The sequence below is a fragment of the Rhineura floridana genome, chromosome 14, assembly GCF_030035675.1.
Source record: "Rhineura floridana isolate rRhiFlo1 chromosome 14, rRhiFlo1.hap2, whole genome shotgun sequence".
NCBI classification, from domain to species: Eukaryota; Metazoa; Chordata; class Lepidosauria; order Squamata; family Rhineuridae; genus Rhineura; species Rhineura floridana.
Genome location: NC_084493.1, coordinates 26,138,177 through 26,372,093, shown reverse-complemented (window position 1 = coordinate 26,372,093; position 233,917 = coordinate 26,138,177). Strand labels below are relative to the sequence as shown.

The following is a 233,917-nucleotide window of genomic DNA, read 5'->3' as shown; positions in this document are numbered from 1 at the left end:
CTCTGAGAGAGCGTTACTCATGGGAACTGGCTGAAGAGCAGGCTGTTCCCCTCCTCCACTATCCTGCTCAGACACAACAATCTCCAACTCTGCTCCTTCTGACTGCGGAGGTGCTTGAAACTCATGCCTACCCCTTTCCTGTTCCTTCTGAGTTGACTGCCTCACAACAGGGTTGTAGTGGACAGCATGATGAAAATGTCGACCCAGTGTGCGGCAGCTGTGAAAAAGGCAAATTCCATGCTAGCGATAATTAGGAAAGGTATTGAAAATAAAACAGCCAATATCATAATGCCGTTGTATAAATCTATGGTGCGGCCGCATTTGGAATACTGTGTACAGTTCTGGTCGCCTCATCTCAAAAAGGATATTATAGAGTTGGAAAAGGTTCAGAAGAGGGCAACCAGAATGATCAAGGGGATGGAGCGACTCCCTTACAAGGAAAGGTTGCAGCATTTGGGGCTTTTTAGTTTAGAGAAAAGGCGGGTCAGAGGAGACATGATAGAAGTGTATAAAATTATGCATGGCATTGAGAAAGTGGATAGAGAAAAGTTCTTCTCCCTCTCTCATAATACTAGAACTCGTGGACATTCAAAGAAGCTGAATGTTGGAAGATTCAGGACAGACAAAAGGAAGTACTTCTTTACTCAGTGCATAGTCAAACTATGGAATTTGCTCCCACAAGATGCAGTAATGGCCACCAGCTTGGATGGCTTTAAAAGAAGATTAGACAAATTCATGGAGGACAGGGCTATCAATGGCTACTAGCCATGATGGCTGTGCTGTGCCACCCTAGTCAGAGGCAGCATGCTTCTGAAAACCAGTTGCGGGAAGCCTCAGGAGGGGAGAGTGTTCTTGCACTCGGGTCCTGCTTGCGGGCTTCCCCCAGGCACCTGGTTGGCCACTGTGAGAACAGGATGCTGGACTAGATGGGCCACTGGCCTGATCCAGCAGGCTCTTCTTATGTTCTTATGTTCTTGTTTGTTCCCCATTTCTGGGGTGAGGTCTGTGTGCCCTCAGTGCAATCTGCCTTTCACCAGGTGCCCGGCACTCCTCTCCCAAGCACAAAGTCCCTACAGAATGAGCTCATGAGGCAGCATCCCACACCATGGGATTCAAGAAGTGAACTGAGGCTGGAGCATGCTCAGTTTATACCCTGGTGCCACTGCCACGTGATTGGGTGAGTTGTGCCCAATGCCGACCACTCTTTCAGAGCAGTACTGTATGGGCTTGGCTGCCAGGTGGACTTGGGCCCTCCTTGTTGACTCCCATAGTGTTGTTTGATTTACGCAACCCTTCCCCCCTGGCAGAATTTCCACTGGGTGGCCAGTCCTGGTTTTCCTTGCAAAGAATCCTGGGAACTGTAGTTTACTCCTTGGAGCTATAACTCCCAATATCCTGAACAAACTACAGTTGCCAAGATTCTTTGGGGAAGACGTCATGACTGTTCAAGTGGTTTAAGTGTGCTCTAAATGTATGGTGTGAATGTGACTACAGTTGCCCTAGATGGAGGTAGATGAATTTGCTGATTGTAGATTATGCTAAAGGCTGCTAAAGATGCATATTGACTGGTGGGTGCCCTTACTAGCCAACCTATTCTCTCATATAAATTACTCTGGTCGAATTCCCGCTATGTGGCTTGAGGCTGTAATTATTCCCATTTACAAGAAAGGTGATAGGAGTGATCCTGCTAATTACAGGCCTATCAGCCTTTTATCAATTGTGGGTAAACTATATGCCAGCTCTCTTAATCTCAGGCTGCTAGCATGGATTGAGGAGGAAAATATCTTGGGTTCAGAAAGGCTAAATCCCCGCTTGATCACTGTTTAATATTAATGCATTTAGCTGAGTATTCTTCTTCTTTCGGCAACAGCTTATCAGTTGCCTTCATGGACCTTAAAACGGCCTTCGATTCGGTCTCGCAAGCAAAACTTTGGCTCAAGCTGTATCATTCTACTATAGATAAGAGATTGCTCTTTCTCATTAGTTCCCTCTACCATCGTACTTCCGTCTGCGTTTGCTGTGGCGCTGATGGAAGCTTGACCAATTGCATTCCAGCCTTTAGTGGGGTGCACCAGGGCTGTATTCTGGCCCCAACTTTATTCAATCTTTTTCTCAACGATTTGAGAAATCGCTGCTTGTCTGATACCTTTCATCCCCTCAAATTAGCTGGAATTAAATGCCCTCTGCTTTTATATGCCGATGATGCCGTTTTAATGTCCTCATCGAACATCGGCTTAAAACGGCTTCTACGAGCCTTCATGGTATATTGTACTGAAAATTCTTTAACTATTAATTTTTCCAAATCTAAGATTATGGTATTCTCTCGCAGGATATCTACTCGCCCCTGGACCGTTAAGGGTCACTCTATAGATCAAGTCAGGCAGTTCAAATACCTGGGGCTGACATTTCAGTCAACACTGTCTTGGACTGCCCATATTTCTTCTGCGGTTCAATCGGCTTTGAACACCACCAAGGCCATACTTCGTTTTTTTTTCACCACGGGAGGGCAATACATTCCAGCAGCGATTCAAGTTTTCAAACATAAAATCCTTTCTCAACTTCTATATGGGGTCCCTATTTGGGCCCCGGGCTTTAATGCCAAGGTTGAAGCAGTTTTATCTCGCTTTGTGAGAACTATTTTTGGTATGCTCCGCTGTGCTTCTGCTGCTGGTCTCCGATTTGAGGCTGGGATTTATTCCACTGAATGCACGGCGTGGCATATCGCTTTTTGATTTTGGCTCAAAGTGATCTATGCTGACCCCTCTAAGGATTATCTCTATTTTTTGTGGAAAGATCCCTTTATCAGCTCCTGGTCTAAGAATTTCCAGAACAAATTAAAGATGCTTGGCCTTTCATTAGATTTTTTATCTGCTACTGACCCGGCCTCTGCCAAACACATCATAGAACAACGTATTAAAGACATTGATCTACAGTACTCAAGATCGAGGGCTAACACCATTCGTTCTCCCATGTCGCTAGGCTTGAACTTTGCTTTTCCCAATCATGCTGCCTATTTGACAAACTTATCCATCTCAAAATTTTGTTTGATATTCTCTAGAGCAAGATTCAATTGTTTTCCCTCCGAGATCCTTGAAGGTCGCTTTCAAGGTATCCCTCTAACGAAGCGCCTTTGTCCTTGTACTCTTGCTGAGATAGAATCCTTGGCTCATACTCTGTTCCATTGTAATCTGTATAATGTAGAATGGTCCAGACTTATCTTTCCCATAATCAATCGCTTTCCTGGTAGATCCACCAATTGGTACTTGCTATACCTTAGGTCAGAAGATGATAAGCTAACGACACAATCTGTTGCTAAATTCCTTAACTCAGCCCTGATGATAAGAAAGTATTCCACGTTCTAAAATTTTTTAAAGACCTTATTTGTATTAATATGTACTGTTTTTATTCTTGTAGTACTACTGCTTAAATTGTATATTTTACACTTGTTGGGTCTTTGACCGTAATTATAATAAACAAACAAACTTTAAGGCTGCTATGTATTTTTGTAGGCCTGATATTTGCTTTGCAATAAATGGTGGTCTGGGGATTAGCTGTGTTATCAGTGCGGTTGGTGAGCATGCAGGAGAGTGAGCGTGGAAGAGTGCTAAGGATGAATTTGGAAGACATTGTGGGGTGGGAGTGTAGCTGCATCTTCTGTTCCCAATATTTTGTATAGTTGCTAATGATCCTGATTTGTGGAGTTGAATTGTATTTTTGCATCTGTTTTTTATCTGTAATTTTTTAATGTTTAAGAGAATAGTTTGTTTTCCTTTTCATCATGTTGTTTTAAATGCGTATTTTGTAATTGACAGATAAAGTTTTATTTTGATATTTTGCAATGCTTTATTTGATGCTTTCAGTTTTGTTGCAAACCACTTTGAGATTTTCAAAAAACATACATATAAAGTGGTATAGAAATAATTAACATAAATAAATAAGTAGTTATCTGGTTAAAAAACCAGAAATGGGTCCTTTGACACATCTGGGAACGACTTCTGTCTCTGGAGGGCTGAAGATAAGTAGGTGCAGATTTTTAGGCCCCATCTGCACTATACTTTTAAAACCGAAATATACCACTTTAAACAGTCATGGCTTCCCCCAAAGAATCCTGAGAACTGTTGTTTGTTCAGGGTGCTGAGAGTTGTTAGGAGATCCCCCTGTTCCCCTCACAGAGCTACAGTTCCCAGAGTTTCCTGGGAAGAGGGATTGCTAGTTAAAGCACTCTAACGATTGTAGCTCTGTGAGGGGAACAGGGGGGTCTCCTAACACCTCTCAGCACTCTGAATAGTTCCCAGAAGTCTTTGGGGGAAGCCATGACTGTTTAAAATGGTATAATAGTGCTTTAAATGTATGATGCAGATGGGGCCTAAATGCTAAGGAACAACCTCGCTTCCTCTTCCCCATACTTTCTGATTCTGGTTCACCTGTTTAAAAACAAATCCATAAACATCTAGGAACTGTGTCTTCTCATTCATTAATGGTGTCCAATTGTCAACTCTGCTCCAGTGTGCTCCTTTTTATGTCATGCAAACTCAAGTCTCTCTTTCTCATGTCAATATCCATCCTGTGCACTATTCAATTATCCCATTTTCATTAACTTGGACCTTTTTGAAAGAGCTTGGCACGAAGTTCAGAGCAAGGTTCTGATCCTGTCTGTGCAGCCAACTGGAAAAGCTCTTAACCTTATCAGATGACCAGCTTTGCATATGCATCAGCGAGCGGCCTTTTTACCAGTGCATCAGTGGCTGAGGAGGGTTTTGTGCTTACAGTAGTAGCTACACCTATTTGGTCGACATCTCTTACATCTCAATGTGGGTAGCCAGGGAAGGGGCAGGCCTGTAATTAGAGAGAGAGAGAGAGAGAGTACTTCCTAGTACAGAACCGTGTTTCAGGGTCCTGATGGCTGCCCATTGTCATGATTGCATCTGTCAGAATCTTATTTTGTACGTCTCTGTCTGTGCAAAGCTGCCCAGCTGATCATCTCTCCGGCAGGCTCTGTTGACGAGTGAGAAATTCACATCACCATGGGGAGGCTGCTCCTGTCTGTTGCTCTTTTCTTCTTCCTTAGAGGTGAGTAAGCCTTCTGAAGGCTAGAGGAGAGGATGGTTGGGAGGTAATTATACAAGGTAGGAGACATTTCTTGCTGGTCCTTCTTTGGAACAGAACTGAAGTTGGGCTTGGGTATATGTAGTTAGAAGCATGCTATAAGACTCATTTTCATTCTGGAGGACCATGCAGGGTTGTTGTTGTTTTTAATAGCTCATTTGAAAAAGAAAAAAATGGCCAGTTTAAAATACCAAGCAGTTCTCGCAATTTCCCAAGACTGATCCAAGAAAATGTGTGGGAATGTGCCATGAATTTAAACATGCACTGTTGAATTTAAACAGTGTGGCAAAGGCCAGAAATGGTGGTGTCCTAACCCTTTGAAAGATGCTTGGAATAAGTGACCTCACATTTGCTAAACTCAGAATTTAAGATTCAGCATATTTTGGAGGGGAGCAGGTAGGGTAATCTATAGCAGGGTGATGGGTGTTGGCATTGGGTAAACTCAACAGGGGAACAGGCCAACAATGAGGGGGGCAGGGAGAGGAGAGATAATAAGCTGTATTAAAACTCAAAATATTTATGCCAAGAAAATCATAAATGAAAATGAGGGCTGTTAATTAAAGTTTAAAACAGAACACAAATATTCCAAGTTCTCTATCTTAAAAGACCATCTTTGAAAGACGTAAATATTTAAATATAAATTAACTCAGAATTAATAATTCACTCCTTTTTTGCCAGCTATGCAGTCAATGAAGCCAACACTTTTCTGAACAAGCTGATGAAAGATTTTAAACCTTATACAATGTGAACTTTTGAAGACCAAATGCTAATTGTCAGCAATATGTAAAACTTGTCTGAGAATAAAAAATCATGCTATTTTAATAGATCAGTTTGGGAACATGGCTAATTCCCCTTTTCTCCTTAAGGCTGGAATATATCCGACTGTATAAGGAGTAGAACTCTCTTCACAAATGTAGTCGTGTGCTTTCAGATATCTGTTATGAAGTAAAATAGCTATTGATTAAAGGGATCTGCTAAAGGCAAGACTTTGGGCCAAAATATTAGTTGTGCAAAAAGAAAATACTTAAAGGGTTTTGAAGGCAGAGTTCAAAGAAAGGTAACCTGCTCCCAAGACGGCCTGCGCTGCTGACATAAATCCACAGGTCTGTCATAAAGCAACTGTACATAGATGTGCAAAAAACCTGCACTATGTCACTTTATTTAGCTTCAGGTTCACACACCAAGATTGCACATGCTCAGAGGGGCACAAATGCAAGTGCAATTGTAAATGTGAGTTCAGAGTCTACATTGTGTTGTGAGCAATGCTAGAGTTTGATTGTCCCTCTCCCCCACAGCCCCCAAATTGTGCTGGTTTAAACAGTGAACCAAGCAAAGCATGCACCTCTCCTTTAACTCAAGATGGTAGCAACTTTAAGCCTGTTTTGATCTACCATCTTTACCTAACCTATTGAGTTCCTCTCAATTTACAGTTTTTCAAATGAGGGGAATTTATTTGAGGAGGAACTCTACTGCCGTTTATTTTAGTGGTGTATTGTTGCGGTTAAAATGTTTCAACAAGTTTTCCACAAATGGTAGCAAACTACACAAAGGTGGATGGTGTAACAAGTCTTAACATTGCTGCCTCAGTATTGCAAAATCAGTGTCCCTGATGACAGCATCCATGAGCTTTTCAGAACCCCCTTCTTAGCACTTGCCTCCATGCCACCCCCAAAAATGTTGGGACCACTTTGGAACAGCTGCTCATGGGCACAAGGGAATATTGTCGAAGAAGAAATTCAGTCACATCCCATCCCTGTGCTGAGAAGCATTCTGTGCACATGTTCACATTCTGCCCCAGCTCAAACACAATGCCTGTTACTTCCACCATTACAACACGGTGAATGTACAAATGCCAAAAGCATTTTGATCAGCCTTCCTCTGCATCCTTAACAGAAAATATTCAATATAGAATATTTCCTCTCAGGGTAGGACTATATATTTAGCTGCAACTTTTTTTTGGTGTGTACAACAGATATTTTGCTAATTTCATCAGTGAATTTCTTCCATCTATGACCAGATAAATCCCAGGATACTAACATGATCTTATGTCAGGCTTCTACTTTTTTGTACGAGTGGCGGCCCACTACAAAAATAAATACATCAGTATATGTTTGCATGGGTGCACAGTCTGAACTGCAGGAATGTAGCAATATTTTAGAAAAATAAATAGTACTGGTTTTTTTAAGTGGCCGTCCTGACTGAGTTTTTTAATCATTGGTGGACAGTTGAGAATATGTATCTAGAATTAATTTTGGTAATAGTCCATCTTCAGTAATGGCAAGCAACAATTGTATCTTTATTCATGTCATATAAAATATTGTATTTAACTGTACTTCATCAGAATGGATTCTGTGTCTTGTGCTGATGTTTATGCAACCTGATATACTCTGGCATGTTTTAATAACTTTATAAGATGAAAGAAAAACAGAATGCCCCCCTACTCCAGAAAGAAGGAAGCGCTTTGCAAACTTTAACACTTGGATGAAAATGGGCTGTGTCTGACGGATCTTGCTCTCGCACACCCTAAAAGGCCAATTTTCACTTGCGCAGTACAATTCAGTAAAGTTGTTTTCATTAGCTTAGTAGCAAATGTTAAAATCCTAACATGAATAAATTACCTCAACTTCCATTATTTAACTTAGCATGGGAAGAAAGGGGGGACCTAGAAAGTGAGCCCCACCCTTCCCAAACTCATTGCATCACTGCTGGCTCCCATGAATTATACTGTTTAAACCCACATCTTGCGCCTTTCTTCAGTAACCACATGGGCATTAAATAAATTAAATCAGGTCCCTGCCCATCTGAATAATGAACCCCAGGCTACTTTCTCTGGTTTAATTTGCTATCTGTCTTCTGTGTCTGGGGGGGTGCGGGGCACACTGAGTAAAGGCGGCTGCAGAAGGATAATAGCTTGCTATTTAATTTTCAAGGAAAATGATAGTTGCTGATGTGATGTTTCCCAGATGGGGGAAGGGGAGGACTGTAGCTCAGTGGTCGATGACCCCTTTTGCATACAGAAGGTCCCAGGTTCAGTCCCTGGCATCTCCAGTTAGGGATGGGGGAGAAAAATAATATGAAAACCAAAACACAGCCAACCTCTGAAATTCTCTGAATTTCATGATGCAGTTGTCTGGCTAAGTAATGTGTACAAACATGGATATACTAAAAAGCATATATTTGTGAAAAAGCATGCAAAAGGGCATTATATTAGGGGAAATGGCTCTGCGGAATTGTGTATATTAGACAAAACTGCAGCAGCGTCACTAGCGGGAGTGCAGGGGGGTGCAGACCTCTGGCACGTGCCCTCCCAGGTATGTGGATGGGGTGGCTGGTCTTGCGCGCGCATATGCATGTGCACACATACACTCACCACGCGCTCCAGGCTGGCAGTGGGAGGCCTATCCCGGCTTCACCGCCAGCGAGCGGGTGCCTGCTTTTGGTCTCGCCCACCGCCGCCGAGGAGGAGTTGGCACAGGGCAATGGCGTGGGGCAGGGCAGCTCTGGGTGTCACCCCCCTCAGGGTGTCACCCAGGTGCGGTCCACACCCTCCGCACTCCGGTAGTGATGCCCCTGCAAAACTGCATACAAACGTGTACATTAGGAGAAATTTGCATTAAAATACGGATGAAATTTCATAACTTTTTAAAAAAAAAATACTGCAAACTGATGTGGAAATGTGGAGAACTGAACCACATCTACACCATACATTCAAAGCACTGTGATACCATTCTAAACAGTCATGGCTTCCCCCAAAGAACCCTGGGACCTTTAGCTCCTTAAGGGTGTGCTGAGAGTTGAGACTCCTATTCCCCTCCTAGAGTTACAATTTTCAGAGTTCCCTAGGGATTCATTGTTAAACCACTCTAGGAATTGTAGCTTTGTGAGGGGAATAACAGCTCTCAGCACCCTTAAGAAACTACAGTTCCGAGAAAATCATATTAATGACACCTCAGAAGGGGTGAGATGGGATTGTATGAAAGTAGTAATCAGAGGGCAGTATGTCAAAGAAATGGCCATTATTCAAAATAATACTAAAAAACAGAAATCGGAATTAGAAAAAACAATAGAAGCCCTAACAGTACAATATAAATGCACTGGTTCACAAGTTATTAGACAAAAAATGGAAAAGAAAAGAGCAGAATTAAACTTGCTAGATATCGATAAAACAATGGTAGATTTGCTCTATGTTAAACAAAAATATTATGAATTTGATGGAAAAGGATCAAGAATGTTAGCAAATAGAGTAAAAAAAAGGAAAAATAGCAACAGAATAGTAGCTTTAAAAACTAATGAAGGAACAAAATCCTATAGTGTAAATGAAATGAAGAAAATATTAACCAAATATTATGAAAATTTATATAAAGGAACAAATATAGACAAGGGAATCTATAAAAGAGTATCAACAAGAAAGTAAGATTATTGGTTTAACAAGGGAGCAGTCAACATATTTAGAACAGCCTATATCAGCACAAGAAATAAAAAATGTAATAAAAATTTTGAAGTCCCATAAAGCACCAGGCCTTGATGGTTTTACAGCTGAATTTTACAAAGTATATGCCGAATTACTGATTCCACAACTTTTGGAAGTTTTTAATGTAATATTACAGGGAACTCAACTACCAGATTCTTGGAAACAATCAAGGATAATTCTCTTATTAAAACCTGGTAAAGCTCCAGAACTTCCAGACTCATATCGGCCCATTTCATTATTAAATGTGGATTATAAAATCTTTGCTACTATATGGGCAAACAGATTAAAGCTAATGATAGGAAAAATAATCCATCCAGACCAGTCTGGGTTTATTCCCGAAAGGCATATAGCAGATCCAATTAGGAGATTACATAGTGTGATCACGTATGAAAAAAAATCCAAAATATCATTAGCACTTTTGGCTCTAAACCTCTATAAGGCCTTTGACAGTGTAAACTTAAAATTTTTGTTAAATATTCCACAAGTATATAAATTTGGCCCAAAATTCTCACATGTTCTACAAACAATTTACACTGAAATATCAGCATCAATGAGATTTAACAACATAGAAACATCTCCCTTTAAAATCCAATCTGGTACAGAACAGGGATGCCCTCTATCTCCATTATTATTTGATCTGGTAATTGAATTTTTAGCAGACAAATTAAGAAACAATGATAATATTAAGGGAGTGCAAATTAAAAATCAAACTCATTTAATAAATTTGTATGCCGATGATATGGTACTTATGTTAGAAAATCCACAAATAAGTATAAGATATATTAAAGAGGAATTAGAATATTTTCAAAAAACAACAGGATTGAAAGTCAACTACACAAAATCAGATTTGTTATGCTACAATATACCTCGTAAAGATCAAATTAGTATGTTCAATCAACTTAAAATCCCATTAGTTCACAAGTCATTTCGTTATTTAGGAGTTCAAATTACAAAACATATGAACAAATCCTTCCAATTAAATTATGGAAGGTTCTGGAATCAAATAATAGTAGACATCAAAAGATGGAATAAAATGAACTTGTCAGTAAGTCGAATATTGGTTATAAAGATGATGGTGCTGCCAAAATTTACGTATTTGTTTTATGTATTACCCACGGATATTGCACAATTAAAAAAAATATATGGCAAACAACTGATACATTTATCTTCAAAAGTAAAAGACCTAGGACACAAAAAAACTTGAGATATAGGAGGGTAGAGGAAGGAGGATGGGGAATACTCCTATTGAAACTATATTATGATGCTTACCAACTTAGACATTTGATGTCCATAATCAATGACTCTCAAGAAATAGATTGGGTTTGCACCAGCAGCCATAGAGGTTTTCAGAGCCAAAGTGCTAGCCCAACTATTATATGGTGTTCTGCTATGGATTTATGCCTTTAACTCTACAGTTGAAGCAGTTTTGTCCATCTTTTTGCGCCGAATTTTTGGGATTCCAAAGTGTGTCCCCAGCGCGGTCTTGAGATTAGAAGCTGGCCTAAGCTCGGTCGAGTGTCAAGCATGGTCTCTTGCTTATAACTTTTGGGCCAAGATTGCTTATGCCTGCTTACCGGGTTATCTGTCGCTCCTAGAGGAAGATATGTTCCTTTCCACCTGGAAGAAATCCTTTATAGATAAGCTTCCCTATTTAGGCCTTTCAACAGAATTTCTATCTTCTCAAAATTTTAATAAGGCCAAACAGATTATCACCTCCCGCCTCAAGGACATTGATAGACAATCAACGTTACAAGCAGCAGCCAAAGTCTGCTCTCCCCTACATCACAATTTGAACTTTAATTTCCCAAAATATGCACCTTATTTGGAGATCCTTACGAATCCTAAATATCGACTAGCTTTTTCTAAGGCTCGCTTCAACTGCTTAGATTCTGCTCTTTTGGAGGGCAGATTTCAGGGTATGCCCGTGCAGGTTAGGACACATAGAATCGCTTGCTCATGTTCTCTATGTTTGCCCATTTTATTCTGTGGAAAGGAACCAACTCATTTTACCTTATATCCAAAAGTACTCTAATAGCTCCTTAGAGCACTGGACATCTAGGCTTCTGTCTGGTAAGAATAGTCCACATCTGATTCCAGTTGCCAAGTTTTTATATATAAGTCAGTCTAAATGTATATCACTTGGTCATCATTATTCCACCTAATTATTTGTTATTATTATCATTTTATTAGTCCTAATGTACATCCGTCTTCATTTGTTAAGTTTTTATATATAAGCCAGTGCAAATGTATATCACTTGGTCATCAACATTCCATCTAACCATTTGCTATTATTATTATTTTACCAGTCCAAATGTATGACTGATTAACTGACTAGAAGCTGCCTGTATCTGACTATTCTATTTTTATTTTATTTTATCTCTTGGATGGGTCGTTGACCGTAATAAAGATACTTGACTTGATGACTTGATGACTTGATTGGGTTTGTATAGAAAAGTCTTTATTCCAAGACACCGATCTTACAGTATTACCTTTTATTAAAAAAAGAAATTAAAAAGGGAATACAACAACAACACATAAGTATTATTCTATATTAAAGGTCTGGAAATATAAAAAGGAATCTTTGATGCCAGGGATATCCCCACTGATACCAATTTGTGGACACCCGGAATTTTATCTAAAAGAGAGAAAGATAAACAAAAAGGCATTAAAAGAAAATCAACTTTATAGATTAATGCATTACTACACTGACTTATTACCCATATCTAGGACTGTTTGGAGGACATCATTGAAGAATTCAAATATTACATGGTTAGCATGGTATCAACTACCTACATTTATCAGAAAGCAACACGTCATACAAAAAGGCACTAGAAATTTGACAGATTTTGAAAGAATGGTAGTTAATACAACAGAAAAAGATAAAGGGCAAATAACTACCTTATATAAATTACTACTCAAACAGGATTTGGGACCACAACAAGGTTTACAAACCTGTTGGGAAACTGACTGGGCTATTAAAATTGATCAAGAATATTGGACAAAAATGTGGGGGAAATTTCCTTTTAAAGCCACATCAGCTAAATACATAGAAATATCACTCAAAATATTACAAAAATGGTACTTAACACCATCCAGAATAGCAAGGATAAACAAGTCCTACTCACCATTGTGCTGGAGAGGATGTGGAGTCCGAGGATCTTATGTCCACATGTGGTGGGAATGTTGAACATATTCAAAGATTCTGGATAGATGTCTTTGAAGAAATATCCAATATAACGGGAACGAAAGTAATAAAAACATCGGAATTGGCATTACTTAATGAATTTGATGGTCAAAATCAAATCATACTACACAAAAAGCAAATTGAGTATCTCCTAATAGCAGCACATATGCTGATAGCCAAATGCTGGAAGGAGGCAAAAGGGTTAAACATTAGGAAATGGTACAGTATAGTATGGGAAATAGCGCTTACAGAGAAACTCACTCAACGTCTGAGAGTAGTAAGAGGACAAAAGAAAAAAGATAGTTTTGCTGCAGAATGGTCATGTTTTATTACATATACAAACAAAACATCAGCACCAGCACAGGTTCCAACTGCCTTTAGCAGCTTATGGTTGTAAAAAAATAATATCTTGATTCGAGATTTGTCAACTTGTAAATTAATCATCATCAAATAACCAATGTTAAGTATTATGTATTGCATTTGTATTGTAAGTGGATAGCGATAGACTGAAAACAAACACATATATAATGTACCAATCTTTGTATATCTGGTCTATGAACTAGGTTAATATTTAAACTATACTTTCTCTATATATATTCCCATAAAAATTTAATAAAAAAATATTTTTTTAAAAAAGAAAGAAACTACAGTCCCCAAGATTCTTTGTGGGAAGCCATGACTGTTTCAAGTGGTATAATGGTGCTTTAAATGTATAATGCAGGTGCGGCCTCAAGACTGGAAAAATGAGAAACTGAAACTGACAGATTTGCCTAAGGCTGTCTCTGCTTAAAGGGGTCAGATAGCAAGTGATAGCAAAAGCAGACAGCAAAAGACACTTTGCATGAGACCCTAGAGAGCTGCTGCCAGTCAGAGTTCCCCCTTCAGGGCTAGATGGACAAGTAATCTGGCAACTTCCTCTGTTCCTAGAATGTTTCCGAAACCAAGACCCGAATGTCAGGAGGCATGTGCATTCTCCAATCCTGCCTTCTTTTAGGTTGCTCTTGTTCCGAAGCCGAACACCGACTCTACGATGAATTGTTCGCAAATTACAACAACATCATCAGGCCTGTAGAGAATGTGTCTGACCCGGTCATGATTTGGTTTGAGGTGTCCCTGTCTCAGCTGGTCAAGGTGGTGAGTAGACTGAATAAGAGCAGCCTTCTCCAAGCTGGTGCCCAGCCTCCAGAGGTTTTCCAACTTCAACTGATCAAGGTCTCTGTGTGTGTTGTAGTCTGGACTAGAGACCCTTTTTCTGTCGCAATTTGGTTTGAGGAAGATCCATTTGTGTTGGGTTGCCACTCAATTCTTGAAATCAAACTTTTGGGTAACTTAAGAAAGGGGTGTGCGCAAAGCAAAACCTTTGGGTCAGAGGCCTCATAGCAAAACAGATCCAGGGCTGAAGTCTAGCCAGTTCCAGGGGGTCCAGCACATTTTAAGACAGTTTGCAGGGGGTGGAGCCTACTAGGGCAAAGGCTGTGGGGAGGGGAAGGAGCAGGAGGACCTGATGACTCACCTGAAAACAAAGAAACCGCCTGGGCCAGTTTTTCCCTCCTGGTTGCTTATGAACACTTTAACTGGGCCCAATAATAGCGCCTAGCCCGCCCCCTCTATGCCCCCAATATATTTTATTTATTTATTTATATCCCGCCCTTCCTCCCAGCAGGAGCCCAGGGCGGCAATATATAGTAAGGGGTTTCAAACACAGCTATGACCTTTCCTTCCCCAGGATGAAGTGAACCAGATCATGGAGACCAATTTATGGCTGAGACATGTAAGTACCAAAAAACAACAGAAGGGACCCTTAAAGGCATTTTTTAAAAAATGTTGTAAGTATTTTCAATGTTATACATAGATAGATGTGGATGGGGGAAAATACGAAGTGAAGCCATAGGATGGAAAGAGATTTCAAAATTCCTAAGAGCTAGGATTCCTTGCATGTTCCCCAAAATAAGTAAATGGATGAATGAATAAGTAAATTTCAACTAGCTTTCGGAAGAAGGAAATCCTGCAGCCTGGGTAGGAACAATAAGAGTGGTCAGAGAGACATCAGAGTCTGGTCCTCTCATCTTTTATGCACTTCTGACATCTAGTGGTTGTTTGTCATGTTTTCATGAAGTAAATCATAATGGCAGCACCCAGGGACATGAAGAATTCCATGGACACAGCATAGGGATCTCCAAGATCTTCTCATTGGCTGCCCTCCCCTTTGAAAAAATAGAAGAGCAGGAGACTAAATTCTAAACCACAGAACAGTGCTTCCAAAACATTTCCCCCAGAGACCACTTGAAAATTGCTGAGGGTCTTGGTAGGGCACGTAATGATTTTTTTCCTGTCTGTTGTAGCAGTTGTAATGTGCTGGGCTAGATGCTATGTGATTGTTAATTGTGTTTTGATTACTCTTTAAGAACATAAGAACATAAGAAGAGCCTGCTGGATCAGGCCAGTGGCCCATCTAGTCCAGCATCCTGTTCTCACAGTGGCCAACCAGGTGCCTGGGGGAAGCCCGCAAGCAGGACCCGAGTGCAAGAACACTCTCCCCTCCTGAGGCTTCCCACAACTGGTTTTCAGAAGCATGCTGCCTCTGACTACGGTGGCAGAGCACAGCCATCACGGCTAGTAGCCATTGATAGCCCTGTCCTCCATGAATTTGTCTAATCTTCTTTTAAAGCCATCCAAGCTGGCGGCCATTACTGCATCTTGCGGGAGCAAATTCCATAGTTTAACTATGCGCTGAGTAAAGAAGTACTTCCTTTTGTCTGTCCTGAATCTTCCAACATTCAGCTTCTTTGAATGTCCACGAGTTCTAGTATTATGAGAGAGGGAGAAGAACTTTTCTCTATCCACTTTCTCAATGCCATGCATAATTTTATACACTTCTATCATGTCTCCTCTGACCCGCCTTTTCTCTAAACTAAAAAGCCCAAATGCTGCAACCTTTCCTTGTAAGGGAGTCGCTCCATCCCCTTGATCATTCTGGTTGCCCTCTTCTGAACCTTTTCCGTATATTCGACCATATAACACCTATTCTGGCCCAACTGCACTGGCTACCAATATGTTTCCGGGCCAGATTCAAAGTGTTGGTTCTTACCTTTAAAGCCCTTAACGGCATCGGACCGCAATATCTGATGGAACGCCTCTCTCGCTATGTACCTACCCGTTCACTGCGCTCGACGTCTAAGGCCCTTCTCCGGGTCCCAACTCATAGGGAGGCCCGGAGAACAGCAACTAGATCTAGGGCCTTTTCAGTGGTGGCCCCCGAATTATGGAATGCCCTCCCAGATGAGATACGTCTGGTGCCTTCTTTGTTATCTTTTCGGCGCCAGGTAAAAACCTACCTCTTTGCCCAGGCATTTTAAGCTTAAATTTAATTTTAATTTTAAACTTAATTGTAATTGTAATTTTTATTTTAATTTTGTATTCTAATTCTGTTCTTAAATATGTTTTATAATCCACACTTGTTCGTATTTTAATTGTGGTTTTATCTTGAGAGCTTGTTGCTATAGGGCAGTTTAGAAATGCAATTAATAAATAAAAAAATAAAATAAATTTTCCAACTCTATAATATCCTTTTTGAGATGAGGCGACCAGAACTGTACACAGTATTCCAAATGCGGCCGCACCATAGATTTATACAACAGCATTATGATATCGGCTGTTTTATTTTCAATACCTTTCCTAATTATCCCTAGCATGGAATTTGCCTTTTTCACAGCTGCCGCACACTGGGTCGACATTTTCATCATGCTGTCCACTACAACCCCGAGGTCTCTCTCCTGGTCGGTCACCGCCAGTTCAGACCCCATGAGCGTATATGTGAAATTCAGATTTTTTGCTCCAATATGCATAATTTTACACTTGTTTATATTGAATTGCATTTGCCATTTTTCTGCCCATTCACTCAGTATGGAGAGGTCTTTTTGGAGCTCTTTGCAATCCCTTTTTGTTTTAACAACACTGAACAATTTAGTGTCGTCAGCAAACTTGGCCACTTCACTGCTCACTCCTAATTCTAGGTCATTAATGAACAAGTTGAAAAGTACAGGTCCCAATACTGACCCTTGAGGGACTCCACTTTCTACAGCCCTCCATTGGGGGAACTGTCCGTTGATTCCTACTCTCTGCTTTCTGCTTCTTAACCAATTCCTTATCCACAAGAAGACCTCTCGTCTTATTCCATGACTGCTAAGCTTCCTCAGAAGTCTTTGGTGAGGTACCTTGTCAAATGCTTTTTGAAAGTCTAAGTACACTATGTCCACAGGATCACCTCTATCTATATGCTTGTTGACACTCTCAAAGAATTCTAATAGGTTACTGAGACAGGACTTTCCCTTGCAGAAGCCATGCTGGCTCTGCTTCAGCAAGGCTTGTTCTTCTATGTGCTTAGTTAATCTAGCTTTAATAATACTTTCTACCAGTTTTCCAGGGACAGAAGTTAAGCTAACTGGCCTGTAATTTCCGGGATCCCCTCTGGATCCCTTTTTGAAGATTGGCGTTACATTTGCCACTTTCCAGTCCTCAGGCACGGAGGAGGACCCAAGGGACAAGTTACATATTTTAGTTAGCAGATCAGCAATTTCACATTTGAGTTCTTTGAGAACTCTCGGGTGGATGCCATCCGGGCATTTCTTATATATTGTATTGCAATTTGCATTCCATAGAACTCAAATTGTAATACAATAAAATACAATATGTAGTCCTAGGCTATGGTCTGAAGGCCCATGAGGCCACCACCTTGCTGAAGCTAAGCAGGTCTGGGTCTAGTTGGTGCCTGGATGGGAGGCCACATGGGAACCACATATATGTTGCCTTGGGTTCTATGATGAAAGAAAGGCGGGGTATAAATGAAATAAATATATATATAAAAAATCAAAGCAGCAATGGAAATACAATTAAAAAATTAATGTGTCGCCTCCCATCTTCAACCACAAATCCACGGACACACTGCGGACCACCTGAATGAAGCTCCCGGACCACAGTAGGGGAACCCATGCTATAGATCTCATGTCTTACAGTGCTCTGTGACATTATCAGGTGGATTTAGCTAGCCTCTGAAAAACATGCTGCCTGTGATCACCCAAGAAGGTGATCCATCATTCCTTATATTTCTGGTGCTCATGTCGCAAGGGTTGTTGTTTTTGCATCCAAAACAGCATCAACCATACATGAGAGGAAGTGAACAGCAGGCTTGGTGGAATCCTGAGGTTTGCAGAAGTACAGAAAAAAATCTTTAGGGGAAAAAGATTCCCAGCAAGGACTGAACATGCTCAGTGGGCATGGAGTGCTAATAGAATGTTGTGTGGGAGGTAGGGAGGAAAGGTCAAATCCACCCCATGCACATTTGAAGCACATGGCTTCCTCCAAAGAATCCTGGGAACTGTAGTTGGAACTGCAGTTTAACTGCAGTTTAAGGGAACTGGGAAATGTAGCTCAGTGAGAATTTGCTGGGGGAAGCCACGTGCTTTAAATATATGGGTGGCTGTGATGGGTGGGAAGGGAAATGGAATGGAGCAATGTGAAGAAGTGGCTGGATGACTGGAACAGTGAACAGGCACACTCCACAGTGCAACATTTTGTTGTAGGTCCCACTTGTCATTTGTCATCTCCACACAGAAATCGAAGGAATTAGCAATCCTAATAGGAAACTGGCAGAATTTATGCCATCTTAAATTAAGATGAGGTAAGTCACCCCATTCCAAACTCCATTCAGGAGATGGGCTACTGCCAGGTGAGTCAGTCTGAGCCTGGCCAAGGGAAAGCAAGCCTTTAAAATAAAGCTTGACTTATACCACTGTTTTTGATGGCATTAGTTCCACCAGGTTTCCAGGCCATGTGACTGAGCTGAAAGAGGTTTGGCATTGGCAGAAGTGCTCCATCACACCCCACCTCCAGAATTCCCCCTTTTTGGGAACTTATGCTGGCATAACTTCTGCCACCTTATCTTCTACATACCAACCAATCACAGCATTCTGCAGGAGTTGGCATCCTGCAGATGCCATCCTATCAGGAGGCCACACAATGTCAGAATAGGGCCTTTAGTGTGGCAGCACCTAGATTTTCCTCCCACTACACATCAGACAGACACCTTCTCTATTGTCTTTTTGGCGCCTGCCAAAGACTTTTCTCTTTCAAAGATATCTAAAATCTTTATCCCAGTTGGTATGTGTCTTGGATCTGGACTTATTTTATGTATGGCCTGTTTTTTTTAAATATTTCTGATTGTTTTCCTATATGTACTTGTTTTTACTGTTTATATATATGTAACACTCTTTAATATATTGTAAATCCCTTCAGGATGCCTTGTGGGAAGTGATTCATAAATAAAATAAATAATAAACAATCCAGTGTGTGAAGAGAAGTTGAGGCAAGACCTGTGAGCAAGGCTTGGCAACAAAGCCTGCAGCGGCTGTTAGTGGGAGAAGAGGCAGGGGAAGCAGTTAATATATGTCTTACAGCTCATACAACTACATGAATGCAAGTAGCACCTGTGGAGTCCTGCTGTTCATGGTTCCAACCAGCCATGCCCTTTTCCAGAATACTCCATTACATTCCCCACCCCTAACAGTGCAACAGTAAGTCAGCATTCCATGGCCACTGGGCATGCTCAATCCTCATTGCGCTGTATTTGGGTTTTCACACACACACACTTAAGAGTGAGAAAATAGCTATAATTGGCAGCTTACATGAAACTTCTAAAGCACTGCTTGCTTTTTTTTGCCTCTTCTTTGGTTAGATCTGGAACGATTACAAGCTCAAGTGGAATCCGGAGAACTACGGAGGTGTCCAGTGTATTCGAGTGCCATCACATAAGATCTGGAAGCCTGATATTGTATTATATAACAAGTAAGTCTATACTGTCTGAACTACTCTTAATTAGGGATGGGGGAGAAATTCATTTCAGTTCGTATTTAAAGCCAAATCTATCAAATTTGCTCTTTCCAACACAATGTGAAAACTAAAACATAGGCTCCCTTTGAAATTCACACTTATCCAAAATTTGCAATGCAGTTCTCCAAACAATGGTTTCAGAAATGCATATTTTAGGGAAAATGTGGTAAAAAAATAATATATTCTTGAAAATAACATACAAAAATGCATTGTATTAAGAAAAATTGATTGCAAAGATGTGTACTTTAGTCAAAATAGCATGCAAAAATGTTTTTTGAAAAATACAAATTCCTGCAGAAATGGGGAGAACTGAACTTAAAATTGGAAAATGAGAAACTGAGAGAACCAAAATTAACAGATCGTTCCATCCCTACTCTTAACACATCTTGCATGACATTTGAGCATTTGTTGCTTTTGAAAGGTGCAGCAAAATCTACAGTGTGGAACCTGTGTCTCTGCAGTTGTGGTTGGTGACCAACTTCCACCAGCCCCAGCCAACATGGCAACTGGGATGATGGGAATTGAAGTCAAACATCATCAGGAGAGCCACAGGCTCCCCCCATCCCTGGTTTACACAGAACACATGACACTGTCTTATTCGACTCTGACTAGCCTGGGATTGTCCAGCCAAGGATTCTAACTAGCAGTGCCTTATTACCCAAGATCCTCTTAACCAGAGACCAAAGACCATCTTCATGCAAAATATGTGATCTTACCCCAAAGTCCAGTGCTCTCATTGCTAAATGTCCATTTGGAAAGGAACAAAATCCCATACACAACTGCTTATACTATTTCTCAGAAGATTGGATGCAGTATCACTTTTTCTCCTTCATGAAGCAATTTTGTCCCCTCCTTTTTTCCCCATTGCTTGTCATCTGGGGATTGGAAACAAACCCCTGTGAGGAGAGACTGAAAGAACTGGGCATGTTTAGCCTTGAGACGAGAAGACTGAAGGGGAGATTATGATAGCACTGTTTAGTACTTGAAAGGTTGCCACAGAGGAGGGCCAGGATCTCTTCTTGATCGTCCCAGAGTGCAGGACATGGACTAATGGGCTGAAGTTACAGGAAGCCAGATTTCGGCTGAACATCAGGAAGAACTTCCTAACTGGAACCAATGGAACCAATGACCTAGGAAAGTGGTGTGCTCTCCAACCCTGGAGGCATTCAAGAAGCAGCTGGACACGTACCTGTCGGGTATGATTTAGGTTGGATTCCTGCACTGAGCAGGGGGTTGGACTTGATGGCCTTATAGGACCCTTCCAACTCTACTATTCTGTGATCCAACAAATCACAGGGATTAGGCTTTCAAGGGCTTTCATAGAAGCCGGACACCTGCCTCACCTAAGTCCCATTTACAAAGCCACTGGGTAGGCTTCACCACAAGTTGCAAAACTCAAAATCGGAGTAGAGGGGGTGATCATATGAATCCATGCACTTGCTAGCTTTTTCTTCTTAGATTGAGCAAATCAAATCCACATCAGACTCTCCCTCTCTTCTGAGGAGCGCAGAGTGTTTTATGGACTGGAGAGCAGACTTAACATTCCAGACATACAATTACTGTAGACAAATCTCAACCCTTTCCCTCCACTGTTGCTCTAACATGGTGACTTCTACTGAATTGAAGAAATGAAATTAAGACTGTGTAATGAATTTGGAATGGAGCAAGACAGAGGTAGTATTACATTTCTAATCTGCTAGCTTCCCATAAAAGCTTTACCGTAATCACTGCTGGAAAATGGCTGCCCATTAACCCTGACCTCCACATTGGGACACTAATTGAATCCATTCAGTAGACACTGGGAATCATTGGGGAAGAGGCTGTATGTACCACCCTGCAGAACTGCTATCCCTCTAGGGCAATGTTTCCCAAACATCTGACAGATAGGACCAAGTTAGACATGAGGCTAATTGCATTCAAGCAATCCACGTACAGAGTTTTAAAATGTTAATAGTCACTGGCGGGGGGTACAAGCAGGATCAAGTTCAGATAACTGATCCAGGTGGCAACTTCTCTGTGGCTACAGTGCTAGAGTGGGGAGGGGGAGGCAATCATGGAAAAGAAACTAACTAGTGCAGGAGACAATTTGGGCAACCCAACCAACCCAAAAGAACCAGTAAGTTGTGTGCAAGCAGACTAACAAGGCGGATCACATTTATTTATTCTTGCTATTATTTATTTGTCTGGATATGTATTTGCATGACATATATTGATCTATATGCATGTATAAATTAAGTGGATGCCTAGATGTTTAAATGTTTTGTTAATGTGAGCCGACAAGTTTCTTTCCTTCTTTTTTCTTTTCTTAATGAAATTGCCATTAACAAAATTGTTATGTATTTATTTATTTATTTAATCTATATTAGTCACCTTGGGCTCATCTACACGGTGGTTTAGTGTGTGTTTTGTGCTTCTCACATTTCCTTTTAATTTTCATGGTTCACATCACATTACTGGCAAACAGAAGCTATCACGAAGTTTCCCCCCTATAAATCTGTACTCACCCAATCCTCTGATAATATGAAAAGGGAAGAAAAACCTGTCTCAATTGTGCTGTGCTCTTCCTTGGGGGGCTTTGCCCCAATGCTTTTATGTGGGTGTGTCAATTGTTCCCCTCTCCACACTCACTCCCTCTTTCTCCCTTCGTTCATTTTGTTTCCTGAGGGCTGAGAAGCAACTTCCGGCGCTCTGCAACAATCAGCCCCTACCTAACCTAATCCCTACTGGGATTGATCCCAGTGTGAATAGAAAACAATGTGTTTGCAGCTGGAATTGAGCCCTTGCTGTGGATGCTGCACATTGAAAACAGAATTTTTAAAAGTGTCTTTTACACGAACTAATGCTCCCATGTGGATAAGCCCCTTGTGTGATCTGTTAGATATGTTAAATCAATTCAGGAATGGGAGAATCTGTCAGTTTTGGTTCTCTGTTTCTCATTTTCCCAATCTTATACTCAGTTCTCCACATTTCTACCTCAATTTGCGATATTCTTTTTTTAAAATCCTCATCTCTTTTATTAGCATTTTAGTGTGAATTTCTCCAAATAAACACATTTCTGGGTGCAGTTTTGACCGATGTACACATTTTTGGCAAGCAACTTCTCCTAATATTATTATTATTATATTATATTTATTAGTCGCCCATCTCGCTGGTTGTCCAGCCACTCTGGGTGACGTACAAGTAAAATACATTACACATTACAATATTAAAATATAAAAAACCCGACAGTAAAAACTTAACCCAACCCAAAGGCTTGTCTGAAAAACCAGGTCTTTAATGTCTGGCGGAAGCTCATTATTGAAGGGGCATAGCAGAGATCATGAATATAATCATGAATATAATGCATTTTTGTCTGTTATTTTATGCACACTTTCCCCTAATCTATGCATTTTTGTGAATAGCGTTCAGTTGGAGAACTGCATTGCAAAATTCAGATAAGTGTGAATTTTGAAGGCTGCTTTTCAGTTCTTACATTGTTTTGGAAAGCATCAAAAATGCAAACTGCATCAAATATCTTCCCCATCACTGCTCAGCACTCTGTATATGGATGTGTCCTGCTCTTTGTTCATAGCACTCTGTAGCATGAACTATAGTTTCCAAATCGCATGAAGTATTGGTTCCCCTCTATTCAGCACTGGTTAGGCCTCATCTTGAATACTGCAACCAGTTCTGGACACCACACTTTAAAAAGGATGTAGACAAACTGGAACGGGTTCAAAGGAGGGCAATGAGGATGATCAGGGGACTGGAAACAAAGCTCTGACAGAACTGGGCATGTTTAGCCTTGAGAAGAGAAAACTGGGGGGAGATATGATAGCACTCAAAGTACTTGAAAGGTTGTCACACAGAGGAGGACCAGGATCTCTTCTTAATTATCCCAGAGTGCAGGACACAGAATAATGGGCTCAAGTTACAGGAAGCCAGATTTTGACTGAACATCAGGAAAAACTTCCTAACTGTTAGAGCAGTACAACAATGGAATCTATTACCTAAGGAGGTGGTGGGTTCTCCAACACTGGAGGCATTAAAGAGGCAACTGGACAGCACCTGTCAGTATGCTTTAATTTGGAGTTCTGCATTGACCAGGGGGTTGGACTTGATGACCATATAGGCCCCTTCCAACTCCATTATTCTGTGCTTGTAGTTGGCTAATCTGCTAAGGGTCATGCTTCAGTGCAGGTATACTTGAGTAAACTACAGTTGCATCAGGTCCTCCCGATTTCTCAGAATTAATACTTTTCCTAAGTGCCTGCCTATTTTTTCCTCAGAAAATCCTTAACAAGTCTGTAAAGTAGACCACTGTTAATTAGCTCCCCACTGTGAGTACATAGAAATTACTTGACTAGATGAACAGCATGATGAGTTTACTGCTTTTCCCCTCCCTCCCCTAGTGCTGTTGGAGACTTCCAGGTGGATGACAAAACCAAGGCATTGCTGAATTACACCGGAAACGTAACTTGGATGCCACCGGCTATTTTTAAGAGCTCGTGTAAAATAGATGTCACCTACTTCCCATTTGATTACCAGAACTGCACCATGAAATTTGGCTCCTGGTCCTATGACAAAGCTGAGATAGACTTGGTTCTAGTTGGCTCTGCTATGAACCTCAAGGACTACTGGGAAAGTGGAGAGTGGGCCGTTATTAATGCACTGGGCTATAAACATGACATCACGTACAACTGCTGCGAAGCCGTGTATCCAGACATCACCTATTCCCTTTATATCAGGCGGCTGCCCTTATTTTATACCATCAATATGATTATCCCATGTCTCTTGATCTCTTTTTTGACTGTGTTGGTGTTTTATCTACCTTCGGACTGTGGTGAGAAAGTAACATTGTGCATATCGGTCCTTTTATCCTTAACTGTGTTCCTGCTGGTGATAACAGAGACTATTCCTTCTACCTCCCTGGTGATCCCACTGATTGGGGAATATCTCCTCTTCACCATGATATTTGTAACTCTCTCTATAGTCATCACAGTCTTTGTGCTTAATGTGCACTATAGAACACCAAGGACACACACCATGCCCAAGTGGGTGAAAAACATTTTCCTAAACTTTCTCCCCAGGATCATGTTTATGACCAGGCCCACCAGTGAAGAGGGTGATGACAGCCAAAAGCAAAAGCAATCTTACAATACTGAGTTCTCCCACTTAAACTGCTTTGGTGGCTCAGAGACCAGGTGCTACAAAGACAGCTTCCCATGTGAGGATTTGGCCTGTGCTTGGTGCCAGCATCAACACATAAAATACGTCAAGGTGAACAGCAACCTGACCCAGAACTCCAGTTCTGAATCTGTAGATGCTCTGCTTTCATCTTCACTGATATCACCAGAAATGAGAGATGCAATTGAGAGTGTTAAATACATTGCAGAAAACATGAGATTGCAGAATGAAGCCAAGGAGGTATGGGCAAATTTTATTCGTTAGTCAACTAATGTTGCACCATATTCTAATCAGGTCTGGGGAACCTTTGGCCCTCCAGATGCTGCTGAATTCCAATTCCCTTCAGCCCCAGCCAGCATGGCCAATGGTCAGGGATGATGGGAGTTGTAGTCCAGCAACTTCTAGAGGGTCACAGGCTTCCCTGCCCTGCTTTAAAGGGTGGTGATGCAGATGCTTGGTACAGTCAGGCAATAAACCTGTGGGCCTGGAGAGTTCAACTTCAGATAGCAGTGGTCAGAGAACAAAAGGAAGCCATCTTATACTAAGGGCTTATCCAAACGGAGCGGGATAATCCACGGTTTCCATATTCGGTTTGTCATCTGATAGTCCTCACTTTGCCTTTTAGTTCACTCTTTCCCAAGTAAAAAAAAATGCTTTTTTGCACCCGCACACGCAGTGGTAAGACCCCCACATTCTTTTCATTTTTTCCAAGCTCCGCCTCTAAAACCTCCCCCTATCAACCAATTGGTCAGCAAAACAATTATGTATGCTCCTCTCCCCCTTTGTAACGAAGCACAATATGGCTGTTAAGGAGTTCTCGCCTCTGAAGGAAAGGCTGCTGGTCGGTTTCACGCCTGCCTTCCCATGGAGAATGAAATTGACAAACCTTTCCAGAGCAGGCTTGAAACCGACCAGAAGCCCTTTTCTTGTTTGCATTTGCGATATTACACTTAAAGGAATGTATGCTTTTCTGCCTTTATTGATATTTAATAATAATAATAATAAAATAAAATTTTATTTGTGAGTCGCCTATCTGGCCGACTGAACGACCACTCTAGGCGACGTACATTGCCACAATAAAATACAATATAAAACCCAAAATACAATAATTAAAATTAAACAGCATTAAACTAAACAACATTAAAAACTGACCCATCCCCGGAGACCCCATAGGCCTGCCTGAATAGCCAGGTCTTCAAGGCCCGGTGGAAACCTGTCAGGGAGGGGGTATGGCGAAGGTCGAAAGGAAGGGAATTCCAGAGGGCGGGAGCCACAATAGAAAATGCCCTCTCTCTGGTCCGCACCAGCCTAGCTGTTTTAGCTGATGGGACCGAAAGAAGGTCTTGTGCGGCTGATCTTGTCAGGCGGCATAATTGGTGATGCTGGAGGTGCTCCTTCAGATAAACTGGGCCGGAACCATATAGGGCTTTGAAGGTCAACACCAACACCTTGAATTGGGCCCGGTAAAAAACTGGTAACCAGCGTAGATCTACTAATACTGGGGTGATATGATCACGGCGATGGCTATTCTTAATCAAGCGCGCCGCCGCATTCTGTATCAGCTGTAATTTCCGGACCGTCTTCAAGGGTAACCCCACGTAGAGCGCATTACAGTAGTCTAGGCGAGAGGAGACCAGGGCATGTATCACCCGTGGGAGCAGATGAACAGGAAGGTAGGGTTGCAGCCTCCGTATCAGATGTAATTGATACCAAGCCGCCCGGCTCACTGCTGAGACCTGAGCCTCCATGGACAGCTGGGAGTCAAGAATGACCCCAAGGCTGCGGACCTGGTCTTTCAGGGTTAATCTTACCCCATTAAACACCAGGTCAATGTCTCCCAACCTTCTCTTGTCTCCCACGAGCAACACCTCGGTCTTGTCGGGGTTCAGTTTCAGCCTATTCCTTTCCATCCGTTCACTTACGGAATCCAGGCACTTGCACATGGTATCCACAGCCAACTCTGGTGAGGACTTGAATGAGAGATAGAGCTGAGTGTCATCCGCATATTGGTGACACTGCAGCCCAAATCTCCTGATGATGGCTCCCAGCGGCTTTACATAGATGTTGAATAGCATGGGGGAGAGGATAGATCCCTGTGGCACTCCACAATTGAGAGGCCAAGGGTCTGAAACTTCATCCCCCAATGTCACCCGTTGATGTCTGTCTGAGAGATAGGAACGGAGCCATCATAAGACAGTGCCCCCTATTCCTAATCCCCCCAGGCGATCTAAAAGGATACCGTGGTCGACGGTATCAAAAGCCGCTGAGAGATCCAGGAGGATGAGGAAGGTATATTCTCCTCTATCCAATGCCCTCCTCATATCATCCACCAGGGCGACCAAGGCTGTTTCAGTTCCATGTCAAGTCCTGAAGCCTGATTGGAATGGATCTAGATAATCTGCTTCATCCAAGTGTGTCTGTAGCTGTTTGGCCACCACGCGCTCAATCACCTTGCCCAAAAATGGCAAATTAGAGACTGGGCGAAAGTTGTTTAACTCTTGGGGATCCATTTAAGGAGATACACACGCTGGCAATGCACTTATTTCTCCAAAAAAGCAAGAAACATGTCACCCCCCCTCATTCTCCCTTTCCTTCCAAGGGAGAATGAAACTGACAAAGCTTTCCGGAGCAGGCTTGAAACCGACCAGAAGCTCTTCTCTTGTTTGCATTTGCGATATTACACTTAAATGAATGTATGCTTTTCTGATTTGAAGCAAAAACCCCAGCAAGTAGAATGAAATTGACAAGGCTTTGGGAGGCAGGCGTGAAACCGACTACCACCACCCTTTCTTGCTTGCTGTGCATTGCAGATCTCACCCAGAGGTATTGCATCCTAACTCCTGAAGGCACAGCGGATGATTCCCGATTTTAAACAGCAAATCGTATTGCAAGGAGCGGATTTAACCCGCGAAAATGCATAACAGTGCGAGACGTCATTTGGATGACCGAAAAATAATGAACATACATAGCGGGCATGTCACACATTTTGCAGTCGTCTGGATGAGCCCTAAGTCAAACACTTATACTAAACATCTTTTACTAAGTCAAACACTTATACATCGTATACTAAGTCAAACACCAGGGTTCTCCACCATCTCAGACTCTGGGTTTTCCCATCACTTAAAACTCATTTCCTTTAACTGAAGATGTATTTCATCACACAGTACTTATGGAATTCACTCCAAGATGTACTGATGGCTAGCAGCTTGGATAGCTTTCAAAGAGGGTTGGAGAAATTCAACGAAGGATAATTTTATTTTATTTATTTATTTATTAAATTTATTAGTCGCCCATCTGGCTGGCTTACCAGCCACTCTGGGCGACGTACAACATAAAAACATATAATTCACATTAATACCTTAAAATCCCAACAATAACACTAAAACCTAACCCGCCCCAAAAGCCTGCCTGAAGAGCCAGGTTTTCAAGGTCCGGCGGAAGCTCATCATGGAGGGGGCATGGCGGATGTCATTTGGGAGGGAGTTCCACAGAGTGGGTGCCACGATTGAAAAAGCCCTCTCCCTAGTTCTCACCAGTCTAGCTGTTTTAACTGGTGGGATGGAGATAAGGTCTTTTGAGGCTGATCTTGTTGGGCGGCAACGTTGATGATGCTGGAGGCGCTCTTCCAGATAGACTGGGCCGAAACCGTGCAGGGTTTTAAAGGTCAAAACCAACACCTTGAATTGGGCCTGGGTAGCAACTGGTAACCAGTGCAACTCCTTCAGCACTGGAGTGATGTGGTCTTGCCGGCAGCTACCCTTAATCAGGTGAGCTGCCACATTCTGTACCAGTTGCAGCTTTTGGACCATTTTCAAGGGTAACCCCACATAGAGCGCATTACAGTAGTCTAGGCGAGAGGAGACCAGGGCATGTACCACCAATGAGAGCAGATGGTTTGGAAGGTAGCGGCGCAGCCTTCGTATTAGATGGAATTGATACAGCCGAGACCTGAGCCTCCATGGACAGCTGGGAGTCAAGAATGACCCCCAGGCTGTGGACTTGGTTTTTCAGGGGCAATTGTACCCCATTAAGCACCAAGTTAACATCCCCCAACCTTCTTTTGTCTCCCACAAACAGTACCTGTTTTGTCAGGGTTCAGCTTCAGCTTATTCCTTCCCATCAAGCCACTCACCAACTCCAGGCACTAGTCACTGATACTAGAACTTGTATTGCTTTCAGTACTGTAGACAGTATATCTTTGAATACCAGTTGCCGGGGAACACAAATGGTGAAAGTGCTACTGCACCCATCCTATCCTGCTTGTGCTCTTCCCATCCGCAACTGATTGTGGCCACACTGAGAACAGGATGCTGGACTAGATAAGCTTTTGGTCTGACACCAAATGGCTTTTGTTATGAGATGCCAGGGATCAAACTTGGGACCTTCTGCATGCAAAACATGTGCTCTGCCACTGGGCTATGAGTTTTCCTCAATCATGACAGCTTAGATTATTTGTATGGTAGAGTAATAAAAAATCTCTGCAGATAAATCTTCGGAACTCTTCCTGAATTTGTTTGGAACAGTATTGAACTGTTTCCTGCATTCTGAAGTCGTACACCCTAGTCCAAAGTGTCTCACCTCAAGAACTAGGTATGAGAGACATCCTGAATATACGAACTTGACCATCTGTTTGCTGTTTTGGACCAGGTTTATTGCTTTTTAAATAACATTTAACCTCAGACAAGTTAGCAACTCTTCTAGGAAACTCACAAGCAGGGGCATCTGCCATTCTCATCAAAAGGGTGATTAGTGAGCTAATGAACAGCATTCTTAGTCTGTGGCCTCGATGCTGCAGTTATTTAGAGACCCACTCATGTCAAAAGCAAAATTTTGAAATGGACCACCCTCCCTTCCATGGCATGGGGCAAACATCCAGCATTACTCCAACACCATAACAAGCCTTCCGATAGTGCTATTTTAAAATGCTTCACATATGTTCTCTCAAGACAAGAGACAGGGAAGAAAGAGGTGAGTGCATATGCAAGAAACATATATAAATGCAAAATGCATTTAAGTACGGGACATGGACACACACAAGAAAATCCAAATTTTGGGTAAATATGAAGCACATGAAGTCACACCTAATTCCTTACCTACCTGATTGATGAGTAAAGAGAAAGGTTTCACGCACTGCATTATCAGTCCAACCATGCTTGATTTTGTGATATCAAACCACATATATTATATGCAAGATAACGTGTTAAAACTTTCACACTACCACAGTAGGCTTATAAAATACACAGCTATACTTAAATCAATAAAATGTTCTGTTTGTATTTTCCAGACTCAAGATGATTGGAAATACGTTGCCATGGTCATTGATCGCATTTTCCTGTGGGTATTTATTCTTGTGTGTGTTCTGGGGACCGCAGGATTATTTTTGCAACCCTTGATGGTTGGTGATGAAGTGTAGATGATACTAACCTGTAAAAAGCCATTTCCTGTTTGCTGTCCAAGCGTCTTACATGCTCTCTGTGTTAGATGTACTTATTTCTGTGTCTTTCAGTAGTGGAGTGAAGATACCCAAACATTCAGGAAGATTCAGCCACTTTCCATTTAAATGTAAAAGCTGGTGATTTATATAACACTGTTCTGAACTATTGTATGAGACTAAAGAATTTTAATGTATAGGAAGACTGCCAGAGTTTTCTTCTCATATTCACTTCTAGAGTGAGGTTTCAATACATGTGGGTAAGAGGCTCGTAATGAGTGGCTTCTTGCAGGCTTGCCATAGGCATCTGGTTGGACATGGCAAGAACTGGATGCTGGACTAGATGGGCCTTCAGACTGATCTAGCAGGCTCTTCTTATGTCAACAGCTTCAAAGCAATGCAGATTTACACAATCTACAATTACTGCCCCAAGCCAACCAAAGGCATTGCATCAGCATAGCAATGTGGATAATTGCAACAACTCCATTAATTGTGTGACAGCAGTGAAGTTCTCCCCTTTAAAGACACAAAAACTCTGGGTCATCCCATGAAATCATTCGCAGGTAGAATCATAGAATCATAGAGTTGGAAGGGGCCTTGTAGGCCATCGAGTCCAACCCCCTGCTCACAGCAGGAAATCCGCAGCTAGAGCATCTCCCGCAGATAGCTATCCAGACTCTGCTTGAAGACATCCAGCGAAGGGGATCCCACCACCTCCCTAGGCAGTCGGTTCCATTGCCGAACCGCCCTTACTGTCAAGAAGTTCCTTCTAATGTCCAACCTGAATCTACGCTCCTGCAACTTAAAACCATTAGACCTAGTCCTACCCTCTGGGGCAGCAGTGAACAAATCTGTATCCTCCTCTATGTGACAGCCCTTCAGGTACTTAAAGAGTGTGATCATGTCGCCCCTCAGCCTTCTCTTCACCAGACTGAACATGCCAAGTTCCTTCAACCTTTCCTCATAAGACTTGTTCTCCATACCGGCTATCATCCTCATCGCCCTCTTCTGAACCCGCTCTAACTTGTCTATATCCTTCTTAAAATGAGGCGCCCAGAACTGAACGCAGTATTCCAGATGAGGCCTGACCAATGCAGAATATAGTGGGACTATTACTTCCCTCTACCTGGAAACTATAGCTCTGTTTATGCAGCCCAAAACCACATTTGCCTTTTTTGCCGCAGCATCACACTGCTGGGTCATGTTCAACTTGCGATCCACTACAATTCCAAGGTCCTTCTCACACGCACTACTGCTAAGCCGGGTATTTCCCATCCTGTACCTGTGCATTTTGTTTTTGTGGCCTAAATGCAGAATCCTGCATTTGTCTTTATTGAATTTCATTTTATTAATTTCAGCCCAATTTTCTAGTCTATCCACGTCCCTTTGGACCTGTCTTCCATTGTGTTAGCTATCCCTCCCAGTTTCGTATCATCCGCAAACTTCATAAGGCTTCCCTCCACCCTGTCATCTAAGTCATTGATAAAAATGTTGAAGAGTATCGGCCCCAGGACAGAACCCTGTGGCACTCCACTCGAAACCTCCTTCCAGTCCGAAGCAGAGCCACCGACAACCACTCTTTGAGTACGGTTTTCCAACCAGATGTGAATCCACCTGACAGTATTTCCATGTAGTCTGCATTTGACGAGTTTGCTAATCAAAAGGTTGTGGGGGAGGCTCAGATCAAAAAGAATTTCTGCAAGCCACACATAGCTAACTTATGGAAGTCGCTGCCACGAGATATGATGACCACTAGATCCATACCAATCGGGTTTCAGAACTGGACATGGAACTGAAACAGCCTTGGTCGCTCTGGTGGATGATATGAGGAGGGCATTAGATAGGGGAGAATCCACCTTTCTTGTCCTCCTAGATCTCTCTCAGCGGCTTTTGATACCGTCGACCACGGTATCTTGCTGGATCGTCTGGAGGGATTAGGAATAGGAGGCACAGTATTAAACTGGTTCCGTTCCTTTCTCTCCGATAGGCACCAGCAGGTGGCATTGGGAGATGAGGTTTCAGACCCTTACCCCTTAATTGCGGTGTGCCACAGGGCTCTATCCTTTCTCCCATGCCATTTAACATCTATGTAAAACCGCTGGGAGCTATCATCAGGAGGTTTGGGCTGCAGTGCCACCAATATGCGGATGACACTCAGCTCTACCTCTCATTTAAGTCCTCACCAGAGTCTGCTGTGGAGACCATGTCCAAGTGTCTGGAATCCGTGAGTGGATGGATGGGAAGAAACAGGCTAAAGCTGAATCCTGATAAAACTGAGGTACTGCTCATGGGAGACAAGGGGGGGTTGGGAAACATTGACCTGGTATTTAATGGGGTAAAATTGCCCCTGAAGGACCAGGTCCGCAGCCTCAGGGTGATCCTTGATTCCAAGCTGTCCATGGAGGCTCAGGTTTCATTGGTGTGCCGGGCAGCTTGGGGTCAATTGCGTCTCATACGAAGACTGCAACCCTACCTTCCTGTCCACCAGCTCCCACTCGTAGTACATGCTCTGGTCACCTCTCATTTAGACTACTGCAATGCGCTCTACGTGGGGTTGCCCTTGAAAACAGTCCGGAAATTACAGCTGGTACAAAATACGGCGGCTCGTCTACTTACGAACACCCGCCGTTATGATCATATTACCCCAGTGCTGTACAATCTACACTGGCTTCCAGTTATTTTCCGGGCTCAATTCAAGGTGTTGGTATTAACCTATAAATCCCTGTACGGTTTCGGCCCAGTATACCTGATGGAGCACCTCCAACGTCATAAATTGTGCCGCCCTACAAGATCTGCCACTCAGGGCCTCCTCTCAGTCCCGTCAACTAAAGTGATTGGGTTGGTGAGGACTCGGGAGAGGGCCTTCTCTGTGGCAGCCCCCACGATTTGGAACTCCATCCCAATAGATCTTCGACATGCCCCTTCCTTATATATATTTCGCCGAGGCCTGAAGACTTGGCTTTTCCATCAGGCCTTTATGAACTTGAGACTTCTAAGGTGAACTAGCTTCAGAATTGTATTACTGACAACTCTACTAAATATTGTAATTTTGCATTGTGCTGTACTGGTTATATTGTTTTTATTGTATCATATTTTACCATGTATTTTATCGTGCTTTATTGTACGCCGCCTAGAGTGGCCATTGGCCAGATAGGCGGCCTATAAATTAAAGTTTATTATTATTATTACTAGCTTAGGTGGATTAAAAAAGCTAGACAAAATCATGGAGGACAGACCTGCATGGATTTATTTACTTTTACTCATTTTTTAAACTCTGAGCTGCACTGGCTCAGCAGTAAAATCCAATCAGTGTTAGAATCAACTAACAAGGACCACTCTAAAACATGGATGCAAAAAAAAAAAGCCTAGTAAGGCAGAACTCTTGCCATATAGTGTAGAGAAGCCAATAAAACTAGCAAAATGTCAGTGAAGTAAACTAGCAAAAGGCAAGTGTCTTTCTTCACTGTTCATCTCCAGTGACAGTATAAGGACTTAAGACTTGCCTGTTTTGAAGTCTTTCACTAACTGCAAGATGGCTTTGTCCTCATGGCTTCCAAACTCTCCAGCACAGCTTAATCAGACATGAGGTAAATTGAGGCAAAGGGAATGTACCTTATACCACTTCCTTCTTTCTTTAAAAAAAACTCTCAAAGTTACTTTATTCCCTAATCAGACACTGACAATTTTAGGTCTTTTGGCCAATTAGAACAGGGCAAGCCATGAAATACATGTACAAGAGTTAAGCAACACACTTGTGTCTAGTCCTAGAAACAATATTAGCCATTGAAAATCAAGGAAAGGAAGGTACTCTGGACAAATACACTCTACCTAAGAGGACCTGATCAGCAAAAAGGCAATTTACTGTGGATGACAAGATATAACAAACTGAATGCAACTTATGTGCATTCAGTAGGAATATCTTTGCTGACTCCTACAAAGCATTATAAAGTGACAGTAGCCATGTCAAGCAAACTGGGGACCCCAAAAAAGCCTATCAATGGCTATTGGCCTTTGATAAAATAAGGACCTTAATATTCAGGGGCTGTATACTTCTGATGACCAGATGGTGAGGACAAAGAACAAGGGACAGCTGTCTCCACTATGCCTTATTAGTTAGTTTCATAGGAATATCTGGCAGGAGAAAATGGAACAATACAATTTTCCTGTTCTTAACAGCATTTACTTGCCAGATGAACTGTAAAAAAACCTGCTATGTAACACAAGAACTATGCAAAGGTGTATTACGGAAGGAGGAGATTTAGTACCTGAAGCGCGTTTCAGCCACCACAGAGCTAAAACAGTGCAGTCCTAATGGCTAGTATTGGATTGAACTGGTCTGTAAGTTGGCAGGTAGGGTACTATTTGCACAGAACAGCCAACTGTTTCAATGATGCTGACAAAAAGCACTTATATAGACCATTATGACTACAAAAGACATTCTGATCCAAGCCATCCATGAGGATCACCAGTGGAAATGGAACTATTTTTATGTGACTGGCTTGCTGTGGAATACCTCCAACAAAATGTACATTAGTTATATATCTGCTGTGAAGAGAACATAAGGAACAGATCCATGCCATGCCTCTTTTACTTAATATGTTATCAAATAAAAGTCATTCACCAATTATGAAAATACTTGGGGTCTTTCAAAACAATGTTTAAAAACCCAGATTTTGGATTTGATATTATGTATTAACCCCATCTTATGGCACTATGATATAATGGATGGTGGGGAGGGGCTCTGCCAGTGGAATAACCATAGGCATCTTTGCTACTTTAAGGAATCTGAGGAATTACATGCTTCAGCACTGGAGAGGCATTGCACAGCCTTTAAAATATCTATGACAACGAACTTTTGTTTTGGCACTGAGACGGCCTTGGTCGCCCTGTTTGATGACCTATGTCGGGAGAGAGACAGAGAGAGTGTAACTCTGTTGATTCTCCTTGATCTCTCAGAGGCTTTTGATACCATCGACCATGGTATCCTTCTGGAGAGGCTCGCGGAGTTGGGAGTTGGAGGTACTGCTTGGCAGTGGTTCCGCTCCTACTTGGCAGGCCGTCTCCAGAAGATAGTGCTGGGGGAACATTGCTCGACACCGTGTGCTCTCCAATATGGGGTCCCGCAGGGGTTGGTTTTGTCTCCTATGCTTTTCAACATCTACATGAAGCCATTGGGTGCGGTCATCAGTTTTGGAGTGCGTTGTCATCAGTATGCTGATGACATGCAGCTCTACTTCTCCTTTTCATCCTCGTCAGGTGAGGCTATCGATGTGCTGAACCGTTGCCTGGCCGCGACAATGGACTGGATGAGAGCTAACAAGCTGAGGCTCAATCCTGACAAGACTGAGATGCTGTTGGTGGATGGTTTCTCTGATCGGATGGTGGATATATACCCTGTCCTGGATGGGGTTACACTCCCCCTAAAGGAGCAAGTTCGTAGTCTAGGAGTCTTCTTAGACTCTTCCCTCTCTCTTGAGGCTCAAGTAGCCTCGGTGGCTCGGAATGCATTCTACCAACTTCGATTGGTAGCCCAGCTATGTCCCTATCTGAGTAAGGAGGAACTTACATCAGTTGTACATGCTCTGGTAATCTCGCGCTTCTACTGCAATGCGCTCTACGTAGGGATACCTTTGAAGACAGCTCAGAAGCTACATCTAGTGCAAAATGCGGCGGCCAGATTGTTAACAAGGACCAAGCGGTCCGAGCACATAACACCTGTTCTGGCTCGCTTGCACTGGTTGCCAATATGCTTCCGGGGCAGATTCAAAGTGTTGGTATTAACCTATAAAGCCTTATACGGCGCAGGACCATGATACCTGTCGGAACGCCTCTCCCGATATGAACCGACCCGTACACTACGGTCTACTACGAAGGCCCTCCTCCAGGTTCCGACTCATAGGGAGGCCTGGAGGGTGGTGACAAGATCTAGGGCCTTCTCAGTGGTGGCCCCCAAATTGTGGAATAGTCTCCCCGAGGAGGTGCGCTTGGTGCTGACATTGTTATCCTTTGGGCGCCAAGTTAAAACCTTCCTCTTCTCTGAGGCATTTTAATTTAAGTCACTTAGTTTTAAATCCGCTGTAACTGTTTTTAGATTGTTTTATTTTATATGCTTTGTTGTATTATATTGTGTGATTTTATTGTATTTCTGTTGCTCACCGTCCAGAGAGCTATTGCTAGTCGGGCGGTATAAAAATCTAATAAATAAATAAATAAACTTGGACAGAGAAGCTGAACAAAATTAAAAATTTAACACCGTAATGACTAATCCATGTCAAATGAAGCTTTCCTTTGAAACTGGCTGAGGTACTGTTCAGTGACTAAAAATTGTAATTTTTAAAAACTGGATTGTTTAAAAAATATTCAACAAAGTGTATCAGGCATGGGTTAGTGGCACTGGGCCCCCCTGAAGCAAATGAATAAAAACTGTGCAGTTACTGCAGTGTAAATGGATCATCTACAGAGTTTGGAAAAGTTACTTTTTTGAACTACAACTCCCATCAGCCCAATCCAGTGGCCATGCTGGCTGGGGCTAATGGGAGTTGTAGTTCAAAAAAAGTAACTTTTTCAAGCTCTGATCATCTAGAAAAGCCCAAAAGGCAATGCAAGAAAACAGAGCAGTATGTCATATATGAGCTACAATAATGTAAAATAATGCAAAAATATGAAAAAAGGAAAATATTTCCTCACAATGGTGAACTGCAGTATTCTTTCATTCTTGTATAAAGAAAATAAATTAAGGTGTTGCCAAGATCTGTGCTTTCTTATCCTGCTTGCAGCAGGAATTGTCAGGGTTGTCTTGATGGGTTAATCAAAGGAGAGACACCGTATAAGGATCAGTTAAAATCACTAATAGAATACTAGCCATCAGTCTCAGAGAAAACTTTTAAGAATTTGCAGAACCATTCATCAACTTGGTGCATTGCAGCAGTCAAGAGACAAAGTCAGTAATTTTTAGGGACAGCCTAGAAAATAGAAACAAGACAGATACAACATAAATCCATGATGCAGCCTTGTATAGAAGCTGGGTGCAGCTTTGAGTTTCCTGTCTCAAAGAGGCTGAACAAAATGAAAAGAAACATGGAATAACCTTCCTATAAAGGACAAAAACATCTCAATTTTCTATTAAAAAAAGCAGATGAATTATTGCCAGGAAGGAAAAGGGTACAAGTGTATAAAATTATAAGCACTATAGACAAATGAATGTGTATTTAACCAACTTTACAACTTCTCATTGCTTAGAAAAAATTCATTATACAACTGAAAAACCTCAGGTCAGATATAAACATTTTTCAGATGTTACTAATAAGAGACAAGTATTAAATGTAAGATTTAATTTATTATCATTAATATAAGATCACTCCTAAAGTGCATTAGTATAGCTGGTAAACTTTAAAATTCTTTTTTAAAAAACCTTTAAAAATTAAAACTGGACTCTTCCAGGTATTTTAAAAACTCTTCACTGCTCAGAAGATGAAATCACCAAATGACCAAGCATGCATACCACAAATATGCGTTTTTAAATTACTACAGTCCACAGTATTATTTTCCAACTTTGTACCATATCTCTAAAGTACATTTAAAGAGCATTACAGTCATATAATTTCTTTGACATAACATGCAAATGTTTGGAGAGGCTTTTTAATGTCAGGATTTGCTATTTGTTAAATTTGTCTATGTTAAATTTAAGACTTATTTACAGAAAATATGTTTTTCTCCATAAAAACAATGGTGTATCCATGCCTGTTAGAAAATAACTTGTGAACCAACATATCACAAATAAAATCAGCAACAACTTCTGTAATAAAAACGGTCACAGAAATAGCTGCTGATCTATCGGTGCATTCACCCCCACAAAAAAACAGAAATAAAAATTGGGATTGAGAAAAGAAGTATTATGTTAGGCAGCTCAACATCTCCCAGTCTTTAAGAAAATCCATTGACGAAGCATTAACTTGTCCACTTGCACATTTCCCCTTGTGCCTTCTAGGACCGAAGATAGAAGCCTCATGCTAAATCATAGACTGAGAACTCGTAGATCTGTGTTTCATTCTCTTTCCCCTGCAGTAATTACATCCCAGCATTATGCCTCCCACACCCATTTCATACTTGAAATCTGCTGCAATATACATTTATTTTGCTGCTCAGTGTATGAAAGTTCCTATTCCTACCTCTTAGGGCACTACTGTACTGCTACATGTACACACAAACAGTGGTCTGTAGAACAGACACCAGAGAAAGCTAGCTGTGATGGAAGAAGGGAAACCTGACTCTTTGTTGTGGGCCAACAGCAGCACCATGGGAAGGTATGGTGGAGCTGGTTGAATGTACTATACCATAAATAATACAGCATAGCGGCTAAGAATGATCTTTGAACAGGGTAGTCCTTGTTTCAAGTCAACCACAAACTCATAAAGTTTCTTTAAGCTACCCACTCTCTTACTTGTAAGAAAGGTAAATAAATACGTAAATATTTATTGAGGTAAATATGTATGAACAGCTTTGAATTTGTGAAATAGTACATGCTGCTATGATAGTTTAACTGAAGTGGCCTTAACACTTTTAAATTTCTCAAATTGTCTTACAAAACATTCTCAAGATAAAAATCACATTCCAATCTAATAGAGGAACAGAAGGTAACTTGGCATCTGTATGAGATCAGGATTATTCAGACAGCATTTTCTATCCTTGCCCTTCTCTGGCACAGCTCCAAACAAACTCGTCCAAGGCAAAGCTGTGGGACGAAACAGATGGATCTTGTTCATCCTGGATGAAAGCAGCCTTCCAATGCTGGCAGGTAGCAGGCAACAGATCTTAAAGTGCTGGGTATTATTACTGTTTACATTTGGAGTGTCCTTTACTCTTTACATGGCCCCTCACATATTCTGTAGATAGTTTTAGGGAACACCAAGGAAGCAATGGCATACTGGTGAGCCCTAACTCACTAATAGGAAAGTGATGAACACTTAAGAAAAACATACTGCATATGTCCTAAGATGTCCATGCTTAAATATAAGCACAAACTCCATACCTTCAAAGATGTCAGAATTATAGATTAAAATGTGCCAGATAATTTCACTACTGTTTATCTCTAAGACTAATATTCCTAGAAAGATTGGTACAGTTATGTCCTCACCACATATTTATTTATTAGTGTTTCCAATATGCACTGGTACTATTATGCTTGCCCATTTGTGAATTACAGGAATAAATATTGCCAGTCATTCAATAACTGAAACCAAAAGGAACGTCCATAAGAACACACAATCAAGCACCTGAGCTATAAATTTCCAGTCCTCAACAACCTAAAGAGAAAAGAAAGAAAAGTTAGTACATTTTCTTAACCACAATCCAGAATATAATATTACATATAATATTACTAAATGAGGACGATGGCGCAAACCATATTAACTCTCTTATCTCAAGAGAGTGGCCATACACTAACAAAGAACAGGACTGTGTGCACTTTATTTAAAAGTTCAAATGCCCAGTACAAAATGTAACTTGAACCCTGCAACCAGAATTATGCATTGTGCAAGTATTGTTTGCTTCTGAGCACCAGGTTTTTCAAACTAGTTTTTGTCTGCTTGCTTAAATGCTAAGATGGTAAATGGGACAAGGAACATTAGCAATGAAGCTACATCCACTGCACTCTAGTAGCCTTAATTTGCCCTGCCCCCCAAATCTGGTTTCAGAGGCTTGAGTAGTCATCACTGGCCAGATTAATGAGGGAAAAGCTTATCACTGCAAAGGTCAAAAACTGGCCTATCTTATACCGATTACCGAGAAAATAAATGCATGAAGCACTTTCATCACTTTAAAATCATTTATAACAATACTGTGTTCAAAAGGGTCACCTTGAAATTTTCTTAAACTTCATTAAATGGTTATGTTGCAGATATGCTATGTGTATGTGCTATACCACTAGCTACATTTTGGGGAGGGGCTCAGACATAGAGCACATGTTTTGCATGCAGATCTTGGGTTCAACCCGTGGCATCTTCAAGTAGGGCTGGGAAATATTCCTGCCTTAGACCCTAGAGAGCCACTGCCAGTTTGTTTGTGTAGACCAGGGTTAGGGAACTGGTGGCCCTCCAGATGTTGCTGGACTACAACTCCCATCATCCTTAACCACTGGCCTCGTTGGCTGAGGTTATTGGGATGAGCCAATAGTCTGGTTCATTATAAGGTAGATTCCTATGTTCTTGCTTAACCCATTCTAGAACACTGTTGCCCCCTTAAGCAAAGACATAAAATAAACTGAAAAATTACCCTTAATTTTCCCCTTTAAAAGGGGCCGTTGGCTTTACCTGAACATAATTTCTCCTGGAGAACAGACCATCAGATGGGAAACAGCACCCCCTAGCATCAGCAGGCAGGAATCGTATGTTTTTTGAGGAAGTAGCAACCCTCGCGAGACCCCAGACCATTCCTGCGTCTAGGTGGATCGTTTTCTCCTCGCTCCTGCTGAGTAGCTTAGTTTGTCTACCTTTGGTAACCTTTTTTTCTATTTTTAAATTTTTAGCATCCATCTCTGTCCCTTTTCCATTTCCCTCAGCCCATCTCCCCTGCTCTGGGGAGCGGCAGCACGTGTGATAGCGAGCCTTGCTGAGGGCTAATTTCTTCTTTCTCCCCTTTTTTCTCTGCAGAACGGCAGTGCCAGTGCCAGTGAGCCTTGCTGAGGGATAGTTTTCAGGAACAGTTTTTTCTCTTTTCCTTCAGGCCGTTTCCCCTGCTCTGTGGAGTGGCAGCACAAGCGCCAGTGAGCCTCGTCAAGGGCTAGTTTTTCCTCTCTCCTGAGGGCTAGTTTTTTCTTTTTCCCTCAGACTGCCTCACCTGCTCCATGGAGTAGCACCATGAGGCATCTCTCCTGCTATATGAGGTTTTTTCTTTCAACCACATGGTGCCTTCAATTTTTGGTGGTAGCGTGGTTGCTGTCGTTCGTTTTTCCCTCAGACTGCCTGCCCTGTCGTGTGGAGCGGCTGCACTACGGTCTCTGTTTCTACCACTGTGTTGGTTTTTTAAAGCGGCGGAGAGGCAGGCGCCATTTTGAGAGGTAGCGCACCTGCCAGCTTTGTTGTGTTTTCACCTTTTTTCACATTCACAGAGCTTATCTTCTGTCACCCTCTCTATACCATTGCTTACCTCACTAGTTTGTGAGGTCCTAATTGTTTTTAAAAAATTGTAACACCTGCTTTCTTACCTCTCATTCTTTCTTGATCCATTGCAGGAAAAGTTTTTTGTGGGACTGAATTAGTGTCCATATTCACACCAACATACAGGCCGTTTAAAATATGCTACTTAATTTTCCCCTTTAAAATGTCAGTTTTCAGTTATCACTATATTCGATTATGTGTAAAGATGAATGAGAACTGTCAAACTCACCTGAAACGTTGAGGAATAATCCAACAGCATCACAAATAAAAAATGGAAAACCTGTTACTACTAATAATCTCATGGGTATCAATAAAGTACAGCACAAATCTAAACATATTTACTTGGAACCAAGTCCCATATAAATTTCTTTCCAGTCATTTTACTTAAGAGTCCCTATATAAATTCTTCACCAACCACAATGCCAAACCAATAGTCATTAAAGCAGGGATGGGGACAGAGGCATGCGTACTACCCTCAAGGTGCTTGCTCTTTAGATCTTCACACAGTTAGCACAATGGTCTGAAGTAGTTTTTTTGAAGTGCATTCCACTTGCAGGGAGGTTTCTAAGTTCACTTATGTAATGTGCTTTAAAAATCCTTTAGATCTTTGCAGTAATCACACAAAGATCTAAAAAACAGCCAAATGCACCTGTGGACAGTTTTTTGTGTGCCCCTGCTCCCGCTTTAACCCTTCACAATATCCTGAACAAGCTAATAATGTAGGATCCACACTGTCTTGGCTGGAAAGTGAAGCAAACTTCCAAGCTGCATAGAATTAGTCTTTACTTTTTGTACAGCTCTAAAGCTTCCTACTTTCTCTCATCAGCACAATGTAACTAGTTAAAAGGTATCACATCAGCCACTCTAGATGTCCTCCCCCTCTTTTAACTTCTGGTTGACACACTTGCAAGTCTCATCAATGCAAGCACCATAGGACATCTTTTCTGCAAGTGCTATCAAGATTACCTTTTAGCCTCTTGTATTACTTGTGAGAGAGCCAGTGTGGTGTAGTGGTTAAGGTGTTGGACTATGACCTGGGAGACCAGGGTTCGAATCCCCACATAGCCATGAAGCTCACTGGGTGACCTTGGGCCAGTCACTCTATTTCATAGGGTCACCATAAGTTGGAATCGACTTGAAGGCAGTACATTTACATTTTTTATTACTTGTGAATGGCTATATTAAAGGCTATGGCTTCATCTTTAAGGTTTTATTAAAACAGCTTTACATTGGCAGCTAATTTGTGTATTGTTTTGATTCCTTGTTGACTAACACAGTTGTGAACATGTGCACCACTGATAATGGGGAAAAAAGCTTTTAGGTTCTCCTCTTAAACTGTGACCTCTCTCAATCTAAAAGGATGGTGTGAATGAAAATAAGCAGGAAAATTGTCTAGTTTGAGTGTACTTTATGCTGGTATTTGTAATTTCTCCACAGCAGAGGTGTCATTTCAAGTTTCAGTTGGAATAAGAGAGTTAAAGATTAGAAGAGACCCATTCCTTGGGGGATGAGCAGCTATCCTCTCGTGCCGAGGATATATCTCCAGGGGGTGGAGGGATCCTTGTAGTGGGTGATTCGATCATTAGGAACATAGACAGTGGGGTGTGTGATGGGCAAGGTGTTTTGCCTGCCTGGTGCGAAGGTTGCGGATATCGCCCGTCGTTTAGATAGTTTGGTAGACAGTGCTGGGGAGGAGTCAGTGGTCGTGGTGCACGTTGGCACCAACGACATGGGGAAATGCAGCCGTGAGGTCCTGGAAGCAAAATTTAGGTTGCTAGGTAGGATGCTGAAAGCCAGGACCTCCAAGGTGGCTTTCTCTGAAATGCTACCGGTTCCACGCGCAGGCCCAGCCAGACAGGCCCAGCTTTGCAGTCTCAATGCGTGGATGAGACGATGGTGTCGGGTGGAAGGGTTTAGATTTGTTAGGCACTGGGGAACATTTTGGGACAAGCCAGGCCTGTACAAAAGGGACGGGCTCCACTTGAACCAGAATGGAACCAGACTGCTGGCACTTAAAATTAAAAAGGTAGCAGAGCAGCTTTTAAACTGACTGAGGGGCGAAACCCGACAGGAGCTGAGAAAGGTCCGGTTCGGAATAAACCTCCCCCCTGGGATAAAAACCAAAGAAATGATGAAATTTTTAAAAGGGGTAGGCCTAGAAGTAGGCATTGTGAGAGCAGGGGCACAGGATATAGATTCAGAAGAGCAAAATTACCACAGGCCTAACCACAAGTGCCAAAGACACTTGAAGAGAGACACTGCTTACAAGTGCCTGTACGCTAATGCTAGGAGCCTCCGAACCAAGATGGGAGAACTGGAGTGCTTGGTCTTAGAGGAGAGCATTGATATAGTGAGCATAACGGAGACCTGGTGGAATGGAGAAAACCAGTGGGATACGGTTATCCCTGGATATAAACTATATCAGAAGGACAGAGAAGGACGTATTGGTGGCGGAGTCGCTCTATACGTGAAAGAAGGCATTGAATCCAGCAAGCTCGAAACCCCAAAAGAGGCAGACTCCTCCACAGAATCGTTGTGGGTGGTGATACCATGCCCCAGGAGGGACTTAATACTGGGAACGATCTATCGTCCCCCTGATCAAAATGCTCAGGGAGACCTTGAGATGAGATATGAAATTGAGGAAGCATCCAAACTAGGAAAGGTGGTAGTAATGGGTGACTTCAACTACCCGGACATGGCTGCATATGTGTTCCAGTCATGACAAAGAAGCAAAGTTTCTAGATATTCTAAATGACTATTCCCTAGACCAGTTGGTCATGGAACCGACCAGAGGGACGGCAACCCTGGACTTAATCCTCAGTGGGGACCGGGACCTGGTGCAAGATGTAAGTGATGTTGAACCGATTGGGAGCAGTGACCACAGTGCTATTAAATTAAACATACATGTAACTGGCCAATTGCCAAGAAAATCCAACACGGTCACATTTGACTTCAAAAGAGGAAACTTCACAAAAATGAGGGGATTGGTAAAAAGAAAGCTGGAAAACAAAGTCCAGAGGGTCACATCACTCGAAAATGCTTGGAAGTTGTTTAAAAACACTATATTAGAAGCTCAACTGGAGTGCATACCGCAGATCAGAAAAGGTACCGCCAGGGCCAAGAAGATGCCAGCATGGTTAACAAGCAAAGTCAAGGAAGCTCTTAGAGGCAAAAAGTCTTCCTTCAGAAAATGGAAGTCTTGTCCGAATGAAGAAAATAAAAAAGAACACAAACTCTGGCAAAAGAAATGCAAGAAGACAATAAGGGATGCTAAAAAAGAATTTGAGGAGCACATTGCTAAGAACATAAAAACCAACAACAAAAAATTCTATAAATACATTCAAAGCAGGAGACCATCTAGGGAGGCGATTGGACCCTTGGATGATAAGGGAGTCAAAGGTGTACTAAAGAACGATAAGGAGATTGCAGAGAAGCTAAATGAATTCTTTGCATCTGTCTTCACAGTGGAAGATATAGGGCAGATCCCTGAACCTGAACTAACATTTGCAGGAAGGGATTCTGAGGAACTAAGACAAATAGTGGTAACGAGAGGGGAAATTCTAGGCTTAATGGACAATATAAAAACTGACAAATCACCAGGCCCGGATGGCATCCACCCGAGAGTTCTCAAAGAACTCAAATGTGAAATTGCTGATCTGCTAACTAAAATATGTAACTTGTCCCTCGGGTCCTCCTCCATGCCTGAGGACTGGAAAGTGGCAAATGTAACGCCAATCTTCAAAAAGGGATCCAGAGGGGATCCCGGAAATTACAGGCCAGTTAGCTTAACTTCTGTCCCTGGAAAACTGGTAGAAAGTATTATTAAAGCTAGATTAACTAAGCACATAGAAGAACAAGCCTTGCTGAAGCAGAGCCAGCATGGCTTCTGCAAGGGAAAGTCCTGTCTCAGTAACCTATTAGAATTCTTTGAGAGTGTCAACAAGCATATAGATAGAGGTGATCCTGTGGACATAGTGTACTTAGACTTTCAAAAAGCGTTTGACAAGGTACCTCACCAAAGACTTCTGAGGAAGCTTAGCAGTCATGGAATAAGAGGAGAGGTCCTCTTGTGGATAAGGAATTGGTTAAGAAGCAGAAAGCAGAGAGTAGGAATAGATGGACAGTTCTCCCAATGGAGGGCTGTAGAAAGTGGAGTCCCTCAAGGATCGGTATTGGGACCTGTACTTTTCAACTTGTTCATTAATGACCTAGAATTAGGAGTGAGCAGTGAAGTGGCCAAGTTTGCTGACGACACTAAATTGTTCAGGGTTGTTAAAACAAAAAGGGATTGTGAAGAGCTCCAAAAAGACCTCTCCAAACTGAGTGAATGGGCGGAAAAATGGCAAATGCAATTCAATATAAACAAGTGTAAAATTATGCATATTGGAGCAAAAAATCTGAATTTCACATATACGCTCATGGGGACTGAACTGGCGGTGACCGACCAGGAGAGAGACCTCGGGGTTGTAGTGGACAGCACGATGAAAATGTCAACCCAGTGTGCAGCAGCTGTGAAAAAGGCAAATTCCATGCTAGCAATAATTAGGAAAGGTATTGAAAATAAAACAGCCAATATCATAATGCCGTTGTATAAATCTATGGTGCGGCCGCATTTGGAATACTGTGTACAGTTCTGGTCGCCTCATCTCAAAAAGGATATTATAGAGTTGGAAAAGGTTCAGAAGAGGGCAACCAGAACGATCAAGGGGATGGAGCGACTCCCTTACAAGGAAAGGTTGCAGCATTGGGGCCTTTTTAGTTTAGAGAAAAGGCAGGTCAGAGGAGACATGATAGAAGTGTATAAAATTATGCATGGCATTGAGAAAGTGGATAGAGAAAAGTTCTTCTCCCTCTCTCATAATACTAGAACTCGTGGACATTCAAAGAAGCTGAATGTTGGGAAGATTCAGGACAGACAAAAGGAAGTACTTCTTTACTCAGCGCATAGTTAAACTATGGAATTTGCTCCCACAAGATGCAGTAATGGCCACCAGCTTGGATGGCTTTAAAAGAAGATTAGACAAATTCATGGAGGACAGGGCTATCAATGGCTACTAGCCGTGATGGCTGTGCTCTGCCACCCTAGTCAGAGGCAGCATGCTTCTGAAAACCAGTTGCCGGAAGCCTCAGGAGGGGAGAGTGTTCTTGCACTCGGGTCCTGCTTGCGGGCTTCCCCCAGGCACCTGGTTGGCCACTGTGAGAACAGGATGCTGGATTAGATGGGCCACTGGCCTGATCCAGCAGGCTCTTCTTGTGTTCTTAAAGCAAGCTTAAATAGCCTGCTCTTGGGCTATATGTAAAATTAAATTGTCCAAAACATTGTATTTTAAAGTAACTTATTGCGTCTATGTTTACACCACTACAAAATGGTTATTTCTAAGGAATACCCATATATGATTTGAAAAGGGGGGAGTGAACTCCTTGCACCACAGATATATGAAATTTAAAATTATTATTTGTGGATTGCCTCTGAAAGTATCCACTTTCTGCTTTAAAATGGTTCTCATGTAGAAGTTACATTTTTACTTCTATTAGAGATCACAGCATTTGAAAATACTAGGTATTTCCAGAGCAAAGTATATTTGAAACAAACGGGTTAGGATTTTACTTGACCTACTCCACAACTGCATGTGCTCTTGTTCCAGACTTCCAGCCTTGACAGTTGAATGCAACATAGTTAATACACACACCTCACGTACTTTATTCTCTTTGACAATGTGCCGTGTAATATATCGGATAGAATTTAAGGCTGCTTCCAAGGTAATCCTAGAGGCCTCAGAACCATTGGTATTGTTGGCCTCCTCCTCCTGAACGAAGTACCTATCTACATGGCTTTTCATACAAAGTAGTTTGGGGAGTTTGTGAAGAAATATCTTGCAGACCCAAGGTGCCATCGCATTGTGCGTAGATGAGGATTGGTGATGAACATTAATAGCAAAGACAGTTATTATAATGGATAATGTAACGAAAATCATTGTGAATACCAAGTACTCGCCAATAAGAGGTATAACTTTAGAAGATGATGGTGTGATTTCTTCGATGACGAGAAGACAGTTAAAGACACCAGCACTGATGTGCACAGAGAAATTTTCTCACCTTCATAAGATGGAAGATAGAAGACAAGGACAGTTAAGAATGACAACCCTATACAGGGAATAATAAGGAACAGTGTATAAAAGAGAGGCAAACGTCTAATTATAAATGAGTAGGTAATAAATGGATACCAGCAACATCCATCCGTTCTGTTCCCTCTGATCCCAGTTGCAGTTACTATTTCCCATTCTCCATTGTCAAAGAAAACTCTCTTGTCAACTTCATCATCTACTAGAATTATATCAACTTGTGAGCCATCATAAGTCCAGGATCCAAATTTCATGGAGCAGTTTTGGAGGTCAAATGGAAAGTAAGTGACATCTATGGTACAGGAGCTTTTATAATTTGCTGGTGGATTCCAAGCAACTGTGCCATCATGTTTCAGTACTGTTTTTGTAGATGTTCCTTCAAAACGACCATCTGCACTGCAAAAATATTCACTGAGAAGTTATTAAAAATATAACATGCTGAAGCTATTTTCCATAAATAGCTTACATTTTACTTGGTTATTTTCAGATGTTTACTGTGACACTCTTCGCTTGAAAGCTACATGCATTATTTATTTTCTCAAGTGGAAAGATTTTGAAAGTAAGAAAGACTGCTTAGCCATTAGGAGCAGTGTGTGTGTGTGATTTGTATGTTAGCAGCTGATGAAGGCGGAAGCTGAAACGTTTTGTTAATATAATAAAAACCTCTGTTTGGTTAATCACAATTATGTTTATATATATATATATATAACTCTACCTTGAGAACTCACATGTGAGACAACAAAGAAGAAATTATTTTTGCATTTGGTCTGAAGCCAACAAGCAATGCACTCACTGCATTAAAACTGGCATTGCTAAATAGGCTTTTCACAAGCTGAAGATAATTATTCAAACCAATTTCAGTCATTATTTTTTGTTAGTGATATATTTAATTGATTTACATCATGTTGAGAATTTGTCAATACAGTTAGGGTTACGAAAATTATACTGAAGATTATATTAAATAGCACAGAGATTCATCATGAATGTCAGGATCATTAATAATGCCCTTTTATTATTTCTTGCAAACTCATACAAATGAGTTGGTTCTAGGAATCTAGGTGATCTGTTTAATCCTAAGGCTACAACGGAGGGTGCCAATATGACACGGCTGCTAAGGTGGTATACAAAGTTCTGCAGTAAAGAAGTACAGTAGGGCCCCACTTTTCGGCACCCCACTCTTCGGCGTTCTGCTAATACGGCACGAGCCCTGTCCTCCGCCCTTCTCCTCCTCCTCTGGGAGCAGCGGTGTGCACGATCAGCTGTAGCATGGGGAGCTTCAGGGGCTAAGCGCTGTCAGCTGAAGCATGGCGGCTAGAGCTCCCCGCGCTATAGCTGATCGATCAGCTGTAGCATGCAATCAGCTGTAGCACAGGGAGCTTCAGGGGCCAAGCGCTGCCAGCTGGAGCATGGCAGCTGGAACTCTCTGCGCTACAGCTGATGGAAGCCTGCTATTGTCCCAGTGCGATCAGCTGTAGCGCAAGGAGCTCCAGCCGCTGCACTCCAGCTGACAGCACTTGGCCCCTGAAGCTCCCCGAGCTACAGCTGATCGCACTACAGCTGATTGTGCTGGCACAGCAGCAGGCTTCGCTCATTTGCTCTCTTTCTGGATGGCCTATGTTTGGCGATTTTCGCTTTTCAGTGTGGGTCTGGAACCTAACCTGCCGTATGAGTGGGGCCCTACTGTAGCAACATTTGTAGCAGGAACAGGAAAGCTTAGCTCCAAAACTTCCTGAAGACATCATCTCCAGTTTTAAGAAGTCATTACACCCTCACCTTGCACCTGCAGTACTACTGTTCTGCCTGAATTTCATTGCATCCCATAGCATTCTAATTTTGCCTCTGCATTCCTCTCCAAAAAGAATGGCTAAAGAGTCTTTTTTCCTTTTCACTTCCTTTATCTAACAAAGACTGTGAGATTTTTTATTAACCATCTGTGCCATTTAATAAAATGTAAATAACTCAGGTGATGTTTGCAGGTCTGTTTCACCACTCAGCACACATAACTGCAGGATATTCTTCATCTGTCTGGCAAATAGAATTGATTTCATGGTTTGAAACTACCACTCTTTTGAAATTATGATTATAACTTTTAAAACTGTACATGAATGCCATGCTACATTGTACTGAACATATCATTTTAGAAAAAAATGCTCTCAACTCTAGGAATGTCAAAATACAACAATGAAATTATTTGATCTCTTAAGTTTGTAGAATAGTAATAATTATATTTAAAAGGCATTAAATGCTTACTTGTCATACAAAGCTATGTTCTTGAATCCATATGGAATCTGAAGGGACACGGATAGATGTTATTCCTGCATAGTCTTTAGGATCCCACTTCAGTTTTACATCAACCCATTCCTACAAAGAGAGTAAAAGATTTTTAAAGATAAGTTTAATTTATAAACAATTACCTTGAAGCAGCTAATATGAAAAGTAATATCTAAAGTATCCAGCACTCTGTAAATGTACTAACCCCTCAAAAGGCTTTTACTTAGTAAATACCAGCATATGCATGCCCCTATGATAAAGTCACAATAGGACATACTTTTTTGTTTGTGGTTTCTTCACACAGCCAGAGAAAAACTGTACAAGTAACTATTTTATGACCTCAGATCGTATCATCATACTTTCTTCCAATTAAAAAAAATAAAAAACAATTTTATCCAATAATCTTTTCCATGGGAAGGTTTATGGTATTTCTGCAAGTGTCTTTTAGCACAGAATGAACATACAAGCAAGTATGTCCCAGGCTTTGGTCTGAAGACACATGAGGCCAGCACCCTGCTGAAGCTAAGCAGGGTCAGGTCTGGTCAGTGACTGGACAGGAGACCACCTGGGAACCATATGTAAGCTGCCTTGGGTATCTATGATGAAAAGAAAGGAGGGGTATAAAATAAATAAATAAATAATATATTAATGTGCTTTGCCTTTTAATTCATACCCAGGTTGCAGTCTTTACCTTGTATTTACTTTACAGTGCATTGTATATAAGTCTATTTAAAAGTAATCCCCATGAATTCAATTTATTCCCAGGTTAGTGTGTACTGGATTGCAGCATTCCAAAGCAAGATGATGATAATCACCATCATCAACTCTTTTTCACAATATACTACTCACCTGCTTCAACCAAACATTTGTTGTCATCAATTGATTTTTCTCATCCTATTAGGAGAAAAGTTTTACATGAATGACATAAGATTTTATGAGCTTTTCCCATTTCCAGACAGTGGTTCATAACATATGGCACATATTCTACAGATATCATCGGGCAGGCTCCAGGTGTAAGGGGGCCCTTGCCATTGTGCCCTTTGGTGGACTCCTTCCTCCACTGGTGCCCCAAGAAATCCTGGTGGGGAGCAGTGCCAGGAGTTGACATATGAATTTCCCCAAATGTCCCAGACCAACACTATATTGGGGGTACTCTGGGGCATTGTAGAAAATTTAAATAGTGGCATTAAACCACCTAGCACTCAGAGCACAGGATTCACAGTGGGGCCTCCCTGGTCTGCCCAAGGGTGCAAGTTACTGACTCTGGCTATCATCTGTAGCACACTATTTATTTTAAAGATGTACAGATTGTTGTTTTTAGAATGTTAGGAAAAAGAGCATACAGCATCATGGACTTCTCTTATGTATGTAGTCTCTGCCAACTGTTTCTTAAGTGTATTTAATGTTGTAAAACATATTTGTTGGGCAAACCATTGCACTCTTCCACCTAGTATGCGACGGCCCTCAGATGAAGTGTAGTATTTCCCAAGGAGGACAGGCCTCTTCTTTTCCAGTCTGGCATGACTTTATTTTGTCTAGAGTTAGATGGCTATGGGCAACTTACTTTATATGCAGCAATACTTCAGTTAACAAAGTAGATGCACTCCTGGACATTACTTCTTTAACAGAAACTTTGGTACCAGAGGTAGGAATAACATGGAAAGAATACGGATAGGTTCCTACACCCACTCACAGATGGTGGGGGCAGCTTCAACAGGGGCTTTTTTTATTATTAATTTTTATTCAAATTTTCAAAAACAAAAAACAAAACAAAACAAAAACAATTATACAATAAAATAAAATGTTGACTTCCGATCAACCATAGGTCTACAATATATAACAATCCTGTCTCTAAAATTATATTACAAAATCACTTTCCTCCAGTAGTTATCTTAATTAATCATCAAATCTCATAAACATTACTTTATTCTTTCCACAAAAAGTCCAAGAGCGATTTCAATTCCTTGAGAGAAATATCTTTCAATTTTTCTCCAAATAAACATGTCGCTTAATCCATCTGATTCAAATCTGTTAGGTCCAATAATTTCAATAGCCATTCCTCCATTATCTATATTAATTCCATCTTCCATCTTCAATAATCCTGTTAAGTCCAGTAATTTCAGTAGCCGTTCTTCCATTATCAGTATCCCATAATAATCTTGTTGTCATAGCCATAATCCAAATAAACATATCGATTAATCCATCTCATCAAATCTGTTAGGTCCAATAATTTCCATAGCCATTCTTCCATTATCAATATTAATTCCATCTTCCATCTTCAATAGTCCTGTTAAATCCAGTGGTTTCAGTATCCATTCATCCATTATCAGTATCTCATGATGATCTTGCTGTCATAGCCATAGTCATATAACAAGAGTCTGATGGGAATTTCCCCCATCACAAATATGTCCTTGCCATCAATTCTGAATATGTTGCTGAAATATTGTTGTAAAGTCACTTCTCTGCTCTTCTTTTTTACAAAATGCACTGGCTCATCTCTTAAGAGTTTTTCCATTGTCACATATTTGTAATTAATTCCATAGATTTTTTCTATGTCAAGCTCCATCACATCATTCCAGTCAAGAAAATTATCCAAGACGTTGATAACTTTATCACTAATATCTTCATTAGTTTCTTCAGAGACAACGTTGAATTCCAAACAGTAAACTTGATTTCTAACATCCGTAAACTCCAGATCTTTTTCCAATTCCTCATTTGTTCCAGTCTCCATGGCTTGTATCTTCCCTTTAATTTTTCTTTTCTCATCTCTAATCCCGTCAAAATCCTCTTTCACAGAATCTCCTATTTCTTTAAACTCCTGCATCATTTTGCTAAGTTCAATTTTCATCTCCTGTCTACCCTGTCTCAGGGTTTGTTTCGTTATCTCAATCTCACTCATTATTTTCTGAAACATAATTTCTTCCATGGTCTCAGTCACTTTCCTGGTTGTCATTCTTAAAACCACAAAAACAAAAAATTATTTCAGCCACAATTGGGTTAATATTTCAGGCTTGCAGACATCAGTGTAGACAGTACAGCCTGCCTTATCTCGTATATGTTCAGGAAAACAAAACAAGTTTAGTTCCCAGCTTCAAACAGTTAGTGGCGTCGTGAGTAAGCAGATTCGTCAAAATGAAATAGACCAAAAAAAAAATAGTCCCAGGCATAATACTCCAAAGTTCATAAATCAAATTTATTTATTTTTTTCCCTCCTCGAAATAAAAATCCCTCTTCTGTTAGTATCTTTAGAATGCACTCCCAGGCCCGCTTTTTGCAATAAAAACAAAGATAAGCTTTTTTCGATTTCTTTCCTCCTTAGTTTCGTGAGTAAAAGAGAAAATTTTTAACTCACCCAGCAGTTCTTTATAGCTGATTCATTGACAAATCTCTTTTTTGGTGCAACAATTTAAACCAAGTGGAAAAAAAATGGAAAGAAGGATGCTTGCCTGTTAGTTCGTTTTTCTTTGAAGAAAAGATAAACGTGTCGCTTAATCAGCAAGAGCTTTGATGGAAGTCCATCCGGCATTCGCTGGCTGAACTTTCTCTCATAAATTAATGAAATCCAGTCCTCCCAACAAAAACAGGCTTTGTGGTTAATCTCACGTTTCTCCCTGACCGGAAGAAAATCTTAACCAGTCAAAAAAAAAAAAAAACATTCTGACTGATTTTAAAGCTGAAAAAGCTTCTTCTGAGACAAGAGCTTGTCTCAGAGACAGCACAGGCGAAGTCACCCTTCCCGGAAGTCCGCTTCAACAGGGGCTTTAAAGGGTGTAAAAGATGTAAGAAAAGAAGGCACCCCCCCCACTCCTCTTCTAAATCATATTGGATCCCTCCCTCCCCAGCCCTGGGAGAAAGCATGAGACCACTTTTGCAAAGCAAAGGCACAGGCTTATCAGTTTATTGATGGCAAAGCAACGCAAAGCTTGTCAGTTTCACCTTAAAAAAAGCCTTCCTTAAAAGCTTATTTCCTGGAGGATTTGTTAACTGGGCTAATACTATACAATATAAAAATAATGTTTTCAGCAATGATGGCTGCCTAAATAGCCAACTCTTGACCAAAGGACATATCGTCTTGAACATTAAAGTTTAGACCACACACAGTGGCCTCAATTGCACATCATGATAAGCCACTGTATCTTAAACCATGGTTTAATTATGAATATGCCTCTCCCCTGCTGCATGGGTTTGTGCACAATATTGCCCCTTCTGTGCAGCTCAGACAAGCCATACTATTGCTTGTTATGTCATCCAAACCCTGATCATGGTTTGTTGAGTTTTTTTTCTGGCTTACCAAAGAACAAACCTTGGGGTTGTAGCCCATGCTAGTCCTACTCAGAGTAGACCCACTAGTATTAATGAACCTAAGGTGGTTATGTTCATTAACTTCAGTGGGTCTATTCTGAGTAGGACTAGCATTGGATACAATTCTTGGTTTATTTCTTGCTTACCGTTCATTGTTTATTTGAAACAAATAAACCATGGTCTGGTTTTGGACAACACAACAAGCCATAATATGGCTTGTTTGAACTGTGCAGGGACCCACATGGCAGAGAAGAGACACATTCATGATTAAACAATGGTTTAAGACAGACTTTGGATTATTATGACCTGTAAAACAGGCCTATGTAAGCAGATAGTATTCAATTGCATGCTGCATTCCTCTCTCTCCCTCAACAGCAAGTGACCAATAATATACATACAGTCCTTGCAACTCCTACATGCTGTGTGAAACTGTGGCATCCTCTTCATGGTAAGAAGAGGCTCCATGAAAGAGCCAGTGGTTCTCTTCACAGCATATGCTTCTGGCAAACAACTACTTTGCACTAACATGCCTATTTAAAAAGCAAATTATTATGATAGCAACAGCAGTTTCTAACTTACCACATCCACCAACTGAGAAATTGCAAGGCCAAATTTCACTTTGATTGTATCATTCAAGTGTTCTACTGGGCAAACCCATCTTTCATAATCGTCAAATAAGTATTTAAACAAACGGTCTTCACTTTTAGCAATAAAAGAAGGTTCAGATGTACCTGCATCGATAGAAAAGAGATAATGCAGTTATACATAAAAGACCATTTAAATTGTCCTCCATCTTCTATTACTGGCACTGTAAAAGATGAAACAAAAGAAGAAAGCAAGTGGCTAAAAAAGAAGTTACGCTTATCAAGGTGACACATATGTGTCAAAGCTGAGAAAGCTATGGCAAAAAGTTAACACCACAGAAAGCTACAACTCTGCTACTCTGTCTGTATACAGTGGATAGATAGAAAGAAGGAGGAACAATTTCTGCTCTCATTTGCAGATATGGCTTATGACAATACTAGCCAAGTAAAATGGGGATAATCTTCAGCCGATTACCATCCTAAAACTCTGGGTATCTATCCTTTCCATACATACATTTCCATATGTGTGCACTTCAGCACAACAGACCTGTTCACTAGACAAAATGGCTCACTCGTTCTAAGAACTTACTCTGGAGGGGCTGCCAAGTAACTGGACAGCTACCTCTGCCTTCAGAAGCAGCGAAGGGCACATGGCTGCCTGCCACTACATTCAGCTGTGCTATCTCTACCAATTCAGTGAGTTAACTTGTCTGAAACGTAAGCATGCAAATGAAAACAGACGAAAATAATGGGGAGATAACATACCCAGGAGGCAAAAGGGGATGCTGAGCTACCTGAGTGGTGAGAGGCACTGAAGCGAGGGTAGTCACAGATGGGCAGAAAGAGAGCCAACTCTCTGTGCAATATCTCCCAAAGTCCAGGGTTCACACTACTATTTAGTCTTTCCAGATCAAAAACCAGTATTTAGTGAAGTGACTGTGGATACTCTGCCTGCCTCTGTATGGCAATATGAAATACCACCTCCCAAAGTAAATAATCTATGAGTGACAGTAGGGGCTAGAGTTTGGTTCTTTCCTTCCCTCTCTCACACACACAAACACACACTTGACTGACAAGTTAACATGCGGACAACTCTACTGAAAAATATTATGTTTGAGTTAACACTGCAGGATATGAAACTTGGTTTGATATGTGAAGTCTCATTCACACATGCAAGCTGCTGCTTAATACTGCAGTAAAGGGAAATCAGACAGCCCCCTCTCCCTGCCTGCTTTAGCTGCATTCCAAACACATAAAAGACTTTCTTATTTATCCAGACTTCTAACCAATAGCATTATGAAGTTTTTATACAGCTGGTTTTAACTGCTGTATGCAATATGTTATATTGCAATTTTAAATAGTTTTTATGTAATTTTATTACTGTGAACCTCACTGGGCTCCCTCTGGGAAAGAAGGTCAGGACATAAATTTGAAATATTAAAATAACAATAAACAAGCTATGATCATGCATGTATGAACCAATATCATAGTCTGGCCCCTTATCATCTAAGCAAAGCCAACAATTTTGCCTCACTTCTCGTAGCCTTTAATAAAGCAAGGACAAATCTGTAAACTTCCAAGAAACAGAAAAACCTATATGCAGCAACAAATTTGGTACAAGCCAGAAATTGTAGCACAAGCTCCTTCCATTGCCAGCTAGACTATTTCCAAGGTTTTGACAACGTGAACTGCGAACAAAATAAATCCAAAACACAGCCAGACAAGTGCAATAAAAAAAAGCTGCAGTCAACGGAAACTGGCAACAAAATTGCTAGTGCAACACAATATTGTAGGTACTCAAGTTACTTAGTTCACACATATTTTCCCTTCAGCCCCTTATGGGATTAAACTGTGTGGTTAGCACTAGGGTTACACTCGTGTGCTGTGCAGTGCTTGGCAGCCACCCTTTCTCTTTACTGCCCTGGAAAGTGGTGTTTGTATCAGTTCTGAAGTGTCAGCTGTACGTAAGGCTCTTGTTTGAGAGGTTAAGTCTGGGCAGGTAGAATTTGCTAGGGAGCATTCTATTGGCCACTACAAGAAATGCGCATCTCGTTGGGTTGAAATTAGAGAGTGCCATGGTGATGATTAGAGGGTTGGTCACATTGTCTACACTGAATCACTGGTGAAGGTCGATGTGTGAGGTACCATGGCTTCCTTAACTGCCTCATTCAAGTACTCATGTCATAATCATAATCTTCAGAAGATTTGTATACTGGCAACTGTATTACACTTATGGCTACCAATATGAGTCTATCTATGAAATTCCTGTCAGCCAGTCTGTGGATCTGTTTCATTGTCATCCATGTCAGTGACAACGCAGGGCAAAGTAATACTGCTCTAACTCTAGTTTGGAGATGGAGGAAACACCCTGTGGGCTCACACAGCCTTGCTTCCATGGACATTCTCCCTCTCTTTTATTTTTGGAGGTAGCTATGGTCAGCATTTTGGATGCACTAGCATTGTTTACTAGCCACAGTTAGCACCAAACCACAATTCGCAATTATGATTAGTGACAGAATTGGTAAGTGTTGTTTGAGCTAACCTTGATTAGCATCAATGCTGGTGCAAACATAACCCTGAGCAGTTACCCCTGTAACTGACAGTTGGCGGCGACTGTTCATGGAAGCAGAGAGGAGGAAAAGCCCATGAAGCATTTCCCACCTAATGCATGCTTACATGAAAAGATTATACACTCAACCATTTTGGACATTGGAAACATGCAAGAGAAAACAGATATTCTGCAGCTTCTAAATTCACAATATTGTTTATAAATAAATTTGATAGTTTCCCCACCATCTCACCCCCTGGCAAAAAAAAATGCTGTAATGCAACCTGATAAAGCTAGCAGCTTCAGTAGATACAGAAAGTGTGAGTGCTGACACTAGGGATGGGGTTCGCTGCCTAGTTCCGATCCACTTGTATTCTGATAGTCTGTCATTCCATCCCAATCTGCCCTTTTTTTGTTCCTGCTTGCTTTGACACTTGCCAATTCGGTCCATGGTTGTTGTTTTTTGTTTGCGAAAAAACCCTGCATAATATTTAATGTAAATGCCTGTGTAAATTATCAGTGTTCCATGTGGTTTCCCCCCCCCATTTATCACACCTACACATCGTTATGAATGCATCACCTTAGATGAAATTACAAAGATAATTACATAAAAGGGGGGGGAGATAAAAAAAATCCATGAGGATTACAGCCACAGCCTGCCGCAAGGAATCAGTGCCGGTCCAAAAGAGCAGTGGACTGTCAAATTCATTGGAATCCAGTACTAAGTCCGATTTAGCAGCTATTCTTCCCCATTCCTAGCTGACACCACAATAAACAAATGCAAAATTTATCATAGCAGTGTTCAAAAAGTAGAAAACTTTAAAGATGAAAACAGAATTTATGTGTAATTATCAGCAGAAGTTACATCTGTCAAGTGGATTTTGCAAGCTTAGCAATGAACCAGTGGGAAATTCAGGTACTACCTGGATGTTATAAGGAATGTAGTTGGGTTGTATACCAACTGCTATTATAGCTTTTCTTCCCCTCTGTGCATTGGCAGATTAAGAGCTTAATGGAGCAGATAAATGTTTCCTTCTAAATTATTTGGAAAGTACATGTCATTTTATAGACATTAATGTACGTAAGTATAATTATTCAAGTTGTGGACTCGCAAGCTGTCTGGCAAAGTCAAGGGAAGTGAATACTCCAGACGTCTGTCATATAGGCAGGCTTTAGAAGGCCCTTTTTTGGATTTCACCAGCCATCTGTTAAGAGGTACTGAAATAATGCCATTCCTTAATAAACAGACTGATCCAATGTATGTTGACTCAGATGTAAGTACCACTGAATTCACAGGTGTGTGCACAGGACTACACCCTAAAGATGGTAAAATGTAAACATTTTGATACCAAACTTGGGTTTTAATCACTGTGCCCAGACACCAGCTATTCATGGGAGAAGGGGCACAAAGAGGTCAAGTAAAAGAGGAAGAGTTGCATACAAATAAGTGAAAAGCTGATGTGGGTGGTGGACAATATTTAAAAAAGGAAGAAGGAATTGTGGGAGGCACAGATATTATATTCACACATAGTTTGTTTACTCTGTGAAGTTATGGACGTGAATACAAATTGACAATTTATATATATACATATGCAAATTAGACAGAGCCTTCAGGTTCCCAGCAAGTTGCAGATATGGTCTCCAATACTGCAGGGCTTGTGTGCAGGTACCTAATTTGTTATAGTTGCATTATGCTATAAATAACTAGTTTCCAGTGCCAGCTACATAGATCTGTAGCACCACACAGCTACACTGCTCCACTGTAGAAGCACCATACTGGCTCTCACGGTGATAATTGCTGGCATATCCCCATCAGCATTTTCATTTCTAGAGTCTACAGTTACATAAATATTCCCATCTCTAACTTCTTTTTAGCCTATTGAAACATTTACATTATCTTGAGCAGAGCACAAGACAATCAAAGGAGTAAAACGCTTTTTAAAAATTCGTATTTGAAACTAGCAAGCTGCATCTCCTTTCCCAAAACTATTTAATACTCGTTTGAAGATAAATATCTTCAGAGAAGGGGAGAGGACCATATTTTCTGATGTTTTGGAAGATGTCTTGGAAGCTTTTTTTAAAAAATGTTTTTAAAGATGTTTTGTTTTAATGTATTTTAAAGTCTGTTTTTATGATGTTTTAAAGTGTTTTTAGTGCTTTTGTTTGCCACCCTGGGCTCCTGCTAGGAGGAAGGGCGGGATATAAATAAAATAATAATAATAAATAAATAGATAAATAAAGTGTTGTAATCAACATGTTAGTAAATGACATTTCAGAGCCAGTAATTTGCAGTCTGCATCTGTATTGGAATTGTTTTTAAGATGTTTTTATTGTTTTATCGCTTGTTGTTTGCTGCCCTGGCCTCCTTTGGGAGGAGCCAGCATGGGTTTGTCAAGAAAAAATCCTGTCAAACTAATCTCATCTCTTTTTTTGATCGGGTCATTAGCTTAGTACATGGTGGAAGTGCTGTAGATGTTGTCTATCTAGATTTCAGCAAAGCGTTTGATAAAGTCCCCCACGACCTTTTGATTAGCAAACTGGTCAAATGCGGACTACATGGAAATACTGTCAGGTGGATTCACAACTGGTTGGAAAACCGTACTCAAAGGGTGGTCGTTGGTGGCTCTGCTTCGGACTGGAAGGAGGTTTCGAGTGGAGTGCCACAGGGTTCTGTCCTGGGGCCGATACTCTTCAACATTTTTATCAGTGACTTAGATGACGGGTTGGAGGGAAGCCTTATGAAGTTTGCGGATGACACGAAACTGGGAGGGATAGCTAACACAATGGAAGACAGGAATAAAATCCAAAAGGACGTGGATAGACTAGAAAATTGGGCTGAAATTAATAAAATGAAATTCAATAAAGACAAATGCAAGATTCTGCACTTAGGCCACAAAAACAAAATGCACGGGTACAGGATGGGAAATACCCAGCTTAGCAGTAGTGCGTGTGAGAAGGACCTTGGAATTGTAGTGGATCGCAGGTTGCACATGACCCAGCAGTGTGATGCTGCGGCAAAAAAGGCAAACGTGGTTTTGGGCTGCATAAACAGAGCTATAGTTTCCAGGTCGAGGGAAGTAATAGTCCCACTATATTCTGCATTAGTCAGGCCTCATCTGGAATACTGCGTTCAGTTCTGGGCGCCTCATTTTAAGAAGGATATAGACAAGTTGGAGCGGGTTCAGAAGAGGGCGATGAGGATGATAGCCGGTATGGAGAACAAGTCTTATGAGGAAAGGTTGAAGGAACTTGGCATGTTCAGTCTGGTGAAGAGAAGGCTGAGGGGTGACATGATTGCACTCTTTAAGTACCTGAAGGGCTGTCACATAGAGGAGGATACAGATTTGTTCTCTGCTGCCCCAGAGGGTAGGACTAGGTCTAATGGTTTTAAGTTGCAGGAGCGTAGATTCAGGTTGGACATTAGAAGGAACTTCTTGACAGTAAGGGCGGTTCGGCAATGGAACCAACTGCCTAGGGAGGTGGTGGGATCCCCTTCGCTGGATGTCTTCAAGCAGAGGCTGGACGGCTGTCTGCGGGAGATGCTCTAGCTGTGGATTTCCTGCTGTGAGCAGGGGGTTGGACTCGATGGCCTACAAGGCCCCTTCCAACTCTATGATTCTATGAGATATAAATGTAATAAATAAAGTGGTTCTGTAGTATCCCAAAAAAGGATTACCTGACATTACTTTTTAATCTTAATTGACAAGCACTCCAATCCTATGCATGTTTAGTTGAATGTAAGTCCTTCAGAATGGAACTTACTGCACAGTCCTATACATTGTAAGTCCCATTGAGTTCAACAGGGCTGACTCTGGTGTAAATTGATATAGGACTATGGCCTTAATTTCAGGTGTGCCTAGGACTGGAACCTAAACTTAAAAGCCTTAATGTAACTTAACATAACTTTTAATTATCCTTTATATCCCAGCCCTGTCACTGAGATCTTTGGGGGAGTCTTGGTTGGTGGCTCCCCATAGCTCAGATACAATGCTAGAAACCTAGAAGCCATGTATTCAGTGTCGTGGGCCCAAACCTGAGAAACTTCCATCCCAACTGAGATTAGACAGCTACCCTTCTTGCTGAAGTTCAGACTCATGTTTATGACTTTCTTGTTCCAGCAGGCATTTTAAGGTAGCATTCAGTTTTATTTTTATTGTTTAATTTTCTGAATGATTTCTTTTTATGTACACCACTTAGAAATGCTAATGATTAAGCAGCATGTAAATGTTTTAAATAAATAAATAAATAAATGACTTTTAATTAACAAAAAGCAACTTCTGCACAGCACTTACTAGAATGCTAGGGCATTAACATTTTACTTAGCATGCTTAGCACTTTTAGTGCACAAAACACTAGGCTAGTGCACAAAACACTAGGCAAACTGGTTCATTATTGAATACATTGTGAGGCTGGGTTTGTAAATAACTATTTCTAGATGGGGCAACTGAGGCCTGAGAATTCATAATTCATGGCTGAACAGGGATGTGGGCCTATAATCAGGCCACAGGACTCAGCTCAGTGATGCAAAAAAACCCTCTCCTGTCTGTTGCCTCACTGTTTAAGGCCATTCTTTACTTAAAATGAAATGATGAAATAGAATGAGGCTGCAATCCTATACGCACATATTTGGGAGACAGTCCCATTGAACTCAATGGGAATTAGTTCTGAGTGGACAAAATGTCAAAAAGAGCTATTTGCTTAGTTTGAGAACAAAATATGAAGTCTGAAGTACCTGACTGCCATTATTATTATTTCTTATCTGCCCTTCACCATAGGGGCAGGTTACAACTATTTTAAAACACAATAATAAAAACAGAACAGATTACAATCAAGAGAACAGGCTGGGTCCTAAAATATATCTCTCAGGTGTCAAAGGCCAAAGTAAAGAGGTGCATCACAGACAAAAATTACATTATGAAGCTGCCAGCCACATCTCTGTGGGGAGGGAATTCCGCAACTTATGGGCTGTCACAGAGAATGCCCTCTCCCAGGTCACTACTCCCTGAACTTCTGTGTGCGGTGGATCTACCAAGAGGATCCCTTCCGCTGTTCCCAAGAAGGTCTATAGGGAAAGAAGCATTTCCCCCCCCAGATATTTTATGCCTAAATTATTTTGGGCTTTAGATACTAACGTGAACACCTTGAATTGGGACTGGAAACAAACTGGTGACCATTGCAGCTGTTTAAAAACAAGGGTTATGTGAGTTCTAAAAAGGACCCCAGCGAGTAATCCAGCTGCTGCATTTTGGACCAGTTGTCTTCAAGGGCAGCCCTACATAGAATACTCTGCAATCATCCAGTCTGGAACTTACCAGAGCATGGAATATAGTGGCCAAGTCATCTCTGCCCCAAAAGGGACCATCACTAGCAATTCAACCGAAGCTGGAAACAGGCACTCCTAGCCACCGAGGCCACCTGAGCCTCTAGAGACAATGTTGGATCCAGGAGTTGCCCCAAGCTATGAACCTGCTCCCTCCAAGGAAGTGCAACTTGTCCAGAACAGGCAGTCCCCCCCACCTTCCAGACTTGAGAACTTGGCACACACAACACCTCTGTCTTTTCAGGATTCTGCTTCAATTTCTTGATCCACATCCAGCCTAACACTGCCTCCAAGCACCATTCAACCATCTCTCCTGATTCAAATGGAACAGAGAGATAGATGCAAACAACCAGCTTTATCCCAGTGTTATAAATGATGTTATGAAACACAAGTATGACTTGAAACATTACTGCATTTCTTTCACTGCAATTCACAACCTACTCGGGTTAGCATTATTTACAATTAAAATGTTATGCCCCCAGTTCAATCTGATGTTCTCAATATTTACATGTCTTATTTTTATTTACTTTTATGTCACACCAACCATTAAAACTGAACAAAAGTTTGAAGCCAGTTTTACATACTGCTCCCCCAAGGGAACTTATAATGACCCCCAAGTTAGCTATTATGACTCAAAATGCATGCTTGACTTTTCATTTTTATTTATTAAATGCCTTTCCCATCAAATACATTCAATAAAACAACTTTTGATGAAGCTGAAGTTGACAAGACTCTTATTTACATTCTGTGCTTCCACTGTAATCATAATGCTCTTCCAGTCTTTGCATATTTTTTACTCCTGTTTGGTTGCACAGTACATATTCTAAGTTACCTTCTATTCTGCTTAGTTCTGGAAGATTAGTTATTCAGAGGTTAATTCTGTGTAACTTCTGAAGCAGATTTTCCCCACAAATATATAGGAAGCTGCATCAGAATTAATAGTAACAGCAAAATGTGTATAAGCAAGAACTACAAATCTATCATTTTGATTGTGAAAAGAGCAAAAAGCAATATTGCTAGGCTGTGTTTAACAAAGTAAAGGAAGGGTAGTAAGTATGTATCCAGAGCAGGGTATATGTCAGCTCTGCACTGAGACAGCAGTGCCGGTGGGGGCTGGAAATTCCTGGGGAGTTATCAGGACGGGAAAGTCCTTAGCTGGCAGTCTGGTCGTAAATCTGCCAGGCTAATGAGGATGAAGCATGATAAGGGCAAGGCTCGTCCTAAGCTTACGTGCCAAGCCAGAAGTCCAGAAGTGAGGTCAGTAGAGGTCCAGGTTCAATTGCCAAGGGGTCAGTCCAAGATAAGATTCGGGGAAACTAGAAACACACGAAGCCACGCCTGATGTTGTAGTCAGCAACAAGCGGAAGCCAAGGCTTGACTTTTAAGGAGCAGGTTTGTCAGCAGGTGTGAGCCCTCAGCGTTTTGGCCTTAAGAGGACAGGCCTGCCCCTCTTCTGCCTGACCTTCTGCTGTCTATGTTCTGCAGGTGAGGGGGGAGTATCCTGTTCACTGTCTGCATCTGGCTGAAGGGCTTCAGCTGTGTCTGGGGTGCTCTGCAGCTGAGGGGGAGAAGGAGCTGGGTTCTCAGGAGTTTCCTCCGTTTCTCCTTCTGGGTCTGCTGCTTCTGGGTCTGCTGCTGTTACTCCCGAGTCATCCTCGTGTGATGAGTCCTCTGACGGGGCCATGACAGTATATTCAATATAGGTTCAGGATGAATTAAAAAAAAACCAAATCTAGTCACAATATCACTGTTCTTTCTTCAAAACAGAACTGCAAATCTGTTTAATCTGGGTCTGTTAAAACCATTTTCATTCATTCTTCTTATTTTTAAGGATCTAAAGACGTTCTGTTAATCTCTGCTCTCTGGTGTTGCAATACCAATGTTCAAAACCCTCAGTTGTCCTTCAAATCAGATTTAAACATTCAGAAATCTTCGCAAAGCAAGAAAACACCCACGCCACAGCTACACAACATGCTATGTGTCATCTGTTTAAATCCCTGCAGGATTCCCATTCCCAACAAAAAATGTATTCGTTTTAAACTCCCCTGTCTAGCATCACCCCTTTGCAAGGCAAAAAACAGTCTTCTGCGCCTTTCTGGACAGCCCACTACAGCAGAGTTAGCCTAGAAAAAATAAGTCATGCTGAACTCTTTGCAGGGCAGCCCCCTACCACCACCAGGGAGGTGGGGAAGAGGACATTTATCCATGGGAAAAGTCAATAAGCAATCAGATAACCTCCCTGCTAAAATCCTAATGTGCCCATTCTAAGCAAACTGACCCACATTACGTGAATGAGAAGAAACTGTACAAGCTGCTGTTCCTTCTCATCAGCTAGCAGACAATTTACAGCACAATAGGATTGCAGCAGCCTTAATGCTGGAAGCTGCAATCACATAATACAAAAATATTACATTACTGTTACTTTTTTTAAAAAAATGTTTTAATAATTGTTATTTAAAATTGTTTTAATAACACAGATCTCTTCATTTTTGTCAGAATGCCAAGGTATGTTAATGCTACCAGCCTATTGAACCCACTTACCTGACAATAAGTATTAGCATATAATCTGAAATTACACACAAATGGCACTACATAAATATTTTCCAGAGGGGGTAGTAGCAGCAAAAGATGAGCAAAATATCTTGTGGAACCTTAAAAATTTAACCAATTCAGTACCATACAAGTTTTCCTGATTACAGTCCACTTCATCAGATGCATGGATCTCTTTGCTATACATATATATAAAAAATTACTAACACTGTTACTACAGTCTTTCAAAATACTTTAAATAAAGTAAAAATAAATACTTTACAACTAAAAATACGAACAGCTACTTTGTTTTAAATCATAATACCTGGGCCAACCCATCACGTTTTTTTAATGAATTCACACGAGCCCATCACATAACCTCCCAAGTCTATATGTGGGATAAAAACTTAGTAGTAGAAAAAACAATAAAAACAGCTAGCACTACTGTAATTCAAAATAGACGACCCCATCATTTTTATAAAAAATGCATTCACACGAGCTCACCACACGCCTCCCTAATCTATATGTAGAATTAATATGCAGTAGTAATGAAAACTGTTGATGATGATGGTACAGCTGCCTCCATGCACCCACCCCGCCCCGCCCCACCTCACCGGCCGATCTCACGTTACCCAGAAAAGGGGCGCCCACTCCGCCGCTCTCGAGCGTCCCCTCCAGAAGGTGCGGCAGTAGGAGCAGCTGGAAGAGGAGGCAGGTGGGAAGCGGGTGGCCGCCAAGGGGAAGGACGACCCGCAGCCCAAATTCCGCCATGGCTGAGCGCGGCAAAGCCAGGACCAAGAGCTGCCAGCCCTCAACGGCGCCTCAGAGAAAAAAGGACACGCGCGTCGGCAACTACACCACCGGGAGCTTCTTACGACTCTGCATTCAGCCGCTTAGCGGCGGAAGCCCCGCCCTCAGGGGGGAGAAGGGGAAAGGGCGGGAAGCCGACCAAAACAAACACATACAACTCGCGGGTCTACCCATTCCGTAGGGTGGAAGCGGTCGAGTCCCCGGGGACCTACCCCTTCAGGCATTTTGGGAATGTTCCCTCACCCAACCATCCACTTCAAACCGTTTAAAAATCTCCCTATAAGTAAAATCAGAAAGAATATCTTTATTTTAAAATATTTATTTGGATATACCGACTTCAGGCTGCAGGGGCATTTTGTGAACGTTCCCTCAAGCTTGCTAGCTTTAGAGCATTTAAAAACCTCCCTAGAATTAAAATCAAAGTGGTAAGCAGCGGTAACGCAGCTGAAGCTCTGCTGAGGGCCGGAGTTCGATTCCAACGGAAGGAAGAAGTTGAATCTCCCGTAAAAGGGGTTGAGGTCCACTCAGCCTTCCATCCATCCGTGGTCGGTAAAATGAGTACCCGGCCTATGGGGGGGGTAAAAAAAAGGCCGGGGGGGGGTAAAAAAAAGGCCGGGGGGGGGGGTAAAAAAAAGGCCGGGGAAGGAACTGACAATCCCACCTCATATATCTGCCTAGTAAACATCGCAAGACGTCACCCTAAAAGTATCGCACTACAAGTGTGGGGACACCTTTACCGTAGAATTAAAATCAGAAAGAATATCTTTATTATTTTGAAATTCTTTGGATATACCCACTTCATGCAAGGGCATTTTGTGAACGTTCCCTCACGCTTTCTTCAGAGAGTTTAACTCCCTACAAGTACAATCAGAAAGAATATCTTTAATTTAAAATCTTTAATTGGATATACACCCACTTCAGACTGCAGGGGTATTTTGTGAACGTTCCCTTGCATTTTCTTTCTTTCTTTCTTTCTTTCGAGTGTTTAAAAACTTCAAGTGTTTTATTTCAAACCGCCTTTCATCCAAACGGATCCCAGACTGCTGCACAATAGTCAGAACCAACAATACAATAAAATACGACAAAAGCAAAACATAATCCATCATAAGGCAATCAAAAGTAAACACTTCAGCTAAAAGAAAGCAATCCACCCAGATGGCACCAGTTCAGACTGCAAATCATGGATCAAACATTTATTGAAATAATTACTGTATGTCATTTTCTTACTTTCCTACTCTAAAAATGTCAAAGTCAATACTTTTCAAACCAGGAGGCATAAAAATGGTTTATCACTTAAAAATCAAAAGTAAACAAAGCTATGGAGTTATCCATTCTGCATGTCTAAGTTGGGTTTGAAGTAGCGAATTGGAAAAGTGCTCATTTGTTTGTTTTATCACATATTCTTATTGTGGACAGTCCTGGGATATATTGTACAAAGGGTGGAACACAAATACCTTCATTAAAAAAATTAAGTAGTAAGCAAGCAAATAATTTGCTCATCAGAGGGAAATGTGCTGACCAAGACCCATTCCCTGCTACACTGGTTTTCTACTTGCAGGGAGATGTGTTCATGTTTTAATATGAAAGAGCATTTTTAAAGAATGAAGTTAGTTTTATGGTTAGATCTTCTAGAATTTGATTTATCATTTTGAACCGCATTGCAGAGTAAGAAATTGAGAAGATGGTGTGTAAATTCATTCAGCTGTATGTATGGGTGAATTTCTCCTCCATTGATACAAATGTGAAGAACTGGTTTTGGGAGAGTGGTTCCAGTGCGGCAGGGAGGAGGAAATTGTGGGTGCTTTCTCTTCGGATCTGGAGAATTTGCTTCCCACCTCTTCATTTTCGGAGGGCTCAGTGCTCTGACTTCCTTTGAATGCATGTTTTCACACACAACACAAAAAATACATTTCAGTATTTCCAATAGGAAAGGGCCATAGCTCTGTAGTATAGTAGAGCATCTGGAACCTTGGAGACCCGTGGCCAGTTAGTGTAGACAATACTGAGTCAGATGAACCATTGGCCTCACTCAGTAAAGGCAGTGCCTTATGCTCCTATTTGTATTTGCACTGTGTGGGGTGTCTTCACTTACCTGTGATAACTGGCCAAACAGGCACTAAACCAGATACCATAACAGAATGGCACGCTATTTTCTATATCTCCCTCCCACATGGATAGATGTACAGACATTATTGGCTTATTCTACCATGATGGAATTCAACATGATGCACATAGGCCTTTCCAAGTGGTCTTCCATCCAGGCACTGACCAGACCCATACCTGCTTAACTTCAGAAAAGTTTATTGTATCGCATGCCTTCATACCAAGCCCTGCTTTTTGTCTAAGGCTCATTCACATCATGCTACACCATAGAAAGATGTTCACCCTCATCTGCTATTTGATCCTTTTAACCAGAGATAGCAGAGATTATATCTTGGACCTTCTATGAGCAAAAGCATGTGATACTCTGCTGTGCCATGTCATCTCCCTAAACTAGATGGACCCTTGGATTGATCAAGCAGACATTTATAGAAGAGAATGGAAGGGAAAGTGACATAGACTTTCCTCTTCTCCCATGCATTTTAGCATGTGTTTTTAAATTGCTTTTTAAAAATGTGTTTTTAAATTTGTGTAAATGTTTTTAATTGTTGTAAATCGCCCAGAGAGCTTCCGCTATGGGGCGGTATACAAATGCAATAAATAAATAATAAACCAAGTCTATGAGAAAAGCTCTGCAGAAGGCTTTCCCATTTACATTCATTAATGGATACATCCATTTACTGTTCAACTTTAATCACTTTAGACACTGTACCGGACCAGACACAGAAGTGACCAAACCTCTGCTGCAAGTCAAAAAGCACCAGATTCAAGTTACAGCTGAAGGGAAGAATCAGGAGCGCATTTAGAGTGTGCCACAATTCTTCGTTTTGAATTTAACTACAGTGTGGCTTTACTGTCTTACATCTGATATATGATGTCATTGGTGATGGGCAAGTGGGAGTGGCTTGGCCAAAATGGCCTTGCAGGCCAAATTGAAGGGCCTAGCAAGCATAATTAGGCCTCTGGGCTGGAGGTTCTTCACTGGTGCTGTACAGCAACACTGTCTGTCTTCAAGTCTTCCAAGGAACTATTGTTTGCACGTAGTCTTTGAGGCTCTCTTTGGACTGTACTCTGCAAATCTGATGAAAGTTTCTACCTTTTAAAAATATTTTGCAAAGTTTCACGTACAAATAACTGGCTTTTATATGTAATTAATGCAACATATAATTAAATCACAAGTTTCTAAACATGTTATTTTGCAAAATTCAAAACCTTTTATCCATTATTTTTTAAAATAAAAGATGGCATTCAAGTTGTGCAAGTGAGTGACTATAATGCAAGCAGACAATAATAATAATAATAATAAAATTTTATTTGTGAGTCGCCTATCTGGCCGACTGAACAGCCACTCTAGGCGACGTACATTGCCACAATAAAATACAATATAAAACCCAAATACAATAATTAAAATGAAACAGCATTAAACTAAACAACATTAAAAGCTGACCCACCCCCGAAGACCCCATAGGCCTGCCTGAATAGCCAGGTCTTCAAGGCCCGGTGGAAACCTGTCAGGGAGGGGGTATGGCGAAGGTCAAAAGGAAGGGAATTCCAGAGGGCGGGAGCCACAATAGAAAATGCCCTCTCTCTGGTCCGCACCAGCCTAGCTGTTTTAGCTGATGGGACCGAGAGAAGGTCTTGTGTGGCTGATCTTGTCAGGCGGCATAATTGGTGATGCTGGAGGTGCTCCTTCAGATAAACTGGGCCGGAACCGTATAGGGCTTTGAAGGTCAACACCAACACCTTGAATTGGGCCCAGTAAACAACTGGTAACCTGTGTAGATCTACTAAGACCGGGGTGATATGATCACGGCGATGGCTATTCTTAATCAAGCGCGCCGCCGCATTCTGTATCAGCTGTAATTTCCGGACCGTCTTCAAGGGTAACCCCACGTAGAGCGCATTACAGTAGTCTAAGCAAGAGGAGACCAGGGCATGTATCACCCGTGGGAGCAGATGAACAGGAAGGTAGGGTTGCAGCCTCCGTATCAGATGTAATTGATACCAAGCCGCCCGGCTCACTGCTGAGACCTGAGCCTCCATGGACAGCTGGGAGTCAAGAATGACCCCAAGGCTGCGGACCTGGTCTTTCAGGGGTAATCTTACCCCATTAAACACCAAGTCTATGTCTCCCAACCTTCTCTTGTCTCCCACGAGCAACACCTCGGTCTTGTCGGGGTTCAGTTTCAGCCTATTCCTTTCCATCCATTCACTTACGGAATCCAGGCACTTGCACATGGTATCCACAGCCAACTCTGGTGAGGACTTGAATGAGAGATAGAGCTGAGTGTCATCTGCATATTGGTGACACTGCAGCCCAAATCTCCTGATGATGGCTCCCAGCGGCTTTACATAGATGTTGAATAGCATGGGGGAGAGGATAGATCCCTGTGGCACTCCACAATTGAGAGGCCAAGGGTCTGAAACCTCATCCCCCAATGCCACCCGTTGATGTCTGTCTGAGAGATAGGAACAGAGCCATCGTAAGACAGTGCCCCCTATTCCTAATCCCCCCAGGCGATCTAAAAGGATACCATGGTCGACGGTATCAAAAGCCGCTGAGAGATCCAGGAGGACGAGGAAGGTATATTCTCCTCTATCCAACGCCCTCCTCATATCATCCACCAGGGCGACCAAGGCTGTTTCAGTTCCATGTTCAGTCCTGAAGCCCGATTGGAATGGGTCTAAATAATCTGCTTCATCCAAGTGTGTCTAGACAAACCGTTTAGAAGAAGCTGCTTACACAGTACTTTCCCCATCCATATACCCTGCAAAGATTTGTGATATTGATTAGCATACTCTGCAATAAACCCCTGGTACTTTATTTATTTTACATTTAATGACAGTTTTCTTTACTTCATGGCCCCTGGCTTCATATACACCAAAATCCTGTATTGCACACTTAGGCAATTTGCAAAGAGCATCACATAAGCATGTCTTAATCTTTCATTTTACAGTGTGTGGTCACCACAAAAAAAATAAAATATTAGATGGAGCAATATCTTTTCTTCCTACGGCACAAAAATGTGTTATAATGCTGCCTGTCAGATGCATCTAACAAATATGTGTTGTTTGTGGAGCCAACAATTTCCTGAATAGTTCAGAAAATAACTGAGCACCACTTTTATATGCTGGACTTAATCAATCCAAAGTTCCAGATTTATGACTCAGTCTTTATAATCAAATGGATCTTACTGCCATCTGTAATCTTCATTGGCATAAATTAACATATTCATGGATAGTTTTTCAGCTTTCTATCCTTGACCATTAGTTTGATAAGCCAGACATCTAGACCTTTCGCTGACTGCACAATTTGGAGATTCTTGACCTGTTGCTTTCCTTTTCTAGGCATCATGACAAATAAGAACATAGGAGCTGCCTTATACCAGGTTAGACTATTTCTCTGTCTAGTGGCCTGGATCCTGAGTTTCCCACCCATGAAAGGCCACTTTCACAAGTGAGTGAGGACACCCATCTGAACCATATGACATCAAGTGTGGGGCAGGTGGGTATGGCCACAGGCCAGAGTTGTTCCATGCCTGGTCTAGCCCATTGACTCAGTGTGTATATCACCGAGAATAGATAGCTGTGAACATGCTGATCCAGGGTGTTTTGCTTTTCCCTTGTGGGGGAAACAAACCACACTCCCTGGCTTAGGCTACAATCCAATACACACTTACCTGGGAGTAAGTCCCACTGAACCCAATGGACTTCCCTACATTACTATTTTTTAAGCAGAGGCTGGACTGTCATCTATCAAGGATATTATAGCTATGAATTTCAGCAGGGTTGGTGACCTTTGAGAGCCCTTCCAAATCTATAATTCTATATTTATAAATAGTCAAGTCAATAAATGTATTCAAGTGAAACCCTATTGCACCCTCTCAATAAGGGGTATTCACACGTTACTCTGTACCCAGGTACAAGCCCCCTGTACCTGGGTACAGCTGCTCATGAGAAAGAGTGTACACTTGGAGATTTCAAAAATCACCACGTGTACCGGCCTCCTGAAAAAAACCCTCTTCTACTCACGTGGTGATTCTCCCTGCATGCTGTATCCGTGGAGCTGATCGTGAGCAATCAGTTTCCCCCCGGTGACAGCCTGAGCCTTCCTTCTAGCAGCAGCAGCAGCAGCCGCCAATCAGAAGTGGGCTGAAGGAAACGTCAGTTGCTGGAGCCACGGAGCGGGAAAGAAGAGTAAAACTAAAATGGAGGCAAGGGAAGGGAGACCAGCCTGAAGCAACGAATGAGCTTGAGGGAAGGAAAGAAGCAGAAAACGGGGGGAGCTTTGAAGGACTCACTGCAATTTTTAAAAGGTCTACTCAGAAGTAAGTCCCATTGAGTGCAGTGCTTCTGTGTGCTGGCAATGAGTGAGTTTGAGGAAAGGACAGAGGGAAAAAATGGAGAGGAGAGAGCTTTGCAGGATTCACATTTGAATTTTAAAAATGTCTACTCAGAAGTAAATCCCACTGAGTTCAGTGGGGCTTAGTCCCAGGTAAGTGGAGTGGAGCTTGTTTGTACTAGCAATGTGCTTGAGGGAAGGAAGGAGGGAAAGTGTCTATTCAGAAGTAAATCCCACTGAGTTCAATGGGGCTTACTCCCAGGTAAATGGAGTTAGGATTGCCTAAAAAAAAGCAAGTGTTCTGCCAGAGAAGCTAGAGCTAGGCAAGGACTGTTTACATTGTTAAAGTACAATCCTAACCCCATGCCTACTCTAAAGTAAATTCCATTCAGTTTGGTGGAACTTACTCTCAGGTAAGAAGCATTAGGATTCCAGCCTCTGAAAATAAACAGTTGGGGGGTGGGGCAGAGAAAGGGAGGGGAGTTTGCCTCTGTGTCTGCTCACAGTCCAATGCAGTCCTACTCATGTTTACCCAGAAGTGAGTCCCACTGAGTTTAATGGGGCTTACTCCTGAAGTGAATGTGAATATAGAATTACAGCCTTTAACTTCTAAATTCAGTTCTTTCCTTTAAATACTAGGTGATTTATCAATAAATATTATAATTTATAATGTCTGTTCAATCATGTGACTCTTATTGTTGCTTGTTACGAGTAGTACACCTACTACTCAGCATAGTGCCACAAATAGATTACAAAACTTGTTCCAACCCCCCTGTGCAGGTAATGAATAATAGCTGCTATCACAACTGCAATAATAAAATAACTTAATGGCTAGGTAACACATTGCTCAGAAATGATAGTTATCAATAAATAACTTCCCCCAGGCACCTGGTTGGCCACTGTGAGAACAGGATGCTGGACTAGATGGGCCACTGGCCTGATCCAGCAGGCTCTTACGTTCTTAATAGAAATTTTGGGTAATAGCTATCCCTTGTATTTTAACAACATAATCCCAAGCAGGTTTATCGAAAGTAACTTTCACAGTTCAGTGGAGCTTACTCTCAAGTAATTGTGCAAAGGATTGTAGCCTTAATCTTATTTAATGCCTTATTTCTTTTATGTCTCAACTTTCTTGCAAAGAGCTCAGTGTGGAATACATAGTCCTGCACCTCTCAAATATATCCTCAGAATAGCCCTATGAGGTAGTTTAGGCTGAGAAGGTGATTAGCCCAGAAGTCACCCAGTGAGTTTCATGGCTGAATTAGGGTTTGAATCCAGGTCTCCCAGGCCCTAGCCCAGTACTCTTATCACACCACACTGGATTTGCAGAACTTGTACACTACAGTACCTCTATAAATCCAATATAAATTACCCACTATACTTCTCTTCCTTGGTCTTTTAAAACCTATTGAAATCAATGGTAAGGTAAATTCTGTTGTGTGCTTTCTATTTCCTCTTAAAGGTCAAGAAGAGAAATTTAGCCAAGACTCTTCCAATAATTTGATGACATAGGTCAGCAGTGATACATGGGGGGGGAGAGAATGGCAGTGGCACAGAGATGGCAAGGTTGGGGGTACTTTGGTGGAATGCAGCACAAGCTTGCAGGTGTGTGCCCACGTGCTGCAGGATGGTGGTGCCACCAGCCCTCAACTTGCAGATACCTTGTCTCATTCAGTGAGTGGCAATGTTGCCATTACTGAGAGAGCACTGCTATTGCAGAGTCAGGGATCCACCCTGCGTTTTACTAGAACCTCAAGAACCACCAACTGCAGCCAGCTGCAAAAGACGTATGTCTAGTATGAAAGAACATGGCGTCTGAGAAGCTGCTGAGCACAGGGTTATCAGAACCGAGATGAGCTCACAGTCTTTCCACACATAGATCTATTCCTACTTTCCACAAGTATTAATTTCAGTTGTCAAATTTCCAAACGGATGTGTGTCCTTTTGTTGCTATTGTTAAACAACTGGAAGCCAGAAGCGCTTGCCAATTAACTACAAATCTCCCAGGGATCTACCAATAGATTACAGTCTATCTTCTGGCCATCCCTGCACTAAATCATTTGTATGGGCACAGACCTACCCTGCAGGGTTGTTGTAGCATGGTTCAAAGGAGTGCTTGCAAGAATGAAACTACAATAGCAGAGGTAAGACTCTTCAAAACATTGCCAAAGAAGGCATTCTCAAAAAAGCAATGTCACCTTTCTACTGTGTATCCAGAAATTGAGAAGAAAAAAATTGTAGATTTGCTTATCTCTCCTCAGCTCTTTTTTATGTCAAGTGTCGTACATCAAACACATGTTAATGGCTGCCTCCATTAGAAACTGCTGTCAGAAGTGGCTGCATCACATGGTTTTATGGTAACACAAACCTGCCTTGTAGGCTTGTAACATTTTGATTATTTATTTATTTATTATTTGATTTATATCCTGCCCTTCCAGCAGGAGCCCAGGATGGCAAATACTCTGGTTCGGATGGTTAGACTTCATGGTTAGACTAGATCAGGATCTAATACTCTAGATCAGGATGGTTAGACTTCAGTTTTTTTGTATTGATTTTATTATTATTATTACAAAAACCCAAGATCCACCAACCAGAGCAAGCCACAAAATATATGCACTTAAGAGTTAAATAATTCTTAGCCCCGGAATTTGTTTGGAGTTCCAAAATTGAACTGAGCTCACAGTATTTCCACACAAAAATCCACTGTGATTACCCCCCACTTTCTTCATTTCAGCAGTATAATGGTGGGGTGGTCATTTTCTTGTTTTCATTGTGAAACAGGAGTTTGAAATCCTCACTGATCTTCTGTGAGTCATCCTGAGATACACCAATACGTTTTGATCTACGTTCTGCCCACCCTGCATTTAAAGTGCTATCCAAAAGCTAAATATTATGACATAGATCAGTGGTTCCTAACCTGGGGTGTGTGAAGTAATCTGGACGGGGCTGCGAACAGTAAAGAAATTTATTATTATTTTTAAAAAGTCTGCACTCCCTGGACACTGTCTGCTCCCCGCTGCCACTGCAGATGATACCGCCATAGGCTGGAAAGCCCAACTGTTAAATAACGTTCCCCACATTTATATTTTGAGTGTAGTTTTGTGTATTAAAATGCATGATATCCTCAAGAAAGAATCAGGTGTACCCATGTTGGAAGAATAGTTTCAGTTCATAATCTTTTAAGCAGCTTGTTTTTGTTGCAGCCCCCTCAAAATATTTTCATATATAAATATTCAATATATTTACGTCTGCACTTTCACACATTTATCTATGAGTAAGTCCTATTGATCTCTATAGGACTGTATAGACATGTATAGGATTGTTGCATGAAAGCCTACATCAAAACCCGTACATACTCTAATAACAGGCAATGAAAAATGCAATATTTTAATAACTATAATTATGATAGTTACAGGTTAGTATTTTCTTTTTAAAAGTTGGTGTTTTGATTTTAAAAACTTAAGAATCTGCAGGAAAAATGAAAAGAGTAAAACTAACATTCTTGTTTCTGCCAACACTCTTTCTATTGAATGCACCCCTTGACAAGAAACAGTTTCAGGAAGTATAACAAACCCAGCATGCCTTGCCGTGTTGCCAGTAAAAGGGAATTGCTTCAATGGCGCATTTAATAAGTGTCATTGAAGCCATTTTCTTTCCCTGGCAGCAAATGTGTATATAATAGACTGTACACTCGTTGAATGTTACATGTGAATAACTGTACGAGTGTACAGCCCAGCTACTTGTGTACCCAGGTACACAGACTGTACACTCGTTGACTATTACATGTGAATAACTGTACAAGTGTACAGCCTGACTACTTCTGTACCCAGGTACACAGACTGTACACTTGTTGACTGTAACGTGTGAACAGGGCCATAGGCAAGTCCCATTGAGTTAAATGGCACTGACTCCCACACAACTGGGTATAAGACTGCAGCCTCAGTCACCTTGCTAAGCACCCAAACCTAGAGTAACTTACAGAAATAATAAAAGTAACAACTTGCCTACTCAGTCAAATCCAGGGTCCATCTTTAACAGCAGTTCTGGAGAGCCTGGGGCCCTCCACAGGTTGTTCGACTCCCAACACCCATCAGCCCCAGCTAGCATGGCCAATGGTGGTCCAACATCTGGAGGTCCTTGTACTGTAGCATCCCATCTCCAACAGTAGATAGCCAGATGGTTCTGGGAAGCACAGAAGCTTGGTGTGAATGTGCCAGCCCAGGCTCTTTCTTTAACAAGGTCATGTTTTTAGCACTGGAAACGCTAGTTCAAATAACCGGATCTTTTTCTGTCTGTTACCGAAATTGGAATATTTTTAAAATCCTGACCCTACTTACGTTAAAGAGAGCTACCATTTGCTTTAAAGGCTTAGGGTTTTGTACAGAACGGACATGAATGTATCACTGAAGGTTTTAATTTGATTGGTTAATTTCAAGTGGCAGTTTGCTATTTGGCAAGGACTTACAAAATATACTGATTTTAAAAAAGGAGGGCAAAAGACCATGTTTTCAGAGACTTCTGTGAAGTTTTTTTAAAACAGATTAAATACAAGGAATTTGAAATTACCAATTAGTTATAAGATTCTAGAATAAGGATCCAGTTAATTATTTTCCAGGAACAATAAACTCTTTAAAGGCACTGGAGCAATTAAAACTTGAAATAAATAATAATAATCTAACCGCTGACAAGTTTTGGTGGATATTTATGGCTGCAATCCAACACATTTATCTGGGAGTCACATTTAATCTAATAGAGAACTTTATTCTGAGAAGCCATGCGTAGGACTGTGTTGTGTCTTTTTGAAAATGATTTAAATCAGATAATTAGGAAATTAGCCGGAATCTACAAAAGAGAATTTCTGCTACTGTTATTTAGATTCATGTGGTTTCCAGTTATCGCCATGACTAAAAATAGTACCATGGAAAGATTACATGCAGAGCCTGGAACACAATGCAGAATACCCATGCCTTTCTTCAGATAAGCTTGAGACAGGGTTACTTGAGTGGGCACCCCATACATGCCCACTTAACCATGTCAATCTATAGAACTGGCACTGCTACAGGTACTACACAATATTCATTCCACACTTTTAAGAAATCAGTCTTGTAGCATGGCAGCACCCACACTTTGGAACTCCTTGCCTATTGACATCAGAGAGGAGCCTTCGCTGCACAGGACCTGCTAAAAACATTTTTTTATTTGGGCAAGCCTAACCAGACATGGTAGATGCTTACATGTGCTTTGATCTGTTTTTAGCCTAGCTGTTGACTTTAATTATATTTTGAATCTTTAAAATACCTGTTTTTGTCCTTTATTACAATTTTAGTTTTGTAAACTGCTTAAAGTTCTATTTACAGTCAAGCAGTATATACATTTTGTGAAATAAACATCTGTACTCATGGGTGCAAACTGGACAAAATCATCTGAATTTAAAATATTACGCTAGTAGGTAGGGGTAGTGAACCTCTGGTTCAGGGGCCAAATCTGATGCTGCAACTCTAACTGGCCCTTGAGACTCTCACTAAACTATACCTCTTCCACAGTCCACACACATCATGCTCTTGGGTGCTTTTGCCTGGCTGGAATGGGTCCTTGAACTATGATGTCTATTAGTGTGTGTAGAAACCCATGTCTTTTGCATGGATGGGATGCAACTTACTGTACACATGTGAGTCAAATCCATCATCTACCCACTTTTGCCTCTGCCCCCACCCCCATCATTAGTGTGCGGCCCTTAAGATAGTCACCCTGAGGGAATAGTCTTCAGGCTGAAAAAGGGTCACTTCCCCTGCTTTATTAATAACTTTTAGGGCTGGTTCAACTGAAGTAACCATAAGAACATAACAGCCTGCTGGATCAGGCCAATGGCCCATCTAATCCAGCATCCTGTTCTCACAGTGGCCAACCAGTTGTCCATGGGAGACCTGCAATCAGGACCCGAGTGCAAAGAGCACTCTCCCCTCCTGCAGTTTCCAGCAACTGGTATTTGGAAACATACTGCCTCTATGGAGGCAGAGCATAGCCTTTTCCTCCATGAGGTTGTCTAATCTTTTAAATCCAAGTTGGTCGCCATCATTGCCTCTTGTGAGAACAAGTTCCATCACGTGACTGCATGGGGAAGGAGAGCTGCCACTGGGCACACAACTGAACCAGGTTCCGGTGGAGGTGCATTTTGTGTGAATTTGTGCCTCCATTTGCAGCAACCCTGCATGCATACACAAAGGTTGAATGAGGTCCCACCAACCTATTTGTCGCATATTAGCTAGCTAGATCTATTAATATGAAGGTGCAAAGATGCTTGAAATTCTTCATATGGACTTTTCTGCATGCCAAAACTGATATAAATTCTTATGCTGATGGAAAATTCTATACAATTCTATAATTCTAAATTGCAGGAATGATGCTGTACTCCTCACAAACACTGTTCACGCATTTCACTTCTCTAAAGGAAAAAGGGATTATACCATTACACATCATAGTAGTATTATCTTCAAATAAGTTGCATTTGCAGATTTTCAGGAACTAAGCTTTATAGGAATTCAGACCAACCATTTATGTTTCCCTAATTTTATCCCATGATTGCCTGCTATAATTCTACTATCATGTACAGGCTTCATATAATTAAAACATTTGACTTTACAGTAAGTTGTTCCTGGAATAAAAGTAATTATCCAAAACCAGAGAAAAAGCTTGGATCAATCCTGTTTGCCATGAGTCAACATTTGGAGTGCTATTCAATGCTAATTCTACTCAGAGTAGTTCATAGAAACAACTAACTTAGATTCATTCATTTCAGTGGGTCTTAGGGCTTAGTTGTACACAACCCTTGAGTATAGTGTAGTCACTTTTTAGTAGGTAGCAAATGACCATTTCGAAAGTAATTGGCTTCTAATTAAGTGCTAAAGAGTGCAGATTGAAGTGGCAACCTTATGCCGGGGACTAACCCTATTGAATTCAATGGGACTTGCCTCTGAGTAAACATGTATAGGATTGCACTGTTAGGCATTTTTTTACCTAATGCCATTTCCCCCATATATCAGAGACACATTTCTAAAATAATTTTAACATCCCTAATTTATTACCATATCTTTGCTAATGTTAGTAGAGTCACCTTAAAAATTACTTGAAGCAATTCATTATATAAAGCATTATTTATTGCTGATCTGTTGTGTTTTGGGATTTCTAAACCATTTCATACAGCATTTTAGATGGCTTATTGCCTTGGACTGCAAGACAATAGTAGGTGTGATTTTGGGCAGTAAGCTGTTTAGTTTTCTTCTGTGCTATAGCAATCTGTGCTTTAGCTATCTTTGAAGGCTAACAGATCTGCAAGTACATTGCAGAGACCTATTTGTCTCTCTCTATCACTATTATCATTAAGAGGCAAAATATCTTATTGTTTCTGTTGACTACCCTTCCAAGCTTCTATTTTTCAATCCAAGTTGTTTCCCTTGACTAGGGACATATTAGATGTTACTGATGGAAACCAGAACTTTGACAGTATCATTTTACAACTTTTATTAAGTAATAAAAAACAAAGCTGAGAAGAACCACGAGAAATCAAAATACACTGAAGAAATGGGTTATATGTTTCATTGGTACAAAAGGAACTAATTCAACAAACAGCATTCCTGGCTTCTGCACTCGACCAATAAGATCTGTTATTAGTTTACTGAAAGAGGCCCATTCCCATCTTTAAGGTCTCTGGTTTATTTATCCTTTTCTTTTTGCTCTTTTTCTTTCTTTTCACGCTCTGCTTTGGCTTCTTCCTCTTCATGCTTCTTTATCAACACTTCCACTTCTTTTTGCTTTAAAACTCTTATTACTGTCTTTCCATTCTCTCTTGTCAGAGTTGCAATCTCGACTGAAACATGAAGAATATCAGTATTACATTTGAATCTCCAGAGCTACTTTATTAAGAGTCAGTCAAAGGAAACAGGTACAAGTAGCCCCTGCAAAAAAATATTACCAACTTCTATGACTGAGATATAACAGAGATTGCTTTACATTACTGAATTGGCAATGATTCAAAATCCACTATTGCAGAAATGCAATTAAATAATCACATGGCACCTAGCACAGCGCATTACAACTGCAACAGGCAAAACATAATGTGGTTTGCTAAGACCCTCAGGAATTTTTAAATGGTCTGTAGGGAAAAAAGATTCAAAACCACTGCACTACAACATGAGACAAGAAGATCTGATGGTGTCCCAGCAGCTACGGAAGTTCCCCATTTTCAGTAAGAACAAAAATACCAAGCATGTCAGAATAGTTTACAATCCAGATTTTTTTTTTCAAAAGTGTTCTCCCGTATTAAAACTTTTGAATGTTTTTTAATGTGAAAGTGATGTAAATTTGTCCTGTTTTACATCAAACAGAAATGTACTAATTGGGCCTCGGGAAAGCTGTTAAAAGAGGTGACAAGTTTCATTGCGGGGGAGCTTTCTATCCACAGATGGCTACTGCTACTCATGAGATAAAAAGATTTCAATCTTCCATAGCACCCAGATTATGGGTCTCTGCTACTGTATTTGTACTGTTTTTAAAGCCATCGTTTGTTATTTATTGTGTTTTTTTGTAACTTTACTTTTGGACATGAACTTGGGACATATGTGGAAGGCAAATATTGTTATTATTAATATCATCTGAGGCACTGTTAGGCCACTCATATTAACACTGTCATGCTATTCATATTATGGATGACACAGATTAATTTTTTAAGTGTGTCAATTAAAATGAACACTAGCAGAACACTACCAAATGCAGTATTTATTGAGCTGAGACAACACTTCTCTCAAAGGAAGGTCAAAACTCCATTGTGATGACATTTTAAATCTTTACATAAAAAGGCACAGTATTGCTCACCTTTCTCTGCAGAGAGTTTACTAACATCCATGGTTTTGTTCAGGACTTTGACAGCTAAAGCAAGTGCAGATTTCAAGGTCATTTCTCCCTCTTTGTAGTCTTGCTTTAACATGGACACAGCGGCCTGTTAAAGAATGTAAAAGATGACATTGCAGTTTTGTTGTGAAAGCATACGGAAGTTACTGTTGTACACTGTGACGTCCTTCCCTGGTTCTCCCTGTCAGGTTCCCACCTGCTTGTGGCTACTGCCTTTCACTAGGCACCACCAGGGATACCACCAGTCCGGACCGTCCTTTATATGGTTTCTCACTCCGCTCTAGCACAGATCTCACTAGATCCCCCTGCTAGGCAGCACCACCAGTCACATCCTATAACCAATACTCCCAGAGACTTTGCCTGAGTCTCTCTCTAGCTGGTTACTTTTGTGACTGCGTGCTTATGCTGTTCCCAGCCCCCTTGTATCTTTATAGATAACGCATACAACTCTGGGTTGCTCTGGATGCTTGAATTGTTATTATTCCTCCCTTCACCGCTGCCACCATTAGATACTGTTTCTGTTCAGCCTTGGTAATTACCTTTGCCCTCCCTTCTGGTATGTATATCCCTCAGCCAAGGATCAGGCCTTTGGTAAACCAAATAAGTATTTATTAAATATCAGAAATAACAAGATTAGTTTTAGAATGTTTCACAAGTGTATGGTTTCATCTATTCCTGTTTTGTACTTGACTTATTATTAATCAGAACTCCAACTCCCTCTTTCTCCACACTCCCAACATCCACCACCAAACACCTTCTTCTCCACCCTACTAACATCCACCCAGATTCAACTGTCATTCTTCCATTTATACTCCCAGCCATTCAAACGCTCAGCCAATCATCCAGCATTCTACTGCTCATATAATAATAATAATAATAATAATAATATTTAATTTGTGTGTCGCCTATCTGGCAGATAGCCACTCTAGGCGACGTACATTAAAATGGGATAAATACAATAGTATCAAATGCAGTCACATTAGTCTCAATAAATAAAATACTGGACAGTCATCAATACATTTATAAAACATTTACATTTACAGCATATAATAGATGACAAATCATGGAGATTAACCCATCCCAAGGATCTCAAAGGCCTGTTGAAATAGCCATGTCTTCAGGGCCTTGCGGAATACATCCAGGGAAGGGGCTTGTCGAAGATCAAACGGGAGGGAGTTCCAGAGAGTGGGGGCCACCACGGAGAAAGCCCTCTCCCTAGTACCCACCAACCTAGCTGTTTTGGTTGGTGGGACTGAGAGAAGGCCTTGCATGGCTGATCTGGTCGGGCGGCATAATTGGTGGCGGTGGAGGCGCTCTTTCAGGTAAACTGGGCCGAAACCGTACAGGGTTTTAAAGGCTAATACCAACACCTTGAATCGGGCCCGGAAAACAACGGCAGCCAGTGTAGATCAAATAACACCGGCATAATATGATCATGGCGGCGGCTGTTGGTAAGTAAGCGCGCCGCTGCATTCTGTATAAGTTGCAATTTCCGGGTCGTTTTCAAGGGTAACCCCATGTAGAGCGCATTACAGTAGTCCAATCGAGAGGTGACCAGGGCATGTACTACGAATGGGAGCTGTTGAACAGGGAGATAGGGTTGCAGCCTACGTATAAGGTGTAATTGATACCAAGCTGCCCGGCTCACGGCCGAAATCTGAGCCTCCATGGACAGCTTGGAATCAAGAATGACCCCGAGGCTGCGGACCTGGTCCTGTAGGGGCAACCTCACCCCGCCAAACACTAGGTCAACATCTCCCAACCCTCCCTTGTCTCCCACAAGTAGTACCTCGGTCTTATCAGGGTTCAACTTCAGCCTGTTCCTGCCCATCCATCCACTCACGGATTCCAGGCACTTGGATACGGTCTCCACAGCCCTCTCCGGTGAAGATTTAAATGATAGAGCTGAGTGTCATCCGCATATTGGTGGCACTGCAGCCCAAATCTCCTGATGATCGCTCCCAGCGGCTTTACATAGATGTTAAATAGCATGGGAGAGAGGATAGAACCCTGTGGCACACCACAATTGAGAGGCCAAGGGTCTGAAACCTCATCACCCAATGCTACTTGTTGACGCCTATCGGAGAGAAAGGAATGGAACCACCGTAAAACCGTGCCTCCCAATCCCAAACTCTCCAGGCGATCTAAAAGGATACCGTGGTCAACGGTATTGAAAGCCGCTGAGAGATCCAGGAGGACAAGGAAGGTGAATTCTCCCCTATCCAATGCCCTCCTCATATCATCTACCAGAGCGACCAAGGCTGTTTCAGTTCCATGTCCAGTCCTGAAACCCGATTGTACTCCCCCCTCCTCTTTCACTCCACTTACCATATGTCTTCTATATAAACAGCACTTACCATATTTACACTATAAGCAGGAACATCACATACACCCTCCTTACAAAATTGTTATGTTCAAGAATTGACATGAAAGATGATACACTTACAGCACTATTATTTCCAATGCAGGTTGCTTTCCATCCACCATAGTTCCCACTAGGATCACTCTGATACAACTGGAATCCATAGTGCTTATCCCAGCCAATGTACAGCAATGAAACCCCAAAAGGACGTTTTCCTGTTAAATACAAGGGTACGGGTGATTTAAATAAGTAGCACAATTTGCCAAGAGTCCTGCTTTAAAAGGGGAAAAGTCAAGACGAATGCAAAATCCTTTTTCTGTGAACCAGGATTTGGTAGATTGCTCTGTACTTCTGCTACTTAAGATAAGCTCCAAATAAATCCACTCTCTGGTTTCTTTCCAAGGTATGGGGGAAAACAGCAACACTGGAGATCTGTGTGTATGTGCTCATGTAGTTTCCCCCTTAAGTTTCTGTGAATAATTGCAGCACATCTACAATTTCTTACATAACTACTTATACAGAGTGTTCAAAGGATTGATCTTTCCACTTTGTTATTCTATCACAAATATTTACTGAAGACAAATACTTGAAATGCAACAGGTGGAAATGCAATAGAGAGAAATACAACAGAGGGCCCTCTTTAAGCCTTGTAACAAGGTCCACAAACATATTTCTCAATTGAAAAAGCAGATTTTAAATAATTTAAAATTATTTTAAATTTTAAAAAATAATTTAATATGAGCTCCTTGACACTTTTTCTATGCTCCAAAGAGAGGATTAAGAGCACCAAAGGCAAATTGTTCTGCTGGTTGGGCTGATGTATCTACAACAGATAAAAACTGGTCTGCCATTGTAAGTCAGTGCACGGCAGTGATTCACCACTTGAAGAAGCCTCCCATCAAGATGCTGCCACAAATCAGTGGCCACACAGGTACAGATTTAAAGCAACTACACGTGTGCACACTGACCATAAGGATGCCCCCTTTTCAAGAAGTTCTGCTTCAAAACCCAATTTTTCCAGCTGACTCATGGCTCTATCTATGACAGCAAACATAGAGCCTGCTGTCTACTCAGATTGCATTACAGCTCTTTGGAAGCAAGAATTAAATTCTTGGTGTTGGAAGTAGAGATCTATACTAGATTAGCAGGCTACCTTTTAGATTATAGGCCTTTATATTACTTGGCGTACACTATTTAAAGTTACTTTAATTTGGCAATTTAAAAAAATGTTACCTCCAAATTGTGTGTAAGCTTGCTTGATATCACACAGTGCTGTTACCAACTGCTCACAAGGAATTGGTTCTTGATACTGCAACAAATACCTGCAAGATGATTTTAAAGATTGTGAAGAAAACAAGGCCTTTGGGCTGAACAAGATTTCCCACTCTAAACCCAGAGCAACATTTTAATACCATTATTTTTAATAATATGATATTAAAAGGATTTTTTTAAAATCCAAATACGTGCAGGCAGGCAGGATGACCAGTAACAGGTCTAAACCTTTATTAAACTTTGTTCAGCATTTTTCAGCCAACTGGTTGGGACTCAAACTCGGATCACAAGTCAGCTGAAGGTCAGTCACAAACAAGGGCACAACCACTGGTTCCACTGTTTTGTAAGGTGAAACAAAGTAAAGAGGAAAAATTGGGGACATGGAGACAAATAAGGTGAAAAGAAAAAGAGAAAGAGAAAAAAAGAAAGGACCAATACAGTAGAAAGTGAGAAGCGGTTGAAGACCTTAAATCAGCCCATTTTAACTGTCCATTTTTGTCCAAAGCTGGATATTTGATATTGCTATGTTAGCAAAGGCCAGGTTGTCCTGCACAGTCCCTTACACTGTGGGGCGATCAGATAAATATTAACTATCCTTGAAAAATGTGATTCTATTTTTAAAGACTTCTAATGAAGCATGCCACAGACCCTTGTTTTAATGGATTATCATGCATTTATTTTGCGTTTCCCTACATAGTTTATTTTATTAATTTAACAAAATGTATATACTGCTGGAATATAAAGACCTAAGTGGTTTACAAATTTTAATAATTGATCTAAATTGGAGTAATTAGTTCATTACTCAAGAGTGATGAACCAAGACATTTTTTTAAAATTAGAGATTATTGCTGATCTATACAAGTTTGGTGGTATAAATATTAAACGGAAATTGTACAGCAGTACGTTTCTTTCATCAGGATCTACTTAACTCTGCACCAAGAAAACTCCTCATAGCTTCTCCTCTTCTCCACTTGGATAGCTCAGAGAGTTTGTTGGGCAAAACACTGAAAGGCAAAGCTTCTTAGGAATTCTTAGTAAGCTTTTGAAATGTGCTTGTGCTTATCACAAATACCACTATCTCGTTTTTGTATACGTTTTGTGCTCTCATATCACATCTTGTTATCCTTGTAAATACTATTTATTTAAGGCATTTATGTACCGCTTTTGCAGGCGGACTTCACAAAGTGGTTTACATTTATTTATTTATAAAAATATTTATACCACTATTCATAGAAAAAATTAGTATTAGTTGATATTTTGAAGTAGTTAGTTTTTATAAAAAAGACCTCTCTCAAATGACGATCAACTCCTTTGAACATGAAAATGTTTAATTCCAGGCAGCAAATTTAAAAATTAAATTTACACATTCCTACCAACACTGTTTTTCTTACTGTAGAATTTACTTATTAACACCTTTACAAACAAACACGTCTAGCAATTCTGACATGTTTCCGAGCTTCAGCTTGTCACAAATTTGTCTTTTAAATATTCCAACCATTCTTGTGATTTTACACTTCTCTCTCTCTTCTTCCCCACCCCACACAAACACCGATGTTTAGAAGTCAACTCAAAATGTATTTATTTTGCCAGGGTTCTGATAGTTAGCTATACATTTTATCTGACAGAGTCATTACATTCTATTTTCAAGGTCGTTAGTGATGTTGATCACTAACAATTGTTTTAACGTACTTGTATTGTGCTCTGGGCTCTGGCAGGAGAAAGGGCAGGCTAGAGGAACACAAATATATAAATAAACATACCTTTGCGCAATTAGCCTCAGTTCATTTGTTAGCACATTGGCATCTGAAGTAATGCCAGCTACACTGCATGCCATATCCCTGAAATATATTAAGTTCACTGTTAGACCATGAGCTTCATGTATTATTCTACAAAGCAGAGATGACATTTCATAACACCATCACATAATTAGCTCAAGCCATGGCAGCATCTTCAGTGCACACAGTAATCATTCGGTAACAGTTTGCTGATCATATGATTTATCACATGGCTTGCATTAATACACCATATGCTTCCATGGGCATTAAAACTAATCCAGACATTCTCATAATGAAACGCACAACTGGTCTTCTGCAAATCATTAGATAACTGATTTCCCCTCCACAGGTCACCTCTGTTGCTTTTCAGCAATACAGACAACGGTCACAAACATTTGTCAGAAGTTAACTAAAAACATAAGCATGAAAAGTCCAAATATGAGCCACTCCAAAGCAAGGGCATCTGACTTCAGAATGGTACATGAAGAAATAGCTGTGACACATAAGAATTGGGTGTGTGCTCTTACTGGAGAATGTAGCTGGACATATACAGGGCTGCTAGATTCAGCTCAGATAGGGTATGTAGGAGGGAACATTTAAGAAGATGCACTGTAAACTACTGCAGAAGTGTCAGAGGGAAATACTTCATCTGCCAAAATTTCAACACAGAAACAAAGGCAGAAAGCGTAGAATTTAATACTGGGTCTCCCTCCTAAAGCTAGAAAAAGGAGAGACATTCAGAAAGCCTGTCATCTCTTGGTTTCTCAGACTAATACTACTCCTAGAAAATTCTTTGGAAACAGCTGCTATGGGTATTAAAAACTGTTTTGCTGTATCTGCTTTCTAGACAAAAGTGCTTTGTGGTCCCAGTTGTCCTCACTGGTTTTTACTAAATGCTTTTCTTGCTGAATTCAAGATGGATATAAGATATCTGCTGCTCCAGCAGAAGGAAATCAAAGTAATCTAAGGAGTGGACTTAGGAAATGAGAGAGTAGCAAGGGACGATATAAATAACTGATATGGAACCTAAACTAAATATTTAGGTGTTAATTTGTTGGTGTGGTAAAACATCCCCTATCAATCCACCCCGGGGGGGGGAGTTATGGGTTCATATTGATGCATAAAAGAGTAACAGCAAGAACTATAGCAGAGATGTATCTATATCATGGAAAGGTCATCAGCTAAAGATATGACAAATACAGGATACAAACACCAAATAAAATGCACAGGAAGGAAGACATATTTAGAGTCTGCAGAGATGAAATAGACAGAGATAGACAGAAAATATTACTGTGCCAAGTTATTGTGCTCTTTTCAAAGCAGAACAAATAACAATTATGGGACTGGACTTTATGAAAGGATGCCTGACTGTAAAAATCTGCATGAAAAATTCTAAACACCAACAAGAGCAAAGCCTTCAAGAAGCCATGGGAAGACTGATAAAATAAGAAGCCACTGTTCACATTAGGGAAATCAAATACAGAATATTTTTGTTGAAATATATGGCTCTTCCTGAATGTTTCCATATTATATATGTACAAATTGATGGCAAAGATATATATCAACTCACTACAGAAATGAATATTGGCGCAATATTTGTACTAGAAAGTTGTTGTTGTTACTAGAAAGCAACTATTGCTATAATATTAGCCCTGAAAGATAGAGACATCTGTACATGCAAGCTGAAAGGGTGAAGGAATCAAAGTCAAGATCTAATAATTTGAACTGATAAGAAAACAGCAAGCTGCCTTATACTGAGGCAAACATTGGTCCATCTAGCTTAGTACTGTCTACATTAACTGGCAATGGTTCTCCAGGATTTCAGGAAGGGTCTCTCCCCAGTCCTACCAGGGATCAAATCTGGGGTACTGAACTACAGCCCTTCCCCTGCAACATTTATAACTGGACATTTTTTATCTTACCAAATTTAAACAAATTCCATGAAAATTTAAACTGTAGAATTAATCAGATGTTCCTAAATTCATATAAGAATATCCAACTTACTCATTGAGCTTGTATATTTTCTCTGAAAAAAATACTTCATCCAGAAGTTTGTGGATGTTGCGCCTTTCTGCTGCCAGCAACACTCCATCATTTGCTAAGATTCCTAGGCAGGTGCCTGCGTGTCCAATGGCTTCCATAGCATATTCAACCTGATACAGGCGACCTAAGGTGAAAACACTGGTAGTTTAGCCAATAATTTAAACTCTATGCCAGAGTCACACAAGCACAAAACTTTTTCGTTGGTGTCCTGGGATTTAGGTAGTCCAAACGAACAAAATGTAAAGGGTGCAATCCAGACTTCCCATGAGCAGAGCTCTACTCCGATGCTCTGTTGGGGGAAGGTGGGTTGACAATGACATTGTTCTGAAGAATGCCCCAACCCTCTGGAGCAGCTTTTCAGTGAGCATGGAGGCTGCAGGAGGAATTGGCAAAAATTGCCAACACACCCTTCCTCCCATTGGGGTCTTAGCTGGACTGAGGTCTCTTCCACTAACAGGAGTCCTTCCATTTACAGAGGTCTATGTCTGAATCTAACCCACTTTAATCAAGTCAGGTAGAGGAACATGATCAAGCTATATACGAAAGACTACCATTTTTAGAAATGTTAGTGCAAAATAATGATGTAGGATTGTATTGAATGGTGTTACCTTCTGGGGAAAAGATTGTAGTTCGGGAATCATATCTTCGAGACTGCAAAGAACAAGATATAGTTTAAAAAACCACTCAAATAATGAAATGTAGCACCCATAGTGCTTAGAAATATTATTTAGGTAGGGACCTGTTAAACTCATCCCTTGCTTCTGAACTGTGTCCCAAAATACAGCCCATTTATTTTTTTATATATACTTTTTATTTTTATTTTTTTACATATAGAGCAAATAATACAGCGAATATACATACAAAGTGAGATACATCACTGTACTTAAAACAAAGAAAGGTTAAGGAAAAGCCAATGCAACAAAACCTGTGTTGGGCTATCCTAATGATATGAACTAAATATCCACCCATAACAATACCCTAATGCCCCACTTTGGGTTATGTTTCCATGCGTGCCAGTAAAAAATATTTCTATGTATGATCTTTTTGCTGGGAGAGAAGCAATTGCGAAAGAGGGAATGGGCAGCCAACTCTTATTAGATTACTATTAGATTTACACAGACGTGTTGTCTCCTGTGTTTTAGGCACATGGAATTGCTATAAAGAAGCACATATTTATTACTTTCACAATAGCCTTGATTTGAGATATTCTTACTAATGAGCAAGATTTTATTCTGCATACATTTGTACACCTATCTGCATACCTCTTGGTTCCTCCTGTTAGGGTTAAAGTTACTGATTATTCAAAAGCTGCAAAGGGGTCAGAACTTCACAAACAAGCAACACCTCCCACCTACAGACACCCCTCCATTCCATTAGCCATGTTTTCAGAGATGCTCGATCCTCAGTCTGAAAAACTACTCCTGTATTCATTTGTAACATATATAGCCATCTTTCACAGAGCTAGAACAGAAACTCACCATGGTGCTTCTAGGCTGTACTATGCTGTAAAAGAACACAAAGGTTGTTAAATGGATTTTATTCCATAGCATTATCACACACAGGATTGCCAGCTTTTCTTTTCTTTTTTTACTGGCTGTGCTCCTATGCCCTTCACAGAAGCCCATCCCACAGAAATTAAACAGCTGAAGCTTTCCCCACCATCTCTCTATGTCAAGAAAAGCTTCACCTGCTACATTTCTGAGAGACAGCTTGCCATTAAAGACACAGAAACAGGGCCAGTAATAAAACTGGCAACCCTAAAAGGATTTACCAATGATATCCTACATTTACTAAATGCTATGTTTAAGAAACAGGTGAAATCAAGTGAAGAGTTACTGTACAGTAACAGTCAGAAATTCAAATTTTCTAACATTAACATAGGAATCTAGGAAAGGACTGTGTGGGATACCTTAAATACTAACAGATTTATGGCTTAACTTTTGTGGACTAGAATCTATATCATATATGAATAAAAAGGGGAGAAACTGTCCAGCTACATTAAGTAATTACTTTCTAGAGGAAGGAAACATGTGAAAAGACTCAGTCTACCTACCCCACTTCCTGACCTGGAAACTCTGCCCCATCCCAGATATAGGGATGTTCTGTTTTTACTAGGGTTGCGAAAGCCCAGAAAACTATGAAAAAATTTAGGGAGGGGATTGTTTCCTTCTGTTTCTCCCCTGAATTTTCCCAGTTGTTTTTTAAACAACAAGGAAAAGGGGGGGGGAACAGCCTCCTCCCATATTTCTGGGTTTTTTTTCAGGCCTTCACATCTCTAGTTTTTACTACTTCACAATCATGCTTTAGGACCAAGCACTGACATACAAAACAGGCTCAAGGACCATGCTTTAGCTAGCATTAAGCCATGGCCATAATAAAAAGCATATGTTGAACTATGCAGAGATCGGAATGATTTAATATGAAGACATTCATCAGTATAACTATGCCAAAATGCTGATAACAAGAACACAAAGCATCTTCAGAGGTGAGGAACGTTAAAGGCTATATCGAACAAGGTCCATGAGCGAGTCGACTCCTCTTCTTCCCTTGCAGCATACCGTGTGCCCCTGATATCTGCTCTGGAGGGTTGGGGGACCTTCCATAGCAGATCTGGAGGAAGCTAGAGGAATTGTACAGGGTAAGAGCAGGGAAAGCCCCAATGCATGAGCAGAACTCCACTTATGTGGCATTGGATTCAACTAGTATTATTTCAGAACATACCTTACTCCAGAATTAGAGCTGAATCACACATTAACAATTTGCCAGAAACCTGCACAGCACTGCTCTTAAGAGACACAATCAACATCACTTTCATTATCAACTATCTTGTTTACATTACCCATGTTTCTTAGAGGGAGCGAGTGTGAAAGCAAAACTAGAAACACATACCCAATATCACTTACTCATCAAAGCCTTTTCCTCACACATTAATGTTGTTTAAGAGTAACAAAAGTACATCTAAATACACATTTATGGGTGAAGCAAGAATTCTCAAATCTGTTTGCAACTATATGGAACTGTATGGTATCCAGTTACTCCAAATGAATGAAGACTAATAACAAGTTTACAATAATTTGCACATGGTATAAGAGAGAGCTTCCATTAGGGAGACTTGCAGCTTATCCTGCAGATGTTTTCACTGAGGTCAATAAGATTGAGTCCCAGATAAATGCAAATAAGATTGTAGTTTAAGATCCATAACAGAAGAATAGTGAATAAACTCATAGCTATAGAAACCTACATTAGGCTGCAATCCTATGCACACTTTTGAGGGAGTAAGTCTCACTGAGGACTTGCTTGCAAGTAAATATGCCGGATTGTGCAGCATAACTGGTAACTTCCCAATTTTTTACTATGCTCTGAAGTTTGGAGTGACAGATTCCAGAAAAGTGGCAAGCTAATTAATTTCTACTATTTCTCCCAACCACGTATCAGTAGCTATAGAATTAATAATAGAATTGATATGACAACTAAAAAAATCACAACAGTGATATTTCTTTTGTCAAGTAACAATTTTCTTTCCCGCTTTTTAATTTTTCCTTAACATTCAGCCTGATGAAGACTTTTGTTGAGCTCAAAAGCTTCACATTATTTTGTGACATTTTCGTTTGCCCCAATAAAAAGGTATTACCCTATTTTTATTCCCCCTCCCCCATTGGACCAACCAGGGTCCCTGCAGTTTTTGTCAGAATTGCAAGGCAAATCAAGGTTTTTGGAAAGATAACCATGTAAATCTATGGCAGCCAATACAACCAAAAATCTTGCAATACCAGAATACTGAAAACATTTATTATAGGAGAATCTTCTGTGGATGAGAGCCCACTGCATCAGAGATATGAAGCAATGCCAAGATGTCTGATACCATAAACACTGCTGTTGTGAATGGCTTCTGTGCATAATTTACATACATTTGAGCTTTAACATAACTGTCACAGTCTGTATTTTTTGCATCTCATTTCTGATCTCCATTGTTTATATTTTTTTTCTCTCCCTCCGCATCCATGTGTATGTATGGACATATATTTTGCCAACTAAGGATAATACTTTATCCTTTTGATGAGATGGGCCTACAGTCCCAGGGTATGATCTCAAGGCACATAAGGCCACCGCCTTGCTGAAGCAAAGCAGGTCTGGGTCTGGTCAGTGTCTGGATGGCAGACTTGTTTTTTGTGTTTTAAAATTTGTATATTTGTTTTTATTGTTTTTAACTGCTGTAAACTGCCCAGAGAGCTTCGGCTATGGGGCGGTATATAAATGTAATAAATAAATAATAAAAATCACAGGTACACTGCCTTTAAGTTCCATGATGAAAGAAAGGTAAAATATAGATGCAAGATGATGATAACGATTAATAATGTTTTATTATTATTATCATCATCAACAACAACAATAAATGTTGATGCCATAATAAAAGTGTTAGCCTTGAAGCTTCCATAAGAGTCCTTGTTGTTTTAGGTGTATGAAGTGTTATTCTTCACACTTCATCACAGCCTTTATTTAAGTATGTGATCTCATAGATAAATAAACACAGCTACCAAGAAAAAAGTCAGTAAGTTTGCTGTGGTGGTGGGATGGGTGGTATAATAAAATGGTAAGGAGTGTGGAGTGGTTTACACCCTAAAGCAGGTATAGGGAACGTTTCGCTCTCCAGATGTTAATGAACTATAACTCTCATCATCCCTGACCGTTGGCCATGCTCGCAACATCTGGAGAACCAAGGGTTCCTCACACTGGTCCTAAAGGAAGATGGTGAAGGGAAACAGAATACAGATCTCTCTCCCTCTCACAGACAACTAACAAGAAAGCCAGACCAAATGCTCCTGGCAATGGGATGGGGGGGGGTGTCAGAGAGACAGAAGAGATAGCCACTTTTATTCCCCCACCACTGCAAAACTTTTCAACAATATTATAATGAATGAATAATACAATAAGCAATGCAATAAGCAAACACAGAACGCTGCCTTATACCAAGTCAGACCATTTGCCATCTAACCCAGTATTGTCTACCTACACTGAGTGGCAGCAGTAGTCCTGGGTTTCAGGCGGTGATCTCTCCCAACCCTACTTGGAAATGCCGGGAATTGAACCTGGAGCCTTCTGCACGAAAAGCAGATGCTCGACCACTGAGCTACATCCCTTCCCCAAACAGGCACAGATACAGCGTTCATTACTGTATCTCCGAGGGAACGCTACACCTGTTGAATTTCAGCCTACCACGCATCTATTGAAAAAGCACAGAAGCCTTTGCTAGGGGGAAGAATAAAGGTGGCCCTCAGTCTGCTACTTCTCCAGGCCTAGCCTTAGAGAGACAGGCCGAGGCTCTCTCCTCTTGCCCGGCGCCTTGAGCTCTGACGGTGCAAAGTCATCCCAGAAACAGGAGGCGGCCCCGCTCGGCGGAACGCAAAGATGACAGAGCAGCTCCTTCCTCCGTCTGCTGGAACAGCTCCGGCACCCCCACCACCATGAGGGGGACACAATCCGGTGCCGTCCACGGCAAGGATAAGCCCCTCTACCCTCATCAGGTTCACTCACCCCTTCCTCCGTCGGTTTCCAAAAAAAAAAATGGCTACCGCGCGCCTGCGCACTACACACCAGTGAGCGGGGGGGGGAGGCGGGCATGGAGACTAAATGCTTAGATTGCCCGTTCTCGTCATCTCTTCGCTTCAGATTTCCGGGTTGTTTTAGACGCCATGTTTCTTGTGGGCACTGGGTGAGTCAGTGGCTCATAGGAGGCAATGAGGGCAAATCAGGGCAAGGCAGATGCGATGTTGGACTACAATTCCCATCATTCTTGACGATTGGCCATGCTAGGTGGCGCTGATGGGAGCTGGAGTCTCCAACCACTTCAGACAGACCACAAATTTCAAATCCCTGGATTAAGTTGGAGAGTCGCTGTCACCTTATCCACCTCAAAAAGGTGAAAAAATGTAGAAGCTCACGGTAGATCATACTTTTTCGAACTCGGGCCTTCTTCGATGGGAAAAACGTCCTTATTTATTTTTAGTAAATTAAGTTGTGCTACAAATACAAATATACATTAATTTATGAGCCCTATAAACCCATCTGTTTCGTACATATTCAGATTTTTGGGGAAGACACTGAGGTTGAAATAGGATGACTTTCAAACTAAGGGCACAATCCAACTTGTATTTGCGCTGGGTCGGGGACAGTTGGATGTGGCGGGCCCCAGACAGGCTCCTGGGGCTGCTCCTCCTGGTTCAGCCGGGGGCCTGCCCAATGGAGAGCCAGCGGAAGGCCCGAAAAGGGGGCATTTCGGGGGCGTTGTGGAGGAGGAACAGGTGGGGGGACTTACACGTCGTTCTCCTCAAATTCGGAGCATTTCCGTGGGTCCTAATCCAGGAAAATTTCCACCGGTCAATAGGCTAGTGGAGTAAAATAATTTCCATAGTGGTTGACGGGGAGCGCTTACTCCCCGGTAGAGGTATTTGCGGGAGCCGGCTCCTGATTTCCAGGCCCCCATGTGGCTCCCGACTGAGCCAGCATTCAGCCGGCCCGGTGGCACCCGAACGGAGAGTGGATGCCGTGGACCTTTCCCCCGGCTCCTTCTCCACCGACCTCCCCTTCCGCTGGCTTCCCCTCATTTGAAAAGCTCTGTCCGGTGTTAGCTGGAACACTGCCATGTGGCACTAAAGAGAAAATGTATAATGAAAAAATGGGATGGAGATCTGCATAAAATTGTACATGCAAATTTACGTGTATACATTCAAAATTGGAAAATCAATACTATAAACAAAACTATGGTACATCTCACCATAGTGGGCAAGCCTGGGACCAGATAACCTGTGTGCCAGTTGCTGTTGATGGGCAATGTCAGGAGTCCTGCTCTCCTGCCTTAGGGGTGTCTTTAAACTAGACTTGGACTGGGCAGGCCTTCAAATAGAGGGTTGTCCTCTGTAAAGTAGGACACGTTGCCACAGTGTTTCCAACAACCTTGCAATGTAGTCTAGCGGCATTATTTAACTGTTTGATATTGTATTGTTTTCATTGTTGTGAGCTGCCTTGAACTTTAACGAAAAGGTGGGTAAAAATACTTTTAAAACTTGTTTTACTTATTTCTCTCCATATTATAGGTTGGGTGGGGATCACAACTGTTCTGTAGCAAAATCTCTACCTACCAGATGAGGGCAAAGACTGATAGTGGGTAACCTTGGGTTAGTCAGTAGCTTGCAGGGTTATAAGCCAACTTCAACTACTTGGACAAAGGATGGAGTAATAAAATAAGACTTCCAAAATATTTATTTATTTATTTAAAGTATTTTCTATTCTGCTCTCCAGATTAAAAAGGCTCCCAAAGCGGCTTACAGTGATGAGTAATAAGACAGTCCCTGCCTACAGGCTTACAATCTAAAAGACAGGACACAAGAGGAAAAGGGGTTGGGAGGGAGGAGAAAAAAAGCAAACCCAGGCATTAGTTCTTCTAGTTACAAAATTCTTATTTTTGGCAGGATGTGGGTGGGATTATAATAATAATAATAAAATTTTATTTGTTAGTCGCCTATCTGTCCGAATTAACGGACACTCTAGGCGACTTACAGCAACGGATTAAAATACACTATACAAACAAAACAAAACACAATCATCAATTAGTCTAAAACATCGGTTAATACATCATAAACTACTCCATCCCAAGGATCCCGTAGGCCTGCCTGCATAGCCAGGTCTTTAAGGCTCGGCGAAAACCCATCAGGGAGGAGGCATGTCGAAGATCAAAAGGGAGAGTGTTCCAGAGGGGGGGGGCACAACCGAGAATGCCCTCTCTCTGGTCCGCACCAGCCTAGCTGTTTTGGCTGGCGGGACCAAGAGGAGGTCCTGTGTGGCTGATCTTGTCAGGCGGCATACTTGGTGATACTGGAGGCGTTCCTTCAGATAGACTGGGCCGAAACCATATAGGGTTTTAAAGGTCAACACCATCACCTTGAATTGGGCCCGGTAAGCAACTGGTAGCCAGTGTAGGTCTACTAATACTGGGGTAATATGATCCCGGCGACGGCTATGCTTGATCAAGCGTGCCGCCGCATTCTGTACCAGCTGCAATTTCCGGACCGTTTTCAAGGGTAACCCCACGTAGAGCACATTACAGTAGTCTAAGCGAGAGGAAACCAGGGCATGTATCACTCGTGGGAGCAGATGCATAGGAAGGTAGGGTCGCAGCCTCTGTATCAGATGTAATTGATACCAAGCTGCCCTGCTCAGTGTCGAAACCTGAGCCTCCATGGACAACTGGGAGTCAAGAATGACCCCTAGGCTGCGTACCTGGTCCTTCAGGGGTAATCTTACCCCATTAAGTACCAAGTCTATATCTCCCAACCTTCTCTTGTCACCCACGAGCAACACCTCGGTCTTATTAGGGTTTAGCTTCAGCCTGTTCTCGCCTATCCATCCACTTACGGACTCCAGGCATTTGGACATGGTATTCACAGCCAACTCTGGTGAAGATTTAAAGGAGAGATAGAGCTGAGTGTCATCCGCATATTGGTGACACTGCAGCCCAAAACTCCTGATGATGGCTCCCAGTGGTTTCACATAGATGTTGAATAGCATGGGGGAGAGGATAGAACCCTGTGGCACTCCACAATTAAGAGGCCAAGGGTCTGAAACCTCATCCCCCGTTGGTACCTGCCTGAGAGATAGGAATGGAACCACCGTAGAACAGTGCCCCCTATTTCTAATCCCTCTAGGCGATTTAACAAGATACCGTGGTCAACGGTATTGAAAGCCGCTGAGAGATCTAGGAGGACGAGGAAGGTATATTCACCCCTATCCAACGCCCTCCTCATATCATCCACCAGGGCGACCAAGGCTGTTTCAGTTCCATGTCCAGTCCTGAAGCCCGATTGGAATGGATCTAAATAAGGTTCCTGCAGCTTTGCAACCCCAGGACAACTCTTAGTTGGAGCTAAGTATTTTCTGGTGGGAAGGAGGGAAGAAAGACCTGCTCCTTCTCTGGCCAATGGAATAAATTCCAAATTATTTGGAAACCTAGATTTTGGAAGCAAGATGAAATTATATGAAGGATATAGCTATATTAGCGTAATTTATTCAGGTGGCAGCATTCTGCATTTTCTGGTCATAATACCTGGAATTTTACTTTCGACAAGGCTGCATTTCAAACCATGTAATAGATGAGGTCCATAATCAGGTAGTCTGAGAGATTTCTGAGGGCCTTTTTCAGGCATAAGTTTTTGCAGTGCCAAACCAGATATTCTCAACAGTCTCTTGGCCCATCTCAGAGAGCATTATCAAGTGTCTCCATCCTGTTTTGGTTGTAATCATTAAGTACTCTTTGTTCTCGGGATACAAGAGTGTGGTGTGTGCAGCCATCACAAGAGACTGAACAAATCTCCCACTCACTAGGAGAAACAGGGAGCTTCGTTCCTCTGTCGTCAGTGGGATGATGCTTTCAAATCCTGCGAGGACATGGCCTCCCACATTGAGGGGATCCTTGCTTACACTCATCATGTACATGATAGTTATTGCGACTTCAAACACGTAGTAGCCATAGCTCATGTCGCTAAAGTCCAAAATACCAGACACTCTGTAGTATGGATTTTGAGGGGAAATAGAGCTGACATCTACTAATATATTGTGGTCATTGAGATCTCCATGATTGATACCTAAAAATGGGAGAATAAAGAAAAACAATGGTATACAATATAAGTAACAATATGTTGCAGCATTGAATGGTTCTGTTCAGGATTCCTGGCACTCCATTCTATTCTCCCCTCTCCCAGTTTTCTGTTTTCCCTCCCCCAACACTCAGCCCAATGAGGACACTCAGTCCTCATTGGGATTTTTTTGGGGGGAGTTCCCGCTTTTAGGGTGTTTTTTCCCTAGAGATTTTTTGTACTTCTGTAAACTGTAGGCCTTCTCCCAAACCAACTAATACCTCCCACTTGTCTGAGGGGTGATGCTGTTTTGACTAAATAAGCATCGGCACTCACAGCCTTAACATTGGACATGTTGGGAATGATCTATTAAAAATAATGATGCCAATAAGCAATAATAAGAACAATCCAATGCATGCTTATGTAGAAGTCAGTTCCTCTAAGTTCAATGGTGCTTATTAGTGAATGTGTAAAGGATTACAGTTTAATCTAAGTTTGGGCCCATTGTACACCTGAGCAGTACCACATCGCAGTGTAGTTAGGGCTAGTTCATTCATGAAAGACCACTCTCCCACCCTATCCCACCCCACTTCCACCAACACTCACTAAGCAAAATAAAAATAAAATACTAAAAAGGTCACCGGACATTAAAAATAATAATACTTACAGGGCCGAAAAGAGCTTAACTTTGGCAGTATTTGAAGTCTGAACTGCTCAATCACCTGCTTCACCACTTCCAAATATCTGTTCTGACCCAGCGCATAAATGTACTGCTCCAGAAGAGGGACATTAGCCAAATTCCAGATGAATTTACCTCGATGTAGACTTCTTGTCAATGGATGTTGAAATTTCTTCCATGGGGAAAAAATACACGGTTTCATGGTTTTTTTAAATCACACAGTGGTAACTGGTGACCATTGGGACTGGTGGGGTGGAACCACAGGCAGAGCCAACAAACACTACCTTTGTCCCCATCCTCCTGTTGGCTAAGTTCTACAAGGGCAACACTGAGACCAAGGAGGAGGAAGTGGACAGGCAGTGTCACCCACTGGACTGGCTATAAGTAAAAAGGCAGGAAGGTGGGAGCTGGCTGAGGGCAGACTGAAGTTAGTGGGGCAGTGCCACATTTGCCCTAATGGGCCAGCCTCTGTTGAGAGTGCATGTGATAAATGCTGCTGCTGCAGGAAAAGAAGACGCTGTCTCATATCCAGTCAGACCATTGGTCCATCGAGCTCAGTGCACTGAGCGGTCGTGGCTCTCCAGGGCTTCAGGCAGAGGTCTTTCCCACTCCAACCTGGAATGCCATTGGGGATTGAACCTGAGATCTTCTGCATGCAAGGCAGATGCTCTACCACTGAGTTTGGGTTTGGGAGGACTATTTAAAGTCCAACATTAAGGACATGCTCACGGGCAATTCTGGACACAGCAGAGATGAAGACAGAACAAGGAGGCAAAAGTCACCCACACTTCCTTTCCGGATGTAAAACAGAACTATGATAAAGGACCATAGCATAGTGTTATGGCATGCAGAAGGCCCAAGGTTCAACCCCTGGTATCTTCAGGTAGGGCTGGGAGAGCCCCCTGCCTGAAACCCTAGAGCAGCCTTTCCCAACTGGTGTGCCTCCAGATGTTGTTGGACCACAACTCCCATCAGCCTCAGCCATTGCTGAGGCTGATAGGAGTTGTGGTCCAACAACATCTGGAGGCACACCGGTTGGAAAAGGCTGCCCTAGAGAGCTGCTGGCAGTCAGTGAGCAAGATGTGCCGGTGGTCCGAGATGGTGTTTGTTTCTGTAGCGACATCCATGTACAAAGGACAACTCCCTATCCCAAGAGGTTTGCAATCTAAAAAATAGACACAGATCACATCCACACCACATATTTAAAGCACATGGCTTCTGCCAAAAATTCCCTGGGAATTGTAGTTTATCCTTCACCGAGCTACAATTCCCAGTACCCTTAACAAACTACAATTCCCAGGATTCTTTAAGGGAAGCCATGTGCTTTCAATGAGGGTTAAATGTATGATGTGGGTGTGACCACAGGCAAACAGAGAAATTGGGGATGTGGGGAATGCAGTCAAGGGTAAACAGGGGAAGAATATGCTATTGTTTTCAAACATGTATTTCATCTTTGATACAATAAGGTATCGGGACAAGGGGCTTGTTCCAGACTTCTCAAGAAAAGCAAATGTTGAGGAGGAAGGCACTTACACAGAGCCAGCTCCACTTCCCTCATCAACTGACTATCCTCAACTGCCAGTTAACTCCCAACTGACATTTAGCTGCTTATTCTTCATTGACTAAGAACCTCCAGTCAATCAGAGCCTGCTATTTCCCAGACCCTTCAAGATTAATTTACCTGATCCAGGTTCTGTCTATAACATTAAAAGCGATCATCTCTCTCGCACACCTTTCATAACCTGTTACCAGGCATTTCCCACTAAATACAGGCCTGCAAAGTACTCACAGCACAAAGCCTTGGACTTTTGGCACTGATAGCCTGACATCAACAGAGGTCACAGAAATCTTTTTCACAGTACAGAGTATGAAGAGAGAGACATATACGCAGCATTTCTCTACTTCACTGAAAGCTGTGAAAAAGTAATATTAAGAAGAAAGATGCCCACTGTTGAGCATGGTTGCTAAGTAACGGCGGCATGGCCTTCATTGTGACATGTCCCCCTGCTGGATGACTTGCCAGAGGCCTTTGGAAAGATCAGGTCTTTTGAGTGGAGTTGAGAGAGACAGGAGGAGTTGGATAGAGAGGGGGAGTTTGAGAGTTACAGAACAAGCTGGATAGGGAGCTATTGCATTAGAGACTTGTGGTGTTAGTTACAGAGTTATAGCATGACTCAGAGAGTCCTTCTATTAGCTAGAGATAAGTAGTGTTAGCTAGAGTCTTATTTTGTTAGAGAGTTATTGTGTTACTTAGAGACTTGTAGCGTTAGTCAGAAAGGACGGGAAAGCGATACAGAAAATAATTACATCTTTTAAAATGTAAGTAGGATTTCTTAGTAGTTTTTTTATTCTGGTTCTGTCACATTCTAGGAAGATTCAGAATCACAGGGGCCATTAATTTCCAGTCATGACTGGGTTATACTTTCAATACATTATCCTCAGGGCCAGTTTAAATGTTCCAGGTGAAATGCTTTGCTTTTTCTTTTGAGGTATATTCAGAACAAGGCCATCTCCACATTTTGGAGGGTCTTCTGACAAGATGCATCCAGCTCCTTGCTGCGCTGTCCACAAGTTGTTCCTGACTGCAAATTCATGTCAGGCACCCCAAATTCAGTGCAGTGATATAAGCATGGAGACATTACAGCCCTAGTTTCTCAGCTTCTCCCCACTCTGTCCTATGTTACTGAAGCTTCAGAACCTCTTAAGAAAGAGGTATGCCATGGATGAATCCCCCAAACCATGGAGGATTTGTTTCTTCAACGACAACAAAAAGCATATCATAGATGGAGAAGAAAATCAAATTCTGGCATTGCTGGCAAAAGTGTAAATTCAGACCCCTGGCCAGGAAGAATGAGACCAAAACCATGTCACTTTTGAGCGGCCCAATGTCCTAAGGATGGATAGGATTGGCTCTGATAGTTCAGGTAAGGAAATAACCTGTGCTGATGGGGAATTGTTATGAGGGCAACAAGAATGTGACTAAATGGATAAGGAGGAGGCATGTCTCCAATTCAGGAAGTCTTAAGAGGAGAGGCAGAGCATCCAACTTTAAGAAAGGAGAGAATCATTTCTCTTTACTTCTGTCCTTTCCCATTGTTTCATCAGTTCATTTGCCACTGAAGGAGCCAGAGAACAAACCAGACATCCAAGGCATCAAGCACCTTGAAGCAGGGAGAAAAGGTACCGCCACCACCTTCCTCTTGCTTTTGAAGTGAAAGCCTGGCACTTGGGCTACCTCAGTGCCATACATTGAGAGCACTCTTGTACCACTTTAACAGCCATGGCTTCCCCGCCAAAATCCTGGGAACTGTAGTTTGTTAAGGATGCTGGGAACTGCAGCCCTGTGAGGGGTCTCCTACATCTCTCAGCACCCTTAACAACCTACAGTTTCCAGAAGCCATGACTGATAAAGTGGTATACAAGTGCTTTAAATGTATGGGTGCACTGTGGTGTAGTACACAGAGAAGGAGTCATCAACGTGGCACCTGCAGGTGCACACGGGCTTGCAGAGGCCTTCTCTGGTGCTTGCAGGGTCCCCTCCCGCTGCTGAAATTAGGCTTGAAAGAAGCATTCTGTTGTAGTCAACAAAACAGGTTACAGTGTGTGCTTGGTTGCCATGTGGTGCAACGTTCAAGACAGTTTCTCTGCTTTGCAGATAGGCCCATGGGCCCAAACAGTTGGCGATGCTTGAGTTCTGCTGTATTCAAAAGAAGAGCTGTATTCAAAAGAAAAATAAAATGGCCCTTCAGGATATAAACAGGACTTGGCAAGCACAAGAGAAAAGGAAGGGGAAAACCAAAGCAAAAGAATGGCTCACTCTCCAAATCCCTTCCCACAATAACCCCCTCTTCCCCTCCTGCCTTGGCCAAGGGTGTGTCTGTTGAGATGGAAATGGACTGCCTTCAACTCGATCCTGACTTATGGCGACCCTATGAATAGGGATTTCATGGTAAGCGGTATTCAGAGGGGGTTTACCATTGCCTCCCTCTGAGGCTAGTCCTCTCCAGCTGGCTAGGGCCTGCTCAGCTTGCCACAGCTGCACAAGCCAGCCCCTTCCTTGTCCGCAACTGCCAGCTGGGGGGCAACTGGGCTCCTTGGGACTATGCAGCTTGCCCACGGCTGCACAGGTGGCAGGGCACGTAACCCCTGAGCCACTCCCTGTGTGGGTGATCTTTAGCTGGCCCTTGACTCCCAGGAGACACGAGCGGAGATTTGAACTCACAGACTCTGGACTCCCAGCCAGGCTCTTCTCCCCACAGTGCTATATTAGACTCTCTCTCTCTCTCTCTCTCTCTGTTCCTATGTTACAGCAGCAGCCGCTTCCCATGATGCTCTGGTAACATATTATTATGCTCTCCAAATGCCTTTGGGTGGTGAGAAGTCCCAGGGGTGCCATGCTGACACAGATTTACTTCCCTTTGGAAGGTCACTGGAGGTTTATTGGTATTTTATTATATATATTTACAAACATACACGTTGGGCAGAGGTGAAGGCACAGCTTAAACACTGCAACAGATAGACAAAGCCCACTGCTCCTACTTCAGATCTAGGAACGGGGGATAAATTTGATCAGTTCGCATTAAGATGTGAACCTACTGAATTTGCACTTCCTGAATCAATATGTGGACAGAAACATGGCTGCACAGGTGGTAGGGCACGTAACCCCTGAGCCACTCACTGTGGGGGTGATCTTTAGCTGGCCCTTGACTCCCAGGAGACATGAGCGGGGATTTGAACTCACAGATTCTGGACTCCCAGCCAGGCTCTCCTCTCCACTGTGCTAATTACCAAGACCTCAGATCTGTGCAAACCTGATCCATGGGTTGTAGCCGTCTAAATTCTACTCAGAGGAAACCCATTGAAATTAATGGACCCAAGTTCATCACATTCATTAATTTCAATCTGAGTTTGACTCAGTGTTGGATACAACCCCCTGGTGTCTGCTCTTGCTGCTACGCACACCTTGTCCAGAGTAGAGGAGGAAGGAAATGAAATGGTATAGCTGCACTACTTTAATATGCACAAACTGAAATGAAATTGTGGATTCACTTGACGTCCTAGTCATTTACTATGAGTTTTAACCATTTCTTTTTGCCTGAATATTTTTATTTTTAGATGTAACACTTCCTGTGTGAGCATTTTCAGCTTTCTCGGTTACCAAAACATTGTAGCCAAATATCTCAAAAACTGCCTAAAAGTTACAGACTGGCATCATCTGGTTTTGCCATCTGTGCATACAGAAGGTATTTAAAAAACAATGAAAAGATATTTGGCACATCAACGTTCCAGGTTGACCCTTTTGGCACCCAGACTACTGGCACTCTTGAGCAGTTCTGAGCAGCTGGGTCTAGCTGCCATATCAATTTCCCACAATGCCCCTGATGCCTTATCCCTCTGGTGCATTGCCGGATATTAAAATGGCAGCTAGTTTCGGTCACATAGCACTGCTTGTAGTCCTGATGGCATCAGGGAAGCCCAGGGGGATCCAGCAGGAGAGGAGGGGACCCATCCACAACTGATTTTTCCAGGGATCGCTCAAACCTGGAGCCAGCACTGAGGCATACCCAAAAACTCACCTCTGCAAGCGTTTTATCTAGCCTGGCAGCCAGCTGTCCAATTTCATACAGAAGAGGAGGGCTCATTGGGATCGTGGCCACGACTTTGCCTGGTAGGTAACTCAAGAGCCTCACTATGTATGCTTTTGGGGCAGAGCCGGTATCTACTAGGCAAAGAAATGTTATTTAGCAAGATTTATATACAGTATATACTGCTCAATCAAAGACATAGCTCTTTCTTTCCGTTAAACGGTTCACATAAAATGGTATCAAAGAGCAATTGTTTGTTCACCACCCTGAGAGCTATTCTGCTAAGGGCGGTATATAAATTGAAATAATAAATAAATAAATAAAATTAAAAGCAGACATTAAAAACAGTAATAATACAATTATCAAAACGTAGGTAAAGTCACAGCATTAAAAACTAATGTACACCATAAAATTACATGTCTGGGTAGGCTTGCCTAAACAAAAACAGTCTGAGCAAGTGTCGAAAACAATACGATGCAGGCACTTGCCTAATGTTATTACTAACTTTAAGTTGCCTATTCAAAGAGGGAACAGGTGACAGCTATGAAAGCCAAATGGAGACCAATAGGTGCATCTCTCAGAAAAGTCCAACATGGACAGCACATATTTGCATTGCAGATCAGGGTGGGTGGATAAGGGGAAACCTATGTCCCTCTAGTTGTTTTTGGACCACAACCCCCATAATGCCTGACCATTGGCCATGCTAGCTGGGGCTGGTCAGAACATAAGAACATAAGAAGAGTCCTGCTGGGTTGGGCCAATGCCCCTCTAGGCCAGCATCCTGTTCTTACAGTGGCCAACCAAATGCCTGTGGGAAGCCCGCAAGCAGGACCAGAGTGCAACAGTGCTCTCCCCGCTTGTGAACCCCAGCAACTGGTATTGAGAGGCATATGGACTTGGACAGCAGTGGTAGAACAACCTGGAAAGATGGGAGGTGGAGTCCTGCATATGGAAGAACACCAGTTCCCCAGCCCAGATTTAGGTATTAGTAACAAACACATTAGCAGATCATCACATATTCCTTTATAATCATCATGGCAAACTCATTCTCTGACTATGGATCCTCAGAAGAACACAGGAAGCTGCAATATACTGAGTCAGACCACTGATCCATCTAGCTCAGTATTGCCTATACTGACTGGCAGTGGCTGTCCAGGGTTTTAGGTAGGGAACACTCACAGCCCTACCTAGAGATGCCGAGGATTGAACCTGGGGCCTTCCGCATGCAAGCAGATGCTCTGCTGCTGATCTTTGGCCTTTCCGCAAATGCAGCCAAAATGGCACCCTCTACGCAGAAGAAGGAAGTGACAGTGGGGAACTCCAAGGTTTGAAGAGGTACAAAAATTCCAGAGGAGGAAAAATTAAGTGGGTGTGAGGGGGAAAGGAAACAGTCCAACGATAACTGAGCACATTCAGTGGCCAAGGAATACTGGCTGGCGGTTGAAGGGGGGGGGATGGAATGAGTATTTTGGAAGAGGGCATGACTGGATTTTGCAATAGTTACTGCTTATAGTTCTTTATTGTTATTGTAAGCTGATTTTTGGGCATACAAACATTGTCACCACATGTCAAAAAGATGTGTTCTGAAACCTCTTACTAAATTTCATCGTTCCATGTAGCCGTACATTCAGGAATTATTTGGGGAGAGGCAAGAAAAGGAGGAAAAGTCCACCAAATGTAAGATGGCAGCATTTTACATGTGCTCAGATGCATTCTTCTTTATTTTATCTCCAAGGAAGTGCTCTGGTGCTGAATACAACAATATCTGAGACCTGACTCAAATTGGCTTCCTTATGGCTTGGTGCCAGAATATCAATGCCAGGTTTCCCCTTCAAAGAATTCACCATTCCTGCTACCAAGTATCATTTACTATACATGTGACAGTTTATCATATCATGGCGGCTAAGGAACCCGAGCGAAAGGTGAACGAGAGGGGCAGAGCGCGGGGGAGGAGGGCGCCGCGCAACATGCTCGCCAGGATGCCTCGTGGCTTCAGCAGCAAAGATGTGTTTTGTTTCCATGCCAAAGCTGATCCATCTGTGAGCTGTTTCATCGCCTCTGCTGAGCGACTAGCTGCCCTTGCCCTCTCCAGTAGCCACCATGCTCTATCAGGCTACCTGCTTCCATTCCAGCTGGTCATGATAAGAACTGTAATTTAAGAACTGGTGCCTGAATGTGTTTTTTTCCTTGTTCTTCCCTGTCCCTTTTCCCACATGTGTCGTGCATTTTATATTGTTAGCCTAAGAGCAGTTATTTAACTTTTGTAAATTGTATTTTGTAAATTGTATTGTTTTATTGATGTATTTTATATTGTATTTTTATATTTGTGTTTTTTGTAAGCTGCCTTGAGGGCCTTTGGCCGAAAGGTGGGGTATAAATAAATAAATAAATAAATAATAAATTGCCTATAAAAATAGGTATATTAAGAGAAATTTGCTCTAAAATGGTGGAGATTTTTCATGAGGATTTAAAAAAAAATCCACAGATTGCTGCAAAAATGTGGAGAACTGAATTTAAAGCTGAAAAAATGAGAAACTGAGAAAACCAAAATTGTCAGAACTTTCCATCGCTACTCCCAGTTAAACAAGTATAGAATTGTGCAGCAAAGAGAAAGCACTTCTTCTCACAGTGCATAGTTTACTCACGGAATTCATTGCCACAGGATATGGCATTGCCTTACCTTAAACGGTGTGAAAAAGAGATCAGACAAATTTCTGTGGGAAAGGGCTATCAGTGGCTACTAGTCATCATGACTGCACACTTAACTACAGGATCAGAGGTGGTATATGCCTCTGAATACCACTTGCTGGAGATCACCAGTGGGGAGAGGGCAGTGGCCCTCCTGTTCTGCTTGTGAGCTTCCTAACGGCTCCTGGTTGGCCTCTGTGGGAAGCAGGAAGCTGTGTTTGATCTGATCCAACAGGGATCTTCTTTTCATGCTCTTATTTGAGGAGACAGAAAACAAAAATTGCACTCAGTTCCCAAACACTGCAAGAAGAAGCAACACAGGATTGCCTCTTTCAGAACTCAGAAGATCTTCAGGTTCATTCATAGCCACAAAAGCCCTGGGGCACAGAGTAAGATAAGAAGGAACACAGGAAGTTGCCTTATACTGAGTCAGACCATTGGTCCACCCAGCTCAGTATTGTCTACGGTGACTGTCTTTCCAGGGTTTCATGCAGGAGTTTCTCCCAGCACTACCTGGAGATGCTGGGGATTGAATCCGAGTCCTTCTGCATGCAAAGGAGATGCTCTGCCACTGAGCTACGGGCCTTCCCTAGCGGGGCCTATGTGCATGCCAACACTATGTCCCTTATATGACAAAAATGGCAACAGCAGAATATTAATGCTGGCTGAACAGACAACTCTCTTACCTATGGATTCCAGAAACATGATTTCACCCTCCTTAGTGAAATAGGGGGTAGCCACAGGAAACCCCTCACCATTCAGAAACATCATAACCCGGGTCTGTACCTCAATGAGTTCAGGATTTTGGCTGTCTTCACAATTGACAATTTTGAGGACAAATTCCTCAGTGTTCTCTCCTTTCCCTTCCGGCCCATTAACGCGCACACAGAAATTCTGATCATCGTAGCTGGGAAGCAATTTGACCTCAGAAACCTTTAATCCATACACCCTTTCAACCAATTCAGTGGCTTGCTTTTCACTGAATGCCGGCTTGTTCAGGCTGCAAGGGCGTTGATTGCTTTCAGAAGACATTGTTAATCTAAAAGGGAACAGCAAGAATGATAATGACAAAGAAAAGAATATCTAGATTAGAGTTGTACAGATAAGCCACTGTGAATGCAATACCTTAAATCAGAGAGCAAGATTCTGGACGATATTATCCAGGTATTTGTCAGCTGAATGACAGAAGTTGGAGACAAACAAAAGTTTTATTCTTTTGTTCTCAGGGACATCCTGTTCTGATCATAGGTCCTGCTGTTGAAACTTCTGGAGCAAAACTCTTCACTCCAAAAATGAAATTCTCTAATAACCCTTGGACTCTGTTAACTAGTTAGAAGCTCCCTAACCTTTGTGCTTTTAAAAAAAAAAACTTACATGAGGAAGCAGTGAAAACGGAATGGACTGCCTCCAAGTCGATCCTGACTTATGGTGACGCTATGGTTTTCATGGTAAGTGGTATTCATTGGTTTACCATTGCCTTCCTCTGAGGGTGAGATGCAGTGACTGGACCAAGGTCACCCAGTAAGCTTCATGGCTGTGTGGAGATTTGAACCCTGGTCTCCCAGGTCATAATACAAAAATCCTTCTTCACACTACATATAACTTAGGGAATTTGCGGCCATGGCATGAAGCAATGGCCCCTAGCTTAGATAGCTCTAAAAAGAGGAGACAGACAAATTTATTCATGGCTTTAAAAGGGCATGTGTGTGTTGTGTGGGAGAGAACAGATAATACACTGGGGTGATATTGGTTAAAGTCCCTTCATTAAGTGAGGGATTTTCACACATACTACTCAAACTGGTCAGCAGAACTACACACAGAGCTGGAGAAAGGCAATCCCTTAATAGTGTGACATTACAGGAGATAATGAAAGAGAAGCAGCATAAGACCGCCATTGCTAAAATGATTTTGACAGAACTGGAAATTCTACCAGCAGACCCCAGTCTAAATTGTTTCGTTTACATCGCTTGTCAGGCAGACCTCACAAAGTGGTTTATGTAAAAATGTATTGCAACAATAAGCATGGATTTAAAAAAATTAAAAAGTGTTAACAATAAAACGTTTGCTTAGAAGAAGCCGCAAGTGCTGCTTGTCTCTGGACAAGTCGGTTTCTGCAGAAGCCCCCAGGGGGGCAATTTGAAGAAGGAGGCCCGTTTTGCCCATTTCTGGGCTAGACAGAGATAGGGGCAAGAATTTGTGAATTTTAAAAACATCCTTATGAAGGTAGATACAAAAGCCCTGTCGCATTGTAAAGACTAACAAATTTATTATGGCACAAGCTTTTGGGGAGTACAGTCCACTGCATCAGATGCAAGAAGTGTTATCTTGAGTTGCAGGTACATATCTAAGGTCGGTGTGTGTGTGTTTGTGTGTAAAGTACAGACGGTGATAATCACGTTATGAAAGTGACCATTCACAAAAAAGTAGTTGATAAGACAGACATCCTGGCGTTAGTAGCTAATTCAGCCCACTCTATGTCAGATGAAAGTTCTCTTACCTGGGCAATCAGAAAAGGTGAGCTTTGATTTGTGCTGCTATTTCTTCTATTTCAGTTAGCAAAGTGCACAGTAAATGATCCGACTGCAAAATATATTTAATATATTAAATATTTTTAACTCGTGTATGCAACTGATTTAAAAAAATTTTTTTTTGCAGGATGGAATATCAGATGCTTTGCTTGCATGTGTGTGCACAGCATGCAATATCCCAGTAGGGAGCGCTGGAGTTCCTATAGGAAAGGATATTGGCCGCAGTTGAAGTTGTTCATTAAAAGAAGAGTTGGTACGAACGGTGCCCCGCACCCTCACCCTAAGAGCAAGCTTGCGTGGAGAGACTTCCCTTTAGGCAGTAAGGCTGCACTTTAAGGGGCTCCCACCGAAACTCATTGACGTTCCGTTTCTTCCTACCTATCAGAGCAGGAAATGCAAAGCTCTTGTTTTTTGTTACGGCCCAGGCAAGCTTGTAAAGAAGCTTCCGATTGGTTACAAAGCAAGTATGCCCCTCTGGAGACAAAGCATTTTCTTCCTCCTCCCAAAGTAACAGTAGGATGATTAACGAAGGCCATTTAAAACAAAATCACAAAGAAATAAGCAAGATTTGATCTTGCCAATTTATTATTTTTATTTCCTTGGGTGGGGAGGATTTTGTTTGCTTAACATCCTGCCTGATGAGGAGGTCTCTTGAACTTGAAAGCTTGCATGCTGTTTTGACATTTTCGTTTAGCTTAATAAAAAGGTATTAGTCTACTATTACTTTTGGATTTCAATGTATTTTCCTGTCATTGGACCAACAAATGTCCCTGTACTTTGTGCCAGAATTATCAGGCATATTAAAACTTTCAAACCTGTGTCAACAAGGGTCTTGTGGCATCTGCAAGCCAATGATCCATTAGCCCCTACACTACATCATTTTACTTACTATGTTATAGCTTATGTGGACTAGAGACTACTTAAAAGCCTGGCTGGATCAGGCCAGTGGCCCATCTAGTCCAGCATCCTGTTCTCATAGTGCCCAACCAGATGCTTACAGGAAGCCCACAAGCAGGACCTGAGCACAACAGCACTCTTCCCTCCTGTAGTTTCCAGCAACTGGTGTTTGAAAGCACACTGCCTTTGACCATGGAGACTGAGCATAGCCACTATGGCCAGTACCCACTGATAGCTTTATCCTCCATTAATCAGATGCAGTAAGTTTTATATTAAATTGGTACGTGTATGTGCAGAATGTATAGAAAAATCATAAAACAGTAGGGCCAAATAGCTGTGAAATGGAAGAGGTACCACCTGTAGCAAGTCTATGTCAAGTTTATGTGTATGTAAGATGAGAACAGTAACCATTTGCAACGGTGGTCATTGGTGATAATGCAAGCATTCCAGTTTTGCTGTTAGTATCTGTTGCGGAAGGGGAAATCCACATCTCTATTCAAGCCTAAACAAACAAAATTAAACTGCTTGCTAAGATCTGATTCAGCAATAAGTCTCCCTTTGAAGTTCCTTTATCAAAGCTTTTGGGTTGGCTGCAAAACGTCTTTTGGGTTAAGAATGCAAGAGTTGCCAGGTCTGTGCAAAGCTCTTGGTTTGACAAATCAGTTTTTGCATTCTGGATCCAAAATAAGGCCCCTCGTTCTGTCTCTAGCAGCCAGATGCCTGATGGAGGATGCTGCTATTAGAACAGGAGAGAGAGTACTGGATAAATGGGCGGGTGGATTCAGGTTTGTATTCACCACGGTTGAGAGTTCTCCCCCAGCTCTCCATATGTAGTTCACTATTTATTAATCTAGTTCTCTTCAGTGAACTGTGTTACATTGTTTACACAACTCTGGAAGCATGTACAGAGAGGCAAAGGAGCTGCTCCTTATCAGGCAAAGAGAAAGTGGGGCATATTGGTTAGATCAGGGAGGGCTAACGTGTGGCCTTCCAAATGTTGTTGGACTTCTATCAGACCCAGCCAATGTGGACGACGATCAGGGGTGATCAGTAATATAGTGGCAATCCCAGAAGTGCAGGGCCCCTTCATGATAGCCATGCCACGCCCCCTCCCTTGCTTGCTGTCATCTCCACACTCCTCAGTCCTTCCTGTGTGAGCCTTCTCACAACAAACGTCCCTAGCAGCCAATCAGCATGAAAGGGGCATGTGTTAGCTACTGAGAAGAGTATTCTCAGTGACCTACTCACCTCTGAAAAAATCAGCAGGAAAGGATAAGGAAATGTTAGAAGACTCTTCTTGGTGTCTAACACACTCCCCTTTCCTGCTGATTGTCTCATGGGATGCTGGAGATATAGGGACCCTGCTTCCAAAAACGTAAATGCTCTAGGACCCCCCTAAGAACCTGGATGACTACACCCCTAGGGACAATGAATATTGTGGTCCAACAACATATGGAGTTGCACATATTAGTAGCCACCCTTGGGTCAGATTGCTAGGCTAGGGTGAATCAGGTTCAAATCCCCACTCCTCCATGAAGATTGCAAGTGACCTTGGGTCGGTCAGTCTCTTCGCCTAACGTCCCTCACAGGGTTGTGCTAAAATGGGTGGTGGGAACCATGAGCTACTTGGAGGAAAGGGTCACATATTCCATGTTGTGGAACACTTTTCCATCAGAGATGTGGTTGGCATCCTTGCTTTTGACTTTCAGGTGTCTCTTGAAACTTTTTTCTAAATGCAGACAGGCATATATGCAGTTGTTTAAAAATTTTCTTGAGTAGCCAGTCATTTTAATGATCTATACCACTTTTAATATTGCTGTACATTGCCCTGATATTTTATGACGGTATAAAAACCCTTTCTAAATAAATGATATACATGTAACTAATATTCTAATGAGTAGTTTAGAGAAGCTCCCCAAATCACCAATTTCTAAGCCTTCAAGCCAGGAACAGGAAAAACAATGGTCCTCCAGCTATGGCTTGACTACAACTCCCTTTGTCCCTGATCATCGGCCATGCTGGCTGAGGCTGATGAGAGCTGGGAGCTGAGCAAGAGCTGGAGGGCCACAGGTTGCCCATCCTTGCTTTAAGCACTACTGCTATTTCCCTCCAATAACAATGGGGGGGGGCGACAAGCACACATCTGATCTTTGCCATTTTAGAATCATCGATTCATTCACGCATGTGCAAAACTCAACATCTTGCAGTTTTAACGTGAACTGAAGTGGCTGAAGAAGTAGTTTGTGGGCAACGTGAGTTATGAGCATTCTTGCTGTGGTGTCCAATTTATACTAGTTATTTCATACATGCAAGTTGTTACTGGATTATGCAGTCATCATCAAGTGATTAGCATGCTGTGTGAACTCCCTCCTGAAGATTCCAAGTTTTCTGGGTGATCACTTTCATGTTGTCTCTAAGAGCACCTGAGTGAAATAGTTGAACGTTCTCTAACTAGAACATCAGAAGGCACATCAGCCTTCATTGATAATACATTGTTATAGTTTGTGGGACTTGCACCTACATATTCAACACATTCTTAGAAGACACCATGATAAGTGTATCCAATACATCTCTGGGTCAACAGAAAGCTCAAAACCTCTCAGGCAATTACTGTTTAACTATTCACTGGACCTCAACTATAAATCTAAAGTTCTAAAAATGTTCTAAGGCAGGGGTTGCCCTGCAGAGGTTGTAACTACAACTCCCATAATCCTTGACCTCTAGCCATACTAGTTGTGATCCATAACATCCTGAAGGCACTCCGTTAGCTATCCCTGATCTAGGAAATGACGTTCTACTTTTCATGTGATTGTGGAAGTGGGTAGGGAGAGAGATTATGAAAGACTGATGGGAGCTAGCACGCCATGGGCAGTAGCTGGATTTGCTCAGTTTGGGTAATTTGCCTGTGCAACCAGAGTGGCCTATCTGAAATACTAAATTGGAGAGCAGAGATACAGCCACTCCCTGAAAAGACCATTATTTTTTTAAAAAAATGTAGAACGGGGTGGAGAACCTGTGGCCCTCCAGATGTTGCTGGACTACAAGTCCCATCATCCCTGGCCACTGACCAAGATGGTTGGAGCTGATGGGATAATCCAGCAGCATCTGGAAGGCCACAGGTTCCCCACCCCTGACTTAGAAGACCTCAGGATGTGACTGCTGCACCTTTAGCACTACCAAATACATATTATAAAATCTATGCCTCGGAGGTATGTTAGCTAGATGTGTTTACAACTGCTGGTGAGCCACTTTTCCAGAGTCATTCTATGTACTGGCATTTACCAATAAAGCCTTTGAACATCTGTGAAAATGCAGTAAGAAAGCTGCAGCCGAGACATGGTACAATTTTCTTTATTAAAAATAATTTACATCAGTTTAACATTTTATGCACAGTTGTCAGCAAATTGAACTTTGTCTTGTAAGATTTCTATACAATGCTTATTAGTGAACTCAAAACCATTCTATACTGTTCGGTTGGCTTAAAAGAGCAGACATTCATTTGCAGTTGCTTAAGTGTGATTAATAAAATGCATTTATTATTTCACAGGTGTAAAATGGATATAAACAGTCCCCAAATTTGACAGTGGAATAAAGGTTTTCTGAATCAAAATTGAAGACAGAACCTGAAGATAAAATAATTGTCAGTTCCTGTGATTTTGCCCTTTTAGGGCTTCAGATCAGCACTTATGAAGCATTTCTGAGCAAAATATATTGTGCCACTCCTAAGTGATGGACATAATTCAAATAGGTAATTTCTCTCAGACCAATAGGACTGTAAAGAGAACAGCTTCACATGTCAACAAAAGAGGAGTTACGTCAACTCAGCTCAGCTCTTGAAGCTTTTCTATAAAGAAAGCTTGCTTCTGCCTACATTGGGGGGGGGATTAATCCACACATGTCCATGAGTGTGATCTAGAGAGTGAGCCGTGCTCAAATCCTACTAAATGATTCGAGACACACAGTCCATGTCAAGGCATGTTTACTCTGAAGTAAATCAGAGTTCAAGGGGACATGCTTCCAAGTAGAAATGCACAGGCCAGAGCTTTGAAAGCACAGTATTTCAAGTTTGGAAGGACAAGCCCAAGTGATGGCAGAGGCTTTCACCTACCCCTTGGCAGTATTTTAACTTGAAGTTCAAAAAGCTTCATTCATGCTAATCACTTTGCGCTCAAATGTTCACATGCCAAAATCATAAAGGCAGCTTAGGCCTTCACAGTCACACCCAGCAAGACAGCAACGGGAGGCTATGTACTTTCGGAGAAGTGGCTACTACTCTCCTGCACGTGATTTCATGGCAAAGAAAGAAAATGGCCATGCTTACGAGAATGAAATTGGCCTGCTTAAAGAAACATTTTGGCTGATCAGCAAAAGGGCAGCAATGGAAGCTTTTAAGGGTGGTATTTCACTTCACAATACTGTCAGTTTGCTGCTGGTGCTTGCATCACTCATAAGCTGCAAGACAGAGCTGTGCTTGCATTCAAGTCACAAGCATATAAATAGGTCTGCTCCTTCAGGCGGGCCACACAAATGTTTTTTTCAGTTTGGTTCTAGAAAGTTGTGGGTGCATCTACTAAGGCACACCAGCTGCAAGCCTCAAGGAACAAGTGTTATGGACCCTAGGTCCACTGATCCCTTATGCTAACAGAGAAGATTCCACTAGGCTGGAAAAGTTAATTTAGATATTATTATAGGTAAGGTATGTGTGAACCAGGCCATTTCTTAAGAATATTGAAATCGCTATAAAACCCCACAAAACAAGCGCTAAGGGGTTTCTCACACTCCTTGAGATTAGATACATTTGCACACTCACACTTGCCTGGTCATTTAACGTTTTCTCTCCAACATAATTTGGAAAGTTAGTAGGTTGTCACTCAGTGGATATTTTTTATGTGGTGTAATAGACACTTGGAATATATTCTATTGCATAAGGGTTTGTTTGTTATTAAATTGTTCTTTATATAATACATTGAAATGAACTTTCATTACCAACAACATTTTTCTGCAGTAGAAATTCCCATAGAGCAAAACCAAATTTACTGTGCATATCTGATGGACTAGGTAACTCTTACAAGCTACTTCTTACTGTAAAATAACTGCATTGTGGCCACCTAAAGCCACTTTAAGGTACGGAATGTGTGAAAAAGAGTCTGACACAACTCATGAAAAACTCATCAGGTCTTTGCTTCTCCCAGCTGAGACACAGAATATCCCCAATTATATAAAGGAAAACGTTTCCTACAGCAATGCTGACACTGTCCAAAAAGCAGCAACAGAGATGGCACTGTTAACAATAGGCAGTCTGGTCTAGAATGGAGGGATCTTTAAGAATGGATCACCTGTTTGGTTAATGGGAGTGCTAGGCCACAAAGCTGGTTCAGCAATGTAAGTGGTTATTTACAATCTTCTTTAGGCCAAAAAGTTCCAGCTATTTTTCATTATGTACTAAAAGCAGAGAGAGGAAAACCAGACAGGTTAGTTAAAAGAAAACAAGTTGAAACCTATTGCTGCAGCTCAGTTTCTTGATGATGGCTAGCACAGGTTAGTGATTGATATATATTAACTGCCAAGGGCAAATGGAGGAGAGGGGATGCTGCTGCTTCAGCAGGGGGCCAAGTTAACCTAGTAAACATCCAGACTAGCCTCTTGTCAAAAACTCATCTGGTTTTGGGTAAAGCACAGGGTGCTGCAACCCTATCTGTCTCCAAATATACGGATCTCCAAATGTGGCATTTGATTTTTCAGCTTCATGTCCTCCAGAGGAAACCCTCCCCAACACTTCTCACACACATCTGGCTGGTTTGCATGACGCAGGAAGCCAAATTATGGCTTAGCAAGACCTAGTGTGGTCTTGCTAAGCCATAGTTTAGCTTACTGTGTCATGCGAACTAGGTCACAGAATGTATACTCTTACATCGGATCCCTTCAAGTTTCTTATCTATGGTTTCTATGCTAACCGTAATCTTTACATTTGACTATAAGGAAACCTGGATGCCTGAATTAAAACAAAACTATCCATCCTTAACATTCCAAACCACATGCTGCCCTCAAACCAACAAAGCCATAAAAAGTTAAAAGGTGCCAAAACTAAATTGGGGGTGGTGGGGGGTGAAATAACTGCGGAAAGTCTTCTTGGTTAAAATCTTCAGCACAATTCAGTTTCAGGTTTCACGTCATTTTATTTACAAAATGGTCTAACTCCCTCCCTCCCCCATACTTACAGCTCTCTTTCACAACACACACAGCAATTTTTTTTAGCAATGTAAATAGCACCATTTGAGTATTTTAAAATCCAGAAGGATCTTGCTGCAGTCACTACAATAATTCACAATCTTTTACATCCATGGACGAAGTTTCCGAGCGTGGCAGAACTGTATGCAGTTCCATCAACAGAGTGAGGTCTGTGCAAGCCATCACGGGGTTAGCCCATTTATGCACAGTCCGCAAAATGTGTGAGCAGGGCTCTACAAGAGCCTTCGAACCATGTAGTTCAGAACACCACCATGTTTGTATAATGTTATTTCCACATCATTGTCAAATGAGGCGACCACCTGAAATACTTTCCCTGTATTTGTCTTTAAAAAAACAAAACAAAACAATGAGAGAGCAAAGCCAACAAATCAGTTAGGACTGTTATTTTTCAGCATCTCTGAACTGTAATTTTTTTACTTTATTCATATAACTACTGGGATTAGTGTATTCTGTAATAATGACATCATACTGTAGAAACTGATATCCTGAGACCCCCAAGTCTTGCTTTAAACTTAAGTTTTAGCACTTGTAGAAGTTGTTAAAAATACAGGCAAAGCCTGTAAACAGTTCAGAGGGTCTGGGGCTGAGTGTGCAGATCTGCCCCAAGCAGGAATGTGATATTCCTGTGCTCCTCACAGTTCTGATCCATAACATTCCTCCTCCTCCTTTCCCTGTAAGCTATGCTATCTAAAAAACTTCTGTAATCAAATAATTGTGGTTGATACACAAATTATACTCTGAGCAGACTCAATGAAATCAATGGACTAAAGTTTCTCATGACTAACTTAAATCCTTTGATTTCAGTGAACCTAGTTAGTGGGATATCTCCCTATAAGAATTAGATAAGTAAGCTTAACTGTCAGTTTGTAGCCCCACCAAAAGGAAGGGGATCTATGCAAGACCACAGTGCTATTGCACCGCTCCTGCTCAGTTTCTGGGGCACCTATGCAAGGGAATGTTTCCCAGACCCACATGCTGATCAGCATGACAGGGCACCATTTGGATTTTCCACCCCAATAGATCAGATCTGCATTTCCCCTCTCTGCTGCACTCAAAACCTATTGTCTTAAGGTAGCCATCTGCACCTTGCTCTGCATAGGCCTGCATGCATTTAAATGAACAAGATGTCTCCTTATAAATTCAGACAGCAACATTGTTCTTAATTATGTTTTTTTCACCATTCAAATGGACGATATAGTCTTCCTCCACTTGAGAGGCCTTGATAAGGCCACTAAGCTAAACATAGCATATTTTGCATGCCTTTGCCTTAAGAGCAGTTCTCTTGAGTCTTTAAAGGGATGGGAAAATGTGGCCCTTCAGGTGTTGGAGTACAACTCCCATTATCCCCCACCATTGACCACGTTGGTTAGATCTGAAGGGAGTCTGAGGTTCCCACCTGTGCTCTAAAGCCACCGCTGTTGTTGAATACCCACCCCAAAGAAGGCTTCCAAAACCACGTCGATGGCAGGTTACAACAAAAGGTATCTGCTCTTTAAGAAAAACTAAAGCATCTTGGATTACTAACACTCACATACAAAAGTCAGTCTGAGTTACCTTTACATCTAGGGTGATTCCAGGGGATAACTCTTGAGGAAATGAGATTGAAAATTGTTCTTTGCCTGTCAGGCCCAAAACGTTTGGGTTTTCCTCAGGGAGGAACTGAAGTGGAGCAATGCCCATTCCAATCAAATGACTTTTGTGGATCTTCTCATAGCTTTCAGCAATAATTGCTTTCACACCCTGTAGAAACATTTATATCTGATTTCGATACAGTCTAAATCGCCGTCTTCTTCACACAAATCACCCAATACTTCAATAATCCAAAGTGTGGCAAAATCACAAGATGGAGAAATCTAGCTTATTGGAACCTGGGCCACAACGCGAGCAAAGAGGGACATGGGAAGAAGCAGTAAAACTGTAAGCAGTCGCTACTGTAGAGCAGGGATGGGGAACCTGTAGTCCAGCAACATATCCACAACTCCCATCATCCCTGACCATTGGCCATGCTGGCTGGGATTTATGGGAGTTAGAGTCCACCACATCTGGAGGACTTCAGGTTCCTCATCCCTGTTGTAGAAAAATAAGGGAAAGACAGGCGCAACTAGATGTTATTATCATTGAAAAACTACAAGCACAGGGATGATTAGCTGTAATTTACTAGCATTCTGGTCCATAAGCAAGAACCTATGTTATCTATGTTAAAATAGTTGTTTCAGATGACTAAGATCTCTTAACTGGGGTCCCAATTTGTGGATTTAATGGTCAAAACCATAAACTTGTACTCTTCAAGGCACAGTGAAAATACTAGTTCATGTATTTTCAGAAAGAAAAATGGCATGATGTAGCCAAAACAAAACAAAATACCCATCCAACAGTCTGAAGTAATAAACACTTCTAGGATACTTGGATGGTAGCACAATATAAACATACCAGTAAAAAAGGTCCTTTTGCAGCCCAGTCTCTTGAGCTCCCCAGGCCATACTTCTTGCCTGCTAAGATGATCAGAGGGATGTTCTCTTTGCGATACAATTCAGCTGCATCAAATACATCTAGCTGCAATTAAGAGAGAGAGAGATGGAGGAAGAGATTATGGGACATATTCAGATAGGCAGCTGCCCAGAAATGGCTTTGTTTGAACAACTATGTCCTCACCGTCTGTCCTGTTGGAAAGTGAACTGTTTTAGGAGCTGGTTTCCCAATGAATTTATTCAAAAGCTTGATGTTTGCAAAGGTGCCTCGTGTCATCACTGCATCATTACCCCGGCGAGCGCCATAGGAATTGAATTCACGGGGTGTAAGGCTACGAGAGACCATAGAGGTTGCTCAATATATACAAGCAACTTGAAAAGTGGGTTTTGTTTACAAATATCATTTAAGAAAGTTTCCCTGTGATATGTAATCCTGGTCAAGTCTATAAACCAAAAAATACAGGGCCCACTTGTGTATCACATGTGCCAGTAATAAATGAATAGCAGGCACTGAATATGTATTAATACTGCAGCCTGATAAGCTTTACATGAAGCTGTAGCTCTGCATATGATATGGTACAAAACAGAAAGCTCACTGTCTATATGACCCAGTAAAAGCAGGAGAGATCATGCAGAACATTCTGACTATAAGCCTGAAATAAATTAAGTTATCCTACTTAGTAGCCTACTTTAGCTGTGGCACACACGCTTCATCTGTTTAAACAACAACTGCTAAGTTAAGGCAATTTGAGGAGCTGAATCCTTTGTTTCTTTCCCCCCACAACCCCTCTGAAGATCCTTACCCCTTGTTTGTTAAGTATCTGGCTGCAGCACTGCCCCTCGCAATGCTTCCTGCAGGCGAGATGTGATCTGTTGTGGCAGAATCTCCCAAATACAACAAGACATGTGCATTTTCAATAGATTGAGGTGGAAGTGGGTCTTTGGCCTGTTAGGTAAAAAGACACAAAGTAACTGAATACACCTCTTTTCCTGGCTCATTAAACACAGACACACAAAATGGAGGTTTCAAAAATGGAGATGTTCCAACTATGGAAGTAAAAATGTCAGTGTAGTCCTGCAAAATTAGGCCAAAGATGTATCTAGCAGAAGACCTACTTCCCACAATGGCCAACTTGATGCTTCTGAGAAACCAACAAGTAGAGTGTGAAGGCAACAAAGCTCTCCAGCTATTGGTATTCTAGGGCACACTGCTTCTAAACATGGAGGTTCCATTTAGCCATTAGGACTAGCAGCCACTGATAGCCCTGCCCTCCATGAATCTGGCCTTTTACAGCTATCTAAGGGAGTGGCTATCATCACATCTTGTGGCAGCAAATTCCGTCAGTTAATTTTGTGGTACGAGAAGTAGTACTTCCTTTTTTCTGTTCTGAATCTACTGCCAGTCAATTTCACTGGGTGACCCCTAAGTTCTAGTATTATAAAAGGGAATCTTCCCATTGAGAGGTACAACAGAAGGTGTTAAATGACATCTCAAATTGATCAAAAACTTTCTCCACACTTACTCGTTTCCTTTGATCCAATATCCAAAACATACAAAAAGGTGTTGGTGTATTTGGTTTTAGTATACTTACAAGTTTATCAAAAAATGAAGGACATTGGATGTAAGTAGACTTCCAATCCCATGTAAATAAAACTGAATCAGGTGCTTCCAGAGAATTCCATTGCTTATTTCCTTTCTGCAAAGCAGGAGATACTTTTAAAGAAACTGGTTTCTGGCCATCTTTTGATTTCTTGTGTCAAGTAGGGGCTACTGCCCCTGCATGCTTTACACACCAACCCCACCACCTAACCCCAGCTCCCTTGCCAGGTCCCCAGGTGTTGCTCCATGGTGGTGCCTATCACCTCATTCGCCTAATGCCGGCCCACTTGTGCTCCTCAGTCAGTTGGCAAGCCTCTCTCCATCATAGGTCACTAAGCCTTTTCTGCCTCCCCTTCCATGGGGCGCCAAGCCTCCTCCTTTCTTCTCCTTTACAGCTTCTCCCATGAGGAGGAAGGAAGCAGAGGTGGGAAGTGACCAGCCAAGGCGAGCCACACAGGAACAGTCAGGACTGGCCAGGGCAGCACCTCAGCAACTGTCCTGCTCTCCTGCCACGTTCCTTCTCCTCACTCTCCGCTGCTGAGGCTCAAGCAGTGTTGTCACTAAGGGGGGGGGGAAGCAGGATGGTTGCTGAGGAGCTGCCCTGCCCTGTCCTGACTGTTCCTCTGTAGCTCACCTCAGCCGCCTCATTCACCCACCTTGCTTGGCTCACTTGCCTCACACCCACCTGTCTCGCTTACCCATCCGCCATCCTCGTTCACCTCATGCCCTCACCTTACTTGCTTCATGCCCCCCCTCGCCACCCCACTCCACCCCCATGGAATGCTTTCATCACGCTGTGTGATGGCTTACAAAAATATTATATGGTTAGAAAATGCCATTTACTGGATATAATGCAGTGGAAAACCCACAATAAAACAGTATTATACAGCCACAAGAGTGGTTGTATACTATAGTCAGCATGGATTTTTTTGCATTCCACAATGTTAAATCGTAAATATTCCCCATGCCATTCTGATGCTTCCCATAAGCTCATTTCAAAACAAAGCCTTACAAAACTTAATGTCCTGAACACAGAAATACTTTCTTAACAACCCTCTAGATTTTCATGACGATACCCAAAACAGTCAGAGAGAATAGAGTTCAAAGTGTAAAAAGAGAGAGAAAAAACGCAAACCCCTTTTGGACTTTTTTCTGTCAGAGTTCTCATAATTTGTTGAAATTAATTAAAAATCAACCATGTTCACAGAGTACCTATAATCCTATTACTGACCTTGCCCTATCTTCTGCAGTTTAAAAGTTAAAAAAAATGCCTGGCTGATTTTTAATTAATTTAAGAAATTTTGCATTGAATGGAATGATAATGTCGGGCATGCTCAGTAAGAACCAACTGTCAGTGTTCTAAAAGCCAGACTCACAGCTGCTTGGCTAGGCTAATCAGGGAACCACACCCACACCAGATATTTATTTCACTTGAGACAGTCATGGCTTCCCCCAAAGAATCCTAGTAAGAGTAGTTTGTGAAGGGTGCTGAGAGGAGACTCCTATTCCCCTGACAGAGCTCCAGTGGCCAGAGTGATTTAACAGTCAGCCGCTCTGATTGAAGCTCTGCAAGGGGAACAAGGCATCTCCAAGCAACTCTCAGCACCCTTCACTAACTACACTTCCCAGGATTCTTTGGGAGAAGCCATGACTATCTAAAGGGAAATACAGGTCTGGTGTGGATGTGGCCAAGGACAGCTTTGGCTTAAATTTGGGTGGGAGGCTACATCTGCCTGCTGTAGAATAAAAAGGTGGGGGAACCCTGAAACAGAATGATACTGTTCACAATGTTTTCCTTTTGGAAAGGAAAGGGACTTCCCCTCTGCCCAGTGCCCACCCATCCAATCTCCTCCCAAATGTTACCAAATTCTTCCAAGCTACACAGGAAGTGGATTGGACTGTGAAAGACCAACTCAAATTATGTTTGCATTCTTAAAAATTTGTAGGGCAGTACAATTTCTTGGAGAGGAGATCAGGTGTCCTGTTCCCCTGGTGCATTCACTATAGCTGCCCAATTTCCTTGCTTTTTAAAGTTGGATAGAAATATCTGTTTGGCTATAGGTACGTTCTTAAACTGCAAGGTTTTTTGCCTATTAGTGAACCAACATTTCTTTTCTTTGTGACTGCTGATTTTTTATTTACTCAGCTTAAAGAAAATTCCTTCCACAAATTCAGTCCAGAAGTAGTCATCTTTGGAACCAACAAAAACCCCTCCTTAAAGTACCAGCAGATCACAAAGTAGGGGCCGGGCTAGGGAGACCCACATACAAAGCCCCACTCAGCCATCAAGCTCACTGGGAAATCTTAGGCCAGTGTCTCTCAGCCTAACCTGCCTCACAGGGTTGTTGCAAGGATAAAATGGGGAGGGGGGAGGAGATCATGTATGCCGCCTTAAGATCCTTTGAGGAAAGGTAGGTTACAAACACAATCAATAAAGCATTTAGCTGTTTATGCTCCTATTTTTTATTATTATTATACAGAGCTGTCATATAGAAGTACTCAAGTCATGCAAATATGTTTGAACCAGTATACTAAAGCTGTGTACACACAACACATTCAAAGCACATTATCTTCCCCAAAGAATCCTGGGAACTCTAGCTTGTTAAAGGGACTGGGAATTGTAGCTCTGTGTCTGTGAGAGGGCAAGAACAGGTTTCAAATATATTGTGTATATGCAGCCATAATTTCATTTTAATATTTACACACTACATTCCATGCTATGAACATGGCACCCAAAGTGATGCACAGAAAAAAGGGTTTCATCTGAGTTTTGATGAGTTAGGAATAGGGGTGGGGAGCTTTTTTTACCCGAAGCACCACATTCCCTAGTGGCCCGGCAGTGACGGGTGGGGTGAGAAGCAAAAGTAGGCAGATAAATGAATATGACTCTTACCTTTTCTGCAGTAGGCTACAGTCCAGCTGTGCAAAAGTCAGAGGTTTCTGCACACATGCACACACACATCCCTCTCCATCCAGGCAAGCAAGAGGCATTATTGCAGTTCTAGGACACATTTTAGCCAGGCAAAAGCACTTGAAGAGTGCAGAGCTAAGCCGGGATGTGGCCTGGGCAAGGGTCATATAGAGACCGCTGGAGAGTCGCATTCCACCCCTGGCCCCAAGGTTTCCCCAGCCTTGATTTAGAAAAATACCTCCATTTTTTCCTTCAACTCTTTGAACATGGATGATATTACAAACTCTTCTTCCACCTGCTGAAGTTCTTCACGAGTGGGCCAAATATCATGCAAGAATATTCTTTTGCCATCAGGATTGATCCCTACAAAGAAATTTTGCACACGGCAATATTGATCAGCAGAAATTACTCCTGTAACATTTACAACCTTTGAAAAATATCACCAACATCCAAGGACTTTCTTAGCTGCAAGTAGCACGCATGATGATAATTCATATACTTTGATAAATACAGATATACAACACATAATATTCCCCTTCGCTCTCATGAAAGTAAATCACTTTTGTAGAAACGAAACTTGATGAACTGGTTTCCAATGAATAACTTTGTTTTTTGTTAGGTGATGTAGGGACATAGAGATTTTATGGCATAGTGGAATCTAAGCCAGAACGTGCCATATGCTAGATCAGCCTTTCCCAACCTTTGGGTCCCCAGATGTTGCTGGACTACAACTCTCATCAGCCCCAGCCAGCATGGCCAATGGTCAGGAATTATGGGAACTGTAGTCCAGCAACATGTGGGGACCCAAATGTTGGGAAGGCTGCAAATGATGCTTTGAGCAGCACTACAAAGGTAAACATTGCTCTTAATTCAAGCTAAATGCCCATAGAGCATTACAGGCACAAGGCAAGTCTTGGATTAAACATGAACAGGAAGGAAAGAGATAGTTACCTAATGGTTCGGTCTGGAAATCAATATTCACAGTTCCCGCTATAGCGTAAGCCACAACTAGAGGTGGAGAAGCAAGGTAGTTGGCACGGATGCAGCTGCAGAGACGGCCTTCAAAGTTTTTGTTTCCAGACAAAACTCCACAAGCAACCAAGTCACCCTGCAAGGTAGAAAACAGTACATTTCTCAGTGCTCTCTCAGTTGTCATGGTTTCTCAAATTTTTGTGGTAGAGTTTAGAAGCAGCTATAAAGGAAACACTGAACGCACCCTTTACCAAGGATGCCCTCTTAGTGGTAGAGCTGATTATTCTCTTCTAGCATTCTTTACTGGTTCTCAACATTCAAACTGCAAACATTGTCTTTAAACCAGGGATGGGGAACCTATGGCCCTCCAAGATGTTGTTAGGACTACAAGTCCCATATTCCCTGACCGCATTAACCGTGCAGATTGGGCCTGATGGGAGCTGGAGCCCAACATCACTGGGAGGGGACAGAAATTATCCATACCTGATTTAAACAAAAGTCAACCGGCCTCTAACTCTGCAGATGACACTGAGTGAAACCTCAGTACTGGTGTACACTTTCCTGAGGGTCACTGGAGTCCTAGTGCATCAAGATATGCACTCCTATGGTTTTTATAAACATGCAGATCAGACAGAAAATAAGTGCACTAAAGTTCAAAGTGGCCGTAATTGGAAAGCAGTCCATATTACTCATGTCATGTGCGCAGCAGAACTCACCATGCAGCACACAGCAATTTTAAAGCCTAAACAGCAAGGTTGCATGCTGAGGGCAAAGTCTGTTCAACGGAACACTTCATTTTTCCTGATCAGTCAACAGGAACAAAGTCTGCTATGCTTCAGTAAAATTGTTAAAATTGTACCTGCATAATTGCATTCTGAATGGCTTCTGGCAAGGGAGCAGTATTCCCAACGCATGTTGAACATCCATAGCCAATGACCTCAAATCTACAGTAAAACCAGGATTTTAAATAAGCATCAGTGGTTCATTAGTGAATCCTATTTTTTCATTCACTTTTTCACTGCAATTCACTGACTGAAGTTTCCCTGGATGTTATGGGATCCTTCCAAAAGAGGTGCTTGCATGGCTGGGGCTTCAAGACTCTACCTAGCATTCTGAAACCCTTTCTGCCAATGGGAAAATGGGAGGTTATACCTTTAGAAAAAAGATGAAGGGGAGGAGGAACAATTGCTCAGTAGTAGAACACGTGATTTATAGGGAGAAGGTTGCCGATTCAACCACTAGAATCTCTGGTTTTTAGAAAAAAGATTGCAAAAGACTTCTGGATTGTATCTAAGCAAGTTCTACTTAGAGTATGAAACTAATGGACCTAAGTTAGTCATGTCCATTATTTTCAGTGGGTTTATTCTGCAACCTTAAGTCTTGAGATACTTATGTGCTGCTGCCAGTCAGAGAAACAACAGATCTAGATAGACAAATAGTTTGACCTGGTATAAGGCGGCTTCCTACGCTCCGATGTACTTGACAAAGTTTTCAGTAAATAAGCTTCCCCACAAAAAACAAACCAACAAACCATGGAATCTGCATGGTTTTAAAAAAAAATACTATGAGTTTAGATACAGCCATGCTTAAAATATGTCTTATAATAACTATTTAGCTTCTGAATGCTAAGCTGGTCAAATGTACTCATGACACTAAGAAATTTAAAAATGAATCACATGCCAGGAGTCTGTAAGTGATGCTATATTCAGAAGCTATATGATCCTTGCATGTTACTTGCATGCTTTGGATTTGAACATGACACTTTAAGCACATATTTTTTTTATTAATTTTGGGCAAAGAAAAAAAGAAAAAAAATACAACAGAAGAAAAAAGAACCCCAATCCGGAGCATATATGGGCATTCAAATGACATATATTTTGTCTCAAAACTAAGAGAGGAAAGAAAATCTATATTGCGGTTGCAGGTGAGTACAGAAAAGTTATTTACGTTATAATTAAATAAGGCACAGTACTCTACATATAGGACTGCACCTCTACATATACGAGCAAAGGAGTTAGTACCCAAGTTTATTGAGGTATGGTAATACACCACTGGAACTGAGATAGTGCGTGACCATTCCACTGCCAGGTGATAAGCTAGTTCTTATGTAAGGCTTAACAGTCAGACCAGCTTCAATGGCTTTTTTGGCCAACAAACCTAATCAAAATAAAAAGAGGCAGTTAAAAGATTTGTAGAAAAATTCTTAAGTGCAAGATTATGTTGCCTGTGGATAGATCATTACAACAGGTATGTCTGCTGGAGGAAAACTTGTTCTTCAGTTTGGTGCACATGATTTGCACCCAAAAGGGATTCAGGTTCAAATCCTGCCATATCCCTTTAAAAAAAGTTTCCAGTCACAGACTGAAGAAATCTATGTCAAAGACCCTGCAAATTAACAGTAAACTAGGCTAAGATTAAGAGTAAGGCTAAACGGGCCACTAGTATGACTCGGCAAAAGACAACTCTAAATAATGTATTAACATCACAATGGGCAAGATCCAGCAAGCCCTGTTGTAGCACAGCCTCCCTTCATTTTAATAGGGCTTGTGCAAGAATATTCACAAGCCCCTTCAAAGGTGAAGGCTGTTTAGCTGTGGTGCTTAGCAGATGACATCCTTTGTTATCTTTCGACAATAGACCTTTTCAGAAAGACAAGTTTTATCAAAAACCCTATTGCATAAATCCTCTGAAAGCTCTGTATGAGCCAATGGACTGGCAAGTTGTATATTTTAAGACAAAACCAAAATCATAGCTTCACTGGCACATGGTCATCACCAGGAATGCTGCTGTTGTGCTGTAGGCTGGCGCAGGACACTATGCTGTCATAGTGGTACAGCCACAACTTCAAGAACATCTTTCACTGCCAGATATGGGCAGATAATGGGAAAGGTGAAAAAGTTGATGCACTGCACAGGACTGACACCAGTTACAATGAATCCATTAAGTATTTTAAATGCATACTGTTCAATTAAAGAACCAACTATCCCAGTACTATTTCAGGCACCCAAATATAGTGGGATTGCAACTAAGTGATAACACCACACCATGAACCTGCCCACTCTTCAAATTCTTGCTGTAGCTACACTGGCACAAACTATAGTTATAAATATGCACAGAATGGTGGTTTAGTTACTCTGGGCTGTAACATTAATATTCCAATGAGAGCTGGAGGAGAAAACTGACACCAGGCCGAGCATACCTGCTCCTAGCATTACAGAGGGATTGCAGTTGTTTGTACAGCTGATTACTGCTGCAATGACGACTGATCCGTGAGCCAGCTTATACTCATTTCCTTCATACTCAACAGGAACAACATCATTTTGCTTTTCAGCTGGAATCTGAAAGCCTTTAAAGCCAACCTGGGTGATCAAACAAGGCATTGCAAAAATCAATCAAAAATCAAATTTGTAGCTGCCTTTAAGCAAGAAAGGAGACATTAGAATTCTGGGCTAATATACAGTCTTGGTGGTTGGAAACCAAAATCCAGGGGCAGCATCTCCATTAAACTGGAGAAACCAGCACAAGCTATTTTATTAATTTGGGCGGAAATATGAGCATGGAATACTTCAACCTGCGCTAATATCCTCTCAGTTCACGTGGCTTAGTGTATGCCAAGCCAAATGCTTGGTTTTCCCCATGGTGGAGTGGAGGTGCCTCAAGCAGCAGAAGAGACCAGTGTCTTCCCCAAAATCATGCTTGCATACTTCCTAACTGTTAGAGCACTACGACAATGGAACCAATTACCTTGGGAGGTAGTGGGCTCTCCAATACTGGAGGCATTCAAGAGGCAGCCACCTGTCAGGTATGCTTTAATTTGGATTCCTGTATAGAGCAGGGGGTTGGACTCGATGGCCTTATAGGCCCCTTCCAACTCCATTATTCTATGATTCTATCCAACTGGGAGCATGGGAAGGCTACAATCTAAATGTGCACTATGATTTTCAAACACAACTGGAAACAGCTTAATTTAAAAAAATAATACTGTGACAGAATATACTTTCACAGAGAACAGGCTTTAATTTAAAAAAATGTAGGAATCCTAATAGTTTTGTCATTTCAACTGCACATACCTTTTCATTTAAGCAGGCCTGGAAATCGCTTTTCATGTTTGTAACAGCCACTCTGTCCTGTGCCCTTTTGGGACCACTTACATATGGCATTATAGAATCCAGGTTTATGCATATAATCTGATGGGGAAAAGTATTAATTAACAATTGTTGCTCAGTATATATCCCTGCACTGATGCCTGGGCTTTCAAAGTATGCTAACCAAAATCTGTGGACTACCTGGACATTTTTGTAAGTTTTTTTTTTCCAGATATAAGGCATTGACCATTTATGTAAGCCATATTTTTGCAGGCAAGCTGAAATTACCACATTTTCTATCTAGCAAAGAAGAAAAACAACTCCTTGAAGCCACATATTATTATTATACAATTTTTATATTTTTAAGTCACCCTATATTAACTATTTACAAAGATAATTTCACTGGACAGCAATGTCAATAAAAATTACTAGATTGAAATAGCAGGTAGTGTTTGAAATACAAAATAACATGACACAGCCTGCTCCACCTCCCTTCCAACAAGAACTTCCCCATGAATGCCAGAAACCGTTGAAGAACACTGTAATTTGGGAGACATTATGAGAAATCATCCTCCTACCCAGGACCTAAGCATTTGAGAGAATAAATGAAATTATGTAAATATAGTGTGCACTTTTTTTGACCAAGATCAGCCTCCAAACTGGCTTACCGTTAAAATGCACACCAACGCATAATCATAAAAGGGGCATGTACTACAGAGTCTTATGGTCCCTGGCTATTAATATAATCCTGGTTCACAATTCTTCCGTGCAGATGGAGGACAGGAGGATTAGTAGCTGGCTGATGTTGAAGATGACAGTCCATGGAAGCTGTCCCTCTTCTGATCCTCTGAACGCTCAGGAAGCTGAGCTCCCAATCATCTCTCATTCAGGTACTGATTTAAGTCCTTACAGCTTCAGCAATGTCACAAGATCAGTTCTCCCGCTACCCCCCACCTCCAATAATTCACTGGGCTTTTATTTGCCATGCTTTAACATATTGTAGATGGGATGGGTCAAGGGATATACTTAGGTATGACAAAATGGGAAGGAGGAATAAGGCAGGGATGGGGAATGTGTCTCTCCAAATGTTGCTGGACTACACCTCCCATCATCCCTGACCATTTCCATGGTGGTTGAGGCAGATGGGATCTGGAGTCTAACAATATCTGGAAGGCCACATGCTCCTGTTCTCTGGAATTGGCCTCTCTCTTGGAGGTACAGAAGGCATTCTTGGCTGGGGAAGCAAGGGCTTAAGAAGAGGGTACAGACCTGAATAAGACACAAACTACACATATTATGAAAGAGGCAAGCCCACTTTGTAATTACCTGGGAATATTCAGGTTCTCCTGTGGAAAGCTCATAATTTCTAAGAAGTTTCACAGTTTTAAGATAAGCTTCCATCGATTTAAGCTTAGCCTCATCAAAGCCTGTGGGAAACATTTAAATACTTAGGGAAAAAATCTAGGTAAACAAAATATTTGCTGACAGAGGACATAATAGACCACTGCAACAGAATGTGTGCAACAAAAGGTTTGAGCCATTACAAATGTAACTATATTTTCCTAACTTTTATTGCTGCATGGCTCAGATGAATACCTTCCACTGACCAGTTCACTCTCTTCCAATTTCCCCATGTACATTAACCAGAAAAAAGTGGTAATCTGAGAATCACCAGCAGCATCTCAAAATACTTAAAGGAAAAACATAAGCGAGCTGAATTAAAGATCTCTGATATATGCAGGGCAGGAAGGTATGATGCTGATAATATAGCTAAACCAGAACACTGTATTATATGGCAGATGCGGGGAATCTCAGACCTGTTGCCGAATGCAACTTCTGCAAGCCTTTCCATTCGGCCCTTGAGAGTTTTCCTAGGCCACCCCCCCACCCCCTCCTCAAGTGCTTTTGCCTGGTTGGAATGTGTCCTTGAAATGTGATCATGCCTTTTGCTTGTCTGGATGGAGAGACCTATGTGTGAGTGTGTAGATGTGATGTTCCTGTATTAATGTATATATGGTAAGTGTTAGTTGTTTAGAAGATACATGGTAAGTGGAGTGAAAGAGGGGGAGTGAATGGGCAGTAGAATGCGAGATGATTGGCTGAGTGTTTAAAATGGCTGAACGTATAAAAGGAAGAGTGAGAGTGGAATCAGGGGGGGAGAAGAGAACTGAGTGGGTTGCTTGGTGGGGTTTAGAGAGTTGTTTGCCAGGAGAGAGTGGAGAAGGAGGGAGGTGGAGTTCGGATTAGTATTGAGTAAAACCATATGCTTATGTGCCTTAAGAAGAAATCTTGTTAATCTTGTTAGCTTTGTTATCTGTAATAAATACTTAATTTGGTTTACCAAAGGCCTGATCCTTGGCTGGGGTTTCACAGACCAGAAGGGAGGGTAAGGTAATGACCAAGGCTGAAGGGGAACTGTAACAAATGGTGGCAGCGGTGAAGAGAATAACAATACCAGTATTCAGAGTCTCTGGGAATACTAGTATTGGGACGTTACTGGTGGTTGCCTAGCAGGGGGATCTGTTGAGATCTGTGCTAGAGCGGATAGGTAAACCATAAGAGAGTGCGGTCCGGACTGGTGGAGTCCCTGGTGGTGCCTAGAGACAGGCAGTAACCACGAGCAGGTAGGAACCTGACAGGGAGAGCCAGGGAAGGACGCCTCACATGTGGTGGCAGTAGCGGTGGGATACGAACAACAGAGAATCCAGATACGAACCTTGTGAGAGTGACTGGCAAAGAGTGTGTGGCAAAGAGTGAGTGAACTCAAACACCATGGCTGAATACATAAAAATGAAAAGAGAGGAGCTGGTGGAGAAGTGCATAACATTCAATTTACCTCACGAGGGTAAAGGGGTAGATGAATTGAGGATAGCACTTATAGGATTTGCAACTGCCCAGCAAAAACAACCTGTCAGGGAAGAGACCCCAGAAGGATATTTAAGCAATCCCGCTTATATAGAGTACTTGAGAGAGAAGTTAAGATGGGAGGCTGAGGAAAAAGACAGGCAGAGGGAGTTGGAAGCTGAGAGATTGAGGATGGAAGCTGATGGGAAAGACAAGCAGAGTTGGAAGCTGAGAGATTGAGGATGGAAGCTGAGAAGTTGAAGATGGAAACTGAGACAATGAGAATGGGGTTTGAGGAGAGGGAGAAGCAACGAGCAGTGGATGCCGAATTACAAGTAGAAAAGTTAAAATTTGAAAGAGAGACGTTTCATTCTGATGAAACAAGAAAGGACAGAGATGGAGCAAAAATAAAAATTACTCCAAAGGACTTTGCTGTCTATGAGCCTGGTCAAGATCCTCAAATTTACCTCAGCACCTTTGAAAAAGCAGCTCAGTTGTGGGGGCTACCTGTAGATAAATACATGCAGTATTTATCAAACCTGATTAAAGGGGAATTGGCTGAGGTATACCAATATTTCCCCTCAGACAGGCCCGTCACCTATGCTGAATTCAAAGAAGCAGTGTTTAAAAGATTCAGACTGGGGCCTGATTATTTTAGAAAGCTTTTCAGAAACTGCCAGATACAGACAGGGAGGTCTTTTGTGGAACTGGGAGCAAAACTGATGGATATATTTGGAAAGTGGATGAGTAGTGCCAAAGCTCAGTCTGTGGAGGAGGTGAAAAACCTCATGATATTGGATCAATTATACCAGAAATAAGGCTCCTGGTCAAAGACCGTTCTCCTACATCGGTGCAGGAGGCCGCAGAGATGGCGGATCACTTCGCCTCCAACAGAACTGGCTGGGTGGGGAAAACATCAAGAGATTTTAAACCCAGACCATATAATGTTGGCAGAAGGGATGTGGTACCACAGCGAGTGAGTCCTCCAGTAAAATCTGAAGGGCACAGGACACCCCAGAGTGGATCTGTGTACCCGAAAAGTGAGGAGAAATTATGCTACAAATGTGGTAGACCGGGGCACCTACGTTTTCAATGTGAGGTTGCCAACCCCATTAGTAATCCTCCTCAGACAAGGGCAGTGAAAACAGAGCCCAAGGCTTTCGAAACACCGAAAAAGGTTCAGTTCTGCCAGATAAACTGGACAGAAGTAACAGACCTTGATTCAAGTCTGAGAGAGGAAGTGAGTGTACAAGGGGCAAATTATTGGGCATTGCTTGATACTGGTGCCGCTCAGACATTACTGAGGCCAGATTTAATAAAATCAGAGGTAATATTACCTCAGGAAACTGTGACTATCCAAGGAGTGAGGGGTCAACCAGAAAGTTTGCCTGTGGCCCTGGTGGATATGACTTGGAGAGGCCGAGAGGGCCGATATAAAGTAGGCATTAATGCCCTGCAACAAGAACCAGTAATACTGGGAAGAGATGTAATGGGCGCCCAAGGAAAGATCTATGTAGTGACCAGACAGCAAATTGGCAGAGAAAAAGAAGCCATATTAAGGGGGGCTGAAACAAACAGGGTGGAATCTGTTAGCCAGCCTCAGGTCACCATAGCAACCACTAGCAGGCGTGCTGAAGGAGACAAACTGTATCAGGTGGTCTCTGATAATGATGAGGCAGATCAATTCAGGGAAGAGCTGCAAAAAGATATAAGTTTGAAGCAGATAAAGGAACAAGCTCTGACCCAACAGATTCCTTTCACTGACAAACTGAGGAATCAAGTTGTGTGTGAGAATGGGATTTTATATAGACTGTGGATGCCTGCTGAGAGAAAGGATGAATGTGAACCAGTGAAGCAATTGATAGTACCTAGCAAATACAGAACCAGATTGCTAGAGGTCCCATGTGCAGGACATCTGGGAATAAAAAAGACCAAGAGGAGATTGGCAGCACACTATTATTGGCCAAACATCTCCAAAGATGTAAAACAACATTGTCTATCTTGTGGAATATGCCAAAAGGTGGGAAAAAGTGGAGTGAAGACTAAGGCACCCTTAAAGCCCCTTCCTATAATTGGACAACCCTTTTATAGAGTGGGAATAGATTTGGTGGGCCCTTTTTCCAAACCCACAAGGCATGGCAAGAAATATCTATTGGTGGTGGTGGATTTTGCCACCAGGTACCCAGACGCAGAAGCACTAAGATCCGTGGAAGCCCCTGTAGTGGCAGAGGCTTTATTAAAAATCTTTATGAGGCTGGGTTTCCCTCATGAAGTGCTGACGGATCAAGGCAGTGTATTCATGGGAGAAGTGATGCAATGTATGTGGAAATGTTGTGGTCTAAAACATCTAAAGACCACTACTTACCATCCCGCCACTAATGGGTTAACAGAGAGATTCAATGGCGTTTTGAAGGGCATGATCAGAAGCTATGTTCAAGATCACCCACAAGACTGGGATGAACGGTTGGGATGCTTCTTGTTTGCATACAGAGAAGTCCCTCAGGAGTCAACAGGCTTCTCACCCTTTGAACTCATGTTCACTAGAAAAGTGAGGGGACCCTCACTGTGCTAGAGGGAATAGGTAAACCATAAGAGAGTGCGGTCCGGACTGGTGGAGTCCCTGGTGGTGCCTAGAGACAGGCAGTAACCACGAGCAGGTAGGAACCTGACAGGGAGAGCCAGGGAAGGACGCCTCACAGTAGACACCTCTGACTTCTTTGTGGCTGGAATGTTAAGAGTCACCTCCATTGCTCTGACTGCTTTTGGCTATGGCCCTGCTCACCAGTGTCATGCATCCCCCACCCCCAAAGTTTGCCCCATAAGGTAATGCAGCCCTTGGGCTGAAAAGGTTCCTCACCCCTGATATGTGGAAAAATTCCAATCGTGCAACAAAATATTGTGAAATATTACACTGCTTTAACAAGATTTACATGACTTACTTGACAGAAAGCCTCCAAGTGATTTACAAAAGAGGTAATACATTATTATGTAAACCTCCGAAGACCCAGCTGTTTTAATTTCCAACTTACCTGTGTGTTTTAAGTGCTTTAATGTCACATTATCTATAGGGAAAAAGCTCAGGATAGCACCATACTCTGGACACATATTTGCTATTGTGGTTCGGTCACCTATGGAGAGCTGGGAAACTCCAGGCCCAAAGAACTCCACAAATTTTCCAGACACGCCTGCTTGTCTTAGTTGCTATTGGGAAAGAGTAAAAAAAACACACCTCAAAATACAGAAGGAGGCGGCACCGTATGGCGCAAAGGTTTTCAAATGAGCTACTACCAATTCCATAAAGAGGAATAGACAGGATCCTGAGACAAGAGACTACCCATGAGCCCTTTTAACCAGCAAGGAGCAAACTGGGTATGGTATGCAAGCAAAGAATGCCCTTTAAAGACCTCTGCAAGGTATTCTGGGCAAGGGAGCCACACAACATGCCAAATTCTTTTTAAGCACACCGCCTTGCAGCTTCACAGTTCTTTAGTGTTACCCTTTTGTTACACAGCACTAGTTAAGGCTGTGGGAAAAGTAAAGATTATACCAGAGCTTGGAAAAGTTACTTTTTTAAACTACAACTCTTATCAGCCCCAGCCAGCATGGCCACTGGATTGGGCTGATGGGAGTTGTAGTTCAAAAAAGTAACTTTTCCAAGCTGTGGATTATACAATGATTCTGAAGGTTTTGCTGTGTCTGCCCTCATCTTCAGGCTGCAATAGCGGCCCCACCTTGCTGCCCTCTGGAGACACGGAAATAAGAGCACACCCACATCTAATACTACAAATTGGCAAAATAATACATTTTCATTTGATTGGATTACATAAGTAGTTAAGTTTAACCATGTGTGTATCCTTGACTTAAAATTCTACAGCAGTTTTTTTGGGGAAACATGATGGTGAGGCACTATGCAGGTCACTGGAAGCTTTGTAGTATTCCATATCAACCTTATAACTAATTATGCAGCAACCAGCTTACTAGCTGGGGTTTCATCTAGAACGTATATGACCCTTGTTTTATAACAGCTGCATTGGCTGTCAGTTCATTTCTAGGTCCATTTCAAGGTGCTCATGGTAGCCTTTAAAACCCTAAATGACTTAGGCCCCAAAAATATGAAAGACCACCGCCTTCCTTACAGACCTTCTCGAGTGTTAAGATTAGCAGAGGGGGCCCTCTTGGTAGTTCCCTTCGCCCTCAGACTGAGACAGGGCCTTCTCTGTGGCAGCCCTTAAGTTGTGCAATTCCCTCCCCACAGAGGTCTGTCTGGCACCTTCATTATACAGCTTTCGTTGTATGCTGAAGACATACCTCTTTAGTTGCACCAGCTGAGGAGCCATTCTAGCTGTTATATACTGTTTTTAATGTTATTTTATATTGTTGTGACCCACCCTGGGACCTTATGGTGAAGGATGGGTAATAAATCTAGTAACCACCACAAAAGCACCCCAATCCACCCCAATGCCCTTCCCCCTCAGTATCTGGGAAGGAAAAAAAATCCCTGTCTTGGTTTCCATTCCCTCCCAACTCCACACAGTTGGAAGCCAACACAGAGCGGGTTCTTCTCTGTGTCTTCCCTTGAGCCTACAGAAGAGTCAGAGACGATGTCAGATGGAGCATGTTGTCTTCTTTCTTCTGCAGCTTTTACAGGAGAATAAGAAAACAGTCTGGCTTTAGAGAGGAAGAAGCAGGAGGTGCCTCCTAGTTCAGCCCCGAGTGAAGCCTTCCTTCAAAGCAGTTTGCCCGCTAGCACAGCAGCCCCAGGTATCCTGGACTGTGGCAAGAAGGGGGGGAAGAAGACTGAACTGCATGCAGAGCCCAACACTGCGGTGGCCAGGTTTGGATCTTTCTGAGCAGCACCGGTATCCCTCTAAGGCTAGAGAGAGCCCGATGTGGGGTTACCATAGTTTGCTGCTTAGGAACTTGCCTAGTGGCAACTGCTCCTTGCCCCAGTTAAATGGTAACATCTGTGGAAACAGCACTGAAGGCTCATCAAGAACAGTTGCTTCGCTAACATTTCATTGCACATCCCTGAAGATGGTATCACATTTCCCTTGTTTAACTACCGTCAAGGTTTTTTTAAGGCCTTGCAAAACCACCACTAACAGCATTGTTAACATGAAAGAAAACCCCAGGCGCTTTTATTTGACCTCCAGCAGCACTTGCAGGATAACATGGTCTACTTGGCTCGGCAACAAAGAGAGTGCTAATTTACCTTTGTAACGCTCAGGACCACATCTATTGATGTGGCAAGCGGGCTGGCTGAGCCCGTCAGCTGACAACCAACCACTTCAGGCAGGGTGAGGGTGACTGGCAATCCTAGCATGACAGCTTCTGTTTCAATTCCGCCCACACCTGGAAGAAGGAGACACACCATTTAAACAGCTTGTTAATCAGCAGATGCATTAAAACATTGAAGAGCATTTAAACATCTTTTCATATAATCTCCTTTGTCTAAAGTCAAAGCCTACTGCTGCGAAGAACTCGGTATCTTCCCTGTTTTAATCTGGCTGGAAGTGTGCAAGTGGAGCTGCCTTCTATTAAAGATGCTTGCCCGGGGGGGGGGGGAAGGATGCAGATACTTCCAGCCATACTGCCCCAACAAAGGGTCCTCCCACCCCGCTCAGTCTTCCTAGATTTTAGAGAGCGCATCTAGTTCTAACAGTGGATTTTTTATTCCATTTAAAAAAGCAGCCAGGTTTTGCCCTCTATCAACAGTCCACTGGCAGCAGTCATTACATCAGGCTTTAACAGAGGGAAGAGAAGGGAAGGAGCGGCACAATGAGCTCTGCGGAGAAGCTCCTGCCTCCATTCATAACCTGTCACCTGCCTGCAGCAGAGGAGGGAAGAAAACTGATGTGGGGCCAAGCCATTGGTGCAGCTGAGAAACCAGCAACTTTTGGCCCTTCCCTCCTTGAACTTTTCCACCCCAGTGGGTTATTAGAAGAATTTGTAACTAAGAATTTCTATCGAGTTTACTTAATTCCTCTTCCCTCCCAATTCATTTGCCTTTCGTCTTATAACTTTTTAGATTGTAAAGCGAGGGCAATGGCTTTTTTTGGTGATCTGTAAGATGCTCTAGGAGTCTTTTTTTGGCCTAAGAGTAGGATAAAAATTCTTCAAATACACATTTCATTGTTATAGATAAAAACTGAAATGGAGGTTGAGTGTTCCTTTTGATGGACTAATGAAAAGTTTTTTTGTCTTTGTTTTAGTGAAAGAAAGGACGCTCTTCCTCACCTCAAACTGTCTGGGCAAGGTTTTCTTCATGCAAATGACTTCAGATTACAAGAAGGCTGTCTGTACAACAGAATATATTGTATATTTTGTACAGTTTTGGTTTCCATTGTATTTTGCTCTAGCAAATCTAGCAGGTATTTGCTCTTCTCCCCCCAGTATCTGCACACGTTTGAGTTCTGAGAAGCCTCATGTAGAAAAAAATGACACTGGGATTAAAGCAGACCCATATGCATATATTTACATTTATAGCCTACTATATCCCAAAGGCTATACAGCAACTGAATTGTATGCAAGAGCTCACTTCTCTTAAAGGGCTGATAACAAAAACAGACCAGGCAAAATGGAAGCAAAGGAAAGGGATCAGGGGAAGGAGGGATCAGGAACAAAACACAGAATTTCAAAATAATAAAGCGAGCAAGCCTCATGTGCAGAGAACAATTAGTTGCCCTGAACGCAAAGGCGGGGAAGACTCTCTACTGATCCAGGAATAGGCATGTGCTATGACTGCCCTCCCCTGCCTCCTCCACACTCTCACAGGATTGCTGATGTTACATGGCTATTATGGTGGGTGAGGGGTCAGGTATAGTCAAAGCCTAATACTATAGAAGAAGAACCCTTATTTTTTTGTTACTGAAGTGGAGAATTTTTAAAATTAATTTGGTGTCTGATCAAAATTGAATTAGTGAAGGGTGTTTTTAAGCACAGGAGAGTAAGAAAAAAACCAAGGATGAACATATCTATATTGCCTCGTACTTCCAACACTTCCTATCCAACTAACATAATGTAAGAAGTTATGCAGAAATTTAAAACAGACAGGAAGAAATTGAGAACTATTTCTGAGAGATGGAACAAGAAAAAAGTGAACTGTCCACTGAGTTAACTTACCCCATCCCAAGATTCCCAAGCCGTTCACCATTGTTGTATGAGAATCAGTGCCAACAACACTGTCTGGATAAAAGAAGCCTTTACCGTCAAATACTACTCTGGACAAGTACTCCAGGTTCATTTGGTGTGCCATTCCGGTTCCAGGAGGAATTACTGAGACATTGCTAAAAACTTTGGAACCCCACTAATTTATGGAGAGACAGAGAGAAAGAAAATTAAGATAAGTTATCTTCACATTCTCTGAATCAGGCAAGCTTTAGCAATGTTAACGGTAAATGAAAATAGGTACATCAGGAATTATTCTTAGTTTTTTAAAACACATCGCATATCTACTGGGCAAAGAAAGTTAAACTGCTGAAAGTATGAGCATCTCAGCAAGGATTCTTAGCATTAAGATAGCAACAATATAACTATCACAATTCATAAAGTAGTTTTCCTCTTCATACAAATGTAAAGCTGCCTCTATGGGATAACATCTCTATTGTTTTATCCATCATCTGTCTCCCCATTACTACTTCCCTGGAGTATGACAATCCTAAGCAAGAATCAATTTGAGAATAGGCTTGTCATGTTTAATACCCAAAGTCTCTTTTTGTCTCTCAAGTAACATATTCTGACTAAGAGAAACTTCAAAATTAATTGCACAACTGACCCATGGACATCTCCATTAGATCACCTATGGTCTTTCTATAAAGTTCTACAACATCAGATTGCCTTCAGACCAACATACCTTGAAAAACTGAAGCCTCTCTCTGTTTCTACCAAATTCCATCTCCTGGTTTTTTAACACTGTTTCCGGCCTAAAGGAAAAAATCGAACTCACATAAATATTCCTCTTTGCCCTCCTAATATTTCACTTGCAGCTGAAAACAGAGAAGTTTAGAACTGGTTGGGGAGGCATTTTTCCTCCCAATGAAATGACACATGCCCCTGCCTCCTTCCATATCCATATTCCCACTTTTTAAAAAGCCAAGTCTCTTGTCAAGTATATTGTAAGTGGAAACAGTCACTGCTCCAGTTTGCTTGAGGCAAGTTAACTTTAAAAAATGTATTTAAAAAAAAGAAGCTGCTACCAGAATGATGCTGCCATAAAGAGAAAAGGCACTTTCTAACAGTCATTCTTAGAGGTTAACCTCCAGGAAGAAGCATGGGATAAGATTCATGTTATGCATGATAAGAAAACTGCTTTATCTTCATATCTGATCTTGTTACTTCTAATTAGAACACCAGTAAGGTGACAAATCTGTTACATGCGGCTTCAGGAACCTCACTTATTTACAAAAATTTAAAAAGAATACCTAGAGGTAATTCTACTCTGCCTTTCCAACAATGGAAGTCAGATATTCTATTTTTGTTTAATCCCAGTCAGTGACTATGAATATTTCTGCATGTGGCCAATTATCAAGTCTTTCTGGAGAATTTTAAACAGGCAGACTAGAACAAATTCATGCAGGATGATGCTGTCAAACTTCTAAAACCTGAAATCTATTACTACCAAATTGTACTTGGGGTGGGGTGGGGGCTGGCAGTAAGACTGAGAGAAAATTCCTTTCAACAGTTTGTGTGGTAGTCTGAAAATCAGCTTTGTATTATTGCCAGGCTTCAACAAATTCACTTGCCAAGGTGGGAATCACAAGTGAGGTGAGGGGCCAGTCTTCTTCCCAACTTTGAAGCTGCAGAGGATCATCCAGACAGCTGCCCTGGTTCTCCATGGCTTCCCCAGGGCTGAAGTTGGGAGGAAGACCAGGGGTGTTGAGCTGCTGCATGGCCAATGTGCCTAAAGAGTCTTGGCCGCACAGGGTCAAACCAGCAAACACCACCACCACCTAACCCCGTTCCTACTCTGGAGCATGAAAAGTGGGCAGGCATGTTGGAAAAGTGGGGGAGGGGAGTGGAAATGTTGACCAGTAAATGGTTTTATTTTGGGGGGGGGGCTACGGCTAGTAACTTTTGAGGGATTAGCAATGCTACCTAACACTACTGCACATACATGGAAAATGCAACGCTACCAAATGCTGAAAGGTGCTGCCTTGTTTGCTTTCAATTAGGGACTACCTTTTAAATGTGCCTGCTGATGAACAGATGTCTATGACAAGAGTGGACATGTCTCCATGTAGGATCACAGTGAGTGCCTATTTAGTTCCTGTGACCAAGGGTGGACAGCATTATGCTCCTGGTAAGCCCATAAGCAGCATGTGAGCTTTCTCCCAAGCTCTACTGCCCAGCAACTGGAACTGAGGTACGTTGCCTTTGAACATATACACAGCAAACAGCACTCACAGAAATCCTCTATGAATTTGTCTAAAGCCAGTGGCTATCGCCACATATTCTGGCTAAGTATTTCACAACTATGCATTGTATGGAGAAGGACTTTATTTTGTGTGTTCTGAATCTACTGCCAATCAATTTCACTGGCTGACCACTAGCTGCAGGTGTTATGAAAGAGGGAGAAATGTTTCTCTAGCCACTTTTGGCACATCATGTTAAACGTCATAAGCCTCTCAACGAGCTCCATCCCTCCAGTTACCTTTCCCCCCCTAAGTCTGGCCCATCTCTCACTGGCCTGGTTTGCCCGCAATCGCCCACCATAGTTTGGCTTGCCATGAATGAGCAAGGAAGGACCACCCGATTCCCTATGTTCCATCTCGATCTCTGAGATCTTCTGCACTTTTGGTGGCTCCCCACATCCCTGAGGTTTGGTTGGCCTCCACCAGGATCCAAACCTTTAGTGAGGCAGGCCTTGCCCTGTGGAACTCCCTACCAATAGAGATTCAAGAGGAACCATGCCTCCTTTCTTTCAGGCATCTCCTGAAAACTGAACTTTCTAAACAGGCCTTTTAACATGATCCTCCCTCCCCCCATAACCAATACAGTATTACAGATGATTTTATTATTCTTTTTAATTATATATTTTTTGTTTTTAATTTCTTTATGCCTTTGTAAGTTGTAAGCCGCCTTGATGTACTCTATGAAAAGTGTGGCCTATAAATAAATAAATATGCTGGTGCACATTGCTCAGATCAGGTAACTGATTTACCATTAATGTGTGAACCAGTGCTCATGGTTTGAAGAAGAACAAACTATGAGCACTGGATCACACTTCAATGCTAAGCCAGCACTCTGGTTAGTTTCCTTCCAGCTGGGGAAAGGGGAGAGTGGAATGGGCATGATTTGAACAGCATTCACCAGCACGCTTGTTCATTCATGCTAAGCCAGTTTGGCTTACCATTCCATATGAACCAGGCCTCTCTAGAAGTCTTCCCAACAAGAAAATACACAGCAAAAGCGGGATGTTATCTGCACACTGGAAGTGGCCCTTTAGAACTCTTATGTTTGGCAAAATGTTTTAAGCAGAGAAGCTGACTAAACAAATCCGAGAATAGCTGAATATAAGGATATTTGCTCAATTGTATACTTTTATTTAGCAGGGAAATGGGCAAGGCAGTTGTGGGATATCACCACACATGGGATTCTATGGACTGATGTGCTTGGATACTTTCCTACTCCTATACATTTCATGACAATACTTTCATACTCATGAAGAGGACAAGGATTTTTCTCTTACATTTGCTTTTGTAAAAAATGATGTATCATATGTTTTGGGTTAAAAAAGAAAAAAAAAGGAAGTGACCCTTCAAGTAAAAATATTCTTGCCTGGTTAAGCGTTCACTGCAGCAAAGGAAGCGCCTTGGACTATTATCGTCAGCCAATCTGCCAATCATTTTTGGATGCCAGCTAGTACAACTAGAAGTGTTTAGTATCCGATGAAACAGTACTTGATATTTAGCTCCACATTAAACTTAACATATGTAGTACAAAGAGGAACTGGACACAAACCCTAACAGCAGCATGAATGCTCATTTGCAGGAAAAAAGGGCAAAGGAGGAATTTAAAAAAGAAGCTTACTCAGGCACTGGTTGAAGATGAAAAGGGCACAGCAGAGGTGTGTTCTCAATCTGCCCAGAGTTACGGCTTGACTCTCCATCACATGGCCCTTTGCAGCTGGACTGGCCTCTGCATGGCAGCTTCCGAGGAGCTCTAAGTGGAGAACATTTTGGTGGTGGCCTTTGTGGATCACCACCTCCAGGATTGGGAGTATTCTGTATTGCACTTTAAAAAAAAATGGTAAAAAATCCATTGTCTTTACTTTATCAAATGATTTTAAACCACTAGGTGTTCACAAAATGTAATATATTTATTTGTTTTTAAAAAACAAAAAAACGCAAAATTAAAATAGCGAGACAGTATTGTATCTCCTAAGAGACAAGAGACACTCAGGGTTTGATAAACCTCGGCAGACAATCTCAGCTGGGGAATATCCACCATGCTTATGAGTCGCCCAGAACTGCTGTCAGCGCGGTGCACTTTAGAGTCAGGGTGGGCAACGGTGGCTCTTAGCCTGATTTCATGAGGGGGACAATGGGCCATGGGTGGAGGTGGGGAGGGAAAGGTGGCAGACAGAGGGGTCAGAAACAGGGTGCCCACCCACTTTTGGCTCTAGCCCCACCCAGCAAGCACACCTCAACACAAGGGAGCCAGTGTGATGTACTTCACTGTTAGAGGTTGGATTAGAACCTTGGAGACCAGGGTTCACATCCTCACTGAGCCATGAAGCTCACTGGGTAATTTTGGGCCAGTCACTGCCTTTCAGCCTAACCTACAATGCAGGATTGTTGTGAGAATAAAATGGAAACAGCAAAAACCATGTGCAGTACCTTGAGCTCCTTGGCGGAGCAGTGGGATATAAATGTAACACCAACACCCAAAACTGCTTTAGATTGTGCTTTGTGCTTATCTTAGTCACACCAATGGAACAGAGGAGAGCAGGTAATAGTCTGGCACACAGGTTCTACACATTTTACAGGTTTATAAGTCCAACTCAGTATCTTGACTCGACTCAAAAATTACAGTGATCCGGTGAAGGTTTTGCAGTAATACTGCCAAGTGCTCCTGAACATGGGAGGCTAAAGAAGTTGTCATTAAGTGTAATGGCAGACTTTCAGTAGACTTAAATGGAGAATCATTCAGCACCGATTGATTTTCTCTGCCAAGATGACAAACTATATGACATGCATGCTTTTCCAGGTAGGAACCTTAAGTTCATTTTTGCCCAGACTCTTCACACAGGGACCCACATTCTACTACCACTACTACCCCCCGAAAAAAGAGTAAAACAAACCATCTTTACAATAAATACCATTTACTGAAGTCAATCTGCAAAGAATGGTCCACAGTGAGATCTGTTGGGCAGACAGGATGGACTTTTGTAGGATCTCCTCCAAGATTTTTCACTGCTTCCCTCATAGCGGCAAAATCCACTATTGCAGGAATTCCACTGACAAATGGGATCGATGTAGAAATATTTAGTTGCCATATGAAGAAAGATCTTTTATAGCCAATAACACAGGCTCCATAATGTATTGACAGAGCATTAGATGAACCCCCATGATAGTTCAAGAACATATAGGCAAACATTTATTTTATACCACAGAACATCCATTCACAGAATAGTCTGGGTCAGACAATCCTCTAAATCCATATTTTGGAGAATTAGAAAGAAGCTGCAGGCTTGCACACTGCATCTTCCTTCTCACATTTTTGTTTCCCTTTGAGTTTCCTTTCTGTCACAACACTTGAATCAGCAATTACGGCTTATAGTGGGATGTCTGCCTTCAAAACAGAATTGGAAACCCAATTCAAACGGCAGTTTCCGGTTCTAGAGGGCATATGCAAACAAACATCATAACTCTAGTTTGCACCAAACAGAAAATGAAAGGTGATGTGCACAAGAGGAAAAGTGGAAATATGTCAGCCTGTGGCTTGTTTCTACCCCTCTAAACTACTCTTTGGATGGCTGTTTGCACTATGTCAAGGTGTTTACCTGGGCCTAAGATGGGGTGGGGAATGTTTTTCGCTCCAGGGGTCAGATCCACTCTATCAGCCAACTTTGACAAATGGGCAGGGCAACCCACCTGTCAATCAAATGGTGTTACCATGGTGTCATGTAATTGCCACCTGGGTTGTCCTGCCCACCTGTCAAAATCCCTTGAGCACAGTTCCCAGGCATAAGGGGCATTGCCAGCCCTATGGAGCCTCATGGGGTGGCTTCAAACAGCAATGCTGGAAGGGAGAAGAGGTTTCCATTGAATAGAAACTGCTTCCCCCGCTCTGAGCAAGGCATGTTCCTAAGCGTGTGTTGTTCCTTTGAAGCCCCGCCCTTATCCACCCCACACCTGACATCATGTATGCTTCAGGCATAAGGTGAGTAGGTGTAGCCTAGCAGACCAAACCGGGAGGCCTGGTGGACCAAATTTGTAATTCTCAGCACCCCATTCAAGGCAACGCCGCCAGCAATTTCAAGACAATACCATCACAAGAGGCAAATCCCATGTGATTGATTTTATCTAACACTATCCCTCACACTTAGTTCCTAGTGAGGGGTAAGGCCACTTGATACAAGAACATAAGCTCCCTGAACCTCCTCCTCAAGCCCAGGTTAGGTCTGGCTATACTAGAAGGCAATGGACACATCTATCCCTTGCAACGAGTTCAGTACAAGTAGATGAGTGCTTACAATCTTGTTGATCTGATATCCAAAGCTGAGAACAATGGGCCTACTTTGTTATGCTTCTGATGACCTAAATAGTTTCTTTCCTTGATTGCAGCATACATCCATGCTGCTGGAATTAATTTGCTAACAGACATACAAATGGTTAAAGGCATTATTAATTCTATGCCAACAGTATTTTGCATTACACAGAATTCATTTCTGAAACAGAGAGAAGATTGAAGGAGTAAATCAACTATAAATTGCCATTGTTTTTTCTGTGCTTTGAAGTGTTTTGTTTTTATTTTTAGTGGACATAAGCCACCTTGATTTAGATTCAAGAAAGAAAGGACACAAATCCAATTAATAATAATGTCAACACACAACATGTAGGATGGTAGGGGAAGGGACTGTAGCTCAATAGCAGAGCACATGCTTTATATACAGGAAATCCCAATTCAATCCTTAATATCTCTAGGTAGGGCTGGGAAAGACCTGTCTGGAGAGCAGCTGTCAGCCTATGTAGACCAGACATGGGGAACCTCCAGCCCATGGGCCTGATTAGGCCCAGCAGGAGTCTCATTTGACTCACAAAGGCATTTCCCCAAGCTATATCCACCTGCCCCAGGTGTGGAGTACGAACAGGCGCAGGACTTGCATTAGGCACCTTTTAAATCTGGTGCCAAATACAAACCCTGCTGGGTTCAGTTACACTCCAGAGTTCTTGATTTAGAACTCCAAAGTACAGCCAATCCCTGCCAAAAGGAGGGGAGGGGCTTGGAAGTCATCACTAATCAGTGGATTGGCAGTGACTTCAAGCCTCACAGGTGTGGTTTGATTCAAGCTTGCATCTATAAAGGAATCTTTGAGTTCAAGCCAGGCTGCAAAGGAAAAATGGGTCGCCTGAAGCTATGGGAACAACAAATGGTTTAATGTGTGTGTGGCAGGGGAAGACCTCAGGATCTAGACCACTGGATGGATCCTATTCCTGATCTCTGATGTCAGCAATACTGAGCTAGACAGATGGTCTGACTCGGTGTAATGCTGCCCCAGGCTCCTTCGGGAGGAAGAGCAGGATATAAATTGAATAAATAAAAAATTTTGTGATGATGATGCAAATAATAAAGGAAGGGCCGTAGCTCTGTGAGTGAGCATCTGCCTTGCATGCAGAAGGTTCCAGGTTCAACTGCTGGCATCTCCAAGTAGTGCTGGGAGAGTTCCCTGCCTGAAACTCTGGAGAGCCACTGCCGGTCAGTATTGGCAATATTGAGCTAGATGGACCAATGGTCTGACTCAGTATAAGGCGGCTTCCTAGGTTCCTATGGCAATATACTGGTAAAAACCTATATTTACATATATATATGTATGTAGAGAGACAGTAAAATAATTAGCGTAAGATGGAAACTGAAGTGGAGATGCCTAAAAGTTCCTGGGCCATATGTGAGTATCTAGACAAACACAGAGCAGTGTTAGTAGCACAATGACACCCCATTATTTCAACCACTTTTCCTAAACAGACATGCACTGGGTATTAAGTAGAGTTGTTGCCAATATAAACCTACATGAATAGCTGAATTTCTGACTATCTAAACACTGTGATGGTCTCACCCTAAACATTTAGATAAAGATTGCACTGCTTGTAGAACTCATTAGATCTACCTAAAATATGTAACGAGGAAAATGTGCCTTACGTAAAGTCTTGGAGGAGGACTCTGGCAGGACAGAAGGGCACTTCAACACTGCTCTGTTTCGCTTTCCAGTCTAAAATGTTCATAGCATCTTCTTCTTTCACAAGGAAGCCATCACAGTTACGGATAGCAGCTTCCAACAGTACCCGTATGGAATAAGGCAGGGTATCTACACAAAGATAAAGTAAATGAATTGGTCAAGTAAATAATTTGGCACTGGTTTGCCTGTGTATAGGCTACTTCCCAAATTACAAAATGGTTACAGCAGATTCTCCAGCTACTCAAGATGTAAGCTCTTTACAAGCAGGTAATAAAGGGAGGGGCTATAACTTCCTGGTAGCTCACATGGATTGTATGCAGAAGGTCACAAGTTCTACCCCTGAACCAGGCAGCAGGCTGATGGGATTCTCCACCTGAGACTGTGGAGAGCTGTTGTCCATCAGACTAGATGGACAAATAGTCTGACTTGCTATAAGGCAGCTTCCTACATTCCTACCATACAGGAGAATTCTACTTCATAAAATGCAAAAAGAATAGAAAACTCTAAGGGGAGTAAGAATTGGGCTGTTTCCACTTTTAGCCCAATCTAGACACAAGACCAGAATTAATAAAAATATTTACACATGCTGGTATTCTTGGCTTTCCTTTTCTTATGGTTGAATACAGACCAGAAGTTGGAGCCTATATCTTCCTCTCTTGGATTTTCAAAACTGACAATTGTCTGAACTACATGCAGCTCATTCCAACACATGGGCTTATTATAAATAGCATGGAAACTGTGATATGTTTCATCAACTGAACTAGAGATGTGAAGATGTGAAAAAAACAGAAAAAATGTTTTTCTGAGCCTTCACATTTCTAAACTGAACCTTCAAACTGTTGTTAATAACTATCAACGTTGATCCACAGTTCAGAGCGAAGTGTCCTTAGTAGCAGAGTTAAGCAAACCAAAATAGCACACTCATTTGCACCAATGCCCCCAAGTAAGTGAGCTACAATGCAACAATTAATGCAACTTACTTTTATTCATAATTAACAACATGCATAAGCTAGTACTGATAGATGCAAATATGGTGAGAGCAGATTAAACAAAAATATTTCAGGCTAGGTGGAATTCCAGAAGTGGTGGTTATTCCATTAATTTTATTTGCTAGTCTAGCCCATCCTTCCTCAACATGGTACCGCCAAATGTTGCTGGACTCCGATTCCTATCAGCCCCAGCTAGCATGGGCAAAGTTGACTGGAGTTGTAGTTCAACAGTATCTGAAAGGTACCAGGTTGGGGGATGGCTGAACTAGTCTAACAGTTCAGTATCCTTGGGTGTCATAGTAACAGGTCAATAAACACCAGATAACATTGCTTATGTTAATTTAGAAAACTATTCCAGCAAGTGATGTTGTTTTGTTAGCCAGATCTCTTCAAGTTTGAGTTTCCTGACTTTTTGTTGTGACAAGAACAATGACTGACATCTTGAGAAGCGAAACATTTCTCCAGTTCTTCTTACTGATATGGCTAAATCAAGGGACTTCATATGGTTGTTAAACCCATGTGTGTCCAGTAAAAACATATTGCTTGTTAAGTCCAGCATGTGACAATAAAATGGTTTCATGAAAATCTTAGTATTGGGGGAAAACAGAAACATTGATTATGAAACCATGAAGGGCTTGGATTAAAAATCTAAGTGGATGAAAAGCAATGGGAAAAAAGATTATTTCTCATATTTAAGTTGCTTGTGCAGCATTGAATATTTTACATTCAAGAGATACTTTCCTCCTTGACTTGTCTGCTTGAGGAACCCTATCACACCTGCCCTGGAACCCTTCTACACTACAGAAGATTATGGAAGCATAGTTCAGCAGTAAAGCACATGCTTTGCACTCAAGAGGTTCAATCCTTGGCATTTCCAGCAGGGCTGAGAAAGATCTCATAGAACCTGGACAGCTGCTGCTAGTTAATGAAAACAATATTGGACCATTGGTTTGACTCTGTATAAGAAAGCTTCCTGTGTCCATGTGATTCTGGGGCATCTTCTAAGGTGCACCTGTTCACAGAAGGTATTGGTGAGGATTTTGCAACCGTCACGTCAGAAAAAGCTAGGAGTTACTCCACTTAAAAATAATTCACAATGTTAAATAGCAATAAAGTAGATCAGCAAAATGGGACGGCACTAACTAGCAAGTTTAACAGGTCCATATACTGGTTTTTCAGCTTTGGAGACCACAAACTGCCGCTGCAGGGCTCACCAGCTTCATTTAAATTAGTTGGCCTTTACAAGGCAGACAGCATAATTTTTCCCTCATTAAGTGATTCATCCAAAAGGCTAACCAAAAGAAAAGCTATTTTGGAATCGGAAAATGTGTTTCAAATTGAAGCTGCCAAACAGCATAACAAATTCTGTATACCTCCTACAATTTCCTCCTTTCATTTGGGAACATGGACTATTGGTGGATGTCCAACCTGTACTGGATGGGGTTGCACTCCCCCTGAAGGAGCAGGTTCGTAGCCAGGGGGTTCTCCCAGAATCATCTCTGTCACTTGAGGCTCAGGTAGCCTCGGTGGCATGGAGTGCCTTCTACCAACTTCGGTTGGTGGCCCAACTACGTCCCTATCTGGACAGGGATAACCTGGCTTCAGTTGTCCATGCTCTGGTAACCTCTTAAATTAGATTACTGCAATGCACTCTACGTGGGGCTGCCTTTGAAGACGGTTTGGAAACTGCAGCTTGTGCAAAATGCAGCAGCCAGATTGGTAACAGGGACCAGACGGTCCAAACATATAAAACAGATTCTGGCCCACTTGCGCTGGCTGCCTGTATGTTTCCGAGATCGATTCAAGGTGCTGGTTTTGACCTATAAAGCCTTACACGGCTTGGGACCACAATACCTGATGGAATGCCTCTCCCGATACAAACCCACCCGTACACTACATTCACAATCAAAGGCCCTCCTCCGGGTGCCTACTCCAAGGGAAGCTGCGAGTCTGGCAACAAGGGAGAGGGCCTTCTCAGTGGTGGCCCCCAAATTATGGAATGATCTTCCTGACGAGGTGCTCCTGGCGCAAACACTGTTATCTTTTCGGTGCCAGGTCAAGACTTTCCTCTTCTCCCAGGCATTTTAGCATGTGTTTTATATTGTTTTAAATTTTTAAATTGTGTTTTAAATTGTTTTTTAAAAGATGTATTTTTAAATTGTATATGTTTTTAATTACTGTAAACCGCCCAGAGAGCTTCGGCTATGGGGCGATATACAAGTATAATAAATAAATAAATAAATAAAATATTATGCAAAACTTCTCTAACCAAAGAACTCAATTATTATTGTCAAGGTTTTAACCCTAACATACTGTTTGTCCACGAGTGAATCCCAACTTTCAGTATTTCTATAGTGAGATCTCAGAATGCATCAGAACAAAAGGAATCAAAGGCAAGATGTCATGGCTTGAATGTGTTTGATGCAGAAACCTTAATGGAGACACAGGTCTAGGTCTGGTCAACGCCTGGATGGGCAACTGCCTAGGAATCCTATATACTTGCTTTGAGTTCCATCATGGAAAAAAGACAGCATATATATGAAAAATAAATAATCTGAGTTATTGATACATTTCTGACAATAATTAACAAAGAAAAAGTGGATAGAGAAAAGTTTTTCTCCCTTGCCAATAGCAGTAAAACCCAGGCTCATCCAATGATCCTGAATTGTGGAAGATTCAGGACAGACAAAAGGACTTCTTCACATAGCACATAGTTAAACTGTGGAATTTTCTGCTATAGCATGTGGTGACGGCCACCAGCTCAGATGGCTTTTAAAAATTAATGGAGGATAAAGGCTATCAATGGCTATGAGTCATAATGACAGTATACTATCTCCAGTAGAACACGGTATTGGAGGTAGCATGTCTCAGAACACCAGTTGCTGGGGAACAAAAGTGGGGAGAGTGCTGTTGAATTCATATCCTGCTTGTGGGCTTCCCATGGGTATCTGGTTGGCCACTGCCACTGTGAGAACAAGAAGCTGGACCAGATGGGTCTTTGGTCTGGAGAGCAGAAAGAAGCACACTCTGCCCTCCATCATCTTTTTCCAGATCTGCTTGCATATCTGTACAAACACCCATGAACCTGTATTCTACATGCTTATTTATGGAGCTACTAATTTGGAGATTTTTACCGGAGACAACTGTGCATCACAGACATTATTGCATTAGATAGGATTGCCTTAATAAGCACCATTATTACCTTGCTTGGGAAGAAATTAGCAGTAACTTACTAGCCCTGATGGCTATGTTTCTCCCTGCACTGTTGGAGGCAATACGCCTCTGAATACCAGTTGTTGGGAATCACAAGTGGGGAGAGTGCTGTTGCATTCAGGTCCTCCTTGTGGGTTTCCTGTAGGGATCTAGTTGGCCACTGTGAGAACAGAATGATGGACCAGGTTGGCCTTTGGTTTGATCCATCAGGTCTTTTGTGTTCTTAAGGCCCAATGATGAACATCCAAGTATGATTACTTCTAACATTCCGTATATTCATCACTGGAACATAGCTGAGGAATGTCAATTTTTCATGACTGACTGGTGGGTGCTTCTTGAAATCTGTCTACTGGAGGTCCCTCTTGTCCATCAAGGTACTCTTCTTTAACAGTTCTCACTTAGTTTAGTTTGTCCCCATTTGCACAATGCAGCCGTTCCCCTGAATAGCTCCAGTAGATTCTTAGACAGTCACAAGACTTCTACTGTGTAAGAATGGTCAGAATCCAGATCTTGACCTATATTTATTTATTTATTTTTATTGCTCTTAGCAAGTTTCCTTGCTCAGTAATCAAGGCTCTCATGTGTCATGAGCAGCAGCAGCTGGCAGTCTTCAAAACTCGAGGACAGCACCTTTGTTCTTGGTGGGACAGCCAGACTGCAGCCTATTTACACACAACAGAGAACCTTCTGAAAGGTGATAGCAGGCCTTTGACCAGTTGCTTAGAAACTCAGTACTGGGCTGCTAGGTCTCTTTCACCTAGCTTCAGTTAGACTTTTGTACTGTTCTGTGCTTTGCCTAACTTCTTTATCTCTTTGCTCTACAGTTGACCCTATGAAGAAAGAAAATCATCTTTGGAGAGACTAAGCCTTCCTCCTGTGCCTTAGTCTTTTACTTAGGCCTCGTGTTCTGCTTCTGAGGCAGGCTACACATACATATTCTGATCTTGCATATTCCTAGTCCTTATCTCATCAACAGCCTGCCTAGTCTGAATTCCTGGTGTTGGACCATGCCTGTCCTATTATAGGTCTTTTGTTCCTGGCCCTCTTCTGGTAGAAAATCTGAGCTAGAAGGATCCATGGTAAGGCAGCTTCATATGTTCATAGATCTACTGTTCAAAAGCTAAAAACAGAAAAACTGTTTGCGTTCTGGTTTTATAGAAGATAACAGTTGCAGGCTACCAAAAGCCATGTTGAACAAACTGATAAACTAAAGCTGTAATTCTATGCATGCATACTCTGCACTAAATTCCACTAAATCAGCAGAACTTTCTTCCAAGTACACACACATACAGAATTGCTCTGGAAATATATATCAACTATGAATCAGAAATACACAAACTGTATTGCTTAACAATTTGTTTAAACTAAACAAGAGATATACTAGTGACCTAGTTAGCACAGAGATTAAAAGTAGTTCTATAAATAACTGCATTTTGAAAGTTTTCATAGGCTTTGCATGAGCCAAGGTGGGTTAAATAGACATATTACTGAAGCAATTCAGGTGAAGCATCTTTCCTTTATAAAACCCACCTTAACTCTGTTTGAGTTAATGACTCAACTGCAGTTAACTGCCATGGAAGCCATGACTTAACTTCTACCTAGAATGTTAGCAATCTGCAGAACGGTAAATGCAATCCTAAGCATGTTTACTTACAAGTAAATCCCACCAAGTTTCTGGGACAGACTCCCCTAGCAAGTATGTTTAGGCTTACAGTAATACTGCTAATTTTTTCCTGTTGCAGAAAATTATAGTCAGGGTAAAGGACTTAAGCCACAACTCACCAGGTGGTATTTTTAATAAAGTTCTGCTAAAACGAACAGAGGCTGCTTGGGATTCATGACTATTGGCCCTGTATATGCCAGAGGCTCTTCAATGGAAACTAGCCAATGCATGTAAAAAAACCCTGGCTGCTGCCGCCACCACCATCACCCTGGTCAGCTGCAGGAAAATTAACTACCTTTGGGCCGTAACTAGGTTGTACTGTAACAGATCTATGGGGAAATTCAAAGCAATTGCCCTAGGGTTGCCAGGCTCAGGGCCTGAGAATGATTCTGTATCTTTTAAGAGAAGGGAAATGCAGCCAAGTACAGGTTTTCTTGCAACAGTGTAATGGGAAAAACCACAAGGTGAAATTCTCCCTTCCCCCTGCACAACTTGTAAAGCTACAGAAGACCTCTTGGAAGCTGGGCCTTGCAACCAAGAGGTCTTCTGTATCTTTAAAAGTTGTGCAGGGGGAAGGGAGAATTCCACCTTGTGGTTGTTCCCATTACAGTGTTGCAAGAAAACCTGCACTTGGCTGAATTTCCCTTCTCTTAAACATACAGAATCATTCTCAGGCCCTGAGCCTGGCAACCCTAAATTGCCCTGATATATGTGATTTTTCAACTAACTCAGTGGTGCATAGCTCTTGTCCATTAGGGCTGTAATCCAATGATGAGTTAGGTGACCCTGAACCCTTTGAAATCAGTGGGCATAAGAATGTGAACTCTACATAGCATTGCACTTCATATTATACTAGGTAACAGAATTTGGTCTCATCTCATTTCAACTCTCATCAAAACAAAGTTCCTGGAAATAATTAGTCTAGATTATGAATACCATGGGAAAAGGGCCAAAATATGGCTGCAATCCTAATCTCACATGGGAGTAAGCCCCAATGAATTCAATAGGACTTGCTTCTGAATAGTCAGGGTGAGCTTGTGCAGTAAATGGCTAGCTTTATGTATTAGGAGCAATCATCTCCAGGGAAGTGTTCTCAGCATGCAACAGTTATATACGGGATATATTAGTGTCCTAAATCGAGCCATCCTTTCCAAACATTTCTGAAAAGAAACCCCAGAAGTTTAAGCTAGCCTATAGAACAATGGCATTTAAATCTCATGTAATAAAATATTATAGAGACCACATTATTAATTAAGCCATATTAATAAAAAGCAATTAAAAAGTAATTGTTACCATATTTGGCGCCTCCCAGTTTAGCAATATTGTAGAACTTCTTGTCTGTACTGTCGTTCAATGGTTCAATCAAGTGCTGGAAATGGCAGGCTGAAAGACAAGTCATACGGATGATTAAGAATTATATTATTATTTATAATAGTGCAGATTTAGAATAGTGGAAAAAGGGAGGTAACTACTGACCTTGACTTCTTATAAAGAAGAGGAAGACAGGCATATAGAATAGAATTCTATTCACATTTACCCCTAAGGTAAGCTCCACTGACTGCACTGAAACTTACTTCAAAACAAACAGACAGAATTGGACTATAAAGTTGCATCTTTACTTTACTTTGGTATGTGATACTAAATCCATTTGCTTTCAAATAAGCATGCATAGAATTGGCCTACTCAATTGGGTCTCATGTTGCAGCCTGGGGCTAAAGTTGGGCCCCAGGTCTGAAAAGCTTGAAGGATACTGATCTAGACAAGTGGTTCCCAAACCTTTTTCCCCACAGACCACCTGAAAATTGCTTAGGGTCTTGGGGAATCACTTAAAAGTTTTTTCTGCCTGTTGTGGGAATGGTAATGCATTGTTCTCGATGCTGTATGATTTTTAATTGTATTCTTATTGATTTTTTTTCATTCTTGTATTTTACTTGTATTACAATTTGCATTCCATTGAACTGTAACTTAATAAAATACAATATGAGAAACAATATCCATACATTCCATAGAAATAAAATATAAGAAATAAAAGAAACAATAAAATACAATTAAAAACCAATATGAATATTTAATATTTAATATGGACAGGCTCTGGACCACCTGAATGAAGCTCATGAACCACTGGAGGATCTAGACTGTACCTATGAATAGGAACACATTGTAATTATATTAACAAAAATAGGATGCAGTATAAGCAGAAAGATCTAAGTGGGAAAACATGAATACAATTATCTGACACTTAAATCTGCAAACTGATGGAAATAATGCATGAAAAGAGCTTTTAGGACTTAGTATTTATCTTGCAGTTTCCCTCTAAGAATTTTTATTAAACAGACCTTACTTGCGTGCCCTGTTCATTTCAAAGGCCTGGTATGAACATAATGCTAAACTATTCTGTAGCCTTATGTGCATAAGCCTTGGGGCCCATGAACTCCTCCCTTCTTCCAGTATGGGTCACAAGGAAGACACTGGAAGCTTTTGCTTCTGTTTTCAACTTTGTCAGCCATAACTATGTTTTAGGGAAACAAGTTAACTTTGAACTGTGGTTTATAGTCCTGGTTTGTATTCCGTAAATCAAAGGTAATACTAACCATAGTTCTCACCTTGGACAAAATGAGTAACTGTGGCTACTCATTTCAATCTCCTCCTCAAAGATCACTCAGGCTCATTCCCATAGCAATGAACTGTGGTTTAGTATTATGTCTGAATGCACACTTACATCCACTTAGGATGTTTGCTTAGGAATGCAGCTTTAAACATTGACAACATGTTTATATCTTCTACAGTAGATCAATACGGTATTCAAAGCATTTATTCTAGCTGTACTGAACTAGAATTCTAAGGGACATAGGGCAGAATATAGAGTGGCTTTGCACAATCTTCTGCTACTAACTAATGAGCAGTGTAATAGATCAAATATGTTCATTCTCTTCCAGTCCTCCCTCAACTCTCCATTCTAATTATACAACAGCTACATTTGGAAGCAGTAACATCTGGAGGAATAAAAAAAGCTACATTATAATTTAACTGAGGGGATTTTTTCCTGAAACAGGAACACATTATTACACAAACAGGTCACAATTCAGAGTTCAGTACACTTCGGCTACAATGCACCTGGAAGACAGACGCACTGAACAGAGCAAGATTTAATTCCACGGACACATACAAGAACTGTGCTGTTAAGCCCACACAAATCAAAAGCTTAACACTAAAAAAAAACTGGATTGTAACTTTGCCATTTTACTGCCCCTTGATTATTTAAAGGCCAGCATCAATAACAAAGAGGCTAAAGTTGAATCAAGAGTCTGCAGAGCCAGAGTTCATGACTGATTTTTATTATACAACACATAGTTTCATTATGGCCTTTAAGTGGCATTTACATACCTCATAACAGACTATATAAATACAGCATTAATTTTCTTTACAACAGTAACCACACAAGTCTGATTATATAATTATAAAATATTGTTTTCATTAATATGTTCCAGATTATTCATATTTGAGTGGCTTCAAGCAATTTGTGGGGGAAATAAAGTTAAAAGGAAGAGGGTACATCATCTTTTTTTAAAAAAAGATGTTATTAGAAGCACAAACCAAAGACCTTTCATCTGAAGGCTTGAGCTATATACATTCCTCTCCTGAGAAGGGGGAGAGGTTGTGCCCATATCTACCAGAAATGCTAATGTTTGTAAGTGATGCAAGAGTTTTAAACTTTTAGTAACCCAAGACCTTTTTAATGAAAAGCTTTCCCCAGACTATGCTGACACACGCTGTATCCAAAGAATCCCAGGCCATTTTGCAAACTTGGGCTCATTCTCTGGTGAGGCCATTTTGCTAGTGGATACTTTTACTCCTGACACTAAAGACTCCTCAGTGAAGAGAATCACCCCCAGCTAGTTAAGATTACTTCCATTTCTGCTATTTGAGTGTACACATCTCCTGTCACCAGACAGGGATGACAGCTGGGGGGTGGAGGAGTGTGTGTGTGTGTTGGGGAAGATTAAAAGGTGCAGGAGAAACAGCACAGACCAGCCCCTGCATATCCTTTTTACATGCTGATCTGCACCTACCAAACTACAAAAATAATCAGGCTCTTGCTGAGCAGGAAGGCATGCAGAAAAAAATGACTAGCAAAAAGAGAAAAATAGATAAACGCAGTGTGGAGGCAAGCATGAAAGCTGATACATGGGGCACAGAAGACAAATGTTTGTTGCATTGTCTCAAATTCCAAGCACTATGACCTAGTTCTCACTTGGGAGAGGGCACATTTTAAACCTGTGACAGGGCTGTATCCATTCACATTGTGTGAGAGTGTGTGTAGTCTGACATAATTGAAGGCTCTTTATCATCCTCCATACAATTTAACTCCCTGCATATAGAAACCTAGCTTGACAGAATAAAGGCTTCAGCCCCTTTGACATTCTAGCTTTCTGTGTACAGATACTTGTGTCAAAGGGCTTTAAGCCTTTACTCTGACATGACAACACCCCCTTTACAACATGCACACGAACAAAATACATCCTCCATGCATATAGAAAACCAGAGTACCAAAAGTCTTAAAGCTTCTCCCCAACATGCCAGTTTTCAATGTGCAGAGGATTTTAAAAAAAATGTGGAGTATTCTCTGCCACAAACACCCACACCCTGCAACCTGTAGTGGTACAACCTGACAAGAGGATTACTTCCCCCATGAAACCAAGGCCTCTGCCTCTTCTATTCCTTAGATTAAGAGGGGGGAGGAGTGAAAAGAATATACAGAGAGCATTCAATGATTTGACCCTACCCCACCAGCACATCCCTGAAACCTCAAGTGGTACAGTTCTGGCAGACCCCCTTCCCAATGCAAACAAGGGCGATCCCTTTGCTAGTCCCAATATTATTTTGAGGGGGGGTGAACATAAGAATGAAGATGGCTGACAGACCCCACCCCCTTTTAAGGCCGGGAACCCCCTGGGATGGCGGGGGGGGGGAGAGGAAAAAGGAAACAAGAGGCAAGCAAGATACAAAGGGACAGTTATACAGAAAAGGAATAGGAGAGGTTGGGGGAGGGGAGAGAATGGGGGTCGGGGGGATGAGGAGGGTCTGACGGGCGGGGATGGGAGGGTCGGAGGAGAGGGGAGAGGAGGAGCAGGTGGCGACGGCCTGAGGAAAAAAAGAGGGAAAGCGCTTAAGGGGGAGCGCGACCTTCACTCCCATCTCCCCGTTTTAAACTGACCTGGCCCGGCCGGCTCCATATTAATTCCTACAGAAGGAGATTGTGATGGGAGAAAGGATACAGGAGGGCGGAGGGGAGTATGTGGGAGGGGCGGAGTCGTCCCCTCAAACACCGCGAGAAAAAAAAAAAGAGTGAGCAAAGGAGATAACAGGCTCTCTCTTGAATGCCTTCGCCCAGTCCCCCCAGTTCCCTCATTGGGCCCCCCGGGCTCTCGCGAGAGCTCAGGAGCCACAAAAAAGGAAAGCGGGTCGAAATCTCGCGAGGTTTTGTGCATTTTTTTTAATCCCCTCTCTTCCCACCCGCCACATTTGCTCCTTCTCCCCCGGGAACGGAGGAGGGAGAGGAGGAAGGGAATAGAGGCGTAAGCAGAGAGGGCGCAAATCTCGCGAGACGTGAGGGCTCGCTCTCTTTATATATGGTCTGTTATATTTGTGAAGGGAGGAGGAGAGGTGGTAAAAGACGTTACGATTCACCGGGGGGGGGGGGCGGGGATCATTCCCCAAGTAAACATGCAGATAGGGTTGGGCTGCGCTACTGCAATTCACTGTAGCACTCCTGAGCCTTAGAGTAGGGCCCACTGAACACAATAAAGTTTCCTCCTGAATCAACATGTACAGTATACGATCGGGCTGTAAGGCTGCCATCCTATACACACGAACCTGAGAGTAAGGCTGCAATCCAATATACACTTGCCTGGGAGTATGTTTCCGTTGAACTCAATGGAGCTTACTTCTGAGTAGACATGTATTGGAGTGCAGCCTAAGCTCCATTGAACTCTGTTGGACTGATAGAAATTTGCCTTATACCGAATCAGACCCGTTGGTCGATCTAGCTTACTACTGTTTACACTGACTGGCAGTGACTCTCAAGGCTTTCAGACAGGGATTCCCAGTTTTCTTTTTCTCAAAAATAGTATCTAACGTTTGTAGAACCTGAGACAGGCACAATGTTCAGGCACTGTTTTTGTCATTTTTTGGTGAGAAACTAGCCTGCTCCCGCCTTTTAGGGAAGGGTCTTAGGTCAGTGGTAGTAGAGCATCTGCTTTACATGCAGGAGGTCTCAGGTTCAGTTTTCCAGGGAGGGCAGGCCCACACCATATGGTTCTGTGAGGGGGAAATCACAATTCCCAGGATTCTTCAGGGGGAACTCGTGCTTTAAATGTGTGTCGGATGTGCTTTAAATGTATGGTGTGGATCTGCTGGAGTATCCCCTGGCTGAACCCCTGGAGAGCTGCTGCCTGTCAGTGTTGACAATTCTGAACTAGATGGATCATTGGCCTGACTTGGTATAATGCAACTTCTATGTCCAGTGTTTTGCTTCCATCGCCCTGAAGAAGTCCTGCAGACTGATTTTGCCCCCTGAATATGCATATGGCTGGGTAGCTTCCTTTGGGAGTCAGTCTCATTCATGAAAACCCTATGAATATATCCAAAAAAGGTTCATAGGGTTGCCATAAGTCGTAAAAGACTTGAAGGCATATAACAACAACAAAATATATGGTGTGTGTGTATGTATATATGGTACATGTGTGTGTAAGAAAGTAGCAATCTGCAGAAAGGTAAAAATTGTATTGCTCCACCACCTTTTGCCTCTGGCTCTGCCCATTACTGGCATATGGTCTCCAGAAGGCAATGCAGCCCTTGGGCTAAACAAGGTTCCGCATCCCTGGGTTAGAGACACTGTGACATAGCATGTGTTGGGCTAGGACCATTGAGGCCTGGGTTAAATTTTCACTTAAGCCATGAGCCTCTGTGGGTGACCTCAGTGGGTGAGTCACTATGTCCCATCCTAGCCTACCTGAAAGGGTTGTTGTGAGGATAAAAGGGGAGAACTAGGAAACCATCCTGAGCTCCATGGAGGAATGTGATGATTAAAACAATAGGCAATGTACCATTCTTGCACAAAAGAGTACACATTTTAATGTATTCTTTTAAAGTGACTGTTGTGAGCCACTGTGGGGGCCAAAAGATGGGGTGTATATATTTTTAGAAATGATTTTTAAAAAAAGAGCCTCACCCTTTTAAAATGTAGTAGGCACATAGAGATCTATGTATTTTTGTATGGACATGGTCTTGACAAAAATATTTGTGTTTACCTATTTAGTCAAGTACTAAGCTGCAATGCAATACACACTTACCTGGGAGTAAGTCCCAATGGCGCTAACTTCTGAGTAGACATGTATTGGATTGCAGCCTAAATGTGCTATGCTTTGCCCTTCCCAGGACCCTGATTTTTAATCTGTGGGATAGGGCTGTGAGTGTCTTTTAATCAGTTTTAATTATGTTAATTTTAATTTTGAATCAGTGGGATAGAGTTTATTTATTTATTTATTTATTTCATTTGTATACCGCCCCATAGCGGTTTACAGTGATTGTCTCGTCCATAGAATGGCTGTTCGGCTCCCTTATCCATTTCTGTGTAGGTTGGACTATTGACTTTGAACGGAGACCTGCGGGACTGTATAATCAACATTTCAATAGCGATCTCCTTTCTGAGAAAGATTAACTCTGTGTCTCAGTAGAAAACGTTAGCCACTAGGGGCGGAAGCCTCTCTATCTCGAAACGTAAAATTAAGGGCAAGGACGGGCCTTCACTTTTCTCATAAGCATGCGCTGTTTTCTTACCTGCTTTCCATGGAACTTGTGTGTAGTCCTTTCGGGGAGCCTAGGAAGGACGGAACTATTGTGGCCGTTTGTGTTTTATAGCGGAATTATTTGGGCGCTGTACCAGAGGGGAAATCTTTTATCCTAAGGAATCATGGCGGGGTCCGGAGTAGATTTCAAGCCCGCAGTATTGAAAAACCGGCGTACTACATTCGAACGGGTCGAAAAGTTTATATCCGAGATATACTTTACTGACTGCAACATCCGGGGCAGGTAGGCTTGTGTTGGTCCGTTTGCTAAAGGCTTCCGCCTGTCCTCACTACCCACCATTCAAGAACAGAGAGTTTGTCATGCATAGAGAATTTAACATGATTATTAATTTTAGGAGGTTGTTGTTGCCATCTCTGGTCTGGAGGATAGTACAGTATAAGTAAGGTTGAAGAGCCTTGAGGGAGTCCTGCCTTTTACTGTTAGGGGCAGCACAAGAGCTCCATTACTGTTGCCAAGTTTTTAAGCGGTCCCTGTGGCTGTCCTTTTAATAGCCGTTTGATCTCCAGTCGTTGATCTCCGTGGCGCAGAGTGGTAAGCGGCGGTAACGCAGCCGAAGCTCTGCTCAGGGCCGGAGTTCGATTCCCAATGGAAGGAGGAAGTCGAATCTCCGGTTAAAGGGGTCGAGGTCCACTCAGCCTTCCATCCATCCGTGGTCGGTAAAATGAATACCCGGCATATGCTGGGGGGTAAAGAAAGGCCGGGGAAGGAACTGGCAATCCCACCCCATATATACGGTCTGCCTAGCAAACGTTGCAAGACGTCACCCTAAGAGTCGGAAATGATTCGCACTATAAGTGCGGAGACACCTTTACCTTTTAGTTGTAGATGTATGCTGTGAAAAGCGCCATCTGAGCTCCGCTGGATCAGACCAGAGAATTAGATCTAGTCCTCTACTCCACAGTGACCAACCTGATGCCTATGGGAAACTTGTGAGCTGGACGTGAGCACAATAACACTCTCCCGCTTGTGTTCCACAGCGAGGTATTCAGAGATGCCCTACTGATCCTGGACGTAGCATGTAGCCATCATGGCTACTAGCCACTGTTAGCCTTATCCTCTGTGAATTTGGCTAATCTCCTTTTCAAGCTGTCTAAATTGGTGGCCATCATCACGTAACTTACTGAATTTCTCAGTTGCCTTATGCAAATAAGCTTATTTTATAAATGCAATAAAATCCAGACAGTCAGAAACAAAATCAACCTCCTTCACCCAACCTCCCCAAAAACATTGACAAGGATCCAGCAATCAGCTGAGTGAAGTCAAAAGCTAAATATATATTCACTAATAAGCAAAAAACCATGAGGTTTAAGAACATACCTATAGCCAACAGATATTTCTATCAAACTTAGCAGGGAAATTGGGCAGCTATAGTGAATGCACCAGGGGAGCAGGAGACCTGACCTTCTCTCTGAGATATGGTACTGCCCTACAAATTTGTCAAAATCCAAACACAATTTGGGTTGGTCTTTCACAGTCCAATCCACTTGCTGTGTTGCTTGGAAGAATTTGGTAACATGTGCCTCTGAGCATATGGTGAGTGGTGGCAACACCTGCCATCTCCAAAGATAGAGAATTGCATTTTTTTAATGCTTGGTGGTGTTCTTCTTACTTTGCTTCTTTTTTGTGTTACTATTTCTACAGAGAATCTAACCTAGAAAATTATATTTCTCTCATTATTCATCCTAGAAATATGTGTCAGATTCTAACCTAGATTTCAAAGCCTTTTTATTGGTCAATGTCATATGATGGTGAAGACAGCCTTTTGTGTTTCATACTTGAGGTTATGCTCTATTTCTATTTTGGGCGCATTAGAATCTGAAACTGCACTTTGATGTAAAATTAGACTGATTACAATATGTTGTTACTTAAACAATGAATCTAGCTATTGGAAAAAGCAAACTTGGCCTTCCCAAGATGCATATTTTCAGCCTGCTATGCTTAAACTACTCCACTTAAGGAAAGGTGAGCATGGTCAATTAAAAACATAGAGCACACCTAGTATTTTGCAAGAATATATTTCACCTTCCACTGTTTTATCTTGTGCAAACTGAGACACTCCTCATGTCCATTAAAAAAAACTTAAGTAAAAGGTAAAAAGAATGAGATATTAAGTTTGGTAGTAGTTGCATTATTACTGGTGAGTAAAGCCATATGGAAAAGAAGAGTTAAGGGCCACTTCAATCTTGAAGGATTTTGCTATAGAGTTGCTAACTATCCAGACCATCTTGGACTATTAAAGAACACAGGCCTAGACTTGATTGTTTTTGCTAAGGAATTGCAAATACCTATACCAAGGCAGCAAATCCTCATAAAGATATTTGTTGTGTTTAAGGGTGACACTGAAGAAGATCCTAATTTGAAATGCATTGGGACCAGTTAAAGCCTCCTTTAGTGCATCCAGTTGATCAGCCTAAACTATGCCCTGGTGCAGGCGGTGAGGGATTTTCTTTACACTGGAAGCTGAGAACCTGCATCCCTTGGCCTAATTTTGAAAGCCTTCTGCAAGCAATCAGTTCAAATCTCTGGCAACAGTGATCAGTCCTTTCACCAGCAGCTGGATGGGAAGTAGGGAAGGGTAGCCCTATCCATTTTTGGTTTTGACTCCACCCATTGATGGCTTTGGCTATGCCCACTGCCATGTGCTTTGACCCCCCCCCCCGAGAGAAGATTCCACTTGACAGATAAAAGTTGCCCACCCAGATGGCTTTACACCACTCTTTGCTGCTTTCATTGTTTGTAGAAATGTGCAGTTGCTGCACATTCTCTGCATAAAAAAGCAAGCACACTGACTGGAAAAGCTCTTAGAAGCTGGCTTGGTCCACTTGTGAGGTGGGCAATACTGAGAGACAGTGATTGGCTCAGGGTCACCCAATGAGCTTCATGGCAAGTGGGAATCAGAACTCTGGTCCCACAAATCCTAGTCCTGTACTCTAACCGCTACACCTGACTAGCTCTCTATGCTTCTATGCTCTTAGGATCTGCTACAGGTGAATATGCCTATGGAGGGTAGGTAGCTCGGTTGGTTTGTATAGACTCACTTGAGATTTTCAATTGTAAGCACTTAAGCTGGCCATAGAAATCTGTTTAAGATATGAACTAGTTTCGTACTTTTAACCAAATGACTCTGAAACATCTTCAGTTGAAAATAGCCATTCATGAAAACGGCTAAAGCTGCTTTGAGAATTGTTGGCTAGAACTAGTGTTGGCCTTTTGTTGCACATTTCCTTGAGATACCTGTAGATGGTAATAATAATAATATAAAATGGAAAGTGTGAGGCACCGAAAAAGTTGCCTTTACCTGGGCCCGAGGAAGCTGCCATTTTGAGTACCATTTTCAAAAAGTTGATGACATTGTTCTGTATTTTTAACTTCAGGTTGTTTGGGGATTCCTGCCCATTGGCTTCTCTCTCTTGCTTTGAAACCTCACAACGAATTCCCTATGAGAAAGCTGTCCAACAAGAATTCAGGCCTGTAAAAGTTGGGGACTCTTTTGGAAGCATGTAAGTATTCCTTTCTTGAACAACAAAATGTGGCATAGCATACTTGAGCTGATTGCTGTTATCTCGCATGGGACTGAACTTCCTATCAGGTCACATGGGACTCATTTACCATTTCCCCCCTCTAATAATAATAATATGCATAATCAGTGGTGTGTGCTTTGGTTTAGCAAACAATAACTATGTCTGCATCTGTAAATAAATCAGAAAACAGATGTCTGTTGGAGGTGTGCTCAATGCAGTGCTGATTTTTTCCATATTTGGTGGTCTTGTCCAAGCAAACAAACCTTTTGGAAGAAGATAACACATGCAATCAAATTGATGACTGGGCGTTTCCTACCCCTAAATCCTTTGCTTGTTTTATTAGAATATATGGATGACTTGACACTTGTAAGATATCATGAGATACAGTGCAATCCTGTCTACTCTGAAGTGACTCCCATTGACTCTGAGGTTGGACTCCTGTACTCACTTACCTGGAAGTAAGCCCCATTAAACTCAATGGGACTTACGTCTGAGTAGGCATGTATAGGATTGTGTTGCAAGAGTTGTATCAGATTAAGTTCTATTCAGAGTTGACCCACTGAAATTAACTGACCTAAATTTGGCGTGTCAATTAATTTCAGGGAGACCATGCTGAATTCTCAGGTTTTAGTCGTTTGTTAGGTTCTTCTTGCAGGTAAATGCAAGAACCACTGACCTGCCCCTCCAGAATTAAAATGGTTATTTTTTTTAAAAAAACCAGAAAGCAAAGTTTACTTTATACCAACTTTCCCCAGCAGGGTGCCCTCCAGATATTTTGGAGTACAACTCCCACCAGCTATGGGGCTGATTGGCATTGTAGCGCAAAACATCGGGGGGGGGGCACCATGATGGGAAAGGCTGATAGACTCAGCAGAAAAAAGCAGGCACATTAAGCAACTATGTGGGTTATTTTATTTGTTGTTTTATTTAGCAAACTGTTTCTGAATGAAGTGTTGGGCAAACGCAAATACATTTCTTGCTATCCCCAGTGAGATTGTTGTCCTGTGGAAATTTGAAATAATTTTGCATTTAAAAAAAAATCATTCTGAAAGTGTGCATGTCACTTTCCTAAGGTGGCAGACCTGCTGGTTTAAAGTAGATCTCAGCATACCCAGAGAATGGGCAGGAAAGGAAGTGCATCTTCTTTGGGAAAGCGAAGGAGAAGGAATGGTTTGGAAGGATGCCCAACCCATTCAGGTAAGTGACAGCCATGAAACAACCTCAGCAGAGTGCTGATTGGCTGGCCCTTGTGACCATCACAAAGTCACTCATTCCACCCCACCCCATTGTTCAAAGTAGCTTTCTTTAAAAAGTCAATTGACTTTTTAAATAAGGTGCTGAATAAACATATTATTATTATTATTATTATTATTTATTAAACACTAAAAATACTCTAAAACATAAGTGGAGATAAAAGATGCACCTAATTTTTTTTTTTAAAAAAAACAAAGCGAAAGTTGTTGATGGTGGTGGTGGAGCGACATCCACACTGGATTTGGAGTGTATGGGGTGGGGGTGGGGAGAAGCAGCAGATCTTGCCAAGCAGCAGAAAAACTCTCACTGGCTCCTGCAGGGTGGTGGGTACATTTGTGTGAACCATTTGATTGTTAGCAGTTAGTCATAAGCCAGTGATTATGTTGGCACATTATTCCACATGTTCTGTTTTAGGCAGTGTTGCAGTCTTTTGTGTCACAACTAAAAGCTTAACCTCTTCTCTCTTCTCTCTCACATGTTTGTTTGTTTTTGCCATCTGACAGGGTTTGACTCAAGAAGGTGAGAAAACTAGCTACATTCTGACAGATAGTCTAAAGGAGACAGACCCTCACAGGTGAGCAAGGAAGCCCTTTTAACAATTCAGTGGGCTGCTGGTCGTCTTTGTTTTCTAGGAAGGACAGATTGCCTAGACCTGCTGAGCTAATTTTTGCCCATTTTATTTTGGCATTTTTAAAAAAACCAAAACACAGCCTGAAATTTGGAAGACTTGCCATACACAGTAGAGAGGGGATTCCCAAACTGTGGTCTGTGAGCTTCATTCAGGTGGTCTGCAGCACGTCCACATTAAATATTCCTGTTGATTTTTAATTATGTTTTGATTGCTTCTCTTTTATGTTGTATTTTATTGTACGCAGTTTGAATTCTGTGGAATGCACGTTGTAATTCAATAAAATGCAATCTAAGAAATAAGTGAAGCAATCAGAATACAATTAAGAATCATGTCGTGTCTAGCACAGCACATTGCAACTGCCACAACAGGCAGAAAAAATCATTATGGGTGAAAAAAATCAGGCAAGACCCTCAGCATTTTTCAGGTGGTCCACGGGGGGGGGGGAGTTTGGGAACCACTACAGCAGAGGACAGGTCTTTGGGGACAGCAAGCAGCTGGCTTGGAAGGACTGGTTTCTTCAGGTCCCCAGGCCTCTCTAACTGCATATGCCCCACGGCTACGGTGATCAGGTATAACAGATAGTAGGCATCTTTTGCATCTTATGTATTTGTGCAGAAGGAAGGAATTCGAGAGGGCAGCTTCTCATGTCATAGTATTGCAGAGTGGAGGCAAGCTTCTGAAATTTCCTCATGGGGAAAAATCATATAAATGAAAACTTCAGACTGAGAATGACTATGGGCCTATCCATTGTAGCAATGGGGAGCAAGTCCACAAATGCTAAAAGGAGAAGAGCCCTGTCCTCTGCTGTGGGTACCTTCAGAGAAGCTTTGGATACCGAATAAGCCAGGTCTTCTTGGACATCTATCTTCATGGCTGGGAGCCATCTCTGCCACTTGCTGAGCTGCTGTCCTTGGGTGATATTCAGTGCTAGTCCTACTCAGAGTAGACCCGTTAAAGTTAATAGACATGACTAACTTGGGCTTATTAATTTCTATGGGTCTGCTCTGAGTAGGAGTTAGTTGAATACAACCCCTTTTTCAGGGAGTAGTGGAGAACCTGTAGCAGTTGCTTCCTGACAAATTGCACCCCTGGGAGAGATGAACTGCTTTGCAAGACAGTTCCCGACTGTCTGGGGTCCCCTTTATAAACAAGTCCTGGACACTTAATTCTCCATGCCTCCCATACCCCTCTCAAAAGCTCTGTCATTGGACAATTGGAAATTAACACAAGACATACCTTGGGCTCAAATTAAATCATGACAATGAAAATGTATTTATGAAAAACGTTTTAGTTGAATTGGTGAAATGGCTCATTTGATTAGATTTATGGAAGGATGTGAGCAATATCTTAAGAATAAAAATGTTATGCACACTGGATAGACCAGGGATGGGGAACCTGCCACTCTCCAGATGCGGTTGGACTTCAGCTCTAATCACTCCCTCCCTGGCAGTGGTGAGCCCCAGCTGTCTCACGAGGCCCCAGGAGGGGGAAGGCATGAGTTTCACGTTCCCCAGCAGTCAGAAGGCGCGGAGGATCCAGTAGTTGTTGAGTCTCCTCAAGACCTTGGGGAAGGGAGTAAGTTTGACTTCGTGCCAGTTCCCACGGACTACGCTGCCTCCAAAGAGGACAGCGCACAGCCCCCAGACATGCCAGAAGAGCAGTTGGACAATGTTTCGGAGCGCGTGTTGACTCCCCCTTTACCAAGCTGCTCTCGGGATGCTTCAAACGCGTCTCCGCCCCCTGACCTCGAGCCTGTTGCTAAGGAGCCGCGAGAAACGGACAGGGCAGAGGCAGGGCTTGCGAAGGAGTCAGATATTACAATCCCAGACTTTTCCTACTTAAGACTGCAGCTCTCAGGTTTGGGTGCTGAGTCAACTTACTCTATACGCTGCAGAGCATGTGTAGAGTTTAGGGAATTGTAGTGAGTTAACATAGGAACTTCTATGAAGCGAATTGCCTTTGATGTATCTATTATTTTAATAAAACAAGAATTGCATTCACCTTTGTCTCTGACTCGTGGCTCTCGCCCTGAGCAGGACAGACAGCCAGGGAGTATGGGTGCTGTAGTCCAACAACATCTGGATAGCCAGAGGTACTCCATCCCTGGTATAGCTGCTTAAACTAAAGGATTCCTATGAGGATATTACTGCTCTGGCAGTGCAGTCCTATATGTGTACTCAGAAGTAAGGCTCACTGAATTCAGTTAGGCTTCTTCCTATTTAAGGGAGTGTAGGATTGCGCTCTGGGTGACGTTTTCTTAAATCAAGGGGAGAGCCCTTGGAGGAGCACTGGTGTCAGCGTGGACAGCCTACAGTGGAAACCCTGGAACACCACACAGTGCTGCAGTGCAGTCTGTATAGTTGTCCAAGACAGAAATTCATGGCAAAGTAGCTGGGGGACCAAATGGATTGGAGAGAAGAGGGCATACTGGTCTTCTGACAAGCCAGACCCACAGGATCATATTTGATCTAGCCAGCTTCCTAGTTGCAATTCTGTCCATTACAAAGGAATGGGCCGAATCCCATATGGTTGACTGCCAGCAGGTTGCAGAACATTGAAAAGTGGGGAGGAAAGAAGGAAAAAAGCCAGATAAACAATTGGCTGCTAACTTTAGGTTTGAGTAACAAGTTAAATTATAAATATATGTAACATTTCACTTTTTTTGGTAATGTTCTTTGTTAGTACTGCTGTAACGTGGAAAGTTAGATGTGCTGTTTTGTTTCCATCATGCTCTGATTTATATTTTGTACAATAGATGGCCCTTGGCTAATTAATTAAGAGTTTGACTTTAAATCAATTGTTTAATCTTTTTTTGAAACTGTAATGCATCTCCTATTTTTTAAAAAAGTAGGAACAGATCGATATATTACGATGCAATTTTAATTTGATTGGAATAACTCTTAAAACAATGTTTTCTCTTTCCTTTCGGTGAATGTTCATTCTAATTTTTTAAACAAACATTACTCAACACTTAATACTCAGAGCTTGGTGCTAAAAACATCATTTTAAAAAATGCACAGAGCAAACTGTTCACAATTACAGCTGATATGAAACTTCCATCTTAGCCCAGGGCAGATTGAGGCGCCTGCTGAAATAACCAGGTCTTCATTTGCTAGGGACAAGGAGATGTCTAGATGGGCAGGGATATTGGGCCAACTAGTGGTAAGGCCCTGTTTGGGTCCTCCTATTAATCCAGGGGTTAGCCAATGTGGTGCCTGCCAAATGTTGTTGGACTACGATCCCTATCACCTCTGATTATTGGCTGTACTAGCTGAGCCTGATGGGAGTTGGAGTCCACTAACATCTGGAGGGCACCATGTTGGCTACCCCTGGATTATGCAAGAGAGATTGCTGACACCTTTTCCCTTCTCTAGCTTGACCCTATATGTGGAGATTGCCTGCAGTGGTCTGTTTGGAGCTGGGAAAGGCAGCATGATTGCACCACCTGATTCGGACAAGAAGTTCTCCTTGCACAAGACAGAGCTGGCAGTCTTCAACAGAGATGTCCATGAGCTTCTGGTAGACTTTGAGATCCTTCTGGACATGACCAAGGTAAAGTGTATATTTCATGTTTTTGTTGTGTAATATTAACGTTGCACTAGTGGAAGTTTTTTTCCTATTCTGTAATCAATTAGATGTTTGCATATGCCCCAAAGCAACTGTGCTTAGACTAGAATTGGGCAACTTAGGAAGTTGCCTTACACTGCGTCCATCTAGCTCAGTATTGTCTCCACTGATTGGCAGAGGCTGTCCAGAGTTTCAAGCAGGGAGCCTTCCCAGCCCTACCTGGACATGCCAGGATTGAATCTAGGACCTTCTGCAGTTGCTCTACCATTGAGCAGTGGTCCTTCCCAATGTTTTGCGAATACAAGATTCACAGCTGCACAGAGGCTTGACTTCACTGTTTGTTCAGTTACAGTCTGTGCATATGTTTGCTGGCATGCAAGTTCAATTGTTTGCTTCTTAATGCACTGGGTTGTGGACTTAGAAAACAGTTTATTCTGGTTCAGGGTCCTTAGATGATCTATGGAAAGGATGAGAACATGGTAAATGCTGCCTCCTTTAATAAACAGTGCTGTTAATATTTATTTTGTATTTTGGATGGCTTCCAAATATTTATTTATATTATTTAACAAAATGTATCTACCACTTGATTGTAATAAAACCTGGTAAAGCAGTTTCCAAAATTTTTAAAACTTTAAAATTATCAATAAAAGACAGTAAAAAACAGATATTTAAAAGATTCAAAAGGTAATTAAAATGAACAGTTAAGCGAAAACGATATTACAACATATGTCAACTACGTATGTCTAGATAGGCTTGCCTAAACAAAAATGTTTTAAACTGTCACTGAAAAGAGTACAGCAAAGGTGCCTTCCTAATGTTAATAGGCAGGGAGTTTCAGAGGTAGGTGTGCATTATATGGTACCTGTAACAATGCCAGTTCCGCAGAATAAAGTGTTTGAGTGGGCACATATGGGGTAAGGCAGTCCCGCAAGTAAACTGGTCCTAAGCTGTTAAGGGCTTTATTTACTAATAGTAACACCTTGAACTTGGCCCAGTAGCAAATTGGCAACCAGTGCAGGTCTCCAAGCAGAAGTGTTATGTGCTGATAGGGTCTCACTCCATTCAGCAACTGTGCTGCAGCTTTGTGCACTAACTGCAGTTCCTTGATTGAGACTTATTTGGGCTATGTGTTTTGCTAGCATATTACGTTTTCCTTTCACATAGCTCCTTGGGGAGGAAAACCAGCGGAGCTTCCAGGCACTTTACGTAGCCAATCGGATGGTTAACCTGTGTGATGTCGCCAACCCATTGACTTTTCCTGCAGTGCATGAACTTGCCTGCTCTATCTTCAGACAAAAGAATGGTGAAAGCCAGCACATCATCCATGCGATGGGCCACTGTCACATTGATTCTGGTAAGAAGAGTGCTTGGGCTGTGTATCTTGGCACTGTGCTAAAGGAAGGATATCTGGGTGCATTTGGTGCCATATGATGGAGCATTGCGGGTAAAGGAATAACTTTCAGCCTGGGTGGTGGGGGCAGGTTCTCATTGTGGAAAGCATGCTTATACATCGCAGGGAAGCACATTCCAACTTTACACATGTGAGAGAGAGAGACCTGCCAGATATAGTGCTTTACACACCAAACAAATCTATTTATGCTTGCTTTTGCGTAGTTCTGTTTCCAAGAGTCAGGTGTTTGTTTTTAAAGAATTGGGAATTACTGTCAAGGACTGGGTGGCAGACAGTAAGGTGGGAGGCGATTAGGTGGGAGGGAAGAGTTGACAACTGTGGAATGATGGAAGTTATGAACAGCTGCAAAGAGAGTGTTGCCAAGGAGCTGAGTGGTTCTTTCTGCAGATGAGTAGTGATGAAAATCTGTGAACTATTTCACTGCTATGTGTACTTACCCTAGTATCATTGAACACTTAACTGTTGAGTAAACATTCACAGAGCTACAGTTAGCTTTCTTCCTGTATTAGCATGGATTCCAGTAGCATCAACACAGTGTAGACAATCACAACTTGATTTTTTTAATGTCAAGATTCTAGTCTACATAACTAGAATCTTGAATATGTTCTGGCTTAGAAGAGAGGGTCTAACTGCAGTTTTTGCGTAACTCCAATTTCATGTACCCTGACATTTACTTTTGTTACTATCCATATATTAGGGCTTTTCTGCATGATCTTTTTTGTTTTCTTTCCCCTCCACAATAAATGTACACTCCCATCTGTTGTACACAGTCCGTGTTTCTTCCTTCAAAGCTGCATTTCTCTGATAGGGTAATTGCTGTACATTTCTGTCTATATGAATACATTTCACTGATCACAGATTCTGGGTTTTCTGGCTGCTGAATTTAGCACCTTAGTTATATATCTGTCCATTCGTGCATGTGACTAATGAGAGTTTGATTTCTTGTGTAACTATTTGGATGTTATACAAGAAGCTTATTTTCTGTCTCTTTTGATATGGGGACAAGTAAGCTAGAATTGTGATGGCAATAGGCTATTGAGGCATCATAGAATCATAGAATAGTAGAGTTGGAAGGGGCCTATAAGGCCATCGAGTCCAACCCCCTGCTCAATGCAGGAATCCAAATCAAAGCATTCCCGACAGATGGCTGTCCAGCTGCCTCTTGAATGCCTCCTAAATAAAAAGCGTAAATGTGACAGTGAACTTCTACCTGCAATTGTCCTCTTAGCCTGGCTGTGGCCTTATGACGAGACGATCCGTAAATGTGCACGCAGCTGGGTGACTGTCATACGCCTGATGGAGAAGAACCCAGAGTTCACTTTTGTCTGCTCACAGGTATTAATGCGTATATGTGCATCTATGTCTCAGTTGACTTTCCATATATTTAGCTTGGGTTTCTTTTTCTGGCTCAAGAGTTAAGCCAAAAAGTCTTTTGAGTTTTGACCCACCCTATTTTTGTGATGTTTATGATTGTCAATTGTTTTAAAGGATACATTTTAAATTGTTGTAACCACACCCAGAGAACTCAGGGTGAAGGGCGGGTAATAAATTTGATAATAATGATGATGATGATACTGGTGGTGGTGGTGGTGGTGGTGGGACTGATCATAGCTCAGTGGTAGAGCACACACTTTGCATACAGAAGATCCCAGGCTCAGTCCCTGAAATGTCTAATTAAAACTGTCAGATAGCAGATACTCAGATTGATTTTGAAAACATTTTAATCCATGGGTGGGGAGCCTTTTTCTAGTGTAGGTCAAGGGCTGCACCGCTGCATGGACAAGCTTCTGGGTGGCCACATACCAGTGGTGTACAAGGCCAAGACCCCATCCACACATAACCACCCATACATTTCCCGCCTGTTCACTCATCCATCAATCTACATACTTCTTCCCAATTCACAGTCATTTAAACGTTCCCTTCTCTTGCTCCCTATACCTCCTCCTTTTTCTCCCTCTGTGCAGCAATTTGAATTAGGAAAATATTCCTATTTGCATGAATGGAATCCACACACCCCCAAGCCTAACTTCCTCCTGTGGGGTGGGGCTGAGGAGGGAGGCTGTGGGCGGGATCTAAAGGCTCCACCGGCCATACCTGGCCTGCAGGCTGCTGATTACTTATTTTAAGTGATTAAAGGTTGCAGTGATTCTAATTGTGAGTTGACAACACAAATAATGTATGGTGAAAGGCTTCAGTATTTCCTACCTGGAATGATTGAAAAGGTTGCAAGCACACAGATTCAGGAGAATGTTGAGAACTGATCTGTAATTTATAAATGAGGTGTACATTGATTGTTAGTTCAAACTTTTAGAGCAGGGATGGAAAACCTGTGGTCCTCCAGATATTGCTGGACTACAACTCCCATCATCTCTGACCTTTGGTCATGGTGGTTGAGGCTGATGGGAGTTGGAGTCCAACCAAATCTGGAGGGCCACAAATCCCCCATCCCTGATTTAGAGTCACACTGTATCCAAATCTGGGTGATGGTATTTATCCACAATATGGATAAAACTTGACCGTTTTTAAAATTATATACATGGTGGCCTTTTTAAATACAGGCTCAGCAGTTTGAATGGGTGAAGATTTGGTATCCTGGATTGTACACTATGATTCAGAACTTTGCGAAAGAAGGCCGTTTCATACCTGTTGGGGGCACCTGGGTGGAAATGGTAAGGATGCAGCAGCTCTCACTTCTCAGTCCCAGTGCAACACAGACTGCTGAGGCCAAAGGGGGCAAAATGTAGCCTTCCGTTTACTTAAAAGGCAAGTGTTCATTTGTACTGCTTTGCAAATTAACTTTAAAGCAGGATGGCTGACATGTTGGGCTGTGCAACTCCCATCGGCCTCAGCCAGCATGGCCAATTGTCAGGAATGATGGAAGTTGTGGTCCAGCAACATCTGGAGGGCACCACATGAACTACTCCTGAAAGAGATTTCACTGTAATCTATTATCAGTACTGCTTGATCTTCCCTTGTACCCTAGGCAAGAATAAAAGATCCAGCTAATTCTTAGCTGCAGTGGTAATTTTTCTGGGAGGGGTAATTGTTTCAGTGAAGATGGCTGCTGGGGAGAAGGAAGGGCCACAGGTTTACAGGTTTGTGATTCGTCCCCCAGGATGGCAACCTTCCAGGCGGTGAATCCATGGTTCGCCAATTCCTGCAGGGACAGCGATTCTTCCAGCAGGAATTTGGGAAGCTCTGTGCAGAGGTATGTGTCTGTTTATGCTTTGCATTTCCTCCCGGCCCCATACACTACCTTTTGCCCAGGGGTGGGGAGCCTCAGGCCCGGGGAGCCAAATGCTGCCCTCCAGCCCTCTCCGTCAGGCCTTCAGGACACTCCCCAGGCTATGTCCTTCCTCACCAGCTTTGTTCTGTGCCCTCCTCAAGTGCTTTTTTCTGGCTGGAAAGTGTCTTTGAACTGTTGCAGCGGATGTTTGCCTGGATAGAGGTGTGTGTGTACCTCTGACTTTTGCATGATACAGAGGTGAGCATTCCATTTGCTGCTCCATCAACATTTGCATTTGCCCGCCCACCACTAGCATATGCCTCCTCGAAGGTTCCCCACAAGGGGATGCAGCCCTTTGGCGGACAAGGTTATCCACCCCTGCTTCGGTCCTCCTTTCCACAGTGGATGTTATTTATAAGACTGATTCAGCTTCCCTTCCAAGAGTCCTTCACGTCTGGGTCTATACCTTGGTCAACTCCTTGGTTTCTGTTCTGTCTGCATTCTATATTTGCCCTTGCCCTTCACTAGCCTTTGTCTTGACAGCCAACTTTGCAATATGGCTATCAAGGGAAAGCCACTTGAAAGGGGCCTCCCGTTGGCAGTTGCTCTGTGCAGCAAGCTTGTTTGCTGTGTACTGAGCCTTCCTACAGTTTCGCTACCTGCCATGTACCTTGTTTTTCACTCTGTTGTCACCTGCCAGGAATGTCAAGGGAACAAAGTTGCAGGAGGATGTGTCTGTCTGGATGGTATACATGAAACTGCTCCACACAGCACACCATTTTAAGTAGACCTGGCCCAAAAGTTCCCAAAAGAGAACTACTGTAGTGTTTATAAGAGAGCTGTATGATTGAGAGCCAGTGTGGTGTAGTGGTCAGAGTGCTGGACTGGGACTTGGGAGACCAGGGTTCAAATCCCTGCTCGGCCATGAAGCTCACTGAGTGACCTGGGGCCAGGCACTGTCTTTTGGCCTGACCTACCTCACAGGGTTGTTGTGAGGATAAAGTCGGGAGGGGAGGAGGAGGAGAACCAATTGTCTGTCTGCCACCTTGAGCCCCTTGGAGGAAAGGTGGGATCTAAATGTAACAAATAAATAAATAAAGCGGACCTGTTACAAACTGTTGCAGTGTGGCATGCTCCTGTGCAGAGTGAACATAGGAAGCCCATTGGTCCATCTAGCCCAGTACAGGCACACCCCGCTTTAACATACGCAATGGGACCGGAGCGTGTATGTAAAGTGAAAATGTACTTAAAGTGAAGCAATTATCTATGCATGTACTGCACGGCAATCGCCACTAGATGGCAGTGGCGTTATGCCATTAAGTGTCCGTAATTGCGAAGCGCACGTATGTTAAGCGGGGTGTAGTGGCATATGGAGCATGTACATTATAGCGAGGCAACGTTAAGTGAAGCGACGTTAAGCGGGGTATGCCTGTATTATCTCCACTACTGGCAGTGGCTTTCCAGGGTTTCAGGCAGCGGACGTTCCCAGTCCTACCTGGAGATGCCAAGGATTGAATCTGGGACCTTCTGCATGCAAAGAAGATGCTCTGGCCCTGAACAGTGGCCGTTCCCCTGTAGTATGCATGGGGAACCTTGGGCCCAGGCCCAGGGTGGCCTTCCAACCTCCTCTGCCTGGCCGTTGGGACTCTCCCCAGGCCAAACCCTACTCCACAGGCCACATTCCTCACCAGTCCTCGTTGAGTGATCTTGCCTGGTTAGAATGGCTCCTTGAACATTATAATGCTTCTTCCTTGCCTGGATGGAGGATACAGAGGGCTACATGAGTAAATTAACATGTATTGCTCCACCCACTTTTGCTTCTGGCCACACCCACCAATAGCATGTGGCTGGCTCCTGGGAGATGGCCTAGAAGGAAATGTTGCTTTCAGCCTGAACAAAGTTCCCCATTCCTGCCTGATGCCATCCGTCCATCCCTCCATTCATATCTTCTTCAGGATCTGGCATTCCATTCCCCACCCAACAATGACAAGCTGGGATCTTATAGGGCTGTTCCCCCCCCCCTTTAGGTTTTTCTCCTAATTTGTTTTGCACTTATGCAAACCTTTGAGGCTCTCTCTTGCACATGGATGGTGTCCTTTTGGCTACATTAGGATTACTCTTCATACATAACGAGGATGGGGAACCCTTGTCCCTCTAGGTGTTGTTGAGTTGCAACTCCCATCATCTCTGTCCATTGGCCATGCTGGCTGGGTCTCATGGGAGTTTGGGGCCCTCCAGTTTGGATTTAGATTCCCCGTCCCTGGTAAAGATGGTGCTTTTGAATAACCAGGCATTTGGGACATGTAACAGGACAGGTTTATTGTTTTTGTGTTCTCCTGATGAGCTTCTCCAGGGCCTCCTGCTCAATCACTGTTGGGAACCAGGCTGCTGGACTAGTTAGACCTTTAGTCTGATCCAGCAAGGCAATTGTTACATTATTTGCTGTTTCTTTCATATTATTTCCTGCACAATCAGTTCTGGTTGCCAGACACATTTGGCTACTCGGCACAGCTGCCCCAAGTGATGCATGGCTGTGGAATCCAGCGGTTTCTAACACAAAAGCTTAGCTGGAACCTTGTGAACACTTTTCCGGTGAGTTGTTTCTTAAATTAGAAAAAAATCTTTATAATTGTATAAATCGAGTGTTAAGCAGCTTTATCTTACATTGCTTGAAAGGGGTGCCCAGCTGTTCTTGCACAGCTGAAATATGCCAAATAGCTTCATAGGATTATTCAAACCATAGTTTGTGAAGCCGGCTCCCCCCCCCCCCCAGTAGTTAAGATTAACCAAAGTTTAGGGTTTGGACATACATAGTCTAAAACAGAGATGGAAGCTTTCAGTCTTCTTCTTGCAGCCATGCTGGAGGAGGGAAAGGGAGAGGAGAATGCGTAGGCTTGAGGCTCGCTGCTGCTCATTCTCATAACTGCAAATTGGGCCAACAAATGTGCACCAGTTCCTCATGATACCTACATTTCCCTCCCCCTGAAGCAGCCTTCCCCTACTAGGTGCCCTTCAGATGTGGTTGGACTAACAATCCCATCGCCCTTTGCAAGTGTGGTCAATAGGGGTGATGAGAACTGTAGTCCAAAACATCTGGAGGGTATTAGGCTGGAGAAGGTTGCTCTGAAGCATCCGTAATGGCTGCCACAACAAACTACAGCACGTTGGGTAACAATGAGTTCTGAGGGTGGAAATAAATTCTTGGGAAGACTCTCTGAATATGTTTTGTGTACAGTGTACACTGTATGAATCTTGCCTGTGCTTTGCGTTAGAAAGGATCATACACCCATGCACCGGATCGGCCTGTGTCCTGGTGGGATGTGTGTTACCCGTAAATCAGTGGTTCCTAAACTTTTTTTCTCATGGACCGCTTGACAGTTGCAGATGGTCTTGGCGGACCACTTCATGATTTTTTTTCTGCCTGTTGTGGCTGTGTGATAGGTGTTGTATGGTTTTTAATTGTAGTTTTCTTCTTGGTATGGTCTTTTCTTGTGTTACATTTTGCATTTCCATAGAAATCAAATTGCGATACGATATAAGAAATTAAAGAAGCAATCTAAGTACAATTAAAACCCAATATGAATGTTTCATGTGGACATGCCACAGACCACCTGAATGAAGCTCATGGCCCACTTGTGCTGTAAATGATCTTCTTCTCTTGTAGCACAATACCTTCATCTGGGAAGGCATTGATGGGTCCCAGGTTTTAGTCCACTTCCCGCCTGCAGATTCCTATGGGCTGGCTGGTCGTGTGGAAGAGGTGAGCAAAGCCAAATTATCCCCCACCCCCAATGAAGCAAGCGGGGACATAAATGCCATGGTGGGATGATGATGATGATGATTTATTGAATTCATATCCCACCCTTCCTCCCAAAGCAGCCAAAGGTAGCAGTCATAAAAATAATTTAACAAGGAAAAGAAAAACCTATGAAAAACAGTTTAAAACATCCCAGAACACAATTTCAGTTAAAAATATTCTAAAGTACAGTTAAAAGATTCTAAAACACAACATTAAAACTTTCTCTTATCAGTGATCTTCAGGTTGCCAGGAACAGTCGCCTTCAGCTATCAAATGCCTGGCTAAACAGGAATGTTTTCAAATTCCTCCTGAAAGCGAATAGTGATGGGAACAGGCACACCTCACTGGGGAGGGCATTCCACAAATGGGGAGCCACCACTGAAAAGGCCATGTCATGGGTCAATGCCAACCTGGCAGCATGTGGATGTGAAATCCAGTACAGTTTCCAACAGTTCTGGAGACAGGCAACTGCAAGAGATGGCAAGATTATAATTATTTATTTATTTGTAAAAGTATTTCTGTTCTGTCCTATCATATATCGGGAAGGTATATAATGTTCAAACTTAAAATACCATTGTGGGGGGGAACAGAACAGCAAAACATATTAAGTCATAATACCATTAAGAAAATCAGACATATGACTTTTAAAAGAGAGAGAAAAGAGAGAGAAAAAGAATAAAATCAAATTAATAAATCAAGGCGAGAAGGAGTCAGATAGGCAAGGGGAAGGGATGGGAGGGAATAGACTCCAGCAGAGCCTGTGCGGCATACTGATCATGCAAACAGCTCCAAATAGAAGTGCCAGATCTCAGAGTATTTATGTTCTCTGTGCCTATGAGTAAAAGTATGCTGGAAGGGAAGAAAGGTCCTCTGACCAATAAGCAATTGGGGGAGTTGTTTGATCCTTTCAGAGGTGTTTAAGCAGAGGCTGGGCAGTCATCTGTCAAAGTTGCTGTAATTGTAAGATTCCTCTACTTAGCAGCGTGTGGGACTAGATGACCTCCACAATTCCTTTCCAACTCTAAAATTCTGTGATTCTTGTTTCCTGTTTCCCTGAAAAGCACTATTCTCAGACCCTGAGACTGAATCCAGTAATCTTCTATAAAACCCTGAGAACCTCTTGCTATAGGTGTCAGTACCAGAGGAGGTCTAAATGTGTTGAACCAGAGAGAGGTGATGGAAGTGTACTCCGGAAGGTGCAATTTTACAAATGTTACTCAGAAATCGGTCCTGCTTTGTTGAATGGGGTTAACTCTTTGGCAAGTGGGCGGAGGAGTGCAGCTGTAGTTAAGCAGATGCAATACTCTTTCCCCATTTCCAAATAAATGCTATTGTGGAACCTATCACTGCAAAAATGTTACTCGTCATCTTCCTTATTAAATTTATTACTTGCTTGTTACCAAGGGAGCCAGTGTGGTGTGATGGTCAAGGGGTTGGAGCAGGGTTCGGATCCTCACTCCACCATGAATCTCACTGGGTGACCTTGGGCTCAGCCACTGTCTCTCAGCCTAGCCTACCTCACGGGTTGTTGTGGGGATAAAATGGAGAGGGAGGAGAACCGTGTACATCACCTTGAGCTCATTGGAGGAAGGGCGGGATATAAATGTAATAAATAAATAAATAACATAAATACATTATGCGATTAAAAATGCATGTAAAACATTATTGTTCTCATACAAACACCTGCAGTTCATATGCAAGGACTTCCTCAGCCAATCACAGCCACTGGCAGCTTTGGACATAGGAACACCGGAAGCTGCCTTATACCAAGTCAAACCATTGGTCCATCTAGCTCAGTATTGTCTACACTGGCTGGCAGCAGCTCTCCAGGGTTTCAGGCAGGGAGTGTCTCCCACCCCTACCTGGAGATGCCCCAGACTGAACCCAGGTCCTTCTGCTTGCAGAGCAGATGATCTGTCACTGAACTACAGCCCTTCCTCCAAATGCTGGAATAATATAGGCATATCCTTCAGGTACTTTACCTGTTTCAGAAACATAGCTATGCCACCTTATTTAAATGGAGGTTCAAAACACACACCTGCTAAGGCAAGGCTGAATTCTTCCTGAATATTTGTTTAAATGAGTTTTTTGAAAAATCCTTTTCTATAAGCAGGTGATGAATAAATAAATGAAAGTCAACTCAAACCAAGAACTTGTATGCTCTACGTTAGAGAATGATGATTATTCATTTTTATGTAAACTCAGAAATATTAAAAAGAAATCAAACCCTCGCTTTACCTGGTAAATTGCTAAGTTATAATTAGCACTTCTGACTCCCAGTGGTTATTTGTTCTGTTTACATTCTGCTCTTCCAGTTAAATAGTTCCCCACCTTTTAGGAACATAGGAAGTTGTTGTATACTGAGCCAAACCATTAATCCATCTAGCTCAATATTGTCTACACTGACTGACAGCAGCTCTCTAGGGTTTCAGGCAGTAGTGTCTCCCAGCCCTACCTGGAGATGCCGGGGATTGAACTTGGGACCTTCTGCATGCAAGGCATGTTCTTATGTTCTTATGTTCTACCACTGAGCTATGTCCCTTCCCATTAGCACACTATTTATTATTTATTTATTTATTGTATTTGTATACCGCCCCATAGCCAAAGCTCTCTGGGCGGTTTACAGTAACAAAAAACATTAAAAACAAATATACAAATTTAAAACACATCTTTTAAAAACAATTTAAAACGCAATTTAAAACAATTTAAAAACACATGCTAAAATGCCTGGGGGAAGATAATGAAAATGATAATAGTAATTGTTATTGTTATTATTCTGCCTTCCACACACATTTCAAGGCGATGTAAAAAATGAAATAAAAACAGCTTTAAAAAAGTTAAAAACAACATGGAAAGTAACACCAGATAAATTTTCAAAACAATGCCAAGTAGACACCCACGGCAGAGACCTTTTCATCGAGCTGGAAACAGCAGAACAATACCAGCTCAGTCCATTATCATGTAGATGTCGTCTCTCCCCTAGATATTAAAAACGATGAAGAGTAATCGGGACAAGGGCCGTGTGAACCACAGCGCCGCTCTCTTTGGGTTTGGAGATGGGGGAGGCGGCCCAACGCAGAAGATGCTGGACAGGCTAAGCCGCATGAAGGACACAGATGGCTTACCCAGGTCTGTCTCCCTTTGCAACACCCCAAGCGCTGCTCCATTATTTATTTATTTGTTGCATTTATATCCCACCTTTCCTCAAAGGAGCTCAAGGTAGTATACATGGTTTCCCCCCCTCTCTATTTGAACCTCACAACACCTTTGTGAGGTAGGTCAGGCTGGGAGGCAGTGACTGGCCCAACGTCACCCAGTGAGCTTGATGACTGAGTGGGGATTCAAACCCTGGTCCCCCAGGTCATAGTCCAGCACCTTAACCATTACCACACTCCGGCTCTCATTATAAGCCAAACAAAAGTGAAGTCAAGCATATAAAATTTTGTGGTGAGACGGTCGCCTCCAGACCGTCAGTATTTTGCGGGAGAGTTTGAAGTACATACTAGATTTGCCCAATTAAAGTGGATGAAACGACTCTGTTGCTCCAGTGCAACAAATCCACTTTTTTTAAAAAAACCAGATTTTTTGTGGTTAGGAAAGTGGACAGGGAAGTGCATTGAAAAGTGTGGGCTGACGGAATGATTCGTGGGAAGATGTATATAAACACCCCACAAGCAAATCAGGATGAATGTTCATTGTGGTATGACCACCCCCACAAACAAATTGCAGCAGATGTTCAATAAAGACCAGGTAGAATGCAACTTTTGTGTTAGTGTTGTGCAAACACATCAGGATGAATGCTCAATAAATAGGTTGTCTGGAGGAGCCCATAGTTAAGGAAGGCTCATCTGCACTATTTAAACCCGCATTGTACCATTTTAAAGAGTGGGTTGATACCTCATCCCAGGGAACCCTGGTAATTGTAGCTCTGGAAGGGGAATAGGGGTCTCCTAACAGCTCTCAGCACCCTTAACAAGCTACACTTCCCAGGATTCTTTGAGGGAAGCCAGGACTGTTAAAATGGTATGTTACGGGTTTAAACGTGTAGTGCAGATGGGGTCCAAGAGCAGCTTCACTGAATGGAGGAGAAGGTGACCCAGGGCTGGAATCTGGATAGGCAACATAGGCAACTGCCGTTGATGCTGGTTTTCGAGGCACCTGCTACAGGTTATCTACCCATTCAACAGCTAAAGCAAACAATTGGAAATGTTTCATCTTTACTTGTAAATGTTGACCATGTGCGACCAGCATTATGTTAATTTTGTTGCTTTTTGTTTGTTCCTGGGAAAATTTACAGCATCAATGGCCTTTCATCAAATGTTGTGAGTGATTTAAATCAGATCCATGCTGAGGGGTGGGGCACCTGTGGCCTTCCAGATGTTGATGGATTACAACTGCAATCATCCCTCACTATGCTGGCTGGGGCTGATGGGAACTGGAATGCAAGACACAGCTCTAGGGCCACAGGTTCCCCATCCCTGATGTAAACCATGCATCAAAGTCAGGAAATCAGGCTACAAACTCAATTGAAAATACTTATTTAAAAAGTTGAACAAATGGTGGTGAGATATTAAAAAAAATCCCTTGTCCATGGTGCCATTTGGTCTGGAGCTGACCCTAAGAGAAGCTGAGGCATAGAGGGTGAGGAAAAGGTGAAGAGGTATTCTTAGTCCAGCCCGTTCATGTGACGAGAGGGAGAGAATTATGTTGATGGTGAGCCAAGCTGCCTCTGCAGAGATTCTTGGGAAGAGGATAGGATGTTGACAGCGTCCTGATTTGTCTTTGCTTTGAGGATGATGGCAAGATCTGTCATTCGTGGGCTGCCTTCAAGGGACTGAATTCCTGTGGTGGGCAGGGTTAGAAGCAAAAAGTGCATAGTGGAGTGACTCTTACCTTTGCCTTACCCCTTCTATACCTTGTTGATTGCTGTGCTCTGCAGGTGAGGGCTTCCTGCAGATAACGTCTCATCAGGAGATCCCTTCCATGCCACCTAGGAATTGGGCCTTTAGTGTTGTGGCACCGACCCTTTGGAATTCCCTCCCCTTAAATATCAGGCAGGCGCCATCTCTGTTGTCGGTGCCTGTTTGAAGACCTTCATCTTTTCAACAAGCCTTTTAAGTAGAGGCCTTATCCCAGTCTGCATGTGTGTTGGGAATTGTTTTAAAGATTTTTTTGAGGATGCTTTTAAAGTTCAAAGATGCTTTGTGTTTAAGATATTCTGTTTTTCAGATGTTTTACGTATGTTTTTAGTGTGTGGCCGTTCGTTTGTCACCCTGGGCTCCTTCTGGGAGGAAAGGTGGGATACAAATTTAATAAATAAATAAATAAATACAGAAGGCTACTTTCCAGAAAAGCAAAAGTCACAAGATTTCTACCTGCCCCCCCAACTTACATCTGCACCCTTCATCCAGATAAGCAAGAGGTCTTATCACTGTTCGAGGGCACAATCCTGCCAGGCAAAAGACTTGAGTTGGACGTGTGAGCAGGGCTGTGGAGTCGGTACGCCAAACCTTCGACTCCGACTCCTCTATTTTTCTACTGTCCGACTCTTGTCAATCAAAATTTATTTGGAAGTCAGAGTCGGTACATTTCTACTGACTCTGACTCGGACTCCACCCAAAATTGCTTCTGACTCCACGACTCCGACTCCACAGCCCTGCGTGTGAGGGGCCTGGACTGGGTAGGGTCCAAGGGCTGAATAGAGGGGCATTCACTCCCCGGGCCTGTGGTTCCCCACCCCTGTTGTAACTTGTCTGATAGTCGGGTCTATCTCTTTTACTGGCAGGGTTCAGATGTCCACACCTGACCAGTTTTTCACTGCCCTGGAAAAGGAAAAGGCTCAGCTGTGTACCTGGGTTGGAGAACTGTTTCTGGAGCTGCATAACGGCACATACACCACCCATGGGCAGGTTTGTATGCCCACAAAAGTGTAGGAGAAGTCTGTTGGGATCATGATCAACTCTCTCCAGTTCCACAGCATTCTGGCTTAGATTAAATGGGTTTGTCTTCAGAAGCGTCTGTTCCTGAAGTTCTGAAATCAAAATCACCTTTCAAGCTGTACACAGGCAAAGTTCGTTCTTATAAACTTCCCATCGGTTGCTCCAGCGTCTGCTTCTCTTGCTTCATGAGGCTGTATCTCAGGAACGGGGAACCTGTGGCCCTCCGGATGTGGTTGGACTCCAAATCCCATCAGCCCCAGCCAGCATAGTCAACAGACAGGGGTGATGGGAATTGTAGTCCAACAACCTCTGGAGGGCTGCAAGTTCTGGGTAAAAAAGCATAGAATTGCATTGTTCAGATTTACAGTCTTTGCTTATCAGTATCAGTTTGTAATGTCTGATCTTTTCCTTTGGTTACTGCTTTTTATTTTTTTCCTGTAAAAATCCACGTTTTCTATTTTTGGAATCAGATTAAAAAGGGGAATCGGGAATGCGAATGCCTTCTCCATGATGTCGAGGTTCTGAGTAGCTTGGCTTTGTCCAAGAAACGTTCTTTCCAGTACCCTTCTGCTAAGCTTCAGCACCTCTGGAGGTACAACTTTGAGTTACGGTGTCCAAATCCTAAAAGAGGAATGGTGGGTAGGAGACTACGATTGTTGGCCAAAAGCTCCTTTTGGGAGGAAAGGAGAGAGGCTAGGTATCTGGATTGCCCAGAAGGTTACAGGGCTATTTTGCCTTCATGGCACAGTGCCAAATATGTCTTTGTAATTATGTGAACTAGAAACTTCTCAGATTGAAAAAGAACATTTCTCCCTCCCTCCAGAAAACAAACCAAGATCAATCCATGGTATAGGACCCTGGCTTGTTAACAGACCATATTTTAAACTAACTAGAGTTTCCCCAATTCTAACATAACAGTAAATTTCAGTTAGAGGAAGTGGCTGCTTCTAATCTTCTTCCAGTTGTGCTAGAAGAGAAGAGGGGAGGGAAGAGTGCATGAGCCCGAAGTTCACTTCTTCTCATTTATGGTTTAATGATCCATCTGAAATGGGCCACTGTCTCAGATTCCAAATGCATCATGGAAATCTGTGCTCATGGGAATGATGAACATAACCCATTGTTTTTGCCCCTTGGTGATGACAATATTATTTGCATATATATTGCACCCTTCCTTTGAGGAGCTCACAGTGGTGTTTGTGGTCTTTCCCCCTGTCCTTGCTTCTCCATTTTGTATGTATAGAATTATAATATAAACAAACAAACAGGAGCAGCAGACAGCCAACTGCTCCTTCCATTCATGGACCCTACTCTGGCATCAGAGGGCTATGAGAAGGTGGTGGTGATGCCCTGAGGCCTCCAGAGTTTTGTATAGATGCAAGCTAGTTCCTCTCTTTCTTTGGCTCTTGCATACATACTTGATTTTTCTCCCCTTCTGGTGGCAGGCTGCTACTCCTGAATCAATTCCATGATGTCTTGCCAGGCAGCTGTATCCAGCTGGTAGTCGAGGATGCCATGAGATACTATTCAGGTAAGAGGGGAAATTTATTTATTTTATTTATTGGATTTTTATACCGCCCCACTAGCATAGCTCTCTGGGCAGTGTACAACAAATATGAATAAATACAAGAAAATCACATAAGCAATACAAAAACAGATATATATAGAAATCCACAATCTAAAACCAGATTAAAAACATATATAGAAAAATTTTTAAATGCCTGGTAAAATAGGAAGGTTTTAACTTGGCGCCGAAAAGATAGCAGCGTTGGCGCCATTTTTATCTCTTCGCGAAGACTATTCCACAGTTCGGGGGCCACCACTGAGAAGGCCCTAGTTCTTGTTACCATCCTCCGAGCTTCCCTATGAGTTGGACCCTGGAGGAGGGCCTTCGATGTTGAGCGCAGTGTACGGGCAGGTTCATATCGGGAGAGGCGTTCCAATAGAAATACATAGATGGGCCTCCTGCACTCGTATGAATTAGCCCTGGGCCTTGAGATAGGCCTCAGAAGCTCTGCTTGTGACTATCAAGGTCTGTTAGGTCACCGGGCATGAGAGACAGGGCCTTCTCGGTGGTGACCCCATACTCGGGGAATTTAGTTCTTATGCCCCTACTTTACTGGCATTAAAAAAAAATCAATAATCCACAGACATTGAGCTGACTGTCAAAATGGTAACTTGGTGACTATGGCATCAAAAGTGTAGTAATGCTTAAGGGTATAAATTAGTTGGGTATTAAAAACATTTTGATTGACAAAAAGATTTCCCTGAGTTAATCCAACAGTAGATCTAGTTTTTTGAAAATAATTTTTAATACAGGTGTTTGTTTATAACTGGAGCTGCCTTAGCTCACTCTGGATGGACAGGTCCCCTTAATGGGAATCCTTTTTTTCCTTTCCCCCAGAAATTCGCAGTGCTGGAGCTCAGCTTCTGAAGGATGCTATGCAGTCTCTATTTGGAGACCTGTTGGCAAGCAGTCGAGAGACTAATGAAAGCATGCTTGTGATCAACACACTGCCATGGGAACGAACCGAAGTTATCTCCAAAACTGGACCCAGAGATTCTGAGACCTTAGGTGCCAGCTATGTTCCAGTCTTAAACCTTTCCATTACAGAGGGATTACTCTCTTGCTAGTCGCACTCATTTCAGCATAACTTTAGATGACGATGGTGGTGAAGTTGCTTGATTTAATGTGCAAAATGCTGATAATATTTACAGAGTCCTCACAGTAATCTTAGGAGAAGTGATTGTTGCAGTTCTCTCCCCTTTTTTAGCACATTCAGGTCACCTTCACAAATAGATGTTGTGCACTTCATGCTGTGCACTCCTGCCCCTAAGGCGTCAGTGACATTTGAATCTCATTCAAATGGGCACCTTTCTGTTCGCTTGTTCCACCCACCTCTGCCTTCATAGAAGGAAGTTTGCAGCCCAAAGCCTTGTGAGTGAGTCATTGCTAGAGGGTTCCTCTGCCCTGGCCTTTGGCTGCATATTCTTTTGTGAAGGGCACAGAGAGTTCCTTCCTAAATGCACAGGTGAAGCCGCCTTGAGAAAACATTCTGTCAGAAAGGTGGGATGTAAATATGCTGCTGAGCAAAAATGGAGTAAGTCCCAGCAAGCTAAAAATGTAATAAAAAGAATGTAGAATCCAAAACCCTTTTTACTGTTTGTCTTAAATAACTAAACTTTATATTGGATCAGGTGGAAATGGGATACAGTGCAGAGGGTCTCTGGACCTCCTGGCAAATACATCTGGCCTTTGGCTGTTTAGAAGTTAATCTACCTCCTTTGTACCTCTTTAGCCTTGGTGACGGTTCCCAGCATGGGCTACTGTACCGTTCAGGATTCATTACCTCCTCCACATCCCGTGACAGTGACCAAAAAGGTGAGCTTTTGTCAGAAAACCCGAGTAACGGCCCATGCAGAGGAACCCTGTTAACGCAAGAAGAGTCCTGTCGGATCATTCCAAAAGTCCATCTAGTCCACAGTTTCACACAGTGGCTGTCCGAGGTGCTTCCAGGAAGCCCCCAAGCAGGACAGGAGGGCAATAGCCTGCTCTGATTGTTGCTCCCCAGTGACTGGTACTCGGAAGTAAACTGCCTGTAAACCTGAAAGCCCTATATAGCCATTTGTAGCCATTACGATGAGTGGCCAGTGATAGACCAAACCTCCGTGAATCTGACTAGTCCTCCCTTAAAGCCGTCTCAGTGACCATCCTCACCTTACAGGAACATACGAAGCTGCCTTATACTGAGTCAAATCATTGGTCCATCTAGCTCAGTATCGTCTGCACTGACTGGCAGGAGCTCTCCAGGGTTTGAGGCAGGAGTCTCTCCCAGCCCTACCTGGAAATGCCAGGGATTGAGCTTGGGACTTTCTGCATGCAAGGCAGGTGCTCTACTACTGAGCTATGGGTCTTCCCCAATTTGTGGCAGCAAATTCCATAACTTAGGGATAGGGACCCTGTGGCCCTCCATGTGTTACTGGACTACAGCTCCCATCACCCCTGACCATTGGCCATGCTGGCTAGGAGCTGCTCTTTTTCTGGATGAGTCCAGGCTCTTCTTCCCTTTGCCTCAATATTCTTCCTAGGTGTCGGGGTATAACCTTCCCAGTGGCCCTTGTTCCTTTTAGTTTATTTAGTTGTCAAAACTTTCTCCCCAGGCAGATGGTTCTGTTATCATGGAGAACGGTGTTGTCCGAGTCCATCTGGATATTATGGGGCGTGTGACATCGCTTTGCTTAATGCAGCCTGAGAGGTACTTTGAAAACCAACCATAATTTAGGCTTCAGTCATACAATGCAATTTGTTGGTTGGGCTGAGGGTGTTTCTTTTTTCCTAGAGAGTCAGTTCCTGAAGGCTGCTGTGCTAACCAGTTTGCACTATTTGACGATGTTCCATTGTATTGGGATGCCTGGGATGTCATGGACTATCACCTGGAGACCAGGTAGGTGATGTCATCTTTCTGGTACAAAGCTCCATCTTGAGACTGCTGGCAAATAACAAAAAGGATGCTGGTGAGGTTCTCTTTGCAGTAGGTTATAGTGTGGCTGGACTTGCAAATTGGTCAGAGATGCTTATAATCACACACTTTGTACCAATGGCAGAATTTAGTTTATACCACTGGGGCACTTCCAGGAAAGAAAGAAAAAAGACAAAGGGAGAGGGCATAGCACAGACTTGCCTTAGCATGAGTGGTGTGGAGGGAATCGATGAAAGTGATGGCCATCAGATTGAAAGCAAAGGTAAATAGAATGTGTAATTGATCAATGGAGTAGAGGGGCAAATAGAGGAGGGGCTGTTGCTCAGTGTGGTGGAGTACATGCTTTGCAGGTTCAATCCCAGCACCTCCAGTTAGAAGGATCAGATAGCAGGTGATGGGGAAAAACATGTCAATACTGGGCTGGATGGACAAATGTCTGTGTAAGGAAGATTCAGTTGATGGGGACAGACACAAGACCATAAGATAAGAATATCATCATCATCATCTTATTTGTATTCTGCCTTTCCACAAAAAATTGTGCTCAAGGCGGCTTACAACAAGGTGAATAAAAATAGATTGCAAAAACAATTTCCTAATAACAAAAAATAATCAGTGACATAACAATATATGTACAACAAGCAAAAGCAACTTTTCAATATTATGAACATAATAAAACAGTCTTTAAAATATAAAAAGAGCCTTACTGGATCAAGCCAGTGGCTTGTCTAATTCAGCATCCTGTTCTCTCAGTGGCCAACCAGATGCCTGTGGGAAGCCTGCAAGCAGGACCTGAGCACAAGAGCACTCTCCCCTCTTGCAGTTTTCAGCAACTGGTATTCAGAAGCATGCTGCCTCTGACCGTGGAGGCAGAACATAGTCATAATGGCTACTAGCCATTGATAGCCTTATCCACCATGAATTTGTCTAATCCTCTTTTAAAGCCATCCAGGTTGGTGGCCATCACGTCCTTTTGTGGGAGTGAATTCCATAGTTCAAGGGAGATCCAGAGGATGGCAAGGAGAGAATGGGCCTTCTTCGTAGTAGCCTTCCCATCTACAGAATACTCTCCTCCTTGTCAATATTTGGCTGCCAGGCAAAGACATTTTTGTTTTCCCAGGCATTTGGGCAGCACCAATGATATGTTACTGTACTGTTAAATCTATTTTTAATAATGCTTATGTGATTTATAGTAATGTATTTTTCAGGTTGGTTATAAATTGCTTTGGGAGTCAAGCAGAAAGTGATGTATAAATTTAATAAACTTAAACTTTTTGTCCTCAATCATGTGTGGACAAGCAACTTTTTCCTACTCATATTTAAGGTCAACCCTTCCGTTGCAACCTAGAATTCTGAACCAGTGGTTTCCTTGTAAATATTTTATGGTTTTATAATTTCATGAAGTTTTAATGCTTTTAGTGTACACCACCATAATATTTTCTTTTGAGCTGGCAGTCTAGATATATTCCAATAAATAAATAAAATTCTTTCAGGAAGCCCATCTTGCTTCTCCTTAAAACCTTGGAAATTGCACTGCCAGGGGGGCTGCGGGGCAGCGTGACCTTCTCCTTGCAGATCAGCGAGAAGAGCATCCTTACCCAAGAGGTCATCCTGGATGCAGCAAGTCCTTTCATACGCTTCCAGACTCAGGTTTGATGTCTTTAAATCTTTGGTTGAAGCTGTTGTCCCCAAAGCGAGCATGTACCTCCTAAATACACATGTGTATATATATTTTAAAATCTTAGTTTAATACACCCACTCTCTTCCTTGTTTCCCTAACCCACTTCTGTACTGAAAAAAACTAGCTCTTCTTAGTCATTATGTTTATATTTGCTATTTCTTTCTGTGTTTTAGCATACATTTTTAATTAGCGATAACCTTTTATCTTTTGGGGGGAGTGAGAAAAAGGATATAATGAAGTTCATATTAAAAAGGTAATGTTTTGGTGAAGGCACCAAAACCAAGGCAGCTTACAAGGAAGCAGGAAGGAGATGGGTGGAAGAACTGACACTCCTTTTAAGCAAAAGCATTCTAAGGCAAAGGATGTTGGTTCAGGCTAGTACACGACTGGATATTGTAAATACACAGGTCATTATAAACAAGGCAATGTGTATTCTATAACCCTGTGATACGAAATCCAGAAGCTGAGGATAATAGGGTTGAGGATCCTTAGAATCTAAACTTCTATTTAAATCAAATAAAGAGCAAGATTCTAGCCCTCATTATTGAGAAGTTCAGCTTAAGAGTGTGTGGGCAGTGCCTGGTGCAGGCAAGATGCCCAGTGATAAGGGGCAAGGTATCTTTCATAGCTTTTTGCTCTTCCCTGCAGCTAGCAGATGCTTTGGGGAATATTGGACTTCTGGGTTGAAATCTCCAGTCACTGACCTGCCAATCGCACACTCTAACCTACTTTATAGGGTTGTTGTGAGGATAAAAAGGGGTGCAAGTTCACTGGAGGAAGTGTGGGATCCAGACATGGCTATTAATAACCATTTGTGCAAACTTGCAAAGTATATGCAGTCACGTTCAAGTTTACTTTGGTGCGGAGTTTTGATCTGTGTGTGTGTTTACAGTATGCTTAGCTGGCCTGGTTACAAACCTTTGAACGTTCCATCATCCAGAACTCTGCTCCTCCCTCCCAACCCCCAATCAGTGCTTTCAGTGAACTCCACCCTAGTCTGATTTCACTTTTATTTGCTCTGAGGGAGTTGTTTGGAGTAAGGAAAGCTCAGTTGCGTCATTTCTATGAAATTTCCTAGTGACAAATGTAAGGGCAGTCTAATCATTCCCAGAGCAGGGAAGCCTCTGAATAAACTCGGGATGCTTAAGGCAGGAGTTGCCAATGTTTTCAGGCCTGTGGGCACATTTGTATTTTTGAGCAAGTGCTAAGGACACCATCCCCTCTAGTCACTTCTTTCTCCACTCCCCCAGAATTACACACAGACAGAGAGACAGACAGACAGACACATCCTTAACTTTTCCAAGTGGTCTGGTTACAAGTTACATCCGGTAGAATTAATCTGAGCCTTCAAAAGCACGTGGAGCTGCAAGAGGAAGATATGAACCTAAGAAGAGCCCACTGGATCAAGCCAGTGGCCCATCTAGGCCAGCATCCTTTTCTTACAGTGATCAACCAGTTGCCCATGGGAAACCCGCAAACAGGATCTGAATGCAAAGATCACTCTCCCCTCCTGTGTTTTCCAACAACTGGTATTTGGAAGCATACAGCCTTCACCTACGGTGGGCAGAGCATAGTCTTCGGGCCTAACAGCCATTGATACCTTTTTCCTCCCTGAATGTGTCTAATCCTCTTTTAAAGCCACCCAAGTTGGTGGCCTTCACTGCCTCTTGTGGGAGCAAATTTCATAATTTAAGTATGTGCTGTGTGAAGAAGTCTTTTCTTTTGCCTGCCCTGAGTCTTCCATCATTTAGTTTCATTGGATGTCAACGAGTTCTAGTGTCATGAGAGAAAAGCTTTTCTCTATCCACTTTCTCCATGCCGTGCATAATTTTATACACTTCTATCATGTCATCTCTGACTCACCTTTTTTCTAAACTGGGTTCCTGCTGGGAGGAAGGGCGGGATATAAATCAAATAATAAAGAAATAAAATGCTGCAACCTTTCCTCATTGGGGAGTTGCTCCATCCCCTTGATCATTTTGGTTGAATTTCATCCTTCCAACATCCTCCTTCAGCTCTAAGTTCTTTGTAAGGGCAAAGAAGATAACCACTCTCAGCACCTCATGACTAACGGGGTGGTGAATGGGGCCCCCTCAGAAGCTTCATGGGTGCCAGGGAAGACCTCAAAGGTGCCACTGGGCCAAAGGGCCCCACACTGGCAACCCCTGGCTTCAGGAGAGTGGAGGAGAGGGGACCAGCTGCTCAGATTTCCCTCCTCTCCATATAACATGCCACCCACCTTGCTGGATCTGCAGGTTGACTGGAACGAAGCTCACAAGTTCCTCAAGGTAGAATTTCCTGCGAAGGTTCGGAACCCAAATGCCACGTATGAGATACAGTTTGGTCACCTGCAGAGACCGACTCATTGGAACACCTCTTGGGACTGGGCGCGCTTTGAGGTAAGGCTCTCCCCTCAGCTTTCAGCTGGGACTTGTAGCTGAGATGGGGATTGCAGGTTGGCTATGAACACTTCTGTTTTTTTCTATCATCTACCAAATCTGAGAAGAATTTCCCAGGTTCCCTAGTAATTCCAGCTGTCATCCTTATGCTTCAGAAGGGAGGCAGCTTCACCTTTTCTGACAGATTACCCCCTGAGAAAAAAGGTCTCCAGTCCCTGATTTTATACACAACATTATTATAGATTCAAGTCTTATTTGGCTGAAAAAGATGGACCCTCTGCGGCTGTCTTAACAATTTTGTTCCAGCAGGTGGGGCCGAACAGTAGCACTTAACTCTCTGGTTCCCTTGGCTGCCCTTTTCCAGCCAGTGTTGCATTTAATGATGTTAGCAGTCAGGTGTCAGAATCTGCTCGGCTAAAATCTAGGATGGGCTGGTAGAAGGTAGATTGAGATATATACAAGTCAATCTTTATATGATTTAGCGGCAGATAGCCAAGGGCTTTGGCCTCCCAACTGTTTCAAAATAGTAACAAAGGAAAAAAGCCTCCCCCCCCCTGCAAATTAGCAGCTGAAACTAGCAAAGCCTGGAGGAAAGCCAGGAGCATGAATGGACTGTGAGGAAGCTGCCTTATACCAAGTCCAAGTAAGGGGAAGGACCATTGCTCAGTGGTAGAGCATTTGCTTTGCATGCAGAAGGTCCCAGGTTCAATCCTCAGCATCTCCAGGTCGGGCTGGGAAGGACCCCTGTCTGAAACCCTGCAGAGTCGCTGCCAGTCAGTGTAGACAGTACTTAGCTAGATGGATCAATGCTCTGGCTCAGTAAAAGGCAGCTTCCTATCTTCTCAGCATGAGCTCAGAGGCACGCTGTTCTTTAATTCTGCTTGTGTGTCCGCCCTCCTCAAGCAACTTTTATAGTTCTGGTTGCAGGGCCTAGTTAAAAAACCAAGCAAAGCTGGAGGTCCGCTCACATCTGCACTAGATGACAGTGTCCCTACTTCCTGCTTGGTTGCTTCCCTTTAAAGGTATGGAGCCACAAGTGGATGGACCTGGCCGAGCACGGCTTTGGGGTAGCGCTGCTGAACGACTGCAAATATGGCTGCTCAGTCCAAGGCAACGTGATGAGCCTTTCCCTGTGAGTTCTGGCTGGCGGCCTGGATTGAACAGGTTATTTCTGGAGGGATGGTTGGGTATCTTCAGCATTCCAGAATGCTATGGGTTTCCTGGCACCAAAGAATGGAGCCCACAGATGCATCATGTGCACATCTAAGGTTTTTTTTAGATAAGGAAACAGAGTCACAGAAGTGATTCTGTTTTGACAAAGCAACACTAAGAGTGGGAGAGAGCCATAGCTCTGTAGCAGAGCATCTGCCTTACATGCAGAAGGTGCCGGGTTCAATCCCCAGCATCTCGGAGAGACTCCTTGCCTGAAATCTGGGAGAGCTGCTGCCAGTCAGTGTAGATAATACTGACCTGGATGGACCAATGGTCGGAGTCTGTATAGAGCAGCTTCCTTGTTCTTATGTGCTGTACAAATGCCTGATAATGCATCATTTTTACCCCCATGAAGGTTAAGAGCGCCAAAGTCACCCGACGCCACTGCAGATATTGGGCGCCACCACTTTACCTACGCTGTGATGCCTCATGTGGGTAAGCAAGCTCAGGAATGAAAGTGGAGTTTTTTTCAAATGAGCAAACAGCCCCCTCTAAGCATGGCTGGGAAGTGGGAAGGAGACAGCCCCCTTCTTCTCATCCAGCTTTATTAACGTATGATGGTGCCTGCATTGCAAATTTGCTTTCTCTGCTTGTCATCAAAGTGCTGTCTTCTGCACAGGGTCCTTCCAGGAGGCTGGGGTGATCCGTGAGGCATACAGTTTGAACCTCCCTCTTCACACGGTGCCGAGCGTCTCAGGGCAGCATCCAGCCTGGAGCGCATTCTCTGTGCAATCCCCAGCTGTTGTTCTGGAAACGATAAAGCAGGTATGGGGGCCAAAGAAGGATGAGCATGACAGATTGCAGGCAGAGCTGGGTGCTGTCAGTGTTCTCAGTTGCAATATACCAGGGGTGGGGTCAAATGTAACCATCCAGGCTTCTCTGTTTGGCACTCAAGACCTGATTTGCCTCTTAAAGTGCATCCCCCCCCCCAAAGTGTCTAGTCCTTTTAGGCTGTGAAGGTAGGAGTCTGCATTATATTTATCCATCTTGCCCAGTCTGTTCTTGACTGGCAAAGTCTTTCCAAGTGTCAGGCTGGGGTCCTTCCCATCACCTGCTACCTGATCCTTCTAACTGGAGATGCTGAGGATTGAACCTGGGGCTTCTTGCATGCAAAACAGGTGTTCTGTCACCGTTGTTGTTCCTCAGAAGCCTTATATTTAGAAGTCTCAAGGCGACTTACAGAAATACATAGAAGTTTAAAACAGAATACATCATAAAGTGAAATGCCGCAACCATGAAATCTGAGAAGCTAGAAACGGAAGTGAAGGGGTGTGTGCTGAGCTGGATAGCTTCAGTGCCCTGATTGTTTCCCTTTCCACCACTCTCCAGCGAGCAAGTAAAGAGAGCAATTTATATAATTCCAAGGGCACAATCTGAAGACATGACAAAACCACTTTGCTGAAACTAAGCAGGTCTGGTCAGGGACCTCACACATGCCACCTTGATTTCCTCATGAAAGACAGACAGGATATACATGTGAGAATAAAACAAATCAACACGTCTCTATTTGTTCAATCATAACTGCAGTGTGCCAGAACAGGAGCAGCCATTGAAAACTGGAAAACATGGTTGTGCTGAATATGGGACACTTGCCTGTTTTCTTCCATCCCTCCAGGCTGAGGACAAGCCAGATGTGCTGGTAGTCAGACTGTATGAGTCACACGGTAGCACTGTTGTTACCTGGCTCCAAACATCCCTCCCGGTTCAAGAGGCTGTCATGTAAGTGTAGAGCATAGCGTGTGTGTGGAGGCAGCGGGTCTGTGAATACCAGTTGCTGGAAATCGCAGGACGGGAGAGCGCTCCTGTGCTCAAGGCCTTGCTTGTGATCTTCTGGTTACATCTTGTTGGCCATTGTGGGGATACATGTGTGCATGCTTGCAAATGCTGTGATGAGTGGTTTGGGACACTTCCAGACTTGCTATTTTTGAGTGGGATTCAATCACATATTGGAAAACTGTACACAGTGCTAGCCTGGCTCCTTTGGAAGGACGGTATAAATTAATACATTTTTAAAATTTTGGTTGTGCAGTTAAAGGTGATTTGGAGCTCTTGCCAGACATGCTTCCCAAAACATTGGCCTTTTTGCAATAAGAAAGTTACAAAGGAGAACACACAGGAAAGGGTGGGGTACTACTTGTCTGAAGCAACGTTGTCTAACCTCTCAGCAAACAAGTCTGAATGCTCAATAGCCAGTTTCGTCTAACCTCTCAGCAGACTTTGTACAAACAAATCAGGATGAATGATCAATAAACAGGTTGTCTGGAAGCAACCATGCTGAGTTTCACTTTTCAGGGTATCATCTTTTCCTTTCTTAGGTGTGACCTCCTAGAGCGGCCGAATCCTAGCACTCGCCTGCCACTGGAGGAGCGCAGCCTGAAGCTTTCTTTTATGCCTTTCCAAGTCCAATCTGTTATGCTGACCTTGAAGCAAGGCAGCAACTGAAGTGCTGGAGCAGAAATGGCTCTTTTGCACACTGGTTTGCCACCTCCTTGGCTTCTGTTCCCTTGCTGGGCAAGGCCTGACTTTAAGGCAGGTATGAGTGGACTTGCAGGATCTACATAATTTGATTTTGTTTTGTTTTGTTACTAGACTACTATCAAATCAAATTTTATTATGCCGTCATTGCCCTGATATTACTAGACTACTAAGGTCCTCCAACTGGAGGCAGGTGCAAAATTGCTGTGCAATGGAGCCAAATACATAAGGATTGTGGATTAGGATGGTACCTATCTACTCAAGTCCAAATTTATATAAGGAGGGATTCTAACACAATTGAATTTGTGCCAGAGTACATAGCCTCTGCATTAGTATTGTTCAACAAAAAATTCCACGTCCCAATTGTTCTGTAAATCATTCAGCAATCTACAAGTAAATCCTGCTTCAGCCTCAGCTCACACCTACCTTAAGGAACTATAAGAATGTGTAGTCAAATAAATAGGCTCGGTGGGATGGGGTTGTAGAGAGCTTGCTGGAAACGCTTTGCCATATTCCAAGTAAAGTTTATATTGCAGCTTAAATTTTTTTTTGGTCATTCCTTTTGCAACATGCAGAAAGCTCTTTGTGGAGTTGTGACCTCAGCAGCGTGTCAAAGAGCTCTGAAGGATGGTAATTACCACCACCTGTGGAGGACTTTGCCCACCTGCGTACACTGGGGAAGGATCATAGCTCAGTGGTAGAACATTTCTGCCTCATGTGCAGGTCTCATGTTCAATCCCTGCTGTCTCCAAATAAGGCTAGGAATGTCCCTTGCCTAAAACACTGGAGAGCTGCTGCTAGCCAGCACAGACAGTACTAAGCTGGATGGACCAATAGTCTGACTCTGTATAAGGTACGTTACAAGTGTCTGTTGGGACGCTGAGGTGTATCCACTACCTACTGAATCCCTTAACACACACCTCTTAGAGAGGAGTGGAATCTTTTGCCAGAGGCCATGTTCTGAATATGCCTGTGTGAGGTGTGCAGCCAAGAATGCAGGTCCAGACCAAAGCCTTCCAAAGACTTTCATTTATTGTAAAATAAAAAAGGATAAAGCATGTCAATCACAGTGCAATTTATGAGTGCCATTTTAGGCATATATAAAACAGTAGGTGCATTTGCTTAGCATACTAAGAGATTAAGCTAAAGAACTTAGGATCCCTATATATCCCTCCGTGGCGCAGAGTGGTAAGCGGCAGTAACGCAGCCGAAGCTCTGCTCACGGCCGGAGTTAGATTCCAACGGAAGGAGGAAGTCGAATCTCTGGTAAAAGGGGTTGAGGTCCACTCAGCCTTCCATCCATCTGTGGTCGGTAAAATGAGTACTCGGAACACGCTGGGGGGGTAAAGAAAGGCAGGGGAAGGAACTGGCAAACCCACCCCATATATACGGTCTGCCTAGTAAACATTGCAAGACGTCACCCTAAGAGTTGGAAACGACTCACACTACAAGTGCGGGGACACCTTTACTTTATATGAGAAGGAAAATGTCATCCAAATATTGTCATAAAAATTCCCTGAATTAGAAATAGGTTGCAAGATTATGTATTTCCTGGTATTGATAGGAAAGTTCTGTCTGCAAAGGCTTGTTCTCATCTGTAAAGGAGCCACTCGAATTCTTGTAGTGCCAAGTGAGGAGTATGGAGGTATGAACTGACTGCCAACATGTGGTGGTCGTAAGAACATTACAAGACTGCTGCCGGCTCATCCAGTCCAGCATCCTGTTCACAGAGGGGCCAACTAGGAAGACTGTAAACAGGACCTGAGCGCAACAGGTATTCATTGGCATACTGCTTCTGACAGAACATAGTCATCATGCCTAGTAGCCACTGATAGCCTTATCCTCCATATATGTATGTCAAGATTCCAGAATGTTTATTGAGCAACTTACATGTAAATGCGACAGGGTGAAGTCCCCCACTGGAAAAAGCAAGCATCTCCCCCCCCTTTTAAAGCTGGTAGTGTGAAACTATGTTGTAGCCTGCATAGAACATGGATTGACAGGCTCCAAACAAACCTACATCTTGGACTCAGTGGATGTAAATGTCAACTATTTCTTGTCCTCATGCTTGAATGTAAAGAGGTAGCAATTCCAACCTGTTCCTGGGGGGGGGGGGGGGGGTGAGATATCATGGACCAAAATTGCCTGCATAATAAGTACATTTCTGGAATAGTTTGCACATTATATGAAGCGGGGGGGAGGAGATGCACCAGTTGCCCAAGCACTTCTGTTTTATTCAGCCATTTGTAACAAGCGAAAGGGGACCTTGTTCCTCTGCCAGGGAGCAAGATGCAGGTACTCTTGCTGTGAATAGAGCTTACTCATCTCACTGTGGGAAGGCTGAAGGTCCATCTGGTCCAGTAGCCCATTGCCTTATAGTAGCCAAAGGGACAAGAAACAGTTGCAAATCACACCTGAAGCCAAACAGTGCTTGGCTCCCGAGACAGTAAAAAGATCTCTAGCCCTGAGAGGGGAAGGAACAGGGAGATCTCATTGTCAAGGCAACTGCCATTCTGGACCTCACCACTGCAACACACCTGAATCACACTAGCATCTAGCTGCTCTTGCTTTGGCGACATTATAAGAGCTCTGGGGGAACAGCAGCCTTTGGGTGGCTAACAAAAGGGCTAACATCAGGGGCATTGACCCTTTGGGGATATGCAAACCATGCTTGGGAATAACACTTTATAGTTGCAAGGATAATGCTGTGGGGTTTCTTTAATTGACTGCAAAATGGTAGGAAAAGAATGAACTACCACAAGACCATATTCTGTACTCATGGGAATGGGGAGGGAGGAGAATAGTAGTCAATAGTGTATTTTCAAAATCTACACTGCTTTGAGGATCTGATGTTTAAAAGAAATGGAATAAAATTAATGAGTAGAATCCGGAGGTACCAGTACTGAGTTTTTCTTGACAATTTTCCTGTTATAGCACAACACCCTACACTGCAGGATCATTTCTGGGGGAAAAGAAGCTTTTATTAGCATCAAAAAGCAAATTCTAAAAGGCACTTTAAGAATATATATAAAAGTATCACTAAGAACACAAAGCATTTGATTGAGTAACCCTTAAAACGTAATGCTGTACATGTAAGAGATCAAATCTCATTTCTGAATGGAAACAGCTCTAGTTGTCTCTTGGATCAAGTCAGTTGAAGCTTTGGTCTGAATGTTCCATGTACTTCAGCACTGGAGCAGATTCCTTTCAGAAATAAGGTACAGCAGGAAATGCTGCAACCATTTCAGCAGCTGAGACCTGTTCTTGTGATCTGACCTTACTGATCTGAAGGCCAACCTAGACAGGATGTTAAATGTATCTTTGCATTTAAGGTGCAGAGTTGATGTCATTTCTATTGCAAATAAGGGTAAATGCTCTGGGGTACACTGGAAATGCTTAAATTTCCCCTTTGTGCCTGATGCAACCCCCTGCTAATTGCATTAAACAACCTGCACCTTAAATACAAGGATGCATTTAAGTGGCCCTTGCTCTCTTCAGCTGCTATTGCATTTCTTTGGGGAAAAACAAGTCCATATCCAATTTCATATAAAATCAGTGAGAAGAGGCAGAGAGTAGTGGGCTGGGTGTAATGCCACCAGTTTATGCTTTGTTCTTCTGTATTACACAACAGTGCAATTCTACAAATCTATGAGTTAATGCCAGCCTTCCCTAACCTGGTGCCCTCCAGCTGTTGTTGCTGGACTCCTAACTCCCATGAGCCCCAGCCAGCATGGCCAACGAGCCAGGATGTTAGGAGTTGTCGTCCAGCAAAAGCTGGAGGACACCAGGGTAGGGAAGGCTGAGTTATGTTTTCTCTCTGTTTTGGAAATCAGAATAACTATCTTTTGACACAAGTCTCAAGACCCATAGCAGAAAGATCTCTTGGCCCTCTTGCACACACAGTGCAACCCACTATTTTGAACTGGGCCAAGACCATGGCCTGAATCTACAGCAGCATCTTCAGAAAATCTCAGTATAAAATGTGCTGAAGTAGCTCTGCTCTACATTCCATAAAAAACTGCAAGTGACAAAGCAGCAGCAGACCATTGCCATAATGCCGCTTGTTGCGAGGTGAGGATCCAGAAACCTACATAAGGCAGCTATATCTGTCTCAGCAGAAGATGGGGCCAGATTACGCAACATGAGAGGAGGCTGTTCCCCATCAGGAAGATTATTGAGCCTTCATGCGTCTGGATCTTGGGGTGGTAGAAGCAGCCGCCTTACCTGAAAAGGAATAGCAGTTAGATGGCTTGAAGGTGAGGCTCTTTCAAAGTTCAGGGATTGGGAACCTGCGGTCTTCTAGGTGCTGTTGGACTCCCAGTTCCCATGAGCCCTAGCAAGCATGACCAATGATCAAGGATTATGGAATCCTACAAGGTCTAGGCCACAGACTCCCCATCCCTGCTTTAATTGAGTATCTTTTGCTCATGGGACCTATAAAACCTCCTGAGCAACCTTGAAGCCAGATCACATCTCTCACCCCTGTTTTTCTGGGTAGATGCTCGCTTCTTCTGGGATTCAGCCAGAGAATCTGCCACCGGAGACTGCTTTGAGGTAGAGACCTTTCTCCGAGCCCTAGTGTTTGGTGTCCTGCCTCCGTTAACCACATTGTGGTCCTCTGTTCCTTGGACAATCTTGTTCCCTTTCTTCCTTCCAGTCTTCCTTGTTCCCACAGCATCTTTCTGAGGAGTGTTGGCCATGGACCTTCTCCTAGGCTCCAGTTTTGGGACCTAAAGCAAAGCTGAATTTCACTTCTGCAATTCAAGTGCGTATCTGCGAGGAAACCCTGAGACAGCATCCAGTTGTAGGCACATTTTAAGAAGGATATTGACAAACAAACAGGCCCAACAGAGGTCAGCCAGGATCCTGAAGGGTTTGGAAATGAAATCCTATGGCGGATGGCTGAAAGAACTTGGCATATGTTTAGCCTGGAGAAAGGAAGATTAAGGAGAGACATGATAGCTGTCATGCAGAAGATGGAGCAGGCTTGTTCTCTGTTGCTCCAAAGAGCAGGCTTAAAACCAAGAGATGGAAACTGCAGGAAAGCAGATTTCAGCTAAACATCAGGAGAAACTGCTGGATTAAGTTTTCAGCAAATATTTAAAAATTAATACAGAACTCTCCTGCTGAATCTCTGTTGGGAGAGCCTTCCCACAAGACTGGACCAATATCACCAAAGGCTCGGTTTTGTGTTCATATCAAAGTACCTTCAGCAAGATAGATGTTCTGTTTTTCAGCGGCAACACTTCACTGCAATGGCTTTGTGTGCCATTTCCAACGTGTGATCTTCGGGTAAAGGGGCTTAATGACCAGGTCAAACAGTTCCAGGAAATTCACATGGAAAATTGCAGATATGGACATAAAAAGAGCCTTGCTGAATCAGACAAAAGGACTATCTAGTTCAGCAACCTGTTCATTCAGTGGGCCAACCACTTGCCCGTTACAGGAAGCCCCCAAGCAGGACCTGAGGGCAATAGCACTCTCCCCATGTGTAATTCCTAGCAACTAGTATTCCTTGCAAAATAGCCATCATGGCTATATGGGTGGAGTGGAGGGGCTTCCATAACTCCTGCAAGCTACTTCCCATCAAGGATAATTAGTACATTGCACCAGAAGGTCCCTTACCTTTGGGCTTACCGTATCAGGAACGGATGTTACCTGCAACCGTTTCTTGCATGACTTTCCCCCTGCAAAAAAAAAAAAAAGTAGTAGTACTAGTAGTATAGCCCCAATTTTTGTCAGTATCATCTTAAAATATCAGCATTATGTCCAAAATTATAGCAGAAAAGAGGAAGCTGCCTGATTTGTCCTAATCTGACTGGTAGCAGCTCTCAAGCGACTTAGGCAGAGAGATATCTTTCCCATAAGAACATAAGAAGAGCCTGCTGGATCGGGCCAAATGCCCATCTAGTCCAGCATCCTGTTCCCACAGTGCCCAACAGATGCCTACGGGAAGCCTGCAAGCAGGACCTGAGCAAAACAGCACTCTGCCTACCTGTGATCACCAGCAACTCGTATTCAGAAGATACTGTCTCTGACAGTGTAAGTAGAATATATCCATCAGGGTTAGTAGCCATTGATAGCCATGAATTTGTGAAATCCTCTTTTAAAGCCATCCAAGTTCCTATCACCTGCTACCTGATCCTTCTAACTTGAGATATGACAAATTGAACCTATCTTTCTACATTCCAAGTATAGGCTCTTCCAAAGACCCTCTGTGCAGTTTTTGTCATCGAGCCCTTTGGACACATAATGAGAAGACGTGATTCATTAGAAAAGACAGTAATGCTGGGAAAAACAGAAGGGAGTAGAAAAAGAGGAAGGCCAAACAAGAGATGGACTGATTCCATAAAGGAAGCCACAGACCTGAATTTACAAGATCTGAACAGGGTGGTTCACGACAGATGCGACTGGAGATCACTGATTCATAGGGTCGCCATAAGTTGAAATTGACTTGAAGGCATATAACAACAAAAAACAACCCACATCTCAAGTCCTTTGTACGTCAAGTGCTTTTGAAGTCTGGTCCTGTCTCAGATGCCCAACAGAGTACGCTTAAGCTGAAAGACTTCTTCAACCCCACCCACTGAACTTCCCCACTGTGACAGCCTAAATCGTTACTCGGCAAACCATATGAAAGGGTGAATCAAAAGCAGTTTGCTCCCCGCTTCCCAACCAAATGTATTAGGAATGCTAATCAAAAGAGAAACCACTTTGTCAGACATATGACCCAGTGAAGCACTGCAAAGGATGTAAAGCGGATGCTCACCTTTTCGGGCCATCGGTCCTGGATTGCCCTGTTTGGAGAGAAAATGGTCCAGAATGTAATCAGAACAGAACAAAAAAAATTCTCAAATTCTGGTGCTGAGAATGTATTACACAAACAATGCAGGATGCAGTTAGTTACTTTCATGCTGTCTTCAAGATGCCAAAATTTAAAGACTCTAAAATTTTGAAATGTTAACAAACGAAGCCGCCTTGTTATCAGGTCAACTACTTGTCCGCATAAGCTGAGCATTGTCAGTTCTGGCTGGCAGCAGTTCTTCAGGGTCTCGGGCAGAGGTCTTTCCCTGCCACCCGCCATCTTATCTTTTTAACTGGAAATGCTGGCAACAACCAGGAACCTTCTGCATGCAAAGCAGGTGTTCCACCAGTAAGGAACGCAGGAAGCTGCCCTTATACAGAGTCAGAACATTGGTCCATCTAGCTCAATATTGTTTACACTGACTGGCAGTGGCTCTCTAGGATTTCAGACAGGGGACATTCCCAGCTCTGCCTGGAGATGTCAGGGACTATTCCTGGGACCTTCTGCAAGCAAGGCAGATGCTCTGCCACTCCCCCATGGTCTGTCTAATAAAAGTGGAGATAGTGGGGACTGTATCAGGATATTCTGCATGCAAAGCACAGTAGGCTCAGCCACTGAGCTATACTCCCTCCATGAAAAACATATTCTGGAAGTTTTCTTTTAAATCAAAGTTTTCAGTATTTCTTTTTCAAAAAAGGTCGTATAAAAACATTAACAGCCCTTATAGAAGGGTAGTTGGAGATCCAGACAAAATTGTGACATGAAGCAGAATCATTCAGTGTGCCCAAGGTTAGATCTCTGCTTCCTTGTCTTAGAGTCTTCAGTGGGAATTGTTGCCTGGCAACTGCCAGTAAGGGAAGATTTGTCCTCTTCATGGAAAGAGCAAGATCCACATGCCCAGCCTCTCTCCCTTGCCTCCAAGATCCTCAGTGATCCTGCACTGCCTGGTGACACCAGAGAAGATCAAGAATAAGATGGGGGAAACTCCTGCCTGAATAAACCTGTTATCATAATGACATGTTATTTCTGATTATATGTGCAAATAGTTTTGAAGGCAATTGCATCATGCAAACCTTTTGTGAGTCATTCTGAGAGCCTCTCGGGGCTATAAAGCAATCTAAATAAATAATAATTTGAACAACTTCTTATAGTCACTGCATTTGGATACTATAACTGCAAAATTTTGTGTGGGTAAAACTTTGACTACCCTTCCAGAGACTGGAGAAAAGAAAGGCCCTAAAATTTTTTGTTAACAGTCTTAAAAACTTTGCACCTGGAGAAAAGTGTGAAAATAAAAATGACACGTTGCATTATTTGTGTTAGCACAGATTGCACAGGTTCTCCAACTTGCTCTGCATTCTTGAAGGAAAAGAGGCCAGTGCATCACACCATCAAGAATTCAAGCGGTGTCCAGCTGTGAGCAGACTAGTTGCTTCAAAAGCAGTGAGAATGGTCTTTCTGGCAGCATTTTGAAGCAAATCTGCCCTCTGCTGCCCACACCTCCCTTCCCCACTGCTGACTTCAGATCTTTCAGGACAGCCCATAGCAAAGTGTTGGGCCAATCACCATCTGCCTAAGCTGCAACAAAGTGTTTCCACTGGCCACACTTGGAAGACAAATGGGTTGATCTACCAATCAGGTGTGAAATCTGCCTGAAGCTGAATTTTAAAAAATGCACTCAAGCTGACTGGACCAGAGCTTTAGAGTTAAAAGGGGCAGAGTTTGACTAGCGTTGTGTGCCCCTGTTTTCAAAAAAGAGGTGGAGATGCACTGAACTGGCACAATAGTTGCCCCATTTCCTACCTGGAACCAGATGGTTCTGCCGTTGGCATCACGCAGGGATTTCATCCCTGGAACATAATAGCACTGAAACCACTCTTGAAGGACTTTGTAATCTCCTGTCCTAATTGGATCATAAACTTTACCTCCTGAAGGGAAGAAGACAAGGACAAAAGTAAATACTTGCAGCCCCTGTCCTATCAACCTTTACAGTGCAATCCTGTACATATTTACTTGGAGGCAAGTCCCAAATTCAATGCGATTTATTCCCTACTAACCCATGTTAGTGCCATGTTAACCCATGCAGCTTTAGCTACTAAAAAACACATTTTGAGCAATTCTGCAAACCTTTTAAGGTTTTTAATTATGTGGACTAGAAACCTAAGGTATCAGATTCTGCCTTAGGAGAACCTTTTACAGGACATGTTCAGGTTCTCATGCACAAGCTCAGAGGGTTTTTTAAAAAAGAAAATTAGAAGTACTGATGCTGCAGAGTGTGAGAAACTACACTTCCCAAGATTCTTTGAGGGAAGCCATGACTGTGGAAAAATAGTGCAATAAAAGTATGGTGTCTATGCAGCCCTGGAGAGCTGCCATCAGGCAGTGTGGCTGTTGGAAGTGGGGCAAGAGCAACTCCTGTTCGGGTTCTTTTGTTTGTATTCCAGAAGGAAAATAGAGTTTGGATCCTCCAGCTGGCTAGGCTTGCCTACCTTTACCTGTGCTCTCCTCTGCCTAACTTCCTTCTGTTGTAGACTGACATGCTCATGTCTTCTTCCTTGACTGTCCGAGGAGAGAGGAGACATCTCTGTCTTTGCTCTCTCTCCTGAGCCATGAAGGCAATACCCACGTCTGGGCATTGAACCTCCAACTTAGCTAGTTAGTTAAAACTAGGTATGCCTTTCCTATCTACTATGTATTTCTATAAATAAAGTAGCTTTTCTTATTTTACTAAGTCTTAAGTCTCAGTGATCTAAATGCAGGGTAAAAGCCTGCTACTTAGGTAAATACACACACTGGCACACGAGCAGCTCAGACCGCTTACAATCTGCATATTTCCATAACAGTGGCTACAGAGCTTTGATGGACCAATGGCCTGACTCAATATCAGACAGCTTCCTAAGTCTTTTGCAGCCCTTGAATGATGAACACGGGGGGGGGGCATTTGGGGCCAGCTCTTGACCTGGTTCTTACCCAGATTAATGATCTCCATGGGCACCATGTGACAGAGCTCCAACAAGTCAGGGTTCTCCTGTTTCAGCTTCACCTTTCTGCTCAGGCCATGCGACTGCAAGGTTAAGGTCAGGGGTCAAGGGAGGAGAATTTCTGCCAACAGGCAGTGCAAATACCATCCCACTCAGACAGTTTGCATATGGCCCCCTTCCCACCAAGCTCTTTCACTATGTGTTTCCTGCACAGAGTGGCCATTCACCCGGGACTAAGGCATGCAAAAATAAAATATTATTAAAGCAAAGTCCTGTCCTGTTTTATTGGATGAATTTCAGTTGGTACAGCTCGAGGATGTGGACAAGGTGCTTGGACAGGTGCAGGCGACCACTTCTGCTCTGGATCCTTGCCCCTCGTGGCTAATAAAAGCTAGCAGGAATGGAACAGCCGGCTGGGCTAAGGAGGTGATCAATGCCTCTTTACAAGAGGGAGTGGTACCACCCTGCCTGAAGCAGGCGGTGGTGAGACCGCTCCTAAAAAAACCCTCCTTGGACCCTGATAACCTTGACAACTATAGACCGGTAGCAAATGTTCCATTCCTGGGCAAGGTCCTAGAGCGTGTGGTCGCTCGCCAGCTCCAGGCTCTCTTGGATGAAACTGATTATCTGGATCCATTTCAATCGGGCTTTCGGCCGGGGTTTGGTACAGAAACAGCCTTGGTCGCCCTGTATGATGACCTCTGTCGGGAGAAAGACAGAGGGAGTGTAACTCTGTTGGTTCTCCTTGATCTCTCAGCGGCTTTTGATACCATTGACCATGGTATCCTTCTGGGGCGACTTGCGGACTTAGGAGTTGGAGGCACTGCTTGGCAGTGGCTGTGCTCCTACCTCGAGAATCGTCTCCAGAAGGTGGTGCTTGGGGAGCATTACTCGAGTCCCTGGGTACTCCAATATGGGGTCCCGCAGGGTTCAGTTCTGTCCCCCATGCTCTTTAATATCTATATGAAGCCGCTGGGTGAGGTCATTAGGAGATTTGGAGTGCGTTTCCAGCAATATGCTGATGATACGCAACTCTACTTCTCCTTTTCATCTTCTTCAGGTGAGGCTGTTAATGTACTAAACCGCTGCCTGGCCACGATAATGGACTGGATGAGAGCTAATAAACTGAGACTCAATCCTGACAAGACTGTGATGCTGTTGGTGGCGGGGCTCTCTGCCCAGATGGTTGATGTCCGACCTACCCTAGATGGGGTTACACTCCCCCTAAAGGAGCAGGTCTGTAGTTTGGGGGTCTTATTAGATCCGCTCCTGTCACTGAAGGCTCAGGTAGCCTCGGTGGCACGGAATGCGTTCTACCAGCTTCGGCTGGTAGCCCAACTACGACCCTGTCTGGACAGGGAGAACCTCGCTACAGTTATCCATGCTCTGGTAACCTCTAGATTGGACTACTGTAATGCACTCTACGTTGGGTTACCTTTGAAGACGGTTCGGAAACTTCAGCTGGCGCAGAATGCTGCGGCCAGAGTTCTTACTTGGACTAAAAAATCTGACCATATAACACCTGTCCTGGCCCAACTGCACTGGCTACCAATATGTTTCCGGGCCAGATTCAAAGTGTTGGTTCTTACCTATAAAGCCCTTAACGGCATCGGACCGCAATACCTGGTGGAACGCCTCTCCCGCTATGTACCTACCCGTTCGCTACGCTCAACGTCGAAGGCCCTTCTCCGGGTTCCAACTCATAGGGAGGCCCGGAGAGCAATAACTAGATCTAGGGCCTTCTCAGTGGTGGCCCCCGAATTATGGAACGCCCTCCCTGACGAGATACGCCTGGCGCCTTCTTTGTTATCTTTTCGGCGCCAGGTAAAGACCTACCTCTTTGCCCAGGCATTTTAATCTTAATTTTAATTGTAATCTTATTTTAATCTTTGTCTTCACCTTGCTTTTAAAATGTTTTTATAGTTGTATTGTACCCTCATTCACCTGTATTTTAATGTGGTTTTATTCTGTTGTACACCGCCCTGAGATCTTGTCACTAAAGGGCGGTCTAAAAGTACAATAAAATAAATAAATAAATAAATTATACTCACAAGTAAGCTGAACATACGAGTTGGGCCATGCTGAGCAGCCTTGCTCCCAATGCTGCATGTGCCAAATAGCCCTGTCCCCTAGCATCCATGCAAATATCTGCTGAGGAGGAACAAACACTTCCATGCTATCTGGAACCCTGAGTGCAATCTGGAACCTTGTATGATCACGGTTCCAGACTGCACAGATATATACACAAAAGTTCCCTTTGGGCAGGCATGCACACGGGACATCAGCGGGGAGGAGCTACTCAGCAAGCATGACATCAGGGGCAGGGGCTACCCAGTGTGGCCCTGCTTGCATGTTCAATTTACTTGTATTGCCTTAACAGGGCTTAAATCTATCATAAGTCTGCACCACAATAAACTCAACTCTGTCAAAGGTTGCAATCCTATTCTCACCTACCTGGGAGTAAGCCACACTGAACTCAATGGAGCTTGCTACTGAGTGGGCTTTTATTTGTATTTATGTCCGCCCTTTCTTCCGCCATGGAACCCAAGGCAGAGTACCTGTAATTCCCAGGTAGTCACCCATACAGACACTGACCAGACTCAGACCTGCTTAGCTTCAGCAAGGTGGTGGCTTTGTGTATTTTTGGACTGGGACCACATATAAGACTGCACTGTTAAATGATGCAAATTGAGTTATAGTGAACCAAGATTAAACAAAAGTTGGGATGTTGACTGTGGCTCCCAATTGTTGGATTTAATGCTCTTTTGCAGAGAATATCTGAGCATGACCCCCAGCCACCCACCTTTTAACAGCCATTTCTCCAATCCTACAACATCCCCAGTCATCAAGCACTCCTAAGGCCAAACAATCTATTACATACAGATGTGGCTTTCTTTTTTTCTACGTATGGTTTATTAGGGTTCTCACATTTTCTTTCCCTGAATTTTTAAATAACTCTTAAATGAAAAGCAACGTCGGAGGCTGCAACCAGGAACGCAAAAGTGGAAAGGGCTGCTTAACCCTTTCCCCTTTGGTTCTTTGTCAACTCAAAAATTGCACCAACACCTAGTAGGTTTCCCATTTGCAAGTCCCCTTCCTATCATTAATTCTAGTGCTCGTCAACCTCTGGTCCCCAGACACTGTTGGACCAAAACTCCTAACATCCCTAACCAAGATGGTTGGGCCTGATGGGAGTTGTATCCCACAACATCAGGAGATCCAAGGCTGAAATGAAACTGATTTATTTCATGTGATGACCTGAAAAACAGACAAAGCAACAGAATTTCCTGCTTGTCATAAATCACCTGGGTAGATCCCTGCAGCAAGCAAGATGCTGACTGAACCTTTGGTTTGATCCAGCAGACTTCTCCTCACATCCTCTCACCTGTTCCTGATGCTGCAGGTCCTCCAGAACTGTCCGTGCCTTCTCAAAGGGAGGGATTTTTAATCTGGAAGAGTTCACATGCATAACCTGGAATGACTACCGAATATTTGGAAGAATGGCGTTTCAGCAACATTGTGAATTGAGACTTTTCATGCAGCCTTTTTGAGCATAGCCCACCCAAGGCAGCTCACAATATCAAATATCATATAATTAATTATCATATAACAAAGCACCACTGGCAGAAATATAAACAATCATTTTTAAACAGAATATAGGCTAGCTGAAAACAACATGACAGCAATATCAGAACTCGAGAACTCTCCCTTCACAGTCAGCACTTTAAAAAGGCTTTAATTATTAAAGGCAGCCCAGAAGAAGTGTTTTTTTAAATTTTAAATTTTGCAGCACTGAAGCCATGTGCATCCACACAATAGGGGCCAACAATAGGGAGCCATCCTTGGTGGATGATATGAGGAGAGCGTTGGATAAGGGTGAGTGCACCTTCCTTGTCCTCCTGGACCTTTCAGCGGCTTTTGATACCGTTGACCACGGTATCCTTCTGGATCGCCTGGAGGAATTAGGCATAGGGGGTACTGTATTGCAGTGGTTCCATTCCTTCCTCTCTGATAGACACCAAAGAGTAGCATTGGGGGATGAGGTTTCGGACCCTTGGCCTCTCACTTGTGGGGTGCCACAGGGCTCCATCCTCTCCCCGATGCTATTTAACATCTATATAAAGCCGCTGGGGGCTATCATCAGAAGATTTGGGCTGCAGTGTCACCAATATGCGGATGACACACAGCTCTATCTCTCATTGAAATCTTCACCGAGGTTGGCTGTAGAAACCCTATCCAAGTGCCTGGAGTTGGTGAGTGGCTGGCTGGGAAGGAACAAGCTGAAGCTGAACCCTGACAAAACTGAGGTACTGTTCATGGGAGACAAGGGTAGGTTAGGAGATTTAGACCTGGTGCTCAGTGGGGTACAATTGCCCCTGAAAGACCAGGTCCGTAGCCTCGGGGTCATTCTTGACTCCCAACTGTCCATGGAAGCTCAGGTTGCAGCTGTGAGCCAGGCAGCGCTGTATAAACTCCATCTGATACGGAGACTAAGCCCCTACCTTCCCAACCATCTGCTCCCATTGGTGGTACATGCCCTGGTCTCCTCTTGCCTAGACTACTGTAATGCGCTCCAAGTGGGGCTACCTTTGAAAACGATCCAGAAGCTGCAACTGGTACAGAACGTGGTGGCGCACCTGATTAAAGGCAGCCGCCGGCGAGATCACATCACTCCAGTGCTAAAAGAGTTGCACTGGTTACCAGTTGCTTACCGGGCCCAATTCAAGGTGTTGATTTTGACCTTTAAATCCCTATACGGTTTCGGCCCAGTCTATCTAAAGGAGCGCCTCCAGCATCATCAGCTATGCCGCCCAACAAGATCAGCCTCAAAAGACCTTCTCTCCATCCCATCAGTCAAAACAGCCAAACTGGTGAGGACTAGAGAGAGGGCTTTTTCAATTGTGGCCCCCACCCTGTGGAACTTCCTCCCAAATGATCTCTGCCATGCCCCTTCTATGATGAGCTTCCACCGGGCCTTGAAGACCTGGCTCTTCAGGCAGGCTTTTGGGGTGGGTTAGATTTTATCTTCATTGTTCTTAGATTTTTAATGCCTACGTATTGTATGCCTATGTTGTATGTCGCCCAGAGTGGCTGGACAGCCAGCCAGATGGGCGACTAATAAATTCAATAAATAAATAAATAAATACAGAAAAGGCCTTATTTCTAGTGCCCATCAGTCAAATTGACCTGACAGATCTATACGGGAGCAAGGCCTGAGGCTGCCTGGACAGGCTCATGTGCATGAAGGTGGTTTTTAAAAAAAACTTCTCAAAACATTTATGGCTTTAAAGGCCAAAGCCAGCATGTTAAAATTGGGTCTGGAAACACAAGTAACTAGTGCAACTGGTACAGAATGGGTTCAATGTTCTGTGTTCATCTTATTCCTGCTAACAGACAAGCATCATCATTCTGCAGCAGTTCAAAAATTTTGAACAGTCTTGAAAGGCAGCCCCATGAACAGTGCATTACAGCAGCCTAGCTGGGATGCAACTAGGGCATGGATTATGGAAGCAAGATTTGATCTTTCCCAGTGCTCTTTCAGTAAAAAATGAAGTACCAGTACTCATATATTGATAAAAGTGTTGTGGGTGCCAGTATATAATGGTTGCCATGGGCAGCAAAAAAGAGTTGCTAGTTCTCTATACCAGTGAGCGCTGTCATAAAAAAGTCCTGATGTTTCCAAACAGAAACGTAGCTGATGTATCTTATTTTATTACTTTACTCGTCTGCTTTTTCTCCAAGCAACTCAAGATGATGTCCATGGTCCTCCACCTGCCCTTTTATCCTCACAATAACCCTGTGAGGTAGTTCAAACTGAGAAGTGGTGACTAGCCCGAGGACATCCAGTGAGCTTCATTGCCAAGTGAGGATTTGAACCCAGATCTTCCCAGTCCAGCTGACACTCTAACCACTACACCACACTGGCTTTCAAAGGCTTCCATTCATGTTTGCAGAGACCTGGGTCAGCCCACGGTTGTCTCCCATGCCACACTAGGCTTCTGTGCATGCTCAGAGGTCTCCAGCCTGGAGCATGCTGCTGCAGCACATAAAAGGCAAGGGGTAGTAGAACCCCGTTGTTTGCCCCTGCCAAGTGCCATCCTAAGCCAGCCTTATCCAACCTGTTGTCCTCCAGATGTTTGGATTACAAATCCCATCAGCCCCAGCCAGTATGGCCAATGATCAGAGATGACTGGAACTGGAGACTGAATCATCTGGAGGACATCCGTTTGAGGAAGGCTATGCTGAGGATTGATAGAGGCCTCCAGCAGGTTCACTATGGACACTTCCATGAGCATAGATCAAGGATGGAGAACCTGTGGCCCTCCAGATGTTGCTGGACTCCAGCCCCCATCAGCCTCAGCCTGCATGTCCAACAGTCAGTGATGATGGGAGTTGTAGTCTAACAACATATGGAGAACTATGAGCTCCGCATCCCTGGCAGAAAGATTTCCAGGATGGTTGGAACTTGGACAGCAACATCCAAAAACTCTGACCCATGTGTCTCAAAGCTGGTGTCAGACTCTTACTCACCTGTAGAGGATTTCAGCTCGGAGGTAATTGCCAATGCCATTGAAAAACTTCTGATTTAGCAGAGCCTCACAGATGGGCTTGTTGAAGGCCTTATCTGAGAGGTTCCTCAGCACGTTCTCCCTGGAACAGATCAGGGGTTGTTAGGTGACTGTGAACCAAGCGGAGAGAAAAGAGAAGAAGCTGTTGCTTCGCCGAACAAGAGGTTAAAGGTTTGCACTAAAGTGTCCCAGGAGCATAGTGATTGGGTGGCTGGACTAGGACTGGCAAGACCAGAGTTCAAATCCTCACTCAGCTATGAACGTTACTGGGTGACATTAGGGCAGTCACCATTTCTCAGCCTAGCCTACCTCACAGGGTTGCTGAGAAGATAAAATGGGAAGTGAGGAAGGAATCAACCACAGACTGAAAAACTGTAGTTTGCTAAGACTGCTAGAAATTGTAGCTCTGTGATGGGATAAACTACAGCTCCCTGATTCGGGGTGTGTGTGTCAGTGCCTTAATTGTATGTTGTATACTCAGCCTCTGAACTGGCACAATGCATTTTACCAGCTGAGCATCCTGCCACCATATTCCGCTGCACGTGTAGACTGAGTCCTCAAACACAATTCTGATTAAGTGGAATGCAAGGCCCTATCATTGGGCAGAGTGAGTAAGGTTACTGCCCCAGGGGAACTGAATTCAAATGTCACAAAAGGGCAGCAATTTCTTTTACTGTCAGGGAGGGGAGATATATTTTATGGGACTTTCTGCCAAATACAGGGGCCAACATAACTTTACCAGCCTTGAATGTTAGGCACCTTGATGTGTGGTGGGGCAGGGAGCATTATTTGTTGCTCTGCCTTGCACAGCAAAGCATCTTGAGCCAGTCAGTACCAGGTAGCCCTTACCTGAATTCCTCATACTCCAGCATCACACACGGCCCTCGGTCCGGCTGCCAGGTGCTGTCCACCTCCCATTTCCCAAAGCGCCGGAAGTCAACGAAACAGAGGACTCGGGGAGGCCTTTCAGTGGTGTAGAAGCGCAAGTGCGCATGCTTTGGCATCTCGGCCACGGGGACAAATCTGAAGTTGCCAGACATCCCAAAACGGAAGACAAGATCCATCGGCTCCTGAGCTCCCTCTTGGCACTGGGCTGCACAGCCCCGCCTTTTGGAAGGAGACGGGTTCTCCTGTTTGAGCGGTGTGAGGGTGAGCTTCAACTCTTTGCCCCGTGACTTGGCTGAGATCAGGTACCCATCGCTCTCAAAGGGCACTTCTGGATTCTTGCTCACCTCTGACTTCTCCACCTTCCCTGAGAAAATGAGCCCTCCGCACTCTGTGTTGATGTACCGTCCGTTGATAAACAGCTCTGGAGCCTCCGGCATCCTCAAGGAACCACAACAGGAGATAGAGCTACAGTCAAATAAAGAAGCAAGAGAGAAAAGCTTCTGAAAGTGGGACAAGAAGACCACCTGAACATCTAAAGCAGGGATGGGGAACCTCAGGCTTTGGGGCCAAATACGGCCCTCCAGGCCCCATTATCTGGCCTTTGGAACTCTCCCAAGGCCACGCCCCTCACTGGCCTTGCTTCGCACCTGGGGTGCTCGGGCCTGGCTGGCGTGTGTCCTTGAACTCTTACGATGCCTCTTCCTAGGCTAGTTGGAGGCTATAGAGAGGTGTGTGTAATAATTAGCCTGGTGTACAAGGGTAACATTGACATCCACTGCTCCGCCCACTTTGGCCTCTGGTCCTGCCCACCACTGGCAGGTGTCCCCGGGAAAGTTGCCCAGGAGGGAATGGGGCCACCCTTGCACTGGAAAAGTTTCCCTGCACCTGATCGAAAAAGGAAAAGATACCTGTGCATGAGGTCACAAGACAAAAAGCACAGAGAGCGAAAAATATTCCTTGTGATCACAAGTGAAGCTGATTGGCAGGACATTCAGGATGAACAATGGGAAGGACTGTTGCACATAGTGTTTAGGGAGCTTTGTTCGCAGGAGATACGGTGACGATGGATGGCTGTTAGCTTACGTATGTCTTTAAGAGGATAGATGGGCCACAAGTCAGTGGCAGAGCAGGTGATTTGTATGCAGAACATCCCAGTTTCAATCTCAGAATCTCCAGGTAGGGCTGGGAGAGACTCCACGTCTGAAATCTTGGAGAGGTGCTGTCAGTCAGTGTAGGCCATACTGAGCTAAATGGATCAAGGGTCAAAGAACATAGGAAGCTGCATTATACTGAGTCAGATCATTGGTCCATCTAGCTCAGTACTGCACTGACTGGCAGCAGCTCCCCAGGGTGTGGGGGGGGGCTCCCTCCCAGCCCTGCCTGGAGATGCCAGGTGTTATCCCTGTGTCCTTCAGCTGCTCTACTCCTGAGCTACAGCCCTTTCCCTGGCTTGGTGTAAAGCAGCTTCTTATGGAAGATCAGGCTATCAGTGGCTACTAGCCATGAAGGTTATGCACCCGGCCTCTAGGATCAGAGGCATCATGCCTCCGAGTATCAATTGTTGGGAAAAGTTTCTTAACTTGTTTTTGTTTTGTTTGTTTTGCTCCCGTCATGTTTTTGGCTTTCCGAGGGCCTCTCCTTAGCCACCGCTGGATGCAGGATGCTGCACTAGCAGGGCTCGTCCTATATTTTTTCTTATTGAACATTAAAATAGAAATATTATTTATTTAACAAAGTTTATATACCACTTGATTATAATAATACCTCTCAACTGTTTACAAAAAGAATAAAACATGATATTGATCAATACAAGACAATCAAAAACAGGTATTAAAAGTGTTCAGAATGTAATTAAAATCAACAGCAAGCTAAAAAGAGATTAAAGCACACGGAACTTTTCTACATGTCTGGGCAACATCAAGTAAAACAAACAGATATTAAAGTCACAAAAGGGAAGAAAAACGAGGTCTGCAATCCAATGCACACTTACCTATTAGTAAGCCCCACTGAAGTCAATGGAGCTTACTTCTGAGTAGACAGGTATTGGATTGCAGCCTAAACCGTACTACAGTATTATTTGTTTCATTTATGAATCCCTTCCCACGAGGCATCCCAAACCAATGTGCAATATAATAAGTGATACAAGAGCTGGGAAGGAGATATCCAGTTTGGTGCTGTTGTTAAGAGTGTCACTAAGCCCTGAGAGACCAGGGTTCAAATCCCTGCTTGGCCACGAAGCTCGCTGGGTTACCTTGGGCCGGTCACTGCCTCTCAGCCCAGCCTACCTCACAGGATTGTTGTGAGGGCAAAACGAGGAGGGGAGGACCACGTACGCCACCTTGAACTCCTTGCAGGAAAGGTGGGATAAAAATGTAGTAAGTAAATAAAAGCAGCATTCAATGCACTGAATGAATCGATATTTTATAATAGACCCAATAAAACAAGGGAGGCGGTGGCGTGAAGGGAAAGGCACTCTGCATGTGCTCAGAGGCTCGCTTCCCTCCTTGACCTTTTTGGCTAACCCACCTGAGCCCAAATTGCTGGTTTTAAAATCACAGCCGTAGCAATTACACAACAACGCTACCAGTCCGCCGGCCAACTTTCCTGCATGCGCCACCTACAAAGACCCATCCGCCAAGAGCCGCGGCCGCGCTTCTCCCGTTGGCGCGGGGGGCGGGCGAGCGAGCATCGGTCGATCCAGCTGCAATCGAGAAACGGCCGCGCTCACCTCCGTCCTCGCCCACAGCAAGCGAAGAACGACAACAACTTCCCACTCTTAAGTTCAGTTGGGCGAGGAGCGTCCCAGAGCATGATGGGAGTTGCAGTTTTCTGAAGAGCAGCCGCTGCCTGTTTTGTTACTAGAGGCGAATAAAAGTCACGACGCTGAAGTTAGTTCCTAGTTCCCAGTTCCTTATTTGTGTGAAAGTTCAGTCACTAACAGAGAAGAAAAGTTGACAGCTACAACAACGTCAAGCCAAATTTAACATGCCCCTGAACCCCAAAATATATAATGGGGTACCCTGTATGATATATCGCTGTAATCAGGAGACTCTCCCCGTCAAGACTGACAATAAATGTATACAATCAAAATCATCAGGATTCCGATATTATCATAAATACATAATGATGTCATAAAATCATAAAAAATAAGTAACTGGGGGTACACACCCCAAAATCTGCTCTGGGCCAGGACAAATCATATACCCCAGGAAAGGGGAGGGTGTCCCCTACCAGATGGCACTGCGTCCCACCTGGCCCAGAGCTTCTGCTGGGCGCAGGGCACATGAGAGGACATCTATCCAAAACCAAAGCAGAAAAAAGCATACAGGAAAAAATAAGTAACTGGGGATACACACCCTAAAATCTGCTCTGGACCAGGACAAATCATATACTCCAGCAAAGAGGAGGGTGTCCCCTATGAGATGCCACTGCGTCCTGCCTGGCCCAGAGCATCTGCTGGGCGCAGGGCACATGGGAGGGCATCTATCCAAAATCAAACTGGACAAAAACACGCAGAAAAAAATAAGTAACTAGGGGTACACACCCCAAAATCTGCTCTGGGCCAGGACAAATCATATACTCCAGCAAAGGGGAAGGTGTCCCCTATGGGATGCCACTGCGTCCCGTCTGGCCCAGAGCTTCTGCTGGGCACCAGGCACTGACGAGGGCATCTATGCAAAATCAAACTGGACAAAAACACGCAGAAAAAAATAAGTAACTGGGGGTACACGCCTAAAAATCTGCTCTGGGCCAGGACAAATCATATACCCCAGGAAAGGGGAGGGTGTCCCCTATGAGATGCCACTGCGTCCCACCTGGCCCAGAGCTTCTGCTGGGCGCAGGGCACATTGCAAGACATCTATCCAAAACCAAAGCAGAAAAAAGCATACAGGAAAAAATAAGTAACTGGGGGTACACGCCCCCAAAACTGCTCTGGGCCGGGACAAATCATATACTCCAGGAAAGGGGAGGGTGTCCCCTATGAGATACCACTGCATCCCACCTGGCCCAGAGCTTCTGCTGGGCGCAGGGCACATGCCAGGGCATCTATCCAAAACCAAAGCAGACAAAAACTTACAGGAAAAAATAAGTAACTGGGGGAACACACCCCAAAATCTGCTCTGGGCCAGGACATATCGTATACCCCAGGAAAGGGGAGGGTGTCCCCTACGAGATACCACTGCATGCCACCTGGCCCAGAGCTTCTGCTGGGCGCAGGGCACATAGGAGGGCATCTATCCAACACCAAAGCAGAAAAATAAGTGACTAGGGGTACACGCCTAAAAATCTGCTCTGGGCCAGGACAAATCATATACCCCAGGAAATGGGAGGGTATCCCCTACGAGATGCCACTGCGTTCCACCTGGCCCAGAGCTTCTGCTGGGCGCAGGGCACATAGGAGGGCATCTATCCAAAACCAAAGCAGACAAAAACTTACAGGAAAAAATAAGTAACTGGGGGTGCATGCCCCCAAATCTGCTCTGGGCCAGGACATATCATATACCCCAGGAAAGGGGATGGTGTCCCCTACGAGATCCCACTGCGTCCTGCCTGGCCCAGAGCTTCTGCTGGGCGCAGGGCACGTTGCAAGACATCTATCCAAAACCAAAGCAGAAAAAAGCATACAGGAAAAAATAAGTAACTGGGGGTACACGCCCCAAAATCTGCTCTGGGCCAGGACAAATCCTATACTCCAGAAAAGGGGAGGGTGTCCCCTATGAGATGCCACTGCATTCCGCCTGGCCCAGAGCTTCTGCTGGGCACCAGGCACTCACGAGGGCATCTATGCAAAATCAAACTGGGCAAAACACGCAGGAAAAAATAAGTAACTGGGGGTATACGCCTAAGAATCTGCTCTGGGCCAGGACAAATCATATACTACAGGAAAGGGGAGGGTGTCCCCTATGGGATGCCACTGCGTCCCGTCTGGCCCAGAGCTTCTGCTGGGCACCAGGCACTCACGAGGGCATCTTGAACAACTTTCGCCCCATTTCGAATTTGCCATTTTTGGGCAAGATCATTGAGCGAGTGGTGGCTAACCAGTTGTCAGCACACTTGGATGAAACGGATTATTTGGATCCATACCAATCGGGTTTCAGGACTGGACATGGTACTGAAACAGCCTTGGTCGCTCTGGTGGATGATATGAGGAGGGCATTAGATAGGGGAGAATTCACCTTTCTTGTCCTCCTGGATCTCTCAGCGGCTTTTGATACCGTTGACCACGGTATCCTGTTAGATCGCCTGGAGGAATTGGGAATAGGAGGCACTGTTTTACAGTGGTTCCGATCCTTTCTCTCTGACAGGCATCAACAGGTAGCATTGGGGGATGAGGTCTCAGACCCTTGGCCCCTCATTTGTGGAGTGCCACAGGGCTCTATCCTCTCTCCCATGCTATTTAACATCTATGTAAAACCGCTGGGAGCCATCATCAGGAGTTTTGGGCTGCGGTGTCACCAATATGCTGATGACATGCAGCTCTATCTCTCTTTTAAATCCTTACCGGAGTTGGCTGTGGAAACCTTGTCCAAGTGCCTGGAATCCGTGAGTGGGTGGATGGGAAGGAACAGGCTGAAGCTCAATCCTGATAAGACCGAGGTGCTGCTTGTGGGTGACAGGGGAAGGTTAGGTGTTGTTGACCTGAAGCTTAATGGGGTGAGTCTACCCCTGAAGGATCAGGTCCGCAGCCTCGGGGTTGTTCTTGATTCCAAGCTGTCCATGGAGGCTCAGATTTCGGCAGTGAGCCGGGCAGCTTGGTATCAGCTACACCTTATACGGAGGCTGCAACCCTACCTCCCTATTCATCAGCTCCCACTGGTAGTACATGCTCTGGTCACCTTTCAATTAGACTACTGCAATGCGCTCTACGTGGGGTTACCCTTGAGAATGGTCCGGAAATTACAACTGGTGCAGAATGCGGCGGCTCGTCTGCTCACAAACAGCCGCCGCCGTGATCACATTACGCCAGTATTATTTCATCTACATTGGCTCCCAGTTTTTTTCCGGGCCCAATTCAAGGTGTTGGTGTTAACCTTTAAATCCCTATATGGTCTCGGCCCAGTTTACCTGAAGGAGCACCTCCAGTACCACCAACTAAGCCGCCTGACTAGATCAGCCACGCAGGGCCTTCTCTCAGTCCCACCGACGAAAACAGCTAGGTTGGTGGGGACTAGAGAGAGGGCATTTTCAGTGGCGGCCCCCACTCTGTGGAACTCCCTCCCGTTCGATCTTCGCCATGCCCCTTCCCTGGATATATTTCGCCAAGCCTTAAAAACTTGGCTCTTTGGACAGGCCTTTGGGATCTCCGGGATGGGCTAAAATTGTTTAAAATTGTCTATTGATTGCCCTATATTGTTTTATACTGCTGGTATTTAAAATGGTTATTGTTGACTGCATTGTATTTTATGCTGTATTTATATTGTATTTTATTGTATTTTAACGTGTATGTAGCCTAGAGTGGCTTCAGCCAAATAGGCGAAACAAAAATTAAATTTATTATTATTATTATTATTTATTATTATCTATGCAAAATCAAACTGGACAAAAACATGCAGAAAAAAATAAGTAACTGGGGGTACACCCCCCCAAAACTGCTCTGGGCCAGGACAAATCATATACTCCAGGAAAGGGGAGGGTGTCCCCTACGAGATGCCACTGCTTCCCGCCTGGCCCTGAGCTTCTGCTGGACGCAGGGTACATGGGAGGGCATCTATCCAAAATCAAACTGGACAAAAACTTACAGGAAAAAATCAGTAACTGGGGGTACACGCCCCAAAATCTGCTCTGGACCAGGACAGATCATATACCCCAGGAAAGGGGAGGGTACATGGGAGGGCATCTATCCAAAACCAAAGCAGACAAAAACATGCAGGAAAAAATAAGTAACTGGGGGTACACGCCCCCAAATCTGCTCTGGGCCAGGACTAATCATATACCCCAGGAAAGGGGAGGGTGTCCCCTACGAGATCCCACTGCGTCCCACCTGGCCCAGAGCTTCTGCTGGGCGCAGGGCACATAGGAGGGCATCTATCCAAAACCAAAGCAGGAAAAAACATACAGGAAAAAATCAGTAACTGGGGGTACACGCCCCAAAATCTGCTCTGGGCCAGGAGAAATCATATACTCCAGAAAAGGGGAGGGTGTCCCCTATGAGATGCCACTGCATCCTGCCTGACCCAGAGCTTCTGCTGGGCGCAGGGCACATGGGAGGGCATCTATCCAAAACGAAAGCAGACACAAACATACAGGAAAAAATCAGTAACTGGGGGTACACTCCCCAAAATCTGCTCTGGGCCAGGACAAATCATATACTCCAGAAAAGGGGAGGGTGTCCCCTACGAGATGCCACTGCGTCCCGCCTGGCCCAGAGCTTCTGCTGGGCACAGGGCACATGGAAGCGCATCTATCCAAAACCAAAGCAGATAAAAACATACAGGAAAAAATAAGTAACTGGGGGTACACGCCCCAAAAACTGCTCTGGGGCAGGACAAATCATATACCCCAGGAAATAGATGGTGTACTCTATGAGATGCATGTCTTTCCCAGCTAAAATAATGAATTCTATAAATTCTACTAATAAATTCTATAAATAAATAAATAAATAAATTGTGGTGATCACTACAAAATCTTCTGTGGGCTATGAAAAATCATTCACTTGAGCAAAGTGAATAGTGTCCTCCGCGAGATGCCACTGCATCCTGCCTGGCATGGTTTGTGGTCATACGAAACAGGTAACGACATCTATGCCCAACAACAATAATCAAGCTATGTAGAAAATACATGAGGAACTGTGGGATTCCACCATCAAACATGCTTTGGGCACTGCAGGTCATACACCCATGCATTCTGGAGAGGTTTCCCACCCAATTCAGAATTTCTTGTATCTGTATGGCACAGACAAGGGCATATATGTATTAGAAAATATAGCAAATATGTATAGGAAAAGAATAAGGAAATGAGGTGCCCATCACAAAAGATGGTTTGGGGCACCATAAAACATACTACATTGCACCTGGAAGAGTGTCTTCTCTGAGATGCCGTCCATGAATGCTGTTGAGTGTCAATTATGAAATTACATCTTCAAGAAATCATTGTTTAACCTGCCACGTTTCCTTCTGTCGCCAATACCAATGGCTTTTTAAAATAATAATATTTGAGCTGTAACAAGGTGAGTAAGAGGGTAGACCGATACAAAAATTAAACATAAGAAAATCCCATCTTTCAACAACCCTTTTAAGGAGAGACCTTGTCCCAGTGTGCATCTGTATTGGAATTATATTCAAGATGTTTTCAACCATGTTTTGTAATTTTCAAAAGGTGTTTTTCAATGTTTTGTATTTGATTTTGTAAAGATCTTTTGTTTTTAAGATGTTTTTAAAAGACTTGGGGGGATATCACTTTTTTGCCACCCTGGGCAAATGTGGTGATGTTTGTGCAACAGATGAGTTGTTCCAAGACTTCACAAAGAAAAATAGTACTCCAAGTCATATTGCAGCAATGAGGCTATAAAGGACCAAACAATAATGATGATGTGCAATGTGCAGTTTAGAAGGTCCTCTTCTAAATCTACTACTATTTCAGAGATGTTTGAAAACCAGGAGATTATTTCGAATGGGTGAAATTGTTTAATTCCAGCCCATGTGAAATGGTGTTGATTTTGTAAACTGCAAAAATGTTCTAATATATTTCTAAGCAAAATGTTTTTTACTGTTTTACCAGTTCTGATAAATGTGACTTCCTTATTTGTTTTTTAAATTAAGTCTGCACTTGTTTATATGTTCATTTGTATACTTGGTTCTTACCTGTTGGAGAAATATAATATATATGTGTAGTAATTTATTTAGAGATATAATAAATCAAATGCACAACAATTCTTCTCAAAGTATGACTCTATGTTATCTGGTGCCATGGCAGATGGAAACTTGGCCGGATCACCAGACAATGATTCACTCAAGAAGCATAAAGATGTAATTTCATAGATGAGACTCTAAACTATGCATGGATGGCATCTAATAGAAGACAATATCCCTGATGTGTGGAACTATGATTCGTGGTGCCCCAAATCATAATTTGGAATGGGCGTCCAAGTTTCTTATAATGTTTCCTATAGATTTTGGCTATTCTTCTGATACATAAATTAATGTTGTTGGTGTTGTTTAGATTTATTCCCTGCAGTTAACTAAAACGTTTCGGGCGGATCACAAAAGTTATAAAATGCATAATTAAATACAGTTCAAAACACTCTAAAATCAGAAATGATAAATGACCTTGTCTGAGCTATAACTGAACAAAAAGCTCTGACCTGGGTTGGAACCAATGCCATCTTGTAGAGGACCCTGTCCTGTATGAATATGTGTATGGATCGTCACCTTGCAGTGGTGAGTGGACTTGCGTGTTCCAATGAACCCTGTGAGCGATGCCGTCAGGAGTCATGTACTCCAAGCGGGGTCATCCATGGCGGTAAGGTCAAGGGAGAGGAACCAGACAAAGAACGATCAAGGAAAGTCCTCAACGGCAGAACAAGCGGAGGATAACAATGTGTATGTTACAATGGCTGTGAAGGCGGATGAAGGCTGCAGCAGATAAAAGACTTCCAATCAACATGGTATCCATGCCATTGGATCAAAGCCTTTTTCTATCAAGATTGTGTGTTGATCGTCGTGCACCGATCTCCCCACATAAAACAAATTCACGCACAGGCGTCTTCCAACCAAACCAAACCAAAAGTCCCATGGCGATCGGCGGATGGCAACAGGGGCAGGACTGTGAAATCCGGAAGCCGCTAGTCATGGACCGGCACATGGGCAGTGGATACAGACTCAGTAGTCCTGGCTCAAGGACCGAGGCAGTTGAGTTGTTCGGCAGCTGTATCCACAACTGAGCATTCCTATTCAGGATCCACTCTGCTCACCCCTTATGGGGAAGGTGCTAGAAAAGGTGCCCTAAATATAGTCTGCCTCATCTCTCTCCCTGACTGGATTACCGCGTCCAGTGGGGTCACCACTTAGCAGTCGCAAAAGACAAATGAACTTTGGAACGTGGAATATACGGACATTGCTGGACAATACAGATAGTGAACGTCCTGAACGCAGAACTGCCATCATTGCGAGGGAGTTGAGATGTTTTGGTATTGACATAGCAGCACTCCAAGAAACTCGAAGAGCAGGAGAGGGACAATTGAAGGAAGAAAAAGGTGGTTACACCTTCTTCTGGAAAGGACTGCCTGAACAAGAACAACAAATACATGGAGTAGGCTTTGCTATTAAAAATGATCTTGTGAAGCTCTTGTCAGAAGTTCCTACTGGCATTAATGAACAACTCTCAACTCTCCGATTAAAACTTGTCAAAAACCAGCAGGCAACTATTGTAAGTGCTTATGCACCAACATTAGATGCTGATGAAGACATCAAGGAAAATTTTTATACCCAGCTGGACACCATCTTATGAGAGATACCTAAGGAGGACAAAATTATCCTCCTGGGTGATTTCAATGCAAGAGTTGGGCGTGATTTTGATTTATGGCCAGAAACCATTGGGAAAGGAGGAGTTGGCAATAGCAACCTGAATGGAACTCTACTTCTGACTTAATGTTCAGAGCATAATCTTATTATTACAAACACACTCTTTCACCAGAAAGATAAATTTAAAGCATCATGGAAGCACCCTTGGTCGAAGCACTGGCATCTCCTGGATTACGTAATTATCCGTGCCAGAGATTGTCATGATGTACTCCTTACCAGGGCCATGACGAGTGCCGATGACTGCTGGACAGATCACCAATTAATTCAATCCACTATGGCCATTAATATTGTTCCTCAACGTAGGCTCCAAGGAAGAAAACCAAGGCGTAAAATGAACATCCACTCCCTTCAAGATCCTATTAAGCGAGCTTGCTTTCAAACAACTCTCAAGAAACATCTACCTACGGAACTCCCTGAAAATGTTGAGGAACACTGGATTAAACTGAAGACATCCATTATTGCAGCATGTGAACAAACTATTGGATACCAAACTAAGAAACATCAGGACTGGTTTGATGAGAATGATAGTGAGATTGAACATATCATTGACAAGAAAAGGAAAGCCTTCCAGATATGGCAAAAAGACATTAACTGCGCTGCTAAGAAAAAAATCTATGCTAGTGCAAAGGCTGAGGTCCAAAGAAGAACTAGAGAAGAACACCCAGTGGATAAAGAAAGCTCAAGAAATCCAACATTTTGCAGATGCTCATGATGCACGGGGCTTTTTTAATGCCACAAAGGCCATCTACGGACCAACAAATTATGGTACAAATCCCTTACGTTCAATAGATGGTACCAAACTTCTAAAGGACAAAGTCTATTGCACTGCATTGGAAAGAGCATTACCACGATCTCCTTAATCGTAACTCTATTGTGGCTGATGAGGTCTTTTCGCAAATCCCAAAACAACAAATTAGAGATGAGCTTGCAGTATCCCCTAATTTGGATGAAGTCAGTAAAGCCATTAATCAAATGAAAAATAACAAAGCTAGTGGACCTGATGGGATTCCTGCTGAAGTCTTTAAAGAAGGTGGGCCTGAACTTACACAACAACTTCATAAGCTCATTGAAAAAATCTGGATGAGGGAGGAGATCCCGGAAGACTTTAGGGATGCCATAATTATCACTCTTTTCAAGAAGGGTGATAGAACAGATTGTGGGAACTACCGAGGTATCTCTCTTCTTGCTACCACAGGTAAAATCCTTGCAAGGATCCTTGCAAATTGCCTCCTACCTATTTCAGAAGACATTCTCCCTGAATCCCAAAATGGTTTCCGCCCTTCCAGGCAGACAGTGGACATGATCTTCACTGCATGACAGCTTCAAGAAAAATGCAGGGAGCAAAACTGACCTCTGTATATGGCATTTATTGATCTGACTAAGGTCTGTAAATCGAACTGCCCTCTGGACCATCCTTCTAAAAATTGGATGCCCTGATAAATTCGTGAATGTTTTGCGACTCCTCCATGACGACACGAGGGCAACAATTTTGGGTAACAGTGGCTCTCAAAGTGATCCATTCAAAGTGGGATCAGGCGTCAAACAGGGATGTGTCATTGCTCGGACCTTATTTGCTATTTTTATCACCATGATTCTACACCTTGTTGAGGGGAAACTTCCCACTGTCGTGGAAATCACATATCGAACAGATGAAAAGCTTTTTAATCTCAGTAGGCTGAAAGCAAAAAGTAAGGTAATTACAACCTCTGTCATAGAACTTCAATATGCCGATGATAATGTAGTCTCCACACATTCAGAGGAAGATCTTCAAACTATCCTAAATGTCTTTGCAGAAGCATATGAAAAGCTTGGCCTCTCGCTTAACATCAAAAAAACCAAAGTGCTTCATCAGCAAGTGCGAACCAATTCCTCTGTAGCACCGTCAATCCAGCTTAATGGTGCAACGCTGGAGAATGTCAATCAATTTTCTTATCTTGGCAGCCATCTCTCTGTAAAAGCTGACATCGATGCTGAAATTCAGCATCATCTGAGCTCTGCAAGTGCCACATTCTCCCGAATGAAATGTAGACTCCCAGCTGTCCATGGAGGCTCAGGTTTTGGCAGTGAGCCGGGCAGCTTGGTATCAATTGCATCTAATACAGAGGTTGCGACCCTACCTTCCTGTCCATCTGCTCCCACGGGTGGTACATGCCCTCGTCTCCTCTCGCTTAGACTACTGTAATGCGCTCTATGTTGGGTTACCCTTGAAAACGGTCCGGAAATTACAGCTGGTACAGAATGCGGCGGCACGTTTGATCAAGAACAGCCGTCGCCGTGATCATATCACTCTGGTGTTAGGAGAACTACACTGGCTACCAGTTGTTTACCGGGCCCAATTCAAGGTGTTGGTGTTAACCTTTAAAGCCCTATATGGTTTCGGCCCAGTTTATCTGAAGGAGCTCCTACAGCATCACCAAGTATGCTGCCTGACGAGATCAGCCACACAAGACCTCCTCTCGGTCCCACCAGTTAAAACAGCTAGACTGGTGCGGACCAGAGAGAGGGCTTTTTCGATTGTGGCTCCCACAGTCTGGAATTCCCTGCCATATGATCTTCACCATGCCCCCTCCCTGGTAGGTTTCCGCCGAGCCTTAAAGACCTGGCTATTCAGGCAGGCCTACAGGATTTCCGGGGACTAGTTTTATCTTGTTATAGTTGGATGGGTTTTTTTAGATTATTTATTGACTAAAGTTTGGTTATATGTTGTATTCAATCTATTTATGTACGTCGCCTAGAGTGGCCGTTGACTCGGCCAGATAGGCGACTCAGAAATAAAATTTATTATTATTATTATAGAGTGTATGAGGATTGGGATATTTGCAGGGAGACCAAAATGCTTATTTACAAAGCCATTGTACTACTGACCTTACCATACGCCTGTGAAACATGGACCATCTATAATTTATTTATTTATTTATTTATTATGAGATTTGTTAGTCGCCCATCTGGCTGGATAGCCAGCCACTCTGGGCGACGTACACAGTAAAACAGTATATAAAACAGTTAAAAATGTAAAAACACAGTAAAACTAGCCCATAAACGCCACTCCCAACTTCTTGAAAGATTCCACCAACGCTGCCTCCGGAAAATTCTGCAAATTACTTGGGAAGATAGGCGGACTAATGTTAGCGTATTGGAAGAAGCAAAGACCACCAGTGTTAAAGCAATGATCCTCCAACCCCAACTTCGCTGGACCGGCCATGTGGTTCGAATGCCTGATCACTGTCTTCCAAAGCAGGTACTTCGCTCCCAACTTAAGGATGGAAAAAGGAATATCAGTGGACAGCAAAAAAGGTTTAAAGATGTTATCAAAGCTAATCTTAAAAGATGTAACATGCATTAAGAACTGGGAAGCCTTGGCCCATGAACGTCCCAAATGGAGGTCGGCCATTATCAAAGGTGCTATGGACTTTGAAGAAGCACGAGTACAGGGCGAAAGGGACAAGCGAGCTAAGCGGAAGGCACGTCAAGCAAATCCTCATTGTGACCATCTTCCATCTGGAAAACTATGTCCTCACTGTGGGAGGCTGTGTGGATCCAGAATTGGCCTCTACAGTCATTTATGGACCCACCGCTAAAGACCTTACAATCTTACTCGGCCACGAGTGATCGCCAATGAATGAATGAAATGAATGAATGAATGATATATAATACTTCAAATAAAGTTTTGGGGTGGGCACCACCAGATCTTTTTTCCCCCCACCTAATTTAAACATTTGGATGTGTATAGTTGCTCAGATCCACTCCTTCTGCACACAAGAAATTCTGGGCAAGTCAGGAAGCCATGGATTCTCATAATGTTTTTGTCCATTTTAGTTGTGAGTACATGCCATCATACGCGCCCTGCGCCCTCCACAACCTCTGGGCTAAGCAGGACGCACTGGAATGTTATAGAGGACACCGTCCCCTTTCCTGGGGTATATGATTTGTCCTGGCCCAGAGCAGATTTTGGGGTGGATACCCCCAGTTACTTATTTTTTCCTGCATGTTTTTGTCTGCTTTGGTTTTGCATAGATGCCCTCATGAGTGCCTGGTGCCCAGCAGAAGCTCTAGGCCAGGCGGGAAGCAGTGGCATCTCGTAGGGGACACCCTCCCCTTTCCTGGGGTATGTGATTTGTCCTGGCCCAGAGCAGATTTTTAGGCGTGTACCCCCAGTTACTTATTTTTTTCTGCGTGTTTTTGTCCAGTTTGATTTTGGATAGATGCACTCGTGAGTGCCTGGTTCCCAGTAGAAGCTCTGGGCCGGACGGGACACAGTGGCATCTCGTAGGGGACACCGTCCCCTTTCCTGGGGTATATGATTCGTCCTGGCCCAGAGCAGATTTTGGGGCGTGTACCCCCAGTTACTTATTTTTTCCTGCATGTTTTTGTCTGCTTCGGTTTTGCATAGATGCCCTCGTGAGTGCCTGGTGCCCAGCAGAAGCTCTGGGCCGGATGGGACACAGTGGCATCTCGTAGGGGACACCCTCCCCTTTCCTGGGGTATATGATTTGTCCTGGCCCAGAGCAGATTTTGGGGTGTGTATCCCCAGTTACTTATGATTTATGATTTTATGACATCATGTATTATGATATCGGAATCCTGATGATTTTGATTGTATAAATTTATTGTCAGTCTTGACAGGGAGAGTCTCCTGATTACAGCAGTATATCATACAGGGTACCCCATTATTTATTTTGGGGTTCAGGGGCATTTTAAATTTGGCTTGACGTTGCTGTAGCTGTCAACTTTTCTTCTTTGTTAGTGACTGAAATTTCACACAAATAAGGAACTGGGCACTGGGAACCAACTTCAGCGTCGTATAAAAGTCAATGTGAAAAATGGAAGGTAAAATTAGCACAGCTAAAGCGGAAGCCTGTGCAGGCATGCACTGCTGCTGCGGTGACTGATCACCGGCGCGATCTTGTATAGGCTTGAACTTTGCAGAACAGACAATGCCACAGGCTATATTTCTTGTATTTCAAATTTCTTCCGCTTTTATAGGAGTGCACGGACGCACACATTTACGTGGACAGAATCTATCTTTATACACACACACACACACAATAAAATAATTTATCATTTATAAAGCACCTAAAATTCGCTAAGCATCGTGCAAGGATTTTTTTTAAGGCAGTTGGTTCCTGCAAGCTCACAATTTAATAGACATGGCACAAGAGGCAAAAGGGGAAGAGATAAATAACGCAACTCAGGCACTAGTTGCAGCTTGAAGGGAGACAGTACAGAGAGGAGCCAAACTGATGGAGCAGCCCTCACTGACCCATCAGCTGACAGCAATTGAATTGTTTTAACTGATTTTAATATTGTATTTTTAAATTGTTGTAACCTACACTGGGGCTTTATGGTAAAGGGTCATCATTATCATGGACTGCCTTCAAGTCAATCCTGACTTATGGCGACCCTATGAATAGGGATTTCATGGTATGTGGTATTCAGAGGGGGTTTACCATTGCCTCCCTCTGAGGCTAGTCTTCCCCAGCTGGCCAGGGCCTGCTCAGCTTACCACAGCTGCACAAGCCAGCCCCTTCCTTGTCCGCAACTGCCAGCTGGGGGGCAACTGGGCTCCTTGGGACTATGCAGCTTGCCCACGGCTGCACAGGTGGCAGGGCACGTAACCCCTGAGCCACTCACTGTGGGGGTGATCTTTAGCTGGCCCTTCACACCCAGGAGACATGAGCGGGGATTTGAACTCACAGACTCTGGATTCCCAGCCAGGCTCTCCTCCCCACTGTGCTATACAGCTATTGGTGGGTAATAAATAGTAACAGCAGCAGCTCAGTTGTAGAGCATCTGGTTTGCATGCAAAAGGTCCCAGGTTATGTCCCCAGCATCTCCAGGTGGTGCTGGGAAACTCCTACCTGAAACCCTTGAGAGCTGCTGCCAGTCAGTGTAGACAATACTGGGTTAGATGGATCAATGGTTTAACTCAAGATTTCGGTGTGTGTGTGTGTGTGTCTTAGACCCTTTACGTTTTTAGGAACCAGGTCCCAGAGGATCCCTCTGTTGTCAGCATCCTACAGGCCAATCAGTATGAAAGGAGAATGTGATAGCCACTGAGAAGAGTCTTCTAACATGCGTCCTTTCTTGCTGATTGGAGCTAACCAGAGTGCAAGGAGGCAAGTCAGCACTTTGAAGCTAATGAAAACTCTCCCCTTTCATGCTGATTGGCTCCTAGGGATGTCTGTTACTGTAGGAGAAGGCATAAACAAAGATTTCATTCTCAAGCCAGCAGCAAAAACGGTGTGTGTGATTGTGACTATCATGAAGGGACTGTGCTATTCTGAATTTGCCACTACGCTACTGCTTCTGAGGTGCTGTGTCCTATGACAGGCAGGGCCTTCTCACTCACAGCACTGTTTTTGTGAAATGCCTTCCCCAAGGAAACCAACACGGAACCTCCTAATACTAATTTAGGCTCCTGGCCCAATGCTTGTTTTTCCCCAGGTTTTTTTTAAAAAATGATGTTCTAGAATGTTTTCAACTTTCTTCCTGTTGGAGCCACCTCCGTGAATTTTTTTTAATTAAAAAAAAAACACACACAGAGAGAGGTATGAACGTTTGCAATTGTAACCTTATTCTTTGGGAATTGAACTATTCCTTCTTTCGGTAGCAGACAGATCTAGTGTGTCCACAGCACAACCCGATAAAACACTTGACAGTACCACAAGAGCTCTTGCTACAGTGAGATTTAATTTTCTCCTGTTCTGCAAAATATGGAAATGGTACAACCGCTGAGGTTTTAAGATGCTGAGCTTCAAACACATGGAGATATTTGGAGATACACACCTTTCCCACACCTCCCACATCCATTGCAGGAAAAGAATCAAGGGCTTGGGAGGAAGAGAATGACAGGCTATTTCGCCCTTCCACACCTCAAACATAGATGGCTCACTGGTAAATGGAAATAACAGAGCAGCCTTCCTCTGTTTGAGGAAGAAAGTTCTAAGGCAGGCATAAAGAGCCCGTGACCCTCTGGGTGTTGTTGGACTCAAACTCCCAAGGGTCACAGCCAGCAGTCATGAATGATGGGAGCTGTAGTCCCACAACATCTGGAGGGCCACAGGTTCCCCATCCCTGCATTAGGGGAAGGTCAACGCAAACAGACAAGAAATAGCTGTGATCTGGAGCTTCCCTACTTCTGCAAAAAGGGCAGGGGGAGATTAACAAGGCCGCCTCTCCCCAGAGAGAATGAGGCAAGAGCCGTCTTGATACATATAAAGTTCTTATGGCACCACGCAGATTAATGCAAGAAAATCTTGGCGTCTCAGAGTTTCTATGCTCATGACATGACAAAGTGCAACTCAAACCATGGCAAAAGCATTCTACTTCTGGGGTTCATTCGTGAAAAATCCAGGCAACTTCAATGCACATCAAGAGATACCTTTTGGAGCAGGTAACATGTGTGAGGATGCCACATTTGTGTTTCTGCTTGTTCTGGTTCCAGGGTGGCATTGGGGCTGTGGAACCACAGGAGTTTCATCCTGGGTTAGTGCGATTTGGAAGAAACAGCCCCAAGGTGGGAACTCCTGGTAGCCAAAGCAGAGATAGGAGTTGATACTGGCTCAGCAATGCTGATGGACCAATCCAAGGAAAGGGGAGCAGCAGCAGCAATGGGACCACATTTTGGGCAGCTCTGACTTCGGGGAAAGATGCAGAAGGGGACTGGGCACTGACAAGGAGGATTTTAATTGAAACAGATGGTTAAACCAGGAGCCAAATGAGGCAGCAGAGTGAGGAGGAAAAATCACAACAGAGTAGACTGTACCACTTTGACTGTGAAGTTGGGAGAATGCCCACTTTGAACTCTCTTCTGTATACAAATCTTCTAATAGGCGGGAAAAGACCTAGCACATTAGAGAGAAAAGGTTTTATTTCAGCCCACTCCATGCTATACACATTTTCTGACTGTTAAGAGTTTTTAATATAAAGCAATGTTTTTCAAAAATGGACCCCCCACACATACGTATACTCAAAAATGGTACAGTCTATTCTACCATCCCATTCTGCTGCACGTATAGATAAGGCCAGAGTGCTGTACCACCAACAACAAGGACAGCCTTTGGTTTTGAACACAGTAAGCCAGAAGAAAGGAATGGATTTCAGTAATGACCTCCTTGGTTACAGCCATTGGGAAAAAACTTGCTGGACACAAGGATTCTCTCTGAAGTAGCCACGGAGATTTCTTGGCCTGCGACAAAATAAAACTCATTCCAGCCACAACACTGTCCATCCTGGAGGCGTCTCAGTCGAGCATTTTCATGATGGCCTGGGCCTGCTTCAGTTCTGAGAGGAGGAAAAGCAAAACAAAGCGGAAAGGAGCAGAGAATAACTAAATAAATTGAGTTAAGATTAACTCAGAAATTGCCTGCACCCACATGAACTTGCCCAGCCTCTGTGATTGGACTGGGACTCCTAGCCCTGTCGCATCCACTCATGAGAGTAGGGAGATAACTACACGAGGCAGGGCCTTCTTGGGGTGGCACTTTGGCCACATCCACACCAGACATTTATTCCACCTTAAACAGTCATGGCTTCCCCTCAAGAATCCTGGAAAGTGCAGTTTATGAAGAGTGCTGAGAGTTGTTAGGAGACCGTTATTCCCATCACAGAGCTCCAATTCCAAGTGTTCTTTGGGAAGGGGGCTGACTGTTAAACTACTCTGGCTATTGCAGAGCTGTGAGGGGAATAGGAGTCTCCTAATAACACTCAGCACCCTTCACAAATTACACTTCCCAGGATTCTTGGGGGGAAGCCATGACTGCTTAATATGGAATAAATGTCTGGTGTGGATGTGGCCCAAAAGACTATAGAATTTCTTCCCAGTTGAAGTCATCAGGCTCCCTCCTTGTCCATCTTTAGCAAAATATATTTTTAATTCAAGCTGGGTTTTGCTTGTTTTAAATATACTGGGCTGGTTTGCCTCTCACTTTAAACCCTAAACTATGGTTTAGAAGGTGAACATGCAGTGTCCTGGTGCATGCTGCTAAAATCAAAGGTGTTTCACTCCGCCCCAGCTCCTGCCACAACCAAAGCCATGGTCTGACTCAGCGTTGCGTCTGAATGTGGGCTAGTAGATTTCCCCCAAACTACGAGCCATAACCAAGGTTTATTCTTGGCTTACTGCTGATGGTTTGTTTAGGGGAAACTAGCCATGAGCATGAGTTTGGATGTAACGCTACGCTACACTGTGGCTTAGTTCCTGATAGTGCAGCAAGACTGGGGAGGAGTGAAGCGCCCGTGATTTCAGCAGGATGCACCCAACATTGTGCATTCACCTTTAAACCATAGTTTAGTTTAAGTATGGTTTAAAATGATGCATGAACCAGACCACTATAAACCACCTCAAAAACTTTGCTTAGCAGGTAGCGTATACACACTCCGAAAGAAATAGATAAATATATAAAATCTCCTGGTGGGACAGGAAGAGAAGGCAGCTACAGCTTCCCCTGCCTGCTCCCTTCCCTGTCAGTCTGTTCCCTATGCAGGCTGCTGAAACTGACGAAGATGCTCTAAGCACACCACACAGTGAAGGGATGTTGCCTCATCTCTTGCTGGATTGGGAGAATTAAAAGATATATATGAATGTTCTCAGGCTTTGGATGTGGCTGCTGCTTTCGACTT

The 233,917-nt window shown here is 42.9% G+C and overlaps 8 protein-coding genes and 1 non-coding gene across 26 annotated transcripts in view; 2 read left to right on the top strand and 7 right to left on the bottom strand.

Annotated features, from left to right (window-relative positions):
* Positions 1–13,751: 13,751 nt before the first annotated feature.
* On the top strand, positions 13,752–30,225 carry CHRNA3 (cholinergic receptor nicotinic alpha 3 subunit). The gene is made up of 5 exons (XM_061594903.1): positions 13,752–13,895; positions 14,488–14,532; positions 19,492–19,601; positions 24,038–25,052; positions 30,097–30,225. Exons 1-5 carry the CDS (start codon positions 13,854–13,856, stop codon positions 30,223–30,225), a joined length of 1,341 nt encoding a protein of 446 aa, XP_061450887.1. The 5' UTR covers positions 13,752–13,853.
* Positions 30,226–37,646: 7,421 nt separating this feature from the next.
* On the bottom strand, positions 37,647–66,044 carry CHRNA5 (cholinergic receptor nicotinic alpha 5 subunit). The gene is given in 8 exon segments (XM_061595081.1): positions 37,647–38,974; positions 39,516–39,545; positions 47,392–47,914; positions 49,769–49,785; positions 49,787–49,879; positions 50,639–50,683; positions 54,671–54,822; positions 65,687–66,044. Coding segments are annotated over 8 exon segments (1,083 nt in total). The 5' UTR covers positions 65,844–66,044; the 3' UTR covers positions 37,647–38,908.
* Positions 66,045–79,827: 13,783 nt separating this feature from the next.
* On the bottom strand, positions 79,828–94,290 carry PSMA4 (proteasome 20S subunit alpha 4). Of its 2 annotated transcripts, none has more exons than XM_061594846.1 (9): positions 94,213–94,290; positions 90,159–90,183; positions 89,289–89,331; positions 88,642–88,804; positions 86,623–86,700; positions 84,824–84,912; positions 83,675–83,805; positions 81,193–81,316; positions 79,828–80,188 (listed from the first exon to the last, which is right to left on the bottom strand). In XM_061594846.1, exons 2-9 carry the CDS (start codon positions 90,159–90,161, stop codon positions 80,034–80,036), a joined length of 786 nt encoding a protein of 261 aa, XP_061450830.1. In that variant the 5' UTR covers positions 90,162–90,183; positions 94,213–94,290; the 3' UTR covers positions 79,828–80,033. The 2 variants fall into 2 exon arrangements, with proteins under 2 accessions (XP_061450830.1, XP_061450829.1); XM_061594845.1 differs by lacking the exon at positions 94,213–94,290 and adding an exon at positions 93,692–94,185.
* On the bottom strand, positions 93,747–93,821 carry TRNAE-UUC (transfer RNA glutamic acid (anticodon UUC)). Its single transcript has one exon. It is a non-coding gene; the product is annotated as a tRNA-Glu (tRNA).
* A 3,579-nt stretch (positions 94,291–97,869) lies between the features above and the next one.
* HYKK (hydroxylysine kinase) lies at positions 97,870–110,111 on the bottom strand. Of its 3 annotated transcripts, none has more exons than XM_061594843.1 (5): positions 109,756–110,111; positions 107,945–108,297; positions 104,562–104,707; positions 98,974–99,157; positions 97,870–98,315 (listed from the first exon to the last, which is right to left on the bottom strand). In XM_061594843.1, the coding sequence occupies exons 2-5, from the start codon at positions 108,288–108,290 to the stop codon at positions 97,870–97,872; spliced, it is 1,122 nt and encodes a 373-aa protein (XP_061450827.1). In that variant the 5' UTR covers positions 108,291–108,297; positions 109,756–110,111. The 3 variants fall into 3 exon arrangements, with proteins under 3 accessions (XP_061450827.1, XP_061450826.1, XP_061450828.1); XM_061594842.1 differs by lacking the exon at positions 109,756–110,111 and adding an exon at positions 108,384–108,575; XM_061594844.1 differs by lacking the exon at positions 109,756–110,111 and adding an exon at positions 108,384–108,573 and having other exon boundaries at positions 104,562–104,704.
* A 3,907-nt stretch (positions 110,112–114,018) lies between these two features.
* On the bottom strand, positions 114,019–158,501 carry IREB2 (iron responsive element binding protein 2). Its single transcript, XM_061595232.1, has 22 exons — positions 158,290–158,501; positions 154,368–154,457; positions 147,173–147,338; positions 144,132–144,269; positions 142,841–143,044; positions 139,665–139,734; positions 138,935–139,118; positions 137,025–137,164; positions 134,842–135,013; positions 130,295–130,395; positions 128,954–129,070; positions 128,083–128,242; positions 126,905–127,040; positions 125,743–125,827; positions 124,863–125,019; positions 124,150–124,274; positions 120,993–121,097; positions 120,204–120,346; positions 119,585–119,732; positions 119,363–119,485; positions 118,487–118,672; positions 114,019–117,255 (listed from the first exon to the last, which is right to left on the bottom strand). The coding sequence occupies exons 1-22, from the start codon at positions 158,306–158,308 to the stop codon at positions 117,145–117,147; spliced, it is 2,880 nt and encodes a 959-aa protein (XP_061451216.1). The 5' UTR covers positions 158,309–158,501; the 3' UTR covers positions 114,019–117,144.
* A 76-nt stretch (positions 158,502–158,577) lies between these two features.
* MAN2C1 (mannosidase alpha class 2C member 1) lies at positions 158,578–197,075 on the top strand. 5 transcript variants are annotated; one of them, XM_061595234.1, is made up of 27 exons: positions 158,578–158,650; positions 160,995–161,165; positions 164,318–164,443; positions 165,538–165,661; positions 166,222–166,292; positions 169,724–169,901; positions 171,081–171,270; positions 172,556–172,662; positions 173,886–173,996; positions 174,443–174,535; positions 177,029–177,145; positions 178,218–178,313; positions 181,336–181,481; positions 184,138–184,261; positions 184,762–184,883; positions 185,734–185,819; positions 186,693–186,863; positions 187,588–187,670; positions 188,450–188,544; positions 188,629–188,733; positions 190,260–190,416; positions 192,703–192,846; positions 193,869–193,978; positions 194,414–194,493; positions 194,678–194,823; positions 195,674–195,777; positions 196,374–197,075. In XM_061595234.1, exons 2-27 carry the CDS (start codon positions 161,047–161,049, stop codon positions 196,498–196,500), a joined length of 3,132 nt encoding a protein of 1,043 aa, XP_061451218.1. In that variant the 5' UTR covers positions 158,578–158,650; positions 160,995–161,046; the 3' UTR covers positions 196,501–197,075. The 5 variants fall into 5 exon arrangements, with proteins under 5 accessions (XP_061451218.1, XP_061451217.1, XP_061451219.1 ...); XM_061595233.1 differs by having other exon boundaries at positions 158,604–158,681; XM_061595235.1 differs by having other exon boundaries at positions 158,643–158,707.
* A 472-nt stretch (positions 197,076–197,547) lies between these two features.
* Positions 197,548–216,558, bottom strand: NEIL1 (nei like DNA glycosylase 1). Of its 10 annotated transcripts, XM_061595241.1 has the most exons (13): positions 216,303–216,556; positions 216,028–216,123; positions 215,357–215,470; positions 214,860–215,022; positions 213,738–214,241; positions 212,851–212,970; positions 209,705–209,768; positions 206,309–206,402; positions 205,142–205,266; positions 203,303–203,330; positions 202,159–202,220; positions 201,014–201,263; positions 197,548–200,757 (listed from the first exon to the last, which is right to left on the bottom strand). In XM_061595241.1, the coding sequence occupies exons 5-13, from the start codon at positions 214,211–214,213 to the stop codon at positions 200,705–200,707; spliced, it is 1,272 nt and encodes a 423-aa protein (XP_061451225.1). In that variant the 5' UTR covers positions 214,214–214,241; positions 214,860–215,022; positions 215,357–215,470; positions 216,028–216,123; positions 216,303–216,556; the 3' UTR covers positions 197,548–200,704. The 10 variants fall into 10 exon arrangements, with proteins under 10 accessions (XP_061451225.1, XP_061451227.1, XP_061451228.1 ...); XM_061595243.1 differs by lacking the exon at positions 215,357–215,470; XM_061595244.1 differs by lacking the exon at positions 216,028–216,123.
* Positions 216,559–230,967: 14,409 nt separating this feature from the next.
* The window catches only part of COMMD4 (COMM domain containing 4), a 13,780-nt gene continuing 10,830 nt past the window's right edge, over positions 230,968–233,917 (bottom strand). For both annotated transcript variants that reach the window (XM_061595611.1, XM_061595610.1), the window contains exon 8: positions 230,968–232,579. In XM_061595611.1, coding sequence (XP_061451595.1) covers positions 232,539–232,579 — 41 coding nt within the window. In that variant the 3' untranslated portion in view covers positions 230,968–232,538. The remainder of the gene's footprint in view (positions 232,580–233,917) is intronic.

Coding starts and splice junctions, on each gene's coding strand:
- PSMA4 (XM_061594846.1), bottom strand. Junction 86,701..88,641: donor AAAATATACAAGCTCAATGA/GTAAGTTGGATA, acceptor AATATATTTCAG/GGATATGGCATGCAGTGTAG. Junction 80,189..81,192: donor TAAACTCTCTGCAGAGAAAG/GTGAGCAATACT, acceptor TTCATGTTTCAG/TCGAGATTGCAACTCTGACA.
- NEIL1 (XM_061595241.1), bottom strand. CDS start 214,213: ATGCCGGAGGCTCCAGAGCTGTTTATCAACGGACGGTACATCAACACA. Junction 209,769..212,850: donor CGAGCTGAAATCCTCTACAG/GTGAGTAAGAGT, acceptor GAACTCTTCCAG/ATTAAAAATCCCTCCCTTTG. Junction 206,403..209,704: donor ACCTGCAGCATCAGGAACAG/GTGAGAGGATGT, acceptor TTAACCTTGCAG/TCGCATGGCCTGAGCAGAAA.
- HYKK (XM_061594843.1), bottom strand. CDS start 108,290: ATGTCTTCTGAAAGCAATCAACGCCCTTGCAGCCTGAACAAGCCGGCA. Junction 104,708..107,944: donor CATGTTTCTGGAATCCATAG/GTAAGAGAGTTG, acceptor TTCTTTGCCTAG/TAGATACCGGCTCTGCCCCA. Junction 99,158..104,561: donor TAGATAAAACGCTTGCAGAG/GTGAGTTTTTGG, acceptor TCCCCATGGAAG/AAATTTCAACATCCATTGAC.
- IREB2 (XM_061595232.1), bottom strand. Junction 137,165..138,934: donor CTTGGGAATCTTGGGATGGG/GTAAGTTAACTC, acceptor TCCTTCTTCCAG/GTGTGGGCGGAATTGAAACA. Junction 118,673..119,362: donor CAAAAGGACCTTTTTTACTG/GTATGTTTATAT, acceptor ATGTTTCTACAG/GGTGTGAAAGCAATTATTGC.
- CHRNA3 (XM_061594903.1), top strand. CDS start 13,854: ATGATTTGGTTTGAGGTGTCCCTGTCTCAGCTGGTCAAGGTG. Junction 13,896..14,487: donor TGTCTCAGCTGGTCAAGGTG/GTGAGTAGACTG, acceptor TTCCTTCCCCAG/GATGAAGTGAACCAGATCAT. Junction 14,533..19,491: donor CCAATTTATGGCTGAGACAT/GTAAGTACCAAA, acceptor TTCTTTGGTTAG/ATCTGGAACGATTACAAGCT.
- MAN2C1 (XM_061595234.1), top strand. CDS start 161,047: ATGGCGGGGTCCGGAGTAGATTTCAAGCCCGCAGTATTGAAAAACCGG. Junction 172,663..173,885: donor TCACTTTTGTCTGCTCACAG/GTATTAATGCGT, acceptor TTTTAAATACAG/GCTCAGCAGTTTGAATGGGT. Junction 184,884..185,733: donor AAGCTTCAGCACCTCTGGAG/GTACAACTTTGA, acceptor TTCTGGTGGCAG/GCTGCTACTCCTGAATCAAT.